This window comes from Gobio gobio (genome assembly GCF_949357685.1).
Source record: "Gobio gobio genome assembly, chromosome: 15".
Lineage (NCBI taxonomy): Eukaryota > Metazoa > Chordata > Actinopteri > Cypriniformes > Gobionidae > Gobio > Gobio gobio.
Window position 1 is genome coordinate 18,733,602 of NC_137108.1, and position 288,358 is coordinate 19,021,959.

At 38.6% G+C, this 288,358-nt stretch overlaps 8 protein-coding genes across 12 annotated transcripts in view; 6 read left to right on the top strand and 2 right to left on the bottom strand.

The window, feature by feature from the left end:
• Positions 1–7,242: 7,242 nt before the first annotated feature.
• clcn1b (chloride channel, voltage-sensitive 1b) lies at positions 7,243–69,757 on the top strand. The gene is made up of 23 exons (XM_079837479.1): positions 7,243–7,314; positions 27,858–28,077; positions 28,196–28,327; positions 31,411–31,539; positions 32,036–32,169; positions 33,247–33,324; positions 34,379–34,457; positions 39,389–39,514; positions 40,008–40,092; positions 40,700–40,801; positions 40,919–41,003; positions 44,684–44,839; positions 44,945–45,014; positions 45,234–45,344; positions 45,489–45,702; positions 45,847–45,980; positions 48,522–48,703; positions 48,920–49,001; positions 49,170–49,246; positions 61,491–61,535; positions 61,672–61,776; positions 67,643–67,729; positions 67,837–69,757. Exons 1-23 carry the CDS (start codon positions 7,264–7,266, stop codon positions 68,209–68,211), a joined length of 2,859 nt encoding a protein of 952 aa, XP_079693605.1. The 5' UTR covers positions 7,243–7,263; the 3' UTR covers positions 68,212–69,757.
• Positions 69,758–72,530: 2,773 nt separating this feature from the next.
• Positions 72,531–154,723, bottom strand: fam131bb (family with sequence similarity 131 member Bb). 3 transcript variants are annotated; one of them, XM_079837521.1, is made up of 9 exons: positions 154,607–154,723; positions 123,619–123,656; positions 109,398–109,433; positions 108,867–108,972; positions 105,564–105,788; positions 100,870–101,010; positions 93,930–94,240; positions 87,178–87,435; positions 72,531–76,002 (listed from the first exon to the last, which is right to left on the bottom strand). In XM_079837521.1, the coding sequence occupies exons 1-9, from the start codon at positions 154,632–154,634 to the stop codon at positions 75,772–75,774; spliced, it is 1,374 nt and encodes a 457-aa protein (XP_079693647.1). In that variant the 5' UTR covers positions 154,635–154,723; the 3' UTR covers positions 72,531–75,771. The 3 variants fall into 3 exon arrangements, with proteins under 3 accessions (XP_079693647.1, XP_079693648.1, XP_079693649.1); XM_079837522.1 differs by lacking the exon at positions 109,398–109,433 and having other exon boundaries at positions 72,537–76,002; positions 154,607–154,717; XM_079837523.1 differs by lacking the exon at positions 109,398–109,433 and having other exon boundaries at positions 72,537–76,002; positions 108,876–108,972; positions 154,607–154,710.
• On the top strand, positions 115,246–119,034 carry LOC307138605 (uncharacterized protein; the record flags this gene model as incomplete). The annotated part of the gene is made up of 3 exons (XM_079837035.1): positions 115,246–115,282; positions 115,423–115,518; positions 118,744–119,034. The coding sequence occupies exons 1-3, from the start codon at positions 115,247–115,249 to the stop codon at positions 119,032–119,034; spliced, it is 423 nt and encodes a 140-aa protein (XP_079693161.1). The 5' UTR covers position 115,246.
• Positions 154,724–174,681: 19,958 nt separating the features above from the next.
• On the top strand, positions 174,682–210,019 carry zyx (zyxin; the record flags this gene model as incomplete). 3 transcript variants are annotated; one of them, XM_079837482.1, is made up of 10 exons in its annotated part: positions 174,682–174,927; positions 194,150–194,375; positions 195,468–195,727; positions 199,783–199,878; positions 200,450–201,223; positions 202,299–202,419; positions 204,683–204,852; positions 205,011–205,189; positions 207,868–207,988; positions 208,101–210,019. In XM_079837482.1, the coding sequence occupies exons 2-10, from the start codon at positions 194,156–194,158 to the stop codon at positions 208,212–208,214; spliced, it is 2,055 nt and encodes a 684-aa protein (XP_079693608.1). In that variant the 5' UTR covers positions 174,682–174,927; positions 194,150–194,155. The 3 variants fall into 3 exon arrangements, with proteins under 3 accessions (XP_079693608.1, XP_079693610.1, XP_079693609.1); XM_079837483.1 differs by lacking the exon at positions 174,682–174,927 and adding an exon at positions 175,914–176,192; XM_079837484.1 differs by lacking the exons at positions 207,868–207,988; positions 208,101–210,019 and having other exon boundaries at positions 174,789–174,927; positions 205,011–205,193.
• A 537-nt stretch (positions 210,020–210,556) lies between these two features.
• On the top strand, positions 210,557–239,933 carry kel (Kell metallo-endopeptidase (Kell blood group)). Its single transcript, XM_079837480.1, has 18 exons — positions 210,557–210,778; positions 212,177–212,345; positions 212,432–212,731; positions 222,415–222,542; positions 222,792–222,950; positions 227,174–227,245; positions 227,369–227,557; positions 233,229–233,383; positions 233,483–233,600; positions 233,711–233,806; positions 233,907–234,005; positions 234,087–234,164; positions 234,264–234,367; positions 236,119–236,208; positions 236,801–236,868; positions 236,955–237,115; positions 238,887–238,976; positions 239,056–239,933. The coding sequence occupies exons 1-18, from the start codon at positions 210,752–210,754 to the stop codon at positions 239,218–239,220; spliced, it is 2,268 nt and encodes a 755-aa protein (XP_079693606.1). The 5' UTR covers positions 210,557–210,751; the 3' UTR covers positions 239,221–239,933.
• A 254-nt stretch (positions 239,934–240,187) lies between these two features.
• emg1 (EMG1 N1-specific pseudouridine methyltransferase) lies at positions 240,188–248,412 on the top strand. Its single transcript, XM_079836078.1, has 5 exons — positions 240,188–240,361; positions 240,501–240,602; positions 241,331–241,472; positions 247,671–247,879; positions 247,989–248,412. The coding sequence occupies exons 1-5, from the start codon at positions 240,212–240,214 to the stop codon at positions 248,100–248,102; spliced, it is 717 nt and encodes a 238-aa protein (XP_079692204.1). The 5' UTR covers positions 240,188–240,211; the 3' UTR covers positions 248,103–248,412.
• A 20,680-nt stretch (positions 248,413–269,092) lies between these two features.
• The window catches only part of gtf3c6 (general transcription factor IIIC, polypeptide 6, alpha), a 1,355,101-nt gene continuing 1,335,835 nt past the window's right edge, over positions 269,093–288,358 (bottom strand). The window contains exon 5 of the mRNA XM_079837554.1: positions 269,093–269,782. Coding sequence (XP_079693680.1) covers positions 269,175–269,753 — 579 coding nt within the window. The 5' untranslated portion in view covers positions 269,754–269,782 and the 3' untranslated portion in view covers positions 269,093–269,174. The remainder of the gene's footprint in view (positions 269,783–288,358) is intronic.
• nop2 (NOP2 nucleolar protein homolog (yeast)) lies at positions 270,233–287,283 on the top strand. Its single transcript, XM_079837481.1, has 16 exons — positions 270,233–270,405; positions 270,893–271,020; positions 271,121–271,160; positions 271,246–271,304; positions 271,543–271,757; positions 272,465–272,678; positions 272,780–272,979; positions 273,249–273,338; positions 278,438–278,525; positions 278,622–278,762; positions 278,966–279,105; positions 279,254–279,343; positions 279,497–279,619; positions 282,292–282,389; positions 282,528–282,664; positions 285,386–287,283. Exons 2-16 carry the CDS (start codon positions 270,915–270,917, stop codon positions 285,847–285,849), a joined length of 2,205 nt encoding a protein of 734 aa, XP_079693607.1. The 5' UTR covers positions 270,233–270,405; positions 270,893–270,914; the 3' UTR covers positions 285,850–287,283.

Here is a 288,358-nt window from a genome sequence, read left to right on the forward strand (position 1 = left end):
CTTTATTTATTTATTCATCTTTGTAAATGTTAATTTCAACATATACTAATGCATTATTAAAATCAAAAGTTGTATTTGTTAACATTAGTTAATGCACTGTGAACTAATGTGAACAAAAAATGGTAACACTTTTCAATAAGGTCTCATTTGTTAACATTAATTAATGTATTAAGGGACATGAACTAACCATGAACAGTACATTTGTTACTGTATTTGTTAATCTTTGATAAAGGGGTACTTCAGCGCTGGGAAGATGAATGTGTATTTAAACTGGGTCATTTATGTAGTAGAAATGTGAAATTATTTTTGAATTTGGTGCCTTCTAGACTGAGAAAAGACAGAAAATGTATTTTTGTCTCATGTGGATGAAAGACAACAACTCCCAGAATGCACTTGCTTCGCTGCCCTACGAGGCCACTCCGTACACCGTCGTTTTGATCTTCATAGTAATACAACCATTTCGTTCAGTTAGAGAATAAACACTACAATTAAAATCTGAAGGTGTCTTTTCAATAAAGTGTTAGTGAGCCGAACCAAAGTCACGGCTAGTGCTGGGCGGTATGACCAAAAATGTATATCACGGTATTTTTCTAAATTATATCGGTTTCACGGTATATGACGGTATTTTTTCCCCTATGCATGACCGGGTGTTAATCACACTTTCTACTGATTGAGAGAGGAAATACTGCAGGAGATTGACTAGAATGCCCTGTTTTACTGTCATGATGAGTGACTATTGTAGAAAAATTCCACACTAGAGTTAATAGGCCTGGTTTACAAAGCCTCACAAAATGATGCTGTGGAGAGACAGCAACCAATAAAACACAGACCTGCAACACACTCAGAGTCATACTTACAGACACCTGAATATTAAAAGTTGAGTTGAGGGCACCTTAAGCATTTTAAAAATCTAACCCTATATAACAACAAACTGCCAAAACGAAGAGAAACGCGGATATTTGCAATACATTTAAGAGCACTCTATGAACGAATGACACGTCAGTTTAACACAGAAAGAATAAAGCAGTTACTTTTTTGCCCATTCTTCTTTGAATTGTCAGTTTATTTATTAATTTACATCATTGTCTTTTGTGTAGCAAAATAATCCATCGTGTCAGCGCGTTCGTGATCAGACATACGGTAAGACGTGATGAAATATGCGCGCATACACGCTTCTGGTTCATGTCTAGAGCACTAGAGTTTATGAAATATGTCCATAAAAATGTAAACGCGCTCGCTCCGGTCTATATCAGTGCTATATGATCCATGTGGTGAGCGTTGTTAATCCCATAGCGGCGCTCCGCGCAGAAACCGCTCGCTCTCGCGCGCCGCATGAAGTTCGAATTCTCCACTATAATCAAGGGCTGAATCCGAAATCGCCCCCCATAACCTCAAATAGGGCATTATTTGGAGGGGACAGCACTTTTTAGTGGTGTCCGAAACCCTAGTGGACGTTATTGAGTGCACTCATTCTATCCCATTGCACCGCAATAACGAGTGTACAGCCGATGTACACACATTGCCTGTCCGATTTCACGCACGTTTTCATTCACTCCTTCAAATAAAGTGATAACATAGGGAATAATGAATGAGAGTATAGGATTCAGCCATAGGCTGTGCTGTTAATGCGATCTCAACTGTGCTCTGACTGCTCCTTACTACAGTGCATCAATGAAATGGGTCCCCTCTCAAACAATGACGCGCTGCGCCACATTCCGAACGTTGTTTAAGCGACATATACCGGTATAGCGGTATCATCAAAATTCATATCATAAAATAAATAAATACCGGTATTCGGTATGAACCGGTATACCGCCCAGCACTAGTCACGGCACAGACGCAGCAGTGTCAGATTTCATTCATCACAAAGAGCTGAGCAGAGCTGAGGTAACGTTAAGCGCCAGTCTGGCACGTTTTCAGATCGCATATGGAAGCTAAACTATCTCAGGAATTAATTGAAAAGTTGAAACACTCACTTTGCTCTGCATCGCTCCGTTATGAATGTCCGTGCGGCCGTCTGTGTCTTACATTCTGTGCGTGAGATCTCTCCCCTGTGGGCGGGTTGAAAACATGCAGAACAGCTCCATCTAGTGGCTGTAGTCTTTAGCCTCTGGCCAAAAAATCCTCAGATGATGCAAAATGACAATATTTGCGTCATCTGAGGATTTTTTCCAGAAATAAAATGTATAATTCTCTCGTCTCAGGGGGATATGAGGGGGAAAGTACCATCATTTGAATATACTACCGGGTTTCTACTGATACAAAGCCTAATGCTAAATCACTAAAGTTACCCTTTAACGTTAGTTAATAAAAATACAGCTGTTCATGGTTTGTTCATGTTAGTTCACAGTGCATTAACTAATGTTAACAAGATTTTAATAATGCATTAGTAAATGTTGAAATTAACATTAACAAATATAAATAAATGCTTTATAAAAGCAGTTCATTATTAGTTCATGTTAAGTAATGTTAACTAATAAACCTTATTGTTAAGCGTTACCCGAAAAATTAACAGCTGTATTTTTATTAACTAACATTAACAAATACAGTAAGTTATGTATACAGTAACTAATGTTAACAAATTAAACCTTATTGTAAAGTGATACCATATACATGCAGCCCATATAAATCATTTTAAAGGTCCCATGACAGGGATTTTTTTTATTATTTTTTATAATGTTTCCTGAGGTGTACTTGTATTGTTAGAATTATTTTTACATCATAAAATGTCATAATTTAGAAATAAAAGGCATTTTTCTATCCTGATTTTAGCTCTCGTGGCTTGAATGCTCTGTTTGAAGGGGTGTGTCTGCTGTGAGACTTCAGTGTAAACGCCCACTGTTGGGATTGGCTGACATCTTTGCATTTGAAATGCGTAATACATGTGGAACTCTCTCGAATATTTTTACTTCATTTTTTTTTACTATTACAGCTATTGAGATGAACGAATCGTGAAAGTGTTGATTATAGCATTATTTTTAGATCTTTTCCACCACATGAAAGGCTGCAGTGATGAGCATTGAGTACACAGGCAGTCTGTTGATCGTGGGAATGCAGTGATCTCGTCATTGCAACGCATTTTCTCTCACAAAATGCTTTCACCACAACTAACAGCAAACACAATATCGATATGAATACAGTAAGAGCTTTGTGCAGCATAACCGTGTCATTCATTATAACGGCAGTTTGGGCAAGTGTGCAGATACACTCGCCACGTGTGATTGACAGCTCCGAACATTATAAAGAGAGTGTTCTTTGATCGCTTTCTGTTGTTTAATCACAATTTAAATAACAGATTTGTTTCAAGCTACTAAGAGAAACGATGTGAAGTTTATCGTTTAGTCACTGGATTGATTCACTGATGCATAAACAGTATTAAACGATTTAGTAAGAAAGTCTGCGTGAACTTGAAGGATTAGCTACACATCAGAAAAAACTGATCACAGATCAGGCATTAATGAACACTGTTACTCACTGTTTGTGGCGGTGCTGTCGAATCCATATTGTAAAAGTCTGTTTGTAAAGCCTGTGCTGACATTACGACTGAATTAAATTCAGTCGACTGAAAAAAAAAAAAAACAGAATCCATTTTCTCCAAATTCTCTGGGCGGGCAAAGCAGAGGAAGGGGAGGTGACGTTTCCCGTATGACGACATATAGGGAAGATTCCAGATCGGCCCATCTGAGCTTTCATTTTCTCAAAGGCAGAGCAGGACACCCAGGGCTTGGTTTACACTTATCACAATTTCTAGCCACTGGGGGACCACAGACAGGCTAGGGGAACTCGTATTAATGTAAAAAAAAAAGGGAAATTTTCATGTCATGGGACCTTTAAAATAAAATCAATCAAAATAAAAAGTTTACTCAAAAAAAGAGATTAAATATTTGATCTGTTTGTTTGCATTTCATGTGACCATTAACCAACATCAGAGAGAGCCATGAATATGTGGATGTGTCCTTAAATATTCATAGTAAATATTTTAAATGTAGTAAATATTTTACGTCTAAGGGGTTTGGCTGACATAAAAGTTTGGGAACCCCTCTGCCTTGGGGAATTGTCTGTAAATATTTTGGTCTCTAGAAGCCTTCCAGAATAGCGAGGGTGTTGGCAGAGTTAAGATATTCGTCAGCCCGTTAATCAGAGGTCGTGGTTGAATCACAGCAAGAGTGTGTTGTATTTTAAGTCTGTGCGGGCCATCTGAGTTTCCTCGCTGCTGAATTAAATGCTGTTGTATTGAGTCATGTTGCCTCCCTCTACCGCCTTCCAAAACACATACTCACTCATCATGTTACACGGGTGCCCCCGAGAGGGTGGTGTCCTCTCAAAAAACACCCGTGCTCGCCAGAAGGAGTGAAAACAAGAAGAGGTAGAAGCAAAACGGAAATCCAGTTGGGAGGGGTTCATGCAGGCATATAGATGGGGAGGCATGTTTCTGCTAGTAACGGCTGAGAGCGGGGATGTCGCTTACATGAGATGAGGCGTGGGATTAGCCGTGTGCCGCGGCTAAGAAAAGACTAGCAGATCTGGACTTGCTTTACCTATTTAACACAAGTTCGCTTATTTGCGATCATCTGTTTCAGTCACTCTCTGATGTTACTCATCCACCCATCCATCTTTTAAGTGATTTTTTTTCTCTCTCTCTTGCCCTCTTTGATTGATCCTTTTTAATCTATTTCCTATATCCTGAAAGTGTTCATTCTAGGGTTTGGATTATTTGTCTCCTGTTGACTGCAGAAGGTGTTTGTGTTGATCAAATTAATGGGTTCCTAACAAGAATTGAACACGGTAATTAACAGTAGTTTCCTGCAGAGTAACATATTTGCAAGTTATTAATATTGTGAAACTATTATATAAAAAATTCCTAGTATTTCTAGGTTTTGCAGTCTTGGAAAACCTGGAAATACTAGGGATTTTTTTTTTAATATAATAACATAATATAAGGGAATTTCAAAAGTGTGTTGTGCAGCACTAGAAAAGTAACGGAATTAAATCAAATCTAAGAATAAAATCATTCAAACTTTGAAACTTTTCTGTTAATCAGATAATATTTTAATTCATTTGACAAACTTATCGAAAGCAAAACTTTAATACATTATTTGTGCATTTAAAGAATACATTTTAGGTTTCAAATGGATTTGGAAAAATTGAGGAATTTATAATTAAATTAATACAATCTTTATATGGTCATGAAAATTGCCATATTTATTCCAATCTCTCTCTCTCTCTCTCTCTCTCTCTCTCTCTCTCTCTCTCTCTCTCTCTCTCTCTCTCTCTCTCTCTCTCTCTCTCTCTCTCTCTCTCTCTTTTTTATTTTTATTACACACAGTGTTTCCCACAGATTAGAAACCAATTTGTGGTGGCGGGCGGGGGCACGGGAGGTGTTGGTGATTGGCACAAATATCGATTTCGATCTTGATTCAGTATCAATTCATGTATATAGCCTACTGTACATATAAGGGAAAAAAAGTTTGCCTTTTTAGCACTAGTTTAAACTTTTCTTGGGTTAAATTATATCTACTCACATTCATTAGTATTCACTTGTGTGTGCTTATCTAAGTATCATTAGAAATATTAGGATGTAAGTTATTAACGTTTTAAAATTTCACATTTAAAGAAATCTAGTGTTAGATCAGAGATGGTGGTCCAGTGGGTTAAACCATGGAACTGATACACAGAAGGTTGCTGGTTCGATCCCAGCGGTCGCCCCCAGTGTGTCCTTGAGCAAGGCACTTTACGCCATGTTGCTCCAGGGGGATTGTCTCTGTAATAAGGCCACTGTAAGTTGCTTTGGATAAAAACGTCTGCCAAATGCATACATTTTATATATATATATATATATATATGATATCTAAATATTTATTCAAATAGAAAACCTAAAAATAAATAAGCTGTTATGATCTGCAATATTTTTTTGAGCAACTAGACTAGATACATGTATATTTATTAAAGAGCCACACAGGCACCTGGTGGATAATGGCATTACAAATGAAAATTATAATTTTTCCAGCCACAAATTGACTCTAATTTGCCTCTTTGAATTGAAATTCTCTATTTTAACCTTAATTACTACATTATTTGTAATATAAATAATTATCATTAATGATAATGGTTATTAATGGACCATAATTATTGCACAAATAGTAGGCCTATGTAGTACCAAAAGATATCCTCAAAATACACATGACCGCGTGCCGCCGGGAGATGAGAGCATGTCGCAACTCTGTTTTTCAACGCCCCTGGCTTTAACTGTTATGCCACATTAGCGCTATTTATTGTTTGAATTTCATATTACATTTTAAAAGCTTAGACTTTCATATCAAAAGCAGGTTTGGCGTAAGATTTACTTCGGCAGAGTGAGAGTGTGAGACAGAGCCTGAATGCTCTAAATGTGTGAGAGTTTGCAATCCTGACTTTTACGTTCAAATGGAATGTGCGTGTGCGTGTGTGTGTGTGTGAGAGAGAGAAAGAGAAAGGAAATTAAATTAAATGAAAGAATATGCTCCGTGTTTTAAATAGCGTGAATAACGACGCACAATATGTGGCGGCCGGTGATTCTCTGGCGCATCGCCACAAATTAGTCTATGTTTGGGAAACACTGCACACAAAAACCATGAAAATCCATTGCTGAGAAAGTGGGAGCCCAGAGTATAAGATGCTTCCAGAATAACGTTATCTTTTTTTTTTTTCTTAAGGGATTTGTGGTGTATTTAAGGTATACATTTGACAAGGTTTCCTTGGTCTTGGTACAAAAAACTAAACATTTTGAAACAAAAATACAGGGAATCCTACAATTGTGATTTCCAGGCCTGTTTTAAAAATAAATATTAAAACTTTGTGGAAAATTCAGACGGGTTTCTAATTATGCTTGACTGTGAAGTGATTGCTATCTCTTAAACGATTTTTAAAATCCTTACCCCGTATTATGGAAAAGTTATGGAAAGTCCTAGCTCAAAATGATTGCGAACCCTGATTGCACCTTCATGTGTTGTTGTGTTTTACAGGTAGGCCGACCCTTTGACAGCATTCCACAGCGTATTTCAGTGTATCTAATTGAAGAATCCCACGTCTCAGCATTTTTCTTGCATGTGTGTGTTGCGGGTACTGTAACATAAGAGTGAGACAGCGTGTGTATCTCGCGCTTTGAGTGGGGTGGTGTGTGTAACTGAATAAACGGGTATGAGTTGGTGAGTGTATGTGTTTCATATGCTGTAACACAGGAGTGAGGCTGTGTGTGTTTATTTTTGGCTCAGTGCGAGCGTGTCGATGGCTGCCGATGCGTCGCAAAGGAAAGCTCTGAGATACCAGCAAACCCTGGTCAGTCACTGTCTTTCTGTGCCTCTTTCTCTCTCCCGTTGTTTTGTTGTCTTACGCAGAGGCGTTTTGCTGTCTTGCTGTTGGTGGGTGGGTGGCTTGCTGAGGTTTGTCATGGTCAGTCTGGTGGGTTCTAACCTAGAAACGGTTGTCTGCCCAAAATACGACTCTTTAAATAATGGCTCTCAAAGTCTTCACTAGCCTCGGCTTTAATTGATTTTCCATTCTATTCTTAGTGGCGACACACATGGAGCTCACTGGGCTGTTCTAGCACAACTCATGAATAGGAATGAGAATTGTCGTAACCTGTCAACACCCAGCTGATTAAAGACAATATGTCTCGTAAACTTCCATTAGAGTCAATACTGTGGCTTCCTTATCTGATGTTTATTGGCAGAGAACCATGCTTGTGTGTTTTGCTTTTTGAATGCTTCTCTGTCATTTTATGATTGCTTCCAGTTGCAACGTTTTCTGTCCAAAATCTGTTTACTGGATCTCTACAGGTCATTTGGGCTGGAAAAGGTCTCGGGTTTCCGAAGATTCTGTAAAATATCTCGAATGCCCTTGAGGATTATTTGCAATGTCGTGGATTTGCTTAACTAAGCAGATGTGTGGACCAAACCTCGTGATTTGTGCGTATTCGTGCTAACCTATGCAGTACATCTCTGCTGCTATATGCTAGCAGAAACCTGAGCATGCAGGTTAAATATACGCCTAGCCCTCTCCGTCGGGCTGTTCTGGATGCCTGCTATACGGCCAAGGGGAACGTATGGTCAGGTGCATTAAGCTATTTGTTGGACAGCTTATTTGGAAGGCCTAAAGGATTGTATTAAAGTAAAAGGAAATGGATTGAACTCAAAAGGTCAAGTGTCAAAAGCAAGAGAATATTCGTAAATGTGGTGTGTGAGAAAGTGAGACGAGGGGGCGAAAGCTAGGTAGTTATTAAGCTATTATAGTTAGTTAGAATATATTCATGGCAAAAAAACTTTTTTTTTTTATCACATACTTGGTTGTGATGAGCTCAGTGTTGATTTTTATTAATGGAAGCATATACATAACATGTAAATATAGAAATTATAAAGCTTAACTGTCCCACTTTACCCATTGTCCCACTTTACCTGTATTCACCCTATATAAACTCATAGCTCAAAATGATTGAGAACCCTGATTGCACCTTCATGTGTGCTGTTGGTGTAGTGTTTTACATGTAGGCCGACCCTTTGACTGCATTCCACAGCGTGTTTCAGTGTATCTAATTGAAGAATCACCCCTCAGCATTTTTATTTTATTATCGTTTTATCGAATGTACGAAACATGCATGACTTGTTACAGTGCAAAACAGACAGCTAAAGAATTTACGCTCTTTCGCCCAAGGTTATTTTCGTAAACGAAAACTGAAACTAAGACTGGGTCAAAAAGTTTTCTTGTACCTGAAAAAAAAAAAAAAAAAAGTTCCCACACAGCCTCGCCTCAACCTTCCATTTCTCCACCTGTCTTCCTCTCTTCTCTTGCTCGCTCGCAAGTTCCCACATCAATTTTCCTCTTCTGCCGCACAATGTGGGAAGATCGCCAGAGCCTAGAGCTTTTTTTTTAACCTCTGTAAATTTTACGCATAAACGCATTACTGCCCCTGCTGTCCCCTTTCTGTCTGTCTCACACACGCAGGAGATTCCTGTAGGGAAAATGATCCAGTCAGAGAAAAACTCTGTATCAGTGGCCCTATTCATAGGCTTTATGTGAATGTTTACCTCTGTATAATCAGATCTAATATGCTATTACTATGTTGCTGCTGAAAGAGTATTTTTTTCACCCAAGACTTTACAAGTGTGTGTGGAGTCAGATTTTTCCAACTCAAAGGGATAATTCACCTAAAAATGAAAATTCTGTTATCATTTACTCACCCTCATGCCATTCCAAACTGAATGACTTTCTTTCTCATGCAGATATTTTGAAGAATGTTCAGTTTTGGTTACCATTGACTTGCAAAAGATTAAAGGGATAGTTCACCCAAAAATTTAAATTCTGTCATCATTTTCCAGTGGTGGAAAGAGTAGTCTACTGAAAAAGCATACTCAAGTAAAAGTACTGTTACTTGTCAAAAAATCAATGTAGTGCTAGTAGAGTAAAAGTACCTGTCCTAAATACTACTTAAAGTAAGAGTAAAAAGTAGCCATTTTAAAGGTCCCGTTTTTCGTGTTTTTTTAAAGCTTTGATTGTGTTTACAGTGTGCAATATAACATGTGTTCATGTTTCATGTGTAAAAAAACACAGTATTTTTCACACAATTTACTTATCTGTATACCGCTGTTTTCACTGTCCTCAAAACGGCCTGAGAATTTCCTCGTTCTATGAAGTCCCTCCTTCAGAGATACGTAATGAGTTCTGATTGTGCCAGCGGTTCCCGTGTTGTGATTCGACAGCAGCTTAGCGTACGTTGCCCGGGAAGGTCACGCCTCTTACCATAACGGGGAGATGAACGCGCTCAAACTACAGCCCCTGAAGGCAAAACAAAGGTGATTTGACTCCGGGATGAAAATAACAGCGTCTGAACGACATGGCGACAAACGCAACCGAACCGAACCGAACCGAACGCAACATTTCCTCTTCTCCACGAGGGAGCAACAAGACCATGCCCCCTTTTTCACGTATTCTTGTGGGCGGAGGTTCGTCAACAAACTGTTCTACTGACGTAATTAAAGCAGGATGTACAGAGATGTAGTCCAAACCGGCCGTTCGCTGTAGGCTTTGAAAGGGAACTTCTGTTAAATAAAATATCTCGCTTGGCATTGAACTTTGAGCTTTATAATTTTACAGGTATTATTTATGCTCTAACAGCAACATTACACACTAACTAAAGTTTGAAAAATGGGATCACGAAGAACAGGACCTTTAAAAGTACTCAAGAGTAGTGAGTAGTATGCTATGAATGTTATTCCACCTTATACCCTGCGAATTAAAAATGTAGCGTATTCTTTTATGGATGATTCTCAGTAAGAACAAAAAAAAAACGAGCTCGCCAACAGTATTTCAGTATTTCTCCAAGTTTTATGTATGACTGCTAGCACTAAAAATACAGCCATGTAATATTTGAGAAAGCAACCAATAATCTGGTAACATTTATGACAACCATTCTGTAGAGGTTTTCTTGCAGGTTAATTAAAAAAGGTTGCAAAGCGTTGTACAATTTTACGTAAAAAATAAAAGTTCTTTCTTTTCAAGACGCCTTCATTGTACTGCTTTAATTTCAATGGATGCTTTCTCTGTATAAAGAATACATGTAAGAAATCAGAATTGAGTAAACCTGATTTAAATATGAATCTGATGTTTTATGAGAGTTATTTGCTATATACATGGACAAAATTTTTAAATCGCCATGTAAGAACAAATTGCATTAAGATAAGCATTTCAGTAAGTCGACAGAAAGCAGTTTAATGCGTTTACATGCTGAGCGAAATCGATGTAAGGGACACAGATCTAGCTGTGACGATCGGTTAATGCCTAATGCTCTGAAGCCTGGCAAACAATCAAGCTAAAGGAAGTGTTTCCAGCGGATGGCACCTAGACATGTGCCGGTATACGGTAATATGATATATTACAATAATGAACATGCACGATATTGTTATCGTGGGCACTTGAAAATACAGTGAATAATTATTTATTACGCATTATTCCGATTTTTAAAATGCATTTTAAGAATACTTTACCCATCAACTGTTTAAAATGAACAACACGTCAAAGAGAGCAGCGCATGGCGGAACGAGTGAAGGAGATGCACTGAATGAAAATGCACATTCACACTCTCTGACAGCAGAGGGCGCTGACGGAACAGCAGAAATGCAGCCGTTTCCCCGGTAACCCTTGTAAACAAAACTTTTTACTACTAATCACGGAGCCATTCAGTTTTCTGTCATCACATAACCAAATACTTAATACTTAAATACTTAAGGCTTTTCATTTTCAAACTTAAACCTTTTATATTTTAATCTGGACTAAATGACATGCCCTAGATATTGTTTGAATATGTTCTGATTCTTTGCTTTCAGTCACACACTTTACAATAAGGCTCTATTATTTAACATTAGTTCATTCATTAACAAACTTTCAATGACAAATACTTCTAAAGCATTTATTAATCTTAGTTAAATGTAAATTTCAGCATTTAATACATTATTAAAATCAAAAGTTGTAACTGTATTATTTCATGGACCTGAGCTAACACTAACTAGCAGTTGCTTTTTTAACTAACGTCATCAAAGAAGAATAGCTTCTGTAAAAATGTAGCTATTCGCTCTTTGTTAATGTTAATGCATTAACTAGTGAGACCTTATTGTAAAGTGTCACCTGTTGTTCTTTATAATTCTTTTGCACTTTAATCTGTTTTAAATATTTGTTTACATTATACATTTTTGTGTATTGCTTTATTGTATTTAAGTTTTCGGTTCTTTATGTTATAAGAAAGTTATTAAACCTGTTATAGTATGACAACACTTTTTTGCAACTTATTTCAATACCGTGATAATACTCGATACCGTGATAATACTCTATATTATACTCTATATTATATTATTTTGCTTCAGCAAATAATCGCAACATGAAATTTTAATACTGCCACATGCCTAATGGCACCGCGAGCTCGTGCAGCGTTAACAGAATGCGGATCATTTGTTTGTGTATTAGAAAAGTTAATATTCTGCAGTTTATTTTTAGTGATTGTTTAATGCAATTTCATACAGTAACCAACAACAACCCCCGTTCATAAAGCGTGTGTGCCTCTCACTCTGGGCTGGTCGCTATCATGGTTGATTTGACAGGAGTCACACGCGTGACGCATGGAGTCACAGGACTGATTATGCACAGATAATGTTGCGACGACAAGTTTAGGGAAAATAGCGCTGTAAAAGTACAGATACAGTACCGTTATTAAAATGTACTCAAGTAAAAGGACACGGTTTTTAAACTACTTAATAAAGTACAATTCCTGAGAAAAACTACTCAATTACAGTAACGAGAGTATTCGTAATTCGTTACTTTACACCACTGTCATTTACTCGCCTTCATGGCGCTCTAAATTCGTAAGACTGTCGTTCATTTTCAGAACACAGATGATCGTTTTGATGTAATCTGAGAGCTTTCTGTCCCTCCATTAACAGCTACACAACTACCACTGTGACGCTTCAAAAAGTTCATAAAGAGATGGTAAAACTAATCCATATGAATTGAGCGGTTTATTCCAAATTGTCTGAAGAGACACATTTGCTTTATACGATGAACATATTTAATTTAGGCTTTTATTCACATATAAACATTCATCAACTCACACATCAGTTGTGGTAAACGGAAGCTCAAGTATGTTCGTTTGATGTGCGAGAACCAATGAGGTTCATTCTTGTTACGCAGCACGTTTGAGCTTTCGCAAGAACCAACGAGCTTCTGTTTATGTTTGCTGATCAATGTTTATTTTCAATTCAATCTGTTCATTATATAAAGCGATCGAGTCTCTTCCGAAAATTCCATCAAAGTGGTAGTTGCGTAGCTGTCAATGGAGGGACAAACAGATTTCATCAAAAAGATCTTCATTTGTGTTCCGAAGATGATCGTAAGTCTTACGGGTTTGGAACGACATTAGGGTGAGTAAATGATGACAGAATTTAAATTTTTGGGTGAACTATCCCTTTAAGACATTTCTCAAAATAACTTTTTATATTCCAAAGAAAAAAAGGAGGTCATACAGTTTGAAATGTGTGTAAATGATGAAAGGATTGTAATTTTTTAGGTTAACTATCCCTTTAATTAGGGAATGAAGGGATAGTTCACCCAAAATGAAAATGTAATCATTCTTTACTCACCCTAAGGTCATTCCAAACATGTATGGCTTTCTTCTGTGGAACAGAAAAGACATTGGACCGCAGTGCAAGGTTATTATAGTTTTGCGTATTTAAATTCGCTTTATTTTAATCTCGTTTTCAATTTTGCTATACATTTGAGTTTAGTTGGTTTCATAAATTGTTTTGCTAGTTTTAGTTTAGTTTTTATTTTGTGAACACATTTCTATTTAGTTTTTATATATTTAGTTTCAGTTTTAGTTTTAGTAATTATAGTTTAGCAGAGTTACCAGAACAAAGACCAAAGCCAGATTTTTCATTTCAGCAAAGTTTAATGTTTGCACAGATTAGAGTTAAGATACTACATCTTAATAGTGAAAGTAAAAATTATGAAAAATCCAGACAAACTGTATGAAAGATGAATATGCAAGATGAAATCTTGTTAAACATGCCTATTTTTTTCTTTCTTTTCAGCAGTGCAATGTAGGCTAGTAGTGAGAACACTGTAGAAAATAGAGCTAAAGTCAACACAGCCAACACAACCTGCTGTGAAGCCAGTGTGATTAAATAATGAAGTATAGGCTATATGCAGTGTATCCATGTAGAGACAACGCAGGGAATACCAGGACACTCATACACGTGTATGTGCTGGTATTCCCTGCATTGTTGGAAAATGTCTCTACATGGATAATATTATAGTAGTAAATGGTTTGTAAATACAACGTTAATATCACCAATATTATGCAAACATGAAATCTTCAACATACAGTAGCCTAGTAGTGGCTACTTGCTACTAGTAACGTTAGTTGCTGTTGCACTCGCATCTCTCGTCGCGCATGAAACGTCATTTTAAAAGCACTGGGCTCAAGTTAAAAGTGGTTCAACTTGCGTCTCATTACCTTGTGTCATTATGTCATTTTCCATTTCATAGCCACAAGCGCATTCTTTGTGAACAGCCGCTTAGGACTAGCGTTGTGTTCTAGGTTTCGGTTCTTCACTGAGTGCTTCACATGACAACGGTTAATTGCCTCAGCTAACGCGCATTAAACGGCCTCAGGTCAGATTAACATTATTTCAATGCTTTTACGTTTAGCCTAGGCCGACTTCTCTTGCAAAATGTTTGCGTTAAGATGAGAAACTGCGTTCACTTTTGTAATGGAAATAAAGTGGGACGAGCTATATTTCAAAACTATTGCGTTTCCCCGAAAAACTTTGCATTCACTTGCACTGAAATCGCTTTTCCTCCCTCATTTCCATCACAAAAGTGAACACGAATTTTAGCGAGAGAAGGCAAAAGCATTGAAATTATTTTCCTCCCATCACATTTTTTTCACCAATGCCCCTTTAGGGGCTCCGCACTGAGCAGTGCCTGTGTGGGGTTTAGAGTTGGAGAATGGAAAATTATAATTAGCTTGGTGTAAAAGAAAAGAAGTCAATGGATAGTTTCCACTATGATGGAAAAACCAATGCGTGTGAATGCTCTTAGATGATCGGTGTAATCGTTTACAGCAGTGTTTGCTTATACTAATGTTAACAGCACTACGTGTTGTTTTTAATGGTCACAGTTAAGTGATTTCACTTCCAGGTCATGCAGTTGATGATGACCTCTTCTTTAGCACAGAGGCCTCTGGGAGTCTGTCTGCTGAAAGACAGCAATGAACAGGCTGAGGGTGAAATGGTGAGAGTGGAGGAAGTGTGCAGGAGATAAAAGGGTTGTTGTGTTTGAATTTTCACTTCATTATTGGGCAGAAATGCAAATAATAATGTTTTGATGACGAATTAGCATATTCCCGAGGTTCTGAGAATTGCAGACTACAGAATGCTGCAATATCTAAATCCAAACAAGTTGGTTAATCAACTTCTTTTGCTTAAAGTTTTGTGGACTGTTTTTCTTGGTAGCACTTTTTAACAACTTCATGTAATTATTGATAGTTAATAAACGCTTAACTGGTCAGTAGTCATGTACTTTCAAAAATGGACATGCTGCGTGACAATACACATGAATAAAAGCTTAATTTCTTATTTAAACGTCTGTTATATAATGAATTTGTTCAGCTTTAGGTCTAGGGCTCGTCGATATGATGATATTATTGTATTTCAACAATGTCTCGCAAGTATCGCAATGTCGATAACTGTCATTTACCAGGCGTTCATTGATAATATTGGGAAAAAATGACAAATATATTTCACATTGCACCATAGTTACCTTATACATATTTATTCACATGCAATAGCATGAATTAAATATTTTCTGTAGACTAGTAGTTGTAGAAAATCAACTCCAATTGAATATAAAATTGATTCCAATTCTGGACTTAAGGTCAGGAATTGAATACTTGTCATGCAATTTTAATTTTGCTTATCTATTCCTGTGTGCGCATTTTAATGTAATTTGAAACCATTCTTTTTGTTGATAGACCGGTCTTAAAAAACTTGCACAGCACTGTCTGCTTTACAGAAAACACAGAATAAATGTGCCTGAATGTGTGTTACTTCGTAATAAGAACTTCTATTTAGTAATAAAACTGATTATTTTAATGACAAACCCTAATATGCAATTCTCTTTAGTGTTTTCTTCTAATATCTTTCTGATTCTATACCAGTAACCTTGGCTGATATCCTGGCAAGATGTGGCAAATTCAGTCATTTTTTGCTTGGTCAAATATTTAAACCCAGCATCTTGTAAACTTGAATTTGTTTCCAGATGGTCTGCCAAAAACGTTTGCACTCCTGGAAATTGCTTGAATCTGAAATCGTTCGGTTAGATTAAAGCAGTCCATGTTAATGAAAGGTCAGCGTAGAGGTGAATGGAAACGTTAGAGATGTCACTTTACATCACAAAGCTGATGAGCAGCATAAAAGCGCGCACATCAATCAACACCTTTAATGCAGGTTTAACTGAATTCAACTTAAGCACAGACGGCAATGAATGAAGTGACGCAGAAAACGCTTCCACATCCAGATACCTGCAGTGGACTTCAGCTGACCGCCAGACAGGATTAAGGAACCACAGCCCTGTGAATTAATAACTGCTGACAGCACACTGTCAACTACAGTCTGTAAACGAAGTGCTCTGCATTATGGGTAATGTGGTTTACTTATGCGTTAACCTACAGGACACCTCCTATAAGGCAGATACAGTTACTAATATTTGAATATTTCGTGAAGGTGAAAAGGAGAAGGAAAGGAGGAACCGAGGTACATAGCAGGCGAAAGAAAAAGAAGATAGGAACAGACTGACAGGAAAAACAGCAAGATGATAAGGGAGCCCATCAACACTTTTGAGACTGTTCTGAATTATGATCAGATTCTGGTGAGGTTAAACATTATTTTATTTCTTCTAACTTTTTTCCTCTGCTTAAACATTTTGGTAACTTGTTACCGAATACTGTACAGTGTTCTGTTTCAAAACTCTTAAATGGAAACTTGGGATGAAAGTTAATCTATATTCTAGCAGTGTCACAGAACTACTAATACCAAATTTAAATATATAAACATTAAATAATAATAATAATAATAATAAACATTATTACGTATTAATATTAATGTAATTCTATTAATATACCAATAATAAGTGTTATTAAGTTTAAATGTGTGCATAGGCGCAGATTCCGTGATATTCTCCATTAATTTGATCCAAAATCACCCTCAAACGAAAGCAAGAGCACCCTCAGTTAATTCTGTAATAACATATTTGCGAAACTGATTTAGAGAACGCTCCAGTGCGTATATGTGCTTGTGCCCCGGAGAACGTCAAATATTTCTATTAGGGTTGTTGTGCGATATTGATAAATTTTGCGTTCATAAACAGACAAAACATTCATAAATAACTCAAATTAGAACAACGCTAAACACACGTCAGTTTAATTCATACTGGACGCCAGAGGGCGCCCTCGAGCAGAAACTCCGCATTTGCCTCAGAGAAGTAATTTAATGTTGTCAGGCTATCACCAGACCAAGCTCAATCTTTTAAGGTTTAACATTGGTCCTGGGAGTCTGCTCTGTATTTTCTACTGCACAAGAGGCGTGATAGTTCAAATGACTCTGTACGCAATTGGAAAGTCCTTCAACCAATCAAACCAACGATCCATCGCTTCTGTATCTGTCATTGTGTCTAAATTTAATGATTTTTTCAGGAAATTCCTCGCTGTAGCTGAATAAAAAGAAGACAGAATGCTTTGAATAATTAAACATTAAGACAATAAACACACGACTAAGACAATATATGGTGTATTTGAGCTCTTCAAGACTTCTCTGTTTTTTTTCATAATAATAAATATATTTATAATGCAAAGCTAATCAGTGTCTTTTGTTGGACAGCAGGTGTATGAACGCTTCGTATTACAAGTTTGGGAAGATGTTTGACGCGTGTTAAATAAAAAAATTAAAAAATCCAGCCTTTGCCATTTCATAATCACACAAAGCCAAATCACGATTTCGGTTTGATTTCGATTAATCGGGCAGCCCTAGTTTCTATTTAAAACATGTTTATTGCAGCAGTGAGCAACGTAGCCAATCACGGACATGTCTTTTGATCTCTTGAATGCAGTTACCAATCAGAGGTGTTTAATTTAGTTAGAATCCATTCACCAGCGTTTTGAGTTGTTTCCAGTGCTGAGGTTAACAAACAAAGCGTAGAGGTTAATGTTTATTAAGGGAGCACTCTTTGTATGCTTTCGAGTATTTGGCTGTATTTGGTTGGTAATGTATTTCCACTTAATAGTTTCCAAGTTTTCTTATTTTTAATGTGATTGTAAAGGTCTTGTCTAAATTGTGGGATGAAGTGATGCGGCTGAAACATAAATTTGTGACCTGTGTGTGTTTGAGTTATTTAGAGAAAGATATGACCAGTCTGTCTTGATCTCCTGATCAGTCTGTCAGTGAATGGGTCAGATTGTATTATTATACTTACACACACACGCTACATAGACACTGACCAACATAACTGTGTTTTAATTAACTCTCAATGTCACTGTGTCCTTCAATGCTTATGTCTGTTAGCAACTTTCACTCTCTCTGCTCAGTCTGTCTTCCTGTCTTTCTTAAGTCCCGTTCACTCCAAGGAAGATAACTATAAAGATAAGTAAAAAGATATAAAAATCGGTCTCAATATTAAAGAATAACAGAGTTCAAACCACAGCTATAACGATAAAGGCACAGAGAAATTATATCGTTGGAATCACTTTCAGAACGATTTTATCCAGCTGATGAACAATAAAAACATTGACAGCCAATCAGAATCAATCCTGCTGTAACAAGCTAGAGCATTAAAGTGTCAGTAATCGTACTAGAAAAAGGCAAAAGATCCAAATGCGAGTGAATAACAAGTTTAATGAAACTCTCAATAAGTGAAGACAGAGCAGGATAATTCCTGAAAGGCAGAATGTTCAGATAGGCAGGCAAACTCAGGGTCTCTGACAGGTGCAGGATGAAGAGTAGCGGAGGCTAAAATGCAGGCTTGATAATGCAGGGATGCAATGGGCCACCGAAGATTTAGGGAAGTCTCACAGGAAACAGGGAACGAGCCTCCAGAACACAGAGCACAGAAGACACGGAACAGGACACAGGAGAACCTGAAATGATCTGACAAACAGGACACGTTCACACAGACCTTAAATAGGACGCTTAAACAATGAACAGCTGATGCTGATCCGTAATCAGCCGCTAACAAGCAACGAGCCGGCGAATCCATGAACCGTGACATAAAGTAACAGACAAGCATGCACTTAGAATAAACAAAACGATAACGTCCTCTGATGTGGGTGCTAAAATAGTTATCTTGATAGTTATCGTTCTTGTGAACGGGCCTTTACTCTTTCGTTTTTGGTGGGGTTTTTTTTGTCTCGAATCCCTATTATATGGTCAGATTCAAATCGTTTTAAAGAATTGTTTAATTAATTTCAGTTGTTTGGAGAAGACATCATCTGATCTTTCAGAACTGGGCTGTGAGTTTTGTCTGACCCAATGAGTTTTAGACCACGGTATTGAGAGGTATTAAACGCCGTTTTCCACTCATCCCCCTCTCTTATGCGGACCAATTGATAAGCATTGCGCAGATCCAGTTTCGTGAAGATAGATGCTCCCTGCAACTGCTTAAAAGCTGAAGACATCAACGGCAAAGGATAAGTATTCTTCACCGTGATGTTGTTCAGCCCTCAATAGTCAATACGCGGTCGCAGAGAGCCATCCTTCTTCCCCACGAAAAAGAACCCTGCACCAGCGAGAGACGAGGAGGGGCGAATTATCCCCTCAACCAGAGAATCAGAAATATATTTCTCCATGAACCTCTCTCTCGGGAACCGAAAGCGAATATAACTTGCCCTTAGGCGGAGACATACCTGGCACTAACTCAATCGCACAATCATAGGGACAATGAGGAGGAAGAGAAGCAGCCCGGGACTTACTGAACACTTCCCCCAGGTCAAGGTATTCCTCTGGCACGTTAGACAGGTTCACCGACTCCACCTGCAATACAGAACAAGACCCAGACGAACAAGCAGACACGAGACAGGAGGCGTGGCGTGGCACTGACTGCTCCACTCAGAGATGGAACTCTGTCCCCAATCAATCCTGGGTCGATGCTGCACCAGCCATGTATGACCCAGAACGATGGGAACCAGAGGGGACTAGGAAATGAGGAATGACCAGTCCCCTCTGGTTCTGGTTTCTCCGTGAGATTACCAGAGGTGATGAGGGTGAGTGTGCCAGTGGAATGTGTGATGGCCGGGAGTTCTTGTCCGTTAAGCGTATGGACCAATATGGGGTGTTTCAGAGGAGAGATGGGGATCTGGAGATGTTTAGCCAGAGCATTGCCCAAAGCTCCCGAATCCACCAATGCCTGACATCTGTGAGACTTGGTAGCCCATTGCAGTCTTACCGGGAGGAGAGTGTTGGATGAGGATTTCTCAAAAGCAAGTCCACCCGACCGTAACCTCTTGTCTACCGTCGGGCTGAATCTTTTACCAGACATTCGACCGGAAAGTGTCCTGCATTACCGCAGTACAGACAGAGCCCTCTTGTTCTCCGGCGTTCTCTCTCCTCCCGGGAAAGCTGAGCCCTACCCACCTGCATGGGCTCATGATCGACTGGATGGCTGACCACGCTACCCCCGTGGATCCTAGATGGCTCAGGAAACTCAGAAAGAGATGTATAAGGAGAGTGTCTCTCTCGTTGTTGCAGGCGTGCATCCACGCGCAAAGCCAGCTCTATAAGTCTTTTGAGACGGGTTTCTAATTCTTGAGTGTAGATATCCCGAAGCATGCGGTCAGCCAGCCCATGCAGGAACATGTCCCACTGCGCCTTCTCGTTCCACTTACACTCTGCAGCTAAAGTCCGAAAGTCAGAGACGGATCTGTTATCTTGACGTAAATCGGCGAGTCGACGAGCAGCCTCCCGTCCCACTATCGCACGGTCAAAGACTCGTCACAAATCTTGTGAGAGTGTAAGGAACGAGGAACAGCATGGATCCTTATTCTCCCACACTGCCGTTCCCCACAGCGCTGCACGTCCAGACAGCAATGTCAGTATCATCGCCACCTTCGACTCCTCCGACGCAAATGTGAGTGGCTGAAGAGAGAAATACACAGAACACTTTGTCAAAAACGTTCTGCACTGATCTGGCTCACCAGCGTACCTCTCAGGCGCGGGAATCCGCGGCTCGTGACTCATGACGTTGGGTGGAATCGGGGGAACAGGCGCAGTGGGCGATAGTTCTTGTACCTGGGTAGTAAGCTCAGACACCTGGGTTACCAAAGCCTGAATCGCCCAAGCAGGCGCTCATCTGTTCGTCCTGGTGATCCATCCGCTGACTGCTGTTGGTGAGGAAATTCTGCAACTCCGTCTGACTCGCTGGATCCATAGTTAGGTCAGATTGTTCTGTCAGGTATCGTGCTAGAAAAAGGCACAAGATCCAAATGCGAGTGAATAACAAGTTTAATGAAACTCTCAATAAGTGAAGACAGAGCAGGATAATTCCTGAAAGGCAGAATGTTCAGATAGGCAGGCAAACTCAGTGTCTCTGACAGGTGCAGGATGAAGAGTAGCGGAGGAAGGCAGGAAAACAGGCTTGATAACGCAGGGACGCAATGGGCCACCAAAGATCCAGGGAAGTCTCACAGGAAACCGGGAACGATCCTCCAGAACACAGACCACAGAAGACACAGAACAGGACACAGAAGAACCTGAAACGATCTGACTAACAGGACACGTTCACACAGACCTTAAATAGGATGCTTAAACAATGAACAGCTGATGCTGATCCGTAATAAGCCGCTAACAAGCAACCCACGCACGCACCACGTGAGGGCGAGCCGGTGAATCCATGAACCGGGACATAAAGTAACAGACAAGCATGCGCTTAGAATAAACAAAACGATATCGTCCTCTGATGTGGGTGCTAAAATAGTTATCGTTCTTGTGAACGGGCCTTTACTCTCGTTTTTGGTGGGGGTTTTTTTTTTGTCTCGAATCCTCTTATTATATCAGATTCAAATCATTTTGAAGAATTGTTTAATTAATTTCAGTTGTTTGGAGAAGACATCATCTGATCTTTCAGAACTGGGCTGTGAGTTTTGTCTGGCCCAATGAGTTTTAGGCCATGGTTGTAAAGTTAAGCCTTCACCGTGAAAATCAAGGAATGAAGAAAACAGGTGTTTGAGAGAGAAAGAGAGCGAGAGAGAATATTTTGTCCTAAAGTAAATGTTTTTCTCTTCCGGAACAGTCTCTCTCACGCTGTCATCCTGTATCAGTGTACTGACTTCAGAAAATTAAACAGGCAATGATAGAGTCAACCTTGGGTCTTCTCAATATCTGACACAAACTCTAGTATCGTATCACGGTAATGTAATAGATGAGGAATTCATTAAAAGTCAAATATTAGAAAATATTTTGTTCTATATACTTATTCTGTCAGGTTTTTTCTCTCAGGGTTTTTGTTAAATCATCGGTTGCTCGAGGGTGTGTGTGTGTGTGTGTGTTCAAGTGTAGTGTATAAATGTTGCTGTATAGCTGGATGACTCATTGTGTGAGATGCTCTGTGGAAGAATGTAAAATCGCTATACAGTATGTTCAAGACTGCAGCTACACAAGAGGTGGGTTTGCATTAGTCTGTATTATGGATGCATGTCATAGAATTCAGCATTTTTGTTCACTTTCATTCTAATTACTTTCAAAATGTGCTCCAAGTATTACTACTTAGTATTACTTTCAGTAATTACTTAATAATATCTAGGGGTGTAACGATATCATGTCACATTTCGATACTTATCAAGAACTCACAATATTCGATCCGATACTCCAAGACATATGGTAAAAGGTTAACAAAAAATGTACTGTTGGTTAAGATGCTAAATTTGGTATTACATTTGGGGTGGAAATTAATAGGCTTGGTGCTGGTAACCCAAAGCACAGGACAATGGTGACATTATAAAATACAAAATTATCTTAGAAGAATATGCTTGCACTCTGTCACTGACTAGATATATTTAAAATAATGTAGGCCACTTTTTACTAGTAACAAAAGACATTTGGCATTACCAGGACCCTCAAATTGCATTATTATACATTATATTCAACATTGTATATAGTAGTTTAATGTAGTAATGACACTAAAACTGTAAACTTGAATTTTTTCTCACACAGTAATTACACAATACAGATTGTCACTATCCACGATACACATTGTTGCATTTTTGTTATGCGATATATATACAAATAAATAAATACCCTAATAAATACAAAGATGACATTAACTTTAACAAACATATTATTAGCCATAATATTTAAGCTTATATGCTTACATATATTTACAGACAATAGTTTGCAAAATCACATACACACTTAACAGATCATTATTTAATGCAATTTCCTCCGTTTTTAATTATATCGTCATACCTTTAGTAATCCTTAGTTATTACTTAATATCTCTGTTTTAGCCTGCCATTAACATTGAATGTCCTGACTACTGGTTTACTATAATAATTGTTAATGAATAGATTTTTCTTTTAAATCGCTGACAATTGTTAGTGAAAGAGACTTAAATTAATATCTGTCCTACCTTTTGCTGTGTTATTACAACAGATTAATTCCAGAAAAGTAAAAAATTGTTCTTGGATTTTTCATGTGGATAACATTTTAAGTAATAATGATCATTATATTTTAAATGCAACTTATTTGTATAATTTAGCTATCAGGTCTTAATAAAACTATTGATTTTTTAAAATAAGTTAAATCCCCAAATGTTTGCTGGCCATTCATGATGTAATTTTTTCTTGAACTAAATGCATTAAATACAAATACACTGAATATTTTGAGTCGTACAAATATATTGACTTTTCTTGTTTTTGAGTGGGCATCAGGAGGCTGAATCTGATCCCTTCAGTCTTGCACCATGTGGGGTCTGTGCTGCTCGAGAATGTGTGTATGTAGGCGTGTGCATTGGGTGTAATGGAAGGAAGGTGAAGAATGTCTTTGTAGATCACTTCCTGCTTTACTGACCAATAAGCCAGAGTGTGTGGTCAATCCTGATGGACAGCTCATTATTTTTGCATTTGTATACAATTAATGTAGTCACAATGAAATTAGAATGGACAATTATCATTTTTATATGTCCTCCATTTAGTTTGTAATGCCCACTTTCTATGTTCTAGTCCATATCCAGTGGACAAAATCAAGTCTTGTTCTATATTTTTTTTCTTGTTCAATATGCCACTTGGATATACACCGATTGGATATATAGCCTAGAGCTGGGTTCCTTAAATCTTGCCCTGGAGGGCCAATGCGCTGCAGAGTTTAGCTCCAACCCTGATCAAACTCACCAACCTGTAGTTTTCTAATGAACCTGAAGACATTGATTAGCATGTTCAGGTGTGTTTGATTAGGGTTAGAGCTAAACTCTGCAGGAAAGTGGATCTCGTGGGCCAGATTTGAGGATCCCTGGCCTAGAGCAATGAGCACGCCTGGAACCCGAATGATGGCGCAGATGCAGTTAACAGCATATTGTATATACGACCCGAGGACTAGCTTTCGGTCAGTACAGTGGTCGGTGTCATAATGGGAAAAGCTGCCAATTTATCGAAGTGTGATAAAGGACTAATTGTGATGGCACGGCGCCTGGGATCAAAAGTGGTGCATGAATGGCCAACGAAGAACCGTCGCTCAGCCGTGTGTTGTCCGCAGCTCATTGATGCCAGAGGGGAGCGGAGACTGTCGCTCATTGTTCACAGCGACCTCAGGGCCACAGTGCGACAAATCACCTGCAGCTACAACAGTGATGAAAACAGGGTTCCCATGGGTCCTTGAAATCCTTGAAAGTTTGTGAATCTGAAAAAAAAAAGTCAAGGCCCTGGAAGTTTTTGAAAATAAACATACATAGATACAGGTCCTTGAAAGTGACTGAATTTATTTTGTGCCCGAAGTTTTCTGTAAAAAAATCCATATTATTCCCTCCAGTCCACTAATGTGTTATTTCGCCAACACTTCGTCGCCTATGCATACTAGCTTGCTTGATTTGTGTTAGTTACACGCATTTATGCGTTACATTAAGTGTTTCCCTTTTAAGTTTTTCTTGCCTCATGGGTTTACATTATCTTAACAAGCAAAGCAATTTAACATTACATTAAATAAAATATTTGGGCAACAGATTATCACAAATGCTTTATATTTATTGAACACAATATACAGTCACCGTTGTGTTGTACATTGCCATGACGTTCACGTGCGCACAAAATTACTACGATGGGACCTCAATGTTTTCAGTGCTTACACCGAACCCAAATATGTTCAGTCAATGACTGTATATTGTGTTCAATAAATATAAAGCATTTGTGATAATCTGTTGCTCAAATATTTTATTCAATGTAATGTTTTTAATGCTTTGCTTGTTAAGATAATGTAAACCCATGAGGCAAGAAAAACTTAAAAGCATGTTCATATATGCTATTTTAAAACTTCTGGTTACATGAGCCTAAGCTCTTTTCAATAAAATCCATGCAAAAAGTTAAAGGGTTAGTTCACCCAAAAATTTAAATTCTGTCATTAATTGCTTACCCTCATGTTGTTCGATACCCATAAGACCTTTGTTCATCTTCGAAACACAAATTGAGATATTTTTGTTGAAATCCGATGGCTCAGAAAGGCCTCCATTGGCAGCAGTGACATATCCTCTCGCAAGACCCATAAAAGGTACTATAAAGACGTATTAAAAAGTAAATTTCACAGTGGTTCTACAATAATTTTATGAAGTGACTAGAATAGTTATTGTGTGCAAAAAAAATCTAAATAACTACTTTATTCAACAAGTTCTTGTCTTCCGTCTGGGCCTCTGACGTGAACTCATGAAGCACCACGACACATGCTTATGACATAGAGCCGGCGTTCTGTTGAATTCTACATTGATTGTGCTGACATATTTACGAAGACTGTTTTATGTACAGAACGATCAATGTAGAATTCAATAGTTTAGATATGGCGCGTCTTCCTCTGCTTGTAAACAAAGTTCCTCGCTTCCGGGTCATGTCATATTTTTGCGCATGCGTCGTGGTGCTTCTTGAGTTCATGTCAGAGGCCCAGAGGGAAGACAAGAACTTGTTGAATAAAGTCGTTATTTAGATTTTTTGCGCACAAAAACTACTCGTCACTTCATAAAATTATTATAGAACAACTGTAGTGAGATGGACTTTTTAACGATGTCTTTAGTACCTCTTATGAGTCTTGAGAGAGGAAAGGTCATTGCTGCCAATGCAGGCCAAATATCTTAATTTGTGTTCCGATGAACAAAGGTCTTACGGGTGTCAGCATTTTTGGGTGAACTAACCCTTTAATACCAGATCATTTTAGAATACAGTATAGGATGTACCAAATATTCTTCAGTTTTATGCAAAACAAAAATACGATAGAATAGAATATCAGATATCTGTCATATGGCCAAAAATAAATGCAACACATTTTTTTTTGCATAGTTGTGTTTGACACATGAAAACTGTAACAATGTATCTTACAAGGTAATATAATATGATTTAACCTTGCTCTCACTTGAAATGTGTCCCCACATTAAGGGCCAGATTTGCTAACAGCTTGCGCCAACGCAAACCCTCTTTTGGCATTAAAAAACTACTGCCAGGATTTACTAAAGACACTCAGTGAGAAATTAGCGCTGAAAAGGCGTGGACAGGGTTATTATTGCGGCTGACCTTATTGCATATGCATTTGTAGGAATTTCCCTTTCAGTCGCAAAATTCATCGGAGGAGAGTATTTGAATCATGCAAGGTGATTTACTAAGGTTTGAGCTCATCAATTTACTGGTGTTTGTGGCATTATTTACCATCAAAAAAAGCATGTCTTAAACCAGACGCTAACGGCTAGATTGTGTTGGTCATTATGGATCTGGCTGCCTCTGTGTGCTTTAATTTGCACATCGTCCGTAGATCACTCGCAGAACTGCCTGCGCCTATCGGCACTCTTGTGAAATTGCACTCTCATGCTAATTTGCCCTGTTTACTAAATCTGGCCCAAAGTCCTTGAAAGGTCCTTGCATTTGAAGTTAACCAAGGTGTGGGAACCCTGTGAAAAGGGAAATGTGTCACAGCACACAGTTCATCGCAACCTTCTTTGTATGGGCCCATGCTAACTGCACGCCATCGCCAACAATGCTTGAAATGGGCCCGAGATAATCAAGATTAGGCTGTGGCTGATTGGACAAAAGTGGCCTGGTCTGACAAATCGAGAGAGACGAACAGAGAATATGGCACCTGGATGCGCTGTTGGGCAGACAGAGGCAGTGTTATGCTGTGGGCAATGTTTTCCTGGGACACTAAAGGCCCCATTATCCCGATAGCACAATCCCTCACAGCTGTCAGGTATCTGAACATCGTTGTGGACCAAGTGCACCCATTCATGGTGACAGTTTCGTGCTCAATGCCACACTGCCAGAATCATCAGGAGGAACTTTCAGTTAATGCCTTGGCTTCCAAACTCACCTGACATGAACCCAATCGAAAATTTGTGGTTTGATTTGGAAAAGGGTGTTCGCGCTATATCACCACCACCCTGCAATGTACAGGAACTGGAGGACATGCTGCTGACATTATGGTACCAGATGCCTCAGGAGACCTATCACCACCCCGTCGAATCAATGCCTCACCGTGTGGCCGCTGTTTTGTAGGCTAAAGGAGGTCCTACAGATTACTAGGCAGGTGGTCATAATGTAATGGCGTACTTCACAATAGGGAAGAAAAGTTAGACGCAATTTCTGGTTTATGGCAACTTTAATCTGTGGCTTTTTTGTTTTTTGCAATATACTTGTACAGTTTGAGGACTACATTTTCTGGGTGAATCTTGTGTGTCGGTGTACTGTTTGGTTGAGAGTATCCCGGGGGAGCACTTTTTCCATTCTGCCCTGTTAGACAGCCTGACTATTTCTGTCTGACATATACAAATGACTGTAACTCACCACCACACACACTTATATAAATTCACTTCACATTCCAACTTCTGCAAGTATTCACATGCACACAATCACACTAAACCAATGAGCACTCTGAACTCTGAAAGTTATGTGACTTCTGTGTAGCATCAAAGGATTTTTAACTGCTGAATTGCAATTATCTATATCATCAAGAATATTTACACATGTACTCAGTTTTACATTTTCACTGCAGTGCTGATTAATGTAGGTGTCATGTTGTGATTTCTGTTCTTGGTAGAAAACCGCGTTCTGTCTTTTTCAGCTGTATGGGGAATATCGGGAGCAGCTGGGTAATATTGCCAGACGGGAGGCCACACATCTGTTGACTGAAAGGCAACGGAAGAGGCATGCCGGCAATGCCAAGGCAACCAGGAGAGGCCACGGCCGAGCACATCATGCCAGCCTGGATGTGGGGCCCATGACACCAGGTTTAAGCCCCTCCTCCTCTATAAAGAAGCCACGCCCCTATTCAAAATGCCAGGGTGAGTGACCAAAGAAAACTGAAATTCTGGTTACCTAAAAATGACTTGCACTGTTCTAAAGTACAGATAAAATGCAATGTCTAGTGTGAATAGCCATTAGAATGTGTTTGCTTTGCAGACTGTCTGGCCCGTATCCAGAGGTATATTGTGACAAAGCTAGGGGAGGACTGGATCTTCCTGATTCTTTTGGGTCTCACTATGGCTCTGGTTAGCTGGAGCATGGACTATGCCAGTGCCAAGAGCCTACAAGGTATATCATACTACGTATGTGCCTATTAGGTGACACTTAGGGTGCTTTTTCACTTTTGGTGCACATTCTGGTGTGTTTGGCGTCAGAGTTTGGTTCGTTTGGATTTCCAAACTTGAGTGAGCACCCACAAACTGTACCCGTAGGTGGTGGGTGAAATGACCAAAATCACGATATGATCATTTTATTTCATGAAAAAGATATACATCCAAATATTATTTACTTTAAATTATATCAAACTAATACTAACCTAAAAAAACCTCTCAAGCTTACTGAAGAGAAGTAAACTGTGATAAAGAAAGAGCAAAGGAAACAGACACAAATGGAATAGACCTACCTGAAAACGGTTTAAAATCTCCTGTTTTTAATCCGCAATGCTTAAAAACACATGCAAATTATAAGCTTTCGTGACTTCGCGGCACAGCATTGACGATAGTGCAAAATCTCGACAGGTTAACACATTTCTACTGGTTAATGGTGTCTACCAGTATATTGCCCAGCCCTATGTACCCAAGTCTGCCTAAAATGTGTGCTCATGTGAACTCTGATATGGTTCGCTGCTGATATGAATGCAATCATACTAAAATGCGGAAGTGAACCGCTATTGATAATGTATTCAATAAAACTCTGTTTGTCTAGGCTCACTCACTTTCCTAACAAATGTGACTGACGCACTTTAAGCAGAGAGAATGTATATCTCGTTTGTACTTACCTTCAGCAGAAATGGACTCCTGCATTCTTAAAGGGATAGTTCACCAAAAAATGTAAATTATCCCATAATTTTCAAGCCATTTTAGGTGTATATGACGTTCTTCTTTCAGATGAATGCAATCAGAGTTATATAAAAAAATGTCCTGGCTAAGCATTATAATGGAAGTAAACGGCATTTATTATACATAGATGCCTTTAGGTGAGAATTCACCTTTTTGAGATCAAGGTGAATTTTTTCTCGTTTTGTGAAGAGTGACATTACAAGGTAATAAAAAATAAATAAAAAAGTATCCCATATTGATGCATTTGTAACCAGTGGGATCTTCAGTTTTCAGTTTTGAGTGTTAATAAAGAAGCTAAGATGATTTCCAACATAAATTTGTTCTGGTTGTTGTCTTCTTGTTTTTGTTTTGTTTATGTATTCAGCTCCCACATCTATTGAATCCTTTTTTGTGTTTTATAAAGGTATGTTTTGCCCTGCATAAAACACAAAAACCTTTTACCTCTTACCTTTTACCAGATGCAAAGATACTTAATAGTGTCTAGAAATGAACATGAAAAGTATATATATATAAACCTTGGAGAATGTTTTCTCTATCCACGCAATGTTCTCACCTTTTTTTACCCTTCACCCGTTTGCAGCCCATATTATAAAAGTAATCCAGGGGGTTGATAAAGGCCTTCTGAAGTGAATCAATGATTTCTTTAAAGAAAAATATCCATATTTAAAACTTTATAAAGTGAAATAATATATACTATAAAGTGAATACGGAAGGCGGTCTTCCGGAAGCTAGATATTTTACTTTATAACGTGTTAAATATGAATAATTTTCTTACACAAATGCATCACTTTGCTGTGTGGATTACTTTTATAATGGATGGATGCACTTTTGGATGGCTGTCATTTACTGTCATTATAATGCTTGAATTAGCCAGGACATTTTTTTAAATAAAACTCAGATTGTATTCGTCTGAAGGCATGAGGGTGAGTAAATCATGGGCTAATTTTCATTTTTGGGTGAACTGTCCCTTTAAGAACATTTACAGCACAAGTGTTGTTATGTGCTGGTGCTTTGGAAACAAAACCAAAGGTCCAAAAACCAAAATATAAAAGTGAGGCGAGTAACGCTATGCATTTTGATACCTGCATCATCTTGTGATATGGCATAGCGGTCCAAATCAAAGGTCATGATTGGCCAACTTTGGCCCAAAGGGCCCTGGTTTGGACATCTCCAATTTAACAAGACCGTTAATTCTAAGAACAACTTTTCGTTGGAGCTTAAGGGAGGACACCACCTCAGAGAGCCAATTACTGGTACTGGGAACAGAGACAGAGTTCCACCTCTTAAAAATAATTATTTTGGCAATTGTCATGCCAAAATGAAGTAATAAAGGTACTGTTCGCAATTCACAGTGCCTGTAATACACATAATTGTGGGATGCTCTGAATAATCAGGAATTAAAAAAAAAAATCTGAATTAGTTATACAAGTTCAACATTATATTCATTATTACAGTATGCATTAAAATATAAATACACTAAAGGTGTAAAAAAAAAAAAAAAAATACCGAATGAAGTACAATCCATTAAATTGAATCAAACCCACTTAAATTTTTTGTCATATGTTATCATGTCTTATAATACTGTATGTTGCAAGTGTTGATGAAAAAAATATCTTAGATGACAATTTGTATTATATATTACATTATGAATACCCCATTACATATACCTATATTTATAGGCATCAAATGTTACCATATGTTTGAAGGAAATGAAAGAATTAACCTTATAAGGCCTGACATATGAAATAATAGTCTACATTTCTGGAATAGTTGGTATAATAGTCCAACATTTTTTTTTAGATGGAACAGTTTATTGAACCTTTAGACAAAATCTAAAAAGAAAGTTTGCATATGTGTTTTTGTTGAGTATCATATTTGATACACCATGCTTTTATGGCTGAAATAGTATGATATAGGAGAATATGGAGGGGAAATAAACAACTCACAACAAACAAATTTTATTCAGAGGCCCAAACAGCAAAAGTACTGTATGAAATTGGAGTAGTTGCTGGTATAGCAGACTATTTATATAAAATGCATATAAATATCATTTGTCACTCTATATCTCCCAATAACATGTCTTGGTAAGATGATATTTAAATGCTTCGTTTTATGATTAAAGCTATGTAGCTTTTATGGGGGGGGGGGGGGGGGGTCATATTTGATACTGATATTTAACATGATTTCTTCTTAAATGGATGTATGGATGATCAAGTAAACCTAAGCGCTTCAGTCCAATAAGCATTCATCTTAAAATATTACTAACAATATAGAACTTTTCTTCTACCTCTCTCTTTTTCCTCTCTCTGACAGCATATAAGTGGATGTACGGAGAGCTGAAAGGGAATGTGGCTCTGCAGTATCTGGCCTGGGTCTCATATCCCATCATCCTCATCGTGTTTGCATCCCTCTTCTGCCATCTGGTCGCTCCACAAGCTATAGGTGTGTACATCTCATCGCCCTTTCATTCCTGCTTTTATTTCCCTGTTCTTTCTTTTTGTGTCTGTGCTTTATCCTTGTACACTTCTATTTTGGTTCTCTGTTCACAGTGTCTCAAATCCATCAGGCCTTCTTTCTCTGTTCTGTTATCTGTTCTTGACTATTATACTTTTTATTCAATCTCTGTCTAGTTTTTGTCCTCAATCCACCTCAACCACCCACAATACATCAAATCCTTCTACCCTCTTTCCAAAATGTGATCATCATGGTCTCATTTCCTCTTGCTTTCTGTCACCTCTCCACGCCACAATTGTTTTGATAGCTTTCTCATGTGCCCGGCATCAGGCTAGAGGAGGCACGGCAATCTTTTTTCATCTTTAATAATCACTGTGACAGGATCTACACTCTGTGTAAAATTATGATTGTGTTTTTTTTATAGATTAATTTCATGCTCGTCGTTCCCTCTCGCTCTCTTTAAAATCTTTGATCTGTCCCTCAGGCTCTGGGATCCCTGAACTCAAGACCATCCTCAGAGGTGTGGTGTTAAAGGAGTATCTGACGCTCAAAGCATTTGTGGCTAAAGTCATTGGTCTTACGGCTGGGCTGGGCAGTGGAATGCCCATCGGAAAAGAGGTGGACCTCTTCTACTTCTTTTATTTTATTTTTATATATAAATGCATAACATATAATTGAAATATGCACATGTTTTGTAGATGTTTAAGTTAATGAACTGTTTTTACTGTAACAAAGATAAACTTAATGAAGATTTTTTCTATCTATCTATCTATCTATCTATCTATCTATCTATCTATCTATCTATCTATCTATCTATCTATCTATCTATCTATCTATCTATCTATCTATCTATCTATCTATCTATCTATCTATCTATCTATCTATCTATCTATCTATCTATCTATCTATCTATCTATCTATCTATCTATCTATCTATCTATCTATCTATCTATCTATCTATATCCATCCATCCGCCTGTCTCTCTTTCCATCTATCTATCTATATCCATCCATACGTCTGTCTGTCTATCCATCTATCTATCTATGTCCATCCGTCTGTCTGTCTATCCATCTATCTATCTATATCCATCCATTCGTCCATCTGTCTGTCTGTCTATCTATCCATCCATCCGTCTGTCTGTCTATCCATCTATCTATCTATATCCATCCATCCGTCCATCTGTCTGTCTGTCTATCATCTATCCATCCACCTATCTATCTGTCTGTCTGTCTATCATCTATCCATCCACCTATCTATCTATCTATCTATCTATCTATCTATCTATCTATCTATCTATCTATCTATCTATCTATCTATCTATCTATCTATCTATCTATCTATCTATCTATCTATCTATCTATCTATCTATCTATCTATCTATCTATCTATCTATCTATCTATCTATCTATCTATCTATCTATCTATCTATCTATCTATCTATCTATCTATCTATCTATCTATCTATCTATCTATCTAATGTCTGTCTGTCTGTCTGTCTGTGCATCCATCCATTCATTCTCTCTTTCTTCTCTTCATTCATTAGTTCAGATATCTTGCCAACTGGTTGCATCACTAATTGCAGCTCTTTGTTGAATTCAGATAAATGAATTGTGTTACATAAATTCTCTTCATAGATACAGTGCATTATTCATCGGCTGCAGTTTTATTGATTAATAACCTCCATTAAATCCTCAGGGTCCTTTTGTGCATATTGCCAGTATATGTGCGGCAGTGCTGAGCAGGGTCATGTCCATCTTCACCGGTGTGTATGAGGTAAAAATCAGCCCCTGTGAGCTTGTTTGTCTGTGTGAGTGAGTGAGTGTGTGTGTGTGTGTGTGTGTGTGTGTGTGTGTGGGATGTGAGTTACTCTTCAGAAGCTGCTGACCTTGATTGCTGATCTAGGATCAAGTTACTTCGCATTGGCATATAAATTCCCACTCCACACCACAGCCATCACAGGTTATTTTATGACTAGACAGATGCCAAAACCGGTCTCTGATCAACAGTTAAGAACGGCTTTTGAATGATATACTTAGTTTAATATAACAATCTGTGTGTGTGTCTAATGTTTATGAATTTAAATACATTCCAGAGACATACTAATTGCATATTTCTCTGCTCTCATTCCCTGTTTCCTCATCTTATCCCTGTGTCTTTGTCTCTCCCCTAACACAATTATTTTTGTCTGTCTGTAATAATAGTGATGGTATTTTTTGGCACGTGTCTTGAATGTGGTGTGTCCTGATGCTGTTATTTTAACCCCACCCAAATCACCCAGAATAGTGCCCATGTTCAGGATCTGCTGGTGTGTGCCTGTGCGGTGGGAGTGGCCACCTGTTTCGCCGCCCCAGTGGGAGGCAAGTGACGCCCACTTTTTTACCCAGCATGCACTGCGTTGTACCATGTATATGCACTCTACATCAGAGTTCAAAACATAATGTTCATTCCTCTCTCATCTCCTTTCTTTTGTTTAGTGTGTTTGTGCGTAGTCGGTATGTGTGTAAAGCTTTGGTTTGCCTTCCGTTGCCGCATTGAACAAATCCACAAAATTGTTTATTCACTTAATTCTTTTGTTTTTCCTTTGCTTCTCTTTATCCATCATTCTCCTTATTTCTCCTTCCATTCGACTGTACTCTTCCTTCTTATTTCTCTTTCATCTTTACTTCTCTCTCCCTCCCACGCAATGTACCCGCTGACATTCCAAATCTATTCTCCTCTTTACATCCCTTCATCTCCCTTCCCTCTAACACCCTTGTTCTCCTTTTTGCTTTCACCTCAAACTCCCTCTCTCTTTCTCTCTCTCTCTCTTCTGTCTTGGTGTCAGTAGAACCCCTATGGTTACACAGACATACTGACAGTAGGATGTGCTGTTGGGGTGGGCTGCTGTTTTGGGACTCCCCTTGGAGGTAAAAATCTCTTCTTTCTGTCCCTGTTGATTTCAGTTCCTCTTCCTTCTCTTTCAGCTTGATGCCTGCTAAATAATTAACTTCATCAATTCTTCACAGTTAAAAGCACCCGTGTGTTATAAATTCATATGCTGTGTATGTTTTATAAACAGTGAATGTACTCAGAGTAGAGCATGATAAAGAGCTAAAACATTTTAAGTTCTTTTAGAGAGTGCATGTGGATTTCTAAAAGTGTAAATGTGTGAATCAAAATTCCTTTTGAGCTTGCATAACTCTCCAAAAAAATTCTCATTATGATCTTGAGGTGGTGTTATTTTATTTAATTTTTGATGATGATGATGATGATGTTAAATACTAAGCTTAAAGGGGTCATTAAATGCATTTTCAGGTCTTTATATTATGTTTCTGGAGGTTAGCTTTAATAGCTTATGATGTTAGCAATGTTTTTAGCACCAAAAAATGTCAAATATTTGTAAAAAAATATTTTTCCATCCTCATTTTTACACTCTATGTCTAGAAGACTGCATTTCAAGGGGCTTTACATCTTCGAGAAATGTAAACGGCCACTGCCATGTATTCACGTAACCACACGCACACACACATGTATATACACTGATCAGGCATAACATTACGAGTGATAACACAGGTGAAGCGAATAACACTAATTATCTCTTCATCACGGCACCTGTTAGTGGGTGGGATATATTAGGCAGCAAGTGAACATTTTGTCCACAAAAATTTTTTGGATGGCCTTTTCTCTTGTAATTAATCAACAGACATGAGCAAAGCTCCTTGATTTGCATACGCATGCTGAGTGTGTAGAAGAAACGATTCTACCGATTTCAAATCCTGGCAGGTGGAAGAAAATCCAGACCGGTGGAAACAAAACAAAAATGTATATTTTAAACTGGGGAGTTGGCTTTAAGGTATGATACTTTCAGTATCATAACTTAAAGATAAAACTAGTGATTTAAAGATGTTGGTTATATATATGGACACAATATATTTTACATTTATTGCAAAATATGCAGTTAGGCATTATAGTACATCATTTGTGGTGCTTCATAGGAGTGGACTGGCGTTAAAGAGTTCATTTGGTGCAATTTGTTTGTTGTAGTTCTCTGGTAGGTGGAGATTTCTTTGCAAATTCATGGGCAAATTCATGTTGTTTTTCACCAGAAATCCCACTGGTAAACATTATTATTTAAAAAAAGTTTACATAATGCAGACTGATGGCTTCAACAGAAGCAAATACCATCAATTAACAAACTCATAGCTCACAGAAGGTCTTTCTTTAAAGGTCCCATGGCATGAAATTATAATTTTATGAGTTTTTTTGAACATTAATATGAGTTCCCCTAGCCTGTATTTGGTCCCCAAGTGGCTAGAAATTTTGATAGGTGTAAACTGAGTTCATGTTCTCCTGCTCTGCTTTTGAGAAAATGAAAGCTCAGACGAGCCAATCTGGAATCTTCCCTGTATGCCGTCATACGAGAAAAGGTTACCTCCCCTTCCTCTGCTTTGCCCGCCCAGAGAATTTGGAGAAAATGGATTCCGTTTATCAGTCGCGACGTCAGCACAGGCTTTACAAACAGACTTTTACCATATGGATTCGACAGCACCGCCACAAACAGTGAGTAACAGTGTTCATTAAAGCTACACTGTGTAACTTTTTTAGTTTATTCTTAGCTAAAAACACTTCGTTCTTTCAAAAATATATGTGCTCATTAATGTATATTTACTTCTTACAAGTAATAAAGTATTCTCGTAAGTTTATAATATGCCATTGAAAATACATACGGGTGAGGGGTTCAAATGCGGGTCGCCATGTTGCCCCTCCATCTTGGAAGTACATTAGCCAAAGAGGGACATACCCATAAATTCAAGCTTTGCCTTTCGTGTTTTAACACTCGATGGCACGGTGTCGAATGTGGACGAGGTCGAACTGGAAGCCATGTTAATCTTGGACTAAATCGGCCACCGTAGGAGTTAAAACGAAATCGGAATTGAGAGGAAAAGAAACTAAAATTCTCTGGATGGTCATATACCTTTTCACCGCTAGATGGGGGAAAATATCACACAGTGTAGCTTTAATGCCTGATCTGTGATCAGTGATTTCTGATGTGTAGCTAAATATTCAAGTTCACACAGACTTTCTTTCTAAATCGTTTAATACTGTCAGTCCCGCCGCTGGCTGTCTTAAGCGTAGTGCATCAGTGAATCAAGCCAGTGACTAAAACGATCAACTTCACATCCTTTCTCTTAGTAGCTTGAAACAAATCTGTTATTTAAATTGTGATTAAACTAAAGAAAGCGATCAAAGAACACTCTCTTTATAATGTTCGGAGCTGTCAATCACACGTCGCGAGTGTGTCTGCACACTTGTCCAAACTGCCGGTATAATGAATGACGCTGTAATGCTGCACAACAAAGCTCTTACTGTATTCATGTCGATGTCGTGTTTGCTGTTAGTTGTGGTGAAAGCATTTTGTGAGTGAAAACGCGTTGCAATGACGAGATCACTGCATTCACGCCATCAACAGACTGCCTGTCTACTCAATGCTCATCACTGCAGCCTTTCATGTGGTGGGAAAATATCTAAAAATAATGCTATGATCAACACTTTCACGATTCGTTCATCTCGACAGGTGAAATGTAAAAAAAAATTGTAAAAGTATTCGAGAGGGTTCCAAAGTTTGTAGAATAAGGAGGAAGAAGACAGGGTCGGCGTGACTGGGACTCGTGTTTATTCAGAACTCTCAGATACAAACAAAATAAACTCGCGCTCACGGCGCTCTCAACAACTCGGTACAATAAAACTTTCTCAGCTATCTTTCTCCAGCTCTAAGGTCTCTCTGGTCCACATGTCTCTCTCTCTCTGACAACTTTGCAGACCTCGCTAAACCACGCCCCCTCCGCCACATAATATAATACTCATTTCAAATGCAAAGATGTCAGCCAATCACAACGGTGGGCGTTTTCACTGAAGTCTCACATCAGACACGCCCCTTGAAACAGAGCATTCAAGCCAGAGGGCTAACATCAGTATAGAAAAAAATGCTTTTTATTTCTAAATTATTACATTTTTTTATGTAAAAACCATACTAAACAATATAAGTACACCTCAGGAAACATTATAAAACAAAATAAAAATTCATGCCATGGGACCTTTAAAGGATTTTAAGTTATTGTTAAAAACAATTAATATTTAGTTCCCAAACCCGAATGTGTTGCTTAGACCTTAGCCCGGGTAGCGCCATTTTAAATTTTTGACAAGAATAAAAAATCCAACTGAAATGTGTGAGATAGAAGTGTGTTCAATGTATTGTACTGTTGTAACATAACGATTGTTCAACTGAAGAAACATCTTTCCAAAAGATGATTTTTCTCTCCCTCACAGCCTTGTTTTCATCCGTTTAAAATGGTGTCTAACCTGACTAAAGCCTATTGCTGTAGTGGTTTGTTTGTGCATCTTGACCAGCCTGAAACAGCAGTGCTGTCTCAACCAATGGAGAGAGTTTGGAGTAGGGACTATCTGTTTGATTGACCAATGACAGATACTGGGAATTTGGGGGTAAATTGTTTGAAAACAGTCATTATATATATTTTTAATATTCTCCCAATTTTGTCCACTTTTTATGAAAATTGGCTCGGGTAATGTTTGGACCGAGCCGCACAGAAATGGCTGAACAGAATCTGTTTTATTAATCTTTGTTCAAAAGTTACAATGTTGCAAACTTAATGATGTTGAACCACAATTGGTTCAGAAGCTGTATCTCGGCAAAACTTTGAAAACTTTTCAAATCAATTGAAATGAAACTTGGTCCACTTCATCGGAACTATGTTCTGAGGGTCCATGTCAAATTTGGGAACAGCGCCACCTACTGGTCATGAGATCTGAAAAACTGTTATTCTTGCTCCTCACTTTTGAACAGTTTGTCAGATAATGATGTCTATGGATTCCCTGTTTTGCAAGGGTCGGACACACCATCGGTCCAACATTTTTGAAATTTGTCATAAATTGCAATATATTTGAAACAATTTGACATATTGGCACAAAATTAGCTAGGGATCATTGACAGCATGTCCTGAAGGTACTTGAGTTTGAACACAGCGCCACCCAGTGTTCCAGAGATTAGTTTTTTTATTTTTTATTATATAAAATGCTTATAATTTTTGAAGCTTATAACTGTCCTCCATATTGAAGTAATTGAAAAAAAAGAAATGACTGAAAGTATTTTTGATATTTGATATCACCATCGTTCTTGAGAAATACCTTCCTAGATAGCTTAGCATGCTAATTTGTTAGTATTCGTTGGTATAATGTGGCCATAATCTACATTATAGACTAACTTAGCTTAGCATGCTAACCGTTTAACATGCTAACTGATTAGTTTGTGTGCTCATTTTTGCCTCGAAACCTCCCTTTGGTAATATGGCAAACGTGTGTCCTCTGTGCCGCACTTTGATAAGTGGCAAGCCCCGAACTGTTCAGGTCATGGGTTCAAATCCCGTGTTGAACATGCCCAGACTGCAAGAGGTACTGTGGCTAGAAATTGTGCAAAAGTTGCTGCTGTTCCAGACAATGCTTAAAATAAATGCAGTGCATTTATACACAAAATCCTAGTAGTGTTTTGTGGGTTTTTGGCCATTGTAGAGCCTTTGACTGTTTAGTGTAATACACTTTGATGTACTTGCTGTGCTTAAAATACTTTGCTTCCTGTGCCTTCGGGGCTTGTATTTTTAAATGATTGCTTATTAACAATCAAATTATTTATTATTTATTGATTCATTATTAGTTATTACATATTTATGAATTATTACCTTTCACCTCTCTTGCACCCTTTTATTCTCTCTCTAAATAGCTTTCTCTGCTGTTGTTTAATTTTTTTATCTACTGTATGTTTATTTTTGCTCTCTCTGTCTCTCAGGTGTGTTGTTCAGTATTGAGGTCACGTCAACATATTTTGCAGTGAGGAATTACTGGAGAGGATATTTCGCTGCCACATTTAGTGCCTTCATATTCCGAGTGCTGTCAGTGTGGAACAAAGATTCTGGTGAGACACACACACAAGCAGATATGATAAATGAACAATGAATTAATTTCATGGTATATGTCAAGCTGTCCACTGCTTACTGATCTCTATAGATGAAATACATTATACAACAATTTGTTCCGGTCCTCAATTTTGATAAGCTGATGAGTGTTATAAAAGTGCTGATATACAATCAGCAGCACTATTGTGTATTAGTGGTAGAGATTTTTGCGGGTTACACCAGTAGATGAGTCACTGAATCATTCACTTGGGTATAATTGGGTGTTTCATTCATCAATGAAATACCACTATTGTGTGTTGCTTGAAGACACCAAGTTTTATCCGTTTGGAATGGTTTTCATGTAAATGACTCATTATTTAACTATTTTATGTATAAAAGCAATATCACAAATTTAATCTTAGTGTTGTTTTGAATATCGGCACTGATCCGCGCATTTGCTTGTGTGATTTTGCTTGAATAAATATGACTTAAACTTTTTTTTCCCCACCACAGTCACGATAACAGCACTGTTTCGTACAAATTTCCGGATGGACTTCCCTTTTGACCTGCAGGAACTGCCAGCGTTTGCAATAATCGGGTGTGTGGGTTTGTGTATATGCATGCATGTTTGTGTATATATCATATATGAGTACTTGCACCCATAAAAAGCCCTTTACCATAAATGCAGCATTGATAGAAAATGATGGTAACACTTTAGTATGGGGAACACATTCACTAATAACTACGACTTTTGTCTCAATAAACTCCTAATTTAATGCTTATTAATAGTTAGTAAGGTAGTTTTTGTAGCGTTTAAGTTTAGGTATTGGGTAGGATTAATGGATGTAGAATGAATTCATGCAGAATAAGGCATTAATATGTACTTCATAAGTACTAATAAACAGCCAATATCCTAGTAATATGCATGCTAATAAGCAACTATTTAACAGTGAGAATTTAAACCTAAAATGAGATGTTACCAAAATGATTTTTATAAAACTTCAAATAAATGTTGGCATTTTTGTTCCCTTGCTGATATCTTTCTAAATGTGTGTGTGTGTGTGTGTGTGTGTGTGTGTGTGTGTGTGTGTGTGTGTGTGTGTGTGTGTGTGTGTGTGTGTGTGTGTGTGTGTGTGTGTGTGTGTGTGTGTGTGTGTGTGTGTGTGTGTGTGTGTGTGTGTGTGTGTGTGTGTGTGTTTGTGTAGGATATCATGTGGGTTTCTTGGGGCATTCTTTGTGTATCTGAACAGACAAGTTGTTCTGATCATGAGGAGACCGACGGCTCTTACGCGCTTTCTCACAAAACAGCAAGTCACCAATTACACATGAATACTCCTTTTAAATAAACTGTATAACTTCAAAACATCATTACATTAGCATCACAGTGGTAGTTAATTACATCTGTTTGTGTTTGTTTGCTCTAGCCGGTTGATTTACCCTGGTGCCGTGACACTAATTATAGCCTCCATCACATTTCCTCCGGGGTTCGGACAGTTCATGGCTGGAGAGGTGTGTATTTACTTTTTAAATAGACGCCCATAGAGCAGTGTTATTTAAAGTTTCCTTTGTTTGCAAGTCTTTGAACATGCACCAAAATATTGGTGTAATTGTGTTGCTTTAAAATTGATCTTTTAAAAGTGCACTCAGTAGAGTTTTGTAGTATCTTTGTAGTTTGTTTTTATATTGAGACTGAGTTTGTTTGCTGAAACTTTACACCAAACCTTTTTGTTTATGAATGTTCATGACATGCCTGAGAAAAAAATGGATATCGTGGCCACAAATGAGGAATTCATTTCCACAATTTAATAATTTCTTGCGATGTTTTATTAATTTGTTCTTATGTTTTAGTTAAATCATTGGCAACGTTGTACTAATTTATTCTCGAACTCTTGACGCATTTGAAACGAATGGTCATGTGATCCCAACATGGTGGAACCCATAAGGGGGTAACCCACTCCATGTAGAATAAAACAGCTTTTTTTAAAAGGCACAACATGTAATTTTCGCCACTAGAGGTTGCTCATTCAAAACAAAGGTGTAGCTTGATGACGCCTTGATTTTGTGGAACCATGGTAGTTGTTGTCTTCACTACAGCCGGTGGAAAAAAATCCAATGGGAATCATATTCATGGATGAGCTAATGAATTAAAGATGTATTAACGTTACTGTAGTATGAAGCAGGGTGGGGCTATAAGCCGTTGGAGCTATCGCTAATGAGAGACAAGCGTGACACATGGCTCGAGAGCAGTGGAGCTTTTATTATGCCGCAGACGGCCGCTTCCGCTTCTTCCTGTCATGCGTATGTGGGGTAGTGCAGCACTGTTTTTTATCATATTAGATACATTTGAGTGTGTTGAAAGTTATGTTTTAATGCTACTCTGTGCGCGCGCTCGGCGGCTACATATGAGACACTTTCTGCACACTGCAGTAAGATTGATATTAGAAATGGTAAAACAAGGTACTCGCGGTAAATCAAGAAAACAAGATTTAAGGCGAGACACGGCAGGTGAAAACATCGTTTTTTCATGCAGTGGTCAATTTTGAGATTTTGGGCCAGTTTGCTCCCTTAACATGTAAGCTTTCATGTCAAAATAAAAAAAATGTCAACATTACACATTAAGGTGGTTATTTCATTATATTTTGTCACCGTGCGCCTTTAGATTTCTACCCGAAATCATCAAACGTTATTCTAGCGCGATCTCTCGTGCCGTCTCCATTCACAGAAACGTGTCATGCTTGGTATCATTATAAAGCTCTCAGTCTCACACACACCGCTGGCTAATCCAAATATGGACATTTCCTTTGTAGAACCAACCAACCGCGAAAGTTTGCAGCCAAACACCACATCTGATTGGTCATGTGAATTTCTTACGCGCTGCCGATTGCTTGTGTATTCTCCACCCGAGAGAAAGTGCAGAAAACGCTGAAATCGGCTCATAAACGCTCACAGAAAAGAGCAAGTAGCAAGAGCTAGTAAAAAGAAAGTAAACAACAACAGATTAGACGACGAAACCCCGTCAGAATTAGATTCAAATAGTTAGAGATGGACCAATACAACAAACAGGGACAGTTCATCTGCAGTTTTTGTGACTGGTGTTTGTTAAGGTAGTTCTCTTAAGGTAGTTCTCTAATAGCTATTGCTATTAATAATTGATTAATTTATCAATTTCCACGTGTTTTAAAAATTATACACTACTGATATTAATTAACTGAATATATATTTTGTTTGTAGGTTGGGGGTTTTATAGAAATGTATGCAGTTATACAGTATAAAACTTTAAAGGCCGTTTTCTCAAAATGAGTTTTTTCTCACACTCAGAGTCAGATATATCCACTTCAGTAGCAACTACAAGCACCAACTTTTGCAGTCTTATACTGAACTATATTCTGAAGGCTTTTACAGAGGGATTTGTTGATATATCATTCCTATCCTGAGTTATAGGTCCTTTAACTCCAAAAAACATGGCGAAAATTGATTTTTTAAGGCTATTGTCAGTATTCTCTAATTTACTAAAGCACAAAATAAGATATCCAGAATCCCCTCTGTAAAAGCCCTCTCATCTAACATGTCAACAAATAGAACCAAGAATTTTAAACATGGTCCTTTCCAATTTCAAGATTTTGTTTTTGGAAAAGTATGCAAATGAGCGTATATTTAAGTATATAAGGCCTCATTTGCATATTAAAACATTAATTTACACAAAACGTGTAATACATTTTTTCCTTATGTTTATGCCAGTAATAAACTGGAGAAGTTTCACAGTGATATCTTGTAATTAAAAAAAATTCCCTATTCACCTGTAGTGTCTCGCCTTAAACAATAAGACTAACTGTGTTGAGCTGCATAACAATGATTAGTTTTCTGTCGATGAATGTATTCAAACAGTTGCTCACCTGTCTAATAAAAAACATAATATATTTAAGTGCCTTTGGTATTTCCATGGTTTCTACCAAATAAAATAAAAAATCAAGGGTAACCCGGGTATGATGTCATTGATTGAGACAAAATTCAATGACAAAATTTCTTATTTCTCTGGATTAAAACATTCTTAGAAACATTTGGGATAATGTAAGTACACAAAGTCAACTATACAGTGGGGAGAACAAGTATTTGATACACTGCCGATTTTGCAGGTTTGCCCACTTACAAAGCACGTAGAAGTCTGTAATTTTTATCATAGGTACTCTTCAACTGTGAGTGACGGAATCTAAACCAAAAGTCCAGAAAATCACATTGTATGATTTTAAATAATGAATTAGCATTTTATTGCATGACATAAGTATTTGATCACCTACCAACCAGTAAGAATTCGACTTCATGACAACCCGACCATGACAATGACAACCCGACCCCGAAAAACACAGCCAGGGCAACTAAGGAGTGGCTCCGTAAGAAGCATCTCAAGGTCCTGGAGTGGCCTAGCCAGTCTCCAGACCTGAACCCAATAGAAAATCTTTGGAGGGAGCTGAAAGTCCATATTGCCCAGCGACAGCCCCGAAACCTGATGGATTTGGAGAAGGTCTGTGTGGAGGAGTGGGCCAAAATCCCTGCTGCAGTGTGTGCAAACCTGGGCAAGAACTACAGGAAACGTATGATCTCTGTAATTGCAAACAAAAGTGCTTTTCTGATGTATCAAATACTTATGTCATGCAATAAAATGCAAATGAATTACTTAAAAATCATACAATGTGATTTTCCGGATTTTTATTTTAGATTCCGTCACTCACAGTTGAAGAGTACCTATGATAAAAATTACAGACTTCTACATGCTTTGTAAGTGGGCAAACCTGCAAAATCGGCAGTGTATCAAATACTTGTTCTCCCCACTGTATATATATATATATATATATATATATATTACATCTCATGTGAGTGTTCATCATATTACTGATATATTCTGTTCATTATTTAAACTAGTAATTAGCAAAAAATTACTGAGGGCACCTTTAAATTGAGACTACATCCTTACGCAGTACAAACACCATTCTATAAGAGAAAAGGTTTTCTGAATATGTCAACTTCATTTTAATTAATTTAATACTTCAGTTCATTGAGCTAAAACACTGCCATTAAAGAGCTGCAATAGAGCAAGAAAGCAGCTGTTGATACACCATGAAAGAGACCTTAGGTTCCTTAGGAAGTCTTTCGTATGTGGAGTTTCTGTTTAAGTTTTCTCTTTTGTCACACAGCTGATGCCCAGAGAGTGCATTAATTCACTTTTTGATAACTTCACTTGGACAAAGATCTGGGGTTTACCAGCCCCTCCTGGATTGGGTCGCTCTGCTGCTTGGCTCCACCCACAAGTCAGCGTCTTTGTCATCCTCCTCCTCTTCTTTGTCATGAAGGTGCTCATCCGTTGTTTGACTGCTACGGAAAGATTTCTATAACCAAATTACATAACGTATGCTGTGTGAATGCTCATTTCCTTTTCCTCCCCCGTTCATGCATAGTTCTGGATGTCTGCGGTCTCTACAACAATGCCGGTCCCTTCTGGAGCTTTCATGCCTGTTTTTATATTGGGTCAGCTATTCTTTTCTGTTTTTTAAGCACAAAATGTAACTTTTTGATGTTTTTCGAGTTATACTAAGAGGCTTTTTACTTGCTAACAAAGTATTTACTATCAATCAGAGGACAGAAGGCATGTAAAAGATTGTGTATATCATATAGTTTTTTATAGCATATCATAGTTTTAATTGTGATGTGACTGCAATAATATGAAAATATTTCTGAAACAAGCAGGAGCAGCATTTGGCCGTTTGGTGGGTGAGATCATGGCTACGCTTTTCCCGAACGGAATTCTGTTTGATGGAATCGTGTACCAAATCCTGCCTGGAGGCTATGCAGTGATAGGTCGGCAAATATTCCCCTTCCAGCCAATCCTTCACACCCCTAACATCCGTTTTTACTCTTATAGTAGCAGATTTATAATTCTCATATGCTTTTCCTTTCATATTTCCTAAATCTGACCCTTTGCTTGTCCCTGTGTGTGTGTAGGGGCAGCGGCTATGACAGGAGCAGTCACGCACACAGTTTCAACTGCAGTGATCTGTTTTGAACTGACTGGTCAAATCTCACACATCCTGCCCATGATGGTGGCCGTGATTCTCGCCAACATGGTGGCACAGGGTCTACAGCCTTCTCTTTATGACTCCATCATTCAGGTCAAAAAGCTGCCCTATCTCCCGGAGCTCGGCATTGGCCACATCAGGTACTCTGGAGATTGGCAAATTTAGATACAATATTGGATCTGAATTGATGATAGCATCTTTGACCCTTGTTTCCCTTCAAATAGTATAAATCTACCTTGACTCTTGACATTAAATATCTGTCTCTCTCTTTCTCTGCATGACAGTAAATATAATATCTTTGTGGAGGACATCATGGTGAAGAAAATAAAGTTTCTGTCACCACAGTCCACTTACAGAGAGCTGAAAGATCTGCTGGAGTCCACGTCTCTCAAAACTATCCCGCTCGTTGACTCCAAAGGTCTGTGTTGAGTGAACAAAGACAATTGTTTGGAATAAAACATACAGTGGGGAGAACAAGTATTTGATACACTGCCGATTTTGCAGGTTTTCCTACTTACAAAGCATGTAGATGTCTGTAATTTTTATCATAGGTACTCTTCAACTGTGAGAGACGGAAATCCAGAAAAATCCAGAAAACCCCATTGTATGATTTTTAAATAATTAATTTGCATTTTATTGCATGACATAAGTATTTGATCACCTACCAACCAGAAAGAATTCCGGCTCTCACAGACCTCTTAGTTTTTCTTTAAGAAGCCCTCCTGTTCTTCACTCATTACCTGTATTAACTGCACCTGTTTGAACTCATTACCTGTTTAAAAGACACCTGTCCACACACTCAATCAAACAGACTCCAACCTCTCCACAATGGCCAACACCAGAGGGCTGTGTAAGGACAGCAGGGATAAAATTGCAGACCTGCACAAAGACTGGGATGGGCTACAGAACAATAGGCAAGCAGCTTGGTGAGAAAGGCAACAACTTTTGGCGCAATTATTAGAAAATGGAAGAAGTTCAAGATGGTCAATCTCCCTCCAAGATCTCACCATACAAGATCTCACCTCGTGGATCATCAATGATCATGAGGAAGGTGAGAGATCAGCCCAGAACTACAAGGCAGGACCTGGTCAATGACCTGAAGAGAGCTGGGACCACAGTCTCAAAGAAAACCATTAGTAACACACTACGCCGTCATGGATTCAAATCCTGCAGCGCACGCAAGGTCCCTCTGCTCAAGCCAGCTCATGTCCATGCCCGTCTGAAGTTTGCCAATGACCATCTGGATGATCCAGAGGAGGAATGGGAGAAGGTCATGTGGTCTGATGAGACAAAAATAGAGCTTTTTGGTCTAAACTTCACTCGCCGTGTTTGGAGGAAGAAGAAGGATGAGTACAAACCCAAGAACACCAGCCCAATCGTGAAGCATGGAGGTGGAAACATCTTTCTTTGGGGATGCTTTTCTGCAAAGGGGACAGGACGGCTGCACCGTATTGAGGGGAGGATGGTTGGGGCCATGTATCGCGAGATCTTGGCCAACAACCTCCTTCCCTCAGTAAGAGCATTGAAGATGGGTCGTGGTTGGGTCTTCCAGCATGACAACGACCCGAAACACACAGCCAGAGCAACTAAGGAGTGGCTCCGTAAGAAGCATCTCAAGGTCCTGGAGTGGCCTAGCCAGTCTCCAGACCTGAACCCAATAGAAAATATTTGGAGGGAGCTGAAAGTCCGTATTGCCCAGCGACAGCCCCGAAACCTGAAGGATCTGGAGAAGGTCTGTATGGAGGAGTGGGCCAAAATCCCTGCTGCAGTGTGTGCAAACCTGGTCAAAAACTACAGGAAACGTTTGACCTCTGTAATTGCGAGCAAAGGTTTCTGTACCAAATTTTAAGTTCTGCTTTTCTGATGTATCAAATACTTATGTCATGCAATAAAATGCAAATTAATTACTTAAAAATCATACAATGTGATTTTCTGGATTTTTGTTTTAGATTCAACACTCACAGTTGAAGAGTACCTATGATAAAAATTACAGACTTCTACATGCTTTGTAAGTGGGCAAACCTGCAAAATTGGCAGTGTATCAAATACTTGTTCTCCCCACTGTAATTATGTATATGAAGTCACTTTGTCAGTAAAAATAAAGTTGCAATTATAAGAAATAGGTACATTCACAGTGTGCGATATTAGGAGAAATAGAGTTGCGATTACGAGAAACATATATAAAATCACTCTAAAGATATAAAGTGCATCCGGAAAGTATTCACATCGCTTCACTTTTTCCACATTTTATGTTACAGCCTTATTCCAAAATGGATTCAATTCATTATGTTGATCAATTCTACAAACAATTCCCCATAATGACATCGTGAAAGAAGTTTGTTTGAAATATTTGCACATTTATTAAAAATAAAAAACAATAATACACATAATTTGTGACTTTTTTTCTCGCAATTCAGACTTTTTTCTCAGTTGTGAGTTATAAATTCAGAATTACAAGATGTAAACTAACAATTGCCAAAAGAAAACAAAAGACAAAAGAAAAATTCGCAGGAAACCAGCTTCCATACATTTTCGCAGCAGGAAAAAAAAAAAAAAAATGATAATAATATATATATATATATAGTGCATATATATATATATATATATATATATGGTGCATATATATATATATATATATATATATATATATATATATATATATATATATATATATATATATATATATATATATATATATATATATATATATATATATATATATATATATATATATATATATATATATGGTGCATATATATATATATATAAGCATAGTCTTTCTGGTGAAGCTGGTTGACCAAGGATGTCTTGCCGGTTTAAATAGTTAAAAAGCTAGCTAATATATGCTGATAACAAACTAAGCTTTTTTTCAACAGGATTTTGTAACATGTAGTTGTGTGATGATTCTTGCGAATATTTGAAATTGATTAACAAATGTAAATTCTTTTTCCATGCCCAGAGTCAATGATTCTATTGGGCTCAATTGAGAGATGTGAACTTCAGGCCGCCTTTGATTGGTGGCTCTCAGCCGAGAGGCGGGTTTATAACCGAGGTGAGGGCGTGCCCAGCCCTGGGTCACAGGTCAACTGGGAGTCCTTCGCCTTTGTGGATGAGGAGGTTGGAGAGGAGAATGGAGACAAGGTGAGAGAAGCTCCAGAAGTTTTCTCACACACTGCTGTTCCTAGAAGGCCGTCTAAGAGAATGTCTTTGTTTTTGTTCTTTGCTCAGAGGTTGATGTTAAGTTCTCTGATCTGACAACAATAAGCAGAGCTTTACGCCAAATAAATGTTCTATTCTGAAAATCAAGAAAATTTTCCAAGCGTACTAATCTTACACTGTAACTAAAATGATTAACAGGGTAACACAGTCTCTGAAGAGTGTAACGGCCCACTGGGGTCCTCTAAAACCACAGACATCTCCACTAATCACACCACATCTGGTGAGTTTATACTTATTTCTCAAAGGTTTTATCTAATCGACAAACCAACTCTACATCAACTCACCATACTTTGTGTTAGAATGCATTCATGGAGTTCATTCATTCCAGCTAAATATTTACCTGAAGAGGTTTGTGATATCAATTGATTAGTTCTTTGAATCATAACAGGTGCCCTGCAGACCATGAGGAGGACGCTTCATCGTCTCTTCTCCTCTTCTTCATCATCAGGGCAGACTGAGCCAGAGGTGTGTTTTTTAACATGATTGTCACTTACCAAGGCACTACAACCTAGAGGTGTGTCACTTACTGAAAACATGAGCGGAGTTAGATGATTTCCTTCTTTAAAATGCACTCATGTTATTACATGCTGTTGATTATTTCCGACAATAGCTTTATCCCTTATTTTGTAATACAAACTCTTGTGTACAGTAATGGACCCACAATGGAAGTCTATATTAATGCAATATAGGTTTATTTATTTTGCATTGACATAACAGGAGTTCGAATATTCAACGTTTTGCAAAGACAATGTTGCTAAGCAATTTTGTTTTTGTATTTGTTTTATTCAAGTCAAGTCAAACTTATTTCTAAGCGACTTGTACTTTTATTTATATAGCGCACAATACATATTGTTTGGTAACACTTTACAATAAGGTTGCATTAGTTAACATTGTTAACTAATTTACTTAACATGAACTAAGGATCCACAATTATTCTGCAGCATTTATTAATATTAGTTCATGTTCATTTCAACATTTACTAATACATTATGGAAATCAAAAGTTGTATTTGTTAGCATTAGTTAATGCGCTGTGAACTAACACGAACAAACAATGAACAGCTGTATTTTTACTAACTAACATCAACAAAAAAAGATTAATAAATACTGTAACAAATGTATTGCTCATTGTTAGTTTTTGCTAGTTAATGCATTAACTAATGAGACCTTATTGTAAAGTTTAATCATACATGCAATCATGATGTTAATATTTAGAATATCTTAATGTCTTCATACCTTATAGTTTCATTTAGCAGATTAGAGCTGGGCGAATATATAGTTTTTACAATTTGCGACAAAACTAACAACCAAGCAGTTGAGATGTTTGTTTGTGTGTGTGTGTGTGTGTGTGTGTGTGTGTGTGTGTGCTGTATGCGTTAAAGTAGGATATATATCCAATATATCCAATTTTATATAAAGAGCTGGGTGATAATATAGTTACATTTTTGTGACTAAATAAATTATATATTATATTATTTTTATTTTATTTTATTTTATTTTTTAAAGTGTATCCCGGTTCGATGTCTTGCCTAATAGACTTCCATTGTAAATATTTAATTATATTATTACAAAAAATAACTAATTAATCTCACATTTTTTCTGTAATTAATTGCGAGTAATCGCATTTAACATTCAAGTTTTTTATCTATTTTTATATTGTAATAATTTCTAATTTAATCTCCAAATTAATGTAGAAACAATATAAAGATGATTTGAAATATAAAGAGATTTTAAATATTTGATCTAACAGGAAATATCCAGAAATGGAGTAAAGTTATCAAACACTTACTCTTCAAAGCATAATTTTTAAATTAAATATATATAAATCTTTATTAAGCTACAAATGTTATTCAGTTAAGAGCAGAGAGTGATTTCCTCTTTTTCTTTTGTTCTTTGATTAACATAAGTGACTGACATCACAGCAGCAGGTTTATTAGGCTGCTGTCACTTTAACCCCCTCGAGTCGGCCGTCGCACCGGCGTGATCAACTCGAATTTTATCTTATCAGTGCCAAAGAGACTCAAATAACTCTATTGATTTTCATTCAGGCAAGTCTTATACATCATTATAATCTGTTAAATTTCTAGTTTTATTTGTGTACAGTCACAATAAAAACAAAATGTTGTGCTTTTTTCAAAATAAAGAGAAAAAAAAACTTGATGCGCGATCTGCAGCCTCTCTGTAAATAATGTCTAATCTGATTCTCTTCAGAAAATGGCCTGTAACTTAGTGAAAACTTATCACACAAACATGAGACATATGTCTAAAGAAACGTTGAAATGTCAGGTTTTAAATAATGTAAATCAAAATGAAAACAAATATTCTGTGTTTATGTAATCTGTTTGAAAAGAGAGAGATGTCAGTCGTTCGCGAGCCTCTTCATTATCTGCTAATGCGACCACGCCCACGGAGCGCACGTTCTTCGAGATTCAAATACTGAGGCGATCCATGAGGACAGAGTCAACGCCCACATCAACTCAAATAAACACATCAACACTTTACATCGTTTTGAGACGCGGTGAGGAGGAATAATTTTAACTAAGAAAAAAATCTGTTTATTTCAGTAACTGCCATTCGATTGTGAGGTAAGTTTATTCTGTTAGTTTCAGTGAATTTTAAACGCGCAAAGACCGTTTAAATATGAATCCTGCTGCAACATAGACATAAGACTGTTTAGACTAGATATCTTTGGCCTGTTTTGGACAGATTATGAAGTGTTTATTGTAAAAGAGCCTAGTGTCACATCAATAAAGCATATATTCGCAAATGTCTGCTCAGATGCTATAAATATATTACCAGTCAAACGTTTTGTGTTCAGTAGCCATTAAAACGTATTTTGTTTCATATTGATGGTCATAAATGAACTGAAGCTCGAAATGATATTTGAGTATTATGTGTATCGGATAGTTTACAAAATCAAATGATTCCGAAAAAATTTGCCATCGAAATGACTGGTAAAAAAGTGTCCCAATCAACCTGAATTCAACCTCACATCAGTTTGAAGCAAAAATCTAGGCAACAAGACCCATTAGTCAAAAGTCTTGTGTAGTGCTGGGCGGTATGACCAAAAATGTATATCACGGTATTTTTCTAAATTATATCGGTTTCACGGTATATGACGGTATTTTTTCTCCTATGCATGACCGGGTGTTAATCACATTTTCTACTGATTGAGAGAGGAAATACTGCAGTAGATTGACTAGAATGCTCTATTTTACTGTCATGACAAGAGAATTGTAGAAGAATTCCACACTAGAGTTAATACAGGTTTGCAAAGCCCCACAAAATAATGCTATGGAGAGACAACCAATAAAACACAGACCTGCAACACACTCATTACAGGCACATGAATATTAAAATATGACCACGGAGAGAAAATAAACAGAGTTGAGGGCACCGTAAGCATTTAAAAAATCTTATCTTGTTGTTATAAAAATCCTATATAACAGCAAACGGCCAAAACGAGGGAGAAACGCGGATATTTGCAATACATTTAAGAGCACTCTCTGAACAAATTACACAGTTTAACACAGAAAGAATAAAGCAGTTACTTTTTTGCCAATTCTTCTTTGAATTGTCAGTTTATTTATTAACTTACATCATTCATTGTCTTTTGTATAGCAGAATAATCCATCGTGTCGTGATCAGATGGTTCAGTGTAGCCAAATCAGTGCACATTTCATTTGAAGAAGACGTGATGATATATGTGCGCATACACGCTTCTGGTACTTGTTCAGAGCACTATAGTATATGAAATATGTCCATAAAAAACTTAAACGCGCTCGCTCTGGTCTATATCAGATATATGATCCATGTGGTGAGCGTTGTTAATCTCATCAGGCGCTCCGCGCAGAAACCGCTCTCTCGCGCGCGCGCGCCGCGTGTAGTTTGAATTCTGCACTGTGATCAAGGGCTGAATCCGAAATCGCCCCTTATAACCTCAAATAGGGCATTATTTTGAGGGGACAGCGCTTAGTGGTGTCCGAAACCATAGAGGACGTTATTGAGTGCACTCATTCTATCCCACATCGCACCGCAATAACGAGTGTACAGCCGATGTACATGTACACACAACGGTTGTCCGACTTCACGCACTCATTTTCATTCACTCCTTCAAATAAAGTGATAACGTAGGGAATAGTGAATGAGGGTATAGGAGGCGATCTCGGATTCTGTAATGTGATCTCAGCGGTGCTCTGACTGCTCTCACTAGTACAGTGCAACAGTGAAATGCGTCCCCTCTCAAACAATGACGCGCTGCGCCGCGTTCCGAACGTTGTTTAAGCGACATACCGGTATTGCGGTATCATCAAAATTCATATCATAACAAAAATAAATACCGGTATTCGGTATGAACCGGTATACCGCCCAGCACTAGTCTTGTGGACACATATCTATTGTGTAGCCTTAATTCAGAGTCTTACATTTTCAGTTTTTTCAAAAACCTTGCATAAATGTTATTCTCTCAAAAATACAAGAATGCACATACATGTTACTCTCATATTATGGTAGCCCAGTTTGTGCTGAATACAGTGTAATGACACTTTTGCCATTAATGTGTTTATAAGCAACTGTAAAAAGCTCAAATGTCAGAGCATGTCAACTTCTAAAGGGCCCCAAAACAACTCAGACTCCAGAGGGTTAACCCTCTGGGGCTCTTCAGTCATTTCTGACCCGAATTTTTTTAAATAGAAAATGTTAAAAATCGTAGCTTCATCGGAATGGTCCGAAACTTGGTGACTTTATTGGTAATTGCCTGGTAAATGAACACCCGAAAAAATTGGGGACAGGATTTGAAAAGTCTAATTGGTCGTAAAAAAAATAGTCACACTCAGGACCTTCAGGTCAAAAATGACCCCCATAGGAAATGAATGTGAAATTAGCAAAAATATGAAAATACAGAGTTTTTTTGTGCATACAATCTACAAATCAGCCAGGATGCAGAAAAAAAGGACTCAACAGTGAAGGGGTGAATCTCTAAAACATCAAGAGTGCAAAACAGAAAAAAAAACACACACACACACACACACACACACACACACACACACACACACACACACAAAAAGCTTTTGGAATGGCACGCGTTAATTTGTGTGTGAGCGTGTTTTTGTGTGTATAAGTGTGTGTGAGTTTTTTTGTCTGTTTAGCACTCTTGATGTTTTAGAGATTCACCCCTTCACTGTTGAGTCCTTTTTTCTGCATCCTGGCTGATTTGTAGATTGTATGCACAAAAAAACAAATTTCCCATTCATTACCTATGGGGGTCATTTTTGACACGAAGGTCCTGAGTGTGACTATTTTTTTTTTTACGACCACTTAGACTTTTCAAATCCTGTCCCCAATTTTTTGGGTGTTCATATACCAAGTACCAATAAAGTCACCAAGTTTCGGACCATTCCGATGAAGCTACGATTTTTAAAAACATTTATAAAACGCAAGATCCACATAGTGGTAAAAATGTGCTATTGCGTGATAAAAATGCTCAATGTGTCCATCGGATGGCTCCGATCTCATTAAAAAAATTGCTTTCATGAGGCCTAGGCTTGACTCTAAAATGAAATACAGCTTTAATAAAAAAAAAATATATATATATATATATTCAATGGGAAAAAATGGGTCATAATTATTGCATAAATATTAATTATAAATCATAAAATTATCTCAAAACACCAAAAAAGAAAAGAAAAAAATATTATTGAACAAAAATATATTTCATTGATTTTACTCAAATCTTTTTTATCTTAATCCCGCTCTCCGGGTCATTTTTGACCCACAGGTCCTGAGTGTGACCCATAAATGAAGAACCCCAGAGGGTTAAGACCTGCTGCACATGATGTGGATCTGGCACATGTCCATTTCATACCTAATTTAATACTGTGTTTACGAGAATACTTGATTTCAACATAATTTTGTGTGTTTTTGTCCGTTCAAGCGCGAAAGAGAACGTCTCGGTTACGTATGTAACCCTCGTTCCCTGAAGGAGGGAACGGAGACGTACGTCGGAACTGACCGACGAATTGGGATCTGTTTCCAGAGACCGACCTACTTCGAGTGATTAAAACGAGCCAATGGACATTGGCATGCGGTTCACACATTCCACGCACCGCCCCGCAGCGCGGGTATAAATACGGAAGTGGAATACCGCATCATTGCTTTTCAACTGAGGAGCCGAGATAAGTGACTCAGCCTTCAGCTGAAGCACAGCACCTGGCGACGGGACGTTCGTCTCCGTTCCCTCCTTCAGGGAACGAGGGTTACATACGTAACCGAGACGTTCCCTTTCAGTCGGTCACGTTCGACGTACGTCGGAACTGACCGACGAATTGGGATCCCTACCAACACGCCAGGAGGCTGGCCCTTCCAGCGTCCTGCCTGAGCTCGCTGGACCACTCCTATGTTAGAGTGTGAGTCAGGGCTCCAGGCAGGGAAGGACAGTCACTGCTGTTCCTGCAAGACCCACTCAGTGTGACTATTGGATAACGCTGGGAAAGCGTGCCCATCTCGGGAGATGGTACGCTGCGGAGCCACGTCCTTCAATGGAAGGAGAGGTGGAATACACATAAGGACTAACCTAACAGGGTAGTGCAACAAATGGCAGTCTCTGGAGTGGACCCAACCTGGTTCCAGGGGGGGAAGAACACACCCAGAGACGACAGAGGAAGCTCTGTCGAGGGAAAGACACGGGGCTAGCCGAGTAGGGTAGCTGGTACCGTGGAGAATACACATATGGGGTAGCCGTGAGGGGACCGTAACATATGGAACCCAGCCTACACACACGTTCCACAAGCATACGGGTGCAGGCCTGGCATCAGACGGCCGCCACGTCTGACACCGAAGGGGTGACGGAGGAACTCACAGGGTTAGCCGTTTCCGGGGAACGCAACTGGAGCAGAATAGACGCACGTATCCGGCCCAGAGGGCGGGAGTGGCGTATGCAAGCCGACACTAGAACGGGCACTTAGCGCTGCTGGCCACTGGGGGCGAGAATGCGGGAAGATACCGGCTCTACACGGAGGCTATAAAATCTAGCGAACGTGTTAGGTGTCGCCCAGCCCGCAGCTCTACATATATCTGTCAGCGAGGCGCCTTGAGTCAACGCCCAGGAAGAAGCAACACTCCTTGTTGAGTGTGCTCGCAACCCGAACGGGCAAGGTACGTCTTGGGACTGGTAAGCCAAGACAATGGCATCCACTATCCAGTGGGCCAACCTCAGCTTGGAGACAGCCTTTCCCTTCTGCTGGCCTCCGTAACAGATGAAGAGCTGCTGTGAGGATCTGAAGCTCTGAGTCCGGCCAACGTAAGCGCGAAGAGCGCGGACGGGACAAAAAGCTAGGGCTGGGTCTGCCTCCTCCGAAGGCAGCACTTGCAGGCTCACCACCTGGGAGTAAGGGAGTGGTAGGAACCTTGGGCACGTATCCAGGCCGGGGTCTCAGGACAACGTGAGAGTTGGCCGGCCCGAATTCTAGGCACGATTCGTCGACCGAGAGTGCATGCAGGTCCCCTACCCTCTTGATTGAAGCCAATGCAATCAGGAGAACTGTCTTCATGGACAGGATTTTTAGCTCAACAGACTGAGAAAGGTTCAAATGGAGGACCCTGAAGTGCTCTGAGCACCAGGGCTAAGTCCCAAGAGGGTAACGAGGTAGAACGAGGAGGATTTAGTCTCCTCGCACCTCTGAGGAACCTGACGATTAAGTCGTGCTTACCTAAGGATTTACCGTCTACTGCATCGTGATACGCCGCTATTGCTGCGACGTATACTTTGAGGGTGGAGGGAGACAGCCTTCGCTCCAGCCCATCCTGCAGGAAGGAAAGCACAACGTTAATCGAACACCTTCGGGGGTCTTCCTGGTGGGAAGAGCACCACTCGACGAACAGGTTCCACTTCAGAGAGTAGAGGCGCCTCATAGAGGGGGCTCTAGCTGAAGCGATGGTGTCTACCACTGCTTGTGGTAGGCCACCTAGAACCTCCGCGTCCCGTCCAGGGACCAGACATGGAGATTCCAGAGGTCTGGACGCGGGTGCCATAGAGTGCCCCGCCCCTGAGAAAGCAGGTCCTTCCTCAGGGGGATCGGCCAGGGAGGGGCTGTTGCGAGGAGTGGGAGTTCTAGGAACTAGGTCCGGTTGGGCCAGTAGGGCGCAACTAACAAGACCTGCTCCTCGTCCTCCCTGACCTTGCACAGTGTCTGTGCGAGAAGGCTCACTGGGGGGAACGCATACTTGCGTAGGTCCCGGGGCCAGCTGTGCGCCAGTGCATTTATGCCTAAGGTACCTCCGGTCAGGGAGTAGTACCACTGGCAATGGGTCGAGTCCGGAGAAGCGAACAGGTCTACCTGTGCAACTCCGAAGTGGTCCCATATCAGCTGGACGCTCCGGGGGTGGAGTCGCCATTCGCCCGGAGGTATCAACTGGCGAGAGAGCTCGTCGGCTGTCTGGTTCAGCGCACCTGGGATGTGAATGGCACGAAGTGACCTCACAAACTTCTGACTCCACAGGAGGAGATGGCGGGCGAGCCGGAGCATGCAACGGGAGCGTAGACCACCCTGACGGTTGATGTACGCAGCGGCCGCAGTGCTGTCCGAATGGACCAATACGTGCTTGCCCCGAAGCGACTTCTTGAACCGGGCCTGGGCAAGACGTACCGCCAGTAACTCTAGGCAATTGATATGCCAACGCAGTTGGGGCCCCATCCACAGACCCAAAACTGCGTGCCCGTTGTACGTGGCCCCCCAGCCCGTGGATGAGGCATCCGTGAAGACCACAGCATGCCTCGACACCTGTTCTAGGGACACTCCGGCCCGGAGAAACGAGGGGTCTGACCACGGACTGAAGGTTTGGCGACAGTAAGGAGTAACTAAGACCCGGTACTGACCGCTCTGCCACGCCCATCTCGGGACTCGGTCGTGCAACCAGCGTTGAAGCGGTCTCATATGAAGCAATCCGAGCGGCGTTACCGCAGCTGCAGATGCCATATGCCCCAGGAGCCTCTGAAAGAATTTCAGTGGGACCGCTGTCCTGCCTTTGAACGTATTCAAGCAGTTCAACACTGACCGGACGCGCTCTGGAGTGAGGTGCGCTGTCCGGCTGACCGAATCCAGCTCCCTACCGAGATAAGAGATCCTCTGTGCGGGGCAGAGTTTGCTCTTCTCTCGGTTGACCCGAAGTCCCAACGGGCTGAGGTGACTGAGCACCATGTCCCTGTGTTCGCACAACTGCTCCCGAGACTGGGCGAGTATAAGCCAGTCGTCGCGATGGTTGAGTAAGCGAACGCCGCGTTCTCTGAGCGGAACAATGGCTGCCTCGACGACCTTCGTGAAGACGCGAGGTGACAGGGACAGCCCGAAGGGCAAGACTTTGTACTGATATGCCTTCCCCTCGAACGCAAAGCGTAGGAACGGTCTGTGTCGAGGAAGGATAGAGACATGAAAGTACGCGTCCTTCAGGTCGATCGCTGCGAACCAATCTCAGGGACGGATGCATTGGAAAATGCGTTTCTGCGTTAACATTTTGAACGGGAGCTTGTGCAGGGCCCGATTCAGAATGTGCAGGTCCAAGACTGGCCTTAACCCACCCCATTGGGTACAATGAAGTAGGGGCTGTAGAACCCCGACCTCATATCGGCAGGAGGAACCGGCTCGATTGCGCCCTCGCCAGCAGGGCATCGATCTCGGACCGCAAGACATGGGCATCGCTGCTCCGCACGGAGGTGAAGAGGATGCCCCTGTACTTGGGAGGCCGGCGTGCGAATTGAATCGCATAGCCGAGTCTGATGGTACGGATGAGCCAGCGAGACGGCCTGCGGAGACCTAACCAGGTCCCCAGAGACCGAACTAGCGGGACCAACGGCACCACAGACGTACCCGGGGTGAGGCAGCGAGGTGGAGTATTCAAACCCGACTTGGGAGGCCCGGAGGCGGCCCGGAGTGTTGTCTGAATACTCCAGGTGGGGCAGAGAGTGGGTGAGAAGGCCCGGGGGGCGTCCTCGGTGCCCAATCTGCTGCCCCCTGGCGAGGGGTGAGAGGGGAGGAAAGGAGTGGCAAGGCCCGGGGGTGTCGCACACTGCCAACCTGTCCCTCTCGGGGCTCAGGGAGGGAAGAAACTGCTCTGAGAATGTGGGTACCGCTGGACTCCGGGGAGCCAGCGGCAGGACCGAAACCAAAAAAAATATTCTCCCCCCGGTCCTCCTCCGGGGGAGGGAGGGGTGCGGACACCGTCTCCCCGAGCAATTCCTCTCTCGCTGGGCTGCCCGTTTCAGGGTCGCTTGCCCTTGTGCTTGCTAGCAGGCTCGCGGGACCCTGGACAGGTTGGGCGCCTCCCTTGCGCCCGGCCACCTGCTGCCTGGGTGGAGGCGGACGCAGGGTGGCGCCCTCGGCGACAAGCAGATGGAGGTGCTGCGGCCGACGACCGGGTGTAGGCAGCAGCTGGTCGTCGGGGCAGGGTTTTTTTTTTTTTTTTTGCCACCTCCGTCTGCTTCTGGGCCACCAAGAACTGCTGGGCGAAGTTCTCGTTGGCGTCGCCGAAGAGGCCAGCCTGACAGACAGGGGCGTTGAGGAACCGAACTTCGTCGGGCTCACGCATATCTGCCAGGTTTAGCCCCAGCTTCCTGGACCACTGGTGTGGACATCGCCTGACCCAGGGAGCGTGCAGTGACTTTCGTCACCCGGAGAGCGAGGTCCATCACCGCACGCAGTTCCTGCATAACCCCTGGGTCGGGACTACCCTCATGCATGCAGGACAGAGGGCAGTGAGAGAGGGAAAAACTTATACAGGTTATGGCCCTTTTGGTGTTCCATATTTTGACACCAAATAGTTTCATGCTGTTAAATTTTTCCAATGCACATCCGGGCAGCCACCCCGGAAAGCATTGCTGTCAACTCTGAATTTGATTCAGCATGAGCACACACCATTATAGTGGGAAACTCAGCATTATCATTTCCAGCGCATAACAGCCTTCTCTCCGATGCAGCAATTGACATCTGTCCTCCGCCAGAGCGCCAAATGAAACGCTAGATCCTTTTTTTTTAATTTTTTTTTTTTTAAAAGGACCAGCAATCCCATCTGAAGCTACCAGCAGGCATGTGAGACAATGAGCGTGGCCGTCAGACTTGACGGCACACGGTGCGCTGAACAATCTAGCCCCTATGAAAGAGCAAGGTGAACAACGCGCCGATGTGGTCATGTTCTCGTGAGAGAACATGAACCACCCACAAAAAAGTCTCAGCACGCTCGTGATGCGATAGAGGAGTGGGGGCCCGAAGAGATGTACTCTTGATGTACTAAGCCCCACTGTCATCCTCAGGCCACCAACGCTTATTAGCCAAAGTAATCCTTTTCTGGGGCCCCAGAAAAGAAACTAGATCGGGGATTAAGCGAAGGGACTCAACCCCGTTTGAGGTTTCATAGTCTCGACCGTACATCAGAGCGCCGAGTGACGCGCTGGGTTGCTGTGACAACCCCCGCTATCAGCCGGCGCGAGACGGCACATGGCGCACTGAACGCTCAAGCCCTTACGAGAAAGGTGAGACGAACAACGCGCCGACGTGACCATGCTCTCCTGAGAGAGCATGGATCACCCACGAAAGCAATCTCACATGTTTATATGCGAGAGAGATCGTGGCCGTCAAATGAGGACAGGAAACAACATTATCCAGAAACACACGGTTTGAGTGACATCTTGAAAAAGACGCAGGGTCAAACCGTGTTGCTCTTTTAGAAGGAAATGCTCTTTTAGAAGTGCTGAAGCACTCAGGGAGATGGCCGCGGCTCACAGCAGTCCGATTGCAAGCCTGCGTGTGAGCACTCAAAGAACGGAAACGCCCAGCCAACCAACACAGGAACAAGTGTATGTTGCAGCGGCCACTCGCTGACTCGCGCCGTCACACCAGCACCCAGGTAAGAGAGCGATCCTCCTCGAGACTCGTCTAAACACTCTTCGTAGAAACAGCTTGATACAGCAAACCGTTCGGCTCCGAAGTTAAAAAGCAATGATGCAGTATTCCACTTCCGTATTTATACCCGCGCTGCGGGGCGGTGCGTGGAATGTGTGAACCACATGCTAATGTCCATTGGCTCGTTTTAATCACTCGAAGTAGGTCGGTCTCTGGATACAGATCCCAATTCGTCGGTCAGTTCCGACGTATGTCGAACGTGACCGACTGAAAGGGAACTCTGAAGCGACTTTCTGTTTTAATTTTGACTGCCCTAATTATTATATTATTAATATAAATATTTTATGAAATATTATGTTAATAACAGCATTTAGATCTTAACTTGTTCTGAAATGTGACAGTGCACATAAATTTGGTTTTGTATTACTTTTTATTTTCTTAAATGTATATAGCAATGGTTCTCAATCTTTTTGATTCAAAGCCTTTTTTTTAAGTATTTTTAAAATAAATTGCTTTTAACACATATTTTAACTGTAGATGAAGACAAATCTCATTTTATATTCTTGCATTTTAAAAGCTGGTTGTGACACATTTTGTCCTTTTCACTTCACTGATAGCTCAATTTCACATCAGCGGTTATCAGCTCTCACCGCCAGGTGGCGTCAAATATGCTGTGCAGGGTATTTGGAGTCGCAAAACAGGATGAAAAATTTAAGGGGTTATTTTTACTGTGAATTATGATGTTATCCTCCAAACATTCATGTACTACTTCTGACTCTCCTTCTACCTCTCATTCCTCTGTATTTTTCTGTCTCTCTGTAGAGTCCTGCAGCTCCTCCTGTTGCTGATAACCTGACTCCTGAAGAGGTAGAGTGATGAATTTATTACCACTGCAGTTCAGACTGACGGCCACAATTAGCACATCAATTCCAGAGCGATCTGTGAGCTGTCAGTCACTCGTAGTGACATTATGACCCTGATTATGTTGTATTGGGGTGTTCAGATCAAAGCCTGGGAAGAGGAAGAGCTGGATAAGCCGATTGACATTGATCAGATCCGTGTTGACCCCTCACCTTTTCAGCTGGTTGAGAGAACATCTTTGCATAAGGTAATCCGATTGAAATCACATATGAAATACTGTGTATTATGTTGAGGATTTATATCTTTTCAAGTGAATTATGAATTAGTCTTTTATCTGTATATGAATGTCAGTCCTCATTATTTCATGCCCTCTGGGAAATTTTTTTTTCACCCTTTGCGTTTGAAACAGCCTTTGTCCTAGGTGCAGTTTTTCATTTAGCTTTGCAGGTCGGTTTCTTCAAGTGTCTTGGAGACTTTGCCACAGTTCTTCTGGATTTAGTCTGTCTTGTTTTTTTTCTGTTTCCTATGTAATCCCAGACAGACTCAATAATGGTGAGATTAGATCTCAGTGTGGGTATATACACTCACCTAAAGGATTATTAGGAACACCATACTAATACTGTGTTTGACCCCCTTTCGCCTTCAGAACTGCCTTAATTCTACGTGGCATTGATTCAACAAGGTGCTAAAAGCATTCTTTAGAAATATTGGCCCATATTGATAGGATAGCATCTTGCAGTGGATGGAGATTTGTGGGATGCACATCCAGGGCACGAAGCTCCCGTTCCACCACATCCCAAAGATGCTCTATTGGGTTGAGATCTGGTGACTGTGGGGGCCATTTTAGTACAGTGAACTCATTGTCATGTTCAAGAAACCAATTTGAAATTATTCGAGCTTTGTGACATGGTGCATTATCCTGCTGGAAGTAGCCATCAGAGGATGGGTACATGGTGGTCATAAAGGGATGGACATGGTCAGAATCAATGCTCAGGTAGGCCGTGGCATTTAAACGATGCCCAATTGGCACTAAGGGGCCTAAAGTGTGCCAAGAAAACATCCCCCACACCATTACACCACCACCACCAGCCTGCACAGTGGTAACAAGGCATGATGGATCCATGTTCTCATTCTGTTTACGCCAAATTCTGACTATACCATATGAATGTCTCAACAGAAATCGAGACTCATCAGATTAGGCAAAATTTTTCCAGTCTTCAACTGTCCAATTTTGGTGAGCTTGTGCAAATTGTAGCCTCTTTTTCCTATTTGTAATGGAGATGAGTGGTACCTGGTGGGGTCTTCTGCTGTTGTAGCCCATCCGCCTTAAGGTTGTGCATGTTGTGGCTTCACAAATGCTTTGCTGCATACCTCGGTTGTAACGAGTGGTTATTTCAGTCAAAGTTGCTCTTCTATCAGCTTGAATCAGTCGGCCCATTCTCCTCTGACCTCTTGCATCAACAAGGCATTTTCGCCCACAGGACTGCCGCATACTGGATGTTTTTCCCTTTTCACACCATTCTTTGTAAACCCTAGAAATAGTTGTGCGTGAAAATCCCAGTAACTGAGCAGATTGTGAAATACTCAGACTGGCCCGTCTGTCACCAACAACCGTGCCACGCTCAAAATTGCTTAAATCACCTTTCTTTCCCATTCTGACATTCAGTTTGGAGTTCAGGAGATTGTCTTGACCAGGACCACACCCCTAAATGCATTGAAGCAACTGCCATGTGATTGGTTGATTAGATAATTGCATTAATGAGAAATTGAACAGGTGTTCCTAATAATCCTTTAGGTGAGTGTATATTTTATGGTTTTACGTATCAGAACATAATGCAAATCTGGTCGTTAGCAGGTCTTTAAATTAGGTAAATACATATATTTTAGGGCTGTGAATAAATTAACATTTTTAATTGTGATTAATCGCACCCTTTTGTGAGATTAATCGCATACTTATGAAATTAAGCATACAAATCATTAACAAATTATTTCACAAATCATAATAGTAAAGTTAAGAACTCAGTGAAGGATTACCTGGCTAAAACTCTACTGTGAAAGTTTTCACAAATCAGAATAGTGATGCTAGGGACGCAAGAAAAGGTTAACTGACCAAAACTGCACTGTGAAAGATTTCACAAGTCAGAAAAGTGAAGTTAATGACTCAGGAAAGGGTTAACTGACAAAAAATGTATTGTGAAATATTTCACAAATCACAGCCTAGCATGAACCGACTAGATGACCATTTTTAAACTTATAAGCTGATTTATCTAATGGCTTGGACTGCCATTGGCACAACCTGTTTATCATTATAACACAAGAAAAAGAGGACAGAGCAGTTAGAAACACTGAAATGCGATAAATGCATTTTTTTTTACAAATCAGGTTCAATCTAAAACAAGCGATTCTGCATTAACACAGTTTATTGGCAATAGACATTAAACATGAAGAACGGCTAATTTTCACATTTCTGACTAGCGGACTTACCAAGGGGTTAATGGACAAGTGCTTTGCTGTGAAAAAATTCACAGGTCAAGATGACCCTAGTTTCAGTTTTCTAAGGGTCCGACTTTTGTAGCTATATGTATTCACTATGAGTCACTATGAAAAAAACCCACTGAGAGGACCATGTCACCTGAATTCACAAATCATCAAGAATGACATGCAATATATATATATAGCCAAGTGAAATCTGAATATCAAACCGTAAACTGTCTTTACTCCAGTTGTTTCTCTTTCATAGGTTCATTCAACGCTGCGTAGTGATGATACAATGGGAACGGCCTTGGGGCGGTGCTGATTGTCTCAACCCGTATAGAATCACGGCAAATCATTGGCTGATGGTGCGGGCGCCTTCACAGCAGTGCCACGCCACTCACTCTTATACCATCTGCTCCTCAGATTTTTCTTCTTCAGATTTTTGCCTACACTGAGCTTGTTGACGTGCTAACTCGTGCTACTGAGAAACGTAACATTAAGTGGCCTCACGAGCCTCTCGATTCTCAGTCCTCCAAACTTGACGAGCATTTTCTGAGTGTCCAATCCACTTTGCGCCCCATTAGAAGAAAGCTGACATTTTTCAGCGACCTTCACTGCGAGATTTCAAGGCCCTGGAAGCAGACTTTCTCCGCTTGTCTTACTAATGCGGCGGTTGCTGACTTACCTGGTTGGTTCTGTGGAGCAGGGCAATACATGCATTCCAGCGGTTGAGGACACACTGGCCACTCACCTTTCGCCTTCTTCCACTCCTTCCTGGAAATCGGCCCTTTTCTTGCTTCTAAGCCCTGTAGGATCATTTCCGCCCTCGTAGAAATATCCTACATGGCGCCTGGTCAGGTGGGTATACCACTTTATACCATGGCCATTCTTCAGGCCTACCGAGAAGATGTCCTTAAGGAAATGGACGAGGGTGGGGGCGTTTCACCTGAAGCAGTCAAGGAGCTCCGCAGAGCTACCGACTTGGCACTGCGTGCAAATAAGCCCCTATCTACCAATCAGGTTTGTTTGGAGAAGCAGTCACCTCAGTGGTCGACAAATTCCAAACTACTAAGATGCAATCTGCTGGCCTCAAGCAATTTATGCCTTGGAGGGCTCAGGAACCTCCTACTCTGCGCCCAGGACCACTTCGCACACAGGAAAGAGGCCTCTAGAAGGAGTGATGAGGACGAGACATCCCCCACCTTGCAGGAGTTGACCTTCAGATTCCCTGGGGCGTTCCTGATCTATGGGTCAGGAAACGGAGAGCTACCCTCATCTCATAAGGGAGGGACAGACTATTGAAGTGTATCTGTTCCACCTTGAGATGCTCTCCAGATCAAAATCTATTATACCCCCCGCCATGCGTGCTTGGGGATACAGAGTCAACATCTTCCAGTATTGAAGGATGAAGACGCATCTGGCTTTCTCCCCATGTCGAATGCTCCAGCCTCTAAGCTAGACCCCGGAATGAGAGAGACCTCCTCAGTGGCCCTTATGGTCCATTCTTCGTAGTCAGAGGACGTCACAGGCCCTCCTCCAGCTGCTTTATCTCTGTGCCCACTGCCTCTTGCTGGCAGCCACAGAAGCAGTCTGGTGGCGGGGCTCCTGCAAGAGCCTGTTCCCGCGCAACTCTTGTTTTTACCACCTGGCAGCATGAAGACTTCTGCCAGGCGTGTCACACCGGGTTCTCCACATGATCTAATTTGGATACACTCTCTAGTTCCGCCGCAATCCTCCTTGCTTCAATGGCGTTCACCCCACTGTAACGAACAGCGCCCTAGAAGTTTCTGTTCTGCTGCAGGAAGTGATGTCCCTCCTCCTGAAGGGAGCGATAGAGGAGGTTCCTCCTTCGGACTTGAACCACGGCTTTTTCAGCCTCTACTTTCTCGTCCCAAAGAAGGACGGGGGTCTGTGCCCCATATTGGACCTGCGTCGCCTGAATTTTTCCCTCTACAAATGAAAGTTCAAGATGCTGACATTAAAAACTATCCTGGTGCAGATTCGAACAGGGGACAGGAGGAGTTTGGGGGAAAGGCATACCAGTATCGGGTCCTTCCATTTGGTCTAGCTTTGGCTCAGCGGATGTTCTCTAAGTACATGGATGCAGCTATGGCCCCCTTGAAACTCCAGGGCATTTGTGTACTAAATTACCTAGACTGCGTAATTCTGGCTCAATCCAGAGAGTTGGTGTGTCGTCACAGGGACGTCCTTCTCCACCACCTCCGATCTCTTGGTCTCAAGCTTAATTTGCTTTGCCCTGTTCAGGCTTTAAACGTCTATGTGGACGGCTCTGGCCAGTGGCGGAAGTCGCCTCAGTTGTTTTTAAGCTTTGGGGCCAGCTGCAGAGGGCTCGCCACATCTAAGCACAGGATCTCGCTTGGTGAGAGACGCAATCTCTTTGGCTTAGAGACACCTCTGGGCGTTAAAGTTCACTCTACTAGGAGTATCGTGTCTTCCCAGACTCTATTTAGAGGAGTTCTTTTGGAGGATATTTGTGTGGTGGCAGGTTGGTCCTCTGGTCCAGGTTGGTCTAGCGCTTAGCTTGGCGTTTGTAGTATATTGTTTCCATTGCGTCATCGCTACGTAGCAGCGAGTGAACCTATGAAAGAGTACATCTTGGATTACTTGCGTAACCCATGTTCTCTGAATAGGGAACGAGACGCTGCATTCACAGCCAAGTTCCTCTCACTGGCGAAGGGGCTTCTTCGGTAGAAAATCTGAGGAGCAGATGACGCGTTCACTGTATAAGAGTGATTGACGGGGCGCTGCTGGGGAGGCGCCCGCGCCATCAGCCAATGAATTGGTGTGATTCTATATGGGTTCAGACAATCAGCACTGCCCCAAGGGTGTTCCTATTGCATCATCGCAGTGTCTCGTTCCCTATTCAGAGAACATTTTCTTTACATTAGCGCTGTTTTGGACTGATTTTTTGAGTGCATTCACTTACTGGATCACTGGACTTTGAAAACTTTCCCAGAGTTTAGCCAACATGACATCATGACTTTGCGTAAACGTACACGCCACTTTCTAAAGCCAAATGGCGTGTTATCTGTATGCATTTTGAGCTATCCGTGTGTATGTCTACGCCGTGTCATTCCACGTGTATGTGTACGCCGAAACGAACCACAATCTCAGCATGAATGTCCACGCCGTGTGATTCCGCGTATATGTCTACGCCGTGTGATTCCGCGTGTATGTCAACGCTGTGTGATTCCGCGTGTATGTCTACGCTGTGTGATTCCGCGTGAATGTAAATGTATAAACATACTAAATGATGTTTTTTTGAAAATGTTTCTTGTGATGGGTAGGTTTAGGGGCAGGGGCAGTGTGTGTGTGTGTGTATGTGTGTGTGTGATGGGTAGGTTTAGGGGTAGGGGCAGTGTAGGGGGATAGAATGAAACGGCGTTGATAAACACGCTAAAAAGCGATAATGCGTCTTGATAGTACGCCGAATTGGCGTGTCATACATACGCTATTTCATGAGTTCAGTCTGCTTTAGCGGCTTAAAATGATCTGATCGCAATCTGCATTATATAAATTCCGTTAATGACGTAAATTTGCATACTTCATTCATTTTTGTAAAGTGTTAAGAATTCTGAATTAATCACATACATTTAATGTTTGCTTGTTTGTTTCAGACTCACACCCTATTCTCTCTGCTGGGTCTCAGTCATGCATATGTAACCAGTATTGGTAAACTGGTTGGGGTGGTCGCACTAAAAGAGGTACAGATGATTTACCGCCTGTGTCTATGTTTATATTTACATTCGTTCTGTCGAATGCTGGTGTGTCTGAGTAAATAATTCTGCTCCTCTCTCTTTTTCACACCCAGCTCCAGAAAGCAATCGAGGGTTCGACTCGTAGCGGAGTGAGACTGCGTCCCCCTCTGGCCAGTTTCAGAGACGCGAGGCGCAAGGCCAAAAAGCCTTCTCATTCCCCTTCCGTCCAGTCCTCTCCCACACGGGACAGAGAGCTGTGGAGCGAGGACGTGAAAAGAGAGACTAAAGAGGAGTCAGTTAGTAGTTGTATCCAGACAGCCGAGAAAGAGTGTGATATCCCCACCGGCAACAGCAGCAGAAGTATCGTCAGCACCTCTCAGGAGCAATTGCCTTCCCCTACTTCTTCCCCACTCCCTCTCTCCTCTCTTCATTCTGCGCCTGAAGGAGGGGCAGATGCTGATAGAGAGAGTGATGAGGAGCCTTTATAGGTCTATTGGTTTGTAATTTACTGTAATTCAGCCCTCCAGGGGGAGGCAAACCCTATTATGGTGCTGCCTTTGAGCCTAGCACGGGCCGCAGCGGTGCACGAGAGCTGCACCATCAGACTTTTTGGTTGATTCTCTACTTTCTCCGGACAGGACTCTTATGCTCACTCTTTCTAGATGTTTTTATTCAGTTTAGTTTAGTTTTTTTTTGGTCTCTTACATTTGTACATATGGACAGTCGGTCTGACACATCTCACTGAATGTCTTCCTCCCTTATTGCCAATCCATCTCAGTGTTTGTCTGCTGTACTTCATATTATGTCGCTGTAAAAATGAAAGATTTGTTACCTTGAGCTATTTATACCTGATCTGACCCTTAAAAACTACTTGTCTTGGTGTAACCCAATGTATTCAGGTTCATTCAGTCATAATAAATATTTTGAATTGCTCATTTAAATGTTGCCACATAAAGCACATTTTAGGTTTCATTTTTTATACCGTAAATGTGAAATTTGAAGGAATATTCAAGGTTCAATACAGCGCATAGTTAACTATGACTAAACTGTCAGAATCATGAAATTATTCAAATTAAAACTAATATAAAAATAAAAGCCAATTCAAAATGTTAATAAATGCTATAATAGTATATACATAATACTAAAATAACAATTTTGTATTAATGTTGATTACCACAAAAAAAAAGAATCTCAAATTTTCTTAAAAAAATAAAAATCAATGATACAGTGAGGTACTTACAATGGAAGTGAATGGCACAAATGTTTCAAATATAATAATATAAAAACATGTTGTCCTTACTAAAACATGTTAACGCATAGTTTTTACATCATATGGCTTATTATAATATTACCATTAATGTATTGCCCCCACTCACTTCCATTGTATGTGCCTCACTGTAACCGTGATTTTTTCTCTTTTTAAAAAAAAGAAAAAGTGAAATTAATTTGTGGGTAATCAACATTATGCCACAAATAGTGCCTGGAATATTCCTTTAAGCACTAGTCATTCATTATGAAACGGTTTTGTTTACTGCATAATTTAAGCTGCAAAGTCATTATCATTGAATCTTTGTTTGATTATTCTGTTGAATATCAGATGAATTTTTATTCTATAATTAAGTCTATAATTGTGTTTTAACGGTCTCAATAGCATGCAGACTTTTTTGCCACGTCTTAAAAATACACAAAGTGCGCAATTATGCTTTGTTTGCTTCATTTATTTGTTTCTTCATTATTTTTTCGGGAAAATTAAAGAAATAGCAATATTCTTGAAGGTCAGGGAGGTGTTTTGTTCGTGCAGGAAGAAGAGATGGGTTAGAGAGTTCGATGGAGGAAGAGCACATTGGAAGAACCATCTTATAACCTTCAGTAAAGCATGCATAGATATACGTGTCACAGAGCACTTCTTATTTCACACCTCTTACAGCTCAGTCAGTCCCACATGAATGGATTTGTGTCTGTATTGCTTGCTGAACATGTTGAATCCATGTATTTCACTGTTCTCATAAACAAATTTTATCATGACTGTTTCTTATCCAAAGTATACATTGTTCTGAATATGATTCTTCCACCAAGAGGAGACAACACGGGGTTTGAGTAATAGACAGATAACATACGAAGGGAAAGAGAGAGGAGAGAAAGACAAGTACACAAGTTCACAGAACGGAGAGAGGTAGAATAAAGGACCAGTTACAGCATCATGCCAACAGACAGTTTTGTAGTGAAAGATGGCAGTAGAATCTTACAAAAAAAATCCATTTGAAATCAGTTAGTCTGTAAACACAAATGATAAACAACTACATCCAACTAAGCACATTTGGCTTTTTGTTATTTATTCATTCGTATACCTTATCTTACATAAAAAGCAATAAAAGACATGACATCACTCCTTTGGTTGCAGTAGTATTACCTGGCTTTGTGTGATTGGCATGTCGTTTCAATGGGTTGATTATATGGTTGAAATCTTTGAGGCATATTTCAGATGGTGAAAATATGGTAGTGGGATTACAGGCACAGAATCATGGATGAGGAACGTAAAGGTCGTTTAATATCCCTCAGGTGACATAGTATGCTTATGTGTGACTTAAAAAGAAATAATGTACAGTCAGAGCATTGGGGTCTTGTTATTTGTTTTGCAATGATGAGCAAACTGAATTTTAATTTGATTCCGAAATTATTTTACAATCTTTAAAATATACAACCGGACTAGCAACAAGATGAACACTGCAACCGCTTTACAGTAAAACTGAAGTCGTCTGAGGTAATTTTCAATACAATCGATAACTGAATTGTAAGATGGCACCAGCTGAGTTTGTATGAAATGAGAAAAATTGTCTGTGATGCGCTAAAGATACACTAAAGTGACGGTTTTAGCTATACAACACTACGGAAGCTTGAAAATATATTTATAATTTACAATTCTCCCATGCTTTCTTGCAATTCCAATTTTTATCTCACAATTTCGAATAATTTTCTAATAGCTACAATGATGCCAAATCTACGGAATCTTGTTTTCAGCAATTTTTAAAAAGTTAATTGCAGCTTTCCGAGTTTTTATCTCACAATTTTTTAGCAAAAATGCAAGACAGACACAAAATTGTGAGATGTAAACAGCATTCTGGGGAAAAAAATTATGAGACGCAGTTATGAGTTTATATTGGAATTGCGAGATATAAACTCGCAATTGTGAGGTGGAAAAAGTTCCAAAAGAACAGCTTCCAGGAAAGAACAAGTGGTGCTAGCCTACTTGCTTGTGAGATAGCAAGTATAAGCCAAGAAATTTTCAAGTCATGACTTAATGCTGCGTTCCAGACAACTCGGAATTTGGATTTTTCCCACCTCATTCTTGGAAATAACGTCGGGAACGCCATTCAAAGTCGGAAATTCGACCTGTGAACGACCTGGGCAGCCTACACATCGATCAACCGCAACCTCAGCGAGACGCGTTATTTGACGTCACTTCCAATTAGCATAAACGTAAAAACAAACTTTCGTATTAGACATTAAGTTTATGTAATAATAGGATACCTTCGTTTTTGCTTTACGTCATCTGTTTTCAAAGCGATTATGTTAATTTTATTCTGTTTTAGCCATAATTGACACAAAAACTCGATATGCTCTCGTTGTGTCATGGAGACATCATGTGGTCAACATGTGAACGTGACGTCTGTTGCTTAAAGTGGGACATTTCTGATAGGCCAATTGGGCTACTTTAACACTGTTGCTGCGGGCAGTTTTTTATGTCGGCATATTTTACCCCCGAATGCGATTTTTACCGGGGAACCCCCCCCTGAAACGCGATTGGGCTGTTTTGAGTAGCAATTGGGCGGGTTTTGTTGTGAAAACCTGGCAACTCTGTCTGATACTACGAGAACGCGTGAATGATCGAGGACTTGAATGATTGAGTTTCTCGCTAAAAAGGTGAGTAGATTGACTATTTTCCGGCTATTCATTTTATACTTTAGAGATGCAAAACGTCCACGTTTGCACATCATTGTCAAACTCGAATGTAGGAAACGTAGGCCTATTGTTATTTAATTGAATAAAATGTTAATCAGCTGTAGGCTATTTAAATGATTCAAAACTAAACGTTTCCATCGCTCACAGTGGTATGCTAGCATATGGGTCCGAATTCAGGATGAATCTTTTATTTTTGTGACTTGTGAAGCAAATTTTCAAATAAAACCAGAGGAAGATGGATGACCACATGTATGACATTCTCACCAAACCAGTGTGATACCATTACAACAAAAGGTATTAATCTCAAAATAACAAATAGATATCATACAGGCTTCAAAGTTGAATCCCTCTCCTATAATTTTTAAATAAATAAATGGGCACATATTATTTCACGTGAGCAACTTTCGGAGTTCTGTATGCTTCATGTAATAAAAATTCTGCAGTTTTGCTGCAGTTTTATGGTTGGACTGCGACATGTAACGACTCGGTGATGTTATATAATAAAAACTTATATTAAAACATTAACCTTATGACATACAATGAGATGTTTATATACTGTACACAAAAATTGGTCAGATCTTCCTCTGGAGCCCAGCAGTGAAATAATATGTACCCCAACATATACAGGAGGGAGTGCACACAATTCAGTAGAAAAATAAACATTGTCCCAACATTGCATAAATAATCAATCATAAATAAATTCAAGTCAATACACTTAATATAGCTATTAACGCTATTCTCGCCACCAAGTTTGTATTACACACAATCATCAAAAGTGTACCGTGTCCTCCAAAGAAACGGTCATAAAATCCAGTAGACAGTTTTTTTTCTTTTTCTTTTTTTTGTTAAATCCTTGGTGAATCATGCATGACTTCACAATGCAGAATGATGTACAGAAGCTTCTGTTTCTGAACCGGACTGCACCTACTATGGGATGCATATGCTTCACGTCCCTTAACATACAAACACACAGTCAGCACAAAGTTTGTAGCGTCACAGTGACTGTAATAGTCAGTGCCCATGACAAACAGGAAGACGCCTGTGCGGTTCAAAATTCCAAATGGCCTGAGTTGTTCATGAGGTCACTTTCAACTCGGATCAACGTCCATTTCCATTTTCCCTTCATATCTTGGATATTTACAGTATGTGGATCCAGGTCCTGTTCTATTCTCCCCTTGATATATAGTGAAAAGAATTGTAGGCAATGGAATACATATTTTTAAATCAGAAATTATGACATGCTTTATTATAAAAATAATCTTCGAGAACTGATCCTGCAAGTGGCACAAGAAATACATGTACGAGTCGCCAACAGGACTGTTCTGAAAAAAAATCCCCTTTACTATAGTGTTAATTTGAGGTTACGAGGCATCACCAATCCATCTTTCTCCTCTCATTTTTCATTTATTATAAAAACAAGCTAAGGTTAACAAATCATTTGATCCGAGATCATTTAATCTAGATATTTCAAAACCATTCTAAAGTCAAGGTTTGACTATTTAAACCAAAGAAAGAAAAAATCCATGTGAGTGAAACAAAATAAGAAATTTGGTATCAGAATTCTGCAAATACAGTGGGAAGTGTGCCTTTGTGTCTAATAAAACAGTTTGTTTCCAATCTGTCCTTCGCCCAACAACCAATGCAAGTGCAAAAAGGTTTTTCAAACGTTTCTCTCCTTTACGCAGCAAATCAAATTGCTAAACACACAGAGTAATCTCAGGCTCAGCTCAGAGTACTGAGGTCCAGTGCAAATATCTATAAAGTGTTGTATAGGACTTCAGAGTACAATGACAGACATCATGCATGCCAAAAGACACACAGAGAAGGAAGCACGCTATGTTACAATCCAGTATGAAATATATCTGTGTGCACGTAAGCGGATGAAAAAGCTTGTTTCTTTACACTTGTGAGGGCAAAAATAAATAAAACCAACTTGTGACCGTTCGTACTACTTGAAAATGGGGTTGGGATGGGATTTAATAATTATAGTTAGCTTAAGAACAATGGAACAAAACAGCATTAAAATTGAAAATCAAATTAATGTCAGTTCAATTTTTCTCGGTTCCAGTGTTGGTGTAGTTACTGCATTTTGGCCTTTATAGAGCACAAGTATAGGTGTGTATATTTGTGTATGCACACTACTGTTCAAAAGTTTGGGGTCAATATTTGTTTGAAAGAAATTAATACTTTTATTCAGCTGCGGTTAGGGTTACAAATTAATTGATCAAAAGTATATATCATTTAAGTATATTATTACCTTAAAGCCCATGATTTACTCACCCTCAAGTCATCCTAGGTGTATATGACATTCTTCTTTCAGATGAATAAAATCTGAGTTATATTACAAAAGTCCAGGCTAATCCAAGCATTATAACAGCAGTAATATTTGCTCTGTTTTTGAAGTCCGTAAAAAATGCACGTGTCACGTACGCATCTTGAGTTTCACTTTCAACATTCAACACTTTTCCACGGAAGGCGATCGGCTGGAACTTTACTTGATAAAGTTTTAAATATCGATATTTTTCTTACACAAACGCATCGATTTGCTTCAGAAGGCCTTTATTAACACCCCGGAGCTAGTCTATGGACTTCAAAAACAGAGCAACTATTACTGCAATTCTAATGCTTGGATTAGCCTGGACTTTTTTAATATAACTCTGATTATATTCGTCTGAAAGAAGAATGTCATATACACCTAGGATGACTTGAGGGTTAATAAATCATGGGCTAATTTTCCTTTTTGGGTGAACTATCCCTTTAAATTGGATTGATAACTATCTATCACATCTATATCAATTTATTTGTGTGTGTGTGTGTGTGTATGTGTATATGTGTCATTGGTTCCTTCCTTTGTATAAGGTACTATATTGTGTGCTTTGTTCAAATAAACTGAGATGACAGTAAAGACATTTCTATGAGATTTCTGTTTCAAATAAATTTTGTTTTTTAACTTCTTATTCATCAAAGAATCCTGAAAATATTGAAATAGCACAACTCTTCTCAACAGTTGATAATAATGATGAGAAATGTTTCTTTAGCAGCAAATCAGCATATTAAAATGACTTCTGAAGGATCATGTGACACTGAAGTATGGAGTAATGATGCTGAAAGTTCAGCTTTGATCACAGGAATGAATTACATTTTAAAATATACAAACATAGAAAAGGCTATTTTAAATTGTTATAATATTCCACAAAATTGACGTTTTATTGTATTTTGTTTTATCAAATAAATGCAGCCTTCGTGACTAAAAGAGGGTTCTTTAAAAAACATTACAAAATCTTACTCACCCCAGACTTTTGAACTCTATGCACTTGTCTTTATGTGTATTTGAGTCTTTGAGGGCTTGAATAACTTACATATTATATAAAGAATTGTGTAGATTGTGCAGTGGTTTGTTTCAGTTCAGATTTTAACATTCCACAGCACAGAAACACTGAACTTGTGTTCCTCCTAATAGCATCCTTAACTGAACACTTTCAAAAAAGGCCAAATCTATTTAAAGAGGAAAAGAGAGAATGCGTGTTGTCAAATTACACTTATTTGATATCTTATGGTAAGTGTCTGTGTGGGAACTGAAGTTCTGGAGGGCATGAAAAAGCTTGTGTTACTGTCAATTTTACAATTACATATTTAGTTTTTTTGTTGTTTTCTTAGAAAATAATTGTATTATTATCATCCTTATGGTGTATTAACTATAGTTTATTGTCTTTATTTTGAATAACGAGTGCCATCACTCCTTGTAAAAGCATGCACATATTTAACCGGATGTTCTTCGTATTCATCTTCCTGAATTACATACCTCCATCTCTATCGCTCCATTCCAAACTTGGTGAGTTTTCCTAATTCTCTCCATTCAGAGTCCCAACTCCATTCTGTGCCTTCCTTTTTCAGACATCCATAATATAAGGCTTAAAAAAAATCATAGTGTTCACGTACGCAGTTTCAGTTCTGCTTTTCCACTTTGGGTTCGAGCAGTCACTTTAATTCCATCATAAGTGTTTGATTCCTGAAATAGGAGTTGATATTGTTTGATTGCGCTGATTGAAATGTCTATCAAAACCAGCTCAAGTCTCTCGCCGGCCACTTTAGTTGGTTGCTGTAATGTTTACAGGCAAGGATTCTGACTCCTCCTCCTTTTCTTCAAGCTCTTCAATTACAGACGGTGAGACATCAGATGCCTTTCGCTCTGTAATGAATTCTCCAGGGACTTGACCTGGACTGCTTCCTCCCATTGAGGTCACTTCCTCTCTCTGCGACACTGGAGATGGAATTAATGTCACTGGTTCTGGTTCCATACATAACGTTATATCTTCCTCCTGGAAAAGAGGCTGGACATTAGTCTGGGTATGTCATTTCACTAAACGAAATTACAAAACAAATGTTTTGTAAGTTTCCAAACAGGTTTTGATTTGGGACACTCAAATAAACAGCTCCATGCTAAAAGTTGTTTTATTATTACTTGTAGTAGTTCAGTTAAGTCAATTCTAAAGGGTTAGTTCACCCAAAAAAATACGTTTTGTGAGCAAAAAAACCCCAAAATAACGACTTTGTTCAACAATCTCTTCTCTTCCACGTCATTCTCCTACGCTAGTCACGTAGTAAACACAGTGCAGCGCTTCCAGGTTCTGCGGCAGAACTCCGGCTCATTATTGGCCGATGCTGTTCACGTGAGCATCACGACATATGCATGTGATGCTGACGCAGGAGCTGGCCAATAATGAGCCGGCGTTTTGATGTAGAACCTGGAAGCGGGGGTTTTGCGCACAAAAAGTATTCTCGTCGCTTCATAACATTAAGGTTGAACCACTGGAGTCACATGGACTATTTTAACAATGTCTTTACTACCTTTCTGGATCTTGAAAGTTCCAATGACGTTGCTGCCTATGGGTGGCTTAGAAACCTCTCGGATTTCATCAAAAGTATCTTAATTTGTGTTCCGAAGATGAATGAAGGTCTTACGGGTTTGGAACGACATGAGGGTGAGGAATAATGACAATTTTCCTTTTTGGGTGAAGTAACCCTTTAAGTTGTTTCCCATGAAAAGTGTAAGCACTGCTATCAAAACATTTTTATGTGATCGACCCAACTAGGGTTGCGTTTCCTGTACAACTACATAACTTGCTGTTTAACCACTATAGTGATGAAATTAACTAGCGACTGGTTCCTGAAAACATAGTAATATGGTTGCACCTCTGTCATTTGAACTAGAGGTCTGCGCAGGACTGTTTTTTTTTCGTCCCGCTCCCGCTAGGTTCTATTCAGCACCCACCTTTCTCCTGCTTAAAATTCACTGTGTTCACCTGCTTTCCGCTTGGAATGATTTTCTTCCTTACCCGTCCGATCGCACTAAATTTAGATCTCGTTTCCAGAATCTCACATTTAAATTTCACCTACAGAAAGAGAGACTAGGGATAACAAATATAAAAAGTTGGCTATACAATCATCATACTGTCAATGTCACCGAGGAAAAATAGGCTAAATAAAATACGACATCTGTCACTCAAAATTATATGCCAAAAATGCAAATAAACGAAAACTGTTGGCTTACCAACTATAGCCTACTGCAAAATGAAATCTTTTTTTTAACATCCATGCAAGAATGTCGCTGACTGACGATTGTTTCAGTACCGAACGTCTCTCTTCCAAAATCCGACCACAAAGGCTAAATGTTCTCTCTGAAGATGCTCTCGTGGACGGGATGCAAAGAACACATAGCCTATTGCCAGGTCGTTTAGGGCAGGAAACTGGGAACTGTGTGAATGCAACCACTGCATAAAGTTTTGTTCATTTCAAGTTCAAGTGCGGATACACTGTTGTCAAAGGATGTCAGGAGCGGCCGGGCTATTGTCAGACCCCCCTCTCCCGTCCAAAGTACATCAGAGCTACTGACCGCCACCGCCTTTGATTCGGAAATTTACTCACGCGCCGCAAGAAAACTGATCGGGAATGCAGAATGAGTTGCGGGAATGCAGACCTCTAGTTTGAACTGCATTGTTCAACAATCAGAATCAGAATGAGCTTTATTGCCAAGTATGCTTACACATACAAGGAATTTGTCTTGGTGACAGAAAATTCCAGTGCACAGATAGAATGACAGTGACAAGACAGATACGTAATAAAAAGTAAAATAAGTGAATAAAAATAAATTTAGCAAAAATACACAATATAAACAAATAGGCAATATATGTAGTATGTACAGGTATGCTATATACATTGCAAGGGAATTTGAATAAAAGGTATGGTATGCTAAATAAATGAGTATAAATATTGTTTTTAACTGTTCATGAGGTAGATGGCCTGAGGAGAGAAACTTTTCTTGTGTCTGGCTGTTCTGGTGCTCAGTGCTCTGTAGCGCTGACCAGACAGAAACAGTTCAAAGAGGAAGTGGCCTGGATGTGAGGGGTCCAGAGTGATTTTGCCAGCCCTTTTACTCACTTTGGATGAGTACAGATCTTGGAGAGTAGGAAGGGGTGTACCAATGATTCTCCCAGCAGTCCGGACTATCCGCTGTAAGTGAAAGTGAAAGTGAAAGTGACATGTGAACGGCAAGTATCCCATACTCAGATTTTGTCCTCTGCATTTAACCCATCCAAGTTAGTGCACACACATTAAGAGTAGTGAGAGGTGAACACACACTGCAAACCGTGGACACACACCGGAGCAGTGGACAGCCATTTTTGCTTTGGCACCTGGGGAGCGATTGGGGGTTAGATGCCTTGCTTAAGGGCACCTCAGTCATTTCCTGCCGGTATTGAGAATCAAACCCGCAACTTTCGGGTTACCAATCTGACTCTCTAACCATTAGGCCACAACTGCCCCAACGACTGTAGTTATCTGAGGTCTGATTTGGTAGCCAAGCCCAACCAGACAGTTGCAGAAGACAGACTCTATGACTGCAGCTCCTGTAGTAGTTTGTACTCCCTCGTCTGGTGAAGGAAATACATCCTCTGTTGGGCCTTTTTCAAAATGGAGCCTATATGCGAGTATCCCAATTCAGGTCCTGAGAGATGGTAGTCCAGGTCCAGGAACCTGAATGACTCCACTGTTGCCACAGAGCTGTTCATGATGGTGAGTGAGGGGAGTGCTGGGGTGTTTCAATCATCAATCATCCCACTGGTTTAAGCGTGTTCAGCTCCAGGTTGTTGTGACTACACAGCCAGCTCTTTGAGTAACCTCCTGTCTATAAACAGACTAGTCACCATCCTGGACGAGTCCAATGAGTGTAAGGTCATCCGCAAACTTCAGGATCTTGACAGAGACAGAGAAGAGCAGTGGGGAGAGCACACATCCCTGGGGGGCGCCAGTGCTGATGTAGGACGGGAATTTTCCCAGTCTCACTAGCTGTTGCCTAGCTGTCAGAAAGCTGGCGATCCATTGACAGATGGAGCTAGGAACAGAGAGTTGGGTTAGTTTGGTCTGGAGTAGTGTTGGGGTGTTGGTGTTGAAAGCCAAGCTGAAGTCCACAAACAGGATCCTCTCATAAGTCCCAGGTCTGTAGAGATGTTGCAAGATGCAGTGCAGCCCCATGTTGACTGCATCATATACAGACTTGTTTGCCCGATAAGCAAATTGCAGGGCATCCAGCAAGGGTCCAGGTGGGCCAGCATAAGTCTTTAAAATGACTTCATGACCACAGATGTTAAAGCAACAGGTCTATAGTCATTCAGTCCTGTGATTTTGAGTTTCTTTAGGATGGAGATGATGGTGGAGCATTTGAAGCAGGAAAGGACTTTGCATAGCTCCAGTGATCTGTTGCAGATCTTTGTGGAGGATTTCAGACAGGCTGGTGAAACATCATCTGGGCCTGGTGCTTTCTTTGTCTTCTGTTTCTGGAAGACACCGCACATATCCTCTTCACAGATCGTAAGTGTAGGAGGGAGGAAAAGGGGGTTTGCTGGAGGTGTTGATGAATACATAGAGAAAAGGTCAGGACAGGTGTGGGGTGTGAGACCCGGTTTTTCAAAACGGCAATAAAACTCATTCAGGTCATCAGCCAGTTGTTGATTCAACACAGTGCTGGGGGATAGTGTCTTGTAATTGGTGATGTCTTTCAGGCCTTTCCACACTGACGTAGGGTCATTGGCTGAAAACAGTTTTTTTCAGCTTTTCAGTGTAGTTTCTCTTAGCCACTCTGATTTTCTTTTGTCAGTATGTTTTTGGCCTGATTATACAACACTCTGTCCCCACCTCTGTAGGCATCTTCTTTGGCCTGATGAAGTTGTATGAGTTTTGCTGTGAACCATGGTTTGTCATTGTTGTATGTTAAATGAGTTCTGGTAAGAATGCACATATCCTCACAGAAACTGATATATGATGTTACAGTATTCTGTGAGCTCGTCCAGATCAGTAGCAGCAGCAGCTTAAAAAATACTCCAATCAGTGCACAGTACACAGGCTTGTTATACCCGCTCCATCCAATGTCCATCTCTTTACAGTCTTTACTACAGGTTAAGGTGATTAAAGGTCCCATGGCATGAAATTTTCATTTTATGAGGTTTTTCAACATTAATATGAGTTCCCCTAGCCTGAATATTGTCCCCAAGTGGATAGAAATGTTGATCGGTGTAAAACCGAGTTCTGGCTGTCTTTCTCTGCCTTTGAGAAAATGACAGGCCAGACTAGACAATCCTGAAGTCTCCTGTTTTGACGTCCAAACAGGAACGGTTACCTCCCTTTCCTCCGCCCAGAGAATCTGGCAAACCCATGCAAGCACCATATTTGTCCTGGAGAGATCAAGGCTTGTGAACGAGTGAACGCTGGCAGTTTCTCAGTGTTTGGATGTACAAATGAAAACAGAAGTCTTTTTTCAGTTCCTTCTGATCTGTGATCACTGATTTCTTATGTGTAGCTAATTATTTATTATTCGTGCACACACTGCGGCTTCTCTCTCTCCCGACAGAACGGTGTTTTCTATCTTGTGAGTCAGTGTTTTTGTACGTCCTCGTCGCGTCTATCTGTTCTAAAATGTGCATACAGTCGTTTCTGCTCAACATCGGCAGACTTACATCTCTTTAGAGATAAACCTCACGCACGGCGAAGCTCGGGCTGCACTGGCCGGTCGGCCTTCAACATCCCCGACCCCCAGTACTGCATCTGGCCCACAGCAGAGGCACCAAACGCGGCGCGAGATTAAGCAGAAGGGGGGTAAGCGTGAGGGTATCCGGCTAGGCTAGCCAGCTATCCCCACAATAAACTGGATTACATTTGATTACTGCTGTTGTGTCTTTGTTTGCGCTGTGTACTCAATGCGCTTCACTGACGCTTTTCATATGATAGGAAAATATCTAAAAATAATGCTATAATCAACACTTACTCGTAACTCGTTCATCTCGCTGTAATGGTACTTTGCATGTGTTACAAAGTTGGTAGAATAATTATGAAGACGGACTCGGCGTGACTGGGACTCGTGTTTATTCAGAACTCTCAGATACAAACACAATAAACTCGCGCTGACAGACAGCGCTCTCACAACTCAGTAGTTACTATAAATAACTTTTTGTTAGCAATCGCTCCGTCTCCGTGATGTCCGGTTCTCGAACGAATCATTCTTTTGAATCGGTTCTTTTTAGTGAACCGAACCAGTTCACCAAATCGGACTGAATCGTTCTAAACGGTTTGCGTCTCGAGTCAGCTCTGATCCATAATTTACTAAAGTTACTAACTTTCTGACATGAGTGACAGCCCCTCCGACTAGAAATAAACTAATAACCTGAAGTATATCCTAGTAACTACAACAGTTCACTAAACTGAGACATGCTGAGAACTGATGTGAAGTGAACTCAGGTCCATCCGTCTCTCTGGCAGCAGCTCGCAGCCCCCTCCACTCATTTCAAATGCAAAGATGTCAGCCAATCACAACAGTGGGTGCTTTTACTGAAGTCTCACAGCAGACACGCCTCTTGAAACAGGACATTCAGCCACAGGGCAAACAGCAGTATAGAAAAAATGCCTTTTATTTCTAAATTATGACATTTTATGATGTCAAAATCATACTAACAATATAAGTACACCTCAGGAAACATTATAAAATAATAGAAAAATGCCATGCCATGGGACCTTTAAGTTTCTGTAGGTCAGCATAAGATGAACCAGCCAGTGATAAGAGAGCCCCAAAACTGCACATGGAACAAAATTATATGCATCCTTTTTTGTGGTGTAGCAGTGGTCCAGTATATTACTGTCTCTAGTATGACATGTAAAGTGTTCACGGGAGAGATTTGCTTCATTAAAGTCCCTGAGAATGATTATAACAGAGCCGCCAGCTGTTGCAGTGCTGCATTCACACAGGATTGCAGAGGAATGTAAACACATGAGAAAGAACAAGGAAAAATCCTGCGGTAAGTAGAAGGGCTTACAGTTGATGAGCTTCTAGATTGGGACAACACAACTTCTTCAACACTGTTACATCTGTTCACCACTTTTTATTGATGTAGAAACATGTCCCGCCACCTCGCGATTTCCCCATTCATTCTGTCGCAATCCACTCCGAACAGCTGGAAGCCCGGCAAATGTAACGCTCGTCCGGAATGGCTTCATTCAGCCAGGTTTCCGTGAAAAACAGAGCTGCAGAGTTTGAAAAGTCCTTATTTGTGTAGGACAGGAGAATAAATTTGTCCTTTTTGTTGGGGAGGGAGCAGAGGTTTGCCAGATGGATGCTAAGCAACGCAATTCTAAAGCCGCAGTGTCAGAGCTTGTCTACCGCCGGCTCGATTCCCACACTTGCAATCCCATTTCATTTTTTGAAAATTTTGCATGTGGCTCCATTTCTGAAGATGCACAGCTTCGAGGTGATTATGACTGAGCATGTATGTCTGTACCAGCAACTTACAGGACCCAATTTGTGCTTAAAAATGAGCCAACATTAGCAGAAATAAGCCCTTTAATGAAAATAAAGGTCCATGTTTGAGAAAAATGTTCATGAAATTAAAAGTTTAATTAAATTAGAAAATATTTAAGAGATTGTTGTTTAATTTAGTTTGATACTTATGTTTTCATATCCATATATTTTGTTCTAGTGTCACAAGTGATAATCTCAAGGTTTACTGGGTTTTACACAATTCTTTGGTTCTTTTGTAGTGTGGGTTTGTTGAAGTGTAATGAAAACAAACATCATCACGTGTGTACCTTACTACTTCTCACCACTGTTTCCTGATGGATTAGAGGACAATTACTCCAAGTCGCCCCCTGTCACTTCAAAGAAAAGTACAACGGCGAGCGCGTCGAGTATAAAGGCCTCGTCCGTTTGGAGAGGTGCGTGCGCAGTCAGCGGAGGCTCGAGGTGCAGAGCTAGGCAAAAGTAAACAAGGATTTAGAGCGCTTGAGCAGCGCCGCTGCCCCTTCAACTACAATGTCCAGCAAAACGTCCAAATAATCAAAAAACGGTAAAAGATTGGGTGGTGTGTACTGCCGAATGTTCAGCTGTTCGTCCTTGGTCAAACTAAAGTCAGGATCATCTGCAGTGCCAATATAGGACTGTCAGTAATGACGTCATGCGAAGGTGGTGGAAAAATTACTTCTAATTAATCGATTCGAGGTCACAATTAATGTCAGATTATTCTAATTAATTTACATGTTAATTTTTTTATGTTAATAAGCAGTATGTATTTGGCATCGACTCCCATATGAATGTGGTGAAGATTATTTCACTATTTTTCATCCCCATCATTTCTTCTTTGATATTAGATTCATTGTGAGTTCCCTCCTACCTCACACTCAAGGTTTCCCTTGCGCATTTATGCACACTTAGGGCGTTTTCACACCTGAAAGTCCGCACCAAGGTCCGAACCAAAGTTCATGTTTTTATACATTTTATACATTTGGCTAGTTTTGGCTTGGTTTCACATTGTAATTATGCGAGCGCACTAAAGAACTTTACATGACATACTTGCGTCCTGTCATTATTATCTATGTGGGCTGCATCTTGACATTGACCTGTGTCTGATGTCAGCGTCTTTGACAAGAATGAACATGCGCATGTCGTTGCCACTAGTGAACAGTGTGCATTGCTTGACTATTTCTTTTCGTTTCTAATTTTTTCGTTTAAAAGTAGACATTTCAAGCTTTCTATACACATAATATTTTGCATGTCTGTGAGGCAAGTAGCTGCTGAGTTTCGGTTTATTTATGAGACATGTTCAAGAGCAATGCTTTGATTGTTGTCTGCTATAGCCTATTTGCTTCTTATGTATTAAATCCAGGCAATTGGTTGATGAAACTTTGATTAAAATTAAGATACAATTTACACAAAACGAAATTCACTTTAAAGAAATGCTTTCTACAAAACAAAACTTAATGAAGTGGTCAAAATAATTTCATTTCTTTTCACTTTTCATAATCAATATTAGGGATGTAAAGATTTGACCAAAAATAAAAACCTTGATTAATTGAACATTTTACCTCAATTACGATTAATGAACGATTATTTTGCTTGCTTTTTTTTTTGCTGTCCATTTTTTGCAAATTTTCCATTTTAAAATACTTGAAGGAAATGGTTCACTTTTAGCGGTTATTGTCTATGGGGCAGATTTCGGCTTGTTGTACATCAGATACAGATAAATTAACACAGTAGGCCTACATTAAATTTATTTGAATGCATTAATGAGAGAGTGATTGTGTGTGTGAATTACTCATACCGTCTCTATTCATTATGATTGAATCTGTGGTTTGTACTTACTTCAAAAGGTATTCAAATATATGCCTATACCGGTTGAGTTTCTAAGCTACTTTAGTGACTTTACTTTAGTCACAGGACAGCGTTGACACTGCGTTTCTGCGCTGCTCTCTGCGCGCGATCTTCACGTGATGTGCGAGTGTTAGTTTGTCACAATATATCAGGCATTAGTTCAACATAATACACATCTAATGGTCTAAAATCGCTTTAATGTTCAAACTGGCAGGCCTCAAAACATACAAATGACAAAGCTTTGTGAGGACGCAGGTGAAAGAGGTCTGCCTTCAGGGCACGCGCGCGTTGTCAGAGACGCGACATGGCTCGGCTCTCTGTGTCACAGAAAAAAGCTGAGCACTGAACGGATACGTTTTCCATATTGTTGTTTTTGAATAGTGCACAATCGCTTTAAATGTTCAAGCCTTTAAATGCATTTACTTGACAAACTTTATGAGGAAGAAAGTGAAAGCGATCTGGCTTCGGGGCTTGCGCGCGCCGTCTCTGTGTGTGTGTGTTTGGCAGCGCGTATAGGCTATAAGAACGGCAATTAACTGACCTGTATAAACTGTGTAAAACATGCAGTTACTATAGTGATTCTGGGCATCTATAAACACAGATAACTGCTCCTGCATCTCTCTGTGTGCCTGCAAGCTGCACTTGATGTGACTGACGGGGCGGAGTCACGTGACTAAAACCGAATTAATCGACATGGGAAAAATACGTCGATTAGAGGTTCTGAATTTCGGTTTAGATTATTTTTCGATTAATCGTACAGCCCTAATCAATATAGCCTAGATGAAATTTAAAAATAACATTATAATATTTAAACATAAACAGGAACTTCCTGTAAATGGTCTGAAAGTCCGAACCATACAGAAAATGCTTTCACACTAGAAACGAACCAAACCTTTGTTCAGTTTGATCCGGACCGAGACTACCTCTTTTCATCTGACCAAATTTCGTCTTTTTGGTCCGGACTGTAGTCTGGGGGAGGTTTCACACCTGCAATTTTGATTCGGACCAAACTGAAAAACCTGAAAATCCGGACCAAACAAGGTAGGTGTGAACAGGCCCTTAAATGCAAAAATGTCGCTGTTTGATATGCTAAAATATATGGATTGAATATATATATTTGTATATATATTTAAATGAAATGAAATATATATATATATATAATGTCCGAGAGCAGAAACTATGTTGATGATGACGGAACGTGCGACTCTATTTGACAAACAAACATTAATTTAAACAATAGTCTGTTTAGTTTAGGGGTGGGACTATGCTTTTGCCTGACCAAAAGGAGATGGGTTGATTGTTTGAAAAACCTGTTTGAAAAGTTTTGCAGTTTCCTATTGGCACAGAAATGACACACTTCAGCTTTAATGCTGGAAAATGTATACACAGCAGCTCATACCTGACCGGAGTTACAGAAAATGTAGTCAGGATTCATACTTTTCTAGCTGCTGACAGAAATAGATGTTTGTTAGGTTTTAAATGATAAAGCAAAAGATTCAGTAAACTTTTACAAAAATAAGACAATATTTGGATCAGTGTTATTTTATCATAATTTATATACTATCATACTATTTATTAATATTTTGAATTAACTTTTATTTTTAAGTCAAGTCACCTTCATTTATATAGCGCTTTTTACAACACAGAAGCTTCAAAGAAGCTTTACAGTGATAATAGGAAATTAATTTTGCTTTAGAAGAAAAGCTAAAGTAGGTTTTTGATCGATTAATTTCTGTTGTAAAAACGAATTAGTTATTTAATTCGGTGCCACTTAAACAACACCATCCGCAACTAAAATAGAAAACCCCCAATGCGTTCCGGACACCCATCCATATGGCAACAGCACATGGTGGCCCGAGAACGCAAACCATGAAATAGGTTTTGAAATAGTTGTGAGACTAAACCATCATCATCCACGGGCAAACCCCAAAACAAGGCGAATCTGTGAAAACTGTGACGGCATGTACGCAAGCATTACGTGTTTAGCCTATAGGCAAGTGCATTTGAATACATATGTGTGTGCATATATGTGCATGTTTTTATCTGTAAACAGGGGAAGGGAAGGAGTCTGCAAATAACTGCAATTGCAGGCAAAGAGGCAAAACTTACAGACTGCAGCTTTAAGTTGAAGTATTTTTAGTATTTCAAATGTTATTTTTTTTCCGTTAGTTCACAACAGTTTAAGTTTTTCATCTAATATTTCTGATTTATTTTATTTCAGTTGTGTTTCAATTAACAGAAATAATTTTGAATCGTTTTAGCTTTAGCTAACAATAACATCACTGATTTAGAGGCCAAAACGACAACAGCATTTGGCGGCCTGAAAACACAAACTTTTGAAAACAGGTTTTAAAGTGCACGTTTTTGAAAAGGATACTGTTACTGTCTCCATGTAAACTATAAAAACACAAATTTGTGAAAAAGGTGAAGATATGCGCATGTGCATTATGTGTTCAGTCTATATCTTTTAGTACTTCATTGTAGGGTAAACATACCCTCAGAGACTGTGTGATTGTCAGTTGTAAGTGGATCATGTTCATAGTTAATGTGATAAACTACACCTGTGGTTACTCTGCTATGGCACCTGTGTGAACTTGAGGGAACTGACTTCACACATCCACTAAAAAAAACAGTTGGTTAAAAGTAATTTCCAAGTAACTAGAAAAATGAAGTTAGTTTTGAGAAAAGGTCAAACATCAATTGTTTGAAGATATCACTTGGTATTTTACTTTTAGTTCAGTGACATTCAGCTATATTTAAGTGTGGCATAAGTGTCATTTAAGGGCCACTTCACTTCTTTCCCACTCACTTTGATCTCTTCCTCCTCCTGGGTTTCCAGTAAAGGTGAGTGATCTGTCGTCACCTCCTCTGTGGGGACTGTTAGATTTCCATCTACTGCTACAGGCATGCCCATGTAGCCCATCATGTCTGCCTGATAGGTCTCTGTCCCCACTGTCCCCCACAGATCCACTAATGGGGGATGAGTACGGGCAGGCAGGCTGTGGATGGTGCTGTTGGGAGTAGCTTGTAAAGAATGAGTGGCACTATGTAGTCTTTGCTCCAACATCTGCAAATAGAGAGAAGGAGAAAAAAAGCTCAAGTTTCCATTAAAGTAACAGACAGCCCACTCTTTCAGCTTTCCTTTCTCCATTTGGAAAGCTGAAAGTTCTAAGCCAAGAACTAAACCAAACAGCAACCAAAATTACAAACTTTGATTACAGAAAAAAATGATAATCGTAGATTATAATGATTATTATTATTTAAAAAAATTTTTTTAAATGATTAAAATGTTAAAAATGTATATTTTTGTATTTATTTTATTAAAAAATATTATAAGGAATTAATTATGTATCTCATAAAACAGCAATGACAATTGTATAAGAAATGATTAATGAAACTATTGACTTATAATCATTATTAGTAAAAACTTAGCAAATATAGTTTAGGTTTTTTTTCACTATACATATATATAGAATGTCTCCTGTGAGGGTTAGGTTTAGGGGCAGGGGCAGTGTAGGGGGATAGAATATACGGTATGTACAGTATAAAAACCATTACGCCTATGGAAAGTCCCCATAAAACATGAAAACCCAACATGTGTGTGTGTGTGTGTGTGTGTATGTTTTTGTGAAATATCAGGACATAAATGTGTATAATGACATGGGTATGACACAGGTATTACAAAAAGAGGGTGAAATATGAGGACGTTACCCATGTCCTCACTTTTCAAAATGCTTATAAATCATACAGAACAAGGTTTTTTTCACAGAAAGTGAACTGCACAGCCTCCTGTGAGGGCTAGGTTTAGGGGCAGGGGCAGTGTAAGGGGATAGAAAATACGGTTTGTACGGTATAAAAACCATTACGCCTATGGAATGTCCTCACATTTCACAAAAACAAACATGTGTGTGTGTGCGTGTGTGTGTGTGTGATTATATTTAAAAAAATAATTGTATAATTTGTATAAATTTATCCATTGTCAATTTTTTTGAATGAAAGTATCTAAACATTTTTAAAGCAAATACAATTATTTATATAATATATATTTATATAATTTTAATTTAATTTAAAAATGAAATCTTATTTTTAGATAAAAAGTAAAAAAAAAAAAAGCTTTTAAATGTAAAAAATATTTGTCAAATAGTTTTTTCCAATTAATTTGTAATATTTCATGGGCAATCACTTTTGGCACGCAGGATTTATACGATGATGGACAGATGATCAACAGTAACGTCATCATCTACGTCACCAAAGAGCGCTTGGGTTGAATTTGTTTACTAAACGGAGAACTTGTTGGTATGCATTCGCCTTTACCGCATGACAACTATGTGTTGCTCAACATACATCACTTACTCCGTTGCTCTGATTGGTTGTAGGTCTATCCAATTGAGTGCAGAGGCATTTTCTTTCCTAGTTCGGTTGAAACACGCCTCATAATCACAGCCCAATGGAGCAGTATCAGACTCATATTCTGACTAGAAGCTGAGTATGACGACGTCAGGCTATGTTTCCATAGTAACATTTAAACATTAAAGTCCCATTGAACCGGAAGTTGCAACTGATTTTATTTCAGTGCTGTGACGTATTTCCAAGTGAAACGGAACAAACTGACGTCATCGGAAAGGGAACTCTATTCAAGACCGGAAGTTACTTTTCAGATTTTGATTAAAGATTACCATGGCAAAAAAAAACATTTCTGTGTATTAACTTGCATGGATTAATTGTTCACCCTAAGACCTGTAATGTGTGCTAACAAAGTAAATAAGACCGATTTTAATTTCATGAGGACTTTAAGCTGAAATCACATGCTGTGTCTCATTTCGAAGGCTGCGTCCTCCAGAGGCATTTCAGAAAAGTAAGTAGGACACACCGAATGCGACCTTTGAATGCGGCCTTCTTTCACAGGAATTCACAGTGCTTGAGGTGTATCCTTTGCTGCTGCAGATAACTCACAATTCTTTGCGTCGCCATTAACAACCGTCGTATTTATTTTAATATTATTTCAAAAAATGGCGGCGCCGGCAGATATTCATGCAAGCGAAGATTTTAAATGTAAGTAGTTTCAAGCTTGTTTTTGTTTTTTAAGTTGCATTACCTCAATAGATAGCAGTGGTAAACAGGATTACAAGTGTTCTGGTGATTTTTAAACGTTTAGGTACTAGGTACTAGATACTTTGCTGGCAAGACAAGAACCATTTCATTTGTTGTTAACTGTAGAAATGGATAAATATTAAATTATTAATTTTCATTCATTTAACTGATGTGAGAGCGCAACGACACTGTGAACGTGTTGGCATAGCAACGTGATACTTCCTGTCTCCTTTTCGCCTGTGTGTCCTATAAAGGACGTTTCGTTTAATTCTGATTCAGAGGAAACTCTGTATACTGCATCCCCAGGAGGAAGCAGCCTTCAAAATTAAATTAAATGAGACACAGCTATTGTGACCAATGTCTTCTACGGCAGCATATATCAATGTTTAGCCATCAAAGAGCTTTTGCTAGGCCTGTCTTGAAAAGTTTATACGGAGAAAGGGGAATGGGAGTTTTTTACTTTCAGAACCCGACTTGTGCTCTTATTGTGGTTGAAAAAACAACAACACCCCCTTCCCTTTTTGCAAAGGCTGATGGGATTTGTAGTATTATATTCCCCATTTGCTCCAGTGAGACCCCAATTACTGTGACGATCAATGGCTTCTAGTTAATGGCTGGATGATGGAACATGATTAAATTTTTACTGCTCTTACTGCTGATACTGAAGCCGTTATTGAACTGACCACTGGGACCTGTACTAGTTCAACACCAAATGAAGCTCTAGCCAGCAGAGCGAGAGATGTTGTTGCAGAACATGCAAAACAAGCTAATTGGAATGGTAATTTTGTAACTCACCTGTTGATACTAATATAAGATCTGTTGCAGCACAGCCTTATGGGAGACTTATGTTAATTTGCCAAGAACTGTTTGGAAATGGATACTTTTTATGATACATTTTATGTCTCCTCTGTTGCTAATACAGGAGATGATGGTGCAGAGACTTATTTAATTCCTTCTTTCATGCGTGAATGATGAAGGCTCACATATTTCATGGGCATAAATTATAATAAAATTTCAGCAACATTTTATGAGGTTCCATTTGTTAACATGAACTAACAGACTACCAAAGCATTTTTTTGTCAGTAATCTTAGTTTTATTTATTAATACATTATTCAAATCAAAAGTTGTATCTGTTAAAGTCCTCCTGTAGTCAATCATTTTATCCCTTAAAATCACATTTAAACGTTTTTCCGTGAAAAAACTTATTTTTCTTCTTTTGACATCTTCATGCCATTAAATAGCTTGAATGTAACTCTACAACCTTGCTTCATTAAGTATATACACAAAACCATTAATATGCAAATGATCCCCGCCTCCACTCACTCACACCAGCTCAGAGACCCCCTCGGTCAACTTTTACTCAAGTTACTGTAGTAAACGCTGCACACAGGTATCGCTCTTTACAACGTCGGACACATAACGGTAAATAATATGATTAGCCTTTTGCTTGACTACATTATCAAACAGCTAATAATGTGTTGCTAATGTTACGCATACCATGTCCCCATTCGCCATCTCAGAGTCAGACAGCTGCCTTCCGAAAATCAGCGTCCTTAAAGGCTTTGAACATCATAGAACGTCAGTGGAGTTTGGCATTTAGTTCATCATATTATCGCAATATACATAATTCTCCCACTATATTGCTTAATGCACCCGATTTTTCATATCAACAGAAAGATATGCCGGGATAACCTGGCTTTTCTTGAGACTTCAGAGAATAGTTAATGATATGCTAAAGCCCGTCCGCACGTTGACGTGATTGGTTACAAGGTAGTTTGTGTTTCAGTCTTTGGTTCACTGGTCTTTTAAGGAGAAAATAGTCAGCAATGATGTTCCCTTATGAATTTGCACATGGTTTGTCTTAAAGCAAATTGAAAACATGACAGACATAAGCAACAATAAAAACTTGATTTTCACCACAGAGGGTCTTTAATGTTATTTAATTAACATTAACGAACATGAACTAACAAGCTTTATTTTTATCAATTAACATTAAAGGTCCCATGGCGTGGATTTTTTATTATTTTATGTTTCCTGAGGTGCACTTATATTGTTAGTATGATTTTTACATCACAAAATTTCATAATTTAGAAATAAAAAGGCATTTTGTTTGAAACCCTCTGGCTTGAATGCTCTGTTTCAAGGGGCGTGTCTGCTGTGAGACTTCAGTGAAAACGCTCACTGTTGTGATTGGCTGACATCTTTGCATTTGAAATGAGTATTAGATTATGTGGCGGAGGGGGCGTGGTTTAGCGAGGTCTGCAATCGCTGCCAGAGAGAGAGAGACTGGGCACTCGTGGACCAGAGAGACGGAGGGCTGGAGAAAGATTGCTGATAAAGTTATATTGTACTGAGTTGTTGAGAGCGCTGTGACCGCGAGTTTGTTTTGTTTGTATCAGAGTTTTGAATAAACAGTCCCAGTCCCAGTCACGCCGACCCTGTCTTCTTCCTCCTTATTCTACGAACTTTGTAACATGTGGAACCCTCTCGAATACTTTTACTACGTTTTTTTTACCATCACAGCCGTCGAGATGAACGAATCGTGAAAGTGTTGATTATAGCATTATTACAATTATAAAGGGGTGATAAATTGAGAAATCAACTTTCCCTTGAGCCTTTGGTATATAAAAGTTAATCGTGATATAAGAATATCCTGTAAGTTTCAGTGCTGAAAACTGCCTTGTTAGTCAAAGAAAAGCTTTTATAGACACCAGGCCCAGAAAACGAGAGCTCTCACAATATGTCGACCACTGACATATTAGATCGCAGAAGCGGCACCTCAAGCCCGCCAATCGTCTCGTGGAGCTAAACAGGTCGCTACCGAGCAATAAACATGCCGGTTCCAGCTCATGTGCGTAAGACATTGCGCGTTTGTTCGCTTAATTTCACCAGGGAATCGATTGTAAACAAGATCCAGGTCGAGACTGGATTTGCAGACATATTGAGATTAAAACACAATGCTGTGCCTTCTATATTGGATCGACAGGAACGGTGCAACACACTTATGTGAGTAAAACATGTTTTTTATGTGTGTTACTATTGCATTGTTACAGATCGTTTGATATCTATTGATTACATACCTTAGCACGCTGTCACAGGCTGGAGAAGGTGTTATTGGTTAATTCGTGATCAGACTCGGACTTGTAACAACGCCAGCTCGCTATGTGTTTTTCCGACGGCTATCACTGGTCAGCCGACACACGCACGTGCGCGCACGCGTGTGTGTGTGTGTGTGTGCGTGTGTGTGTGTACGGTTTGCGGTTATATTCACTGATGATCGGGCGAAATGATACAGAAATAACATTCCAATCAATCGCGGGTGGATGAGAGATAAATCATTGTGTTTGTTTGATAAAGACATTTTGCGAGCCCTGGCTGTGGGCTGGGCGATTCATTCCGGTTGCCGTTTGCCACACACTGTAACTGACAGGGGAGCAGAAGCTCATTAAATATGCAAATGTCATCCAATCCTAGCCGTGGGTGTTTACTTCCAAGTCTTCAGTGCGGCACGCCCATCAAAACCGACCGTTTTTCAGAGAGCCTCAAAACCAAGGCAGAAAATAGCCTATTACTTATTCATTATGATGTTTTTGAATATAAAAACCACGCAAACGTCATAAGTTGACCTCAGACAACAGAATAAAAAAATTAAAAAGCCAGTTCATGACATGACATTTAATAAAAAAATTTATTTGTTTCATGCTACTAACAGAAACGATGTAAAGTTGATTGTTTAGTCACTGGCTTGATTCACTGACGCATAAACAGTATTAAACGATTTAGTAAGAACCTGCATGAACTTGAATGATAGAGGTTACCGTTCCCCGTATGACGACACACAGGTAAGATTCCAGATCGGCTCGTCTGAAGCTTCACTTTCTCAAAGGCAGAGCAGGACACTCAGAACTCGGTTTACACCTATTGAAATTTCTAGCCACTTGGGGACCTTATACAGGCTAGGAGAACTCATATTAATGTTAAAAAAAATGTCATGCCATGGGACCTTTAACGAAGATGAATAAACACTGTAGCAAATGTATTGGTCTTTGTTAGTCAATGCATTAACTAATGTTAACTAAAGGGACCTTATTGTGAAGTGTTTGTTTGTCAAACAACTTTCAATATTATTTTTCTTTATTATGATATCAGGAGAGTTGTATCACTGTAACCTCGTAAAAATGATCAACATTTATTTAAATTCAGAAATGAAAAAAATTCTGATTACTGAAGTGTATTCATTCAGCGAATTTGCATTTTTTTGAAGTGTTTTTAATAAATGAATAGATCCGGACAAAAAGAGTGTCATGATTTTGACACACCAACACTTCTGTTCCTGTTAATGTGGATGATGAAATAAATATTCCCAGCACTGCTTACGTGTGCAGTGTGAAACAGTCCTCATGGGATTTGTAGTTTTATGACTCACCTGTAATGCACCAGCCGAGGCTTAAAGCAGTTTTTTCACTCACCTGTTGCTGTTGTTGATACTGCAGTAGTTGCTGCTGCTGGTATTGCTGCATCTGCTGCAGGTGCTGGATCTGATGTATCTGGTTCTGATACTGCTGCTGTTGCTGTTGGGACAGGAATTGAGCTCCTGTATTCGGGTCATATCCACCCTCATTCCCGACTGCCATGACATATGAGCCAGTGGCAGGAGAAGCCACACCTGACTGTTCATTACTTATTGGCTCCCAAGCATCAGAGGAAGAAAGGCAGTAAAGACCTTGGGAGACGTAGTTGTGGGGCCAAACCTCTGTAGAGGAATGGTGCACTATCTGGTCTGTAAGAGCATATAAAAGAGAGAGAGAAAGAGAGAAAAAAAAAACATTACAAATGAAAACTTTATGGGTGACATTCTGTATATTTTTCTCTCAGATCAGAATCTTAGATCATTTTTCACACAGCCTGTGCTGATCTGAGTTGTCGTCTGGTGATTATGGTACACTGGTACTTATAAATAAATAAATGGACATGAAATATTGATCTGAGATGAAATTCTTTTATTATGTTAGAAGAAAGAGAACCCAGAGTGACATGAGAGAAATGAGACTATAGCACAGCTACAGTATGAAGCAAATTAGTTGCCTGGGTCAGAATGCCACAACTGACCAATCAGAATCAAGTATTCCAGAGAGCCACGTTATAGTCAATATTATTAATGAGTTTAACAAATAGATTAGTTATGAACATCTTCAAAGGAAATTATATTTTCTTCAGTAATAAAAGTTATCAAAGTACACCAAAGAAGAAAAAGTTTCATCATTTGGCTGATGTAAAATTCACTTTAATGTTAAAGTCAAATTCACTTTAATATTGTAGTCAAAGCTCTTGTAGTCCAAACTTTTATGATGCTTTGATTGGACACAATGAGCAGATGTTAATATATTTGAGCCCACATCCATACAAAGCTCTGAAATTTCCATTATTCTTTCTTTGAGTCAAATTCTGTGACTTTTCAGCCTCATCTGCATGCAACAGCAAGATATTTGTAATATTATATCCGATTATAAAACAATGTTGAACAATAATAACCGCACATTCTATTTCTGGCATTGAAATCTCTGACTTTAGCATACCCCATGGCCATTACTGTGAAATTAAAATGAGTGTTCACTCACTTCACCCCTCTGGCAGGGCAGAAATGAGATTCTTTATTTACTGAGGAAATGGCTTTTTTATGTAGCATAGCAACACTCACTGGTACAAAGACTTCCCACTGAGTTTATTATTCTCTCGCCCTTTTTTTCTCTGTAGACCTTCTATGGCAGCATCCTAACTGGAATGGAACCTCATAAAGGACTGATTTGTGCTCAACAGCAACCAAATTAAGAGGAATGATGAAATACTATAAACCAATAAACACAAATAGGACACGCATTTTGGGTAAAATTGTATTTTTAAAATATTTTTTTACATTTAAAATTCTTATTGATAATATAATATAATTAATATATAATATAGAATTTAAAAGTTTGAGGTCATTAAACATTTTTTGAAAGAAATTAATGATTTTTTTCCAAGCAAAGATGCATTCCATTGACCAAAAGTAACATTAAAACCCTTTTATAATTTTATAAAGGATTTCGATTTCAAATAAAGTATGCCATTTATTTCGAAGGGTCCATGATCATTTCAATGTAGTCACAATTTCAATCTAGTTTTAATCCCCACCATAGCACAGAAACTGTGCATAATATACTCCTTGACATGTTAGCTTCCGTTGGGAATACTGGCATCCCTGTCTTGGTTTAGATCATATATCTCTGGTCGCACTTAGTTCGTTAAAATTAAACATTTCCGATCATGATCATCCTAAAGCCACCATACACTGTAAAAAATGACCGTGGTTTTAACGGTAAAGGACTGTAAAAATGCTAAGGTGAAAAACAGTTAATTGGTTAACAGAAAGTTACCGTACTATATACGGTGAATAACTGTAATAGATCTAACCTTACATTTAATTAAATTTTACCGTAAAATACCATTAAATTTATAGTTTTTGGAAGTGAAAAAGAACGTAATTGTGTAATTTACAGTGAAAAAACGTAAATTGACATTCCCTACGGTACTTCACATTTGATGTATTTCCATTGAAATAACTGTTTCTTCTTATTTTTTCTAATCAGTTATGTACATTAGGGTTTTATGTTACATCTAATGTTGTTAAATTAATGTTTATTGCATTTTTTTTAAATTTCATTACATTTTCATGTGTTACCATGATGGTGTTTAGTGTTTGGGTGAATGACACCTTCCATGTACAGTATTAGTATTGTCTCCTAAAAGCAAGCTTGTGATAAGCTTTGTTTCATCATGGGACTCTCATCACCACTGTGTTTTGTGGTTGTCAGTATATATCAAAAGGTGCATAACAGATATTAGTATTTCAATTATGAGTGATTTCAATTATTCGGTCAATGAAATAAGTTTTTATAAGCAAACACGTAACTATTACAATATAAACCTTTAAATTATACGGTTTTGGACTGTAAAATAGACAGTTAACTAAGTGCTTTCCCGTAAAACCTAGAATGTTGCTACCATATTTTTTACGGTAAAGTTCTGGCAACCACAGCTGCCATTTTTTTACCGTAAATTTTACGGGCATTTTTTTTTACAGTGCAGGTGTTCCTCATGGTTCTGTCTTGGGTCTTTTTCTATTTATTATTTACTTACTTACTCTTGGTTATATTTTTAGATGGTTATATTTTGATGCTGAAAATTCAGCTTTGGCATCACAGGAATAAATGACATTTTAAAATATATTAAAATTGAAAACAGTTATTTTGAATTGTAATCATATTTCACAAATGTTAACTCTTCAATAATTTGTAATAATAACTGTTTAAATAAATTCAAATAAGCACGCCCTGTTTAGAATAAGAGATTTTTTTGAAAAAAATTGTATAAAAATGTTACACACCCAAAATATTTGAATATAATATTTTAATTTTTTTTTACTCTTTAACTGCTAGAAATCAGGTTACATTCTCATATATTTTTTGATTTATACCAGATTGGCTGGCAACAGTGCAAGTCAAAAACAATCTCTCTTTTGGATTACTCAATCACTCTCCAACAAAGGGCCTCTGGTGTACGATCTGCTGTCTGACCGTGTGTTTGATTTCCTCTGTTTAAATGAGACCTGGCAGAAACCTGCTGATTTCCTGCATTTTAACCAGTCTGCTCCTCCAGGGTATGTCTTTGTCTGTAAACCCTGTACCACAGGACAATTGTTCTTGAGGGGCGGTAACTAAGGCTGAATCATAAAACGATGTTATAAGGTAATACGTTTGCAATTGTATTTTTGAAGCTTTCGATTTTATCAGTGAAGAAATTCATAAAGTCATTACTGCTAAACTGTGATAGAATATTTAATTCAGGTGATGACTGTTTATTTGTTAATCTAGCCACTGTACTAAATAAAAACCTTGGATTGTTTTGGGGTTTTTTTTCGGAGATGCTCAGCCCTGGCTGCTTTTAAAGCCTTTTTATAATAGGAAGTGCTGTCTTTTCACGTGATTTTAAAGACCTCTACATTAGTTTGTTTCCATATGCGCTCCAGATTACGAGTTTCTCTCTTGATAGCATGAGTAATACTGTGAATAAAAGCGTGGTACTGTGATGGGTTGCCACCTGTGAAATAAGTCCATTTGAGATTCCTAACTACTAAATACTTCATGGGCAACTGTTAGTGGTATCATAACAAAATAGAAGCAATTGGGAACAACAGCAACTCAGCCACGAAGTGGTAGGCCACGTAAAAATCACAGAGCAGGGTCAGGCGCACAGTGCGCAGAAGTCTGCAATTTTCTGCAGGGTCAATAGCTACACTCCAAACTTCGTGTGGCCTTCAGATTAGCTCAAGAACTGCATAGAGAGCTTCATGGAATGGGTTTCCATGCCCGAGCAGCTGCATCCAAGCCTTACATCAGCAAGGGCAATGCAAAGTGTCGGATGCAGTGGTGTAAAGCACGCTGCCACTGGACTCTAGTGCAGTGGAGATGTGTTCTGGACGAGTCTGGGTTTGGTTGCCAGGAGAACGGTACTTGCCTAACTGCATTGTGCCACGTGTAAAGTTTGGTGGAGGGGGGGGTTATGGTGTGTGGGGTTGTTTTTCAGGGGGTTGGGCTTGGCCCCTTAGTTCCAGTGAAAGGAACTCTTAATGCTTCAGCATACCAAGACATTTTGGACAATTTCATGCTCCCAACTTTATGGGAACAGTTTGGGGATGGCCTCCTCCTGTTCCAACATGACTGCGCACCAGTGCACAAAGCAAGGTCCATAAAGACATGGATGAGCGAGTTTGGTGTGGAAGAACTTGACTGGCCTGCACAGAGTCCTGACCTCAACCCGATAGAACACCTTTGGGATGAATTAGAGACTGTGAGCCAGGGCTTCTCGTCCGACATCAGTGCCTGACCTCGCAAACTTGTGGCAATATAGTGTATGCTGCCTCTTGTTTATGGAACTCTCTCCTCCTTCATATAATAGTGATGTTCTCCATACTTTTAAATCTTTTCTCAAGACAAGATTTTTATTCAGGCCTTTTTATGACCTGTCCTTTATTGAGCTTGTATTTTAATGTATTTGTAATCTGCGTCTGTGGTGTTGTCTTGTTTATTGTTATTTACTTTTGTATTATTTTTGCTTGTAAGGGTGAGCTTGGGTGTCATTAAAGGCGCATTATCAGGGGCCAAGCACCGAAGGTGCAGGCACCTATTGAAATCGTTAGATTTCTTCTTATTATTATTATTCCGCCGAAAGTCTATGGCAGCCCATAGAACCGCTTGAGGGAAAGTTGTGAAATTTGGCACACAGATAGAGGACAGGCCCAGCATTAACCACACCAATTTTGGAATCTCTAAAACAATCCCTCTAGCGACACCACATGTCCAAAGTTTGACTCATATTTTTGCTAATAACGTTTGAACCGTAAGGGCTAGAAACAAAATTCTTCCTCTAATTCCTTGGCTCAAGCCAATTCGATTGCACCCTATGACTTCTTTTTCCGTCATAATAATTTTGCCGACATTTTTAATTAATCGAAAAACCTACTTTTGCAAACTCCTCCTAGGCCATTGCTCCAATTTGCACGAAAATTGAACCAGATCATCTTCAGACTATGACCAAACAGTTTGACTAATCATCTTGAGTCTAATACGGTTATTGAATAACGCTCAAACGAAATCAACAAAGTGCCCACAAAAATGAAAGTCAGGCTCTATCTCTGCAACGCTTTAGCATATTCTAACCAAAGCGAGGCTGCCTGCAGCATTTCGGTGCAGTGCCACTTAGTGGTCCAGAGATACAAAGAAATTATATTTTTGATTATAACTTAAGAATGCTTTAGCCAAATATCACAAAACTGGTCTCTTTAGAGTCGGGGCATCACGCCGAGCCAGGCCATACCCAATTTTCCCATATCAACCAATTTGGGCGTCGGCCATTTTGAATTTTGTCAGAAAGTGCTATGTTTTAAAAACGCATTGGCGTATCATTACGAAACTTGGCGTGTGTTTTCGTCACCAAGCCCTGAAAGTACTCAAAAAGTTTCAAGGCAGCACCACCTTGTGGACAAAAGTTATAATGAATTTTCCAATAATGCTAATAACTTTTGATTAAATTTGACTATTGTCATAAAACTGGTTTTAATAGATTCCTTGGGTCATGCCAAGAACATAGATCCCAATTTTACCATATTTGGCCAAACATTCTGTTCGCCATTTTGATTTCCTTTAGAAACCTTCTTTTTCGAACTCCTCCTAGACCATTTGTCTGATTTTCACCAAAATCGAATCGTAACATCTTCAAACCATTACAGCAAAAAGTTATTAATTTCGTGTCAACAGACAAAACCGTTTTCATATACCGCAGCGACAAAGTTGAGCCATGATGCCAAAACGACTCTTGAGGCTGTATCTCTGCAATGCTTTGACATACTGACACAAAACTTTGCCTTTGTCATTGTCATCTCACTCTGACCACACCACATCAATTTCGTTACTGCGCCACCTATTGGTAAAAAGTGACAAACCATTAAATCATATTATTAGTGACTGTATATATGATTTTTTAGCCATTTTGCCTAAAATCATCTTAAAATGCCTTTAATTGCTCATTGTTGCAGTTGGTTTAACACTCTTAGCCATGTTGGCATGTCTTGTCTTCTTCTTTGCACCGTTAATGGCTGCTCGTTATTATTATTATTAGATATATTCCATATGTTAAAGAGAAACTACCATCTGGATTTACAAAAACCTCTGGGGCTGCGAAACAGTTACAGTTTTGATACACCTCTGCCTTAGCATGTGACATAATTATCACATTATCTGTCTGTAACATGTTGTCATTTGGCATGCAGATGGCTTTCATTGTTCTGAGCTCTCATGTGAGTCTGTAAGGCTGTACTGAACTGTTCATTGGATTAGTTCTTGTTCTCCTGAGAGTCACGGGTCCCTGACCTTTAGTTATTCATTTATTCAAAACCCAATGTTCACTGCATTCCAAATAAGCTGCAATATAATAATCCCACCCTCACTGTAGGGGGCTTTCAACGGAAAGGTTTCTTTTTAGAGAAACCTTTTAGCATAGGCCTAAATAAAAGAACATGTTTCAGTCGTTAAGGAATTAGGCAGGGATTCCAACCAAATCCTCTACACATATTATATGAGTTGAGATGGAAAGATGGGCAAAGTTGTAGAAAGAAAGTGTTTAACTACAGATTCTTACATCAAGTTGCCTGAATAATTACAGCACTCATCAGGGCTCACAATGTGACAATGAAGTTGTGTTACTAAATTGATTTTATTAAACAACCCAGACACAAGATTCCAGCCTAAAGAACAGTAGGAAGAGGTGCAATTATGCTCTGAGCTTACAGTGCATGCTGGGAAATGTAGTGAGTACCTCGGCTGGTGATGCTTTCCTGGTTGACCTCGCTCAAGTGGGCTATGCTCCCCTGATTAGATCCGACGCTTGTGCTCTCCCCATCCATAGAGCTCCAGGCCAGCAGCGTCGCCTCAGAGATCGCAAACTGCTGAAGCACACCTGCCAGGATTCAAAATTCAAGGTTTTAAAGTAATAATAAGTGAGAACACGACAGTAATATTTTTTGAATACATATTGTGTATTGAGACTTGTTCTTTGTATCTTGCAAATGTTAATGATGCTACTGCTATGCAGCTACTGAACGTACAGGGTATTTTAGGCTAATATTATAATAAAACATTTTGACTAATACTAAGTGACTTTCAAGGTCCAGAAAGATAGTAAAGACATCGTAGGAGACAGACACAAAAGAGAGGAAATTGTTGAATAAAGTCGTTATTTTTGTTGTTTTTTGCGCACAAAAAGTATTCTCGTCACTTTATGACATTAAGGTTGAACCACTGGAGTCACATGCTATTTTAACAATGTCTTTACTACCTCTCTGGGCCTTGAAAGTGGTAATAATATTGCAGTCTATGGGGGGTCAGAAAACTCAGATTTCACCGAAAATATCTTAATTTGTGTTCCGAAGATGCATGGCGGTCTAACTGGTTTAATAACGCCATGAGGGTCAATTAATAACAGAATTTTCATTTTTGGGTGAACTTTCCCTTTAACCCCTAAATCCACCTGTACTTAAGATATAATTTAGTCATTTATATAGATTAAAAAATACACAACTGTTCAAAAGTTTGGGGTCATTCATTTTTAATGACTTCAACATTGTTACATCATAATTCTATTTCAAATAACATGTTATTTTGAACTATCCATCCATCCGAGAATCCTGATGAAAAAGGGTTTTCATAAAAAAAAATTTAAGAAGCACAATTATTTTCAACTTTGATATAAAAAAAAAAAATAATATATATATATATATATATATATATATATATATATATATATATATATATATATATATATATATATATATATATATATATATATATATATATATATATATATATATATATATATATATATTAGAATTATTTCTGAAGGATCGTGTAACACTGAAGACTGGAGTAATGATGCTGAAAATTCAGCTTTGCCATTACAGGAATACATTTTAAAATATATTAAAATAGAAAACAGTTATTTAAAATTGTTGTATTATTTCACAATATTACTGATTTTACTGTTTCTGTTTTCTTTTAACCCAATTAATTCAGCTTAAGCATAAGAGACTTCCGACCCCAATCTTACCACAAACTTTTACATAAATAAAAACAATATACTGTACATTTCGATTTTTAAAAGATTATTACTACTATATCCTATTTTATTATAGGTGAATACATCTTAACATGTCTAATACAGGGAGTGCAGAATTATTAGGCACGTTGATTTTCTGATCATATTTTTTTTCCAGGCACATTTGACCAATTCCAAACCACAGTAATCCTAATAACTACTATTGATTTAGTATTTAATAATGTATAAGTGATATATAATTGTTCATGAAGGCTGGAAATGAAAATCACCTTATATTCAGGTGTGCAGAATTATTAGGCATGTTTTCTTTTACAGATAAATTGAGCCAAAAAAGAGATTTAACTCAGACTGAAAAGTCAAAAAGTATTAAATGCCCATGAGAAGGATGCAATACTAATGCAATACTAGACATTGCAGTTAAGGCATGACCATTGGACAGTGAAATGCTCGTTGGGTCAGCAGGATCTGACAAAAACAGGTGGTGAAGAAAAGACACCTGTTAACTGCAAAAGAATTAAGAATTAAGGTGAAGAATTATGGGTGAAACCATCAGGAACCCTTTAGTCTCCAGCGCCACCATTTTCCAGAGCTGCAACCTACCTGGAGTCTCCAGAAGTGCAAGGTGTCAGGATCTCAGAGACTTCAGTTAGGTAAAGAATCCTAAAAAATGACCCCCACTCAATAAGAATCATAAGCTGAAGTGTTGTAAAATACATGAAGCCTGCTTTTTTATAGGCTTTATAGGTTTTATAGGTTGAGAGTGACTCTTGAAGGACCAGCACCACATCCTCTAGTACCACTGTTTGAAGAATTCATCTTCCAGAATCTGGCAGTACGTTTTGGGAGTTCATTTTAGTCCATCCTGAAGTCCGTTTTGCAGAGATGGACTAAAAATGAACTCCCAAAACGTACTGCCAGATTCTGGAAGATGAATTCTTCAAACAGTGGTACTAGAGGATGTGGTGCTGGTCCTTCAAGAGTCACTCTCAACCTATCTGTCCATAAAGCCTATAAAAAAAACCTTCTTCATGTATTTTACAACACTTCAGCTTATGATTCTTATCTAGTGGGGGTCATTTTTTAGGATTCTTTACCTAACTGAAGTCTCTGAGATCCTGACACCTTGCACTTCTGGAGACTCCAGGTAGGTTGCAGCTCTGGAAAATGGTGGCGCTGGAGACTAAAGGGTTCCTGATGGTTTCACCCTTAATTCTTCACCTTAATTCTTAATTCTTTTGCGGTTAACAGGTGTCTTTTCTTCACCACCTGTTTTTGTCAGATCCTGCTGACCCAACGAGCATTTCACTGTCCAATGGTCATGCCTTAACTGCAATGTCTAGTATTGCATTAGTATTGCATCCTTCTCATGGGCATTTAATACTTTTTGACTTTTCAGTCTGAGTTAAATCTCTTTTTTGGCTCAATTTATCTGTAAAAGAAAACATGCCTAATAATTCTGCACACCTGAATATAAGGTGATTTTCATTTCCAGCCTTCATTAACAATTATATATCACTTATACATTATTAAATACTAAATCAATAGTAGTTATTAGGATTACTGTGGTTTGGAATTGGTCAAATGTGCCTGGAAAAAAAATATGATCAGAAAATCAACATGCCTAATAATTCTGCACTCCCAGTAGATTAATCTGAAATAATGTATTGATATTTAAAACTTTTATTTTTGTCAGTTATGTAGAAATTTTAACATGTCCAAGAATTTAAAAGACAATGGACAAATTTGTGGACACAAACAAACAGTTATACTCACACATAAACATTAATCTGTGTCACCTGACTGCTGAAATACTATAAAGAAGCCTCGTCATCTCGGATATGGTGTCATGAATAAAAAATTGCGGCAAACATCCCAAACACATGCCCGGCATTCTCAAAGTCATAAATAAGGTATGATGATGCATCCAGGCTGTTTTATTGCATTCAGTGGCAGCCAGGAGCAGGTGAACTTAATGTGGATAGAGCTATTTCTCGCACCTGATGCTGTAACAAGACTGCATATTCAACACAGTAGCCTACAGCACCCTAAAGCATAAAGGTTCACTACAGAAGATTTATGAGAGGTGCACTCAGTATTTTTGTTTATTGTGCTGATAGCCGATACTTGTCACAGGCTTATATTGGTGTGGAAGCAGCATCGGCAACAGTTGTCACAAAGCACTATTCCGAGTAAGCCATTAAGGAAGTTCATTTCAAAACAATGAATGATATTTATCCATGTAGTGCATTTTTAGGAGTAAGGTTTAATTTGATGTTTGTACATTTTGTCAGAAAGATATTGAATCTCAGGAACATCTTTTCTTTTCAATTGTATTAGTGTTAAGCACTTTTGAGACAGAATGAATTTTAAGTTACGTAGAATATATTGAATTTTTGTGTAATATTTTGATTATAGGTAAATATTCACAAATGTATACAAGTTGCTCCATGTTTTGTGGCAATTAAAAATGATGTAAACATTTTTAGCAGCTGGATTAAGGAATGCATTACAACTATCTTGAAATATACTACAGAATATATATTGATTAAACCCCCTTAAAATAATTTTACATCAATGTCAGACCAAATATGTATGATTTTCTTGTGTCTGTTAAACATACATTTTGAAGAAAGTTGACAACAAAACAGTTTCGGTTCCCAGTGACTTCTGTTGTATTTTTTGTACGAACTGAAAATGTTTGGTTACCAACATTCTTCAAAATATATTCTGTTATGTTCAACAAGCGAAAGAAAATAATGTGTTTAACACATTTACATTAATACTGTAATAATGAGAATAAAAATTTTATTTTTTTAAAGGAGTCTAATAAAGGTTAAAAAAAGAAGAAAGAAGTAAGCCATGATTTACTCTTTCACCGCCAGCTTTTTTATCAACACTTGAATGTGGTTACTAAAAAAAAGCAAAATTTTGAGCCCAAAAATGTTAACATAGATGGAATAGATCAAGTCCATCAACACCCCCAAAGCTTCTAGCTCGTCCTGGGTCGACATTTCATTCAGTAACTTGTGATTTACATATTAAATCAGTTATTTTACATATTAATCTGCTTACATATGATATCACATGTTTCTGCTTCTTCTCCGCATGGGTTTTGATCAGGAGATTCAGTACTCTTTCAGAAGATGCGTAATAGTGCCCCCTACCATAAAACAGTGAAAACACGGATCGGCAGAAAATTCCATCAGGGAAGCGTTCTCTCACAACAACACTCACAAGTGTTGTCTCTTTACTAGTATAGATGTAAAATCTAGTCACTATACTACTCAGTATGTAAAAATGCATTAGGTATAGGGTTAGGGTTAGCTTACTTCTGAGCACTAGATTTTGTGTGTGCCTTTCTCTTACTCTCACTTAAACTGTTTGTTTGTTTCTCTCACCTGCAGCAAAGCGAGCCTCCTTCTCTCCATCACTAAGGTCGCTGTATGCGTCATTCTCCAGCTTGCGCTCTTGTTGGAGGTGCAGACTGGAGGTGCGTCCCCCTACTGTGCCCCCCGCGCCCACCGTCTGCATGCCCCAGCTCTGCCACTCAATCATGTGAGCCACGCGCCCCTGGGCCATCAATGTCGGCTTTGTCACCTTGTCCTTCATGGAGCGAGACACTCCTGAAGTGGATGAATAGACAGAGGGTGGATGATGGGATAAGAAGACAGCGAGAGGAAGTTTTTTAGATTAGGGAGAGAGGGAGAGGGAAAAACAAGATAGAGGAAATTAAGTCAAATATTTTTACAGTACAAGGTCGCACCTGCTCAGAAACTAATGCTGCGTCCGATATTGCATATCGGTAGGTATCGCATATAGTAGGTACTACATTTGGTTTGAAACCTACTTCGCAACCATTAAAAAGTACTTTATATATAGTATGATTGTGTGAGGTATAAATAAAAATTCCACATTCTACATTCGCCATGTTGTCATTGTCATGTGACCTATAGTTGCACCTCTCCCATGGCCTCATGGGATAGTAAAGTGTCCATCATATACACACTTCGCTCGGCTCACATATTGTTTTTCTCCTACTATATAGTATGGAAGTAGGCATATTCAGACGCAGCGTAGGTATGTGGGTTGGTGTAACATGGAAATTAGGAATAGATTCAAACATTCATGATCTGTTAGTTATGAAGTGCCCATCATTATCTATTTTTATCTGTCGCTGATTATTATATAGAAGTATATCATCCACTGGCCCAGTGGTTTTTAATCCTAGAGACACACTGCTCTGCACATTTTCTATGTCTCTCTTATCTGACACACTCAAGGTTGTTTATATTACACAGTTTTCTACTAAAAATTGAAAGAAATTTGTGTGTTTTGGCTGTTCATTTACACAACAGTGTTATGGGGGCCTGAAAAGGCAAACTTTAAAACAGGTTTCAAAGTGCAAGTTTTTGAAAACGATACCGTTATCATCTCCTTGCAAACTACAAAAATAGAAATTTGTGAAAACGTGACGTTGTGTGCGTTTCATGTTCAGTCTATAGGCGTGTACTTACTTTACAAAAAGGGACATCGCCAACGACTGGCCTGACAGCGTTTTGAATTGTTTTCGTGGATCCGTGTGATCGTTTTGACAATGTTGTCGTGTGTACGCGAAAAACACAGTTTTTACTACTTTGTTGTCATGTAAATGTGTCCTTAGTTCAGGTCATGAAGCTCTCATCTAATGAACTGATGATCTGAATCAGGTGTGTTCAATAAGAGAGACAAAATGTGTAGAGCGATGGGTCCCCAGGACCAGGATTGAAAACCATAGGCTAACCGATGTTAATATTTTCAATAATAAAAAATACAGTTCAAGGCAAAGACCGTTTATCAGGTATGCCACTTTTTTAACCTATGAGTTTTTCCAGTCTTGGGATTTACTGGATAAGGATTAAAGGACAACACCAAGGATGATAACTATAAAGATAACAAAGATATGGTTCTAAAAATCGTTCTTAAAAAAAATATTAAAAGAATAGCAGAGTTCCCACCACAGCTATAGCGATAACGGCACAGAGAAACGATATAGTTGGAATCGCTTTCAGAACGATTTTATCCAGCAGCTGAATGATAAAAACATTCACAGCCAATCAGAATCAATCCTGCTGTAACAAGCTCGAGCATTAAAGTGACAGACAAGTATGCGCTTAGAATAAACAAAACGATATTGTAATATATAATCTTTATAGTTATCGTTCTTGGTGTGAACAGGCCTTAAAGATCAGAATTTCAAAATACATTTTCATTCACAATTTCTACCACTAACATATTTTAGACCTTGGCATAACAAGAAAAATTTATAATAATATTATTATTTTTTTTAAACATTGTATTAATTTATATGAATTTTCTAAAAGTGTCTAGACTTCCCAGAAGTCTCACTCTTGAAATTAGGAAGGCTATGTAAAGATATTAATTGTAAAATAAAAAATCAACTACATTTAATTTTTTCTTTTAAAAGGATGAAAAGCATTTTTAATTATGCATTTAATGTTTTCAATATTTTTATGTCCAACCCAAATTCTCAATAGCTGTGTTAAAATGATTGTGCTGATGATAAATAAGTGTAGAATTTTGAGGCCTGAGGTAAGGAAATGAAAATGACTTCCAAAATGAGATGGTTATGGTATGGAAAAATAAATAATCAGGTTTTAGTGACAATGGAAAGAAATGGGAATTTGAAATGACAATCTTTCCACACTCATGAAGATCTACACACCATAATAGCCTACAGTCTCTTGTGCAGTTTCTCTTTTATTAGTTTCAGCTTATTCAATGAAGCTACATCTGTAAAAGACTAAACCTGGGCTGCAAGGATCTGTTTGATAACGATTAATTCTGTGTGGAGCCCTTATATAAGATACTGAGAAAAAAAGAATCAGTTGCTTCTTAAATAGTCTATATTTTTAGCCAGTGCATTACCAACACGATCACTTGAGAATGCGTATCAATAGTACGAGTGTGCAATGTCGTGGAATGTATACGCCAAAATGAGTTTTGGCGTGCATATGGTACGCTGTTTTTCGTGTGCATATGATACGCAGTTTATGGCGTGTATATGACACGCTCTTGACTAGGATGGAGGTGTGGGGGTTTGTGTTTATAATACGCCATAAAGTGCGCATCATATGCACGCGAAAAACTGCGTACCATATGCATGCCAAAACTCCTTTTGGCGTATACACTCCACGACATTGCACACATTTTCGTGTGATCGGGCTCGCATTACATACAGAGCTAATTCAGATATTTCTCAAGCTCTTAGGTAATGCACAATGAAATGATGATTATGAATTAATTAAAGTTCAAGAAGAGGATCTTTCATTGAGGGCTACACACTGCACTGCACGTAACAGTACAAAAACACAAATAAAGAAGTCTGAGAAACAACAATATTAAAAGACATCACACTGACTAAATCTCTGCACTTCACATACAAAAACCTGCCTCTCCCATCAACCACCTCTTAGGATAAAATGGAAAGTCATATGACAATGCATTGTGGGGAGCATATCGCTTACTTGTCGGGGATCTATTCTTATTTGGATCTTGGAATTCACCAATGGCACGAGCCATTGGAGAGTGTTGTAAATGGAAGCGGGTGGTGAAAAGGGAAACCCACAAGGGTCCATGTTGGCTCCATCTCAGTCTGGAGTCAACATGGGGTCAGTTTACCATTTGACAGGACAGACACACACCTGACACACCTGTCAGTGAGGACTTAGCCAGAGCGCCGATTCCATAGGCATTGGAGTTCCGCTTCTTCAGCCGAGGGAGGATTGAGGTCGTGTCCTCCATGGACAACTGAAATGAAGGAAGGCATTCAAGAGAGAAAATGGGACAGAAAACAGGAAAGATGGGGAAATAGATGGTTTTTGTGGAGCAGGAGGCGCCCAGAGCAGAAATGAAATGCAAAACATTTTATGGAAAGGAAAAAGGAAAGAGGTGACGAGAGAAGTCAGGTAGAAAGTTAGCACAGTGGTTGCTAGAGGTTGTGGAACTACATTTCCCAACAGCCTTAATCTCGGTCCATTTGCATGATGGGAAGTGTAGTATTTTGCCATTTACGTCCGCAATAAAGTATAACTACTACAGCACACCAACAATTCATCGCAAAAGAGAGGCAGATCAAACGAGGGAATGGGGTGTGAGATAGAAGACATCTACTGTGATTCAGAGGAAATAACGAAAAGGAAAGGAATGGAGGAATGATATTTCACAACACTTACATTGATTCCATCCCATGAAAAGTCTGTTCGGCCATGCTGAGAGAGAGAGGAAGGAGGGATGGGGAAAGAAAGGGATGGGGATAGACAGAGAGAAAGAGGAGAAAATAGCAAGAGAGACGGCCACAGAGAAAGGAGGAGGGAGAGGGGGATCGTGACAGAACAAGGCATTTTTAAAAACATGTGAAGTTGAAGGAGAAGTAGAGAAATAAAAATAGAACAGAGAGGAAATCAAATTCTGAGAAGCCAATTCTTGGCTGGACTAAAGGAGAGGTGAAAAAGGAATAGTACAGCCAAAATATGAAATTCAGTCATCATTTACTCATCTTCAGGTTGATCCTTTCTTTGGCCTGGTTTACACATGGTATTAAGATGCGTTTTGGTCGATCGGATCACAAGTGGACGATGCTAAAGACTGGTGTAAACAGGGTCTAAAATGTTTTGAGCTTGTCCACTTTCGACCACTTCCAGAGGTAGTCAAAAACGCATTTGACTGGATTACTTTGGTAGTGTAAACGCTCATGTGGTCGAATGTGTTCAAACAACCACAAAAGACCACCTACTCTCCGCCTACTGACCTAATGGACAAACATTATGGGAAGCGCACACTCACCTGGCGGGATTTAAACTTTTTCGTCTGGAGACCCAAGTTTGGTTTGAAGACGAAAAACGTACTCACCATTCCTGATTTCTAACACGCACTCACTGTGTTTAGCATGGTCTTGCGGCTATTAGGTCATGAACTAAAGCTGCTGCTCTCCGTATGTTTTTGTTTTTTTGTCGTCTCTGCCCCTAGACCCCCCTTGAAGAAATCAGGACAGAAGTGGTTGAAAGTGGACAAAAAAGATGGATTAAAACACCAGGTGTAAACGGGTATTTGTCTCCCTCATCTACTCGTGATCCGATCGACCAAAGCGCATCTTATAACAGGTGTAAACAGGGCCTTTATTCTTTGAAGTACAAAAGAAATTCAGAAGAATGTACTGGTCGCTGCAGTTACAATGAACTGAAACTGAAGCTTTCAAATCACCACGAAAGTATCAGCTGTCCACAAATCTGTCTAAAATGCCTTCTGCGTGAAAGCTCTGTGTGAGGAACTGACCAAAATGTATTCACTGATAAACTTCCTTTCCAGTTGACTAGATCACTGAGATGAACAAGAACCGTCTCATTCAAAAGGATTTTGTGAACTGAGTCAATTGATTCATTGAAAAGATCAGACTCTAAAGAAACGTAAATTGGACATTAATAAATTCTCTCATGATCTTTCATGATGGCGCCAAAGAAAGCTAGTGCAGATGTTAAGATTTTCAGTATAACTTTTATATAACAATCCCCCCCCCCCCCCAACAAATTCTGGTCTATTCACATAAAGTTGATAAATAATTGAAAGCTTCAGTTGATGTTTATTGTCAGAATGGAAAAGAGCAACCAGAATATTGTTTAAAAATGTACTGTTTTGTGTTAATTGGTGGCTATTGGAATAAGGTTGAGTAAATAATTATAGAATTTATATTTTTGGGTGGATGTTTCATCTAATTTTGTTTATTTCTATATACTATCAATGACAGAGTTTGATAGTGGCAAGAGAATATCTAGATTTTAACATTTGCAAAAGAAAATATAAGAGGTGCTACCAAATCACAGCCACAAAGGTGTTGCATGTGGTTGCAAAGTTATTCTGAATTGTTTCATAAAATTGCTATGGAGTTAGTAGCATGTTCTGGGTGGTTGTTAGGTGGTCCAAGTCAGAAAAGCCTATCTTAAAGTCAATGACATCCTGGTCCGTATGGCTCAGGTCCTGAATACGTCTATGAAAGTTTGATCATTTTCATTGTCTGTCAGGTGAAAATCACACAGTTGTTTAGAAAAGTAATGGCACATCTCTCCTCAACAAGCCGCAAGATTTGACGTATCATTCATGTCTGTAGCAGAAACGGTGCAGGAGGAGTTACATGCCAAAGTTTAATACTTAAGGTTTAGGGTTTGTTGAAATCCCTAAACGTAAGTATGAGCAGTATGATAAAGTATGATTGTGAAGTTTGCTTTGGCAGGCAGACAGGAGCATTCTAGGAGGAAAAAAACTCTACATGAAAATCTACGACCTCACGCCCTAGACAGACTACTGGACAGATAAAAGCAATGTGCAAAGCGTACACTGATAGCAAGACAATTCCTATAGCCTTTAAAATAGAAACTGTTGTATGGTTGTTTTATAACAACACTGACATAGTAATAAAGCGAACACCTGTCACTCTGTGTTGGTTGGCCAGAGAGTGAATGCTGTTATAGACTGTCAAGTACAGTCAACTTACTATTTTTACCAGTGTCAATAGTAAAGAGATACACTAGGTAGGAAGATTCAGGGGCTGAGATCAGTCCCGGAGAGCAGTGCTTAATTGCTACAGATGATATGTTTAGTATTTCTAGCACAAAAGCCTGTGGATATGTTTTTTTTTTTTTTGACAGGCGCTTAGGAGGTGATTTGCTCTCAGTATTTGTGGATTTAATTAGATGCTGAGTAGCCTAAAATGAAGTCAAAACCATGTTAAAATAATTTGAGAACCTCCTGAAGAGCACAAAATCAAACTGAACACTATTTACTTTCTTAACATGCTCCTGATCAACAAATTAGCATGTTGCTCCAAAGTGAAAAAAATGTTTGCTTAATTTTTTCAAAATGATAAGAATAGCCAATCTCTGATACTGAAACACCTTCCGGTGTAGCAAACTTTTGAATTATTGTTTTTGTAGGTTACATAAGCGGCATCTCATTTCGAAGGCTGCGTCCTCTGAAGGTTGCATTTGTCGACCACATATGTCATCGAGGCAACCGTTAGATTGCAAAGTAAGAAAGAATAAAAGTCAATTTTATTATGGTCACTTTTCTTAAATAAGGCATGCTCAATGACGTATGCAGCCTAGCAGGGCCGTGCAGACATTTTGAGAGACAGTGGCCCAAACCAAAAAAAGGAGGCACTATAAGGAGTATCATCTTAATGTAGAGATTTAATAACAAACCTTTTATAATCATATTGTAATTACAATTGTTGGGCTTTAGTGCAAATTCAATTTATGCTGTTGTAATATGCTTCCAAAAACTTGATTCTGCACTAATTTGATCTCATATTTAATGTTTTTTTTTTTATGTTGTAGATTTTTGTAGCAACTGAGAATTGCTAAAATTATTGAATATATTTTGAGACAAAGGTCTTGTTAATATTTTTCGTTTTGTTCAATGTAAATAAAGCAACAGTTTTTCAATAACGGAAGACTGTGTAAAAGAATGGTATCTGGGGTCAAAGGCACAATAATGAACATAATAATAAATAGGCCATTTGTTGACATGACATGGTTAGATTCAGATTGTAAATATTATATATTTAGTTGGGTGAGAGATAATCACCATAATTATAATGAAACCATCAGATTTCAAAATATGATAATAATAATATAAAATATATTTATTTGTTACTACTGTAAAGCTTTATTAAATAATCATTCAATGCTTTCAGAATCTTTACTTTAATCTATATTAACATATTTTAATGACAGTATATTTATTGAATTGATCAAAATAAACAGAAAATAGTACACACTTTGCTAGCGAGATTTTTTTGAACAAGTATTAACTTAGACATGATTCAAAACATTATTTTAGCTAACCCTGTGTCTGGAGTAAAAGGCCCCCCTCGACATTTGTATGATTTTTAAATAAACAAACCACTTTTATGATTTATTTTCACAGAAAATCATTTGCTCCAGCAATGTTCAATACAATTCAATGCAATCATACACTATGGGAGTAGTGAAAAGCACATTTTTCTTAGGGAGTGCCTTTAGCCCCATTGTAACCTACTAAGACTAATTTAGAACATTTATAGTACATTACCTTTATAAATTGTGTATATTATTAATATGGTCTTAATAAAATATCATAAATATGATGCATGTTATAGATATACTAGTATTAACTCACACAATTGATTATAATAGGAAATATACTTTACGGGAGTAAAATGTCTGCTAAATATTCTATATGAGGATATTTGGCAGGCTGGAGTTTTGAATCCATGTTTGTAATGTTGAACAGACTTTAGCCTCCCTTTGCTCTTTCTCACTCTGTCTTTTTTGTGTGAAGTCATTGTTTTTTTCTACAAAGTGGGCCGACAACAGCAAATTTGGTGTTATTTATATTAGGTCAGATCAGGTACAATGATTTGATTAGACAATTATCCAGGGGGGCAAGAGGGCAGAGGGGCAGTGGCTCTAGCCACCAGGCCATCCCCCTGTGCACGGCCCTGCAGCCTACAAATGGGACCACTGAGGGACGCAGACTCCGAAATGGGATGCAGTAGGCAGTATAGTTACATCAGTAGGGGGAGACACGTGATCGTCTTCATAAGCGAGTCATTTGAACCATTTGGTGTGTTCGACTTGAAGCAGCGTTGCGCATACCGATTGTATTCCAACAATGTACCGCAAGAGTAATTAGAGAGCTAGCGGCTTCATATGCTTTACAATCGCTCTCGCGATACTTTAATGTCATACACCACACAACAAACCACTCCGTTTTTAAGACACGTGATTCATTGGGGAACGAAGCATCACTACAGGCTTGTTCGAGATGCATCGCCGCTACGCAGACCGATCGGCGCATGGCATCAAAGTACCGTGAAAGCGATTGGAGAGCAAACGACTCCTCTTGCGGTACTTTGATACGCCGATCGGTCTGCGCAGCACCGATGTATCATAAACAAGCCTATTTGCTAGGTGCACAAGATGGCGCCGGTGAGCTGCGACAAAGCAAGTGTGCGCACACTGTAAACCCGAACAGTACTACTAACTTAAAAAATGTGAGGACAATAAAATTAAAATCTGTTTAATAGTTAATGCTAGTTAAAACTTTAAAATTTTCTGAATGAGTAGTGTAGTTTTAATTTTGTGTGATTCATTACTTTTGAGTAAACTTCACTAAAGTACATAATATTTTTAAATAAACTGATTGAGCAGCGCAATGACGTCATCTGCGTCACGTCGTTGGGCGTTGCTCCGATCGACGTTCGAAGAATCCATTCAACATGGCGGACACTCGAAGGCAGCAGAAAGTAACACATTAAACAACTTGTAAGTACAACGAACAACTTGTGAACGTTTTTTCAATTGTTTTTTAAATGTTTCAAGAATATGTAAAGAATGACATGTTGAATCGTTTGGGATGTGGTACTTTTATGAAGGTTTGTGAAGCGAGGCAGTCGCCTTGTGCTTCGCGCACTTTTTGAATGCCATTTTAGCGCCACTATGTTAACGTCAAGCAAGCAGGGCAATCATTTTAACCTTAACTGTTAACGTTAACTCTTTTCAGTCAACGGCGGTTTTACGTTTTGAAAGTGTATTGATGCTGTTTTGGTAATGTTAAGCGCCCTGATATGGTAAATGTGATTGTATTCCTAACGTTACATGCATGGGAATGAACTAATGTTACTGGATAAATTAGAAGCAACTTAATGTCCACGGAAAATACATTGACATGAAGTTAACACGATATTGGATTAAGTAAACCAGTGCAATTTGACTGCCTGGAAATACTTGTTGTAAACTTATAACTTTTTTCTTCTCTTGCAGTTTGAACTGGATGCTTGCTGAGATTGATGCTTGCCAAATAGAGCCTCAAAACACTCATCTTTCTTTTTTCTAAATTCATTATATTTGTTATTATACAATTCTGTGCATAACTTTTGTTTTTCTAGGTTTTCTGAGTTTTAACGCATCACAAATGTCAACCTATGGAACCAGTTCTATGCTGAGCTCAACCGACACACACCGCAACTCATGGCCGTGTTCAGACAGAGATGCTGCGTGACATCCTAAGTGTTTATGATGTTCAGGTAAGTTAAAGATGGTCCAAATAAGGTTCTGATAGGGACGGCTGTGTCAATTTGTCAACAATAACTAGAAGACACTTTCTTCATTGTATTCAAAATTGAAAAAGTTGGCTTATTTGTGTTAATTTTCACTTGTTTTCAAGGATTTTCATGACGCCAACATGAAGCACACTTTAGTCCTTCATGCGATCCCGGTATACCTACGCGAGGAGTACCCACAGTTCTTTAAGACGTGGAATGTAAGTATTCAGTGCATACACAGATTTGCTAGGATCAGGTTGCTAGAAGGTTGGTTGTTCAGCTTTGTTAATTATTATTGTTGTTTTTATTTGTATTATTATAAAAATCTCTATCAGTGATCTGGTAATTATGTAATAGTACCTATGAAATTTTTAAAACATTGAAATGTGGTAATGTTTTTGAAAGAAATCTATTAGGTTCAACAAGGCTGCATTTATTTGAAGCTAAAATTTCCAGCATCATTACTGTAGTCTTCAGTGTCACATGATCCTTCAGAAAATATTTTAATATTTTTGCTGCTTTAAAGGATTAGTTGAAAATTTCCTGATAATTAACTATCTCCTATCTCATCCAAGATGTTCATGTCTTTCTTTCTTCAGTGGAAAAGAAATGAAGTTTTTTGAGGAAAACATTCGAGGATTTTTCTCCACATAATGGACTTCAATGGAAACCAACGGTTGAAGGTCCAAATCAATGCAGTTTCAAAGGAAGGGCTTCAGAGGCTCTGCACGATCCCAGACAAGGAATAGGGTCTGATCTAGACAAACCATCGCCACATTTTCAAAATAAAATGTAACATTTATATACTTTTTTTTTTATTTTACTTTTTTTTTAACCTAAGTTGTTCATCTTCGCTGACCTGTGACACAGAATGGATTACGTAATCACGTTGTAAAGGTCACACTAGACGTAGGCAGAAGTACCGCCCCGTGTTTACAAAGTGCTTGTATGAAGACTAATACAAATATCCTTTAGCAAAAAAAGGTAACACAGCGATGACAGACAATTTGAAGATGGAGATGGAGGTGTTTTTTTGTAAAGTCCGTTTGTATTAGTCTTCGCATGTTCGCTTGGGGCGGTACTTCCACCTATGTCTAGTGTGACCTTTCCAACGTGATTACGCAATCAGTGCTGTCGCAGGGCAGCGCAAGATGAGCAATTTAGGTTAAAACGTATATAAATATATATTTTTTTGTTAAATGGCAGATGTTTTCACTAGATCAGACCCTATTCCTTGTCTGGGATCGTGCAGAGCCTCTGAAGCCCTTCCTCTGAAACTGCAGTGATTTGGACCTTCAGCCGTTGGTTCCCATTGAAGTCCATTATGAGCAGAACAATCCTGGAATGTTTTCCTCAAAAAACTTCATTTCTTTTCCACTGAAGAAAGAAAGACATGAACATCTTGGATGAGATGGGGCGAAGAAATTATCAGGAAAGGTTCATTTTGAAGTGAAGTAATCCTTTAAGAAACGTATTAATATTATTAAAGCTACACTGTGTGATATTTTCCCCCATCTAGCGGTGAAAAGGTATATGACCATCCAGTGAACTTTAGTTTCTGTTCCTCTCAATTCCGATTTCGTTTCAACTCCTACGGTGGCCGATTTAGTCCAAGATTAACATGGCTTCCAGCTCGACCTCGTCCACATTCGACACGGTGCCTGTGGGATATTCTGTGCCCAGTGGGATGGTTGGAACTCAACTGGCCTAATTATTCGGCTAGAAAGAACTGCAGCTAATCCAGAGTGAACTTTGATGATAGTAATGTTTATTCAGTCATCCAATTGCAAGGCATAAACAGGTTTGCGTGGATATGTACATAAATGTGGTTTCTGTGAGAGAACAAATAAGGATGGTAAATATACATACACAGTTAAGAACTGTATAACTATACTTATACATTTGTATAATGTAACCGTAAACCAGAGCTTATTGTACCATATATAGGCGCTAAATGCAGCTGCATTAAAAGGAGCGGAGCTGCCGCTGCTAACAAGCGGTGTCCGGTTACAAAAGTGTGTGCGCCGCTTTAACGTTAGCACTGCAGTGCGCTCTGTATAACAATTGTTAATATGCCGATCAGACCTGATACATATTTCCATCAACATACATTACAAGCAAATATTTTCTATAAACGAATAAACATTGTTGATAACAAAATAACTGAATGATTATTCAAATAGGTGAGCATTACGCTATTGTATGTTGACACAAAAATACTTCTGAGGTGACATCAACTGAATTACGCGATGACACACTCTGAAACACATCCACAATGACAATAACTATTATTACTTACGGAGTTATTAACGCACAGAAATACCACACAAGGAAAAACAGACTTTTGAGGAATAAACAAGCCAGGAAAACTCCATATAACTCTGTTACTGGAGCTGCTGAGATGAAAACTCTCTGCACATGCACCAGACAAGTCTGAACAAGTTGACGCGCACATGCGCGAGGCAGAGAATTTTGTACAGTGCCATCCAGTATTAAAACCGGTTAAAACGCGAAAAGCGAAGCTTGAATTTACGGGTATGTCCCTCTTTGGCTAATGTACTTTCAAGATGGAGGGGCAACATGGCGACCACCGTTAGATCCCATTACCTAATGTATTTTCAATGGCATATTATAAACTTACGAGAATACTTTATTACTTGAAAGAAGTAAATATACATTAATGAGCACATATATTTTTGAAAGAACTAAGTGTTTTTAGCTAAGAATAGACTAAAAAAGTTACACAGTGTAGCTTTAAGAAAAGGGAGAAAAAAATATATACTTTTATTCATCAAGGATGTTTCATTCGTCAAAATTGACAATGAAGACATTGTAACAAAATATTTATATTTCTTAAATGTAATAAACAAAATTAATAAATACAAAATAAATGCTGTTCATTAAACTTTATCAAAGAATCCTGGAAAAAGTATCACAATTTCCACAGAAATGTAAAGCAGCACAACTGTTTTCAACATTGATAATAATCCATAAATGTTTCTTGAGCAGCAAATCATCATATTAGAATGAATTCTGAAGGATCATGTAACACTGAAGACTGGAGTAATGATGCTGAAATTCAGCTTTGATCACAGGAATAAATTACACTTTACTATATATTCACATAGAAAAGTTATTTTAAATTTGTTGTAATTTTGACAATATAATTAATGTTTTTTTTAAATTATTATTATTGTATTTTGATTACATAAGTGCAGCCTTGGTGAGCATGAGAGATTTCTTTCAAAAGCATAAAATTTAATGTTACCAAACTTTTGGCAGGTACTGTACCCAGCATTTAAATGATATACATTGCAAGAATATTCACCTACCTATATAATTGCCTGTTGAGCAGTGACCTGTGGAATACTCATCTTTAATATAAATGCTATTGTCTACTTCTAATGTACTAAGTTAAACTTAAACCTCTGTGCTTCTTCCAGATGGAGGTGTCAGATAAACCAGACATCACAGACTGTCCTGTTGCTCTTGTCATGGTCAACAGAGGCACGACTAGTCCAGTTCATTTCAATCCTGCAAGCACTGCTATTGTGGTGGAAGATGATGTTGTGATGAGTGATAGCCCCAGGTTTGCCGATGCATTGTTGTTTGGGTTGATCTATATATTGCGTTTGGACTACCCCAGGAAACTCACTCTTACTTCTAGCTTCGTCCAGAAAGTACTGATGGGTCTTGATGGTAAAACACTGAAATTTGTCCACCTGTCTACTTAATCTAAAAAATGAGCTGTTACAAAATGTGTAGGCGACGTTAAGTGTTGTATTTAGGCACATGCATATGTCTGTTAAAACATTTGCATGCGTTTGTGGTGCCCAGTAACATGACTCGAATGTTGTTAAAAGTATTAATATAAAAGTTTACATTGGGTAGGCTAGTTGATGTCTTGCCTTTCAAATCGACTTCAGTTTCTCATGTTTGCATTTTAAATGGTACAACTTATTGATCTGAACATTAAAGGGTTAGTTCACCCAAAAATGAAAATTCTGTCATTAATTACTCACCCTCATGTCGTTGGACACCCGTAAGACCTCCGTTCATATTCGGAACACAAATGAAGATATTTTAGTGTAAAGCTGATGCTGAGAGAGGCTTCAGACAGGCCTCCATTGGCATTCAGTACATTTACACTTCCAAGATCCATAAAAGGCACTAAAAACGTCGTTACAAAGTCCATCTCACCACAGTGACTCTACAATAATTTTACGATGCGACGACAATAGTTTTTGTGCGCAAAAAAAATTCAAAATAACACCTTTTTCCAACTTGTTCTTGTCTTCCGTGTGTGTCTCCACAACGTTTTTAGTGCCTTTTCTGGGTCTTGGGAGTGTAAATGTACTGAATGCCAATGGAGGCCTATCTGAAGCCTTTTTCAGCATCAGATTTACACTAAAATATCTTAATTTGTGTCTGAAGATGAACGGAGGTCTGACAGGTGTCCAACCACATGAGGGTGAGGAATTAATGACACAATTTACATTTTTGGGTGAACTAACCCTGTAATATGAGATGTGCCTTGTATGTACTTATTATACTTATCATTTTATTTCCCTTTTTTTTGCCTTAAGTTTAATAGATTTGACGTCTTTTTATATATATATATAATTTATTTTTTTCATTGTTGTCTGATGCATGTTTTTATATTTTTTGTATTGTTTTTTTGTTGTATTTTTCATTTTCAGTTTGATGCATTGCTGTAAGAGTTGTATTTCCTCAAATACTTGTCTATTTTATGGCCTGATGTCTTAAAACGGCACTTTAAAATCTTTAGAAACTTGTTCTGTATATTTGTAGTGTTTTTACATGTTTAGAAACAGTCACATGGTTTTAAAAATGGTAAGACAAAATAAAATTCAATTCTACAGCTAATGTTGCATTTGTGTTTTATTTTTTTTATATGCTCATCTTCAGCATGATCAATTCATTAGCCTTTGAGTCATAAGTGAATTTTGAGTCAGGTTTACTAATAAAATAATTGTTTTTGCATCAAAACAATTATGTATGGTTAAATTAAAAACATTACACTTGGCAAACAGTAGTATTAATTACAGTCTACTTAAATATCAGATAAAATGCAATATAAACTTTTAAGTTTGGCTTAATTATAATTTATAAATATTGTTTACTTAAACATTTTAAGTTGGTTTAATTAAATGTTTTGAGGTAATCGGTGTCTACAAAAATTGAGTATTCTGAACTTATCGGGTTTTACAGTGCATGGTTACTTCAGCTCATACTCTTCCGGTCTTAGCAACGCTTGCATTTGGTGCAAGAAGAAACTTAAATATGAAACTTGGCTAGATGTAATGAATGTTTTTTAAAATGAAAGATTAGATGGTGGTCTATCAGAAACGAAAGAAAACATTCTACTTACATTATTGTGTACCTCTGTGTGATAATTCAACAAGATACTTTTAATTATAAAAAAAATGCCATTATTTTATTTTAAAAAGTTAATAATTGCATTTTATTGAAAAAATAGTTTAGTTTGTCCTGGATATTTTTTTGATTAGAGATAACATTTTAAGCTGTCATTTGGTCATGTTACAATGTGCCCCTCACATGTTACAATGTACCCCACCTATGGGGCATGTTGTCACATTTCACTTCCATTCTTTCGGGTTACATCAAGAAAAAAAGTATACACTGTATGAATGAAAAAAAAACCCCCACATAATTGTACTAGACATGTGTGAAATTAATGTTGGAAAAAATAAATACTCTAAACCCCAAGTGGATTTACACAGACTGAGAAAGTCAAAAAGCGTTAGGTTGTGCCCGCTCTCCCCTGATATACATTTGCCAATTTTGTTCCGACTGCTGGGGGACTAAATTATGATTCAAAAACTGCATTCTCTTTCTACGTGGAACAACACTTGACCCTTATTAAGATCTTATGTTTGCTATGTCAACCGAAGTCTCAATCCTCATCTGCGATATAAATAAGCATGGGAATATGATATGGACTCAGTGTATGCTTTAATTACTTTATTTGGTAACATATTGCTAACTCTTTGTATTATTTAGTAGCATATGTAATTTAAATACATAATAATTTCCATTTTCCAGTGTTTGTATTTCCCCTGTGCGTTTCTTTTAATTACTGCATTTATTTTGTTCAAGTGAGATGAGTAAAGAGCATCTGTTGCATTGTTATCTGTCTGGTGCCTATAAGCAGCACATACAGTATTTTACTATATGTAAAAAACGTAGCTATATTAAACTGTTTGTGTTAACTACAGTTCAAAATGTAATTTAATCACAATCTTTTTACAGCCCTTGTTCGTATCTAAAAAGATAATTGATGCAAAGAAAACATGTAAATGTAATGGAGCAATTGATGTAGGGAAGTGAAAATATGTGCAGAATTGAGAAAATTGTATTTATGGAGATAAATAGCCTATCACAGGGCAAACATATGGTTTACGGGGCATTTTACGCAAACAACTCTCTAATCGTAGCTGTAGCTTTATATTTACAGTAGGCATTATTGTCATTGTGTATGCGTATGGAGTTCATTCATTAATCTGACTTGTGCATGTGTGCGTTTAAATGCCATGTCATAGTACTATATATCTTAGTAGTATTTTAAGTGATTTGCGTAATAGATTCTGTAAACAACAATAAGAGATAATTTCCGTTTTTCTCCGGCACTCTGCATCGGCGTAAAGCGAAACCGGAAGTGTCTATGCGCACACTTGCTGATCGGAAATCCAACATGGCGGCCACGTGCAACTAGCCAATTGTGTGTTGATCAGTGAGGCGTGATGATTCCGCTTTGGCTTTGTTTAGAACTATTTTCGTTGATGGATCAAAAATAGACAAAGTAACCGCCATCATGTCATGTATTTAATTATAATCATACGGAGTGCGCACAATTTACTATTTAGTTCCCTTGATTTGCTAAATCGTGCGGACGATTTACTACTTCGTTCCCTCGACTTGCTTAACCGTCCACACGATTTACTAATTTGTTCCCTCGATTTATCAATTGTGCGCATGATTTAGCAAATCGAGGGAACGAATTAGTAAATCGTGCGCACAATCTATAAATCAAGGGAAAGAATTAGTAAATCATGCGCACAATTTGGGCCCCGTCCACACAAAAAATGTTGTAACATATCAGCGTTCCGACCAGACGGATCACTTCCGACCATTGCTGTACCCCTTCTAGCCACAACTCCTTTTTAAGTATATGTCTGTGGCAGAATTACAGTGCCACATACTGGTCTGGCATGTATACTACATCGTTTTGAGTCGGTTTCAGTGGTTTCGTGTGTACGCAGATATTTCTTGAGACGAGGGGGGAAAAATCGGATAGGGAAAGCTCTGGCTTCATGTGGATGTGGCCTTCGCCTACTATTTTTTCCTGCATGTCATGTGCGGGACTCTGTATAATCGTATATAAATTGAATATCCTGTTTCATTCAGAAATAAGTCATGTTACGTATCTAAAGTCGTTTGTTTTTTGTCAATATGGCTGTATGTAAAATTACCACACTGAATATCACTTGTTTTCTTATTTTTATATTCAGTCAGGTACCTCAGAACCATAAAGGGGTGACACAGATGACAGAGGTGTGTGTATTTTATTGATAAGAACATACTCATGAAGAGACCTTTTGAATTGAATATGTTCTGTCTTCATGTAGCAAACCTCGTGTCTGATAATGGAATCAGCTTCAAAGCTTAGAAAAAAGAGAGAGGGAGGAAATCTCATATGTATGCTTTGTGTGAGATAAAAATGAATGTGCTTACTCGTTCAGATTTAGCCACAGTATGTATGAAGACAGAGACAAGAGTAGACGAAGAAAAAAAAGCAAGCAATGCGATGTGTCATTTGTGATACTGAGCATCCATTGAGCAAAAATCATCATCTTACCCTTAAGTACAGACTCAGAATCAGTCAGTGTCACTGCAGCTGAAGGCAAATACTATAAGCCTGCTTTCTGGGTCAGTTCTTAAGAATTTGAGGCATTGGAACACACAAACTTAACCGAAAATAATTGCTAACGACTATAGCAAAACTACAAGCCAGTTCTGGTAAGCACTAACTAGAAGCTGTTAACTAGGCTAATGTGCTAGCAATGTTTTTCTGCGGTTATGGAGGAGAGCTGGCTCACTTCCATAACTGAGATAATCTCTTCCTGTTCTGGACACCCACTTAGCCCCCATCTTGGAGCAGGATGCTATTTTCCCCTAATCAAGAATTTGTGGGGTGGGGTGTCATAGCGTGTCAGCGCTGTTAAGAGATTTGGTTAATTTAGAATGAATGTTGGTGTAATCAGCAGCTCCCTTACCTGTTCCCCATCCTTCTGCACGGGAACTCCATCTGCTGCTGGAGAGAGAAGGAGATACAAGGAAATTATAGCAGGGTGCTTTAAGACTCGAATAGAAAAATCACAGTTAATATATGTTGTTATTGTAAGGGTGTGTGGCCATTAAGTCACCATTATGGTGATTGGTGTTGCTTTTGGCTAAGAACCTGGATCTTGTTTATTTCTAATTATTTTTTCCAGCCAATATAATAGTGTTACAGAACATAATTGGTTGCACTGTGTTACAAGGAGCTTTCGTTAGACTAAGCTAAGCATTAGATTGACTAAAGATGATCATAACTTGCAATCTACACTATATTTTGCAATATTTGTGAAAGTCATGGCCTAATGGTTAGAGAGCCAGACTGGAAATGTGTGTGCAATAACTTGAATGGGTTAAATGCAGAGGACAAATTCAAGTATGGGTTACCATATTTGGCCTTCACGTCATGTCACTGTCACTTTCACAATATACATGTGATAGTAGAGAAATAATATAAATCTTTTTTAAACAGTTAAGGAAGGTGGGCACACAAGTGTAAATGCACACAGCTGGTACTGTGAAACCCATTAAACAGAATGCAGAAATAAGTAACAAAACTTTCAATACTCATGTTGCATATAGAGAAAATATGTAAGTGTATAATGCTATAACATACAGCTTGAAAATGAATGCATAAAATAAGCTTTGATGTAAGACAAAAACAAGACAGCTCTCAAGAGAGCAAATAGAGTAAGAGAGTAAATATAGAGTAAAAAAAGTAAAGAGAAGCATCTTCAGGAATTATTTCACATTAAACAATAGCAAAACTAAATGCAGCAATTATTATAATAGGTTGTTGTAAGTTTAAGTTGTTGTAAGATTGATTATGTTCTGTAATATTTGTTAATAAATAATACATTAAAAGCAGTCTGATAATTTGCAGTTTAGGCCTATTTAAATATAATGTTGAATGGCTATAATTATCCACAGAATGTAAAGGGTTCAATGTGTAAGCGTTTATGAATTGAATTTTAGCATTCGGTGCAGTTAGTTATTAATTATTAGTTAAAATATTTGAATTGATTGGTCCCACTTTATATTAGGTGGCCTTAACTACTATGTAATTACATCAAAAAATAAGTAAAAGGTATTTATTGTCTTCATATTGTATTGCAAAACACTTTTGCTGATATTGAGGTGGGATACGGGTAAGGTTAGGACATGTGTGGTGGTTTGGGGTAGGTTTAAGGGTAGGGTTAAGTGTAAGGGAAGTGTCAACAGTGTGATTAAAAATGTTATTACAGAAATTAATTACAGATGTAATTACATGCAGGTATTTTTTTAATATAAGTACAGTGTAAAACCATGTGTGTACACAATAAGTGCATTGTATCAAATTATTAATTTAAATGTTAGTACATAGTAGTTAAGGCCACCTAATATAAAGTGGATCCAATTGATTTATAACCTTTATATATAGAAGTTGTCCAATAGTAATATACACTCACCAGCCACCAGCCACTTTTTCAACTGCTTGTTAACACAAATATCTAGTGAGCCAATTACATGGCTGCAACTCAATGCATCTAGACATGAAGACATGGTTGATCTTCTGAAATTTAAAAAACTGATGGGGAACAGAATGGGGAAGAAAGTGACTTTGAACAAGGCATGGTTGTTGGTGCCAGATTGGCTGGTCTGAGTATTTCAGAAACTGCTGATCTACTGGGATTTTCACACACACAACCATCTCTAGGGTTTAATGAGCCAAAAGGGAGAAAATATCCAGTGAGCGGCAGTTCTGTGGGGAAATGCCTTGTTGATGCCAGAGGTCATAGAATGGCCAGACTGGTTCAGCTCATAGAAAGACAACAGTAACTCAAGTAACCACTCATAGATATGAAAAAGAGAATCTCTGAAAGCACAACACTTCAAACCTTGAAGCAGATGAGCTACAGCAGCAGAAGACACACCAGGTGCCAGTCATGTCAACTAAGAACAGGAAACCGAGGCTACAATTCGTGGTGGCTTGCCAAAATTGGACAATAGATGATTGGAAAAATGTTGCCTGGTCGGATGAGTCTTCATTTCTGCTGCGACATTCAGATTGCAGGGTCAGAATTTGGCATAAACAACATGAAAGCTTGGATCCATCCTGCTTTGTATCAACGGTTCAGGCTGGTGGTGTAATGGTGTGAGCAGACCAATTGAGCATCGTTTAAACATCACAGCCTTCCTGAGTAATGTTGCTGACCATGTCCATCCCTTTATGACCACAGTGTACCATCCTCTGATGGCTACTTCCAGCAGGATAACGTGCCATGTCACAAATCATCTCAAACTGGTTTCTTGAACATGCCAATGAGTTCATTATACTCAAGTGGCCTCCACAGTCAATCCAATAGAGAACCTTTCCCTTACGAAAATGAACCATGGTTTTACTACAAATAATTAAAAAAAAACATGGTTATTATAGTTAAACCATGGTAACCACAAATGGCTTTGCTACTCTAACCATAATTGAACCATGGTATTTGTGGTAAAACTGTGGTTATATAAATGGTAATCAATTAGCCAAAAAAAACATGGTTACTACACTTTTACTATAATGCGATGTGGTGGAATGGGAGATTCGCATCATGGATGTGCAGCTGACAAATCAGCAGCAAATATCTTGTCAATATGGACCAAAATCTCTGAGGAATGTTTCTAGCACCTTGTTGAATCTATGCCATGAAGAATTAAGGCAGTTCTGAAGGCAAAACCCGGTATTAGCAAGGCTGATAGTGATAATAAAGTGGCCAGTGAGGGTATATATGCAACAGCAAAATAAACCCTAAACCTAAACACCTAAACACATATCACTGGACATCACCTTATTGCAGTTAATCTGTACATAAACAAGACATTTTGCTCCATCGTAGTCATTTCCTGCTACTGTTCACTGTGAAGATTATTGTGAACGAAAGGCAACTTATAGAATCACTAGCAATGAGAGCAAATGGTTAGGGCCATCAACAACAGAAAACGATTGCATTGAATGCACAATTGAATCAGATCTCAACACCGTACACCTGCCTACGTTCATGCTGTTCTTTCATTATAAGCACAGCTTGACCTACTGATAAAACACTACAACAATAGAGAAAGAGAGAGAGGGAGACTACATGTGGAGGTGGCAGGGCAGAGTTAACAGGAATTCAAGTAAACAGAAAAGACAGTGACAAACATTTTTTTCTATCCCCCAGCCACTGTAGCATAACATTGTTATAGATTCCATTAGTTCTCATGCACTGGCCCACTTCATAAGTGCCCTAATAACATAATTAAATAATTATGCAGTCCATCACATAAAAAATGGAGGGATAAAATGGATACAGTGGAAAACAGGTCACCTGTATTCAGGCCTCTTTCTGAATGATTAACGAATCCTATCCTTTTATTTATTTATTTTGCTCCTTCCTTACACAGACTAATCCTGATTCTGCAAAAACTCAATTACAGAAGGCCCTGTGCTAATTAAACTTAAATACAGCTTTGGTCTCAGGGTGATTTCTCACATTATTAAATGAGTAATATTCTTTCATAGTCGGCCCTGACTGGGCTCGGATGTGTAACCTGTAACTGTGCTAATTATGTGGGATATTTAGAAAGGATTTTGGTGATGGTGACCTTTCTTTTTTAGAGATGGTGTAATGATTGTAGATAAACTTGCTGCACCAGATGCACTGTTTTAATTAATTAAACAATGTGGATATATGAGATTGAAAATAAGTGATTCCCGAGCAGATTAAATATTTTTCTTTAACTGAGATCCATGTCTGTTAGCTTTGAGGCCTTTTATTTGCTATCTAATGTTCTCCTAAAAGTTAAAGGGGACCTATTATGCCCTTAAACAAAGCCTTGATTTTGTTTTTGGGGTCTACTAGAATAGATTTTCATACTAGATTTTTCAAAAAGAAAACCTGTAACACTGTAACCACTGGCTGTTTATTAGTACTTATAAAGCACATATTAATGCATTATTCTGCATGACCATATTCTACATCCCTTAATCCTAAACTTAAACGCTTAAAATATCTTACTAACTATTAATAAGCAGTAAATTAGGAGTCTATTGAGACAAAAGTCGTAGCTAATAGTGATTATGTGTTCCCCATACTAAAGTGTTACCAAAAAACATAATTTTTTCACATATTTTACATTATTGCAGCTCTGCTTTTTGTCTGAAATACTGTTTAGTTCCGGTCTCTATGAAGTACCTCATTCTGAAAAGAGCAGTGTGTTCTGATTGAGTGTGTTGTGGTTGGTCTACCACTTTGAGCTAATTTAGGAAATTTCACGGCCCTTACCAAACCACGAGTTTCAACACACTACACTAGCAAAGCAGGAATTCTTTTATTGTGCGGTGTAAGTTCTCGGGACGTTTCAGGGAGTTCAAAAACGGTGCTTGCTGTCTTGTTGATAGAGAATAGGACTTTGTAACTTTGCAGACCTTTTTAATGCTCGAGCAGCAACATTACACACTTAAAGGGTTAGTTCACCCAAAAATGAAAATTCTGTCATTAATTACTCATCCATATGTAGTTCCAAACCCGTAAGACTTTTTTTCATCTTCAGAACACAAATGAAGATCTTTTTGATGAAATCTGAGAGCTTTCTGTTCCTCCATTGACAGTCTATGCAACTACCGCTTTCAAGCCCCAGGAATATAGAAAAACACATCATTAAAGTAATCCATGGTTTAACCTCAGTTTTATGAAGCGACACGAGTGCTTTGTTCGCAAAAAAACCCCATTATTTAATTAATTTACAAAATATTAATCTTCAACGTGCGTTCACATAATGTCCACTCTCATGTCAACGCAACACTCTTGTGTTGTAAATAAAGTGGTAAATGATGTATGTTTTGTTATGTTTTTTTTCCGCAAACAAAGCACTCATTCGCTCGCTTCATAAAATTAAGGTTAAACCACTGGAGTCATTACTTTTTTACTATCTCTTTGCTGTCTACCTTTCTGGGCCTTGAAAGTTGTAGTTGCATAGGCTGTCAGTGTTACCGGTTTGGAACGACATGAGGGTGAGTATTTAATGACATAATTTTAATTTTTGGGTGAACTATCCCTTTAAGAAAGTTGAAAATTTAAAAAAGCATAGTAGCACCCTTTTAACTTAGCAAGTAGCAAATCATGTTTCATGGCTGTGACGTAAACGGAAAGATTATTGGCTATCTAAAAAAAGTGATGAGCCTTTCGATATGTCCCACCCCAACTTCCTATACAGAAAATATGTCAACATATTACATAAAACAGTCCTTAATGTGTGTGTGTGTGTGTGTTTGTGTGTGTGTGTGCGTGCGTGTGTGTTTTTTTTTAAAGTAATTACATTAATTTGTGTATGAAAGCTCAAGCATTACTAAAATAATCAGTGCAACCAAATATATGCCTGATGTTTGTGTTATACAAAGACAATGAAGAAATAGAAAGCAGTGCAGTTAGAAATTTGAGAGGGGAACTGTTAGTTGATCTCTATGTCTGGATGACAGAGTAGCTCTGTGGTCTCTGGAGTGATGGCTAACATTGTGACACACTGACCTACTGATACACTAACGTCAGACATTTTATTCTGTCCCTTTAGAGATTACTCACTGTCTTTATCAAGATCAGGAGCCAGACATTATGAAGATATATATGTATCTGTCTGTCTGGTACTCTGGTTCAATTAAAGTTATCTTTTAAAAGGCATTTTTTGTGTTTTTACGCATAAATGTGTATTTACTAATGAGGATATGCAGGATATACTGAGATTTTGGAGGTGGGGGCCTTAAAATCTGGTAGTGGCTTAGGAGACCTAGGCAAGATAGGACATTTATTTTGTGACTGGAATGAAATTTGACTGTGCAAAGTAAGGTGGAGCACACATATAAGGCCTTGTCCATGCTAATACGTTTCAGTTTGAAAACGTTTTTTTCACTCAGTTTTGGCCTTCCGTCTACACTGAGATGGAGTTTTTGTGCTGTGAAAACTGAGCTTTTTGAAAATTGGATAAAATTGAAAATGCGGTTTTCATGCTGTAGTGTGGACTGTGAAAACGGAGGTATTTGTCAACAATGACGCATGTTTAGCCATGTGATGCATAATGAACCGATATGCATGTTTAAACTGGTATTGTGCCTGTTATGTGCTATTCACTTTCACACTGTTGCTAAAGATACTCTTCATATCACAGTCCTGCTAAGATGAAAATGACTTGCATGAGAAAATGCGAGAAATGCGAGTAACATGAGGGCAGTTAGATAATGGTGAGTGCGACCTGGATGCATCAGTGAATAGTAAGATATTTTGCTAAATAAAATCATCCTGCCAGAAAAATAGCAAGATAAATTTATTCTGTCTGTTCTGTCTGTATCATCTCAGTGAGCTTTTAGGTTTTACGCATAAAGTGAATTTAGAGGTTTCAGTGTGGATGAGAAACTTTTGGAAAACGCTTGAAAAAGCTAGTGTGGACGGAGAGCGTTTTGAAATGAAAAAGCTGTTTTCAAATGTATCCGGATTAATGTAGACGTAGCCTAAAAGAGGAGTGTGCGGGATCACCGCACACATAATAAAGGTTTAATTTAACTTCTTTTTTGAGGACCACAATCACTATATGATTAGTGTTCAATGAAATCAATGTTAAGCGGTCTCTTAATTTTTTCAGAGCTGTATGTTGAGTGTGTGAACACAACAGCCAATCAGGTGTTTAAGAATCCGTTCAACAGCGCTCAAAATGCTGGTATCGTCACATTTTTAATTTTTCAGTACCGACTTGGTACTGGAGTCGGTACTTTTGATAACACTATATATATGATATGAATTAATGTTTCTGCCTCAAAGGAAAAAATTATCATGGTGAGATAGTTTAAAATAAGAAATTAAGTCAATTGTGAGATATAAGTTTGCAATTGTGAAACATGAAGTCACAATAATAAAGTCAAAATTGTGAGATAGTCACATTGCATGAAATAAAGTTGCAATTCATAGAAATAGAGTTGCAATTGTGAACTATAAAGCTGCATCTCTGAGAGAGAATGCACACTGGGAAATATGAAGTCACAATTATGATAAATAAAGTCCCAATTGTGAGAAATATTGCCACCATTTATTTTTTTAAACTCTGAGGCAGAATGGACTTCCATCAAAATGGAGATGGTGTGTGTACTGGATCAAACAGAGAGACTCTAGCATACAGGAAATTGAATAAATTAACAATGAAATTGATTTTTTTTTCTTTTTTAGAATATAATTTAACCCCTGATGATATGCCATTAATTTATCTAACTCAAATGCTATTTGGAGGTAAACACTAAACAACTCCTACTGACTGTATGACTGATTTGATAATGACTGGCAATTATTATTAAATGTCACTGATAATAGGGTACTGCAGCATCTAATGGCCTCCATTCACTCAGTATCCTAGAATACGGCAGCCAATTCAGTACAAGCTGTGAATGTGGCAGATGCCCTTAATGATTTTGGAGGAACTCAGCTAACCTGCACTGATCCAGGCTAATGAATCTATAATTTTGTGTCCCATTGTTTTGTAACCTGGATGTCAAATAACTAAACTCCCATAGTACATACAGTCCTGATGACTATTTATCATTCACCAAAACCACAGATGTAAGCATTAATATTCATTAATATGTGCAGGGCTGTCTATAGTAGCTCTCTTTCTTCTCCTCTCAGCACTTAATCTCTATTCATCTCTCCCTCATTACACAGCGATTGTGATTTTCTGGTTCCTCCTTGACTTCTGACCTTTCACCTTTCCCCTGTCCATTGAATTAATCACCTCTTCCAGATAAAACATATTTCCTTTATGTAAATATTAAGGTGCCCAAGGCAGTGTGCGCCCTGGATAACAATACAAGCACTGACACACACGTTTGGGATTCATTTAACCAGGATTAACACTTTATACACATCTTTCTCACACATTTTAATGGCCCTAAAGCTCAGCTATCTGAATAAATACTAAACAAAAGTGACTGCACACACCTCATAGTCTCACTCAGCATTCACGCTTTTGTATGTGAGCATTGCAAAACTAAGATTTGAATTACTCACAATAATATCAACCATATGCCATACATTTGTTGTGGATTTACATTGCCTCCATGATCACATCCATTGGTTGCAAGAAACATTCTTTTTTTTGTTTTCGCTGTGTTCTGGTTGAGGTTTTGTAAATCTCTATGCTTCCGTGTTAGATTTTTTAATCATGCAAAACAGAGTAGGAACTTGCAGCTTACTGAGCAATTTTCAGGTTTCCTGGCACAATGTGTATTTTAGTAAGCTGCTTTACTGAATGTCTGCACTGGACGGAGAATCCGGAAATAGGATAACAAAGGTAAAAATTATACAATCATATAAACAGTACTGTAGAGAAACATGCATCCACTCTCTTTTATATGTATGGCAAAACAGTTCAAAATAATTTAATCTCTTCCATCAAATTACATCTTGTTCCATTACATCATAATGAACCCTGAGTGGTGTTTGCTAAGGTTTTCTGAAGTTCTGAGTTCTGAGTGGTTGCTAGGTCAATTCAGTATTCGATATAAGACTATGGGATCTTTTTTGCACTTTTTATCATTAACCTGGTGAAAAGTAAGCCGTCTGCTATATTGAACCTCAAACTGGAAGGCAATTTGTTGATCTGGCAAGCTCTAAACTGATTGGCTGACTTTATGCAACCTCTGAGGTCATGTTTATGCAAGGTCATTGTACAAGACTTTGACAAGCTTTTAAAGATGCTTACCCCAATCATCAAGCCATCACTATGTGCAGTCTAGTGACCTACCAGTGGCTTAAGATGTGAGGTTAAAGGCAGCAAAGAGCGCTCTCTAAAAAAAAAAAACACTGATAAAACTCCTCTATATGTAACAATGAATATGTAACTTCTATATTTGACAATTACTTTCTGTAAAGCAGCTTTGAAACGTATATTGTGAAAAGTCACAATAGGACTGATCTGGTATGACAATCTTGGGGTGATCTTGGAGCGTCTATCCTTAGAGATTTTGCTATATCGTTTATCTTGCAGTATATATATATATATATATATATATATATATATATATATATATATATATATATATATATATATATATATATATATATATATATATATATATATATATATATATATATGTATGTATTTATGATTTTATGGTGACTTTAAGTAGAACTGTGCAATGCATATATATATATATATATATATATATATATATATATATATATATATATATATATATATATATATATATATATATATATATATATATATATATATATATATATATATATATATATATATATATTCAATTCAATTCAATTCAAATTTATTTGTATAGCGCTTTTCACAATACACATTGTTTCAAAGCAGCTTCACAGAAAGTGCATTTCATAAATATACATTGAAAAATGTTAGAAAGAGAATGTTAAAGAAAAATGTTAGGATAAGTTAATCAATCATGTATTATTTTAGGCCATAACAACGCTGGCATTATATATATATATATATGCATTGCACAGTTCTACTTAAAGTCACCATAAAATCATAAATACCCATGCACTTAATTTGTTTCAAATTCATGTGCCTTTGTAATCTTTAATCAAAATAGCTTTTCCTCCCACTTGCAGCAAAATCTCGTCTATTTTCTGATGTGTGGGTCAACCTGTCATACATAAGATCACAGCAATAGCAAACCACAATGATCCAATCAATCAAGTCTCGCCCTACATTTTTTTTCTGTTCGGGAAGCTGTTTATTTGAATATACATCAAAATAGAGAATAAAAGACCATTGCAACTTTAGAGTGATAAAGAACCATGCAGGCATGCATGAATAAATAAACAGCAGGACATGCATGATGTTAAAAAGAGTTATTAAGCACAAAAAGAACTCAATGATGACACACACAATTATGTCGAAATTCCCGTAGTGTGAAGTATTCGCGTAAACAGTTGGTGGAAAATCGGATGTGTATTAGTTTATTGGATCTGTCCATTAGTCCAAGTGACAGCAGCCTAATATACGCTCTGCTGTTAATGCCATGCCAGAATCACTGTACTTACAGGGTTCTGACTTGTTAAAAGCATTCACATCTTCGTAGAACTATAACTTGTAAACTTGACATTTTCTTAGAGCTCCGTACCAAGTGGCCGCTCCAGATTCATTTTGGCTTTGATAGTGTTGCCAAGGAAACGCATAATTCCAACATCACCGGCTGTTATCTCTTAATTACAATAATGACAATGTGGCGTGAATGCAGCACCAATCAAACAACAAAAGAATAAATCACTCACTGCCTTTAAATGAACACATTTTGTATCTTTAATAATAATTCATAGGGGTGAGGACTATGCAGTTTTATTTCTTGTAGCCTATTTTAACCACCCCTAAGTGCCATTCAAATAATTTTGACTTGACTTAAAATAATTATAAATAATAAATTAAAATAGTTTGTTAAATACGCTCCACTTTTCCACAACAATAGGCTATACAATACTGTACTAATTTGTATTATTTTGCATTGGACCAAGAAATCAAGCTGTAATGTTTGTTTACATCCGTTTCAAAGTTCACCCATAACTTTTGTACACACAGCAAAAGATGAAGCTTCACATGCACATTTTCCGCTCTTCTGCATTAGAAAGGAAGTCTCATGTGAACGCTTTACATACAGGATCCGTTTCATCCATAACAACCATAGCCAGACCTTAAACAAATCAATTAAACTGGTAATACGCTTTCTATATTCTCATTTTACAAACCTCCACTGGGATTCCCAGTATTAACAAAACCATTGCTTGAGGTCTCCCACCCTTGCTAATGATATCCAATCTAAAACATTCCCCGCATCATTACTGCAACAAACTCCCTCTCATGCATTAACTGACATCCAGAACACATTCTTTCCCCTCTATTTCTTTGCTTTTGGTGCAGTTTAATTCTCGCCTAAGATGAATTTGGGGATTATTTAAATCTGTCAATGAAAGTTTGCTGCATATGGAGCAATAACATGCGAGAACACAATCCTGTACAATGAGCCGACTCTTTTTCCCCAGCGCTTCTCTTTTCTCTGATAGCCTACCTCCCCTGCGGCCAAACCATGGAGCAGCTAGTAACAACGCAAAGCTGAAGAGGAGATGAAGGGATGAGAGAGAAAGAGAGAGAGAGAGAGAGAGAGAGAGAGAGAGAGAGAGAGAGAGAGAGAGAGAGAGAGAGAGAGAGAGAGAGAGAGAGAGAAGTGCGGCCGTGCGGAACGAAGGACCCGCATCAGCCACATCGTGTCTCCTGCAGCTGTAGTTATTATGACAACCACCGCAAAGAAAGACGCTATCAGCCTCTGCCTATCTATGAATGTCCCTTAACGGAAGGAAGACTGAGGGGAATTCCTTCCACATGGGACGAATCGGTGACAGTGAGCGCATTTCAACATTGAAGTGTGTGTTTGGGAGAGAATCTAGCTGCTGTATGCTGTGCTCGTGCACTGGATGCTGCTGCTTCTGCTGATGATTATCAGCTTCCTCACTCGACCCGTCCGAGGGGTGTGACGCTGTGACCCTGTGTAGAATTAATGTCCGCCCGTCTGTCTGCAGCAGGCTCTATTTCTGCAGCATACTAGCACAACGATTAATCTATTGCTTCAAACATATTGCAGTCATTCACGCGATGTGTGCGACTGCAGAAAGAGCACTGCAGCTCTCAATGACGAATTCCTTTTGAGGAACTCATTCTTTGTATTGTTTCAATCAGCAGCACTGAGGATCACGGTTTAAGTCAAGCTTCCTTTGTAAGGCCATTGTTATTCAACGCTATTTTTGTGTGTCTATGAGAGATAGTGCTCTTAGCAATCATATAGGCTATCATTAAGTGGGTGTCCCATAACATAATATCACAGATGCCATACAATCAAACCAAATGGAGGAGACGTGTTAAAGGCCACTCACTGCTGCCTATTTTTTTCTGAAAGTAAAATGAGTGCTCGGGTTAGTTCAAACAAACATAAGCGTTTTTTTTATATATATATAGGCTATTATGATTTAGGTAAATATTTCAAACAAAAAGTCTTAAAGTGTCCCTATAAAGCTATTTTAAACGTTTGTAATTTTGTTTTGGAGGTCTCCTACAATAGGTTTACATGCATTCAAGGTCAAAAACACTGATTTTATCATAATATATACAGCATCTCTTTTCTCGCAGCCTAAATCCGCTCGATAAAGAATTTGGTCTCTCCAAACCCCTCCTTTCTGAGATACTCTTCTCTGATTGGTCAGACGGCCTATGTTTTAATTGGTCTACACATGTCAGAAACAAAACTCCCATCAACATATCTGAATTTCAGCTCCAGAGGCTTCCTCAGCACTTGATGCACAGTGATACGAACATTAAAGATGCCGTCGTTTTTGCCGTATCAATTCAAGCCCGAGTCTTCATTCTTTAAAAGTGCAGAAAACAGCGTCTTCTCGACATGCCCAACAACATGAACCAAACACTTCCAGGCCACAGCTACAAATACTGTGTTTGAAGGCGGGTCAAAGTAGACTTTGATCACAGGCAGCCAATGAAAACCATAGGCTGGCATTATGCAAATTTGTTTCAGACTAGGGCTGTCAAAAGATTAATCGCGATTAATCGCATCCAAAATAAAAGTTTGTGTTTACATAATATATGTGTGTGTACTCTGTTAATTATTATTTATATATAAATACACACACAAGCATGTATATATTTAAGAAAAAAGTTTTATTTTTATATATAAAACATTTATATTTATATATATTATAGATTATATAAATGTATACAGTATATACATGCAAATATTTCTTAAATATATACATGAATGTGTGTCTATTTATATATAAATAATAATTAACAGAGTACACACACACATATATTATGTAAACACATACTTTTATTTTGGATGCGATTAATCGCAATTAATCTTTTGACAGCCCTATTTCAGACATATAGATTTGTGCAGGAAGTAAGGCGTAAATACGAGTTTCCTAGGTAAAAAATTGCACATGAACGCCCTCCCATTTCAAAATTTGAATGCAATGAGCTCGTAATCACGACTTCAGAAGTGGGAATTATCAAATTTCCGATAGCATGTGAAGGCAGCATTACCGACGACTATTTTCAGGAAGTTCAGAATCGGTTCTTTCTTTTGGGGGACAATGGCTGAATCCGAAATCGCCCCCTAAACCATTAATCACTATTCACTACTTTAGTCCACTAATAGAGTTCACTTGAAGGAGTGAATGAAAACAAGTGAGCGAACTCGGACAGCCGCTGTGTGTACATCGGATGTACACTCGTTATTACGGTGCAATGTGGGATAGAATGAGTGCACTCAATAACGTCCACTATGGTTTCGGACACCACTACAAATGGCTGTCCCCTCACATAGTATAGGAGGCGATTTCAGATTCAGCCAATTACTTTAATAACATCTATTGTGCCTCCAAACAATTCAGATATGTGTCATTTTTAGTTCAAATAGATTTATAACCAAGCGGCAACCTCCCGCAGTTTCTCTTGAAGCCAATACGGAAGTGACATATACTGCAATTCATTGACTGGCCACTAGGGCGAAAGGGAGCAGAATCTCATTGAGCCCCATGTTAAAATGCCCAACTTTACAGCAGATTAAAACATGTTTACAGCCTGGTACAAATTGTGGTTTTGGTCTATACGGCTAATTTTGCCCTTCATGATAACTGTGAGGGGGGTGAATTTTTTTATAACTCATTGGTTTACATTATATAAAGCAGGGTTTTTCAAACTGGGGTCCGGGAGTCCTCCAGAAGGTTCTATGTGTTCCCCAGAAAATTTCAGAGAATAAAATGACAAAGCAAAAGTCGATTAAGTCTAGCGAACATTCTAACTGTTTCAGGTCTAAATGTTTCTCTCCTTTCTTGCCATATACATACTTTCAAGAATTGTATATGTTTGCTTTGTATCTTTCTAGTGAGTTTTTCTTCACTATAGTCCTATTTTTCTTGCTCACTGGGGTTGTAAGGCAGTATTCTTAAAGCAGTACGTAGCTGCTTAAATACATTTATTGTGAAAGTTGCTTATTCAGTATATATAATTTATATATAATATAATAATATATTTATATAATTATCAGTATTTCTGCGCCACTGCATTTGTGTATTGCAGCGTCTTTGTGTTTATTGGCAACCATTCCGCTTCTGAAGAACTACATTGCTTGGTAGAGAAGAATATTTTTTTTTTATCAATAGAATTACGTTTTTGTGTCTGTGTTTATTTTATAATATCTTACCAGGTAGGTGGAATAACCGTTTTCTAAAAACAATAAGCCTTGTGAAGCTGTGATTTACATTGAATTTAAAACAGCTCCACTGAGCGTCGTGCCGAACAACGCTGTTCTAAATTAATTTTAAACCATGGCTTCTTGGGGCTTATTGCTTTCGTTTGCAATTGTTGTGCTAAATATCTGCTCTCTCAGATCAGTGGACTCGAGGAAAAAGCTATTTCATTCATAATAAGAGTTGCCCCACAAGGTGATGGGCATGTTGCGATCACAGCCGGATACTAGACTCCTCACTTTATTTCAGTAACCACGTTTTATCAGACCTCCAATTGTCCATTTAATGAGAGTGATTCCCCCAAAGCAGTCAACAGCATACCCCCTCCCATAGCCAATTTTATTGGTCAACTAAATCAAGTAGTCATCTGTCAAGAAAAGGTCAGACTTCATGGATTCAGTTCAGGAAAATTATGGAGGGATCATAAGTGTGAAAAATTATTAAACTATTTATCAGGATGTGCAGCCAACTCTACTAAGGTCAAGGTTATGGTGCAAGTCAGGGTTAGGGGTTAGTATTTGTTTCACCTTGTGCAGGCAATCAGCACTGTGAATGAGATGACAAATTAAATCTTTAGAATCACGAATTTATTAAAATATTAATAAAAACAAGTTTGTTTCTCCTGTTCAGATGACATTAAGAATCCTTCTTATTTTCCACCCTCTTCCTTCCAGCCACCTGGCTCAATTCATGCATTGTTCACTTTTCACAATCCCATCTATTCTCAATGGATAAAAGTTCTGCCCAATCTATATTTTTCTAGTTGAAAATCCACATGGCAGAAGCTAATTAGGCTGTGAGGGGCATTTCATGTCAACTTTTCATGGCTTTATTAGGACATGACAAAAATTATTAAATTTCCTTGAAGTGCACCCACAACTGTAGAATGCCTCTAATGCTATATGTTCCCATAAAGTCAGCAATATTAACCCACAAAAACATGAATTAATGAATAATTAATGGCTTAGAAAGCTCCTGTAATTAACCCTATAAAACCTACTGTATAATTTTTGATATAAAAATCTCTAAATTCAGATCTTTAAATAAATAAAATCAATACGTTCCAGACTTTGCTGAAACAATCTACTAATTGCTTTCTGTCCTCTGATAGTTTGCAAGTAAAGGCCATGTTAACAATTATATTGCTAATAATATTTAAAGATGAAAACTTACTGGACCTTTTTTTATTTGTACATCTCTCAATCACCAATGTATTGCATTGCATTATATGTTTTGCCCCCACAATAAAAACTAGAGCTTTGACTAAACATCATCTTACTAAGACATATTATTGGAATATTAAAATTGCGTTTTATGTAAATAGCTAACTGTTATAAAGTTCTCATCAATTTTGTCTTTTTGGACATATAAATATCAGCAATTTCACAAAATTGCATGTTTTTGCACAGTTTGGTCCTCTGAATAAAATGTAGCTGTTTTTTCCTCAAGGTCCATATTCTCACTAATATGAGCCATGAAAGCCTGATGCATCTAATATAATACTCAACAACATACACATATAACCCTTTTTTCTAGATTTTTAAAACAAATATTTAGTCTAAAATTGTAAAAACCTGACCATTCTGACTACTGGCAGACTTCACAGGGTTAATATAAAAACCTGCTCTACATACATACATGCAAACCCAGTCAGGAGTCATAACACTCCCTGAGGAACAATGCCACTCTTGCAGAGAGTTTAGTCCTGGGAATAAACCACACTCTGCGTGTCGAGTATGACATTACTACATGGCCAGTAACTTAAGCGCCATGCCCAAGTCACAGTCATTCACTTATTTACTATAGTGAACATTTTAATGCAAAGCGTATTCCCAGTCTGGGTTTTGAATGTGTGTGTGTGTGTGTTATTTGCTTTATTATTTGCTGAGTCAGGCAGCTGGAGACACAGCAGCAAGGGGATCATTATGAAGCTCTCACTGCAGACTCGTGCCAAAGCCCACAGCATGCTGCTCTAGTTCAGAAACTGCTGAGCGTACATGTCAGATGCACAACAGCCCTCACTCACTCAGCCGTGCTCATCCATACATTAAAGTCTCAGGTATCTAATGTGGTTCAAACCTATTAGTTCTGTGCAGGGTTCTGTTGTTTAAACTGGTAATGTATTAAGGTACTTTTGTTCATGTAGCTGATTGTTTCCATGCTTTGCAAGTTTTTGCGCATGTTCAAGTTAAAATGTTCACAATTTTTTTTATATTATTGTGATTCATGGACGCATCTTCCTCTGAAATAACTTTCCTTTTCCACTGATGTCACTTGCACAGACTACTAGATAGTGTTAAAAGGATAGTTTACCCCAGCAGCCTCATAAGCAACGAACTGCGATGCACTGTGTATTCTGACACCTTTCTATCAGAACCAGCATTAACTTCTTGAGCACTTTGAGCTACAGCAGCTCGTCTGTTTGATCGGACCACACGTGCATCAATGAGCCTTGGCCGCCCATGACCCTGTTGCTGGTTCACCACTGTTCCTTCCTTGGACCACTTTTGATAAATGCTGACCACTGAAGACCAGGAACACCCCACAAGAGCTGCAGTTTTGGAGATGCTTGTCTAGCCATCACAATTTGGCCCTTATCAAACTCGCTCAAATCCTTACGCTTGACCATTTTTCCTGCTTCTAACACATCAACTTTGAGCACAAAATGTTCACTTGCTGCCTAATATATCCCACCCACTAACAGGTGCCATGATGAAGAGATAATCAGTGTTATTCACTTCACCTGTCAATATTATGCCTGATGTATACCTGTGTATGTTTAACTTTATGGAAATGATAATAATATTTTTAGCGGGCAGCGGTTTTAGTTTAGGGTGGGTTTGGACATCAATTAAGCCTCAAACCACATGACTGGTAGCACAATCTGAGCGGGTAGCACAAATCGCCAGAACACCGTCAGAACAGAGATTTGCTGTCTACAACATGGAAAAATTGTAGTAAAGAGAGCACGACAACGGAGATTCAAGAAACAGCCTTTAACAGTAAATCCACAAAGGGAACACATAAGCCGTGTTTCCACCGCGGGAACTTTCCCCAGGAACTAGGGATTTTGGGGTGGTACTCGGTGTGTTTCGACAGCAGGAACCGGGGTCTAAATAAAGTTCAGAGTAAAGATTTCCCCCCCAAAACGGCCCTGCTCGCAAGGTAGTACTTTTTCAAAGTTCAGGAACTTTCAGGGGTGGGACTTGGGCGCTGTACATGCTGATTGGTTGAGGTCATGCAGCATTTTATTTCAACCTAAAAGTCTGTTGCGGTGCATGCAGTAAGGGTTGTTTACTATTTGAATCAACAATGGAGTTAAAAAAAATATGACAGATGGACCGAGTACATTAAGATATGTACATTTCAGGCTTTTTACATTAAGTGTATTTGCGGAGGACGAAATCCAGTGGGCTCTGGAAAGTCGCGCACAGTCCTACGTCACCAGACTAATCTTCACAGTACTTTAGACCGCTATGGAAATGCAGACAGCAGCAGGTCTGAGGGAAAAAGTTCCTGGGACAAATTGTTCTGGGCAATTTTGGTCGAAACGGGGCTATAGAAGAACACCAGGAATAATAGAAATAACAACTACTTGAAATAAAGACGACACAGAACAATGAACAGAGGAAACTAGGGACTTAAATACACATGGAGGCTAAAGAACTGAATTCGAAACAGGTGCATAACATAATAAGTGTCAATAGAAACAAATAAGTATTCCCCTAAGGGGTGTCCTTGCGCCGCAGATAATAGTTCCCCTTTTTAGGGGAAAATAAACTAGACTTCCCATCGACTTCAATACAAAATAACAGTACAAAAGAACGTCCATACACAGCCGAAACTAAGGAGGGGCTGGCAGAGGGAAACGTCACGGCAGAGATGATGAGGGAGGAGCCAGGGAGTCATTAGGTGTGTTCGACATCGGCTGCGGCTGGATGCAACTGATCGGCGAGAGTAGCCGCGTGCAGGCGGGGAGGAGCTGCAAACACAGAAGTGAAGTCGGACACTTTCTGCTTCCCGCGGTGACGCTCGCGCTGTGTTTGCACACTTTATCAGCTGAAGTGAAATAAATGCAATATTTGGCAATACACAGATGTTTCAGAGACATTATTGTCATGTAATACTTTATGCACTGCTTAACACAGCGTGTGTTTTTACAAGAATAAAGTTCAACATATAAGCCTACACTATTAATGAAGTGGGGTCTATGTTTTTAATCAGTTATATTTTGATAAACATGACAATATAACATCGCGACTACATGAAAGGAGGTTTTACTGTTATAAAAAACAGATTTGTGCGCATTAGTGGAGCTGAAGGTTTTAGAATAAACACGAAACACACGTGATCGCTGTCATGCGGTGAATCTGGCCAATCGTGGAACGGCTGTGTCGTCATCAGAGCCCGTGCAGCCTCATGCAGTCGCTCTCGAGAAACTGCACCGGCTGTAATCGGCGGCTGCTCTCGAATCGCTCTCGCGGCACTTTGTTGACATACGTCACTGTCACGTGGCGTCGGCGCTGCCTCAAGTCGGACAAAATTTCTAACCGGCATGCACTGCTTCAAGTCAGCCGCCGATCGGTCTGCGCATCGCTGGGTGAAGTCGAACAAGCCTAATGACAGAGATAGGATGCATGTGACCCAAAAGACAGCAAGGATAAAGTTTCACAGCAGAGTCAAGGAAGGGAGGAGCCATGGTGGAGACTTGACTTCGGGCCTTTTTCCTTCATTTTATATTTTAGACATTCATTAATTAAAAGAAACAATGAGATGTGCTGCGCTGGTGGAAACAACATGAGACCATGATTCTGCGACTGTCAAGATGGCTCACACAGTGTTTAGAGTCCGGCGCGGGGCTGGTGCTATGCAACGCATCGCTGAAAATGAGTAAAGCAAGCCAACACGCAAACTACCGCAAGTGAAATTGAAAATAGGCTACATCTTAGATGCTCAAAACTAGGGGTGCTCCGATTGATCCGCAACCGATCTCGATCGGTCGATAATCGCTTTGGGATGATTGATCGGCGGTCTCCAAAAAGGCCGATCTCATGAACCGATCGCATGCTGATGACACATAAAACCCCGCACCTGCCGTGAGAGCGAGGGCATGATATGCAGCAACACCGTCTCATTCTCTTTCCAGCGCGGGTATAATAATTATAATACTGAAGGTGAGGTACAATTCATATTTCTATATTAAATAACTTACGCAGTCATTTGAAAACTTTCTGTGGGACGTAAATTCACAAACAGCGCGCGTGAATCACCGCGTGCGCGCGCGCTCTCTCTCTCCCTTTCAAAATGCTCAAATGGCTTCACATCAGCGCATCGCATGTGCACTAAAATCCAGCTGCACAGTTGACACAGGATTTGCCACTTTGCACAAAAGTTTATCATTTGCATTTATTTTTAAGTCTTGCCAGTGTTCAAACCGCTCAGCACTCGCGCGCACGGTCTGGAGAGAGACACACACACACACACACACACAGGCCATCTCACAAAAAGCTTGCGAGTACAAATTGCGCTGAAATGGTCAGATACACACAAATGTATGTACTAAATTACCGTCTTGACGAGAATGCACGTAAACCCTGTCGTGACTCGCGAGTGGACGTTTGTGCAGCTGCATGTAACCGTATCTGTGTTCGCTCTTAAAGTGACAGCTGTCGAATAAACTGCTGCTGTCTCTGAGTTTCTCTTTGTCTTGTGGTGTTTGATGAACCTTTATGACACTCACTGCTTGAATGACTAACTTTTGCAACCTTAAGTGTAAGGATTAATCTAATTTAATTTATTCAGGGAAGACCAATATTAATTTACATTTGATTTCTTATTAAATGTCTTTAGTATTTCTTACCTCAATACTAATGTTAGACCTACCTGAAAAATTGTATTTAAAAACAAAAATGCACTGCATGATCAAATATTTAAGTGAGATAATAATATACATTTATTATATACATTTATTTGGGAAAGATGGCCCACAGTGGCCTTAAGTTATCTCATTTTCTAAAATAAACACTTGGTGGTTCTTCAAGATCTTGACTCAGTTAATTTAGAGTTAGTTTCATTTCTACAAATGGTGCAAACTCAAGATTATAGATAAAAGATTGCCATTCCCCTCCCATTCTGTGATCGGCAGTGATCGGCAATCGGCAGATCATGATCTTGGTGATCGGTGATCGGCCCCAAAAATGCTGATCGGAGCATCTCTACTCAAAACCACAATCATCTTCATTAAAACTAATGAGACTAAATGCTCTTACCAGTACTTAGGTCGCTCTTTCTCATATTGCGGTCTTTGATCTTGAAATGAGCTGATGATGCAGCTCATATCTGTTGCTTTCGTTGACGTGAACTCGTCAAATGTGCCTATAGCGCGGGTCGGGAATTGAAGATCGGATTTATATTCATTTTGTAGAGAGGTGTAAGGGAAGACAACCTGCATGTTTTTTTTAAAATTTGTTTTGATTGTGTAGCCCGTTTTGTTTGCGTGCGCCGTTGCGAGAAGCATCCGCCTGTCTCAGCTTGTCAAAAATGCATTTTTTAGGCTAAACGTTTAAACTAACATTGTGATGCTTGAAGTGTTTAATATCTATGGATTTTATTATAAGCAAGACAAGTCAAGTGTTAATTTGAGAGGCTAAATCGATCAAACATGTGGTTAACTCACTGCCGGCCGCTTGGTCGTTACTTAAAAAAACTAAAGCTTTAAATTTAACAAACAAAGAAATGCATTTTTCTAAATTAGCTTAATAACAAAACGAAATATAACTACTTTGACATCACAAATAAAACTGAACTATTTTAATGGCTACAACAATGTGTAATAGGGAGGATAAAAAATTGAAAAAAAAACATGGCCTTCAGTCAGACTCGGGACGAAAATTTTGATAAGCTGTTGGACACGGGCTGGGCTGGGCTAGGGCCTCAGCATCTCGGGCCAGGGCCGGGCTAGGGCCTAGATTTGAGGCCCGTGCAGGGCTCTAACCAGGGGGATGACAGACTGAGACGAAGCTGATGGAGGTGGAGACCCAGGCGGAGCTGATGAGTTTAAACGACACCGATGGATCAAGAGGCTGCAGTGATGAGTATCTGAGGTGAAGTCGGAGGGGCTGAAAACCAAGGCGGAGCTGAAGGGAAGACAGAGCTGAAGGGTTGGAGGGACAAAGTGCAGTTGAAGGCCTGGAAGTCCGTGGCGCAGACAGAGCAACGACTGCCCAAGGTGGAGCCGGAGAGACAAGGGAGTCCAGTGGAGCCGTGAGTATGATGGTCCCAGGTAGAGCTAAGGGAGAGAGGAGGCCAAATGGAACTGACTGGTCAACGGGCAGAGGTGGAGTGATGGACTCGGTGGCTGGAGGTGGAGCCAGGGGATCCTCTTGCCAAGGCAGAGCTGGAGACCGAAAAACCCTGCAGCAGGGGGGGAGCCAAGGGATTAAAGCCGAAGACCGAAGAACTGGTAGAGGACGTGGGAGAGGGAGGCTTGGTGGGATCTTCAGAGATGTAGGAGACTTGGAGCTGGGCAGGACCAGCAGAGATGCAGGAGACTTGGAGCTGGGCGGGACCAGCAGAGACACAGGAAACTTGGATTTGGGCGTAACCAGGGGATATCCTCTCCCAAAACCTCAAAATAATTCCCAGATGACCATCACCAGGGAGGTGTGCCTTGGATCGCTCGCTAAAGCTGGGTAAGTAGAAGACTCAAAGCGAGTGATCTGGGTATTTGGTGAGGCACGCCAGGTCTTTGAAGTCCCTTGTGTGGTCCTCAAGGTTATGTTGCTCCCGCTCTAGGCAGAGCAGTTGGACTGCTGGTAAGTCCACTTTCATTTTTGTTGTGGGCTTCCGTGTATTCTGTAATGTGTTGTGGCTGTAGTAAGGAGCACACAATGATGGAGATTCCAGAAAAGTCTTTAATAAAAAATCCACAAAAGGAACAGAGAACACTTGGAATAATATAAATTGAAGAACACCTGGAATAATATAAATAACAAAGACACAGAACAATAAACTAAGGACCTAAATACACACGGAGGCTAATGAACGGAATTTGAAAGAGGTGCATAAAATAATAGAAACAAACAAGGAATAAGAACTCAGGCAAGCAGAAATGGGGAAAGCCAAACTAAAACGCACAGAAACTAACGTAACCGTGACACAGAAATACTGTCAAGTGATTTTAGGCATAACAATAAAGATAGATAGGCCAGAGATGATGCTGAAACTAATGCAAAAAGGCCATTGAACTAGCTTTTAATGTAATGAAAAGTTATTGCTTTCTGTTACAAGGATAATTGCAAGTTTGACATGCTGTGCCATTAAATTATGAACTCAATAAGCACCCAGGACAAAAAATATATATATTTTAAAAGATTTCTTTTAAAGACCTCTCATAAGCCCACAATTTTCTGCACCAAATCTATTACTGCAACCAAACTGTCAAGCTTTATTTGCAGTATCGCAATACTAAGCTGTGTGTGCTTGTTTGTTTTGAATCATTTACTGCATTGATCTCAGCAGGATCCAGGATGAGTGTCCAGTCTTTTATGGCATCCACTGGCTTCATAGCACAAGGCTTCACTTTACAAATCGATATTGGGCTACAGTGCTGGGCAGAGAAAGTGGTAAACACCCAGAATCCTACACTGATACAGATGATGATGTCTCATACTATACTGTCTGCTTTACTCTACCCAGTAATAGTGTATGAAGAGCCACACACTCTGTTGACTGTTCAGATTTTACCTCATTATTACTAAAGTACCTGTGTGAACATTCATGTAGATATCTTAAAATTGTACTCAATGCCTCTGTATGAAGATCTAATCCTAATCTGATACATTACCATTCAAGGATGATTACTGCTTATTGTCAGCGTTATACTGTCTTGTGTGTGTGTGTGTGTGTGGCTTTGAGTGGTTTTCGGGTTATGCGTTCTCTCGTCCATGTGGTGTGTTGTTGTCTGGTGTCTGGATCCTGACACTGCTGTCTGGTTCGGTTTTGGTTCAGTGTCGGGATCTGGATACTCATGGTCCATGTTTTGTCTTTTGTTGTGAGCACATAGTTCAGGCTTTTGTTCCCTTACTGTGTGCGCTTGTCTGGTTTTGTATGTTTCTGTTGAGTACCAGAGGCTGCAGTTTGCAGACCACATTTATAGGACCCTGCGGTTCCCCTACAAACTCCCAGGGTTCATGCGCCAATGTTGCTGTGTCAGGCTAGTTAACGTAAAGTTGCATGTTACGCTGGGACAGGATGAAGTGTTTTAACATTGAAAAAATGACATGCTTCACCTTTAACTGACATACACGTATTTACTTCAATCTACTTCAAAATGTTTTAGCTTTTTGAAGTATTTAGTACAAATACAATTGAAAAAACAAAGTAACCAATAAGGTATGAGAGGCTGTGCTGTATCCTGAATGCACTCTGCAACCCCTTTAGCCGTGACCTATTCACGATACAGAACTACCCTCGAGTACCTTATTGCTTTTATAAAATGATTACCACACAATACAAATATTAAAGCCAAACAATATGTATCAATGCAACTTTCATGAAGTAAAAAACACTAAAAGCCTAGCCTGACAAGCCAGACCCACATCAAGATATTGGGTCTGGAAACTCACCATTGACAGGGCTCAATCCGAGGGGCGGGATAAATGGTTGTCTTTCAAATTCCCTCTGCACGCAATCGGATAGCGCCATGAGCGCCACAACCAACCAGAGCAAAGAAGAAAGTGAAGCCGAGCTAACGTTAGTTGATAGACTTTCGCCGTATCCGGTCGGCAAAACTTCGAACGTATCTTCTTTTCTTAAGAATGACTTCAGTGCCGTTCTTTGTTCTTTTCTCAAAGAAGAGCTGAACTCCAAGTCCTCCAGAGTCGCGGCCAAAGCCGATTCAAAAGACAGATGTTCGTCAGCTTCTTTGTTTACGAGTAGCACGCAGAACCTCCGCAACCTATGTTAAGCCCGCCCACCGACTCTACACACGCCGTGATTGGCCTGACCAGAGTTTGTTTTTTCCAGCTCTCAGGTCTACCAAGAGTTGCTAGACTACACTCGCGGCAAAATAAATGTTCTGCCGCTAGGGTGCGTCTAGATTTCTAGGCTACTAAAAGCCTTCTTTCCGCTGGAAAAAAAATAGTCCCTGACTGTGAACAGCAACAGAAGTTACATTACTATTCCATTAGATGGCGGCAAAGACTGTCTTTATTAGTGAGTCAAGATGGGTGCAGACTGTACAATTTATAATAGTCCTTCACGATTGTTCCTTGTCAGACTGTACGGACATGATACCCGCTGTAAGCCATGTCACAACGTAAGATCTAAGTAGTCATTAATGTCAGACTGTACGATAGTCAAGGCGTGCTAATAACGGACGCACACAAGAAAACTCGTCCAGAGTTTTATATCATCAATCAATGATGTGTTCAGTGACAGTGAGCTGCATTATAGGCGGGACTGAAATGGTGGCTACAAATAAATTTTTGGTCATAGTTTGTCTTGAAAAACGAAGATAATTTGACGGTCATCGTAGGAGAAGTCACACTGCAGGATTGTGCGGCAAATCTTCCAACACTGCCAGAATTTCGCCTGAGGTAAAATTTGATAGCAACGGTCATTAATCGGCTGCCGGTGAACTTGTCAAACTAACGATCAAAGACTTCAGATTTTAGCCTAGGATCCGAGGAATCGTTTAGGATTTGCTAAATTTGTCTCAGACAGCCAAATCGTGGCTAAAATCGCACAGTGTGCACCCGGCTTCAGTCAGTAGCGAAGATTTTTATATTGAAAGGACTGAAACTTGTGAAAACGGAACAAGATGGAGCCTACAAATGCTCTGACTCGCGCTATCAGTGTCAGGACATTGGAAAACCCCTTAACTGTTAAAAGGACAAGATGTCGTAGCAGACATTCAAACGGTAATACAATGCAGGTCACTCAATCTCTCTCTTACAATACTCTTCTACATAATATAGTAAGTTTCAATGAACAATATCAGTTCAGGGCATTTTTCTTCAAAATTATGTATGATTTGTTGGAATCATACTAAATGAATGAGCGACACCTGTTTGAAGTCGATATAGTCAGCAAAGTCAATTTTGAGAAAAATCGAGTCAAAGTTTTCAGAAGGTTCCAAAACAAAATCACCTAGCAACCATACCTCAAAATCGGTAATAACACCAAATTGGGCACACACTAAGTCAAAACATATATATATATATATATATATATATATATATATATATATATATATATATATATATATATATATATATAAATATAATTTTTTTTTTTTTTTTTTTTTTTCATGATACCTCAATTGTTTGATTAACATTAATGAATCAAACCTATATATTAAGACCTACTGTAATGCATGGATCTAATAGGCTATGTTACGCATTAGATGTTTTTCCCCAACAGTTAACCAAACGTTCACTTAAGACCAGGGCTCTCAAGTCTCACGCATTGGGTGTGAGACACGCATTTCAACCCGTTCACACGCTAAATTTCCAAGATAATGCCCACCAAGTTGCGCCGCTATTAGAGGAATCAAGTGAGTTCCACATAGAGTTCAGAAGTTTGCATTCTGCCACCTACTGGTGGTTTAGTTTAAAGATTTCTTTCCAACATTTCTTATTTGTATATTCAAAAATATTTAAAACAATCTCATAACATTTTTCCATGTAAATGATTTAATTTGCAGCAGCCCTACAGTACAGTGTCCTACAGTGTCTTAGTCTAATTTAATTTATAGATCAAATTTAAGAATATAAAATGAAAGCTGAAGCATAGCCAATATTTAATAAGATTATGGGAAAATGCCCTTCATAAAAGGTAAAAATATCAAAGCAGATTTAAATATCTCAAAGCTGATTGAACACTGGTGAGATTATTGCTTCAGAATAAATTATATTTACAACACAGTAAATTCTGAAAAAAAAATATATATTCCAAATTATTATGGATTATTAATTTGCCTCTTCCCTGACATCTTACAAATAGATAAATGCAAGAATTAATACTATGCACACACACACACACACACACACACACACACACACACACACACACACACACACACACACACACACACACACACACACACACACACAGAGAGAAATGTTGAATTAAATAAAAAACAAAAAATTATTATTTATTTATTTATACAAATTTTTCAGATCAGAACCTCGTCCCCACCCAAACCCCTGCTGCCGTCACCAAAATCTCACTCTGAACTCAGTTCAAAACTTGAGAGCCCTGTAAGACATGTGTTGCGTGAATACTCATCAAGAAAGATATTTTGAAATACTGTAATTCTGTGTAGTGTATATCGGGATTTGTGCCTGAGGCATCTTTGTGTGCACACTTCAGATCTGTCAGTCAGTGTGAGTAAGATCTTTTTTGTTTACATCAACAGAGTTTGAAAATCACATTTCATTGATTCAGATAAAAGCCATCGAGAATTCGCTATAAATCTTCACAAAGTTGGAATGCTGGGCTTTAAAACGATACCAAACTTGTGCTGAGGGGATTGGAAGCGCAGCGCCGAGCAGAGAAAAACTGCATTTTTCATGGACAAAAGAGAGGTACTTCTCTCAGAAAACGTACAAATAAAGACACTTTTAGATGTTTAATTGCTATTTGGAGCTTTGGGGTCGCTAGACGAGGGCTTAATGAACTAATTTTTGTGAAAATCTCAAATTTGACCTCATTTTGCAAGCACAGGTCACTTATGGGTCACTTTACGTTGCTAAGAGTGGTTGCTAAGGGTGTTGTGCAGTGACGTGGCCATAGCCATTATCGTGAATAAAACAGCTATTGACCAATCAGAATCAAGGACCGGAACCAACCGTTTTATAATATAAAATAAAACACTTCACTGTATGAATTAAATATACATTTATCTTTTTTTTTTAAAGCTGCAATAGTTTTTCAGTCAATACCAGTAAGTGAATTTCTCTGTCTTTTGTTGTTTGATTAACATTGACAACATAGACAGCAGCAGGTATTAGGCTGCTGTCACTTTAAGACCCATGGATCCAATATATTGATCCAACAATTTACTATCACAGATTTGTTGTTAGATTATGTATGATTTTTTGTGACATTGAATGGAGAAGCCTCTCTTATAACCATAAGGCGTCTTTACACAGCCGAGTTAAGGCTGCTCACTAAAGCGTCTCTGTGTCTGTTCAAAATTCTGTGTAAAGACGCAATGCCGCATAAAAGCAGACTTTTACTACCTCAGCCCCTAGTATCAAATGCGATGCTGAAATGGTTTTGATTCATTGAATTGGTTAAATGAAGGCGAACTCGTGCCGCCCGCCATAAACTACGTCATTGTCATGACAACAGCCTGTCAGTGAGAGCTCAGCTCAAAGTTAAGCTCGTAAGTTTCTGGTGGTAATTTCTCCCTCTAAAAGACCTCTTCTTCTCCATTTCTTCTAAGTTTTCTCGTAATTTCTCCGCTTAAACGCTGCGATGATAATTCCTCGAGCCGTCTTTCCTGCTCTGATCTCTGTATCGCTCTCACAATGTTGCCCCTGGCAACCGATAGCGCGGCATCCCAGAATGGTGGACGGGCTCAGTCTCCGCCCAATTTGTCACGTGACAGCAAGCGACCATGACGTATCTCCTCATTCTCAATTGGCAGATCAACACGCTGCAATATTTCCCTCAGATACTGCAAATGCTTAACTCAGTCGCCGTCACTGTGATTGTGCATTGTTATATTATATTCCAAAAATAATCTCTTTGAGAACGATATTTGCGGATATTTCTGCTATCTTACCTGAAACGCTAATGTTTGTATCATTGTTCATTTGTTGTGCCAGCTCCGAAGTGACTTTCTGGCTCTTTGAAAAAAACTTTCGACCACTTTTAACCCTGTGGTGATCTACGAGTGCTGCGTTCCAGTTCGTTTTTATTATGCCCAGTTCGTTTTTAGTATGCCCTTCACTTGCTAACTTCCCTCCGTCGCGATCACTCGGATGTGCGTCATTTTTTGCGTTGCATGAGTGCCCACTACTGGCGGAAGCTTTGCAATGGTCTGAAGGTCCTAACGTTAGCCCAGTTACTCCCTGGATCACTTGGAATCCACTATGGAGTTGATTTATTATTAATGCAGCATTCTATATGTATAAAGCTGTGTTTGTGTTAAAATATCATAGAGTTGTTTGTGATGGGGTAAATTAAACACAATATGCGGTGACGTCACATTCGTGTTGCATTGAAGCTGCCTGAAGTGTACACATGAACGGCTGTGTCCGAAACCTGGAAAATGCTGCCTTCATAACACTTTATTAAAACTGTAGTTTTTAAATAGTAATGTTCAAAGCATTGTTTGTCGCGATTTTAATTCCTGTGTATACATTTATGCCGGTTCAGAGAAGCATTAAACAGTCTGTGTAAATGCACATCTTTGGGATTTTATGCCGCTTCAGATTTGGTTTCTGTGCCGCGTTTGCTGTGTAAAGATGCCTTAAGACCCATTTATGTTTGTGGAAGAAGCACTTTTGTGTTAAATTACAGAACCACTTATTTAAATGAGGTTCACAGTATGTCATGAATAGTTTGACTGAATTGATTCCGGCTCTTGATTATGTGCCTCAAAACAGAATGTGTACCGTTCCCGCACAGCGTGTTGACCTCCATTTTAGTGCTGCGCTGTGTTACAAACACTATTTATCAAACCCTCCCTCCTCTCTTCCGTTCCTCCCCCGTGCCTTTCTCTCTCCCTCCCTCGTTCCTTCTCTCGGTGTGGATGTGAGGCAGGTGGCCCAGCAAGAGAAGTTTGACACAGTTTCTGCATCTGAGGTTTAATGTACTGTAGTGCTGATGTTGAACGTGTGCGTGACTGTTCTGGGACAAAGTCAGTTTGTTCTGCACCACTTCCCATGATACAATGCATCTGAAACTTAAACGGTGTCAAAAAGTATCTAAAGCAGTGTTTCCCAACCAAAGCTCCATCAATACGGATCCCTTCACAACACCTAATAAGAAATATGTTGCATTTAAGTCCTCTTATATGGATATCATTAATTATTATCCTTAAAAATAACCAATTAATTTTATACAATATTATTAGATCTGTGATACATATGATACAATATTATAAAGTAAATGTTATACAATACTATTAATATTCAGTTTATTCATAAACAACATAGTTATGAGTATCCTCTTGCCTGTACAAGAGTATATAACACATATCAATAATAAATCAATTAAAAATAAAATAAACAAGAATTAATATATATTTATGTATATTTATAATATTTTAAAAAATATTGTCTAATGTTCACTAATGTTAACTTTAACATTTAGAATTTAGCTGTCTATATTGCTTACTGTCTCTCATCAATAAGTCTGACCAGGCAAAAGTATTAGTAAAAACGTAGTACATAAACATAATTAAAGTTGAGGTCATAAGCATATTAGACCATATTTCTAGAACAGCAAAAAAAGAAATTCTCAGACCAATAGAATCTGATGCCACAAACCTTTTAAGGAAAGGAACCAAATCAATGATGTGATCTGGTTTAAAAGCATATTTATTGCAGTCTGTATGAAATACTAAGTGGAAAATAAATGATTCTATTAATGTCAAGCCTCCATTTACCAACCATTCTCTTTTGGAATGCCCTAACGTATTTTTTGAAGTACTTAATTTCTTTCTAAATCAGATTATACTCGACTTTAAAGTGTATTTAAGGAGTAGTTCACCCAAAAATGAAAATTCTGTCATCATGTATACTCAACCTCATGTTGTTCAAAACCCTTATGACTTTCTTTCTCCTGCAGATAATATATTTTGAAGCCAAACAGTTGAGTGAACAAAAAAAAAACCCTTCTATATTATCGAGTATTTCTCAAAATACCTTTTTTATGTTATGGAACGACATAAGGGCAAGTAAATGACGACAGCATTTTAATTTCATTGTAAACGACCCCTTTAATGTTGGCTACCACCGATCCAGCTAATTCAGATTTACTCGTCAAGTGTGTTTCGGATTCAGGATGGTCCCAACCTGATTCCCTCTTCTCCCTCACACATTTCTCTCAGTTCTCCTGCATGTATCACCCCTCCCCTCCATCCCTCTCTCCATCTCCCTCTCACTGCAATGAAATTCAGCATGTTTCCTGTCTCTCCCTCTCACTTTCCTTCTGATTTCAATGTGCAACACGATACCACAAGAGCATCTCCAACAATAGACATTTTCACTCTCTGTAATCGCCGTAAACAAGCTCTATCACTGCGTTTCACCGCTCCATCATCTCTGCCTCCCACTCACAGAGACCTTGCAGTAGCATAAATCATGAGACGTGGGTTGGAATCCTCTCTCACACACACACACACACACACTCACACACATGCAAGCCCGCACACGCCAGCGAACGCACAATGTGACAGCTCGGATGTTCAACGTTTCCCTCCAGCAGCCAAATTCGTTTCACATATCTTAAACGTGCAGCCAAAATCGCCAGCCACACACCAGCAACCCCCTTCCCGGCACAATAATTACCCCTCACACTTAATACACCCGTTCACGTGCACCCTGCCAGAAAGTAGAAGAAAAGAAGAGGGTCTTACTGAGGGTTCGAGAGCCGATACATCCCATGGTTTATTCACAAAGGCCCTGGATACAAGCAAGGAAGCGCTAGCCTTTCACCATACATTCTCTCCTCCTCTCTCTCCTTTCTCTTTTCTGGCTGCTGATTCTCTCCACTCATGCTGCTCCCTCCCTCCTTCTCTCTCTCTCCTCCTCCTCTCATTCTCTCTCTCTCTCTCTCACCCTATCATTCTCACTCTCTGTGCAGTTTTTACCTTTAAGCCTGCGAGTCTATGTGTCGGAAATGAACAACATTATCACTTATTACTTGTTATCATAAAGATTTTATGCAATTAATTAGGTTTGAAAAAATGTGTACACATTTTATTAAATGTGTTTGTACACTTAAAAGATGCTAGTATTTCACAAATAACTGTTAAACCGCAACTGTGCGCTCCTGTGGCTGGGAATCTCTCTGCCCCGTATCACTTGAGCTCTCACAATGCAGTACAGATGTCTCTCTCTCTCTCTCTTTCTCTGCCCTGACCACTGAACCAAACTCACACAAACACTCATTACCGCAATACTGGAAAATCATGAGATCTCGCCACAGGATATTCCTGTGAGGCTCTCAAAACTTGAAAGCTCCTGTCATTCTGTTCATTCTGGTCCCTCCCTCTGTCTTGGTGGCAAAAACACACACAAGGAGGAGTGGCTTTGTTATCTGGAGATCATTGCCGTCCCCTCTATCTGTTTCTCCCTGCTTTTTCCTGTCCTTCTTTCCATCCTGACCTGCATATATTTGTTTAATTACCATGAGGTGATGTCTTTATCTTTGCTTCTCTCTCTTTCTCATGTATTATACATGCATTGGGCTGTTTCTCTGTGTATTTGTCATAAGCTCAGTGATGCAGACTGGGTATAAAAGAGGGAGGGTCAATCCGTTTCTCCTTGAATTCAGCCAGGGAGAGATGGAGGGATTGAGGTTTTCAAACAGAACTGTTTAACGGTGAGATGAGTAAATTAGTATTTAAAGTGAAACAATGAGATTAAAAGTGGAAGAGAGTAAAAGAAAGGGGCAAAGGAGGAGATATTGAGAGGTGGGGGAGGGAAATTTAGGCAGAGAGAGAGAGAGATGGAGAGAGAGAGATGGAGAGAGGGGGATGGTTAATTCTGTATGTACACAAAAAGACGGCTAGACGCAGCAGTCCAGCTGTAATCTACCCAATCCTGGAGAGTCGTACTGTGCCCTGGCTATTTATAGATTATCATCTCTCAGATCTGTGTGTGTGTGTGTGTGTGTGTGTGTGTGTGTGTGTGTGTGTGTGTGTGTGTGTGTTCTAATGTGATTCAGTATGGCTCTGAAATTGGCATGCCCTATTGTATGAGACAATGAATTTGTCCTGATCGAATTAATTAGAATTTTGATCTGTAGATAATAATATATGTTAATTGCTGGACTGTGAAAGCAGGATCTCTTCGACCTCTCCCTCTCTCTCTCTCTCTCTCTCTCTCTCTCTCTCTCTCTCTCTCTCTCTCTCTCTCTCTCTCTCTCTCTCTCTCTCTCTCTCTCTCTCTCTCTCTCTCTCTCTCTCTCTCTCTCTCTCTCTCTCTCTCTCTCTCTCTCTCTCTCTCTCTCTCTCTCTCTCTCTCTCTGTGTGTGTGTGTGTGTGTCAGATGTTACCTACATTGTGAGGACCAAATGCCTCCTCAAGAATAAGAAAACAAATTAATAAACATATCTAAAAAAACTAAAATAATAAATATATCTAAAATGTTAAATAATTTCTTAATGAAAATCTAGTTCACATTTCACAGTAGCTTCAAATTGCTAACATTAGTATTGAACTAACAATAAACAATTTTTTATAGCGTTAATCTAGGTAAATGTTAATTAATATCACAAAACAATATTAACTATCAATGCAATTAATAAATATTAAAAAATAAATAATGTTTTCTATTGTTAATATGTTTTTGTTCACAGTACTAATTTATGCAGCTGTAAAAGTATTGTTCATTGATAGTTCATAATGCCATTATCACACTTACCGTAAGGTTAACTAATGTTAACAAATAGAAAATTGATAATCAAGTCAATGGGAAGTCCCTACCATGACAGAACCACAAACGTGTGTTGTGTTGTGTAGTGCATGTGCGCCTTGACACTGTGAATGACACTCATAAAAAGGGAAATGTTCACACTACACAGATTTACAACCTTCACCACAGAGTGCACACTGACCTTGAATGCCTCAACCTACAAGGATAGCAAAAAAAAAAAAAAACCTGCATTGTGGGATCCAGCCAGCAGTCCCCAATAAGAATTATGTCTTCATGATAATGGTTTCTGCAAGCATTAGGTTGGGGGAAGAACATAGCTTAGTATAACATCATCATATTTCCATGAAAAGTGACAAAGGTGTGTTTTGCATAAATGCTTAGAATATGTAATACCATGTTTGTATCACTACTAAAGAATCATGGTGATAGAGATAGAGCACATGAAACGATTTCAAATCCCGTATGCTCTCTCACTCTCTCTCACATACACACAAACCCTCTTTACCCCCCTCCCACCTATTTTGTTTTCTACTAGTGTTCTTTACAAATTTTATAGTGCCCCTCATACAGTACCAACATACAATATGTCAACACCCTAACACACACAATCTCTCAGTGTGCTATGATTAATGTCTGTTCTCTGTCAGAGCACAGAAAAGGAAGGAGCTCTGGGCAGAGAGCAGGAGACCCACACTGTGTGATGTAATCTTGATATGGCCTCAGCTATATCACGCTGTAGCCCAAGAATGGTTGACCACTGAAGCTAAGCAGGGTTGAGCCTAGTTAGTACCTGGATGGGAGACCAACTGGGAAAAGCAGGTTGCTGCTGGAAGAGGTGTTAGTGAGGCCAGCAGGAGGTGCTCACCCTGTGGTCTGTGTGGGTCCTAATGCCCCAGTCCTTCTCGTAAAGAGTAGGGGTGTAACCCTGGACACAATTCTTCCATTGGCCCTTATCAATCATGGCCTCCAAATGCAATGACTCTATCACTCTCTCATCTCCAACTATAGCCAGCGCGTGATGAGCACTGGCTGCCATCGCATCATCCAAGTGGATGCTTTACACGGGTGGTGGTTGAGAAGAGACACATGATATGATTGTAAAGCACTTTTTGTGTATAGTACATAGTAAAGCGCTATATACTATAAATGCTGTATTCATTTATTCATAATCTTATGCTAACATGATCACCCAATGGGATCGCCTCCACATAGGGCCATCCCTCCCAATGATGAGTTTGTTCCACCCTGGGCCCATTCTAAGGATGAGCACAAGCAAACCAGTTTCAATTCAAATGTACACAGAACCATGAACCCATAATATAGCTATACTTTATACTCTATTCATATTATAGGATCCTATTCATATTTTTAAAACCAGTCTTAGTCAGTGATGTGGCCCAGCAGACATTGTACAGAACTGCATGGCCAAAAATAGGTGGACACAAATAGTTTAAATTAAATTTGATTAATTTGGATGTGGACAAATCTTTATACAACAACATCACTATGAAAGTATGTGATTTCAATTTTTTGCAGCAGGGTCTTAATTCACAAGTGAGGTCCATATTGAAATGGTTTACTGAGTCCAGTGTGGAAGAACCAAGCGGCAACCTCCAGCAGTTTCTCTTGGAAGCAACGGAAGTGACTTAAACTGCAATTCACAGACTGGCCACTAGAGACAGGCTCCAGAAGGGAGCAGAATCTCATTGAGCCCCATGTTAAAATGCCCAACTTTACAGCAGAAAAAAAACATGTTTACAGCCTGGTACAAATTGTGGTTTTTGTCTAAATGGCTAATTTTGCCCTTTATGATAACTGTGAGGGGGGTGAATTTTTTTATAACTCATTCGTTTACATTATATAAAGCCTTAAAGTTCTGCTAAATTAAGGGCGTGGCCACTTTGAGTGACAGGTGGATAGCCATTTATCTGCTGTCTGTTAGTCATCACGTCACCTCAGCTCCACCCACATCCTGCCTCTTTGCCCATTTTCTGTTATCCGGGAGTGACGCACTGCCAAGATGGCAACAGCCAGCTCATCCCTACTTTACGCTTCAAAACTGCTTTTCTGGGGGCGTATTACAGAAACATCTTACCTTTAGAATCCTATCTTATCTGTTTGGTAACCATGGCAATTTCAGTTAGGACCTCATTTAGGACAAAGGCTATTACAGAATGACATTTCTTAAGTGCATAATCATATCTTAACTATGGATAGGAAACGAGTATTACAGAAGCATCCTAACTCAACAAAAAATCCTAAAAGCCGTCTTAATTTTAGGACAACCCCACTGGTGTCCTAACTTCAAACCTTTTTGAAATCCTATGGTAAAAATCACAGTACAAAAAGCCTTTTTTGAGAATGGCTTTACATTTATTGATTATACAAGACGGTATACGATGGTGGAGAGACTTTTGGAGGACCCAGAGGATGTGCTGCGCTTTGATGATAAAATACTGGCAAATAATTACAGACTCCCACGACACATGATTTTGCAGTTATTTGACGAATTTCGACCAACATTACAGAGGCCAACAAGGCGTCAAGGAGCATACCGGTTCATTCTTAAAGTGACTAACGCCTTCCTTTTTTTCTTTTTTTTTTCCCAAAAGGTGATTTATAAAACAGGCTTTAACTTTTCAACGGAGCTTATCAAAATTTCAATCTCTGCCGCACAAATTAAAAGCCCACTGTTGTTTCTCCATTTTGATTTTAGTTTTACCTCAGAAGTAGTTTGCGCATTGTTGGTTGCTTGGTTACAGACCTGACAGCTGATTAACGAAATCGATGGAACGGTTTAAGATTTCCCAACTACAGATATGATGAGATTTTGTAAGATAGGATATGAATCCTAAATCAAGTTAAGATTATCTTCTGTTGTACGAAATTTTGAAAAATCCTAAACTAACTTATCGTATCTTAAGTTAAGACCTAAGATAGAAAGTTTCTGTAATACACCCCCAGAATCCGGACACGTCACGGACACTACCTCCATATTTATTTACAGTCTATGGGAAGAACTTGACCTGACATCTGTTGAACACCTATGGAATGAATTTTAACACTGTGAGCCAAGCCGCATCGCTCAACAATAGTGCCCGACCTCCCTCATGCTCTCGTGTTTGAATGGGAGCAAGTCCCCACAGCCACCATGTTCCAACATCTAGTAGAAAGCCTTCCCAGAGGAGTGGAAGCTGTTATAGCAGTGAAAGGGATGGATTCATGTTTTTCGCCACGCTTTTGAAATTAAACGTTCAACAAGACACGAGCATCAGTGAGGTCAGTAAAGTTGGCTGTTCCAATTCATTCCGAGGATCTTCAATACAATCGTTTTTGCAGGCCAGTCACGTTTTTACACATCAGACATAGTAAACCATTTGATGGACCCAGTTGTGCAAAAGGCCCACCACAAACCGATGCAATCATTTGTAAAGCACTCAGTTATCTAGAATGGCATTTGATCAAGATTAGTTTTCACTGAAATGACTGGAATTGCAAAACCCATTAATTAGGAAAGGGTGTGTCTACATCATTTTGACCATATAGTGTTGATTTGGGCATCTTGGAGGTGAGTAGTGTCTAAGTCACATCAACCTGTAACCAGAGTACCCCAGGGTTGAATAAATGAATAAGGCAATTATATTGCGCTTTCATATGTACTACTGTACACCCAAACTACAAGCAACCTACAATCATATCATGGTCTCTCCTCAACCACCACCAGTGTGTAGAATCCATTTGGATGATGCGACGGCAGCCATAGTACAACGGCGCCAGTGTGCTCATCACACACCGGCTATAGGTGGAGAGGAGAGAAAGTGATAAAGCCAATTCAATGGATGGGGATTATAAGGAGGCCATAATTGGTAAGTGCCAATGGAGGGAATTTGGCCAGGAGACCGGGATAACACCCCTACTCTTTTACGAGTATACATGGGATTTTTAATGACCACAGAGAGACAGGACCTCGGTTTAACGTCTCATCCGAAGGTCGGTGCTAGTTACAGTATAACCCGTCACTATACCGGGGTGTTAGGACCCACACAGACCACAGGGTGAGCACCCCTTGCTGGCTTCGCTAACACCACGTCCAGCAACAACCTAGTTTTCCCTGGAGGTCTCCCATCCAGGCTCAACCCTGCTTAGCTTCAGTGAGCAACCACTGTCTTGGGCTACAGTGATATGGCTGCTGGGTTCACTCCCAGGATCTCTTCTCTTCCCACAGAGCATCACTGGGACTTATTATCCAGGTACATATTATTTCCTACAACTGTTACGGCAATAACACAGAGCTGTACTTCTCATTCCAGGCTGACAACCCCGCAGTAACTGAATGGATCTCAGCCTGACTGTTAGACAATTTGGCCTAAATGATTGGAACAATTTGCCCAACTCAATCTAGCAAAGACAGAGTACTCTTATCAGACAGTTCAGCAATGCAATACAATTTCACCATTCAGCTAGGCTCATGTTCAATAACGCCATGCAGGACTCAACTTTACAGAGCACACTGCGAAGACAGCCAGGTCATTGCAGATTTGCATCGTTCAACAACAGGAAGATCTGGCCATTCCTATCTGAGCATGCTGCATAGCACTTTGTCTAGGGTCTTGAAAACACCTGCTCTTCTATCTAGCCTTCCTTCATGCACAGTCAAACCTCAGCAAATAATGCAGAACACGGAGGGGCAATTGGTCTTCAATGAGCCAAAAAGAGTGCATGTACCTCTCTTTGTCTTGCTTTAAACCCTTAAAACCCTCTTTCAATTTAATGTCTCACTTTCATCTCTACTCTAGTCTGTACTTCTCTGACTTATCTAGGAATTTGTACAGCAGCACATCTCATGTTACTGCCACTTTTGGATGAATCACTTACTGTATGCTGTCTTCCTATTCACTTTGGATAAAAGCACTAGCCAATGAATAAATGGAAATGGAAGTGCTTGTGTATGTGCAACCCGAGTTTGTTTCCATCTTGTCCCCCCAAAATGGCAAAAAAACAAAACAAAAAGCAGTCACAAAAACCACCATTGCTCAAGCTGGTTTGTATCATAGTCCTCTCTTATCTTTATTCATGTCAGGTCTTGAATTTGAATGGGGTGTATGTAAGTGTATATTCCCTTAAATATCTTGCAAATAACTTTTTTAAAAACAAGCGAGTCTCAGAGTAGTGCAGTGGGTTTTTCCACTGAGCTGGTGGCTCTCAGAGACCCAGGTTCAAAATTGGTGTACTCAATATATATAAGCTCATAATATTAAACCTCACATGGCCTCATCTTCATGGACTGGCACCAACAAGAAAAGTAGTTGACAAAATGTAATTCATATTATCCTTTTTTGATAATCTATATTACAGTCAACCTTTAAAGTGATGTAACTGCAGAAGTAGCGACAGATCATTTATTCCATATTGCAAAGTACAAAGTACATCCAAGTGAAACGGGACGATTTTCGGGCAGGGACTTGTTTCATTTCATTGTTTGTTGACTGGATGGAGGCTGATCTTAATGCAAGCTTGCAGTCAATTTAGGGGCAGGGTTTATTGTGTAAAATGAAGTCCGGCATACGTTACCCGACAGAGATCTGTTGTTTCTTGGGAATATATGAATATTTGAGTCATTGAGCTAAACAAATGAAGAATATACATGCATGAATCATTCACAATAAGATCTATAACATGCATTTACAAAATAGGTTGTGGTGAATTTTCATTCCATGCCAACTTTAATAATCCCATTTATTCAGTCACAACTGAAAAATAGAGCCTGGATGATACTCTCATGCAGCGTTCTCTGTGTGTGTTCAGTTCACGGCATTCCAAGATCGAAAACAAACCGCATGGTTGAGTATTCCGAGCTCTTGAATATGACAAGCAATTGTATAACAAACTGAATGTCCCTTAATTAGGCCAGGATGTGGAATACACAACGGGGTGGTCATTACCTCAGCGTGGACTTTTGCTGCCCAGTGAAAGATCTTTCTGTGAACTCTGCTGTACTTGGGTCTACCGGTAAACACAAATGCGGTTGGATAATGAGACTGAAATAATTAGGACCACCTGTCATCTCTCTCACATGTACATACACACCGGGTAATAGTGTAGGACTCTGAACCCACGCACATGTGCACACACAAAGGCAAATGGAAAGGGGTTTCTGTATCAGTACACATTTGTTATTTTGTTGTCTTTTTAAAGGGTAACTAAACCCCTGCTCAGAGCTTAACTCCACCCACTGGCAAATTTTGAAAAATGCTGGAAAAGTGGGCAGAGCCCGGCGGACACAGAGGGGATGAACCGAGGGCGGGGCTGAGCGGAGGGCGTGCACCTGAGACCCGCAGTGACGGATTGATTGACAGCTCTCCGACAGTGCTCATTCAATTCTACTTACTTTGAAATTGAGCAAGTTTGATACATAGGCAACTATGGCACTGAATTATATCTTTAATGGTGGGCTTACTGATCCTCATACGCAAGCACACAGCTGTGGATAACATACCCTTCTGAAGCACGAGGTGTGTGCTAGATTTAGACAGCTGTGATTAGCATGATGTTACATGTCGTTTATCAAACTCATGCACATGTAAACATTCATCTTGTGTTTGAAACAAGATTTAGATGGGTCCAGGACCCAACTGGCGCCCTACAGATAAAGTTTTACTCATTATTTGACCCAATCGTGATGACTTATTCAAAGGTAGTCTTTTTGAAACCTCTTTTAAATTGGTGTCTCTGTGTCTATAACTTAGAAGGCTCAAGGAGCGCCCATCCCTCCTCTATAATTTAGATGTTTCCTCTCTCATGTTAACCTACATTCCCTTTCATCTTGTCTAGTCTCCCGTCTATCTGTTCATCATCATCTCTCTTCCATGTATCTGTCCGAACTACTTCATGGATAAGACTTGTCAACTGTCCATACTCTAAACTTTGTTGTCCATCAAACATTTCCTGTGGTGTAGGCTATCTGTTTTAACTAAACACCAACCATCCCTATGGCAAAACCACTTTACATTTTTGTTTTCTGTTTCTTCTTGTCCTAGTGAAAAAAACCCTGAACTTTAAGCAGAGACTGTGTGCTGGCATCTGGTGGAGAGTGATGGTAATACAACCATGTTTAATTATGATTTAAAGCAGGAATAGGTCAACTCAAGGAGGTCTATTATACCGTAGAGAGCTATCCGTATCTGTTATCCGTCAGCGGAATCTTAAATGCCATGTGACACTGGAACTGATGGAAAATGACATTCTGATGCTGATTGGCTGGTGGCAACTCAAGAACATACAGTCTCAAGCTCTAAAACCTCAATTATATTGTAAAGAAATATTAGCAATTTACAAATAGTTGCATTCAACATAACATGCAAAAAAGGTACACACATCTACTTTTGATTGGTTGTCAATGGAGAAACCAGCGTTTTACCAGCATTATGGCAGCAGGCTGAAAGTAATCTATCCCTGAACCTGACTTTTGTTTTAATGTTTTCTGAGTGCAGCCACGATGGAAGGGCATTGTAGGTGGTTGTTAGGTCATCATGATTTTACCATGATGTTCCTGGATCAACATATTTTGTTGATCCTGGAACAAAATTCCTGTCTGAAAATGTAGTCCTAACCCTATCCCTACCGCTAAACCTGACCCTACCCATAATCTATCCCTAACATCAGAGGGAAGTTATAGGTGATACCTACTCCTGGTTTTAAGCCTAAACTTGACATAAATTGTAAACTTGTCCCTCAAATCTGATTTGTTGATTGGAATGTTGTTCTGGATCGACAAAGATGTTGATCTAGATAGGAACATGTTGTACTTCATAAAATTCCATTCACCAGTGGGGTCAAAAGTGTTTTATAGCACAATACTATGTTGCTAAGGTGCCCTATAAGTGACCAAGTCTCTATCTATAGTTATGTAGTAGATATGACTTGGGTACAATACGTCTCTAAATTTAAGCCTATGAAAAGAAATAACTATACTGTAAGAGATTTTGTAATTTTGACAGAAAAAAAATACTACTTTAAAAACCAGATAATTGGTTAACTGTAGTTACCTTACCATTTACAAATTGCATTCTGCACTCTTAAGAAAAGGTTATTTTAGGGGTTCCCATCATATTTAATTTAATTTTGCTTTAATACATTTTTCATTTTAATTGCATTTTATGAATTAAGCAGCTTGTAAACATATTTTATTATTAGATTTAATAACCTATTAAACACATGAAAGTTTTATGTATAGATCCTTTTTGGCATAAAGTTTTCTTTAAAATTGAGTCAAGAACCAAGGGTTCTATATTAAACCCTTGAACCTTTTTTCGCTGTAGGTAATTTTACTATAAAATACTGTCCAATGTATGGGTTTTGCAAGTAAAAACTATGAATTACCATATCATTTATGGTGGAAAACAGTAAAAGGTTTTCATGTCAGACATCACACAGCCTATGATTAGAATTTATATAAATAATTTTGTTTCCTCTTTTAATGTTGGATATCAATATCGCACATTAGCATTGTGTTCCAATTTCTGTTACTTAGATATTGTTTATTGCATTATTTTAGTGTCATGTTATCCTGCTGGTGTTTTGTTTTTGTGTGTATGACCTTGTGCACGGTCTAGTATTGGTTATGTTTTATGGACAGGCAAAATATGATGAACATTTGTAGCATTTCATTTTACTACCTGTGTTAATTTATTATAGTGGTTATCGGTATTTTAAGGTAAACATCTGATTTTAGTTGTTCAAGTAGACTGTCACAGTTGGTTCATGTTCCGTTTTCACGTTTATGTTTGCCATGTGTCTTTGTCGAGTATTGAATGTTGTTTTCCTTTGTCAAGTCAAGTCAAGTCAAGTCAAGTGGATTTTTTTCCCCGCTACCCGGCCCTGGATAAAGCGGAAGAAGATGGATGGATGGATGGATAAACTGCACTTGGGTTCTTCAACTTGCCTCTAGTGGATTCGTGACATAGACTTGAAAATAACATTACATGACTTACATAGTCCTGGCAGCTACAGCTCCCTCTTTTTTGTGTTAATTTAACAGAATGTTTTTACAGTGTACGTTAGAAATGTTGCTCCTCAAAATGCTGCAGGATTTTAGGTATCATTTATGTTCATAACGCAAAAGTGTGGGCTGGGTTATTCAGTTTAATACTTATGATTAAGGGATTGGAATTCCCCTAACTGTGAACAATAGTAACAGTGATGCTTGCCATGACATGCAACACTAAAGTGCAAATGTTGGTTGTTGTAAATTTTGGATTTGTGAAGCATGTTTTTGTCGACTTTATGAGTGATGGGATTTGTATTTTAGTCTATGTTGTACAGAACACAAAAAAAACTCTGCCTAGAAGAAAAGCAGCACAATGAGGCCGAAGAGTAATATGACTCTTCTGTTTCCAGTAAATTAGACTGAGTATGTCACTGAATGTGCATGCTAAAGTTTTGCTGTTCAGAACGTGCACAGTGACTCACAGAAGAGAGGGAGAGAGGGATTGTTCCATGCTAAGTCTTGGCTAAACTCCAGGCTCCACTTTGATGCCAGAGGGTCTCCTTCTGTGCGAACTCACCTTCACACTGAGGGATCTGAAGGCTTGCAGAGAGCAGCCAGCGCATTTACCTCTCCCAACCTCATAATCTACAGACATTACGTGTGCTGTCTTTTTTTTTTTTTTAACTCAGTCTTTTCTAAAATGGCTTAAACTGTTATTTTACTGTCATACCTGCATAACCAAGCAACCAAACCGGATGTTGACTGGGATTTGGGTCTGTGTTGAAGTATCAAAACAAGCACTGTGTTTAATGACCGCTTTTTCCATAGTAACAAAATCCTGTTGTTGTTTTGGAACGCTGATTTTCAATGACGGCCATATGTTCCCCTGATAGTTCCTTCAGCGTCTAAGCTAAAGAAAGCCTGCGATGGAGAGTTGTGCAGTCAGAATGAACAGCAGATATTTTCCAGGCCACTGTGAGAAAAAAAGGAAAAAAAAACATAATGCACCTGAATCATTAATAGGCCTCAGGAGGATAAAGAGTGTTAGAGAGAAAGAGATTGAAAGAGAGAGCAAGAGAGATAGATTAAAACAGATGTGCAGGATGGGTGGAATTGCCTTCCTGAAGAGTGGTCAAAGAACAGCCACATCTTTACATGAGTGGTATTCTCTATAATGAACCTTGAGTAGCCTATACTAAACAAATGGTCAGTAGTCAACCGCATATGTTGTGTTTAGGAGGGGATGCAGCAGAAAATCATTTCTTCTGGAGGTGGTTAAAAGTATAGTTAAAAGACTGGTCCACTAGTGCTGGTGTTCCTACCAGTCTTTTAACTATAGCTTAACAAGCTCCGGCAGAAATAATTTTCTGATTGTCTCTTTTTTTTCTTTTTAAACAGTATGGCTATGCTGGTTCACTAATTCAACCATTGTTTTCATCAGGGTTAACAGAGAACATCAACAGTGACTTTGATATGTTAATGTGAAGGAATTTTTCGTATCAATTTTCCACAAATGTTTTACTCGTATTTTGAATTGTGCATTGCGTTGAGTCATGTTTTTTTTTTAGGGTTAAAGGAATTAGCTTTTAACGGATATTTTTTCTACTGATTTTTTTCCAGTGTTGTTTTCAGATACTTAAAATTTAAATTTTAAATTGTAATTAAATAAAAAAAATATAGTTTAAATTTAGATTAAAATGCAATTAGCTAAACTTTAGAATGCTTCTTTGTCCCACATAGTTCTGTTTTGGTTTTGATTTCTCTGTTACCCCTTTTCCACCAAGGCAGTTTGAGTGCTGGTTCGGAGCCAGAGCCTAGTTTCAAATCGGTTCTTTGTCTTTCGACACCCAAAGCACCAGCTCCGAACCAGGAAAAGTGGTTCTTAAGTAGCACCAAAACATTGCGAATCTAGAAGTAAGAATCGCTTACGTCAGGGGCTGGGGGCGGGGTTACAGTGACCAACAAGACGAACACAAACTTTGTGTTTTTTGCGTCCATTTTTGAAATAGCAGCTATTTGAGCTAATAGCTGCTCGATTGTAATCTCCATCTATACAAATTACGGCGAGCTGCACGAATGCGTTGGATTCGCTGTGTTTTGATGCCAATGTAGGATCGTAAAGCCATGTGCATCAATAGTAAAAAAAAACACTACTGGAGTATTTGGGCTGGATGCTCCAGCATGGAGGACTTTCCTTTATAGCCCTCAACCCAGAAAACAGCCAGCCACTATCCCACTGCACGGACACAACGGCTGAGCCCACCGCAGACAGAGGAATCGAGTCTGGGCAAACATCGCCCCAGAGCCTGAGCCTTGACGAACGTCTGACCAGGTGTATGAGCCTGCAACACTGTGTACCACCGTGGGAATGCTCGTCAAGTATAAGGGAATGGAGGAAAACGCCGCTCACACTCCACCGCCGAGGGTGAGCGGTTATTACATTTGGCTGGATGGTTTGAGAATTTGGATGAGGAAGTTTCCCCATTTCTCCCGTCACCGTGGTCCCACCCAGCATAAAATCTTCAGTTCCCCCACTTAGTCTTGTGTGTTCCTAGATTTCCCTCCCAACCTCCTTCTCCCGCCTCCTCATCCAAAATATGCCGGTTCCTCCCTTCCTCTCCTGCCTCATCAGCCAAAGTCAGCCAGTTCCTCAGCCCGCCTCCACTGGTTCCCTTCAGCCCCTCCGCGCGGTCAAGGGGATTCCCTGGCTCCTTCTCCAGCCACTGTTCCCATCACACCACCTCGGCCCGTCGTCCTGACTCCTCCGCCTTGGCTCCTCCCTCACCTCCATCTGGGACCATTGGCCTTTTTGCTCCACCAGGCTCCCTCAACCCTCTGGCTCAACCTCGGTTGGATGTTACTGTCCGTGGTGCTCCATCTCTCCACCCCTACAGCGCCGCCTGGCTCTGCCCTCCCTCCATCTCCACCTCAGCCCTCCGGTAGCCTGCATCCACCTCAGGGGGGGTTGTCGCAATGGCTTTGTCTCCATCTGTCATCCTGGTAGCGCTGTTAAGGAAATTGCCCTCCCTCGACTCCGCCATGTGGCATCATCCTGGCTGGACTCTGGGTCACCATCTGGATCCTCCTGCTCCTGTTTGCTTCCACCTTGGGGTGGTCGTCGCTATGGCTCCGACAGAGCTCACTCTCCACTGGCTCCTTCTCCATCCGTCATCAAGTCAAGTCAACTCAACTTTATTTATATAGCGCTTTTTACCATGCAGATGGTTTCAAAGCAGCTTCACAGTGTTAAACAGGAAAATAATGCAACTGAATTTGATTCGGCTGTACAGCCGCTCTGGAGAAAACGGTGATGTCATCAGCTCATTTCAATTATCATATTGTGACAATGTGGGCAGATCAGTAATTTAGTTGATATAGTTAATTTAGTTTAGTAATTACATTTATTTGGATATTTAGTTGAAAATTTTGTGTCCCCAACTGAGCAAGCCAAGCCAAAGGCGACAGTGGCAAGGAACCAAAACTCCATCAAGTGGCATAATGGAGAAAAATAAACCTTGGGAGAAACCAGGCTCAGTCAGGTGCCAGTTCTCCTCTGGCCAATTAACAAACAGTGTATGATTATTATTCTGGCAACTTTACAGGTCAGAAGTCATATTAGATCGGAATATTCGAAAGATCGGAGGCAACACGCCGGAGACAGGTTTATTGAGGATGACATGTTGATTAAACAATTATTAAATAGGAATATTCGAAAGATCGGAGTCATCAAGCCGGAGATGGGTTTATTGAGGATGACGTGTCGATGAGGCAATTTCAAGGGGAGTCTAATTGACTAATAATGCAGCCTAACAATCCTTTAATTGATTTGAATAATATAAATAAAAAATGTCTCGTGTATGCCATAGTAAAGAGATGTTTTTTTAGTCTAGATTTATACTGACAGAGTGTGTCTGCTTCCCGAACAATGTTAGGAAGACTGTTCCAAAGTTTAGGTGCTAAATAGGAAAAGGATCGACCACCTGCAGTTGATTTTGATATTCTAGGTATTATCAACTGGCCAGAATTTTGAGACCGCAATAAACATGATGGAGTATTATGTGTTAAGAGCTCGCTCAAGTACTGGGGAGCCAAACCATTTAGTGCTTTGTAGGTAATAAGCAAGATTTTAAAATGTATGCAATGTTTAATAGGGAGCCAGTGCAGTGTTGACAGAACCGGGCTGATATGGTCATACTTCCTGGTTCTAGTAAGAACTCGAGCTGCTAAATATAACTTAACCATCACCATATATTGTCTAATATTGCCTATCACATTAAATCTGACATCGCTAGCTTTTAATCTAAACCACTATCATGCGTTAGCATTTCACTAGCCTGTTAACTTGCCATCTCTGCAACCGGGTCTCCTGTTTTCTGAGTCCATCAAACAACTGTGATGGCATGTCTTGGCACCAGCGAGGAAATCTCTCTCTCGACTCCGCCGTGTGGCATCATTCTGGCTGGACTCTGGGTCACCATTTGGATCCTCCTGCTCCTGTCTCCACCCTGACTCCTCCCACCAACTTCGCCACCCTGGTATCCTCCTCAGTTTTTGTCCCTGGTTCCCTTTCCTCTGCCTGCTCTGTGCCCTCCTCCAGAGCCCCCCAACCTCCCTCTGGCCTTTTTATAATTCTATTGTCTTTGAAATATGGTGTACTGCCAAATGTATTTATGTAAACTAAAATATACTTTAATGTAGGGATGGGCGGTATGACGATAAACAGTATATCGTTACCACAATATAAAATGTCTGTCGTGTATATTGCAGTATGTAAATATATAGCACTATTGACACTTCAGAGTGATGAAATGCATGAATGAGAATATAAAGAGATGGATGTGTTTGCTATTAAACAGAGTTATAAGCACAATATATCCTGAAAAGGAACTCGGTGTGATGCTCGTGCTGAATGGCACACTGCAAAAGTGCGCACACAGAAAGCGATTGCGAATTTGGTACATGCTCAAGGTCAAAACATTTTATTAAGCACAATAAGTAGTGAAGAAGAACTCAATGCACAGAAATCCATGTCTCTCAGCATGCAATCGTGAATTCAGTTCTCTTTTGCATCTTTTTGCACTTAAATGGTAGCCTGACTAGCCAGACCCACGTCAAGATGTTGGGTCTGGGAACACACCATTGGCAGGGCTCAATCTGAGGGGCGGGATAAACGGTTGTCTTTCAAATTCCCTCTGCACGCAGTAGGATAACGCTACAACCAACCAGAGCGCTATCAGTGGTAAGACAACAATCACAAGCGGGTTGTGGCTGAGTCCCATGCTTTTTCCCACCAGAGAAACTAGTTGATAGATTAAACTTTTGCCGTATCCGGTCGGCAAAACTCTGAACACTTCTTTCTTTTTTAAGAATGACTTCAGTGTCATTCTTTGTTAGCATGGAAGTATCAGGGAATGTTTTTTGCCAAAAATGTCAATAGTGTAGTGACGTATAGGGATGGTGTAATGATTAAGATGCATTACCGCAACTCTACCGTCATTATGTTAAGCCCGCCCACCGACTCTGTACACGATATGATTGGCCTGACTAGAGTTTTTCAAGCTCGCAAGCCAACGGAGAGTTGCTAGACGTCCCTGGCTGCAAATTACATTTGCTGCCGCTAGGTTGCGTCTAGATTTCTAGGCTACTTGAATGGTCGAATACACATGCAATCATGTCAAAATGCCCATCATGCGGGATATTCATGTAAACACAGCTGGTTATGTGAAAGTAAACAGTTGGGCGTGCGTGTAGTATAATAGATCTGTGTGTTGGTCTTAAACTGCCTGTTGCTCTGTGTCATTAAAGTCAAATAACTTACTACTCTTGACTGAATAGCTTTAAGCTTTAATAAGAATACATTTTTATTTAATTCATACAGAAAGGACCATGTATACATTTGATTACTGAAATTCTGTACTAATTCTAACATTCTACATGTTAAATAAACCAGTTGTGGGGTCGAAACGTTGCAATAAATTGGAGCAGTTAAATCAGTGTGCAGACATCAAATTTGTTTCTTACTTCAAATAAACCAGTTGTACCTCAGTAAAAAGAAAAAAGAAAAAAACGTTCGTCAAGGCTCTGTTGTTTTTTATTAACAAATTTGATTTTTTTTTTTTAAACACACAAACTAACTGTATTGTCATATATCGTTGTCATGAAATAATTTCCAAAATTGTGAAATAAGAATTTTGTCATATCACGGCCCGGTGTTTGTTGACAAACAAAGGTAGATGAAGATAGTTCCAAATGACAAAGTTTAATAGTAAATCCAAAAGGCAGTGCAAACACATCTAAAAACAACGGATACCGGACAAGGAGTGCAGGGTATTCCAGAAAGCAAGGAAAACTTACCGTCACATATACCTTGAACTCTCGGTTGATTTGCTGGTTCCAAAACAAGTCCCAGAGTAAGTTCAGACAACTCAGAGTATGTTAACCGTGAACAGACAAGACATCCTCAACAGAGCAATGATTCACCATGGAAACAGACTCTAAGAAAAAGCGTGCCATTCTACTGCCTCTTCTTTTGTTTAATGGTGGTTTACATAACCTACTTAGTGCACATCGCCACCTATTTGGTGGTTGTGCAATCATTTTTTCAATATCTTTGTTTAATAAGTAATCTTTATTCACAGAGAATAAGGATTATACAGGTGCTGGTCATATAATTAGAATATCATTTATTTCACTAATTCCATTCAAAAAGTGAAACTTGTACAGTATATGATATTCATTCATTACATACAGACTGATATATTTCAAATGTTTATTTCTTTTAATTTTGATGATTATAACTGACAACTAAGGAAAATCCCAAATTCAGGATCTCAGAAAATTAGAATATTACTTAAGACCAATACAAAGACAGGATATTTAGAAATCTTGGCCAACTGGAAAGTATGAACATGAAAAGTATGAGCATTTAGCACTCAATACTTAGTTGGGGCTCCTTTTGCCTGAATTACTGCAGAAATGCGGCGTGGCATGCTGTCGATCAGTCTGTGGCACTGCTCGGTTCTTGAAGCACTGACTCCAGCTGCAGTCCACTCTTTGTGAATCTCCTCCACCTTTTTGAATGGGTTTTGTTTCACAATCCTCTCCAGGGTGTGGTAATCCCTATTGCTTGTACACTTTTTTCTACCACATATTTCCCTTCCCTTCACCTCTCTGTTAATGTGCTTGGACACAGAGCTCTGTGAACAGCCAGCCTCTTTTGCAATGACCTTTTGTGTCTTGCCCTCCTTGTGCAAGGTGACAATGGTCGTCTTTTGGACAACTGTCAAGTCAGCAGTCTTCCCCATGATTGTGTAGCCTACAGAACTAGACTGAGAGACCATTTAAAGGCCTTTGCAGGTGTTTTGAGTTAATTAGCTGATTATAGTGTGGCACCAGGTGTCTTCAAAATTGAACCTTTTCACAATATTCTAATTTTATGAGATACTGAATTTGGGATTTTCCTTAGTTGTCAGTTATAATCATCAAAATTAAAAGAAATAAACATTTGAAATATATCAGTCTGTGTGTAATGAATTAATATAATATACAAGTTTTTAACTTTTTGAATGGAATTAGTGAAATAAATCAACTTTTTGATGATATTCTAATTATATGACCAGCACCTGTATTATTTGTTTGGTGCTAATTAATTGAATGCAGATCCATGTGTGAGATAACGATAAAATAAATAATTAATATATTTGATTTTAATTAAAATTTAAACATTACCTTGTTATAATAGTGCTTTAGATTTAATATATACTATTGTATATTATAACACATTTAGTTATATTAATTTAACTATATTAATTATATTACACACATCTGAATAAGCAAACTAACCCGGGAACATAACCTGCTCTGGAGTTGCTATGGCAACTTATCCTGAAAGTTACCTCCATTTTTGAAACCGAAAGTTGATGTTATCCGCTTATACTTACTTTAAAACATACCCTGGTATGTCACATAACCTGCTTTCTGGAATACTCCCCAGGAGAAGGAACACCTTAAGTAGTGAATACAAACAAGGTAATTGACTAAACACAGCTGACACATATGAACTAATAATGACGTGACCAAGGAGACGAGTGGCGGGAATCTGAACAACGAAACATGTGACAAATGAAAACAAACTGAAAGTCCATGAACTAAACTAAACATAATGGTGAAAACAACCCACCCCTACTTTAATGTTATTTTTATTGAAACATTTATTTAAATATATCTCCAGTTAAAATTATAATCAAACTTTAGTATATTAGACAACACATCGTAAAAATATACATAAGCATTATTTGTGCATTATCAGATTATTAAAATTGTTTAAAATTGTAATTTGACATTAAAACATTATTACAAAGTACTTTTTTTTAAAGTATAGGCCTACTTCAGTGTGTTAAGAAGCAGTCAAGAAAGCTCACTGAATACAATTAAGCACTTCTATTTTACAATGGGGCCATGGCTGTCAGTTATAGCTATAATATGGCTTCAGACGACGCTGAATCTAGTGCACATATTGTACGGGCTACTATTATGATTCTTTATAGTGCTTTCCCTTTTGGAGCTTGACAATCCATTTGATTTCATTGAATGGAAGAGAGCAGCTTACGCATTGTGATAAATTTCTCCTTTTGTGTTGTTTGGAAGAAAGATAGTCTTGAATGACATTAGCTTAAATAAAAAATGATTAAATGTCTTTTTTAGGTGAACTTTGCTTTGAATTAAACTGGAACCGGCAGTGGAAAATAGTGCAGCAATAGTAGTTGATGACTGTTAAAACTAACTTGAATTTGTAAGTGTTGTTTTTGAGCAAGGCTCAAGGTTTTGTGTCAGTTTGATCGTCTGACTGAGCACTGCATGTTCTCGTCTCTTCTGTGTCCTGCCAACCATTCCATGTGTCTGTATCTAATAAACCCCCAACCTCCTTTATCTCTCTCTCTCTGTTTCCCTCCCTCTCTCTTTATTTCTCTCTCAGTTACTCACCCACTCTGCCCTTACAAGGAAAGGCAGGCAGGGTTGATGTCATAGATTGAAGAATGTTTAAAGAATGCAAAGGGGGGCGAGACTAGGGAAGAGAGACAGAGAGAGGTGTTTGGATTGTAATACCCATGACCTGTGCGAAAGACAAACGAGAAAGAACTTGTTTAGACGGAGGGATGGTGTCATTCCTTTCAGAGACATGTAGGGGGAGGGTTCAACAGCTGTAAGAAACAGGAGTAGACACTGTTGAAAAAGTTATCATTGAAAACACACAGTTTTTCAGCCTTACGGAGAGAGGAACAAGAAGAAAAGGAGAAGGAGCCAGGCAAATAGGTAAGTCAAAGCTAAAAATAAGACTGCCGTAGCTTGTTTGACTATTTTATTTAATAACTGTCCAATGGGTTACATGGTGAGGTAAACCAATGAACAGTTTTTTTAAACCTCTTCATATACACACAGAGAAAAAGGGTGTCAAAATTGTACCTTTAGGGGTACAAGAGCTTGTCACTGGGGCAGTATCCTTAAAAGGGCATCTTTGTAACTTTTGTATTCATAAAAGGTGCATATTAGTATCCTAGAGTACAAATGTGTACCTTTAGTTACTACTATGAACCTTTTTGTGGTAAAAAGGTACAAATATGTACTTTTAAGGGTACTGCCCCGACAAGCTGTTGTACCCCTAAAGGTAAAATTTTGACACCCTTTTTCTCTGTGTAGCTAACACACAAACACACACACACACACACACACACACACACACACACACACACACACACACACACACACACACACACACACACACACACACACACACACACACACACACACACACACAATTAATAATAAATACTGAAATATATAAAAGCAAATTGTAGTATAAAAACTTAAGGGGTTGTACAAATTATGGAAGTTATTTGGAGAGTTGTACGGCAGTTTTTGTGTTCAGCTGCTTTAAGGATTGAAATCCAATTTTCTAATAATTTTTATAGTATAATTATATATATTTTATAACAAAACCCAACAAACATGTTGTGAAACGTTTTGCTTGTAAAATGTGCTGCTGTTGGGCATGTTATTTTATGACCCTTATGGCTACTTGATAAGATTTTCTTAAGATATTATTTCTGCTAAAATTCATATGTCACGGTATTTGAAATATTTTAATATAAACTATAAAACACTAAAAAATAACTAAATGAATAAATACATATAGCCTACATATACATATCTTAAGATCTGCACAGATTCAGATCTCTCAGTGCAGTCATCATTGGCCGCAGATTTTGTCCCGCCTCCAGCGGTCAGGAGAATGCGGAAGTGTGAACCGGAAGTGTGACTAGAGTCGGTACATTTGGAAAAAGTTCATGCTGGCAGATCAGATTCGCTGATGATCATCCCCACGAGAGCTTGTCAGTACTAGCAGAATGGTGCCTAACGCCAACACAGCACCATAACGTTATATACATTAAGAAAGGATACTCATAAAGGGCGAGATTTATCATCAAGAACTGTTTAGGGATTTAAATTAGACGCGTTGTCTGCCTACGTAACGTTACCTGTACTGTTTTTGGCATAACCGTTCCAGAGGAAAACGAACAGTAAGTGCCTTTATTTTTTTTTAAATGGTTTCTATAACGTGTAACTGTAATGACAGAAGTTTGTCTCACAGTAAACTGGTATCTGTATTTGCATTTAAACCACAAACCATGCATTGTGATGTATAGCTTAAAATAGCATAAATGTGTTGTATGAATGACTAGTCATTCACTCCAGTCGTTTTGAATATGAAAATCTCTGATAGTCGCTTTGTAAACGATTACGTCCTCAGTGAAGAATGTTTTATGATATAACCTATTAACCATGGATGTAAAGTGAGGGGTGTGGCGCATGTATACAATGTTAACTAAATCTAACTATATGCATCCACTTAAAGATTCAGGGCTGGAGTTTGTCAAGTGGGACTGTATTCATAACTTGTATTATATTTTGTGGGAGCTTTATGTCTTTTGTTACTGTCTGGGTTTTCAGACCATATAAGGTTAAAGCAACTTGTTTTAGCTCGTACTGCTCTTGCGTCTGATAAGCGACCATCAGGAATAGCTACACAAACTTTTCCGCGTCTGAAAAAATAGACCGCAATTACATGTTATGTCAATTCAGTATTTAGGCGAGACTTTCCTAATGAATGAACGCAGGATATCCCTGGGTGGGGTCCTAAAGATCACAATAAGGTTTACTGGCCTTTAGGCGACGCCAGAGTGATTTAGGTTTTTCTACTTCAATAAGAATATGTGCTGAATGCGGCCGTCGGACTGGAATGATAGATATAATCATAAGAGCATGATACCTCCTCCAGATGTTCCAAAATGCTCTGATCATGTTGTTAAAGCTATGTCTCTACCGTTATAGTTCAACATAAAATAATAGTATTCAATGCAATAGTTTGTAATGAGGAGTGCAGGCAGCCTTGTTGGTGTTATGCTGCTTTCACGTGCTATTATCTTAAATAAAATTTGGACATGGAAGTCAAGTCAAAATTTGAATGCGATGAACTCATAATCACGACTTTAGAAGTGGGAAGTAGAACATTTCCGATAGCACGTGAAGGCAGCATAAATTTCATTATAAAACGGATGTTCTGATAGGATGAGCAGCAGTTAAAGGTAGGGTAGGTAGGATTTGGTTAAAAAAACTTTTTTTCCAAACTTGTTTAAACTTTCTTTATATATCAATACATCATTAAAATGTAAGTACTCTGAAAAAGAAAGTATGAAAATTGAGTGCCTGTAGACCTCTCACGACTGTTTTAAAGACAGCTCATTATTTCCATTCACTCCACCTTCTCCCTTCTGGGCTCTTTCCAAAGCCACGCCCCCAAAACACATGAACGCGCCACGCCGACCACGATCAGCTCAGCTGGAGGAAGACGCATTATTTACCTGAGACGAGCGGAGAAGAAGAAGCGGACTGCATGTAGTGACATCATGTCAGAGTCACATGTAATAAAAAAAATCAAACTTTATCATTATGAATATAAACAAATAAGATGTATTTTAGTACTCACTCTCAAGCTAGAATAACGATATTGGTAAAGTTTAAAATACACACACAACACAGTGTCTACGACACACACAGATACAAGATGTAAACATTGGTAGAGTATATAAAAACAAACCAAGGGCCGAAATAAACGTGCAGGTAAAGTTCCCGGTGAACATGGTAGAAGAGTTTAGACAGAGGGTAGTAGCTAAAGCTAACTAAGTTCTAAAAAAAGTTCCTGGATGCGGTGTACTAGCTTTTACACATGCATTTTGTTATCTAAAGTTACATTTTGCAAAATTCAACACGACAGCGATCAACTTGAGCTAGGCATATTGAGTATTTATAATCTCTACTAATGGCTAAGTGTATAACATTGTAACTTTATGCTAAGTAATGTTATGTTAGCTATATTAGGCAGCTACGTGTGATAGTGAGACATGCTTCATGAAAACATAAACCAAAAAAATGTCTTATCAAAATGAAAGATTACCTGTCCAGCAGAAATACAGCCTCGTGAACTCCTCAGATCAAACGGGTGCGCCAGGGTTGCCAGGTTTTCACAACAAAATCCGCCCAATTGCTACTCAAAACTAGCCCAAAACAAGCCCGATCGTGTTTCTCCGGTAAAAATCGCATTTGGGGGGTAAAATATGTGTCTTTTTGGTAGGGCTGCCTGCTAAAATTCGCAAATCCCGGGGCAAAATATCACATAATTGGGGTCGCTTCAACCCGCGGACATGAAAAACAGCCCGCGGCAACAGTTTTTGAAGTAGCCCGACTTGGCAACACTGGAGCGCGCGCATGTGGGCAGATCCTGTAGCAAAAGCGGCGGTAGCCATGGTAGCGAGAGAGAGTGACAGTCGCCCAAGCCAATCACTTGATTCGGCCCGAACGAAAATAATGAGCGGTGTTTATTGCAGATTAAAAAGTCTAGAGTCACTCGATTTTTATACTCTCTTTTTCAGAATACTTAAATTTTAATTATGTATTGACATATAAAGACAGTTTAAACAAATTTGGACAAAAGTGTTTTAGATCAGACTTACCTACCCCACCTTTAAAGGTAGGCTAGACAATTTTTTTTAATAAACACTTTTTGTTATACAGGTTGAAACTCTCTTCACATCCTGATAGCAATCAATAATAGAAGTGGTCTAAATATTTAAAAAATCTTCTTCTGTGGAAGTCTCAGGACTAAACATTTTTTCATCCAATCATTGCATTCTGTCCGAATACAATGATAGGTTGTCCTACCTGCCTGTCAACATATGTATTTCCATAGTACCTCCGTGCACCTAGCCTGGTCCTACCAGACTTGTACATTTCATTTGTACAGAGAGTCTGGCCACTCTCCATTGACAAGCGTTAACTTCCTTGAAGGCGGGTACTCTGTTGAAGTTTAAAACTATTGGATCTTCCCGGAGCCACTCTGGATCTGCCATAACCAATTGCTAACGTTTGGTCGTGACGCATGTCATCTCAAACTAGCGCACTACATCAACATCATCGTTCTCAGCCACTCCCTCTGTTCGCTGATTGGACCGGTTAAAATTTGACCGGAGAAAACCAGAGAATATACCGCAATCCCAGACAGAGTACTGAAGGAAAATGAAAATTGAGCGGAAGTACATAGGAGGGCGGAGCCAGCCTACCGTGCATCCTGCTCACTCAGACATCACACGTCACCAGCCTGTTCATTGAGGGCGTGCAGAGTTGTAGACAGACAGTCACTGGGCGCCGTAAACAAACAGCAGCCACCTTTTGCAGTTCTCATACAGTTATGACACCATGTCATAACTGTAATTACGAGATGGCAACCTGTGACGTTTCTACTCGGAGCTGTTCAAAAGACTCTAACTTTTGTGTTTCTGTGTCAACACTATCAATGGCAAAACTATCTGCAGCAGTCAGGTGGTAGGCTACAAGTAAAAGTTATCTAAGTTGTTTGTGTTCATTATTATTGTAATGTTATGTACTATGAGACATTAGGTAATTATCGCCATTAGAGGAGGCATGGCTTTGGAGAGCGTACTGAAGGGAGGGTGGGATCTTTCAAAGCTTGCCATTGCTAGCCTCTCTGAAATTGCCTACCCTGCCTTTAAAGCTACACTATGTAACTTTTCCGTCCACTAGAGGTCTCCTGTTCAAAACAAAGGGGTAGTTTGATGATGCCACGTTTGAGCGCAGAATCTTGGGACATGTGGTCTTCATCTCACAGCCGGTGGAAAAGAGTCATGATAGGACTCGGGCAGAAATCATGTTCATGGATGCGATTATTAACATTACTGTAGTATGAAGCAGAGCAGGACCGAGTGTTGTGGAGCTGAGCAAGGCCGCAGGAGCGATTGAAGAGCGGGACTGTTATTATGGTATAGTCGCCGGCGGGACTGTTATTATGACACGGTCGGGGGGCCACTTCCTCTTTTCCAGTCATGAGTATGAGGTAATGCAACTCTGTTTATCGTATTAGATATATCTGAGTGTGTTGAAAAGGAAGTTATCACGTTCGCTCAGTGGCTGCTATGACACTTGTTCACACTGCAGTGAGAGTACAGCGTTTCTGCTAAATAAAACCGGAAACCGAGGGTAATGCAGATATGACGCAATTGACAGGTGACTCCCTCAAACGCATAGCTCACACGTCCCGTTTCCTTGGTTAAAATAGCAATTTCTCACAATTTACAAATAGTTGGAAACATTTGGGATATTCTAAGTACTCAACTGAACAAAATATATAACACTGGCGTAGTGGTTTTTGGATATTTTACTGCAAAAATCTTACATAGTTCACCTTTAACAACCACCCTTCTGTTAGGATAGTGAACTATATTATTTATATCAGTTTCAAAACAAGCAGCCTTCGTGGGGAATACGTTAGGATTTTTAGCCCTCACATGAAATTCCTGATCGTGTGGATTCTGAATGAAATGACTGGATTTTACACTTGAAAAATTTGCTAAACAGCTGTAAAGGTGTGGTCACATGGTGATATTGCAGCAATATTTTGTGTGCCAAAATATCAATAGTGTAGCGACGTATAGGGATGGTGTAATGATTAAGACGATTCTAGAGACCCTGAAGGGCCCCCACCTGGGATCGTGAGTTCAACAGGAGCCTCAGGCAATAAACAGTCCAGGGGGCCCAAGAAACCATAGCGGGGCCCCTGGAAGTGTATGAAGCACTGCTCACACAGAAGTCACTTTCAAACCAAGCAGTTTTCTGACGTTCAGCACGGTGAATTTGCATGAACAACTTGGTGCAGTTAGCGATTTCTGAGAAAAGCTGACTCTGAATATAGTGCACATATTCAAAACGAACACGCACCTACCCAAAAGGATCACACCCCTATCTTGATAGCTCCGCCTCCAAATTCACAAAAACGCTATGCAACCAAGCAGCAACCTCCCACAGTCTATGTATGCAACGCAGGCACTTTCCCCATCATGAGTGTATATGCCCCTTACTGCTGATTGGCTACAAGTGTGTTTTGGTGCTAAAACCTCATTGGTCCGCAAGAAGGGGTTTGTTCTTGTGCATCAAGCAGGTTCGGTTGATCTTCTGTTTATGTCTGATATTCATCAAAAAGATCCTCATTTGTGTTCCGAAAATGAACAAACGTCTTATGGGTTTGGGACGACATCAGGGTGAGTGAATGATGACAGAATTAACATTTTTAGGTGAACTAACCCTTCAAGAATATGTTTTTATGCAGAATGCAATTGACAGATTTTGTGATGTAATGACCCACATGATACGCATCCCCCATGATGTAATTATGCGATCAATCTGAGCTGTATGCGAGCCCAGCATAACCCAGACGGATTGTGGGCGTGCCATATGCTTTTCACCACAGTCACCCAAAACAATAGAATCCCGCTGCTTCGGGAGTTGTCTGTACCAAATTCCAACTGAGTGTCTTTGTGCATGTTTAAACTGGATTTGAGGAAGGAAATCACTCTCATATTAGTCACTGTAGACAAGCATTGTGATTCGGTTAGTGATGTGATGTCATGGGTGACATTATCTTTTGAAACGCACTCTCTTTGTCGTGTCATACTGTGTGGTAAGTTGACAGCTCACTGTTTGTCAAGAGCTGTTTCGCTTCCCAAAACTACAAGTTATCAAGATCGGTGTGCTTTTCAAGCACACAACCAGTCTTAATATAGTTGTGAACTCTTATCTACATTCTGTGTTAGTTGCACCTACTCTGTGGCTTGTTGGACTTGAGATAAAATCTGTAGAGGATGTCAGAAAGCAGCAATGCAGAAAAATACTAGGTACTATGACACATTTGCTTTGGTCTACGGTTGATGTGATTGACTTCTTATAAAGAGCTATTTGCCCATGTGCAGTCCCAGTAGAACATTGCTCACTGTAATTTCAACACGTCCTGTTATTTCTTAATGTCTGTGGCAAACAAAATGTTGAGGCATTTGCATATCTCGTCATGCAGTGATCCTCAAATAGTTCCCATTGTCTCCCTCTGGGTAACGTTTACAGGCCGCAGTATCCATCAAGGATGTCTCATGGAGCCAGATCAGCTGTTTCTCCTTTCCACAAAAAAAGAGCCAGACTCCCTATATCACAGTCATTCTGATCAAGTGATGAAATGCAGACACATGCGTAAGGCCAATGGAATCTTTATATTGCAGCTGTTTCTCTTTCCATGGCGCGCACACACTGTGAGAAGGTCCTAGTTCGATCAGATCTAATCCTTTGCTGGAACTCCATAGCGGGTAATGCAGGTCATAGAGTTTTTTCCCTGGATGGAGTTTATACGTTTTTTTGTACTGCGTTGTGTTATAGTTAGACTGTTGTTTTGGATCTCCTCTCACTAATGTATTGTCTTTCTTCACATTATCAGAGTGTCTAGCAGTGTATCCAGAGCATTACAGTACCCATAAAGACCAAACACACCAGCCAAACTGGCAGCTGGTGATCTCTACAAAGCAGAAAACGTCCTAGTTTGAACTAGGGATTGGCGGTTTATTAAATATATTTGCAGTGGTTTTGCTGGCATGATAAAAATTAGGCAACTTGATGAATATTGGGATGGTTTTATAATGTGCATTTAATTTGACCATTACGTTTCTGTGTCTTAAAGGCACGGAAGAACTATAATGGTAATGATAGTTCACACCAAGAACGATAATTATAAAGATAATTATCAGCGTCCACACCAATGCACAATAAAGTTTTGTTGGTTATACTTTATTTTAAGGTGTCCGTGTTACAGTGTAAGTATATATTGAAGTACTGAGTAATATTAATTAACAACATGTACTTACTATAGGGTTGGAGTAGGATTAGGGTTTTTTTGAGGGTTAGTTGCATGCAATTATGCATAATTTACTTTACTATAGTAAGTACATGCAACATATGTATCAAGGACACTGTAAAATACTGTAAAGTGTTACCATTTTGTTTGTTATAAGCGTGTGCTGCTTTTATGTCATCTGCCGCTTTAAATGCTTAAGCACGAGTTGTGTGGTTTCTGATAGGCTGTCGATGTTTTTATCATTCATATGCTGGAAAAAAATAGTATAGTCTCTGATTTAAACTTCAGTGGCAAAATCACAATTAATATGATGTTAATGTGTATTGTCCCTGATAAATATAAACATACAATTAATAATGTTTTTAAATCAGTGTACTATTTTAAATTTGTTATTTAATTTAATATGTTACAATATATAGTACTTATTTAATAATTCTTTATTTACTGTAATTTAATAGTGTCAAAATGCACAAATTACTCAAGCATTTTCACAAGTCATATTTTTTATATATTTAATTAATACATTTTCTATAATTAGAATATATTATATTTGATATATTATATTTTACTAAAAATACTGTATAAATATACTAAAAATACTGTATAAATATATTGTATGTTAAGTGTTTATTTATATGGAATGTAGTAGGGATGCCACAATTCTCAATATAATATTGAACCGTTCGGTACGGCCTTCGCGGTTCAATACGCGCTTGTGAATTGCGGTTTTTCGGTTTTGCATTTAATTAGGTATTTTTCTACAAATTCTATCATTTGCCTCCATCCCAATATACTGAACAACGTGACATAGTCACATCACACGTTAGTGGTAGAGTTATACTCACGGAACACTAGTTATTCACAATCACGAAAGTTCATAAAGTTCTTTGCATAGTACGTTGCAAAGTTCGTTGCATTGTTCGTTGCATTGTACTTGTACATGTGTAATGACAATAAACTTGAATCTCATCTCATCTCATCTCATAGTTTGCGTGCGTTTTAAAGCCTTGCCGGCTCATTCACGTGCATATGCACTGTTTTAACATGAGCTTCTCCGAGCGCGCGCACTAAACGCATGTCAAACACGTGATTACTGGACTAAGTCGTCTTACTGCGCTAATACTGTCAAATACACACAAGGTTAATATAAACACAGTCGGTTATGTCTAAAGTGAAAGTAAAATTGCGTGTGTCTGTATATCAGATGCACGTAGGTCTTAAATTGAAAGCAGCATAGCCTAGTGAACACGCGGTCCTTAAAGGGACAGTTCACCTCTAAAATTATGTCATTATTTACTCACTCTAATATTGTTCCAAACCTGTATTCATTTCTCATTTTTGAGTGAACTATCCATTTAATGTTAATACAACAACAAAAGACAAAGAGAAAATCACTCACTGCTCTTGACTGAAAAACATTAATACAGTAGCTTTAATAAGAATCAATGTATATTTTATAGTGAAGTATATGTAGTGTTTTATTTTTACATTTATTCATTCAATTTCATACTTAAATGCTGCTGTGCAGCTCTTAGCTGCCAGTGTAAATATATATATATATATATATATAATATATATTATACAATACAATACACTAGGAATGTGTACAAGGGTTTTTTTAAGTTTAAGTAAGGTTTTTCAATTCTTTTAAGTAAAATAAAGAAAGCGTATTGCAATTAAAAAAGTCTTTTTTCTCCTTAACCTCTTGCGGTTCCTGTCGCCTAAGAATAGAATAGCAAAAAACTGAACCGAAAACCGTGGTTAAAAACCGAGGTATGTATTGAACCATGGACTAACTGTATTGTTGCATCCCTAGAATGTAGATTTATTAAATACAAAATTAATTATATTATATTTTAAATAAATAATAATGTTTTATAATTAAATAAATATTCTTTGTCCATTTAGTGAAAAAACCCCCCTAATAATTTTAACTATATAGGCCTAGTCTTTTGAGAAGTCTTTAAAAATATGTTATATGTATGTTATTTATATAGTTTATCTCGAACAGCCCTAATTTGAACTAAAGGAAACCAGGAATAAAGGGATTCATAACACGCATTTATTGTCAAAGAAGGCTGGATGGTTGTATGGTCTCTCTTGTTTTTGGTTCGCTTGAAAGGGGAACACAGAATTAAGGATGTAATAATCTTTTCCATTCGGTGGCAGAGGACACTCTCAAAAATAAGTCATTGCTGTTTGTTTTGAGTATAGACCGTAAAAAAATATGGACGACGCGACTTCATTGACTTCCGCTGACCAAAGTTGAAGCTTTCATTGGCCCGCTCACGGCGCTGACATCTTGGGACCGAGTCTGCGCAGTAGCGATCTCGGGACCGGAGTTGCGCAGTAGAGAACAGGAAGTAGAGGCGCGATTATCAAAAGCCCGCCCACACTCTCGCAGATGCAGAACAATTAATTATGTTGGTGTGAAATAAACAGTTATGGAAGTGTAGAAATTAAAGCTAAAGCTCCAATCTCCTCCCAAAAATCCAGAAAAAAGTCCGTTAGTGCCTCAGTGACAAGTTCACTCAGAGAAGCCGTCAATCTCATGACGTCACACCCCCCGTTTTTATAGCATCAAATAACTCACTAAAACTAAACTTCTTTAAAAAACGAACACTTGAAATGAAATTATTGTAATAAAAACTGCCTAAAATGACAGAAAACATCTTTAGGAAACAATTATTTGAAGTGTAATTAAATTGTTTAGTGTGTCTCGCGCCCATTCAAATACATGGAGAGGCGGGGTTTAGGAGCTATACTGGGACCGGCCACCGGGGGGCGATCGAGGCGCGAAAGCTTCAATTTCTGACTGGAGCACTACAGGCTTGGTTTTGAGCATCAATGTCACGTGAGCTCTGCTTTGGATCGGTTACTGGAACAGCTCATTCATTGTATGTACCCGCAAGCTTATATTGATCTGGAAATGGAGGCCATGAGGAGAATAAATCATCTTTTGGACCTCAGGATTTATGGCTTGTTTTCTGTCCTTTGTGAATATTTCATCAGAGCATGCACCTCTGCATTATTAAACTCTACATCTGAACCAGGGGAGAAAGGTGAAGAATTTGCACTTTACATGTCACTGCCTTTCATGGCACACTCAGAACTGGAGACTAAAAATACTTAGCGTTTTTTGGCCTTAAATTGTGCTTCCACTTATGGTTATGCAGACTCCATTAAGAGCTTCTCAGATTTTGAGATGGTTTGGTGGACCACATCAAAGCATCTTTAACTCTTAGCATCTTAAATGAGCGAAGGTAGGGCAGAAGGGATCGTTAACTCTTGTCAGACGTTTAGGGAATATTCGTGTGAACTGGAGCTCTTCTGCTCATGCCAGAATGCTGGAGTTTGTGGTTGTAGTTGTGGTTATGGTTATGTGTGGGACTCAACTGCTAAACGATTCATAATTACTCCTCTTGATAAAAATCATTCTCTGATGTAGATTTGTATGACTGTCTGTCATTGGGACCAGACTGCTTTGCAGTATTTAGTGTGTGACAAAGAAATTGAGTTGGACGTGGCCCAAACAAGGTGAAGAGGAACTTGCTATAAGGGTGTTTGTTTTTTTGGCACACCATGAAGTGTGAAGAGTTATTTATGGAGGCTAAGAAATGTGCCTCAGTAATGTAGCATTCATTTGATGTATATCAACAATTTTACAATGGATTTGAATGTGGCTCATGTATTTTTAATTGAAATAAATCCAAAATTGGGATATGGCTTAAATTGTGATTTATCAAATAGCAAAGGCTGTGATTTAAAGGGTTAGTTCACCCAAAAATGAAAATTCTGTCATTAATTACTCACCCTCATGTCGTTGGACACCCGTAAGACCTCCGTTCATATTCGGAACACAAATGAAGATATTTTAGTTGAAAGCTGATGGCTGAGAAAGGCTTCAGATAGTCCTCCATTGGCATTCAGTACATTGACACTTCCAAGATCCATGAAAGGCACTTAAAACGTCGTTACAAAGTCCATCTCACCACAGTGGCTCTACAATAATCTTACGATGCGACGAGAATAGTTTTTGTGCGCAAAAAAAATAAAAATAACACCTTTATCCAACTTGTTCTCGACTTCCGTGTGTGCCTCCACGACGCATGCGCGAGAATATGACGTAGCGCCGGCGTTTGGGAATCCATGAAATACACACTTAAGCCCCATTTTGAGCACTACGCCGAGACCTAAAGCACGATCAATGTAGAATCCAACAGTTTAGACACGCGCGTCTTCCTCTGCTCGTAAACAAATCGCTTCTGGGTCATATGTCCGAACGCCGGATCTGCGTCATATTCTCGCGCATGCGTCGTGGAGGCATACACGGAAGTCGAGAACAAGTTGGATAAAGGTGTTATTTAGATTTTTTTTTGCGCACAAAAACTATTGTCGCCGCATCGTAAAATTATTGTAGAGCCACTGTTGTGAGATGGACTTTGTAACGACGTTTTAAGTGCCTTTCATGGATCTTGGAAGTGTCAATGTACTGAATGCCAAAGGCTTCAGACAGGCCTCCATTCTCAGCCATCAGCTTTCAACTAAAATATCTTCATTTGTGTTCCGAACATGAACGGAGGTCTGACGGGTGTCCAACGACATGAGGGTGAGTTAATGACAGAATTTTCATTTTTGGGTGAACTAACCCTTTAATTAAATATATGCGCTGTGTGTTTCAGAGTGAAGCACGTCACTGCGTTCTTGCATGTAAGCAGCTCATTATCTGCCAATGTTTGCATAGAAACTAGAGCAGCAAACCGGGAATTGCTTTTAGAAGTTGTCTCTAACAAACACTTTATTAATAGTCACTGGACTACATGAAAACAAGTTGACAAGACGTTTCTGTGTTCATCCAAACACCATCCTCAGTTGTAAAAACACAGGAAGTAACTGGCAAATATACACCTACTACAGTCACAAGTTAAGTCACATGACTTAAGTTAACCTAGTATGCTTGACAGAGTATTTAGACAGATTTTTTTCTTCACATAAATCGTGTAGCCTTAGAACTATTGAACTTTTGGTAACTTGTCAAATATTAAAGGTCCCATGGCATTTTTCTATTATTTTATAATGTTTCCTGAGGTGTACTTATATTGATTTTTACAGCATAAAATGTCATAATTTAGAAATAAAAGGCATTTTTTTCTATACAAGTGTTTGCCCTGTGGCCAAATGCCCTGTTTCCAGGGGCGTGTCTGCTGTGAGACTTCAATAAAAACGCCCACTGTTGTGATTGGCTGACATCTTTGCATTTGAAATGAGTATCAGAGCTTGTAGCGGAGGGGGCGTGGTTTAACGAGGTGTACGGCACAAGCTTGCTGCCAGAGAGACGGATGGACCGGAGTTCACTTCTCATCAGTTCTCTCAGCACGTCTCAGTTCAGTGAACTGTTGTATTTACTAGCATATACTTCAGGTTATTAGTTTATTTCTAGTCGGAGGGGCTGTCACTCATGTCAGAAAGTTAGTAGCTTTAGAAAATTAAGGATCAGCGCTGACTCAAGACGCAACCGTTTAGAACGATTCAGTCCGATTTGGTGAACTGGTTCAACCGGTTCACTAAAAAGAAACGGTTCACTAAAAAGAAGCATTATTTTTAGATATTTTCCTATCATATGAAAAGCGTCAGTGACGCACATTGAGGACACAGTGCAAACAAAGACACAACAGCGCAGTAATCGAATGTAATTCATTTTATTGTGGGGATAGCTGGCTAGCCTAGCCCGGATACCCCGCGCTTACCCCCCTTCTGCTTAATCTCGCGCCACGTATGGCACCTTCGCTGTGGGCCAGATGCAGTAGTGGGGGTCGGTGATGTTGAAGGCCGACCGGTCAGTGCAGCCTGAGCTTCGTTGTGCATGAGGTTTATCTCTAAAGATGTGGCTCTGCCGATGTTGAGCAGAAACTCATGACTGTATGCACATTTTGCTCTGCTTTTGTAAACAATGTCATTGCATCACATTTACCTCAGGCAGTCATTCTGTGTCCACTGTTAGTTCACTGGAGAAATCAACTATTTCGCTAAATATATGCACCATATTAGCCTATAAATTCATTATATTCTACTTACCTGTTAGTGATGTTCTGATTATTTCATGCATGTTTAAATAAACCTGTCATGAAAATGACACTCGCCGTGTATAAATTATTATATTTCAACAGCGAATTGGAGAAAAAACATAATTTTAGAAATTAATGCAAAAACAGCCTTATGTGAAGCTTATGAGTGTTGATTATTATACCTAAAAATAAATAGCAACTGAATTTAGGCTAATAGTTTTGGCTCTGTTAATTGTCAACCTTTAATATTAATGTGCAAGCAAGGGCTCCCTATATAGTTTACACTGCAATATCTTCAATAAACTTTTAGTTATAATTTAATTCATTTAAGGACAGACACTTTTTTTTCTTCAGTAAAACACTGTTTAATAAAAATAAATAAAAAGCAATTTTGTAAAACTGCTGTACCGAACCCGTACCGAACCGTGACTTCAAAACCGAGGTACGTACCGAACCGTCAGTTTTATGTACCGTTACACCCCTAGTGACTACTTTATTGTTTTAACAAAAACTGCTATTTAATAGCTTTAACTTAGGCTAACCTGTTTATTCATCAGTATTAGTCATATTCATACAATTTATGTGTTTAAGTAGGCTAAAGTGGGACATTACGTGTGTGTGTGCGTGTGTGTGTGTGTCATCATTTTTTTATGAAATAAATGTGCTTGTTTTTAAAAAAAAAACATTATGGTAAATGAGTAGATTATTTCTGACTAGTCTACAGTGGAGGGATTTATTTCATTTTAGTTTACTCAGGTATTCTAACTGCTCTAAAGAGAACGTGAAGCCAAAGTATAAAGTTAATAAAGATAAAGTTAATAAGTTAAATTATTGCTGTTGTTATTATTAAGTTAAAAGTGGATCTAGTGTTATTATTGCTGGTGCCCTGCCATGAACCCTGCCTCCACAGCAAACAGAACAGTACCGAACCATGGCTCCAAAATATCATATTAATAAAAACTGAATGACTTGTGTTGCTAAATGACATCCTATTAATTTTAAAATATATTGTATGATGGAGAAAGCTCTCTCTGATTATGCTATGTTAGCCACTTCACAAAATAGTGTTGTCTCTGAGGCACGGTAAAAACATGGTACTCGTGGTAAATCAAGAAAACAAGTGATTCAAACAGTAAGACTATATAACCTATATAATATAACAATGATTAGTTTTCTGTTGATCAAAGTATCAAAACAGTAACTTGCTCACTTGTGTAATAAAACGCATACTAAAGTGTCTTTGGTGATTCATGGTTTCTTCGAAAGTAACACTGGAAATCGATGGTAGCGTGGATATGACGTCATTGACAGCCGACAACACTGACACGGTCCGTTACACTGGTTAAAATAGCTAATTTCTCGATTTAAACATTGTTGGAAACATTAAGGATAATGTAAGTACACAAGTTAACAAAATATATAACATTGTTCTATTGTTCTGTTTTTTTTATATTTCAGTCTAAAAATCTTACATATTGTGCCTTGTAAAAACTAAGTTCTACTCATTTTTACATAACTTTTTCAAAGTGAATGAGTTCATTTGATATTTACTTTAACTTCTCTTATACTTTTCAGTTGAGAAGGTGTCAGTTAGTTTTGAGATGCTGAACCGAAACAATGTGCATGAGAAAGGACTGCAGTGCATTGCATGTTTCTTTCCTAGCTGATTTAGTATTACATGATTTGACAGGATAGAATAACAAAAATGTGGCTCCAATTAGTAAAGCTAGAAATGAAAGACTTTCTTTTGTCATGAAATCCATGTATACATCATCTGCCTGAGAAGGCAACAGTGGGTTGAAGTAGAGAGAGCTAATTGGCTGGGACAGACCAGGCTGCATTTGATGCCTTTAAAGTGTTTGCCATCATCCGTAATTCATACTTTCAAAGTAGGAGTCTTATGGTTCACTGGCTGTATTACGAGAACTATAGAGGGGGAAAAAAAAGTTATGACTTAGTCATAGGGTCAAATGAGACTTGGCTCGGCTGCAGCAGCAGGAGGAGGGGAATGAGGTAATGCTGTCGTTTTTAATGGCAAACATGCTTGAGGTAAATATTTGCACATAGCTCATGCCATGAGAGCACTTCTGCGGTATATCACATCCACATGTCTCAAGCACTTTTAACTGTTTCTAGATGAAGCTCAGTTGACCGTACCCTGAGGCCTAGTAATGGGAAAGTCATGGTATGACTTCAGCCCTGATAACCTCGGTTTGGAGAGCTTGCTTGTGTGCGCGCAAAATCAAAACAGAAATGATATCCACCAACAAGAGAACATTGTGTATTTGCACTGTCTTTCTGATCATCTGTGTTCTGCAGTGTCCTGTTAGTACATCTCTGTAAGGGTTCCTATCATGAAAGGTTTTTTTGATATAAAGGAACTTCTTGTACTATGAAAAGGTATCAAGACTTTCAGAACTCAAAACTTTCTATTCCCAAAAGAGCATCTTTTGAAACTAAGCTCTGCAAAAATGGCTCATTCTCAACTTCACAACTTTGTAATGTCACACTAATGAATGCATGACCACATGATGTTTCAAAGTTCATGTCAGTGATACCTATTGTGTCATCCGAAACTTGACTCTTGCATTCACAGTGAGAATGCAGGATATATTAGTATTGTCACAGTAATACAATTTCAGTAGGCTGTACAAATACAAGTAAAATTTCATGGTTTTCTGTACAAATTCTCGTACCTGAGCTCTGCGCTCTTGCAAAAACGCACTATAATCGAAAACGCTACACAAAAAACTATTGGTTTAAAGTCACAATGAATCCGAAGTGGTGTCAGATTTTTTCTTTCATATTGCGATGTACATATGAACAAAATGGATTATTAAAAAAAAGAAATAGTTTTATCCATCGGGTGTAGATTGGAAGGAGGCGAATCGACTGAATGCTAATTGTTTTTTGTTTGTTTGTTTTTTTTACAACATTTGATTTTAAGGCTGCCAAAGTTAACATTAACTTTAGATATTAATTGAATAACAAAAAACACAGTGGAAAGAATCTCATATATCCTAAACACTTTTACAATGATGGACAATGTTGGTTTTAATGAATGGGGTTTATGAGCGTGATCAGCTGATCGAAAACTCTGGTGGGCCATTGCGTTCACGTGATCAACAGACATGTCTGTGATTTGGCTACAAAGCTCAACGCTTCAAAAAACGAATTGTAAATAGAAGCCTCTAACGCTCATACAGAATTGGTAGTCAGTACTACCGGTACTGCAGAAGGCTAGTATCGTTATTTATTTATTTTTTTTATTAACTTGTTACCAAAGTATTTTGACAGCACTAGGATAGATACTATGACACATTTTACTTCATTAGTTTATTCATAGTTTAGGAATAAAAGTTTGCTAAACTTTGTGCTATTACTGGTTGTGTGTATATCCTTCTGAATGATCTACAGTAAATGGTAAGTATGAGTGACAGATTTGTTTTAACAAGGTTCCTGTTAATTGTGGTCTGATCATAAACAAAGAACCTATAGGAACCTTTTCATAGTTCCTATAACTAATGGTGGAAGTCCCCGCTTTTGGCATGTTCGCACCGCAGGAACAATTTTACTTCTAGGAACACCTTTTGGTGGAACTAAATTAGCTCCTACTTCAGAGTATATGGTCTAACCCTGCACAGTAGGAACTACTAGTGACGTACGTGTACGTCGTTGATTGGCCAAAAGCATGCAAAACACTGGCACTTTATAGCCTATTTACTCCACAAACATGGAAAACAGTGATAGAGATGGACCAACGCCGAAGTCCAGGCACTTTTACAGACAACCTTTACACTAAGGAGAAAATCTAACGTGACTTTGAAGGGACCAAGCAAAACATGATTATGTATTTCTGCTCCGCTCGTGACATAGGGGAAACAACCACACGGCAAACGCTATAATACTTTTTTGTATACCATTTTCTTTCTTTGTTTAACAGTTCTGTCTAATAATAACAGATAAGATAGGACTGTTAAACAGATTGTAAACTAATGAAGACGGAGAATGGGATCACTCTGTGCTCAGGCTCTGGTTAAGTCATTCTCAGCGGCATCATTATTAAAGTTCTGCACAACAACAGGAGCGACAGGACATAAGTGATGGCTTACATCTCTGCAAAGTTGCAACTGGTGGTGCGAATGCCACCTGGAAAATGGTGCTAACATTTAGCTCTCTGGGGTACTGGTGGCTAGTTCCAATAACTGTGAAAGCCCCTATTCTGCTGTTATTGAAGGATGGGCCGGTTAAAAATGTATTGCTCAGTTCACATTTGTAGGCGTCTGTTAAACGAACTGTTTAAATCCAAAGCTTAGATAAAGGGTGAAAACACTAGAAAAATGAAATCATTACAAATCGACATAAAAAAAATGTTGTGTGATCCCTTTAAGAAATGAACTGTTGAAAGCTGATTTCTGAGAATGAGAGTGGATATGAAACAAGTCAAAATAGACAACATGGAAGTACCTGAGATTTTCATAACAGGAAGTGAAATGCTTGGCACCAAATTCATGAAATTCCCTCTTCCAATATTTTGGTGAAGGATTTCCTTGTTATACATCACCCAAGTTATACAAAACTGTTGGGGAAAGTAAGGTACTCAACTTTTGTTTCTGGTTGGACCGTTTGTAGCTTTTTCATGTTAGTTTACAGAAGTTAAACTTCTCTTAAATCAGTTATGTTTTTTAGTTATGACAAAACAGGGGAAAACATTGTTCTCCAGGATGTATTTACTTCCCTGTAATTACTGAGATACGCACCACCTCTTCAGTTCACTCAATGGTGATTTTTAAACGTACACCAGGCAGATGTTGTTGTATAATGCTCAAAATATTAAAGAGAAATTTCCTGCTCATGTTCAGGGTGTTTCAAAGCTGGAGACATGTAGGAGAGGTATTTCAAATTTAGCCCAGATGGTTGACTAACCTAAGTACAGGTGGGCGGCTCTCTTGAGAATCAGTTCTGCATGAACAAAACGGTTTCAGGCATCAAAGCTACAGACCACTTGCTAAACGTTAAGGTTTTCCATATGCTGTTCTGCCAAACTATGCAACCAAGTGGTCTTGAATTGGTTTGTTTGCGTTGGAAAATTTTGTGCACAAATTTTGCAGAAATAGTAATCTGAACTGTAACTCTTCTTTAACTACATGCATGTTATTGTATTTTTCAGATCAAGATGTCTGACTCAAGTAGCGGCAAGCCCATTGTGGTAACTTCCTCTGTCTCCCTCAAAGTGACCGCCCCTTCTTTCTACAACCAGCCCAAAAAGTTTGCATCCGTCGCTCCTCCACGCCCCAAAGTACAGATGGCCCCATCACAGCCCTCGCCATTTGTAAGCACTGGTGTAATTGGGCGAGTTGGAGAGATGCCCCCGCCCCCCTCAGCTGTTTGTGAGGGTACGGCAATTTTCATGAAAGATGTGTTTCATTTCTAATATAAGACCAATCTGTGATAAAGAACAAGAATAGCCTTTTAAAAATCTAGTTTAGAACGTATGTGGCAAATTCTTAGAAATGTACTCTTTGTATAAAGATTGTTTTGAAAAACATTTACAGTTTTATTTTAATATTCTTAAAAATGTCATGTAGTGTAGCCATCAAGTAACACTTTTAATACATGTGAGTGTACACATCTTATTCATTATTTTCAAAAAAATATTTTAAATATATTTTTCCGGGTTTTATAATTTTTTTTTTTTACAAATACCATGCACTTATTCATTCATAAATATTTTAAGTTTTCTGGGAATTGAACCACATGTGATTTTACTTTCTAAACTAACCTAGCCTTATCATAAAAATATCAAATGATTTGCTATTTTAAGAGAATTATTGACCTTGACTCGCCATCATTAGGGTCTACAGGGGTTTTCTTTTTTATATAATTTCCTGTTTCATGTGTTTTGCACCACACAACATTTATTTCAAATGTTAATAAGCAGTAAAGTAGTTGTTAAAAGATAAACAAATATAAATGGAATGCCAGAATATTTCAGTTTTCCTTTATTCTTCATTTTATCACATCACTAGTGGGGCATAAATCCTTTATTATACATCGAACATGAGGTGCTTTTAAGAAAGCTCACTCTACTTGTTGGAGCAAATGTAGTAATTCTCTCCTCGCTAGAATTACAACATATGCGCTTGGCAACAGGTTGCATTTTCAGACACGTCTGTTAAAGAATTCACTTTTGAGCCAAGTGTTGAAAGGATTTTGTAGATAAACTGCTGAATAGGAGCTGAATTGCATTTCTGTCTTTACGGATGTGTGGCAAATTCAATATCTGCATTGTCGTACAAATGCCAGTTCTGATGATCTAAAGAGTTGTTTTTCACATGTGAGCGAAGCATTGTATGCTAATGTACGTGCAGCATGTAGATAAGCTATGCTATCATGCTTTGTGTTGAGGTGAAAGAACAATGTAGAAAAGGATTTTGTCATTGTGAATTGGTGCGAGTGTAATGAAATTCACTGCCTTCGTTCATTAGACTTCCCGCCCCCTCCTCCTCCTCCGCTGGATGATGTCGAGCTCCCAGCCCCTCCTCCAGAATGCCAAATCACACCCCCTGCATCTGATGCCCTTCCTCCTGCATTCCCAGCCCCACCCCCAGTTGCAGAAGACCTGCACCTCCCTGCACCTCCCGAGGAGTTAATCTCTGTACCTTCTGCCTCCTTCCCCCCACCCCCACCACCACCACCACCACCACCTCCTCCTCTCCCCGAGACTGGTGCAGGTGTCAACTCTCAGGTAGGTTTCCAAATATTTGATTTAATTTTGATTTGATTTTAATCTTAACAAGTCTTTACGTGCCGTTATGTCATTCCCAGCTTTTATGACTTTCTTATTTCTGGTTAAGATTAAAAAGCTTTCACGCTATATATACTGACCTTATCCCTTTTTAAGCCTAGACAACTCCATTCTGACTAACAATGCACCCTTTTTTTTTACCTAAACCGAAAATAAAGTTTGATTAATCAAATTAGTTTAATATACAATACTATAATTTGTTGTCTGCCAAATCGTTTTGACTGAGGGCAAAGATAGGATATTTAAATAATCTTGCAGTGAAGATAATGTAGGAGTTGCCTGGACCACATTTGTGTGGCTATTAATGTTTAATATATAGTTTTAATGAAAATGAAAAGAGGCAGAATGGTGTTTAATGACATATTTCTCCTGGAGCGCCTTGAATGGATTCAAAATGTTCAAGTTTCCAACTAGACGCGGTAGACTTTGACGCTCTATTCGTGTTTGGTGTGAACGCAGCATAAGACCTTCGTTCATCTTTGGAACACAAGTTAAGATATTTTTGGATGAAATCTGAGAGGTTTCTGAACCACCCATAGGCAGCAATGTCATTGCAACTTTCAAGACCCAGAAAGGTAGTAAAGACATCGTTAAAATAGTCCATGTGACTCCAGTGGTTTAACCTTAATGTTATGAAGCGACGAGAACTTTTTGTGCGCAAAAAAACAAAAATAACAACTTTATTCAACAATTTCTTCTCTTCTACGTCATTCTCCTACGCTATTCACATAGTAAAAACAGTACAGCGTTTCCAGGTTCTACGTCAGAACGCTGCCTCATTATTGGCCAGCTCCTGCGTCAGCACCAAAAACATTGACATCGTTTTTCCACAGTTGAAGCACTAATTGAGCGATTACATGTGACATGATACATTTCAGTAGTACCGTTTCTTTCAGCATGATATTTTGATATTTATTCATGTTTATTTTGTGCTGTAACTAGTAGTAAAGATGATTTTTTTCACATACGTTTTGGCGCTTGAACTGAGTCGGGTACAGCGATTATGCCACATTAAAGAGCCCCAAAACGTCACTGTATTGTTTTAATTTAAAAAAAATTTGGATGGAAATTTACGGTTTCCTTAATTTTGGTGCATCATTAATTCTCACTCTTTATGGCCTGATATGGCGTTCCAGATTACAGTTGCTTTTACAGTCTTCTGACTCTCTTTTTGTAAATAGAGAAGATGGGAAAGTTGAGCAGTTTGCTGCAGTAAACTCTGCTGTCCTGTGAGACACAGTTAAGTGTGCTGTCTGCTGACTTGTCCACATAAGCCCTGGCTCTATTTATGGATGTGTTATTGTGGTTTGTGCGATGTAATTGGGCTACATCATCATTCTCACAGGGCTTCGTTTCATCAAACCGACCCGCTGTTGCTACTGACGGCAATGAAAATACAGTGCAAATTCAACGTTTTTCTTGAAACGTTTCCTTGCTATAATAAAGTTTTTAGGTGATTTAGATGTTCAGTTTAGCGAACAAGTCAGTGCACGAGAATTAAAGCGAAAGTGATGAAAGGGCAAGTAATTCAAGACGGCACAGACAGAAGGCTGATCTAATGTTATGTTATCCTACCAGAGTATTTCAAAAGTGAATATTTTCATAACAACATGAGCCGCTTAAAATGAATTAAGTTAACTGATATTCAAAATAGTAAGCAAGCGCTGTATCTGCATATACAGCTCTGGAAAAAATTAAGAGACCACTTAACATTGATTTCTTAATGTTAAGTATATATATATATATATATATCTCCTTGTTTCAGTTTCTCTTTTTGAATATCAAATATAGACTTTTGATACCTGCTGATTATAGACAGTTAATTCCTTAGAATATTTGATATTCAAAAAGAGAAACTGAAACAAGGATATATATATATCTATCTATATCTATATCTATATATATATCCTTGTTTCAGTTTCTCTTTTTACTTGTAATAAAATGAAAAGTAGAATACACAAATAAATAGAAGTTACTTCTTTTTCTGAATAAATAAAGCAGTAATTATGTCAAAGCACAAGCATGACACTTGTAAATTAAATACTTTTATATATATTACATATTACTTTTATAATCCTAGAAACACCCCTGTCCTCCAGGTTCTAGTGCCTGCCTGTTGAATGTTATATGTAGCCTATTTAGTGGGGGCGCTGTTGATTGGTTTTCTCAAATATTTTGACATTGACGAGCGGTGACAGACCAATGAGGCTCAGATCAACGCTCACACATCTGCTTCTGACGTGCACTCTATTCGCCGCCACAGCGGATTGAAGAACACGCTGATTAAAAGACGGGACGAAGGCGAAGCCTCCCGCAAGTTTCATATATTATAAAGGTTAATCACAATTTTTTTTAGGGGGGCTGGGCAGAAGTTTAGGCTGATGGAGGCTGCCTGCGCGCTAGAGAGTCGGAGATGCGATTGTGCTTGTTTTGGGCTAGTTTTGTTGTGAAAACCTTGCAATCCTGCGTTGATTCAAAAATTCAAGGCAGCATTTAAAAACGGACAATATAAAATCACCATACATGCAATGTATTGGCTTGTTTTCACTTCAAGAATGATCATACGGCTGACATGATCTTATCACTATAGCATTCCTTGCACACGTGATTTATTGCAGGCTCATATCAACACGTTATCATATCGGCAAGGCATATCGGCAAATTTTTTTTTTTTTTTAAGTGTTTATCGTGCCGATTCCGATGTCGTGCCGATAATAGCGTGTATCCCTAAAATAAAGTGCTGTCAAAAGATCTCTAAAATAACTGATACGGTACTGATATAGTGTGCATCCCTTATATTAACTTAAAATGTAAAATTTCATGCTGCATTGCTATGACTGAAGACATCACTCTAACGAATTGGTTGCTACCTAAACTAGTTGACAATAGTGCCTGATCCCAAATGTTTTCTAAATTTAATGATGTGTGATCATTTCCACTTTCAAGCAGTGAGTGGAGTTGATTGTCATGAGACAGTGAGCCCTATTTTTGAGACCTATTTGTATGTGAATTTGGTGTTATCGCATTTAAAAACATAAATACATAAATTCTAAAATGCACATGAAAAAATGTATAAACTCAATTGAGGCACACAATTTTTTTTAGTCAATAAGAAGACATGCGCATAAACTGTGATGGAAACACATTTACCACATAAATCCCTTGATGTGCAACAATAAACTAAACGGATGATGTGATTGGATAACTGGACTAACCCGGGCATCCGTAACATGACAGCGTTTGTTGCGTTTCGTCTGCACGCTCTAAGGCACAAGTCATTTGCTGTATGAAAAAAGAGCCCCAGTGGCTTCTTTTTTTTATTACAGATCATTTGTGCCAATTTCCCAGAAAGTAGCAATTTTATTCTCTTGAACACATGGGATGGAAACAGTGCTTTATTCGCATTTTTTATGTGATATTCCAATTTGGTTAAATTCGCAACTTTGGATGGAAACAACTATAGAAAATGCATGTTTCTTCATTGAAGATGTGTAGTGATTGAACAGTGCTGTGGTTTTCTGAGAGTAAGGCTGTAATTTGTTTGTCTTTCTCAGCTCTTCCAAATTTCTAAGAGCTTTGTGGATTCATTTAATTGTCAGTGCGGATTCACATTCTGCCCTTTTATTTTCTCACATACTCTGATCAAATGACTTTAACTAGACATCTTTTTAATATAGGAAGAATTCTCAAGTTTTCTTTTTATATCTGTTCTTCACACGTTTAATTTTCTTCGGATTGTTTTTCAATCGTTTTCTGTTCACATATTCCTTTTTATTGCTTTGTACTCTATCCCACCCTTTTATTGCCTCACATTTATATACTCTTGCACTCTTTCCAACACTACATCTGATTTCATGGCTGATTCACCCTTTCTTATCGTTCTCCTCTCCTAAACCACATCCTCTTCAACTGCTCCTACACCCCACATTCATCTTGCCTCATCTTTCCCCCCTCAATTTCTCTCTCCCATATTGTCTTTCATTTGTTGTCCATAGAGGCTGTTCGAGAAACAGACGAGTTTCGACAGGCAGCTGGGCTCTTTGACCGATATGTTATCAGAGATGGAGACTAGTGGACCTTTCAACCCAAAGGTAAATGCACAACCTTTAACCTCTGACATTCTAATCTTGACCTTCAAGATTCAGTTTATGTCCCTTTAATTTTTCAACCTTAATGGAATAGTTCACCCCGAAATTAGAATTCTGTCAATATTTACTCGACAGATGCCGATATTTTAGGAATGGCCAATGACCAATAAAAAGCTGCAAAGCTATATATTATATTATATTATATTATAATATATATAAATTATTTGAAAATGAATCAACATGAAAACAATTTGACCTTGATGCAGTCATCCATTCTGTAATCCTATTATAGTATTTTTCACAAATAAAGCAATTTGTTAAATAAGGGAGTAAAAAAATAATAATTAAATTAAATTAAAAATTAAATGTAAAGCCACTAATCTTAGGGTGAATTAACCCTTAAACTAAGCATTTTGTTTCAAGTGCCCATAACTAATAACTGGATAATGAGGAACAAATCTTTTTTCACAATCTTAATCTTGCAACATTCTGATGGCACAATTTTTATATTTTGCAAGTTCCTTTTTTCCCCATCTGATGTGTGACATATTTCTGTATTTGTTTGTTTGCTCAGTTGCCTAGCCAGTTTTCATCAGCACCAGCGCCAAAACAAGTAGCACCACCACCAACCGCCCCTAAGCCCGTCCTCTCCTTTCTGCCCCCTCCTGAGCTGCAGGATCGTCCTCCCCCCGCCCCTTGGGCTGAGGAGCTACGTGCCCGAACACGACCGGCCAATCAGAGCACAGCCTCTGCCCCTGCTCCTGTACAGTCATTGGCTAAAGGCCCAGCTGTTGCTCCAAAAACCAACTTCCCTCCCAGCCAGCTGAATTCAAATTTTGGTTCCAAAACAGTTAGTCCTGCACCTTCTGGAGGCGCAAGAGGTTTTAACCATGCCGTTAAAACCCCCGCCCAAAGCTCTTTCCCACCACCTCCTCCTGCCGCTCCTCCTGCCCCTGTTGCTCCTCCAGTGAATTTTCCCGCCCCCACACCTGCTTTTAATCACTCTGAAACATCTCCCATTGGCAGCCAGCAAAGCTTTGCTCCGCATTCTCCTGTTGCCCCCAAGAAGTCACCCATTGGCAGCCAGCAAAGCTTTGCTCCGCACTCTCCTGTTGCCCCCAAGAAGTCACCCATTGGCAGCCAGCAAAGCTTTGCTCCGCACTCTCCTGTTGCCCCCAAGAAGTCACCCATTGGCAGCCAGCAAAGCTTTGCTCCGCCCTCTCCTGTTGCACCTAAAAAGTCACCCATTGGCAGTCAGCAAAGCTTTCCTCCGCCCCCTCCTGCTGCACCAATGAAATCACCCGTCTCCTCGTTCAGCAGACCAGCAGGAAACACTGTTCCACCAAAGGTGGGTGTGCCTTAGATTGTAACATTATGCAGTAATTTAAATAAAGGTAATGTTAGATTCTTGTTAATAACTTCAAATAAATGTATTTCCTATAGTTTTACAGTTTTGGTAAGCTTAGGTTTAAGGCTTATTTTGGTGAATGAAATGCTGTCTGAAATTTTGTGGTTGTCATGAATCACACAATCACAGCACATAATGTTTTACATCAGAAGCAGAAAACATGGCCAACGTTTTGTCATTGTACAAAAGTTCTAAAAGTAAGATTTATTCTAAAAACGCATTAAATGGATCAAAAGTGACATTAAAGACATTTAACAATGATCCAAAAAATTATATTTCAAATAAATGCTGTTCATTTTATGATTACCACAAAAAAGCATTGATGATAAGAATAATGTTTCTAGAGCATCAATATTAGAGCGATTTCTGAAGGATCATGTGACACTGAAGACTGAAGTAATACTGCTGAAAATTCAGCTTTGCTATCACAGGAATAAATTACATTTTTAATATATTATTGTAATATTATTAAAACAGTTGTTTTAAATTGTAGTAATATTTCACAATATTGCTGCTTTTACTGTATTATTTTTTACTGTATATTCTGCTTGGTGAGGATAAGAGACTTCTTTCAAAAACATTTTTAAAAAATATTACCCCTAACTTTTGAATGGCACTGTAAGGATAAATAAAATCATAAATAAAAATAGAGCACACATAAGGCTTATATTGAAGTATAGTGTTTCACTTAGGTTTTAGTTTTTGCATATGCATATATTCTGCATAAATTAAATCTATAATTATCAATCAACCTAATGCAACATTATCTATGTGCAGTAAAGTTTGTAACTGTGGAACAGTCTTATTTCAGTATGCAAATATATGCAAGAAAAAAAGCCAATTGCTGCTCATTTGCAAATATTACAGTGATTGTGATTGGTGATACTAAACATTCATCAGTGTAAATCAATGGAAGATGTTAACATTGCTTAAAAATGATAAAGTTGGCACACAAAAAAAGTCTGAATGTCTGAGTCATTTCTGAAAAATGTCAAACATTTGCTGTTGTTTTTAGGTGTCTGGTTCTGGTGGAGCTCCTCTCACTATGAGGGAAGTAGAAGAGCTGGAGAAAATGACTAAGGACTTTATCAAAGACATGGACAAACATCCTCCTTTAATCACCTCTCCACCTACAGGTACACTAACCTCACCTTGTGTACACACACACCCTTAAGATTTGATTAGTCTCTTTCATTTGTTCTCATTTCAGTGATTTCCTGGTTTTGATGTTAATTTAAGCCTCAGTCTCAGACATTCTTATGGCTCTTTTTTTAACACACGGCAGACAAGCTGCGATAAACATTGACTGTGCAATGTTGCCAGGCTTCTTTTGCTCTTTTTTCCGTCTCCCTCTCTCTTTATCTGTCTGTGTAGGTGTTTAGCTTGACGTAGCTTCTCTATCTCAGTTTATTACTTCATTATCAGTGTCTAAACGCCACAGCGCTTCACCTCTCCCATGTCTGGATCTCTCTGGATGAGTGTTGTAATGATCTCACTCTGTCTTCGTCAGCACTGAGGTGTTTTTTTTTTTTTCCCCGGTTTCTTAGTAGCTTAGATGTGCGTGCAGGTGAAAACTAAAAATATTTTTTGATTTGATCAACCTACTTTCACATACAACTGAAATAAACAGTTTGATTTGTTTATTCATGTTCTGTGTTTTATGGTTTATTTTTAAGTCTTATATATTCTTGGTCATAGATTTATTTAGTTCTTTATTGCCCGGCTTGTTGTTTGCTGAGATGACAGTTCAGCTTTATCACAATAATAAATTAAAGTCAATACTATTTCACAATATCACTCTTTTACTGTATTTTTGATTAAATAAATGCAGCCTTGGTGAGCATAAGAAACTTCTTTCAAATTCATAAAATAAATTGTAATGTTTCCAAACTTTTGACAAGTACTGTATGCGTATGCGTACTGAGAGCATAGGGAGGTTGACTCGATTACGTCATTCACAGTGCTCAATGGAAGTGAACTGGCACTAGAGAATTCTGGTGAGATTGCTCTAATTGCTTGTTGCGATTCTCTAATTGGCAGAGATTTTTTTGGTAGAATCATGGGTAATGTAGTCTTTCACCAAGAATTCCACTGTTAAAGATGATTGTTTTAAAAATGGTGAAATAATGCAGTCGGATGGCTTCAACAAAAGCATATAGCGTAAATTAACCTTGTAGCTCATAGGTCTGTCTTTTAAAGGTTTATAAGTTATTTATTTAACCTTTATTTAACCAGGAAATAGTCCCATTGAGATGTAAATCTCTTCTACCAGGGAGTCCTGGCCAAAATGGCAGCACAGAGTAATCACAGAAAAATAAAATAAATACAAAAGACACACAAAACGAGAAGTACAAAAAGTTCTGTCCAGCACTCATACAATTACAGTTCTTAATAATTGCTAAAAAAATATAAAATTAAGTTAAAAATGAAAATGATTTTCTCAAATAAACCTCCAAAAGGTTTCTAAGAATATTTAATCGAATAAGTTATCGTTAAAAATCAGTTCCTCTTTTTGAATGGGATTTTTACTTTCTGTAACCCAACTGTTGCACTCTATATGGAGAATGGCAACCGTTACTAAGGTAGGATTGATCAGGAATGCTTTTAAGGTGGGGTTGTGCTGTTGAACTGAGGCCCTGTTTACACCTGGTATTAAGATACGTTTTGCCCAATCAGATCACAAGTGGGCGATGCTAAATACCGGTGTAAACGGGTCTAAAACCTTTGAGCTTATCCACTTTCCACCACTTCCAGAGGTAGTCGAAAATGCATTTCACCAGATTGCTTTCGTAGTGTAAACTCTCCTTTGGTCGAATGTGTTCTACTTTCTGCCTACTGACATTATGGGATGCGTGCTAGTAGCCATATGGGATTTAAACTTTGTTGGCTGGAGAACCAAGTTTGGTTTGTAGACAAAAAATGTACCAAGCACAATGTTCGGAGTGATCTTGCGACTGTCAGAGCAAGAACATTTCCATTGTCTCGAGCGCATTCATATGTACATTGCACAAGCTTATTTTGTCCATTAGATCGAAAGATCTGGTAAAAAGACCATACATTTACCCGCCCCTAGATCCTCCCCTTGAAGAAGTCAGGACAGAAGTGGTTGAAACTGGATAAAAGAGATGAATTTAAAATACCAGGTGTAAATGGGAATGTGTCTCCCTTATCTACTTGTGATCTAATCGACCCAAAACGCATCTTAATTCCTGGTGTAAAAAGGGCCTGAGACCTCTAGAGAATAATAGTACTGTAGTACAACCTCTTCAGTCACCCAATGATCACCCTGGAGACTAATCTCTGTTTCCTGCTCCAAAATGAACTTTTCTTTACCTCATAAATCTCTTTTTATCTTTGATCTCTATTTTTCTTCCCTAATAAACATATTTTTCCTTTCAGAAGTGTGTGGTAAATGTGGAGAAGCTCTGTCTAGATCTCAGCCTGCAGTAAGAGCGATGGAGAAACTCTTCCACTCCCATTGTTTCTGCTGCATGTCCTGCCAGCGCCCCCTGCAGGGCATGCAGTTCTACGACCATGACGGGACACCTCAGTGTGAGGACTGCTACACGGTGAGACAAACCCGTTTAGACGCCTGAAATTTCATATTCAGTTTTCATTTTTAATTGACACATTTAGCCTTTTTTGGTATCAGACAAATACCATTGTTTTTTCTTAAAGAGTTGCATTTTCTTATTGTTTGTCTTTGGGTTTGATTGTGTCTTTCCAGAAATCTCTGACTGTGTGTTCCCTCTGTGGAGAGCGGATCACAGACCGTGTCCTGAAGGCGGTGGGCCAGTGTTTCCATGCCCACTGTTTCCGTTGCACTACCTGCAGCTGCACCCTGGAGGGTGCTCCATTCATCACCGATGACGACAACAACCCCTACTGTGTCAAAGATTACCATCGGTGAGCCATCACACTAATCACAGACCAATCAAAGTACTCAGTTATACTGGTATACTTTAGAGCATTTTAACTAATCATCCCATTCAATCAGTTATCAGTGTAATGAACAAAACAGTGATATTTTATATGGGGTTTCTTCAGCTAAGGGACACTTTTAAAATTGTAAAATGAAACTTCCTTACAACACAAATTAATTGGTTTAATTTGGGATTCATTTTGGAATATTAATTGCAGACACTTTTGTCTTGCTATGGCATTTCTTAAGCCGCGTTTCTACCGCGGGAACTTTCCCCAGGAACTAGGGACTTTGGGGTGGTACTCGGTGTGTTTCGACCGCAGGAACCAAGGTCTAAATTAAGTTCCGGGTAAAGATTTCCCCCTCAAAACGGCCCTGCTTGCGAGGTAGTACTTTTTCAAAGTTCAGGAACTTTCAGGGCTGAGACTTCACGCAGCATTTTATTTCAACCTAAAAGTCTGTTGCGGTGCGTGCAGTTAGAGTTGTTTGCTATTCAAATCAACAATGGAGTTTATAAAATACGACCGATGGACCGACGACGAGGTTCAGGTTTTAAGTTTTATTCGCGGAGGACGTAATCCAGTGGGCTCTGGAAAGTCACGTGCAGTCCTACGTCACCGGACTAATCTTCACAGTACTTTAGACCGCTATGAAAACGCAGGCAGCAGCAGGCCTGAGGGAAAGGGAGTTCCTGGGAAAAAAAGTTCTTGGGACAAATTGTTCCAGGTAATTTCAGTGGAAACGGGGCTAGAGTTAGCTTTTTATGTAACCTAAATACACAATTAAGTGGTATTTTCATACTTTTTTTGTAATTGAATTACAGCATTACAAAATTTTGTCCACAAGCAATATTACCTTAGTTTTTTTTTCTTCACACATCACATCTTGTATTTTATTTAACATGCTTTTCACACATTTTTAAAGTACACTACTTTTGCGAGAACTTTACCAGGGGCAAAATTGTTTATTGTAGTGGACTCCACAACCTGGGCATTGTTGTAAATTGTATAAAAAGTTTATATAAATCCTTCCTGCACAATTTATATTTATTATATATAAGAAGTTTTGTTATTTCACGTTGTGTTTTCATGGGTTTTAATCGTCATGTTTTTATGATGGTTTTTCATATTTTGAGATTGAAAGTCTGACTAGGACAAGAGAAAAAACTTAATTTATACACAATTTATTTTTTATTTTTTATTATGTATTGTAAAAACAATTGTCATATGGAGAAAAAAAAAGTTTGGCAGTACTTTAATTGTATCTTCTATTTTAATAGAAATTAACACTTGGAACATGAAGGTGCCTGAAGTTGAATAAACACCCATATAAAATGTTATATAATATTTTAATGTTTATTAGTTCAGGGGTTTTCAAACTCCAGAAGGTTCTATGTGTTCCCCAGAAAATTTCAGAGAATAAAAAGACAAAGCAAAAATTAATAAAGTCTTCCGAATATTCTACCTGTTTCATTTCTAAATGTTTTTCTCCTTTCTTGCCATATACTTACTTTCCAGAATTGTATATGTTTGCTTTGTATCTTTCTAGTGAGTTTTTCTCACTATAGCCCCCTTTATTTTGCTCACTGGGGTTGTATTGTATTCTTAACACAGTACGTAAGCTGCTTACATACATTTATTGTGAAAGTTACTTATAAAATAAGTTTTAATTGAAAAATGTTCTTCTTCAAGTTTATACATTCAACATTAAGTATAGCCAATTTAAGTTTGGAAACTATGTTGTAATTATAATGTCACACTTACTATTTATCTCTGTTTTTTCATACATACAAATATATAGATGGATTTTAGGAAGGGGGTCCCTCATAAAAGGTTCATCATTATTGGGGGTCCTTGCCATGATAAAGTTTGAAAACCCCTGTATTAGTTAACTACTTTAATTAATATGATATAACAATGAACAATACTTCTACAGCATTTATTAGTCTGGTCAAAGGGATTGTTCAACCGAAAAATACAAATACTGTAATTTACTCACCCTCAAGTTGTTCCAAACCTGTATGAATTTCTTTTTTCTGCTGAACACAAAAGAAGATATTTTGAAGAATGTCGGTAACCGAACAGTTGATGGACCCCATTAACTTCCATGGAAAAAAAATACTTTGGAAGACAATGGGGCTCGTCAACTGTTCAGCAGAAGAAAGAAATTCATACAGGTTTAGAACACTTGAGGGTGAGTAAAGATGACCGAATTTTTATTTTTGGCTGAACTATCCCTCTAATGTTAATTTCAACATTTACTGATACAATATTAAAAATAAAAGATGTTAATGCACAGTTAAGTACTGTATTTTTATTAACTAACATTAACAAAGATAAAAAAATATTGTAACAAATGTATTGCTCGTTGTTAGTACATGTTAGTTAATACTTTAAAGCTGCAGTCCGTAACTTTTTGCGCTCTAGCGGTTAATAAACAGAACTGTATGCGTCTCACGGAAGAACATTGCAGCCGGAGCTACTTCTCTCTGTTTATGTCTATGGCGAGTCACGCAGGGACTGTTTTTTTGTAAATCTTGAACACAAAAAAAAGTTACGGACAGCAGCTTTAACTAATGTTAACCAATGAAACCATATTGTAAAGTGTTTACAATACCAAAATGTTTAATCTTAACCTCTCTCCTCCTTTTTCTGTTTCTCAGCCGCTTCTCTCCACTTTGCGTGAGCTGCAATGAGCCGATTGTTCCCGACCCTGGAAGTGAAGAGACCATCAGGGTTGTTGCTTTAGAGAAGAACTTTCACCTGAAGTGCTACCGATGTGAGGTACGAAGACTCTTCCTTTTGTTATCTTTACCTGTTTGTTGTAGCCTAAAAAAAAGTCATGAGTCAGGTCATGAGTCATGTTTTAAAATAAGAAATTGCTTGTTCATTGCAGGATTGTGCTCGTCACCTTTCCATCGAGGCAGATGCTGATGGCTGCTACCCATTGGATGGCAGAATTCTGTGCATGAAATGCCACACCCAACGTGCCAAGCAGGCCAAACAGTGATTGTTGTAAACTTACACACACCTTAACCAAATTTAAGACACACAATTGGCTCAGCTTTGAAAATGTACGTGTTGTAATTCTCTCTTCCGTTTTACATTCTCATTTTCTTCATATTTGCTCAATGTCAGTTTAGCCTTTTCTCGACAAAGCTCTGCTGCTTTTTCTGAATGGCCTTATTCAGAGCCCAGCCCATAGCTTGCCCTGTTTGGCCTGGCGTCTTTCTGCTAGGACCTGATGTGTGCGAGCACAATGTTAGTGCCTCCATGTTGAATGTTACATACGACACAATTTTTACCCGTAGACTGTTTGATATGTAAAGTGTCAGGGTAGTGTTTTAGGGCATTCTTGTGGCTTGAATTTTTACTGTAGTGGCTGACTCTGTGCAGAGGTAATGTACTGCACTGCCGTTTAAACTGCACAGCCGTACAACTCCCAGCATGCCTTTAAAAAAACAAAAAACATCCATAAATTGTACCACAGCTGACTACTGAGGCAAGATGTATAGTTTGTATATCCACAGTCATCCATGCACTTTTAATAAGGCTTTTCCGAAACATACATTGTAGTTGATGAGAAGGGCTCTTTGTGGACTTGTAGTCACAACAAATGTAAAATAAGCAAAAAACTAAAGCAAGGAGAGATGTGGTTTGTCATGCATGCTTCACTTATAGAACTGTTTAACTGCAAATGAACAAATATTTTAAAAAGCACATTCGTTTTGTCCTAAAACATGTCGAACAAAACATGTGACGAGTAAGTTTGCATCGATTATCATGCCAGTATCAGTTCACTTGTTTTCATTCCATATATTGCCGGAGGTATTTAGCAATTGAACAATGAAATAGGTTTGCAATTAAGTATTTCCAAAGAAAAGCACATCTCAATCACTGAGCCTCTCAATCACTGAGCCTCTTGTAATATTTACATAGACATACTGTAATAAGTCTATGACATTGTAGCTAAAGCTTTTTTTAAAACGTCTAGATTATGGATGAGATGGTATTATCTACACAAAAGCTTCAGAATATCTTTAACTAGAGCCTTCTGGTTATATAGAGTAAGATTTAACATCACAAAACTGTAGTTCATTCTTCTAATTTTTGGTAAAAGCAACAGTGTTACTGTAGACAAACTAACAGGATTCTGAAGAAACTGAACTCTTAAATGTTTCTCAGAAATATTACGTTTTTAACAGAATTCCAGTTTTCCAACATTGCCATTTTAGTTCATTTGTTTTGTTGTTTACAATAGCAACTACTTTCTAGCTAAGACCACTCATTTTGGCTTAAAGATGACGCTGATATCAAATTGCATCTGTTTTACATAGCTCAGAAACATTCATTTTATTTATCTATACACCTCTATATGTGTTTCTCTTCTTGGCCTTTTCCCTTGATCATGTCCAAGAAATTCTAGTATTTGATGCAGTCGAATAAAACAATGGCTCCAATAAAATTAAAAAAAAAAAAATACATGACCAAATTTAACATGTTATGCATGATTTGTTGTTATTGTTATTACAGTGTTTTTATACGTCATGTTTCAAAGTTGCCTCATTTTCATGCTGGTATCACAATACTGCTGAATTCAGTAAGGCATTATGGACCATTTGGTTTAGCCTCCATGTATTTACCATTTAACATTACTTCTTTTGTAAACTCGACGTCTAATTTCCTCTCTTAATATGTGAATGTGTGTATGTTTACGGTTGAAAGTATGCCAATGTGTTGTTTTTGCTATCATTGTTTTTCTTCCACATTTGTACTGTATTCTGAACTAATAAAACTATAAAATTGACAACTGTTTTTGTTTTATGTTTCATTGGATTTAATAGAAAATGTTTCGCATCTTTATCAGTTTCATTTTCATACAGTAATGTGTGTTTTTGTAGGTCCGTAGGTCTACGTGTTTACGTCTTCGCTATATGACGGCATCCAAACATGTTCGTTCCCACGCAATGTGTGACGTGCTCTTTTGTGGTTTTGCTCTTCTCACACCCCCTCAATTCTTATCAGCCCGCACCAGCTTCACACACGTCATTGATAGTCAGGAGTGTCGACGTCTGTGTACGTAAAAATGTAAACATTTATGAATATTAACTATGCCACTTCCTGCACTGATGAAGCTTTAAAAATGCACTTGCAGCCTTTTTTCCCCATTTAGTGTTAGTTTTCCCATGTTTAAATTGGGTGGCTTGATCCAATTGATGGATTTTGGAGCAAAATCATTTTCTGGCCCTCATAACTGCAATTGAATTAAGAAATGGTGAAGTTCAGGAAACTCATCCAGAAATGCCCCATTTATGTATGTGTAAAAGAGAGGGGTCTTGTGGGAAGCCAGTTCATTACATATGTTTATCAGTCAGTGAAAGAGTGAACAGCGAGTGTGATGAGAGAAGATAGTAGTTGGATGACTTGTAGTTGACGGAGGAAGATATAGAAAGAGGAACAGTGTGACGAAATAGAAAGCTTCACTGGAAGACCAATATGTAGGAAGAATCCTGATCAAACGGCCACAAAAGAAGAAAGAAGAACAAGATGGACGAGAACCCAGCTGTTCATCAGGTGAGGCTTTTAAGATAGGCCAATTGTTTCTTTTTGGGCTTTTTCCAGTTGTGTTAATATGACAGTGATAGTAGTCACAGGAAATGACAGAAGGTGGGCTGGGATCAGGGAATGCCATGAATCAGATAACTAGTCACCCATAAGCATTGCCATGCACTTGTATGCTGTAGATATGTAAGATGTTGCCTAATATTAAGTTTTGAGTTTAATCAGAAAATTATTTAGGCCAACGTAATGGATGAATGGCGTGGTGTAAGACTTCTGGTTCACTGTCCATGACCTACATTATGGCCGTGCGTAAGGTACTTTAACCTCGTGTTATTGCGATTGAAGTTCATGATGCTGTTCAATTTCACGGCTCACTGGAATACTTGATTCTGATTGGTCATTCGCAACATTAGGCATTTCACACCGTCGTCCATCGTTTTTCTCACTCAGGTGACTGAAATCGACGTTCACCAACACAAAGCGGATTGTTTTGAACGTGACTTCTATGTGAGATGTGTTTCATATATCTACTATTGACAAATTACAAAATGTATCTTTTATCCCCAGCAAAATCTCGACAAATGTGGCGCGCGCAGTCTTCGTCTCTTACGTAAAAACCTAACTGCCGCCATTTGTAACGTTACTGAGAAATACCTCAGAGAACTTCAGTTTTTATATTGCTGTAATATTGTTGTCGATTTTGTCTTATTGCTTTGCCGGTTGTTTCCATATTGAAATGGAATTGAGGCTTGTGGTACTTCCCTTTTCACAATAAGCTTCATGTCAGTTAACGTTATCCAACTAACTTATCTAAATAAAAGCAAAAATCACACGCGGAGACACGCACGCACGCGCACGTCTGGTTCACTATCTTTGTGGGGACTCTCCATAGATGTATGTTTTATACTGTATAAACTGTATATTCTCTCCTCTTACACTAACCCCTAAACCTACCCATCACAGAAAACTTTCTGCATTTTCACATTTAAAAAAAATCATTCTGTATGATAAGCTTGTTTCCTCATGGGGACCTCAATTTAGGTCCCATGAGTATGTGAGCATTCAGGTTGAAGTCGCTAATGGGATTGAAAAACATGAACACACTCACAAATGAGTGGAATGATGATACAGGAAAGATTATAAAAATAACTCCACATAACATAATTATTAGCTGTAGGCTATGTGTTCAGTGTGCAGTACTCTTTTGAAGTTTAATGAGACAATTGCATTCATTTTCATTGTTCTTTAGTGAACATTGGACTTGCTCTCATTGTGGTTGGATGTCAATGGATGCCGATGTAATTTTTTAATCCATAATAAAGTCTATGAGTTATGCATTCCAACTTTTCCCAAATGTGCTTTTAAATGGACATTTTTGTACAACACGTTCATCTCAATATGTACCCACAGGAAATGGTCACAACGCCAGAGGAACAGCCTCGTTCTGATGAGCCAAATCCAGTGGGATGCAACAAGTACCGCAGGCGCTTATTAGTTCTCTTTGCCTTCTCTCTCTTTGGAACTACGTTAGGTTTGGGCATCTATTCCCATCTGCAAAAGGAATCACAAAGGAAATCAGGTACAAACCTGGGAACTAGGCCTCATTCTGGTATAGCTTAATTTCATTGGTAACAGTGGTTGTGATTTCTATCTCTTGTCTTTCAGCTGCTCCACCTTGCCTTTCTCCTGCCTGTCTAAAAGCATCAGAGCATTTTTCTGTTGCAATGGATCCGTTTTCTCGCCCCTGTGACTACTTCCTATTTGCCTGTGGAGCAGGTGGATCTTCCACCAACAAGGGGAGACAGAGTGTCAAGGGGTCCTCCAATGAAGACAATGGAGAACTGGACAAAAAAAGAGAAGTGAGGATGAGAAGAGAGGCAGATGTTCAAGGAAAAAGTGACGGACGGCTAGATACATTTCCAGACAGACAGACTGCTTTACTAAAAGCCATTAAAGAAATACTAGGTGAGTGAAATTCCACTTTTATACCTAAAACAGAACCAATGACATGGTTTCATAGTGTCTTCAGTTTTCATGTCTGCTTATATCTCTCTATCTTCCTGGGCCTAATCTGGTTTGCTGTGCTTGCTAGACTTGGATCTATACATTGGTTATAGATTGGATGGAGGCTCTGTCATTTCAAAGGAAGATAGAGTGATGACATTTTGATTAAACATTAGAAGCCCAAATTAATACAAAAAAACGGATGACTGAATTAATCAATATCAATAAGATTCATTTTAGAAAATAGATGAAGGTGAAATGAGGGTGAATTTCAATTTCTATGTATCCATCCATTCATCCTTCCATCCATCCATCCACCCATCCATCCAACCTTCCATCCATCCATCCTTCCTTCCTTCCTTCCTTCCTTCCTTCCTTCCTTCCTTCCTTCCTTCCTTCCTTCCTTCCTTCCTTCCTTCCTTCCTTCCTTCCTTCCTTCCTTCCTTCCTTCCTTCCTTCCTTCCTTCCTTCCTTCCTTCCTTCCTTCCTTCCTTCCTTCCTTCCTTCCTTCCTTCCTTCCTTCCTTCCATCCATCCATCCATCCATCCATCCATCCATCCAATGTCATTCAATGAATGCATTCCTCTATGTGTCTATCATTCTATCTATTATTCAATTCAATTCAATTCAATTCAATTCAAATGTATTTGTATAGCGCTTTTCACGATACATATCGTTTCAAAGCAGCTTCAGAGAAAATGCATGCGTCTACATTTCAATTTAAATTGATTTGTACATGTTATGCATTTCAGAAATGCACATATACAAAGCACATGGATTAGCTAACAATCTATTATTAATCAATATAATAACTATGGCACAGAAATAAGAATACATGTTGTTAATGAATAGGGTATATAGAGATGAGCATGGGTGCGTGTTGATGCAGAGCTGCGTCATCTGAAGTCCTCGCAAGAGTTGAGTCGTCTCTTCACAGGTGATGGTCATCTGAAGTCTTTACGAGAAGCTGGATCCAGACTGGAGCTGATGGACTCTCTAGTTACCTCGGGATGGGCGTCCCGAGATAAAACAGAACAGAATAATAATTTGCGTAGCTGCTGTTCAAAGCATTACGCAATAACGATCATGTGCACTGATATAACTGAGTACAAGGTTAGGAGGTGCATCATGTGAATGCCTGGCTAAAGAGATGCATCTTTAATCTAGATTTAAACTGGAGGAGTGAGTCTGAGCCCCAAACATTATTAGGAAGGTTAGATTATTAGGTGCCAAATATGAAAACGTCCTTTAGTGGACTTAGATATCCTCGGTATTACCAGAAGCCCAGAGTTTAGTGATCTTAAAGATCGTGATGGGTTATAAGGCGATAGAAGATCAGTTAAATACACAGGAGCTAAACCATTTAGGGCCTTATAGGTCAGTAGCAATACTTGATAATTGATGCGAAACTTAACAGGTAACCAGTGAGTGTAGAGATGTTAGAATTGGTGTTATGTGATCATATTTTCTTGACCTAGTAAGAACTCTAGCAGCTGCATTTTGGACTTACTGTAGCTTGTTTATTGAGGATGCACGACAGCCAGCTATTATTAGTTGTATCGTTCTCTCTGTCTTTCCCTCTGTTCAAGGCTTGACTTTTTCAATTATCAGGCAAGACTTTGGCACCATTCAAAGTTTTGTCTTGCAGTTTATCGCTTTGGTACATTTCTTGAATCATCCTTAAAGGTTAACTAAACCCTAAAACAACTTTTTTTAGTTAATGATCTGCAAGACTGGGGCTTTATTAATGCTGTTCATTGATTCGAGTAAATGTTTTGACATTTGGGTATAAAGTGTTTTAATAAAGCGGCAACCTCCCACAGTTTCTCTTGAAGCCAATTCGGAAGTGACATATACTGCAATTCATCGACTGGCCGCTAGGGACAGGCTCCAGAAGGGAGCAGAATCTCATTGAGCCCCATGTTAAAATGCCCAACTTTACAGCAGATTAAAACATGGTATAACCTGGTACAAATTGTGGTTTTGGTCTATACGGCTAATTTTGCCCTTCATGATAACTGTGAGGGGGGTGAATTTTTTCATAACTCATTCGTTTACATTATATAAAGCCTTAAAGTTCTGCATAATTAAGGGCGTGGCCACTTCGAGTGACAGGTGGATAGCCATTTATCTGCTGTCTGTTAGTCATCGCGTCTCTTCAGCTTCGCCCACGTCCCGCCCTTTTTGCCCATTTTCTGTTATCCGGGAGTGACGCGCGATCACGCGCTGCCAAGATGGCAACGGCCAGCTCGACCCTACGTTGCGCTTCAGAATGGCTCATCAGAATCCTATGGGTGACGTCATGGACACTATGTCCATATTTTTTTACAGTCTATGGTTTTAATTCTATAATATATGGTGTAAAACTGTCTGAGTGCTGCCCTCTTAAGGTTGAAGGGTGGCTACTGCAGTTGAATTTTCCTAATGGACGTTGTTGGTCATTGTGACGCATGTTGGCTCTTCCAATGGCTCACTACCCACACCTTCCAGCACGAGCTCACCACGGCCTTCGCATAGGCTCAGCCCCTGGTATAAAAATATCTTGTTTCATCAAAACCACTGTAGTGAGTCAGGAGTTGGAATTGCGAGTATTGAAAATGATCAGGATATAATGGATATAAATATTTATGCTAATGAACAAATCAATGCTATCAGAATGTCAAGTCCTTGTATCAGGGCCGGTCCGTGGCATAGGCGGAATAGGCAAATGCTAGGGGCGCCACTCATCCATAGGGGCGCCAAAATGTATTACTGATACTATTTTATTAATATTAATTTGAAATATTACCAAATAAAGCACAAAAAAAAACGTAACTAAGTCCCCGCATCTTTCCGGTCCGCCTCATCAATCTCCCCCCGCCGATCTACTTGAAGTGCGTCAGAAATACAACGCGCGATCAGTTTATCGTTAGGGGAATTTGTTGTGTCGCGTCACCTCTCGCCGCATCCAACGCAGACAGGGTTGCTTTCATTTTTTAGGGTGCTTGGCCGTTCGCAGCCAGGTGTTGCCTGATTATTTATGACGGATGGCCGAATTGAAGTGTCTAAAAAAAAGACAGAAGCCCTCTGATGCAGGGAAGATAAGGGATACACTGCTCTTCTTTCGTAGTATTTGTGTCTTGTTTCTAGTCTAAATATCTAAAATTCCTAAATCAAGGTTGAAGGTGCGTTTACTAGATAAGTTAAATGACAGAAGATAGTTTTCTTGTTTTCTTGAAAAATAAAATCAAAATGAAGTGAGTTTTTGCTTAAAACAAGCAAAATTATCTGCCAATGGAGTGGAAAAATAATATTGTTTCTGATTGAAATCTTGTTTCTGTCCCAAACAGAAATAAGATTATTTTTCTCACCCCATTGGCAGATAATTTTGCTTGTTTTAAGCAAAAACTCAAGACATTTTTCTTGTTTACTTGAAAATCAAATCAAAATGAAGTATGTCATTTTACTCATCTAGTAAATGCACCTTGATTTAAGAATTTTTAGATATTTGGACTGGAAACAAGAAAAAGATTATAAATAAGAAGAGCATTTTTTGCTGTGTAAAGACAGAAGTAAAGGGATGTAGGCAAATTAGTTGAACAGTTAATGAACAGTTTATTTAATTGCATAGTAGTAAAATACTAATGTTTGCTAATTAATTCCAGTTATTTTTACCTTAAACTTTATGCAAGCAGCTGTTCTGGGTTCTCCAGAGGCCACAGCCAGTGTGATTTTGTAAAAAATAAATAATATAAAAATATTAAACGCATGTAATATCACTTTTTTAATAGCCTAATGTTTTTACTCTGCAGTTGTGCAGTTTTAAGGGGGTGTATAGCAATTTTAAAATGTATTTGCCGAAATTAGTAATGATATATATATACAGGTTTATTTAAAATGGCAACATTTTATGGAAAATTCACATTAAATATAAAAATTTCTCAGTTGAATTCCTGGTGAAAGCATGAATGCTCATAGTTTAGTGGAAGATTGCTGCCATCTACTGGAAAACAAACACTTTTGCTAGTTCTCAATGAATAGTTTGTGCATGAATGTTAGATGCAATTACTCTTGCTATTTGTGTTTAGGCTGTAATGTGGCATAGGTGTAATATTTGTACAGTTTTACTATCATCAGCCTTTAACAAATAAAAAAAAATAATAATATCATGAACATAATGATGGGGTAGAATGGACTGGACATCATATAAAACAACAACAACAATAAAAATAAAACATCAATGCATTACAAAAATAAAACAGTACGAGTGTTTCCACAACTTAGACTGATAATGTGTAGTGCTAAACCTTGATACAAGGGGCACCAAGTAAAATCTTGCCTAGGGCAGCAAATTGGTCAGGGCCGGCCCTGCCTTGTGTCATCGTTCACAAACAAGATGCTTAATAAAGCAGTGACCTTTGTCAGTATTTCCTTATGTAAACCATGGCTACAGTTTTGATGACAATGATTGAAAATGGACACTTGTTCTGTATGGCATGTATCAATTTCAATAGTACAAAGTTACGCATACTGTACATGGGATATTGATTGCAAGAGTTTGGACATGATTCACATTTACGCTTTTACTGTTTGTTTGTCAACACATTGCAGTACAATGTATTTGGGAGTACAGCAATACACAATGAGACAGGTAAAATGCCTGTACTGTACATGCATCACAATATGGGGAATTACAGTGCAGTCTTTCTTCACCTAATAATGTCTCGGCCTGTCGGGCCACAGATTCTCATCCACATCGGATATCTTTTACCTTGCAATGCAGCGTGGAAAGAATATAACGCTTCACACATTCCCCTTCAGAGGTGAAAGTCAAGATTCACCTGAGAGCAATTCATCAATTCAGGGCACATTTACAAAAAAAAAAATCAAATAGAAATGTATGGAAAATATGCTTTACAGGTCAGGGGATCTCTGGATAATCCGTAATTAGTTTGGAGTTATAAAACGAAAATACCGTTTTTCTGTTTTTTGTTTCAAAACGAAAAACCAAATAACCGTTTTTGGTGTCAGAATCAAAAAACGAAAAACCAATTAAAAACGGTCCATTTTTCGTTTTGAACTTCAGTCAATTAGTTTTTCGTTTATAAACCAAAAACGGAAGTCACGTGGTCTATTCCTTTTTTGGAAGCGAAAGTAACCGGTAACACTTTCAAAATAGAAGTAACTATAGTTAACGAGGTGATTGTAGACTAACTATAACGTTTTTTAGTGCCACTAAAGTAGCACTGGGTGTGAGAAAAAAAAAAAAAAACACTTAAGTTAACTGAAATAAAAATTAAAACTAATAAAATAATAACTCTGGCTGTTAGGGAGAATTAAACATTTGTAAGAACATTGGTGACCTGTAACTTCAGATTAAGACAAGTGAACTAATTTTATTTTTTTTAATTTTAGTTTCTATTATTTATTTCACATTTTAGTTTTGTAAGATATGTCTTGCTATGTGGAAGCTCAACCAGCAGAGGTCACTCTACCCCCTTCTGCGCACCGACTCTTTCTGTGGGACAACAGGCAACAAGGGTTTGACCTTTTGACTTGTGTTTATATCAAAGAGAAGGCAAGCACTGCTACCAACAGAAGCTAATCACTGAGTTTGAAGGGTGTGCAGAACTTCACGTGCCTTCCAGCTCCTCTTTCTATGGCACTGTAGCTGTTAAAAACTCTCAGCTTCCACCATCTACTGTTACCCCTTCTGTGTCAAAACAAAACTCTTCCAAAACAAATCTATAAAGTTGTATACCTTTTATTTTCATTCGCATTTTTCTCCATTGTAATATACTTATTATGTTAGTAAAGTAGATGAAATATTTTGTATGCAGCTTGTAGTTCTCATTAGTTATGTAGACCTACTTGTGTGTGAAACCTAGCCTTACTCAGTCAAAAATTATCTCTAGCCCTGGGACTTTCAGATCTTTTAGTGCTTTTTTGGGTTTAATTCTGTTTGATGAACCACCAGGGAAAGGCAGTGCTCTGTACTCTTGGTACTTGTGTAAAGTAAAAATAAAAGTGAAGTTAAATTATTTAGTTTTGGTACTCTGGTACTACCCTAGTACTCGTGTCAGGGCCTCCCAGAGTTTCCCCAATACCTGGAGGATGTGAGCCTGTGCACTGTGTGCTGGGTTTAAGGACTGATGATAGTAGCAAGACTGGCCCCAGTCACCTACCATCACTCTCTCTTCAAATAAATGCTGGACTGGCAGGACACCACTCCTTCCTCCGGCACCATAAAAGGGCCTTTGTTGTCACTTTCAGATATTTACATCATAGTTTATGGTAAGCCACATCTTTGAATTGTGGCACTACTTTTGTGGAATTGGATGATGTCAACTTATGTCTTTAAATACAAATGTACATCATAATGTACAAAGGTACAGTGAAGCAGGGCTCTGCATTGCAACTCTTTCACTTGCATATATGCCCTTAAATGATTTACAAGCATATTGGGTCAGTGAAGACTAAAACCTACTGTAAATGTTATAGTCAAGTCATCTTCATTTATATAGCGCTTTTAACAATGTAGATTGTTTCAAAGCAGCTTTACAGAGATTTTTTGTGTCTGGACCACCACTGTACAACCATGTTCACATTGCATAGGCCTATAAATGAAAAACACATCTTTAGAGGAGGCTTCATTTAATGGGTGATTTTCACATGGTTTTTACTCGTTTTATTAACATAACAAAGTAAATATCATTTGAAGTAATACAATCGTCTTTAAAAATATTGGATGAAGACGTTATATTTAGAAAAACAAAATCTACAAGAGCTAACCCCTCTGTTGATTGTGTCTTATATATACTGTAACAACAACAAAACAGGCAGTCCATGTTTGGGTGGTGTGACAGGATAGCACAGCAGCGATTCTCCGAAAGCCCTCTGTGATGCCTTGGTGATGTGAGAGGGTAGTGGGAAAGGGTGGCACAGCAGTGTCGAATCCTCATTGGCACAGTTATTCAGTCATGCTGTAAGAGATTTCCGGAGAGCAAAGAGATAAAGACATAAGACTATATTGGATACAACTAAAAACTAAAAAAATCTGTGTCAGACAGTTGAAAGATTTGCAGTTGAATTTCATGCCCCATATTTTTTGGGTTTCAAAAACAACAGTGTAGCTACAGGAATACCAGAGACTTGAAAAAGTCAAATAGAGACTTGAATATCTTTCAGCTTCCCTGAAGTCATGAATATGACAATCTTTTGGTTTCCCTGCAAATAATCCTAATAATACTTTTTTCATTAATACATTTTTTTTTATCCAAAACTACTTATTCCTACAATCACATGGAATATGGACAGATATTTACTCTGACACTGTACTACCAACATATTAATGTAAGTGGGAAGAAAGACAACTGTATAAGTCAATATAGGCTGGATCATGAAAAAGGAGATATAACATATTGTCCCACAAATTGAAGTAAGAAAATCATGATCTAACCGTGACAAAAATCAAATTGTAGTCAGTCACTTTGTTTTTGCCATACTTAACCATTTTATAAAAGCAAATGCTCAGTTCAAGCAGGATTATGTGTCTATTATATCACAGTTAAGGAGGTTGTCAGCCCAACATGAACAGTGCCCCTTAAGTATGATATAATAAGTGTATACTGAAGCCTGAAGTGAGCTATTGCTTAGATATTAAGATGCCTGAATACCAGGTCTCTAGCTGATCATGTTTCTATCAATAAGAGAACAATCGGTCTTTGTTTTTTAGTGAGCATCTTTATACCATTTGTTCATTCAACCATCCGACTGCTGTTTCCTGTTTCTATGGTAATGTTTACTGTACTGTCTGCATGCAACAGTACAGTAAACTGTTGCATGCAGACCCCCCCATTCAGCCACAGGGCAAACAGCAGTATAGAAAAAATGCCTTTTATTTCTAAATTATGACATTTTATGATGTAAAAGTCATACTAACAATATAAGTACACCTCAGGAAACATTATAAAATAATAGAAAAATGCCATGCCATGGGACCTTTAATGTGACGTGTCAAACTCCACTCCTTGAGGGCCACTGTCATGCAGAGTTTAGCTCCAACCACCTCCAAAACCCCTGCCTGGTAGTTTCCTGAAGACTAGTGATGTGTTCGAAATCGCCCCCCTATACCCTCATTCACTATTCCCTACATTCCTACACTAATATAGTCCACTTGAATGACTGAATGAAAACAAGTGAGTGAATTCGGACACTTGAGTGCGTCGGAAGGGCTGCCGCTTTTGCAAAGTTTGTACTTGCTGTTTAACAATCATTTGAAATGTAGCAAACTGGCAGGCAGCTCCAGTAGTAATGAAAAGATTTATCTTGAACTCTGTCATGGAAACTAGCATGTGTAAACCTTAATTAAACAATTTAATAGTCATTTAAAAAGGAATGTATATCTGTATGATATTACGCTGTAGCCACATTGGATCAGTGGTTTGGAAAATGGATGGATGGATGATTCAGCTGTGGGCGCAATCTTTTAGCGAGTTGCGGGAATTCAATCAATGCGCAACTCTCACAGTGCATTATGGGTATTCTCTAGCCATTGAGCATACATCAGTTGTACACATGTTACTAGATAACGTCCACTATATGATTTCAGACCACTACAAATGGCTGTCCCCTCAAATTGTGAGGCTCCTATTTAATATAGGGGCGATTTGAAATAAGGCATGTTCCATTAAGGCATTAATCCGGATAGATTTGAAAATTGAATTTTCGTTTCAAAACGCTCTCCGTCCACACTAACGTTTTCCAAAAGTTTCTCATCCACACTGAAACGTCAGTAAACACCAAATTCACCTTACTGCGCATGCAAAAAACCTCACAAAAGCTCACTGAGATGATACAGACATCATAAAGTTATCACACAATTCTTCTGGCAGGATAATTTTATTTAGCAAAATATCTCACCATTCACTAATACGTCCAGGTCGCACTCGGTCAACCATTATTATGTTTGGTCTAAAACGCAACTGCTCTCATGTTTTCCCACTGGACAGCAAATGTGAGTACATTTTCTGTCATCCTTGCAGAATTGTGATATGAGGTGTGCAAAGTAACATATTTTAGCAACTGTGTGAAAGGGAATAGCACATAAGCACATACACAATAGGGGTATAAACATACATATCTATTGGGAAAATATGCGTCACTTGACTAAACATGCATCATCGTTTTCAAATACCTCCGTCTTCACAGTCCACTCTACGACGCAAAGACGGTGTGGACGCAAGGCCTAAAACGGAGAGAAAAAGATGTGTTTTCAATCGAAAACGTATTAGTGTGGACATGGCCTAAGTTTGGAGTTAAAATCTGCTGGACAGTGGCCCTCCATTTGACACCACTGAGTTAGGCAATGAGTGTCTAGATCAAGGGTTCTCGGCTCTGGCCCTCAATGTCCACTTTCCTGCAGAGTTTAGCTCCAACCTTGATCAAACTCACCTGCCTGTAACTTTCTAGTAATCCCGAAGACCTTGATTAGCTGGTTCAGGTGTGTTACACTCTGCAGGAAAGTGGATGCCAGAGTTGAGAACCCCTGGTCTAGATGTTTTGGGGGCTAAGAATATTTGAACCCATATAATATATTTTGATCAACATGACATAATGTACCTACGAATTGGCCATTTCAATCTGTATGATCTCTGTGTGATCAGAGTCTCCTGAGGAGGGTGTTTCTATGAGTGCTGCAGAACAGAAAGCAAAGAAATTCTTCAAGACCTGCATGGATGCAGAATCTCCAGAGAAAGTGGGTTCAGAACCCTTCCTCGCACTACTCCAGCAGGTACACACACTTTTTGGGATATGAGAGAAGTACAAAAAACTTGTTGCATCATGTATTGTGCTTCAGTGTTCTTTGTTTTTTTATTCTCTCTCTCTCTCTCTCTCTCTCTCTCTCTCTCTCTCTCTCTCTCTCTCTCTCTCTCTCTCTCTCTCTCTCTCTCTCTCTCTCTCTCTCTCTCTCTCTCTCTCTCTCTCTCTCTCTCTCTCTCTCTCTCTCTCTCTCTCTCTCTCTCTCTCTCTGTGTGTGTAGTTAGGTGGCTGGGCAGTATCAGGTGGATGGAATCGAAACGATTTTAACACCACCCTCGCCCTGCTGATGAGCCAGTACTCCACATTTCCTTTCTTCAGTGTGTATGTAGGGCCACACCCTGGTGAAGAGCAAAATGCTTCGAATCAACACTACATTCAGGTGATCACTAATTTACTAATTTACATTTTTTTTTTATAATCGCTGGGACCCATTTCTCAATGCTTTGGTCACTCTTCTTCACACAGTGAGCATAAAAGCAGTGTATTTGGGCTAAACTGTGGATCATTTTCTGTAGCTTTGGCATCAAATTAATTCACTGACTACATCTTTCAAAAGACACAACCACCACCACAATTCTATATACCTACAGGCCAATTGATTTTGGCCTTGATTTTTCATTGCCGATTCTGATTTTTTCTTGCAAGCAAATCGTCCGATTCCGATTGCCGATTTTGTTTTCTTCTTTGTTTTAAGCAAATTAATGTATTGTTTATTTGCTCTATAACAGGCCAAAATGTCCTTAAATTAAAAACAAAATTAGAGGCAACCACTTCATTTAATCCAGACCCAAACAAGGACGCTACACACATAGATTGTATAATTTTAAGATTTAAAGAAAAAACAGAATGGTCTGACTTTAGATTTGTGAAAATATAAAATCAGCAGACTGTGTTAATGTCCTGTTTACAGACTTCGTAATATTTCAATTTGTGCTCAAGTCCGGAATAGAATGACAAAATAAAATGAAAAACCAGTTGCCGATTCTGCTTTATGGCTGGTCGATCGGTGCATCTCTAACATATTCTTTTCAAAGCATTTCCTGAGGTGACCTTATAATGTTAGTATAATTTTTACATCAAAAATGGTCATAATTTAGAAATAAATGGTTATTTCCTACCCTGCTCTTAGCCCTCTGATTTGAATGGTCTGTTTTAAGGGGCGTGTCTGCTGTGAGGCTTCAGTGTAAACGCCCACTGTTTTGATTGGATAAAATCTTTGCATATGAAATATAGTATGTGGAACTCTCCCAAGAAACTACGTTTTTACTATTACAGCTGTCGAGGGTACCGAATCGTGAAAAGTGTTGATTATAGCATTATATTTAGATCTATTCCCGTGGCATGAAATGTTGCAGTGATAAGCATTGTAGCCAATGACAGTCATGTCTGTTGAGTGTATGAATGCAGTGATGTCTTCATTTCAACTGAATGTTTTATGGTACAATGACCTCTTACATGTCAAAAGGAAGGAAAATTAGAACTTTAAGTTCAAAACCTAACATAATACTGAACTGAACAAGACCGCTTTTTGCTACATTTCTACACTAATAGCATATTGAAATAAATTCCAAATCTAAAAAATTAAATGCTATCAAAACTGAAAACTATAGCTGAACACTTGGTGTTAGTCTTTCAATTAAATTACAATCATTACAAAATAGGACAGTTTAGGAATTGGAATTAATTAATTTAGGAATTGATTTGTACTGTAATGTAAAAATGGATCATGTAACATATTTTATTGAATTCAAAACATTTTTTACAAAAGAAAACATTGTATAAAGCTTCGTCTTGTTAGAATTTTTTAGACCATTGCTTTATACGTTTGTTGGGTGTCAACCTTAGTGTTATGGGACAGTGACTTGATTTGAGATATGTATGAGTGTTTTTGTAGTTTTAGCACATTTTGGATGTGAAATGTACTGCTGTGTCAAGCAGAAAGTTGGTACTGTGTGAAAAACTGTGTGTGAAGAGTTTTGAAAAAGAGACCTAAGTATTGAGAAATGTGTGTAAAAAAAACTGTCAAGACCCCATGAAATGGTTTTGACAGGCACACTTCTCTTTCCTATTTTTATGCATAATTTGATTATGATATTTTAATTCTAGTAAGCATTTTCTAAAATCACTTTTTCTAAAATGTCACACCTGTTTGCTGGAACATCAGAACTCTGTTGCATGTATGCAAAATGCGGTTACTCACCCAAAACATTTAATTCATACTTTGAAACTTAATGTTTGTGTTAGTAAATTGGCCAATGCCACCAAAATAAAAAGTGTTTTTGTCATGGCGTGAGCCACACTTGTCAAAATCTTTAGATGTTTTTTTTTCACCATGAAAATATTTGCTATATAGAAATTTCATGTTTTTTGTTGTTGTTTTGTTTTTACAGTGTCTTCTTTCTATACTATACAAAAATGTCAGTTTTGTCTAGCTGAATGTTCTTGTGGATCAAACTAAGCATTTTAGATACAGATTTCAACAGTAGGGAAAAATTTACTACTTTTTTTTAATGTACTGTTAGGGCTGTACGATTAATCGAAAAATAATTGAAACCGAAATTCAGAACCTCTAACCGACGTATTTTTCTCGGTTATTTCGGTTTTAGTCACGTGACTCCGCCCCGTCAGTCACATCAAGTGCAGTTTGCAGGCACACAGAGAGATGCAGGAGCAGTTATCTTTGTTAATAGATGCCCAGAATCACTATTGTAACTGCATGTTTTACACTGTTTATACAGGTCAGTTAATTGTCGTTCTTATAGCCTATACGCTGCCACACACACACACACACACACGGCGCGCGCAAGCCCCGAAGCCAGATCGCTTTCACTTTCATCCTCATAAAGTTTGTCAAGTAAATGCGTTTAAAGGCTTGCCAGTTTGAACATTTAAAGCGATTGTGCACTATTCAAAAACAACAATACGGAAAACTTGTCCGTTCAGTGTTCAGCTTTTTTCTGTGACACAGAGAGCCGAGCCGTGTCGCGTCTCTGACAACGTGCGCGTGCGCCCTGAAGGCAGACCTCTTTCACCTGCGTCCTCACAAAGCTTTGTCATTTGTATGTGTTTTAAGGCCTGCCAGTTTGAACATTGAAGCGATTAGACCATCAGATGTGTATTATGTTGAACTAATGCCTGATATACTGTGACAAACGAACACTCAGACAGAAGCTCGCACATCACGTGAAGATCACGCACGGAGAGCAGCGCAGAAACGCAGTGCAGAAACGCAGTGTCAACGCTGTCCTGTGACTAAAGTAAAGTCACTAAATTAGCTTAGAAACTCAACCGTTATAGGCATATATTTTAAAACCTTTGAAGTAAGTACAAACCACAGCTTCAATCATAATGAATAGAGACGGTATGAGTAATTCACACACACAATCACTCTCTCATTAATGCATTCAAATAAATTTAGGCCTAATGTGTTCATTTATCTGTATCTGATGTACAACAAGCAGAAATCTGCCCCATAGACAATAACTGCTGAAAGTGAACCATTTCCTTCAATAATATAAAAATCACAAAGAAATTCACTTTTTCATAAAAAAAAAAGAATCCACCTTTAATAGTAGAAAATATTTACAGTACAAACCTTATCAGTGAACTATGAGGGCAAAAAAATGGAAAGCAAAAACAAACAAACAAAAAAGCAAAACAATCGTTCATTAATCGTAATCGAGGTAAAAATGTTTAATTAATCAAGGTTTTTATTTTTGGTCAAATCGTTACAGCCCTATGTACATGTGTTCTTTTAGAAATATGCTACATGCAAATTAAAAATTCACAGTTGCTTGTGCATTTTTACTCACATTATTATGTCTTCTCCTAATACCACCACACATTCTTGCATATCTTCAGATTTCTCTACCACAAGCAACTGTGAATTTTCAGTTTACAACACATTTCTACAAAAAAAAAGTAAATACAAATGTAAATACAAATGCTGCTTTTTAAGGTTGTGATGTTCTTCCATGCTAAAAAATGGTAGAGATTGTGCTGGGCAAATCCATATGCGTGCTTCCAAACTTTATTGGCTGATTAGTAAGATTGTGATTCCTATTTCATTACAATGGCAGGTCAGTTGCCAATTTAATAGACATTGCGAACATTCCATGTCAGATATTTATATATTATACATCCATGTCTGACAGATTTAGATAATTGAATGGATAATTTTGCATGTGATGGCTCACACAATGAAAGAATGTTTATAAGTTGTGAAGAGTTTGACAATTTGTCAAAGAAGTGTCAAAAAATTAATTCTCTGAGAATTAACTTAGCAGTTTTGATCAACAAGCCATGTGCATTTAGTTGTACAATTGTACTGACTCTTTAGCACACATTTTCTTAAACCAATATGAAATTCAAATCTGATCTGAACAAGAAAGTTATTGTTCAGAGATCTGAATTTATTGTTTTAAGAAGAAAAAAAATCTAATTCGAGAATTGAGCCAAACCGATTGAGAAAAAGTGTAATTGGGCAATGATTTGTATTACACCCCTGTTTACATGAATCCTCAATATTTTGGTCTATTCTAGTTTTTGAGATTGTTTTGTGCTCTGTATGTTCTTTAAACATGTCCGTTTACATTTCTATAGATTGATGAGCCTCATTTTCAATTCCCTATCGACTGGAATAGCAAGACACATAAATCCAAAGCTAGTACCCGGGTAGGTATATTCTGTTCAGCTCAGCACCAGAATTTACACATTACTAGGGTGGCTACTGCTACTGGGTTCTTTGGTATTTTGGTAACATCTTTATTGTTGTCTGTTTCTGTTTCTCTTTCTCAGTATTTGCGTCCATTCTATTTGTCCTGTGGTCAGTATTTGGCTCTCTTGGGTGTTCCCTCCAATGCAACCACTATGAACTGTGGTCTTTACATATCTCTGTCCACAACTCTCGCTGTGGCCACGTCCCCTCTTCGCTACCGCCTCAGTCAGAAGTTACTCTACCATAGAATTACCATCCAAGAGCTACAGGTCTGTGTGTTTGTGTGGAAATTGGATTTCCTGTCTGACATATGTATATAAATTGGTCAATAACAATCTACAAATATATCTAGTTTACCTGGTAACTGTCTGATCTGTTAGGAATTTGGATCTGAAACCTCACAGACACACTCTGGGGACACCTGAGACTTATATTACATCTTGTAAAAAGGGGCATAATAGGTGCCCTTTAAGAACCGTTTCCATAGTAATGCAATGTCCAATTTCAAGAATTTTGAGTGTTTATGCTTTTGAATAATACCTAATTTATGATGATTACTATATGTCATGGGGGGAAAAAGCTCTAAAGAAATGTTCTATTTGTATTCATAATTGTTTTTATATGGTTTTGGAAAAACATTTATTCCTTTTTCAAGAAAAGCTTAAATTGAATGACTCAGCACTTTTGGCAGTAGTACTATATTACAGTCATAAAAAGGTCATAACATGTGATATAACAATGTAATTTTAGTATTATTTATACAGGTGCTGGTCATATAATTAGAATATCATCAAAAAGTTGATTTATTTCACTAATCCCATTCAAAAAGTGAAACTTGTATATTTTATTCATTCATTACACACAGACTGATATATTTCAAACGTTTATTTCTTTTAATTTTGATGATTATAACAGACAACAAAGGAAAATCCCAAATTCAGTATCTCAGAAAATTTGAATATTGTGAAAAGGTTCAATTTTGAAGACACCTGGTGCCACACTATAATCAGCTAATTCAAGGCTCGACATTAACAACATTAACATTAACACATTAACAAGTGGATTTTTTGAAGGGGCAAGTGAAAGAGAATTTTATTTGCCTGACGGACAAGTATCCTGAATAAAATGTCATTAACAAAAATAACTAGGGAATCACCCAAATGCAAGAATGATTCTGCATTCATTACTGTAAGTAGCGATTGACAGTGGATGATAATATATAATGTATAATGAACTGACGGTAACTAACGTTGCACTGTTGACGCTCCGCAGCCTCTCGAGGAGAAATCACAACAAATGTGCGCGGCTCACTGAGAAACTCAGTTAACACACTGCCGTATAAATGTAGAAATGTGGAGTTTATTTATATTTATAACATGATACAGTTGCAACGTCACATTACCAAGAGTGCTGTTTTCCTGAATAACATCACGACTGAAAATGACACTGATTTCATATGACAGTTCCATAAACAATTATTTACATTAAGTTACTTACATTTTAGATGCAATATTGAGTGTTTTTGTTCTATTTCAGCAGCGAAAATTTGGAACTATTTTCGCTGCTGAAATAGAACAAAAAAGATCACAGCAGAACGCGTGTAACCAACAGCGTGTTAGTGAATGATTCAGGGTTTTCAATGAATCGATTTAATCAAAGATTCAATGAACTATTCGTAAACGATTAGGTGTTTCTCAATGTCAAGGATCCTTCCTCTGCAGGACTGGTCCTTCCAAGTCACTTCCTTCAGAGGCAAGGCGAGGCTCCTCTTTAACATTCGGAGAACACATAAATGGAACAGGCTAGCAAGTGCGCGTCATTGCCTCATTACGTCAGTGAAAAGGTCCGTTAGCCATCAATAACGTCATTTGTATTCAATACTGAATTTGAATATCAATACGGTAGTCATTTGTACTGGCATTTAAAAGTTAAACTTTGCTTATATTTACTACCGTTATAACAAATGTTTGGTAACGTAAATACTTACACTTGAAAGCATATTGTTCCGTTAACGCTCCGACTCCGCCAACGTCCGATATTTTGTATTTTTTGAACAAGATAGCAAAGCTGCGCGCATAGGATTGTGGGTGATTTGAGAGCGCAAAGTGCGCGAAGTCTACTCGTATGCATCCTTTCCTGTATATGGCATATTTTTCTAACTAAGGACTCAGACCTTGGTTGAAATTCCGAGGATCCTCGACATTGGAACAGTCCTTCGACAGATGTCGATGACGTAGCATCCTCGGAATTCTGGCTTCCGAGGATCCTTCCTTGACATTGAGAAACGCCTACTGCCTCATTCTTGAATGAATCAGCCGTTTGAACGAATCGACTCAATGACTCACTCATTCAGACGGTCACCTGCTGCCACCTACTGGTGGTTAAGTTTCATCTTTCCAACATTTCTTATTTGTATATATTTAAAAAAATATTTAAAACAATCTCATAACATTATTGTAATTGTATTGCAGTTGTAATTTTTCAGTGTAAATTATTTAATTTGACTGGTAACAGCCAGTGTCGTCTTCTAATTTAATTTATTGATCCAATTTAAGAATATAAAAGGAAAGCTGAATCATGGCCTATATTTAATAAGATTAGGGGGAAAATGCCCTTTATAAAAGGTAAAAATATCACAAATTTGCATATGTCAAAGCTGGTGAGAATATTGCTTCAGAATAAATTTTGTTTACAACACACACACAAAAAAAAAAATATATATATATATATATATATATATATTTTGTTTTTTTTCCGGACAAGCACAAATTTACTCGGACAAGTGGATGACAGATTTACTTGTCCGAAGGACAAGCACGTGAACATGCTTAATGTCGAGCCCTGGCTAATTAACTCAAAACACCTGCATTAGAATATCATCAAAAAGTTGATTTATTTAACTAATTCCATTCAAAAAGTGAAGTGATTTTCATTCATTACACACAGACTGGTATATTTCAAATGTTTATTTCTTTTAATTTTGATGATTATTAAGTTGATTTGATCTCAGAAAATTTGAATATTGTGAAAAGGTTAAATATTCAAGACACCTGGTGCCACACTCAGATCAGCAAATTAACTCAAAATACCTGCAAAGGCCTTTAAATGGTCTCTCAGTCTAGTTCTGTAGGCTACACAATCATGGGGAAGACTGCTGACTTGACAGTTGTCCAAAAGACGACCATTGACACCTTGCACAAGGAGGACAAGACACAAAAGGTCATTCCAAAAGAGGCTGGCTGTTCACAGAGCTCTGTATCCAAGCACATTAACAGAGAGGCGAAGGGAAGGAAAAGATGTGGTAGAAAAAAAGTGTACAAGCAATAGGGATAACCGCACCCTGGAGAGGATTGTGAAACAAAACCCATTAAAATGTGGGGGAGATTCACAAAGAGTGGACTGCAGCTGGAGTCAGTGCTTCAAGAACCACTACGCACAGATGTATGCAAGACATGGGTTTCAGCTGTCGCCAGAGGTGGACAGTAACTAAGTACATTTACTTGAGTACTGTACTTAAGTACACTTTTTGAGTATCTGTACTTTACTGGAGTATTATTTTTTAGGGATACTTTTACTTTAACTTCACTACATTTGAAAGACAAATATCGTACTTTTTACTCCACTACATTTCTATCAAGATCCTCAAAGTAGAAAGTCGTTTCTGTAGCAGCTTTTAAAGTCGGTGGATGATTTTTTTCTTCTTTAAAAGTTTTTTTTTTGCAGACAGCCTATCAGTAATCACTCTTGTATAGGCTCATGTGAAGTTTCCCAACATTTTTTGAACACTGATCAGTTTACAGCAAACTGGAAGAAGGCGGTTCCTCTGCGCAGTGTGCCGTACTTAAAAAGTATGTTTCAGTTTTCTCAAAAGATTAAAGATTAGTTTAGTTGGCATACACTTTGATGCATGTCTCATAAAAGGTTCACAAATGTAAATGTCTGGGAGAAAGAGAAGAGTAAACAGAGAGAGAATATCGTATGCGTATCAGAGTATAGGGTCCATGCATTCAGCCTTAAAGTGACAGCAGCTTTGTAAAGAGCTTTGTAACGTTTATAAAAGAAATTGAAAATTTAAATACTTTACACACTCTACACAAATGTAAAGAAATGAGTTTAAGGTAGTCGTATGCTAGCATGTCGGATGGAGCATCACTGACTGGCTTAAACCACCATGATGGCATAGCGTGCATTTATACAACAATGCAACGATAATAAAATAATGCATTGACATAAAAAAGGAAATTTACTTTTGATACTTAAGTACTTTTAAAAACAAATACTTCTGTACTTTTACTTAAGTAAAAATCAGTTTTTAGAACTTTCACTTGTAACGGAGTAATATTTGACCAGTGGTACTTTTACTTTTACTCAAGTAATAGAGTTGTGTACTTTGTCCACCTCTGGCTGTCGCATTCCTTGTCAAGCCACTCTTGAACAACAGACAGCGTCAGAAGCGTCTCGCCTGTGCTAAAGACAAAAAGGAAAAAAAGTGGTCCAAAGTTATGTTCTCTGATGAAAGTAAATTTTGCATTTCCTTTGGAAATCAGGGACAGAGTCTGGAGGAAGAGAGGAGAGGCACACAAGAGGCACACGTTGCTTGAGGTCCAATGTAAAGTTTCCACAGTCAGTGATGGTTTGGGGTGCCATGTCATCTGCTGGTGTTGGTCCACTGTGTTTTCTGAGGTTCAAGGTCAATGCAGCCGTATACCAGGAAGTTTTAGAGCACTTCATGCTTCCTGCTGCTGACCAACTTTATGGAGATGCAATTTCATTTTCCAACAGGACTTGGCACCTGCACACAGTGCCAAAGCAACCAGTACCTGGTTTAAGGACCATGGTATCCCTGTTCTTAATTGGCCAGCAAACTCGCCTGAACTTAGAATAGAAAATCTATGGAGTATTGTGCAGAGGAAGATGCGATATGCCAGACCCAACAATGCAGAAGAGCTGAAGACCACTATCAGAGCAACCTGGGCTCTCATAACACCTGAGCAGTGCCACAGACTGATCGACAACATGCCACGCCGCATTGCTGCAGTAATTCAGGCAAAAGGAGCCCCAACTAAGTATTGAGTGCTGTACATGCTCATACTTTTCATGTTCATACTTTTCAGTCGGCCAAGGTTTCTAAAACTCCTTTCTTTGTATTGGTCTTAAGTAATATTCTAATTTTCTGAGATACTGAATTTGGGATTTTCCTTAGTTGTCTGTTATAATCATCAAAATAAAAAGAAATAAACATTTAAAATATATCAGTCTGTGTGTAATGAATGAATATAATATACAAGTTTCACTTTTTGAATGGAATTAGTGAAATAAATAAACCTTTTGATGATATTCTAATTATATGACCAGCACCTGTATACTATTAATTTTTTGAATTGGCATTTATTTAAAAAAAATAATAATAATAATTTTAAAATTTTAGTACATTTGTTACATGCTTTCGTCATTTTTATTATTATTTTTTAAAAATTTTTTATAACATTTTATAGATTTCATACATTTTTATTTCAGTTTTAGTTAATAACTAACAACCCTGAATGTTGGCCTGACCTATGATTTTGTTGACCACATGCCTTGGATTTGGTGGACAATATTTTTTCAAATTTTAATCAGCAATGAAGTTTTGATTAAAAAAAAATTCTATAATAATACATGTTTATGCCAAACTACTTAATAAAGGTTTTCCTTTTAAGAATTTCAATCTTTTAATTAGCCAATTCAATTCTTTTAATTTCCCACCAAAGATATCAAAATATGTGAATTCTATTTCAGAAATTAAAAATATGCTCATCATAGCTCATCAATTAAATTTTTGAGTACATTAATAAAATTTACTAAAACAAAATAAAATAAAAATAAATTAATATCATGTCATTAACCCAAAATAATGTATGACTTGTGATCTAAAGGAGCTGTTTTTCCTGCCCCTCACAGACTCGGGCTCCAGCCATTGATTGGCTTGCTTGCCTTCAAGCCATATTTCAGCCTCTTCCTATCAGCCAATCAGATATTGTTTTAGTCCACAATCTCCCGTACATTATCCACATGTCCCAGACAATCAACCAATGGCAAGTCCAGCATGAGAAGGTGTAAGTCACTTTTTGGCATGGTTTCTTAAAATTTGATAGATCTTGATAAATGATACAAATGTTTTGTTTCTCCGTATGTGCCTGTGTATAAATCTGCAGAGGTCCTCTTCACACATACATGATCTTAAGTCTTTTGCAAACACTTATACCTGCGCTGGACTCGAGGTTCTTCCAAACAATGAGAAACTATTCCATTGCGACCGGAGACACACAGGAGGTGGGTCGGCATTGAATTAATTCCCCACAAAGCCTATTTGTGTGAAGTGAAGCAGTTCCGACTGCATTATATATTTCATTCGCTGTTCATAATACTGTCTGCGATTTTAGGAGATGCCCCGCTGGTGGCAATGTGTTCAGCAGACAGAGCGAGGATTTGACGCCTTACTCAGTCATACAATTAGAGAACGACATGCACAGGAAGAGGTACATTTTGCTTTGGACCTCATGAAGAAATAAAGGATTGATTATGCATGAATATGTATTTAATAGAGCAATGACACAAGTGTTTTTCTCTTTCTGCCAGGCGGAAGAGTTGATTCATGATGTTTATTCATCCCTCAAGAAGAAACTAACAGATCTGAGCTGGAGGGACAACAAATCCTCAAGCTTTATTTTGAATAAAGTAAAACCATATCCAAAACCATATCCAAATGAAACTGCGTATGGATTTTGTTCTGATAATCTTGTGTCTTTTTTTTTTCAGATAAAAACTCTTAATCCAAGACTCTCCACTAAAACATATAACCTCAGTCATACAGAACTCAACCATCTCTATGCAGAGGTAGCTTCATTTGAAGATAAATAAATGAACAATCTGTGTAGTCGGATGAGTGAATGAAATATTCTTCATTCGCTGTGTTTCTCTTCCTCTTTGCACTAGGTGGTTTTGAAAGAGGAGGATTTTTTCTCCAACTACCTGCAGATGCTGCTGCTGGAGCAGAAGAGCAGGAGCAGACTGCTCTCACACGGCACACCGACTGAAGGGTGAGTTACTTGCATATTAGCAATCAAATTTAAGGTTATGTTTTGTCACAATGTCAAATATGAGACAAATATTCTTTGGATTTGTATATACAGTTTATATACATAGTACTATATGTATAGTTTATTACAGTAATATAAATATAATCATTTCATATTTATTGAATTGTTTTTATAAAAATATGTATTTATAATATTTTATTATTTATATATTTATACAAAGGTTTTTACTTTTATTCCTTAAAGGGATAGTTCATCCAAACATTTAAATTCTGTCATTAATTACTACATGAATACATTTTCATGTTACGCATCACATTTGAGCTTCCTCAAGAACCAATGAGGTTAATTCTCGTGTTTCGCATCAAGTTTGAGCTTCCGCAAGAACCAATGAGGTTCATTCTTGTGTTATGCAGCACGTTTGAGCTTCTGCAAGAACAGATGAGGTTCATTCTTGTGTTACGCATCACGTTTGAGCTTCCACAAGAACCAATGAGGTTCATTCTTGTGTTACGCAGCACGTTTGAGCTTGCGCAAGAACCAATGTGGTTCATTCTTGTATTACGCATCAAGTTTGAGCTTCCTCAAGAACCAATGAGGTTCATTCTCGTGTTACACAGCACATTTGAGCTTCCTCAAGAACCAATGAGGTTCATTCTCATGTTACGCAGCACATTTGAGCTTCCTCAAGAACCAATGAGGTTCATTCTCGTGTTACGCAGCACGTTTGAGCTTCCGCAAGAACCAATGAGGTTCATTCTTGTATTACGCATCAAGTTTGAGCTTCCTCAAGAATCAATGAGGTTCATTCTCGTATTACGCAGCACGTTTGAGCTTCCGCAAGAACCAATGAGGTTCATTCTCGTGTTACGCAGCACATTTGAGCTTCCTCAAGAACCAATGAGGTTCATTCTCGTGTTACGCAGCACGTTTGAGCTTCCGCAAGAACCAATGAGGTTCATTCTCGTATTACGCAGCACGTTTGAGCTTCCGCAAGAACCAATGAGGTTCATTTTTGTGTTACGCAGCACGTTTGAGCTTCCGCAAGAACCGATGAGGTTCATTCTTGTGTTACGCATCACGTTTGAGCTTCCGCAAGAACCGATGAGGTTCATTCTTGTATTACGCATCAAGTTTGAGCTTCCTCAAGAATCAATGAGGTTCATTCTCGTATTACGCAGCACGTTTGAGCTTCCGCAAGAACCAATGAGGTTCATTCTCGTGTTACGCAGCACATTTGAGCTTCCTCAAGAACCAATGAGGTTCATTCTCGTGTTACGCAGCACGTTTGAGCTTCCGCAAGAACCAATGAGGTTCATTCTCGTATTACGCAGCACGTTTGAGCTTCCGCAAGAACCAATGAGGTTCATTTTTGTGTTACGCAGCACGTTTGAGCTTCCGCAAGAACCGATGAGGTTCATTCTTGTATTACGCATCAAGTTTGAGCTTCCTCAAGAACCGATGAGGTTCTTTCTCGTGTTAGGCAGCACGTTTGAGCTTCCGCAAGAACCGATGAGGTTCTTTCTCGTGTTAGGCAGCACGTTTGAGCTTCCAAAAGAATCAATGACGTTCATTCTTGTATTACGCGTGCTGTTTGAGCTTCAGAAAGTACCAATGAGGTTCATTTCAAATAGTGTTTACCTTCAAAAGACATACATACAAGTGAAACGGATTATCGAAAATTTAAAAAATTTATGGCTGGGACCGATTTTAAGTCGTCATCTATTTTACATTTCTGTCTTTCCTCTCTCTAGTTTGTCTATCACTCCTTCCATCTCTGGTAATGACATCATCATCCCTGTTGGAATGTTTGTTTCGCCTTTCTTCCATTCCTCATATCCCAGGTATCTTATTACAACATAAACACAGAATATTCATTCAATGGTAATAATGTTAACGCAGGTATATCCTAATATAATTTGCACCGCTGTTAGTAAAATGTTATTGTGTAATGGTACTGTGATTATTCCTCTTTCTTTGAATCCACTCTTCTAGTTAGTCTGAGCTGAAGATGTTTGATGCATGAATATGAATGTATGAAAGGTAGATAAAGGAATAATCCTCAGCTAGCTGTGCTCTAAACTATTTTAATGCAGGACGTGGAGGCAAATAACTTTTTGAACATTGAATTATAACATTTATTTGTTAACCTATTAATTAATTAACCTATTGAGAGCGAGAGAGATGTGTGTTTGTGAAGTACCTGCGTCTGAGCAGTGTTTCTCAAAAACAGCGACGTTGACGACAAGTTTCTGTGCTCCTGTTTCCGTGTGTGACATGTGTGTGTCCGCTTTACTGAAAGCAGCACATTAACATAGACCGATGATTAAACTGACTTGGAACTACCTGTGCAATAAACAATTTTATTGCGCAACTTCCAGCCAATCAGAATCGAGTATTTAGACAGACCATGGTATAAATTATAATATTCTCTAGGGCACTGAATTATGGGACACTGGGATCTCTGATGGCTAAAGATCTTCTCCACCTTCTGCTTCCTGATAGTAAGTCAGTATGTATTTCAATATGTATATGCATGTGTGTTTTTGAGTGTTTTTAATCCCCTTCTATGTTTCTCATTGATCGCTAGTCCACACACAGGCCAACAATCCAGAATCAGAGGGTATGTGCGTGTGGTCTCATTATCTGAGTGTGACCAAAGGTCCGGGACAGGCTGGCACATTTTCCCTCCCCCCTTCTAAACAGCAGGAGGTTTGGGTGCAGTACTCTGCTCTACAGGTGGCACTGGATGTAAGTTACCGGTAACTCACTGTAATCTGGAGTTTTCAATCTTTTAGATGCCACAGACCCCCAAATATGATCACCCCATACTAACATTTAACAGGCATCTCATATAGTTTCTTGTTCAAAGACCCATTTATTCTGTGCAAAAATGAATAGCAAAAAATATTATTCCGAATGTTTTAGTTTCTATTTCAGGGAACGTTCTATTTAGCAACTTTGGCTAACATTCTGGCAAGGTTCTCTCAAATGTATGAATAAAAGTCCAGTAACGGTAATAGAACTTCTGCTTAAATGAATGTGTTCTTTAATAATGTTCTCAGAATGTAAGCACAAAAATCTTATTCATGGAAGTTTTTTTGTGAAATGTCTTAGTTGGACATTAATCTGTTTTTTTTAAAATGTTACTACTTGTTTCAGAATGTTTAGAGAATATTCAAAAGTAACGTTTATAATGTCTGCAAAATTCTAAAATGAAATGTTTCTTTAATGTTCTTTAATAAAGGTTTTAAGACTATAAAAATACTGGACTTCAGATTACATTTTCATAATTTAATTAGAATGTTAGAAAAATGTTCTTTGAATATAAGGGCGTTTTCACACCTACCTTGTTTGGTCCGGATTTTCTGACTTTTCAGTTTGGTCCGAATCAAAATTACAGGTGTGAAACCTCCCCCGTACCACGGTCCGGACCAAACAGACGAAATTTGGTCCGACGAAAAGAGGTAGTCTTGGTCCGGATCAAACTGAACAAAGTTTCGGTTCGTTTCTAGTGTGAAAGCATTTTCTGTATGGTTCGGACTTTCGGACCATTTACAGGAAGTTCCTGTCTATGTTTAAATATTATAATGTTATTTTTAAATTCAATCTAGGCTAGATTGATTATGAAAAGTGAAAAGATGCTCAAATTGTCAGAAGACAGAAGGTCAGAAATGATTTTGAAAGAAATGTTTTATGATTTTGTTTAGAAAGCCTTTCTTTAATGTTAATTTTGTTTTGTATAAATTGTATCTTAATTTTAATCAACGTTTAATCAGATAATTGCCTGGATTTAATAAATAAGAAGAAAATAGTCTAAAGCAGACAATAATCGCGGGAGCAATCACATGCTTTGCCCATGAACTGGAGCGCGTCTCAAATGAACCGAAACTCAACAGGCTACTTGTCTCACAAAAAGAGAAATATGTGTATATAAAGCTTGAAATGTCCACTTTTAAATGTAACGAAAAGAAAAGAGTCAAGCAATGTGCACTGTTCACTAGTGGCAATGATATGCTTCCGTCCGTTCATTCATTCTTGTCAAAGACACTGACGTCAGACGCACGTCCGTTTACAAACCAATCAATGTCCAGATGCAGCCCACATAGATGATGACGAGTGAACGTAAGTGTGTCATGTAAAGTTCTTTAGTGCGCTCGCATAATTGCAATGTGAAATCAAACCAAATCTAACCGAATATATAAAATGTATCAAAACATGAACTTCGGTTCGGACCTTGGTGCGGACTTTCAGGTGTGAAAACGCCCTAATTTTGTTAGCTGGGTTTAAAGTACTATGATAATTTTCTACACATTAAGGTACTGTAGTGTTAGATTTATTATTTATTCATTTATTTTAATCTAATTTTTATTTATGTTTTATTTATATTTATATATTTTCCACTGTTCCTGTTTGAAAACCTCTGCTCTAGTCTACAACATTTGTACTGTTATTTTAGAAATTAACCCAACATCTGTCTTCCTTTCAAAACATTTATATATTCCATATTTGTTCCGTACAGGCTTATAAGATGAGTTTCACAAGGCATCCAACGGACTCATCTCTATCAGGCTTCTCTTACATTCACCTGTTCCTCTCATCCTTTACTAAGGTACAGTGAACATCTCAAAGAGAATTACATAGGCACTCAAGATTGTGTGCTAATTGAATATTCAAATCAAATGTTACAGGTAACGTGTGACGCTGACTCCTACCGTGAGTTCATGCCCTTTGAACCTTCCTTCCTGGTGACGGTCCTGTGTTCAAACTCAGGCTTCTGCCCCGAAACGCTGACCTGCCTGAATACATCTCAGAGTTCTCCTCACGAGACGTGTCAGAGTCGAACACTGCACTGAATCTGGGAGGAACACATCTCCGCTGAGACTGTTTGGAGCTGGTTTGGGAATATTAAACCATTGAAGCTGCTCAATGTTTAGTAAAAATAGGAGAAAGTCATTCCAGAGATCATTCGCCTTTTTATATTCACTGGATAAGTAATTGGTTTAGAAATCAATATTATCACATTTGATAAATGATCTACAGTATGATGAACAGTTAAAAGCTGCTTGGCGGATATGATCTTTCACAACGCATTGAAAATATATACTATGCTTTTTACAGAATTTTGGGGGAAATGTAGATCCGTGCTAAATAATATATTATGGGACGGAGGAAATCTCATGCATTTATATAACACCTATAGCAGTATTTCCTAGTTTGTTTACAAAGTTACACTGGTTTAATATGTGGTAACTGTGGTCTTACAATAAATACCACAGTTAAACTGGTTAAGTTTTCGCAAGGAAGGAGAGCATTTCACCTAAAATATATATATATATATTTATGAAAAATAGTCCAGTAAAAAGTATGACGTTATGCTTTGGAATGTAGTGAAGTAAAAGTTTTCCAAAGAAATTCACTGATAAAGTACTTGACAAATATTTTCCTACTATATGCCTCTGCTCATTAAAGATGACTAATTGTACTCTATTCTCTCTAGTGTAAACACAGTTTGAGGTCTGAATGTATCATAAATGTCACTCTTATATTTGAAAGAAACGTAGAAGTGGGATTTGCATCATGTGTTCTTTTCTGGTGTGTAGCCATCATGAACGTTCAGGGTTTGTTTTGATTATAACACTAGCAAACAAATCGACCTTTTTATAATTTTTGGTGTTTAAAGGGGTGTATTATTGTTTTCAAAATAGCTTAATGTAATTTAATAGGTGGCCAGCTTTAGTATTTTACTACAGGGACAGCATGCAGAGAGAGCGTCATCAGCGTGCGCCGCTCTGAACAAACGTGTTGTTGTGACGTACATTTGATGTGTCGTAGCTCAGTGTCAACATGGCTGCACGCGCTGGAGACAAGCGTGGTCTGGAGCATTTGGATGAATATGAACCTAAACAGGCAAAACTGCAAAAAAGTCTGCACGATCAGATGACGGAAAAGCGTCTTGTTATTGTGCTAGAAGGAGCGACACTTGAAACCGTAAAGGTAAAAAACCACGAGGCTCGGTAAAGATAGAAACTTTAACAGGGTTGAGTTCACTGGATTGCCACTAGAGCATTATTAATAACATTTCATAACCGTATGTTTCAGCATTTACGTTACACGTTAAAGTGTTTCTGTGCAGGTTGGAAAGACATTTGAGTTGCTAAACTGTGATCAGCATAAGAGTATGATTATGAAGAATGGAAGAGACCCTGGGAAGATTCGCCCTGATATCACACATCAGGTAAAGCTCTCATCTAAGTGTTTGAAATGCGCGTTAATCTACTTGGCTCTCAACATCTTTACCATGCCCATATTAACCCTCGTAATGCACCGGGGTTCGTTTTTACAGATTTTGTAGAGGTGCATGGTTTTAAAACAGTAATTTAAGATATCTAACTATTTTAATAAAAAATACATCTTTTGTGTTGTGGTCCAGTTGATTTGGCATCAACTGAGGCTTTACAACTGATGTCAGTTATGCAGACCTTTTTTAACTTTCACGAGTTCGATTTTGTCTCAAAATGTATTTATCCCATTTTCCATCTCTCTCACACACTTTTGGGACTTAATTGTGTCGATAAACATCAAATTCTCAATATTGCTAATTCTTAGATGATATGTTCTTGTAAATTTCATATGTATTCCTTTTTATATGGATGAAAAATGTTTAAAAAAAAAGGGGTAAATTTAATAATATGGTTTTGTAAAATCATGCTAACAGTCAAAACACAAAACAATTTAAACAAATTTCACATGTACTCATTAATGAGAAGTTATTTATCAGGTTTTAGTAAAAAAACAAAAAAGTTGACTGTTTTATACGCTTACATTCCGCTGAGTCCAAAAGGTTTTGAATGCATTATGAAGGTTAAATGAAGAAAACAAGTAATCTTGTGAGGATATTCTGATGATTTTGACAATGAGATTTTTATTTCTCCCACATCTGGCCTCATGTCTACTTTCCCACAGTGCCTGCTGATGTTACTGGACAGTCCTTTGAATAGAGCTGGACTGCTGCAAGTGTACATTCACACAGAGAAGAATGTTTTGATCGAGATCAACCCACAGACAAGAATTCCTCGCACCTTTGCACGATTTTGTGGACTCATGGGTAAATTCACATAGAGGCTCCATTTGCATATTGACTCTAATGTCAGTATTGTAATGGGTTACACTATTTTAAGGTGATGTTACAATGTAACTACAGAAAGTTATACTTTATTTTAAGGTGTCATTGTTACACTGTAATTATACATTTGCGTACTGAGTAATATTAAGTAACTAAATGTACTTACTATAGGATTAGGGTTTGGTTGAGGGTTATAATTTGTTTTTACTACTATGGTAAGTACATGTAACATGTAACAAGGACACTGTAAAATAAAGTGTAACCGCACGGAATAATATGAATTAACTACATGTATTTACTAAAGGGTTAGGGTTTAGTTGCAATTTTGGGGGATTTAAAGGTATTTTAGGGAATTAAAAAAATCTAGGTCAGGGCTCCAGACAAACTTTTTTCACTAGGAGCACAGTAGAGCTGCAACTAACGATTATTTTTTCTGTCGACTAATCTAACGATTATTTTTCCGGATTAATCTTATGATTCTTTTTTACTGGTTATTGTATTTCAAAGAGGGTAGTGAATTTGTATATTATTTTAACATGATATCAATGAATGATGACTATTAATTGTATTTCAGGAAGGGTAGTGTACATAGTATGCCATTTTATAATGAAATATATGAACACAAGAAGCTTTTTAAACATAATATATAATGATAGTATTCATCATAAAATGTATACAGAGTAGGCCTAATTAGGAAAAGTTGTTTACTATAGTAGTTGAGTATGATTTACTTATTGATTTGTGTCAATAGTAAACGAAAATGCACTTGTATTTATCTGCAAAAGGTTCACATACAGGAGCTTTCAGCATAGTTTTAATATAGTATAACTAACGTTAGTTGTCTATTTTGAAGATACATGTGCATAAACAACGACTAAAGCTGCCAGAAGTTTTAGCCCAAACTTCAAAGACACATTTAAATGATTAAAGCTAGAGGCATATCTTAACTTTAATGTTACTTTAATCATGCAAACTACCTATATACAGCATGTTATTATGCATATGTGTTTGGGACAGAGGGGAACCAGGTCGCATTAACAGGAGATATATGCAGCCCATAATAAATAAAAGCACGAGACGTACTGGGGTCGGAAAAGAACACCGGAAAATGTGACCGTCTGTTGCAATACACGCGCCACGGTTCAGCTGCGCGAGAGAACACTGGCAGCAGGGTTGCCAGGTTTTCACAACAAAACCCACCCATTCGTTACTCAAAACTAGTCCAAAACAAGCCCAATCGCGTTTCGGGGAGGTTCTCTGGTAAACATCGCGTTCGGGGGGTTAAATATGTGTGTTGTTTTGCAGGGCTGCCGGCTAAAATTCTCATTCCCGGGGCTAAATATCACATATTTGGGATCGCTTCAACCCGCGGACATGAGACACAGCCCGCGGCAACAGTGTAGATGTAGCCCAATTCCGCGGAAAAAAACGGGACTTGGCAACACTGACTGGCAGTGTGAAAGCTCCCGCTCTCCACGCGCACAGCTTCTGCTCTGCCACCGCGCGCAATGTGAAAGCGGCATTACAGAGCGAACAAAGCACAGTTTTATTCGGCTTCTGTTTAAAGTACTCCCACACTTTTGAATGTCGCGGTCTGGCTTTATATGATAAATGATCATTTTCACTATGCCCGGGAGCAGAAGCCGCCATTATTCTAGATCTTCTGTTCCATTCTAGAACGTAAATAATGTGCCGTCGACGCATTTCACGCACGTCGACGTATTTTCGTAGTCGACGACGTCGACGCGTCGTTGCAGCCCTAGAGCACAGTGACTCCCAACTGAAAATTTTAGGGCACAACCAGAAAATTTAGGGGCGCACACCGTAAATCAACATGCTAACCAAATCTACTAATTTCCACTGTATAACTAATAGGGATGGGTATCATTAAGTTTTTAACAGTATTACTACTCTTACCGATACTGCTTATCGATCCGGTACTTTAACGGTATTCTTATCGGTTCGTTTTATTATACTGTATTTTTTTGAACTAATAATATCATATTCTCCTGTTTCTCCAAAATATTTACGGCCATTTAAGATATAAACTGTTAAAGTAACTACTCTCCAATCCGGTCATTTTGACACAGGCTATTTGTTGTTTATTAGATGGTTTAGACGCGCACACGAAGCCTAAAATATAAAGTGCAAGCCGGTCCATTTTGCAGCACACACACATAAGCCGCCTTGAAGTTGGAAACAGTGTCTCTTGCGCGGATTATTGTGCATTTAATATCTCTTTATTATCAAACACATCCCGCAGTTTAGCAACAGTAGAGACTAGGGATGCAACAATACAGTTAGTCCACGGTTCAATACATACCTCGGTTTTTAACCACGGTTTTCGGTTCTGTTCGGTTCTGATGGCTTGTCACATACATTTTTTGTTATTCTATTCTTAGGTGACAGTAACAGCAAGAGGTTAAGGACAAAAAATACTATTTTTATTGCAATACTCTTTCTTTATTTTAATTAAAATAATTGAAAAACCTACCTTAAACTTAACTTTACTTAAAAAAAAACCCTGTATTCCTAGTGTATTGTATAATATAAAATATATATATATATGATTTACACTGGCAGCTCAGAGCTGTACAGCAGCATTAAAGTATGAAATTGAAAGAATGAATGTAAAAATAAAACACTACATAGACTTCACTATAAAATATACATTGATTCTTAGCTACTGTATTAGTTTTCAGTCTAGAGCATTGAGTGATTTTCTCATTGTCTTTTGTTAACATTAAAGGGATAGTTCATTCAAAAATTAAAATTCTGTCATCGAGAAATGAATACAGGTTTGAAACAATGTTAGAGTGAGTAAATAATGACATAATTTAGAGGTGAACTGTCGCTTTAAGGATCGCGTGTTCACTACTGCACTGTTGTCTAATATACTGCATCTAAAGACACGTGATTTTACTTTCACTTTAGACATAGACTGTGTTTATGTTAACCTTGTGTGTATTTGACAGTATTAGCGCAGTAAAACGATTATTTAGTCCCGTAATCACGTTTGACAGGCGTTTAGTGCGCGCGCTCCGAAAAGCGCATGTTAAAGGTCCCATGGCATGGCATTTTTCTATTATTTTATAGTGTTTTCTGAGGTGTACTTATATTATTAGTATGATTTTTACATCATAAAATGTCATAATTTAGAAATAAAAGGCATTTTTTCTATACTGCTGTTTGCCCTGTGGCTGAATGCCCTGTTTCAAGAGGCGTGTCTGCTGTGAGACTTCAGTAAAAACGCCCACTGTTGTGATTGGCTGACATCTTTGCATTTTAAATGAGCGGAGGGGGCGTGGTTTAACGAGGCACGAGTCTGCCAGAGAGACGGATGGACCTGTGTTCACTTCTCATCAGTTCTCTCAGCATGTCTCAGTTCAGGGTGAACTGTTGTAGTTACTAGCATATACTTCAGGTTATTCGTTTATTTCTAGTCGGAGGGGCTGTCACTCATGTCAGAAAGTTAGTAACTTTAGTAAATTATGGATCAGCGCTCGAGACGCGAACCGTTTAGAACGTTTCAGTCCGATTTGGTGAACTGGTTCGGTTCACTAAAAAGAACCGATTCAAAAGAATGATTCGTTCGCGAACCGGACATCACGGAGACGGAGCGATTGCTAACAAAGTTATTTATAGTAACTACTGAGTTATGAAAGCGCTGTCAGTCAGCGCGAGTTTATTGTGTTTGTATCTGAGAGTTCTGAATAAACACGAGTCCCAGTCACGCAGAGTCCGTCTTCATAATTATTCTACCAACTTTGTAACACATGCAATGTACCATTACAGCGAGATGAACGAGTTAGTAAGTGTTGAGTATAGCATTATTTCTAGATATGTTCCAATCACATGAATAGCGTCATTGACGCGCATTGAGTAACGTTACACAGCGCAAACAAAGACACAACAGCTGTAATCGAATGTAATCCAGTTTATTGTGGGGAAAGCTGGCTAGCCTAGCCGGATACCCTCACGCTTACCCTCCTTCTGCTTAATCTCACGCCGCGTTTGGCTCCTCCGCTGTGGGCCAGATGCAGTACTGGGGGTCGGGGATGTTGGAGGCCGAGCTTCGGCGTGCGTGAAGTTTATCTCTAAAGATGTGACTGCTGATGTTAAACAGAAAAGACTGTATGCACATTTTAGAACAGATAGACGCGACAAGGACGTACAAAAACACTGACTCACAAGATAGAAAACACGAAAACACCGTTCTGTCGGGAGAGAGAGAAGCCGCTGCGTGTCCACAAATAATAAATAATAAGCTACACATAAGAAATCAATGATCACAGATCAGAAGGAACTGAAGAAAGACTTCTGTTTTCATTTGTACATCCAAACACTGAGAAACTGCCAGTGTTCACTCGTTCACAAGTAACGTTAATGATCTCGAGTGTTTGCATGGGTGTGCCAGATTCTCTGGGCGGGGGAAAGGGAAGAAACCGCTCCTGCTTGGACGTCAAACCAGGAGACTTCAGGATTGGCTCGTCTGGCCTGTCATTTTCTCAAAGGCAGAGAGAGACAGCCAGAACTCGGGTTTACACCGATCAACATTTCTATCCACTTGGGGACAATATTCAGGCTAGGGGAACTCATATTAATGTTGAAATACCTCATAAAATGAAAATTTCATGCCATGGGACCTTTAAAACCACGCACGCGAATGAAACCGGCAAGGCTTTAACACGCATGCAAATAATGAGCTTTCGTGATAGTGAATAACTATAGTGTTCCGTGAGTATAACTCTACCACTAACGTGTGATGTGAATGTATGTTGCGTTGTTCAGTATATTGGGATCTAGGCAAATGGTAGAATTTGTTGAAAAATACTTAATTAAATGCAAAACCGAAAAAACAGGCGCGTATTGAACCGTGAAGGCCGTACCGAACGGTTCAATATTATATTGAGAATTGTGGCATCCCTAGTAGAGACTGCAGTTTACAACAATCACTGATTCTGACGTTAAGTTTAGGTTTAGGGAGAAATGACAGCGCAGCTGTGAAGGGGAGGAAGTTGCGCACAACGGAACACGGCTATAGTCTAGTTTTACCTCATATCATCTTTTTATAATTATTGGAAGCCAAAATCGAAAATAAAATTAGATTAATATCACAGCACATCCCTAAAGTTTAAGCAGACTAAACTTTAGTGTAGTTCTCTTGGCCATCATCATAAAGCTGACTGTTGTTTTGCGTTCGCTGTAGCTCCAAGAGAGAGAGAGAGAGCGCGAGCTTTCTCTCTTCTGGATTGCGAGTAGCAAAAATGCATCACGGACAAATGGTTTAATATTATCTCATATAGAAACGGCTGGGAAAGATAGAATTTGACAGATATAACGTCTATCAATTATAAATAGTAAGTGTATTTTCTTAATTTCTAAGAAATTCTAGGTCAAATTGTAGTTGCGAAGTGAGTTTCAATTATTGGGAGGGACATGTCCCAATCACTGATGGTGGTTGTTATACAATACATGGCACAAAAAAAAATGGGCCACGCCAAAAATGGCTAAATATTTAGAGGTCTTTTAATGGTCTTAACTATTTTAATTGCATATCATTGGTCAGGAAATACTGAAGATAAAGTAGCGTAGCACAGAATAGCCTTCCCCAACTTGCGGACAGCTTTTTACAGGAAGAAGAGTCAGTGTTGTTCATGAGTTGAAAAATGTCTCCGAGTTCTTTTGAGTTTAATGTGAGACCAAATATTCACTATAGGGTTCAAATCTGGACTCTGAACAGGCCAAAACATGAACCTGATGGACTTGTTCCCAAGCCACTTCTTGCTTGTCTTTGAAATTCGGACAGGAGCATTGGATGTTTCATCACTATGCAACTCGTGTTTCATTGAGATTAATCACTCCACACACAACTTCCCATATTCTGCCAAAAACGTCCTTCTGTCTTTTGATGGTTTGCTGGTACAGCAATGTCTTTTTAAGTAGTAAATGTGCTTACATTTTGGTAATGCACCAAAAATGTGTGGTTAAGGCAATTAAAAGCTCTGTGTTTAGCCATTTTTTATCCAGGAGCGTGCCTTATTTACTATTCTTACTATAGTAAGTGCATGTGACTTGTAACTACACCTTAAAATATTGTTAACTTGTAATGCAAAAAAAATCTGTAATGCTGTATGTTGTATTCAGAGTCAATTTAGCTTCCTACTATTTGTCCTACAGTCCAGCTCCTTCACAAGATGAGTGTGAGAGCAGCAGACGGCCCTCAGCGTTTGTTGAGGCTCATTAAAAATCCAGTGTCGGACCACCTGCCACCTGGGTGCCCCCGATTTTCCACTTCGTTCAAATCAGGAGATGCTGTATGTCCCAGAACGATCGTCCCTAAAGATGGACCTGCCGCTATTGTCATTGGAGCATTTGCACATGGAACTGTGAGTCTAAAATATACTCTATGCATAGAAAATGATTTCATAAACAGGAATTGTCATCACTTTTCAAGTAAATCGGCAAACTAAACTCAGTTTCTCCATCCTGGCGTAGGTGAATGCCGACTACACAGAGCAGACGGTGTCCATCAGTAACTACCCTTTATCTGCAGCTCTGACCTGTGCCAAGATGTGTTCAGCGTTTGAGGAGGTCTGGGGAGTGTTATGACACAACCAAACTGATATGAACTGTCATGTTTCTGCCTGAAATGAACAGACCTTTGGACTACGTTTTGTGCTTTTCATTCCTTTGAGCAAAAATTGTTATGTGACGTCATAAAGCAATTTTAACACACACTGAAGCGAACAGTTATTCTCTTTAAAATGTGGGGTATTAAACCTAAATGTCTTTTTGTATAGGTTTACACATTTAATAATAAACCCAGATTTGCATTTAAATGTATTCCTGATATGTAAAACAACACTTTTCCTTTTTCCTACTTGCAATAAACAATAAGAACTAGTTTTATTCAACACTATTGAGAGTTGTTTCAAATTCTCTTTTAAAACCACGTTGTACTCCAGCTTTATCCTTATGTTCTCCATTTTCAGTAAGAATCTAGACAGCTTCAAAAACAGTCTCTCCTCCTGTGTTAAGTCTCTCTGGTCCCTTTAGCTTCCTTTATCCTCAACTTTGCCATCGATGTTACTTAAACAGTTTTTTCTGTCTAGGCTTGATGTTGGTTCTTCCTACTGGGTTTGTTCATTCTTTCTTTCCACTGTCGGCACCTTTCCTAACAGGTCTCAGGCTCCCTCAGTTTTTTCATTTCAGTTATCAGTGCATTTGAGTTCCTGCCTCAGATGTTGTATGTTGGCCATCTGTAGGTTTTGGCAAGTTGCTTTTGTACCTATTTATACAGACAGATAGATAGACGGATGGATGATAAATTGATGGATAGACAGACAGTTGATAGATGGATGATAATTTGATGGATATACAGGCAGGTGATAAATTGATGGATAGACAGACATGATAGATTGATGGATAGACAGACATGATAGATTGATAGACGGATGATAATTTGATGGATAGACAGATGATATGGATGATAATTTGATGGATATACAGATGACAGATAGGTGGATGATAAATTGATGGATGATAAATTGATGGATAGACAGATAGATGGATGATAAATTGATGGATAGATATAGATGGATGATAAATTGATGGATAGACAGATAGATGGATGATAAATTGATGGATAGATATAGATGGATGATGAATTGATGGATAGACATAGATGGATGATAAATTGATGGATATAGACAGATAGATGGATGATAAATTGATGGATAGACAGATGATAGGATGATACATTGATGGATAGACAGATGGATGATAAATTGATGGATAGACTAGACAGATGATAGATGGATGATACATTGATGGATAGACGGATAATGGATAGACAGATAGATGGATGATAAATTGAAGGATAGACAGCCCACATGAAAAAATACTATAGTATATTATAGTAAAATTACAGTTAAATTACTCTAGTAAAAACTATAGTGTTTTTGAGCCATACTATAGTAAAGATACTACAGTAAATTGTAGTATATTGTATGTAGTATATTATAGTACTTACTACACTTTGTTAATTTACTGTAGTATATTTACTATAGTACGGTTCAAAAACACTATAGTATTTACTACAGTAATTTTACTATAATATACTATAGTATTTTTTAATGTGGGGATGGATGGATGATAAATTGATGGATAGACAGATAGATGGATGATACATTGATGGATGGATAGATAGATAGATGGATGATAAATTGATGGATAGACAGATGACAGATGGATGATAAATTGATGGATAGACAGATGACAGATAGATGGATGATAAATTGATGGAGATAGATGGATGATAAATTGATAGATAGACAGATGACAGATAGATGGATGATAAATTGATGGGTAGACAGCTAGATTGATGATAAGTTGATGGATAGAAAGATTGATAGACAGATAGATGGATGATAAATTGATGGATAGATAGAGCTAGACTAGGATTTGTGCGCTCCACGCTCATCTCCTCTTTATGCCGTGAACTTTTCAATGTGCACTCGCTCTGTCTGCACTGCGCACTCTGATTCCATGTTGCTTTAAGCGCATCATTCCGCACCCGGGATGCGCATAAGCGCTTTGTTGCCGCTCTGTTTTGAAGCGTTTCATATATTTTCATAGTTTTGTGCACTTAATAATTATTTAAAAAATATCTTGTTCTCACGTATCTATCATATATTTGTTGTTCCTTTAGTAGAGCTGCACATTACGTTTACAATAGACTATAAATCTTGTAATTTTATATTATTTGTGTAGGCCCATATAATTATTTACGTTCATATATATATATAATTGTTCTTCATAAATGTATTTAATAAAAAACACAAATTAATTTGTACGTTTTCATTAACGTGTTTAGATTGTATAAAATTAGTCCAAAGATTTATTTTCAAGAATTTCTTTTTGTAATTGCAATTTTTTAACTATCCACTCAACAAATTTAATATAGATTTTTGTCATAGCTTATGATTATATATTTTTATAAATTTATTGTTTTTTCTATAATGAGTGTGTAATTCTGGATTGTGTTTAACAAATAAAAGAGTGACTATTAGTTCCACAAACACAGACGTACAGATATTCTATATCGATGTAGAAATATATGAATGATACATTTATAACCCTTTTATTTTGCCAGTTTGTTGTGCTTGTTTCAGTTATTTACTGAATTGAATGTATATTTAAATATTTAAAGGTGTTAGCTGTAATCTTACACTGCAAAGTGATAATTTAAAGCTACACTATGTAACTTTTCCGTCCACTAGAGGTCGCCTGTTCAAAACAAAAGCGTAGTTTGATGAAGCCACGTTTGAGCGCAGAATCTTGGGACATGTGGTCTTCACCTCACAGCCGGTGGGAAACAGTCAGGATAGGACTCGGGCAGAAATCATGTTCATGGATGCGATTATTAACATTACTGTAGTCTGAAGCAGAGCAGGACCGAGTGTTGTGGAGCTGAGCAAGGCCGCAGGAGCGATTGAAGAGCGGGACTGTTATTATGGTATAGTTGCCGGCGCCACTTCCTCTTTTCCAGTCATGAGTATGAGGTAATGCAACTCTGTTTATCTTATTAGATATATCTGAGTGTGTTGAAAAGGAAGTTATGACGTTCGCTCGGCGGCTGCTATGACACTTGTTCACAATGCAGTGAGAGTAAAGTGTTTCACTGAATAAAACCGGAAACCGAGGGTGACGCAGATATCGCAATCGACGCAATCGACAGGCGACTCCCACACACGCATATGTTAGCTCACACGTCCCGGTTCCTTGGTTAAAATAGCAATTTTCTCACGATTTACAAATAGTTGAAAACATTTGGGATATTCTAAGTACTCAAAATATATAACACTGGCCTAGTGGTTTCTGGATATTTTACTGCAAAAATCCTACATAGTTCACCTTTAAAAGGGATTAAATTCATAATTATTTAATGATCGAAGTAACCACCTCCGCCTCATTTTGAGCCAGGAAAAAAAAAACTGCTCAGGGAGAATATTTATGTTAAGTGAAGTCAAGAAAGACCATTTTGATTACATTTTTTATTAAAACATGTTTTTTTTTTTTCAGGAAGTATTTTTTAATTTCAACTTAAAATGTCAGGAGATACATTGTTGACGTTACTGTTAAAAATCCACTTCCAATAAAGTGAGTGTTGGCAAAAACGGTGGTCATTCTCATTTTTATGTTGAGGCTCTAGAGGTGTTGTCGGCAACTGCTGAATGTAACTAATAAAGTAACTTGTAATCGAACTTAGTTACTTTTAAAATCAAGTAATCTGTAAAGTAACTAAGTTACTTTTTAAAGGAGTAATCAGTAATCAGATTACTTTTTCAAAGTAACTATGGCAACACTGTTTAGGAGTTATGAAAATCTGTGTTTTTCGCCACTGGCATTGACATCAATTCAAGATGGCCACCAAACGAACCCCGTGGGACATTAGTTGACCTAATGGAAACGTCAAAAATTCTTAACAAGAAACCATTAGGGTCCCAAAAAACAGGTTACAAAAAACTGCCAAGTGGAGACATGGGAACCATTTCTCCTGCTAGACTACTTGATTATCAAAGTTTAACAAAGTGAAACATTTTACTAGAAATCACACGTTTTATGTGTAATTTGACATGTAACGTTACCAAAAATGTCAGATTTAATCTAATTATTTTTGATTTCAGTTAATACAGGTGGAGCTGGCAAAAGTGGAGGGTTTCTAAAATCGCGCTGCAACTACAGCAAATGTTAACAAAGCATTTGAAGGTTGAGCATGACAGCTCATTGGCTACTGATACAGCAGGAACCAATCAGATGTGCTCTAAAGAGAATGATGTGATTGCAAGCAGATTGAGTTAAAGGTGCAGTAAGCGAATTTTGAGAAACACTGTTGATATTTGAAATCACCAAAACAAACACACCCCCAAAAGGATCACACCCCAATCTTGATAGAGCCACCCCCAACTTCACAAACATGCTATGCCGTACAGGCACCTCCCCTCTCATGAGTGGACACGCCCCTCACTGCTGATTGGCTACACGTGTGTTTTAGTGCTCGGTCTGATCGTTTTTCAACAGCGTTTCTCAGAAAATATATGCACTGCACCTTTAAGGACCTGTCAGCCTGCGCCATCTAGAGTTTCAGGACAGAACTTTTTATTTGTTTTTGGGAAACTGTTCCTGTAAGCTTCAAGATTGACGGAAATCATTTTAAAGGCCAAAGTATGCAGGAGAGTCAGCGTACAGAGCGCATGACGCAAATTTGATTAGTAACTAGTTTATCCACAATGTGGCAACCGTGCCCTTGGTGCGTCGATTCACAAGATAGTTGAAGGTTAGAAAGTACCCTCATTTTAACAACTCTAGCATTAAAGGGTAACTAAACCCCTGCTCAGAGCTTAACTCCACCCACTGGCAATTTTCAAAAAATGCTGGAAAAGTGGGCAGAGCCCGGCGGACACAGAGGGGACGAACCGAGGGCGGGGCTGAGCGGAGGGTGTGCACCCGAGACCCGCAGTGACGGATTGATTGACAGCTGTCTGACTCGCGAGTCGCAAAGATGGAGAATGACTAGCCTGGTTAAAACCAGACCATTCTCAGTAGTATCCGAGTTATGGTCTGGCAAAGCTTCATAGACAAATCATTTCCAAAGGGGCGTCACCAACGGGCGTCGCTCAAATGCCTCTCGGCGCAATTGGATAGACCTAAAACCAATCAGAGCGATGAGGGAGATGACGTATGCAGAGCGACGGAGAAACATCTGACTGGCCGTTTCTCAATATGCATTCTTGTCTGTACTTGTGTTCTCAAATAGGAAATGTCCCCGGTTTCCGTGTCTCATGTATGAAAATGATCTGTACACATGACGGGTGGCAATGATATCGCAAGAAAAGCCTGACGTGTACTGACAACTGCATTATTTAACCGTATTTTCTTCAATACAATGTTAAAGCAAGTGTCAAGTCAGTTTCATTCATAATGTTTCTACTTCATGTAATATGACAGTTCATGCTGGAGTGAAGCCGTTCTCCTCATGTGATTGGGGGAAACATTTCTGAGGGCGTGGTGAGCTCGTGCCAGGGGCGCGGATAGTGAGCCGTTGGAAGTACCATCCTACGTCACGATGTACCGCAACGTCCAATAGGAAAATTCAACTGCAGTGATCTCCCTGCCGTGAATAAAACTTCATTTCAGCAAAGAGCAACTTGGGAGTCGTGTCAGGTATATATGCTGCGCAGCTGAGGAATAGAAGTACTAAAGATTCTGCGCTCAATAGATCACAGCAGAGACAGTGATAGTGTTGGAAGTAGGGCTGTGCGATATTGAAGAAAAATGCGATATCCTTGTTAAATAATGCGATACGATATTGTTTTAAGTCTGTAAAATCTATTTATTTCCCCAACTGATATCTTTCACTTAAAGCATAACCGACTGTGTTTACATGAATACTCATCAAGACAGCCATTTTGACACAACTGTGTGTATTTGACAGTTCGAGTGTGTAACAAGACACAAAAAAAGAGCGGCTTGTGCGCACGTTTCGGTGAGTGTCAGACAGCACGAGACTGCAAGGAGTTGTTTTTCGCAAGTTATTGCGTTTAATAACTCTTTTTAACGTCAAGCAAGTCACATAAGTCGTGTGCTCAGTCTATTCTCTGCTATATGCATCGACCTAAAACGTGCACTTTTCACAATGTTGAAGTAGCCTATTAAAATCATTCAGATATTGCGTGCCCTTGCGATATGCATATTGCGATATGTACATTTGCCATATTTCAATATATTGCGCAGCCCTAGTTGGAAGACTATAGAGCCGTTCTCGGGGTGAGGCTGTAATAATAAGAGTCTGCAGAGACCAGCGTACACCTGAGAAGGACGGTGAGAGTGTATAGATGCTAAAGACCTGTGTGCTCGTGTGTTTGAGTAAACGCTAGTGATAGTAGCTTCTCGACGGGACGCCGTCCCCTTACTTCGGGAGAGGAGTTACCTCGAAGTATTGAAATTGTGTTAGATGTATTCGAGAAGGGAATCACCTCGAGATACTGTAGTTTTATATTAACAACTGGGAGTTGTTTTGAATTGTCCGTGGTGAAGTCAGATAAACGGATTGAGAATTTCCGCGACAGAGGTGAACCAGAAGGGATGTTTAGCTGTTTGAAATGCATTGAAGTTAAACTGATAACTGAATGAAATGAAATAAACTCTTATGGTGTAAAGTATTTTTGGTGTTCTTCTCTGTGTAATGCTATTAGAACGGCATGCGTCACTGAACATTTAAACAAATTCCAGCATTAAGCAAACAAAACAATGAAACTAACAACTTGGGACGATGAACGGAATGTTGCAACATCAGGGCTACAAACACACAACTACATCAGGATGGCACATTTTGCCGGCATTTATGCTGCATTCCAGGCAGGTTTCTGAGCCCGTAAGTTACGACTTCAAACCACGACTCACGACTTTGTAGCGTTCCAGGCAAAGTCACGCCGAACTGCCTGAGCGGTAGCTTGATGTAAACAAAGCGTGGCTGACCATACGGTGCTTATGCTCATTTACAATCACTTCTATTCGCCAAAGGTGCTCACTCCTTGCTTATTTGAGGGAAACGGAGGAGAAAAGTGGCGCATACCTTTTATTTTATGTTATTTGTATATTTGGAAATGTATTTGGTATTATTTTATTCTTGCACTCAATGGCCTGAAAACGAGCTACGGCTAGAAAAGCTGCTGATAATGCATAGCATTTGCGGATGAATAACGTTAGAGCAATACCTTATTTTAAAAAACGATTTGGCTTTTAATGTACGACTTTCATAAACACCGCATCCGCAGGGGCTGCCATTGTTGCTTCGCGGGCTAGTGTGACGTCAGAGCTCGTAACTGAGAGTACATCGATCTAGTACGAGTTCACGGGTGGGAAGTCACGGGTTTGACTGGTGCACTTTTAGGGAAGAAGGTTGGAAAAACACGGGTCGCCTGGAACACGGCATTAGTTTGTGTGTATGTGTAATGGTGGAAACAGTTTGTTGTGTGCACATGCCCATGTTCAGTCCCTTCAAAATAAAAGTCCGGGGTCACAGTCAGTCTGTGACAACTATATAAATAAAGATGAGTTGTTCTGACTAAACAAAGCAAATGTGGCTGTGATGACTTGATGACTCTTTCCAGTCTTCGGTCTCTCATGTTCTTGCTCAGACGTGGGCCGGCTCTGATCTCTGGTGCGGCGGCTTGGGTTCCTGTCAGCTCGGGGTTGGACTTCAGGCTTCGGGTCAAGTCTCGAACTCAAGCCCTCCACCAAGGACAGCAAGTGTTATTTCCTACCCAATACAAAGATTATATGAACATGTGAACACATGAATGTTTGTTTAGAGCTGATTTACAACAGAACTGAATTCTTGCAATTGCGTCACTGATTGTGTTATTTTCCTGTTTATTACTGTGAAGCTGCTCTGAAACAATCTGTATTGTATAAAGCGCTGTATAAATGAAGCTGACTTGACTATAACAATGAACACACATTTGAAAACCTCACTACAAATAATCCAGAACTGAAGATAAATGATAATAATACTACTCTGTCTGTTACACTATATTGTCCTCAGAGAGGGACAAAGATGATGTGGACATGATGCCTGGTGAAGACAATTTTAATAATATTAACAATCAACGTCAGTGGTCACACAATTTTTACTTTCTTTTTTTCCCCACCTTCTATTTTCAATGACACATTATTTGTTAACTGACCCATAACTTCTTTAATAAAAGCCTATTCTGACCTCTGCAAAACCGTTTAGATGGAGTGGAAAGGACGTCCTGGGCTCTGCCAGCTGCCGCTCTGCCACTCCCTCAAACCTGTGGAAACAGAAACAGAAAACTCAGAAGAACCTCTTCGCACAATCTCTCGTCTGTACAGGCCTCCAATTGCATCACTATGTGTTATTTTCCTGTTTATTACTGTGAAGCCGCTCTGAAACAATCTGTATTGTATAAAGCGCTGTATAAATGAAGCTGTCAGGGTTCTCCTCTGACAGCTCTGTATGTTTTGTCTTTGTTTAATGTGTCTTTGTTTGTGTTGTGCATGAACACATGGCTTTGTCTTGGTTTGTGTTTGCCATGTGCTCCCTGTGTCCTGCCTCCTTGTTTCCTGTTACCACGCCCCCTTGTTTAGTCCTTGTCTAGTCCTCATTGATTAACTGATTGTGTGTTCACCTGTTCCTTGTCTGAGTGCGCTCACCCTTTCCTCATGTTTTCTGCTCCTTGTTTGTCTGAGTGTGTTCACCTGTTCCTCATGTTCTCTGCTCCTTGTTTGTCTGAGTGTGTTCACCTGTTCCTCTTGTTCTCTGCTCCCTTTATAAGGTGTGTTCTTTCCCTCATGTGGTTGCTGGTTCGTTATACGTTATACCTACGTGTGTTATACTAGTAGTGCTAAGTGTTTGTGCTGCCTTTTGGTCTTGTTTTCTGTCTCTAGTTCCTGTCCTGCACGTAGAGCTTCCCTGGCAGCTTGCTCCCCTTCCCTAGCTGAAAGCTTGGTGAGTTTCTTGATATGACCTGACTGCATTACCCTAGGAATCCTGCCTGGCCATCGCTGGTATCCTCTGGTCTCATGCTGCTCTGTCAGAACTGCTCTCCCGTCTACCACCTTCTAGAGCTAGTTATTGTGGCTGCTCTTCCTGCCTGTGATTGTGCTCCTAACCCGCCTACTGTTTGGACTGTTCACCTCCTCACCATTTCTTGTCTTGTCTGCTGTTTGTCAATAAACCCCTGATCACTCATTCCTGCATTTGAGTCCTCTCTCATAGAATCGTGACAGAACGAACCAGCCAACATTGGACTCCGCAGAATGAGTATCAGAATCCTACCACCTGCTAACATCCAGCAGATAGTGGCCCGTCATCGAGGTTTGACTGCTCTTCGCCAGGAGGATTTGGATGTGGTGGGCTTTGCCCAGTTTTTCTGGACCATGGCCGTGGGGCTAGATTATAATGATGCTGCTCTCAAGGACATCTTTAACACCTGCTTAGATGATCCCCTGCCAGCATGGGAGATGGATTCTCTCAGGAGTCTGGATTTCTGGGGTTTTTCCAGGTACCTTAGTCATCGCAGTCATGGAGGTATGCCTAGTCGACCAGAATCTGCTTGCAGAAAACACCCAGCCCTTCATCACCTGTCACGTCATGTTCATGATCCTCACCTGGCTTCTACCAAGAAACTAAGGTCCAGAGAGCGAAGGGTGGTCCAGTCCATCACACCTACCCCAGAGTCAGCTGAGACTGCTCAGGCTACCCCAGAGCCAGTCACGCCAACAGCTATCTTCTCCCAGGCTACCAGGTCAGTTGCAGTCACTAAATCCAAGTCAATTTCTGCCATTCTTGAACCAGACCTGTCCACCTCTGTTATTCAAACACCAGTCAAGTCAACCGCAGTCATGTGTCAGACAATTAAGTCAGTTCCAGCCACTTCAGAGTCTCCAAGATCAACTTCTGGTTTTCCGGTGTCTGCCAAGATCATTCCTGAGCCAGGCAAGTCAATTGTTGTCCCTCAGTCAATCAAGTCTGTTCCCTTTACTTCAGAGTCTGCCAGATCTGTTTGTCACTGCTGAGGCGACGAAAGTCACTGCTATTCTGCCTGGGTGGGCCGAGTTGGCTGCAGATACTACAGAGGCAGTTAAGCACACCGGGTCAACCGGTCGAAAGCGCAAGAAGAGGGCCCGTGCAAAGCAGTCTACTATCCTCCATCCTCAAGCTCCAAGTCCAGTGGATACTGAGGTATCAAGTCCTGTGAAGTCATTTAAGCCTTTTACTAGTCATGTCATGCCCTCAGAGACAGTTTATGCCAGTCACGGTCACAGAGGCCGTCCCTAAGCTGCCCATTATCAGTGCTGCGGAGGCTTTCTATAAATGTCTTGAAAGTCTTCTCAAGTCCACAGAGATTTCAGTCAAACCTGTCATGGCTGCAGAGTGGAATTTTCCCGAGAGGGCAGTCCCCGAGCCCGCTGCCGAGAGGGCAGTCCCCGAGCCCGCTGCCGAGAGGGCAGTCCCCGAGCCCGCTGCCGAGAGGGCAGTCCCCGAGCCCGCTGCCGAGAGGGCAGTCCCCGAGCCCGCTGCCGAGAGGGCAGTCCCCGAGCCCGCTGCCGAGAGGGCAGTCCCCGAGCCCGCTGCCGAGAGGGCAGTCCCCGAGCCCGCTGCCGAGAGGGCAGTCCCCGAGCCCGCTGCCGAGAGGGCAGTCCCCGAGCCCGCTGCCGAGAGGGCAGTCCCCGAGCCCGCTGCCGAGAGGGCAGTCCCCGAGCCCGCTGCCGAGAGGGCAGTCCCCGAGCCCGCTGCCGAGAGGGCAGTCCCCGAGCCCGTTCCCGCTCCGGAGAGCGCAGTCACAGTGATGGCTTCTTCTGTCCCCAATCCTGAGAGGACTTGGTCTCCAATTTCAGGGCCTGTCAGTGCAGCCCAGGAGGGCGCTCCCGAGTCAAGTCCTGTGTCTGTCCCTGAAGTCCCAGAGACTGTTTCAAGAGTCTTCTCCCATTCTGTCATTTCCCCCAAGTCTACCAAGCCCAGTTGGAAGTCCAGACCAGTTAGGCCGTTCCCTGTATCTAAGGATCTCCCCAGTCAAGTTCCCACCCCTCCCTTCCCACCCTCCATGTTTTCTGGTTATGGTTTCCCTAAGCTAGCACCTTTCAATGCTGCCATGAACATTTTGCCAGGTTCGGTACCCACCCGCCCCTTCCCTCCCTCTGTGTTCCCTGGCCAGTTTGGGACTTCCATGTTTATGCCCTACCCGCCCCCCCAGTTGGTGTCACCGGGGATTTCTTTGCCTGGTTTGGACGCCTGGAGGGGGTACTGTCAGGGTTCTCCTCTGACAGCTCTGTATGTTTTGTCTTTGTTTAATGTGTCTTTGTTTGTGTTGTGCATGAACACATGGCTTTGTCTTGGTTTGTGTTTGCCATGTGCTCCCTGTGTCCTGCCTCCTTGTTTCCTGTTACCACGCCCCCTTGTTTAGTCCTTGTCTAGTCCTCATTGATTAACTGATTGTGTGTTCACCTGTTCCTTGTCTGAGTGCGCTCACCCTTTCCTCATGTTTTCTGCTCCTTGTTTATCTGAGTGTCCACCTGTTCCTCTTGTTCTCTGCTCCCTTTATAAGGTGTGTTCTTTCCCTCATGTGGTTGCTGGTTCGTTATACCTACGTGTGTTATACTAGTAGTGCTAAGTGTTTGTGCTGCCTTTTGGTCTTGTATCCTTGTTTTCTGTCTCTAGTTCCTGTCCTGCACGTAGAGCTTCCCTGGCAGCTTGCTCTCCTTGCCTAGCTGAAAGCTTGGTGAGTTTCCTGATATGACCTGACTGCATTACCCTAGGAATCCTGCCTGGCCATCGCTGGTATCCTCTGGTCTCATGCTGCTCTGTCAGAACTGCTCTCCCGTCTACCACCTTCTAGAGCTAGTTATTGTGGCTGCTCTTCCTGCCTGTGATTGTGCTCCTAACCCGCCTACTGTTTGGACTGTTCACCTCCTCACCATTTCTTGTCTTGTCTGCTGTTTGTCAATAAACCCCTGATCACTCATTCCTGCATTTGAGTCCTCTCTCATAGAATCGTGACAGAAGCTGACTTGACTTGACTATAACAATGAACACAAATTTGAAGACCTCACTACAAATAATCCAGAATTGAAGAAAAATGATGATAATCCTGCTCTGTCTGTTACACTTCCTCACACCTGAAATCACTGATCGAGTGACTCTCCGGATCATTTGTGATCCATTCATTTTGTAACATCTGCTCTAACGTTGGCCGTTTCATTGGATCCCGGGCTAGGCACTGGCTAATCAGATCACTGCATTCTGTACAAATTTTATTAAGGAGAGAGCTGGTTAGTCATGTGACACAAATGTTGGCATCTATTAAAACAGCATCTGATGGAGAATAATCTGAATGTATTTAAACTTGAAAAATCTTACATACTTCACCTTTACCTATTTCTAAACAGAGCCTTTGCTTTATGTGTGTTTATCAATGTTGTCAATATTTTTCACTCACCTTTGGATAGGTTGGAGTTTCGAAATGTAACTTTGGCTTGTGTGATTTCTGTTCTATTGCCAAAGGGACAACGTGCGTTCACCATCTCGTACAACAACACTCCTAGAGCCCAGATGGCGTGGAATAGAGGTTCAGTGAAGACTTCAGGCGGGGTGTAACCCAGTAATCCTGTAAGCAAGACATTTGCACATTGTTGAGCAATTTCTTCAAAGCATCAAATAATCAGAAAGTCACTACATCCAGGTTTCCACACTCCAAAAATACTCACCACGGTATATTTTGCTCTCGTAGCCATCACCACTAAGTAGATGACCGCAGCCAAAGTCTATAAACTTGAGCTCTAGCGTGTTTGTCTTCACCAGGAAATTCTGTGGATGAATGTCATTATGAAATACGCCATGCTCGATGCAGTGTTGCACTGTGTTATTCGACTCTCAACGGGGTGCGGGATTGTTTTGTCCCCAAAAGTTCCACAGTCACAAAGCAGTGATATATATATATAAACTAAACAATTACACCTAACCCTAGCTCACAACAAATACATAAATGCAGAATACACATACTTAAACACATGCTTAAAATAAGCCTAAAATGCAAAATAACCAATTAGACCAATTAAAGAGTTATTTTCAAAAACAAACGTAACAAAACATTTGAAGTTAAAAAAGTAATTTATACAGTATAAGGGTGATTCTTCAATTAGGGGAACTTTTATGTCCCCAGGTTATACATTATGTTAAAATTATTATATTTTAAAATAAATAGTTTAGTTATTTCAAATAATGTTCATTGCGCCACCAAAAAATGTTATACACTAAAATCAGTTTGATTTCCATTTTTAAAAATGTTTTCATCACTAATATTTGGCTACTCAGGCCTTGTCCCCAACCCAGACTTTAAAACTTATCTGCTCTGAAAATGTGATAAAATGTTATCAGTTCATTAAAAAATCACAATATATGTTTAAACAGTAACTTAAAAAGGCACTTGATGCATAATTCTGGTTCATATCTGTGCAATTTGTGAATATTTTTAACTATTTAGAATTGTCCATAACAATACTGTCATTACCGCGACAGTCTATGATTACAACAAGGATATTTTTGAGGGTAAGACTTGTTTATGCCGTAACCATGGAAATGAAGACTAGCAGGGGAGCACATGTCAGCCATGGAAGAACAGTGATATTTGATGTCTGAAAAAGTAAGTAATTTAATCATGAATTCCTTCTGATCATGGAGTAGACTTATTCAGCGTCATTTCCATAAATGCTGTATAGCAGCAATATTTTGATAAATATGTATTTATATTCACATGATTTATGTGTATTTAAAGTTCTTTTTGTAGCTGTTGAATGATGTTAACAAATCCATGACCTAGCATCTTTTTTCCTGAAAAAAATAAAAAAAATGTCATTACCGCATCACGTCATTACCAACACACAACTTGTTGTGATGGTGGTAATGACATATTCTGTGTCACTATCTATATCATATTATGTGTTTATAAATTAAGTTAAAGAAGCATAATAGTGTGATTTTACAATGAAACTTAAGTGAGATGCCTTACTTCCTAAAACAATTTTTTCTTATTTTTTAACCAGAATGGCTCCCAAGAAATCAACTGAAAGGTCTAGACTCTAGAGATTATAGAAAAAAGGCTGGAGTTGATCTTCAGGACACTTTGCTCATTGAGTGACTACACTATGCCTGTCATTTAAACTAGGGCCCAGTATCTCTTTCTCTCCACATCCCATCCATCTCCCTTTATCATCTCTAATTCACATTTTGAATGTTCAAATACATGCACTCAAAAAAATGATACGTGGGTTTTACTTAATTTTTTTATGTCAACAGGTTCCACGTAATTGGGTTATGTTGAATTTAATTAAAATTGTATATTTCAGTAAACTTAAGTTTTTTACATAAGGTTAATTCAATGCCATTTAAATCAGTTTAACATTATTAATTTTGTCCAAAACTACTCAATTTAATTATTCTAAAATTAATATTAAAAACAAACCAAATCAAGTAATACAGTTTAATTGATTTTTTTTATTTAGTCAAATACTATTTTTTACAACCTTTACAAAACCTTTTACAAGGTCTTATTGGCTAGCCAGAAGATGGTTTTGTTACATCCATGGCATGCCCAAAGTAGTTGTTTTTATTATTAAAATAGCTTTAATTGTTATTAGCAGGTCCTCATCCCAAGCACATGCTCTACTTCACCACAATGGTAACCTCCAAAAACACTAACATAACAAAACATTTTAAATACCAACATAACAAAACATTAAGCATTAAAAAGTCTCTCCATTTTCTCATCTTGTTAAAAAGGCATCAAATAGCACTTTATTTAAACATTTACTCTCCGAATTCAGGCCCTTTGCAAAGCATGATGGGAAGTGAAAGTCTTGTTTGATTGGGTTACTTAATTGAAACGTGTTATTTCAAAATGAAAACATCAAGTTATGTCAAAGAGTAACGGTTTTAAGTCAGTTTAACATGAATCAATTACATTTGAACCAGAAACCTGATATAATTGTGTTAAATCAAGATGAATTGCTTAAATAAAGTGAACAGCATCATAAAATAATTTTTTGAGTGTGTTTGAAAGCAAACACGTTTCATTATGCATTGTTAGTTTTAACCCAATGCAACCCAAACATATAATATTTCACCTAATGGTAATAGTCATAGTTATGAAATGTTTATGAAGGATGTTTATGCTGTTTTATCCCATTGTAACAATTGACTCTCTAGAAAATATTGTATGGTTTCTTCATGATTGAAATAAACATGTTCAAGTTGATGGTAGTGTCATATTTATATTTCCTCACATCTGTCCATTTCTTTCAACAACACTCACCAGAAGTCATTATTTAAGCCTTTAAATTTGCTTTATGTATCAGTGCACTTTTCATTTATGTCATTACCAAAACACTGTCATTACCAGAACAGTATGTCATTACCGCCACGTTGCTTAATTTACAGCAAACATATATTTAAAACTGTTTTATGTTCAATCTTCAGGTGCTACATGAAAAGCCTAATGAAATACTCATCCACCTATTCAAAGAAAAAACATCTAAAATTAATTTTCCAGAAATTAAACAAAAGTGTGCTTTGATGAACACAGAAAAACACATTTTGATGGTAAGAACAAGAAAATATATGTAATTCGCTGAATGGAAACATTTAGTTTTTTATACGTATTGTTGAAGGTTAACAATGTTTGCAAGATAAATGAGTTTAAATTATCTCCTTGATACATTCTTTGCATTATGATACTTTTTGATGTTGTGATGGTAATGACGTTTTGCAGTACCAGTTGGCAAATAGATATAAAATACTCAAATTATATTTCAGCTCAGTCGTGGCCATTATTATATCTTTACATCAAAGCATGTAAACATTGTCTTGACATAATTCTAACAAAATTCAACCAAATTTCATTCATCAAAATGTAAGATGGCAAAATAGCCCCCAATTGAAGAATCACCCATAAACTTCTGAAAATGAAAGTATTAAATACATTTACATTTGTTAAATAGTTTTATTCATCATATCATATTTATGTTGTTTTATTTGTGTAATGTGTTTTTGTTAAGTCGTGTTCTAATATTGTTTTGAACGGCTTGTGATTTACAGTGGTGGTTTTACTATTAACTGTTTTCATTGTTTTATTGTTTTTTTGTTTTGTTTTTGCGGGTGCGGTGAATTGTATTAAAACCAGACCAAAAATCGTAATAATCAAACTAAATCATAATAATTATTAATGTTAATAATAATATAGGGAGCCCACAACGACAACAAAAAACATTCAAAAATATATTGTCCCCGTTTTTAATTAATAGACAGGCCCAATAATAAATGAGATTTCTTAGTGATATTTTGACCAATCAAATAGGAAATGTCCCCGGTTTCCATTTCAGAAATCTGGTCACCTTACTCTGCATGCATCAAAATGGGTTGGTAAATACTTTTATTTATTTTTACTATATTTTGCTATATTATTGCATATGAATAAAAAAATTATTAAATAATGTTCCCTTGTATTAGTTTAATGGTGAATTTTTGTAGTTCTTATTATTTTAACTTTTTTCAGGGTATTAAAATGTAAGTTTATATATGTGTGTGTTTAGCTGAGTTTCATACTTCAGGCTTTTATGGCACATATACTATGGCATTATTAGTAAATAATGCCAATATTTTCAAAAAGGGAAAAAAAACACCTCAATTTTATTCAGAAGCCCAAACTGTGCAAAAATTTGTAATTTGGTGTACCTGCTGATATTTATATTGTCCAAACGTATGATGAAATTCTGATAGCTTGTAATGTCAGCCAGTGAGATCTTTGTAATAGACTTAAAATGCATATAAATATCAGTTGTCACTCTATATTCCCCTATAACGTAAGATTATATTTAAATGCTTTCACGATCAAAGCTCTGTAGTTTTTGATGACTGAAAGATGAACAAATAAACTCAAAAGCCTGATGGATCATATTTGATACTCACATTTTAACATGGGTTTTCTAAAACATTGTGTATGAATAATCAAACTATAAATCAGACAACAGTAGATTTTTCAGCAAAGTTTTGATTATGTCTATCATGATCAAAAAGGCCTTAGAAATTTGCATATAAAATATTATACAATAGGCTTTATAAGGTTAATAATATTAATCTCCCTCACTCAGGGCTGCCAAACCCCTGCTCATATCGATACAATTAAACTCGCTTTCTATCGTTTATCAGTTGATGCTCGAGGTCTGGGGGAGGAAGGAGGAAGCATCCCACCTGGAGAAGTGCGAGGCGGCTGCTTTCATTGTGGAGGGAACAGCTCATCAGCTAATGTCGTCGGATGGAGAAGTTGATTGATCCATACCTAGGAAACTTCAGTGAGGTCTTGTGTTAGAAGATTGTTTGCCAAGAATATAAGCTACCGTGCATTGGGGTGTTTTCTGCCATTTCAGGTTGAGTTTATTGAGATCCATGCCCTCCAGTCAGACCAGGAGGAGATAGAAAGCCGGTTGTGCTCCGCCTGCATCATGCCGTCAAGCTGGGATTCAAGTCGGCAGTAGTGAGGACCCTGGACACCGACATCTTCTTCTTCCTGCATCACGCTGACACCATCAACCTCGTCATCTACCTCGACACTGGCATGGGCCGGCACCGTCAGCTGGTCAATGTCCCAGAGCTGGCCACTCCTCTTGGGCAGCCGTACTGCAGCACCTGCTCGGCTACTGTGTGTTTAGTGGTGAGGACTGTACCACCACCTTCAAAGGCAAGGGCAAGGTGACACCGCTCAAAAAGCTCCAGAAGAACCCCAAATTTCAAAAGGCTTTCAGGTTGGTGGATGAATTTTAGACAATTGAATTTGAATGTATTGAATAGAATATTTGGAGAGAGCAAACTTAGCAATTATCCCAACAATCTTTCTCCAGTCAGCTGGGCGATGAGTGGAAGGTAAAGTTGGAAGTGCAGGAGCAGCTGGAGGTCTTCACGTGTGTGATGTACAGTCAAGCGTGTGAGACATCAGTCAAGCAGGTCAGGAGCAAGATGCTCAAGAAGATTGTGAGAGAACACGAGACCCTCAGCATTAAGTCGAGAGTCGATTTTGCTCGCCTGCCCCACTGCCAAGACTCACTCATCCCTCACATCCAGCGGCCAAGCGGGCAGCTGAGCCCATCTTCCAGAGGCCTAAACACTATGACGAGGGTCTGGGGTGGAAGAAGACGGACGGAGGGATTTTGGAGCCTGTCTGGTCTTGTGGACCAATTCTGGCCCCAACTCTCATCGACCTGTTTGCTGCTGGTGTCCCCAGTGATGATGGAGAGTGGGAAGGGGATGAGGTGGAGATCGATGATAAACAACGATGATGATCATTTATCCATTTAATAGGGATCAAATTAATAACCTTGCAAATGTAATAACAGAATAAATTAGATTTATACGGCTACATTTGCAAAACAAAATAGCAAAAGTTACATCATTATGAGCCTAAAATGTGTTATTTGCCTGTTTTTCACCAATAGAGTGGTTGTACCATGTCAATGATATATCCTTTCCATTTGATTCCTGAGGCCCGTTGCACAAAAGTAGAATTAAGACATCCAGGATAAATGACTGAGCTGAGCTCAATGAAGCCAAAACAAGTGCATCCAGGCTTAATTGGTTGCACAAAGACCAAGCCAGGATGAGCAGACACGGATTCATCAAGCCAGGTTAAACCAATCTTGGATAGGTGCGCGCTCACGGCTCACTCAAATAGAGCCGCCACCGATCACAGATTCACTGATTCACCATGGCAACTAGAGCGGCGTACTTTTCCCCGTTGGAGGCACAAATCCTCATGGAGGCATACGAGGAGGTAAAAGACATAATTAAGAAGAAAGGCAACACCGCCACAGTGATAAAGCAAAGAGAAAAAGTATTGCAGACCTCCTGAATGCGTAAGTAGTGCACAATTACACACTCACCGCTCCGCTGAAACATCACAATTACAATCCAAATAGTTCATTCACATCTCCAAAAACACAGTTGCACTCTGATTATGAAACAGTTAAACTTTTAATTGAAATGGACAACAGATATGAGTGAAATTGTGTAAAGTAACCCCATCACACTGTGGCTTTGATAAATTATAATCAAAGGCTTACATAATTACTACGCTCAGTAGTACAGTTTAATCTTAGCCGTTGTACTCTGCTTCTTATGCTGTCCACCGATTTTTTTTTTTTTGGCCTCTTATGATGTTTGTGCTGTATACTGTGTGTAATACAAGCTTGCAGGGAGGCTACTGCTTCCATTCATTTGTCTGTTCAGTTGATGTGTATGGATTTGTCCTGCATTTATTTCAGTGTGCAGACAAGCGGGGTGTGTTTTTTATATATATATATATATATATATTTATATATATATATAATATCTATCTTTGAATGTGTATTTATCCTTTTGTTGTATTGTGTGACTGTGTGACTTCAGTTTCGAAAGGAGCTGATGGTTTACCTGCTTTGTTTTATCCTTATTCAATAAAGGAACCTAATGTTACACTTTGTGTTTTTATATTTATATGGAATGTGTATTTTATACGACCGAGTATTAGGGCCACACTGAGGAAGAAGGAAAAAGTCATACATTTATGAGGCTGGTTCTTTCTGCGGAAAAGATGCATATTCTTTTTACAGTCCTGATACTTATGACAATGTGACGCTGATGTGCCAAAAGATTAAGTATGTCCTTGTTTGTGAAACCATACTGAAGAACAATTCCACGAAATGCCCCACAGCTGTCATTTTAACAACCGTCTTCCTCTAAAACAACGGGTTACAATTTTATGACGTAATTTTTCGAAGTCTGTGACTTTTCTTTTTTTTCCTCTGTGGCCCTAATATTCTATCATGTTTATATATAGCCTTATAGTCTATGGGAAACCGTAAATTATCTAATGATAGCAACATCATCTAAAAATCATAATTTATCCAAAATTATTGAAATTATGATCACAAACGTTTAAATAATGACAGTGGGTCTAGTTATATGTGATAACAATGTGTAGTGGGCAGTGGAATAACTATTGGTTTCCGTTTGTGGTGACTGCTGACTGACATAAGGGATGAGATTAAATAGATCCTGGAATTTAGCCTGGTCTGGAGCAGGCTAGCTCCACAGAATAAATCTCCATGGTAATTTATACCATAACATCCAACTGCCACCCTATCCAGCTTTAGTGCAACCGGATCACGGATAAATTGAGCCAGGATCACCAAGATATCCCGGCTTAATCCCTTATCCTAGTTTTGTGCAATAGGCCTCTGGTGTCAGAATTATATTAACAAGTGGGTTCATTTGTCTTTGTATGTTGTGTGGTTTAGGAGCAGTGATGCCAGTAACGCGTTACTATTTCCAAACCAGTAATCAGATTAAAGTAATTTATCCAAGTCACTGTGAGTTACTATTTTTGTCATTTTCCTTATTAAAAATATATATTTTTGCTTTCTTCTTGCGTCTCAGCAGGGTTTTTCCTGCATAGAGAATTATGAGGCGGCCGCCTCCTTCTGTCGACAAAAGATGGATGATAAATTGATGGATAGACAGATAGATGGATGATAAATTGATGGATAGACAGCTAGATGTATAAATTGATGGATAGATAGATTGATGGATGATAAATTGATGGATAGACTGATAGATGGATGATAAATTGATGGATAGACAGATAGATGGATGATAAATTGATGGATAGACAGATAGATGGATGATAAATTGATGGATAGACAGCTAGATGTATAAGTTGATGGATAGATAGACTGATGGATGATAAATTGATGGATAGACAGCTAGATGTATGATAAGTTGATGGATAGATAGACTGATAGATGGATGATAAATTGATGGATAGACAGACAGATGATAGATAGATCGATAATAAATTGATGGATAGACAGACATGATATATGGATTGATAGATACATCGACAGATGATGGATAGATTGATAGACAGACAAATGATAGATGGATAATATTGCGCATATAATTATGCAAATTATTTAGGACAGACATCCATACTGGGCTACAAAATATAAAACTTTTATTAAACAGAAAGCTTATATTTACAGAATGCACAATGTCAGAAATCAATCAGTCTCTCAGGAGCCACCATCCACCTGTGCAGAAGAGCCGCTGGCGTTCATCGTCTCCAGAAGCGCGGCTCCCGCCTCAGTCTCATCCAGTTCATCCGCAGATTCGTCGCTCATCTCTGGATCATCGCCATCTTTAGGTTCGTCTAGCACCGATTTCTCCGTGTCTATCGGGTCCAGGTAGTGACAAACTGCGCTCTTCCGGCCGAACGACTCTTCGTCGTGGAGAGCCAGCACCTCTATGCGGTTAGAGACGGGCTCGTCCTCCTTCCTCTCGGACAGAAAGGTCCGCTGCAGCATCAGTTTCTTCATCGTGTGACATTTGTATTTAAGGGCTGGATTAGAGTCTGCACCACCCTCTTCAAAAAACACACATGTTCCGATGGCGTCCTCGTACTCACCAGCGAACAGATACCGACCCACCTGCATCATGGGCTGCTCGCTGTCAATGTCCACTATCTTACAGGTGCTCTGCTGACTGGAGAGTAAATCAGAGCTGATCATTCCAGACAGTTCCGCCACAACCAACTGCTCCTCCTCCTCCCATTCGTCCTCCATGGCCGTGGAAGAAGAGGCAGTTGTATTCATGCAACACTTGAGTTAAAAGTCTCCGCCAACTTCAAGTAGCGAAATGCTTTCGCAGAATGTGCGCGACGGAAGTAGTAATCGAGTGTCTGATTCATTTAGGCGAATCGGTTCTTTCGAACAGTTCGGTTTAAAGAACTGGATCAAAAACGTTTCATTTTTAAAAGTTTTTTTTAAAGGTAATTTCATGTGTGCCAGTTCAGTTTGTCGCGACCATAATTCAGCTTGGACATATAGAACCTAAATATTTTCATTGACGTTAGCCAGTACTTTAATATTTTTTTACGGTCTGACTTGAATTCATTGACATGTTTTGGTGAGAAACATTTTTGCATATTTTAATAAATAAAAATGCTTTTTTATTAAAACTGTGTGTGTGACTGTGTCTGTGCTATTCCTCGATTTACCCATAGACTGTAAAAAAATAAGAGAGAGAGAAAGATCAACGGATTTAGAAAAGATCCGACTCCAAAGAATGAATCGTTCACGAATCGCTAACAACTTCCGGAAATCCAACGTGTGCTGAAGTCACATGTGCGCGAGTTCACGGCAGCATTAGAGAGGCACATGTACTCTGGCAACTTTCGTAAATTAAAACTAAAATTGTGGTTTAGAGAAGATCGGGATAATCGAAAGAACTCGTTTTTGTTAAACAGTAAGTATCTGTTGGGTTTACAGTTGCTATTTGTGTGTCCTAATCGGTTCACAGTAAGCTAGTCTCGTAGTTTGCAGCGTGCTAGTGAATGGTGCGCAAAATAAAACCTAATGTGTTTTATCTAAACGTGATATTGAATGTACTGAAGTAATATAAACTTAATGGGTCTGCATTTTATTAACCTTATTAGCATTACCTGTGTTAAAAATTGCGGAAACAGCGCACGCTCCGATCTGACAATCAAACAGCCAATTATGCAAGTAGAAGTTGTATCTGTCACGATTAAAAGTCAGACTTATTTTTTAATACAACGAAGCTTTGAATTGTGTATATGGCTATGTTTACATGAGAGTGATAATGTACGGGGAAAGACACATGGGACATGGCAACTCGCACGCTGTACAAGTTTCTGTTTCTAAACTTATAATTATCACGTTTTTACTTCTGCTCAGATCTGTTTTATTGACTACTTGTATTGTTACCCCAGGACAATTTTGTAGGTGTCAATCATGGGCAGGAGGTTGGATCCCACCATTAGGGTGAAACGAGGACCTGGACGAAAGTCCAGGAAACAGAAGGGAGCAGAAACTGAGCTGTCCAAGTTTTTGGTTAATGGTAAATAACACATACTTGGCTTATGTGTTATTATTAAGTCATTCATGATTTGTATACCATGTATTATATACATTGTAACGATGTTCTCTTCTGTTCACAGATGAAGAGCCCAAAAAACTTTCAAGCAGAGGAAGAAAACGGTAAAATTATTTTGATTAGGAAGCCTTTTTTCTCAGTTCTCTGATGATAACATGTCAATAATTATTATTATCTTAATCTCAACAGAGCTGTAAAGAGAACTCAAGTGACCAAAGAACCCAAACAAGAGGAAAAGCCCAAAAAAGGTACATACAGGTTTTAAAAAAGCGAAACACGAATGGAATAACAATGTTAAAGTTCACCCAAAAATGAAAATTCTGTCATTAATTCCTCACCTTCATGTCGCTCCAAACCCGTAAGACCTTCGTTCATTTTCGGAACACAAATTAAGATATTTTTGATGAAATCCGAGAGGTTTCTGAACCCTCCAACTAACCCTTTAATGCATCAATGAATTTGTAAATCTATTCATATTTATTGCAGGCTTCTCAGATGAGAATAGTGAATGGCTCAAACCAGCACAGAGGAAACGTAAGATTGAGCAATGTGAGGAAGACGAGGACAGCGACAGCCAATGGGAAGATGAAGATGATCTAGAGGACTTGGATCACAAGGGAATGGAGGAAGATGATGATGAAGATATGGTGGATGACTATGGTGCTGATGAAGTTGTTGAACAAGACAGTGATGGAGAAGAGGTATGAAACAAATGCTTGTATAGGGAAAATCTTGACCTTTGTCAAATGTATACTACTTTTGCGCAGTATGTAACATTTCTCCATTTTAACATCCGGACGTTCTACTAATATTGATAAATGTGAAGTTTGGAGCACATAATACTGTATCCCACAATGGAAAGTACATGAGAGATAACTGGACGTGATATCAACAGCAATTCTTTCTTGACTCATTATTTAAACGGGTAGTTCAACCCAAAAATGTTTTTCCAAACCTGTGTGAATTTCTGTTTTCTGCTGAACACAAAAGAAGATATTCTGAAGAATGTCTGTAACCAAAAAGTTGTGTGGCACCATTGACTTCATTTTTTCCTACTATGGAGTTCAATGGCTACGTCAACTCTCTGGTTTTCAACATTCTTCAAAATATCTTCTTTTGTGTTCAGCAGAAGAAAGAAATTCATACAGGTTTAGAACAACATGAGGGTGAGTAAATGACAACGTTTTCATTTTTGGGTTGAACTATCCCTTTAATCAGACTGTCAAGACTCAAAATTGGTTTTAAAATGCAAAATAATAACATTCACTTCATAAGTATACTATCAAATACTACCGTTTGAAATGTTTATCATTACATACTTGTTCTATATTATATTTTATATTTAAAAAATATATAGTATTCAAAGCATAGCCAATTCCTTATGTCCCATCATCATTTGCCGTGACAGCTTCTGCCAATAGAGAGAGCTGCAAGAAAACAGAAAAAACAAACGAGCATGAAACCAGAGAGTGATGACGATGATGATGATGATGATGATGATGAAGAGGAAGATGGTGACAAAGAAAAGGAAGAGGAGGAGGAAGAGGAGGATACTGTGCAGGCAAATATTGATGAGACGGAGCAATTCAAACTCCCTGCTGCAGCGGATAGAGCCAAGGAGGGTGAGTCAACTTATCAAACTACAGATTTCAACAACCTCCCAGATTTAATTTGATCTGGAGTTGTATATTAACTTGCCGCCCTCCGTCTCGCGTGTATGTAGGTCTTTTGCTGATGGACTTGCAGACCATCCATCAGAGGATCAAAGATAATGTGGATGTGCTGTCTCACTTCAGTGAGAAGAGAGAGGAGGGCAAGGAGAGATCGGAGTATCTCTCTCTGCTGCGCTCTGACCTCTGCACCTATTACAGCTACAACCAGTTCCTCATCAGCAAACTCATGGACCTTTTCTCTCTCTCTGAGGTGTGTGTTTTGTATGTGCTTTTGCTTTTTTGATGCTGAAGTATAGAAGCTTCCTGTTGTAGTACCACCCATCTGCTTGCTCACAAGGTGTGTGGCTATGCTAACAGGATAAAGCAACTGTCTGTCAAGATCTGAAGGGGTGGATGGCCACACCCCCTCCACCTCTATATGAATTGGCAGTACATCTATATCAGAACACAATTCTTTGTAATACTTCGTATATCAAACAATGCATACTAAACCGTTCCAAATACAATTTTCTATTCCAGCTGATTGATTTCCTTGAGGCCAATGAAATTCACAGGCCAGTCACCATCAGAACCAACACCCTGAAAACCAGAAGGAGAGATTTGGCTCAGGTCTGGAAAGTCTTCTTTTTTTCTCTCTTAAACTCGCTTGGCCAGCATGTTCCTGCCCTGTTTTTTGACCATTCCCTCATCTTAGTGCTGGGCAAATTAACGCGTTAACACAGGCGATTTAATTTTTTCAGTTTAACGCATGAAAAATATTTAACGCAATTAACGCAGCGTCCGTTTTGATATCCATTTTTGCCCAGCTTTACATTAGATGATCACGCTCTTATTCATGTAAATACTTTTAAACAATCTAAGCGCGACAAGACACGAGAACGTGCTGTATGTCAATGTCCTGTCTGTGTGGGTGCGTCTCAATCCGCTCCCTAGTTCAGTAGTCAGGGCACTGATCAGGGAGTCGGCCACATTCATGTACACGATATACTGAATCACCAACTAGGGAGATAATCGAGGGACACCCTGACACACACACACACACACACGCCAAATGAACTTAAAGACAGCAGCACTGATGTCTGTCTGTAATGTTCATCTAAGAACAACGGTAACAGCAAAAATTGTAGCTTTAATGATGATTAATCTATACTTCATTTATTATTTATGCAGTTAAGAAAGGTGTTGATAACTTTATTCAACTTCTGTGTAGATTATGTCCAGTTATGGGAATATCCGCGTTATAGATAAACGGCATTACTAATGGAATTAATTTTTCAGTAACGAGTAATCAAACAAATGACTGTTTCTCCCGTTATAACGCTGTTAGCGTTACTGAGAATAAAATGCAGCGTTACTATAATTGAGCTCACTGAAGCGGTTTTCATCCGAATATGATGAGTGTGTACGTGCGTGTTGGGGGGTGGTTGGGGTGTTACACATAACTGATGATGATTGGTGGGTGGGAGACAAGGTTGAGGTTGATAGGTTGAGTTCACACACACACCTATGACGCACACGCATATGCACAGTCACACACACTAACGACCAGGTGGAGTCAGAACGATGGCAAGTCCAACGACTTCAAAGGTAGCTTTCGCAAACTGCAAGTGTAAGCACTACTTTTCCCTCGTTGAGGTGAAAGGTAAGAATGTTTATGTAACGTTCAACTTATGCCCAGGACGAAAGAGTCTCTCCACGTCAGTGGAAAGTAATTCTAATCTAATGAAGCGCCTCACATCACATGCCACCACAAAATTAGTGGCTAAAAACCCAGGTGATAAGGTGAGCTCCACTACCAAAGGAGTAGTATAGTACTGATAATATTTACACTATAGTAGGTCTACTGAAAATATTTACAATAATGTATTGAATTGGATGGGTGTCTATCACATTTTCCCACAGCAACATTACAATAGTGTAAATTAATGTACAATGTTTTATAATAATAATTTATTCTATTTAGTGTCCAATTCATTCAACATATTTAATATTGGGGGCATCAAAGTTATTTTACATATTTGAACATTTGAAGAAAAAAAGTATATAGTATATAAATATATAACATTCTGTTATATTCTATATAATTATTTAATGCGGTTGTAAATGCCCGTACGTTTTACTTTCACTTTAGTATTAACGGCAAGGCGCCAAATGTGATAGCCTGGGTTCAATGAAAAACACTAAAACAAACACACTTCTAAAAGATAACTTTTGTTAACAAAACGAATAAGAATACACAATGAATTATATAAATTGTTTATGAATCATAGAATTCTATATAATTATATTATATAATGCGCTTATAAATGCCTGTAGGCTACGTTTTACTTTCACTTTAGTATTAGCGGCAATTCGCCGCCAATTGCTTGAATAGTAGGTACAATGAAAAACACAAAAACGAACTCGCTTCTATTAAACGCAGAACTTTTATTAACAAAATGAATAAGAATACACAATGCAATAGGCCTAGTATAAAATAACAAATAACTTACAAAAAAGTTTTAAAATAAACTGAAAATCAGGAAACAATGTAGAAGCAAATAAATAAGAAACATATTAGCCAAACGAATAAGATTGGAGGGACGGCATAGCCTACACCAAATAAATTCCTACGGTCATTCCCAAACACTGTGGTACCAAATAAATAAGAAATTAACATGAAAAAAACACCTTTCAAAATCACCTTAGATAAACGGCAAAAGTCCACACTGGCTTTTCAAAATTAAAACAAAAGGAAAATTAAAACTCTAAATTGGCTGTTGCGGAGACGGTCGAGACAACGCCTAAATGTTCTTTGCCAGGAACCCCAACATGTTCACCATCTGTGGTTTAAGAAGAGATCTTGTGGGGGTGACTGTTTCCCATCGTGCTGAACACCCTCTCGGATGCGCAGCTGGTTGCACACACGCAAATATATTTTTTGGCTACCTTTGCCAACAGAGGAAGCCTATCTTGATTCTCTTTCCACCAGGCGAGAGGATCCTGCTCTGCGTTAATGGGGGACTCCTGAGCATAGATGGCGATTTCCCTCACCACCTTTTCTGGAATTGTCAATGCAGCTGTCCCAGCGCATGCTTTTCTGTTTAATAAACTTGCTAATGTTTTTTTTCTTTTGGGCTGCGGCTCGGCTGCGGCTTCCTCTTCTCTCATGGGGTGCGCTGACTGCGCTCTCCTACTGATGATGACCGCTTCTTCCTCTATCATCCTCTTGGTCTCCTCAATATTAGGGTCGTAGTCACCTCGGTAGCGCGGGTCCAGGAATGTTGCCTTGTGCATAAGTTCCCGGCTTGCTTCTGGCAGAGCTTCATATTTCACATCTAAAATCGATATGATGCCAGCTTTCAGGTTGGCTGTCAGTTGACCATCCTCATCCGATGGGGCCAATGTGTCTTCTTTAATAAGATGCAGCACAGGGAGTAGAGATGAAGCGGTTACGTAATTCTCGCCGGACAGAATGTCGGTGAACTCGCTCACTGGCTTTAACGCTTTGTTCACCGACTGCAACACATCCTCGTCTTGCCATGTGATGCTCACCTTGGCTTTACGGTCATCAGCAAGAACTCGATTGATGGCTGTCCTCTGCTCTAGCACCCTCTCAATCATTTTCTGCTTGGAGCCCCAGCGAGTTGCACAGTCCTCATGGGAGAAAATAAATACATTATTATTATTACTACCACCAATGATAATAATAACAAATGCAACGGATGTGGCATTAATTGTAGCCTAAAATACTTATTCATACATCGAAGTAAAAATGCTTCAAACATTTAGGATTTATTATAAATTATTTTAAATCATTTAAATGTCTCAGAACGAAAAAATATCTACCTTAAACCTAACTTAAACTAAGTAGCCTACACCAGCTTTTCATGTTTTATAAATTGTTCCACCTCACACTGTCCCTCTTATATTTTGTGCATCGCGCAAATGCATCACTAATTGATGGCTGTACCTGTGCGTCTGGATTCTGCGGTCGATTTTTTGCCACAGGGCCCATTTTGGCAGCCTCATTCTTGTGGTGCGCTTGAAGGTGTGTGTATAAATTAGATGTGTTTCCTCCGTATGCTGCCACCTTCGTCAGGCAAAGTTTGCAGATTGCCTCATTAACGTTTTCAGGTTCCCTGTTTGCATTTGGTTTGAATCCAAAATATTGCCAAACAGGTGCTTTTGCATTTCTTTTAGAAACTAAATCTTCCATCGTGTCACAGCTCACTCTTCTTGTCAGTAAGTTCGCCTTCCTCTTGTCACGTGATAAATGAAATCGGACTCCTGGAGCTGATCTGACACGAATAGACAGCCGCGCTCAGTTTTTTAATTCAGCCGCGCTCAGTTTTTTAATTAATTTTTTGTTCAGTTTTTAATTGTAGTGTTTGTTCTCTAACATAATTAAATTATTTTTTATTACTATAAAAATAAAAACAACGGTGAGGCGCGGTGTCGTGGTGGGCAAGTGACGTAACCGGTGTTGTGGCTGAACACCGGTTTCACCGTCAACACCAACTATCGCAGCAAGCCTAGTTGGAATGACCGAAATCTTATTTCATAATACGAGTAATTTAATATTTTTAAATGTAATTAACAATATACATATAATTTAGTTTTATCTTGTTTTTTAAAATAAGCGAAAATGCAGATTGTTTTATAAAACAGTATAGTAGGATACATTAGGTATATTTAACAGCATTCAAGAATGAAGACTATGCAATTTTTTTCTTTTCTTTTTTGCATTTGATTAACTAAAAAAATATTCTTAAAAAATAGATATAATGTATCCAATACACTGGAGCACATCCAATTTCTTACTGAACTGTGAATGTTCTCTAAAGACATACCCGACTGTTTACGTGAATACTCGCCAGGACGTGCATTTTTATATTTTTGACCATTCAAACCCAATAATCCGAAAGAGTACTGAAGCCACGAAATGTTACTGCACCTTAAAGTCGTGATGAAATTGAAGTAGCGAGAGATGTTTTTTTTTGTTTTCCATATTTTGACGTACGGCCAATTGTAATGGATTATTGAAAAGGAAAATGATGTAGTACGTGGACTGTTCTATGCATCAGTTGTAGATTTGATTTTGAGACGTGAACGTTGCACTCAAAAATGAATGCAAATTTGCAGTTAATTGTGGGGGGTGGGGTTTAAGCGGACTAAATGATTGAAGCCCAGCGGAAGTCACCAGAGAGGAGTGTCATTTTTCACTGGAAGATCCAGTTATGACATTTTCATTTAACATTTAAAAAAATTAAGCGTGCTAGATGAATCGTTCACTACAGATCTGTGTACTAGCAAAATGGGGAATTTTCATTTACTTTAACACTCATTTTGAGTACTGTATACAGTCATCTGAGACAAGTGGTCATATGAGATGCAAATACACACTTAGAAATAAAGGTTCTTTATTAGCATTGATGGTTCCATAAGTAACTTTTCTCCCACAAAATGCTCTTATAGTAGAAAGAGGTTCTTTTAAGACCTATTCACAGAACGCTTCTTTGGGGAACCAAAAATGGTGGTTCTATGGCATCACTGCAAAAACCCCTTTTGGAACCTTTATTTTTAAGAATGTATCAAGCATCACGTCTGACCACTTTTGAGTGGAAATGGATGTTAATAACGGGTGTAAACAAATCCAAAATGTCATTAACACATGTCAACCTGGTTCACAAGTGCTTCCGGTTCTAATGGATTGTTTTTTAACACAGGCTTTGATCAACAGAGGAGTAAACCTGGATCCATTGGGGAAATGGTCCAAAGTGGGGCTGGTTATCTATGACTCCTCTGTTCCCATTGGTCAGTTCCAGTGTCATTTCAAAATATCATTGTTTTTCTTTGTTCTTAATAACTGGTGATTTGTAAGTGTTAATTGTATTTCTCTCTTTCATACAGGAGCAACTCCAGAATATTTGGCAGGCCAGTACATGCTGCAAGGTGCGTCATCATTTCTACCTGTAATGGCGTTGTCTCCCCAGGAGGGGGAGTCCGTGTTAGACATGAGTTCCGCTCCAGGAGGCAAGACCACATATATGGGTGAGCATATGCTTCTCCACAGCAGTCACACCAACTGCTGTGTTTTTGTAAAGGGGCTAATCTCATAGTCTTTTTATTGGCACCCCAGAATAAAAACAATGTGGAAATAATGCACATTATTTCCTTTCTACAATGTTATGTTAAAAAGTAAGCATTATGAAATGATTTTGGAGTCTCATTTGTGTATAATTTGTGTGATGCAGCTCAGCTCATGAGGAACACAGGCATGATTGTGGCTAATGATGCAAATGTAGCCAGACTGAAGAGCGTGGTGGGAAACATCCACCGTCTCGGTGTCACTAACGCTGTCATCTGCAGCTATGACGGCAGACAATTCCCAAAGGTCTGCATCGTCCTTTTTTCATTTTCTGTATTAGAATATTTGTTTCCAGTTAACCATGTTGTCATTTAAAAATGCTTTTTTCTGTTTTGTTTTTGGTATCATTCCCATAAGCAGTGTTTAATCTGAGGTGTTCTGTTTTGTGTTGTAGGTGATGGGAGGTTTCGACCGAGTGCTTTTGGATGCTCCTTGCTCTGGTACAGGAGTCATTTCTAAAGATCCAGCAGTTAAAACCAGCAAGGTAATTCTGTTCTGAAAGTCACCCTTTTTCATTCTTTTGGCATTTGATGTTAAAGTTTTTAAACTGCAGCCTTTACTCTGAAGGATTTGTTTAGAATTCTGAATGGAGAATATGCAAAACTAAAGTATTTCTCTCTCTCTCTCTCTCTCTCAGGATGAGGCTGATATTCTTCGCTCGGCTCACCTGCAGAAGGAGCTCATCCTGTCTGCTATCGACTCAGTCAACGCTGATTCTTCAACTGGCGGCTACCTTGTTTATTGCACATGCTCTATTATGGTGAGTTGACCAATACAGCTTAATTTATTTTAGTCTCTGATATCCAGTATGCAGAACATATCTGACCTTTAATAATGGTTTCATTGTTTGCACATTTGTAACTGAATAGTAATTTCAATAAAACTACAATAAACTATATTGTAGGTTTATATATTAAATATTAGTGTTCAGTGCACGCGTATAACGTTACCGAACGGTCCGGTACCGAATCTTTAACAGTTCACAGTCGGCTTGTTTGAAGCGCGGAACACACTTCAATCCAAGTTCCCACACGAACATATTAAGTATTCAGTCCATTTTATCACGAGATTCAAACGATAAATGCCGTTTTGACGCTCTATATATGGCGTGACTGGTCACTTCATGATCACAGTTCAAGCGGCCGCGCGTGAACGCGATCATCTGTGAAGGCGATCGACCATCTCTTACTAAAGAATAAACATGAATGAAGGTATGCTGAGGATACATTACAACTTACTGTCATGTAGCCTATATATGTGGTGTAATCGCTAAATCAGTGTTTCAATGACGTCAATATAACTGCTTGTAAACTAAACCATAACGTTAGCATCACATAATTACCTCAGGCAGTCATTCAGTGTGCACAGAATTTTATACACTAGAGAAATCAACTCTTTCACTAAATACAAGCTCTATATTAGCCTATATATTCATTACATTTTACTTAACCTGTTAGTGATGTCTTGATTATTTCATGCATGTTAAATAAACCTGTCATGAAAATGACAGACACTGTGTATAAATTATTATATTTTAACAACAAATTGGAGAAGAAAACTATTTTATAATTAGATTTAGAAGTTAATGCAAAAACTGCCTTATGTGAAGTTTACATGTTTGCATACAATGTGTTATTTGAGTGTTGATTATTATACCTAAAATAAATAGCAACTGAATAGTTTGGGCTCTATTTTGTTAACCTTTAATATTAATGTGCAAGTAAGGGCTCCCTATATAGTTTACAGCAATATCTTCAATACACTTTTAGATATAATTTAATTAATTCAAGGACAGACACTTTTTTTCTTCTTCAGTACACAACTGTTAAATCTAAAAAGCAATTTTGTAAAACTGCTGTACCGAACTCCATGATTTCAAAACTGAGGTACGTACCGAACCGTCAGTTTTGTGTAACACCTCTGCTGTCAGTCTTTTAATTTTTGTCATGCGTCACAACACTTCCTTGAGTTCCAGGTGTTTCCGTGTTGTAAATAAAATCATTTTTTAAATATTAAATGTGTCACTCGAAATGTCTTGTGCGCACGTTTCTGTGTGTGTGTCAGACAGCGCAAGACTGCAAGTTGTTTTTCGCAAGTTATTAGTTATTGCGTTTAACTCTTTTTAACGTCAAGCAAGTCACGTAAGTAACAGTCATGTGCTCAGTCTATTCTCTGCTATATGCGTCGGACCTAAAACGTACACTTTTCACAATGTTGAAGTAGCCTATTAAAATCATTCAGATATTGTGTGCCCTTGCGATATGTACATTTGCGATATTTCGAAAATTTCGATATATTGCGCAGCCCTAGTGCTCTGGTTGGTTGTATATTTTTAATAAAAACTAAAAAGCGATACATCTGTAATACAATGCTATTGTGGCTGCTGTGCCACGTGAGAAGCATGGCGCATCGCCATGGAAACAATAAGGCGATGCGTTCTAAAATATTTAGCCAGAGAATAATGGTCATATTTCTGCAAAATAATGCTGAACCTTGAAGCTGATTTGTAGTAGACCAAGAATACCTACTAAGTATCCTAAGTATCGGTTTAGGCACGGTACCATTTTAAAAGTATCGTTTGGCACCGGTATCGTTAAACCCAAACAATACCCAACCCTAATTATATATGCAAAATTGGGTTTGAAGTCATCACCTACAAAAGTTTGAGATTGGTATGATTTAAAAAAAAGATTTTTTTTGAAGGATGTATGCTCACGAAGGTTGCATATATTGGAACAAAAACAGAAAAAAAAGCAATTCTAAATAATAGTTTTCTGTTTTAAAAGGAAATCAACAGCTATTACTCTAGTCTTCAATGTCACATGATCCATCTTATCAATGTTGAAAACCTTTGTGCGGTTTAAAAAATGTTCAGGATGAATTGATGAATAGAAAGTTGAAACGCACAGCATTTATTTGAAATATAAATCTTTTGTAACATTATAAATGTCTACACTGTCACACTTGATCAATTTACTGCATCCTTGCTGAATACAAATGTACATTTGTTTAAAAATATATATTTTGAACCCAACATTTTGAACAGTAAGATTTTTCCAAATGGCTCAATGTTAATCTCACATTTTATGAGTATATTTGTGTCTGTGGCCTGAAAATAATGAATACTTGAGTGTTAGAATCTAGTGTAAATATTTTACAGACCTTAGTTTTAGATCACCAACCACAAATGAGCAACCTATGAACTAAATCTGAGTTGGTGCAGCAAAAACCTTTATAAATTGTCTGATTTGACATGGTCTGACACAGATATTGCATATTCAACCAGGTGGAAGAGATGGATGGACAGTAATTGCATGAATCTTTGTCTGAAAACCTTATGAAATGTCTGGATGATTGCATTTTATGTCCTCCTAAATATGCTCATTTTTTGAAGTGAATTTCTTGTGAAGATTTGATTTGTCTTCCCCATAGGTGGAGGAGAATGAGTGGGTGGTGGACTACGCTCTGAAGAAGAGAAATGTTAAGCTGGTCCCCACTGGACTGGACTTTGGCAAGGAGGGATTCACTAGGTAATGAGACCTTATTTGAGATCCATCTACAGTAATAAAGGCTGTACTACCATAAATTGAGTTACACAAGCAAGTTTGCCAGAGAAAGCGTAATACATGATGAATTGCACTTTGAAAATAAGATCTCTTTTTCCTCAGATTCAAAGAGAGACGTTTCCATCCCTCTCTCAAACTGTCACGCCGGTTCTACCCTCACTCACACAACATGGATGGATTTTTTGTGGCCAAGCTAAAGAAGCTGTCTAACACCATCCCTACTGTGGCAAAAGAAACAGGTTTGTGCTTATTTCCCATTTTTTCCAAAACTTGTTCATTAGAGGCGTTCTTCTTCCACTCTTGAGTCTATGGCTGCCCATAGAACCGCTTGCGTGGAAAGTTATGAAATTTGGCACACAGATAGGAGGACAGTCTGGTCTGTCACATAGCAATTTTGGAGTCTCTAATAGGGGTGTGCACAAATAGTTGAATATTTGATCTGTAATTAATATTTGAAAAATAAAAATACTATTTGAATTTTGCTACGTTGCTTTGCTGGCCATGAATCCATGATAAATCCCACTAAAACTCGGTGATAACCAAATCCACTGGGTGGCGCGTGTTGATTGTATTTGATCACTATGTTGTCGTCTGCCTCACAATGTTTTTTTTTTTTTTTTTTAAGAGTTACTTTTAATAAAATAAAATGAATGAATGAAACTGAGCTATCATAATACCACCACCACTATGAGAAATCACATGAAATCTGTGCGCTCTGCTTAATTAGCGTTTATTTCTGTAAAACCGTATGCTTTTGTTCTTTAGCTATATTTTTTTGTTTTTACGTTTATTGTTTAATGTTTTGAACTAAAAGAAAATATATAATGTAAGCTTGTTGTGTACATTTCCTAATCGTAAGCTTGTTTAGAAGTGGTGACGACAACTTGATGAATAAAAAATAACGTCTTTCTCATTAAACAACATTTAAATTAACAAATATTCGAATATTAGTTTGAGCCCAAATATTCAAATACAATATTTTTGAAAAATGCCCATCCCTAGTCTCTAAGTCAATCCCTCTAGTGCCACAAACTGTCCAAATTTGTACGTACGTTTGTGCTGACGTTTGAACCATAAGTTAAAAATTCGTTTAAAAAAAAAGTTTTGATTCCGTGACTCAAGACGATTCGATTGCACGTCATTGATGTAATTTTCTGTAATATAAACGAAGAACATGCGAAGAACAGAGGCTATATATCTGCAACTCTTTAGCATATTCTGACCAAATTTTGTGTGTTAAGACAGCCATGACCTGAGGTTACCTACAGCGTTTTGGCGTAGTGCCACCTAGTGGTCAGGAGATATTAAAAAATTTCACTTTTTGGTTTGGCCAAGAATTAAGGCCAATTTATACTTCTGCGTCGAGTGTACATCGTAGCTACGCCATAGGCTGTGTGATGTGCGCGTACCCTACGACGTACACTGACGCGCACCTCTCCAAAAATGTAACAGCGCGTCAATTCTACGCGGACCACAAGCACTGTGATTGGTCTGCCAGAACCCTTCCCTCAGGTCAATAAATAGATTTAAAAAATCTGCGATAGGAGTGTGTGTCCAGAAATGGGATGATAGTTTCATCCTTATATCTGCTATATAACACAATATTTTGTAGTCCAGAGATTGTTTATGTTAGTGAATAAATGCATAGATCCGCTGTGTATAGTTTATTTATCTTTTCATTAAAACCAAAGATGTTAATCAGTGATTGTATATCAAGAACAGGGACACTTAGGCTGCATTTCGTTTTGTGATTTCAACAGAATGAATAGTCTCCACAACAGCAATCGATTGAAGCGCTTGTCCACGAGCCACCGATACTGAAAACAGCGCCACGAGCACTCTGAAAAAACGCATTCCAGCGCCAGATCGCCTCTTATGTAACTCTACTAATCAACTAGAGATGCTTAATTTGTATTACATACAACAACTCAAGCTGCAAGAAAAGCCGTTATCTGACGCAATGACTGCTGCTGATCTCCGACGATGTAAACACTAAACAAGCTGCTTCTTCTTCGGCTTTTGCCTTGATACTGTGGGCTACCATCAACATGCCCGTGGACACTGCCTCCTAGCGGTCTGCATGTGGAATTGCACATTGACGCAGAAGTATAAATGAAAACCGACGCGTAACTTGCGGCGTAGAGGATGCAGCGTAGGTCCGACGCAGAAGTATAAATCAGCCTTTACAAAACTGGGGTCTTTAGATTTGGTATAGCATGCGGAGATGAATGATGCCCAATTTTCCCATATGGGCCGCTTTGAGGTGTCGGCCATTTTGAATTTTGACGTAAAATGCTATATTTTATGAACGCATTGGCGTATCGTTATGAAACTCTGTATGTGTCTCCGGCTCCAAGTTTTGTGGTCTTTTTAAAAAAATGCTAGTAACTTTTGATTAAATTAATTTAATGTAATGAAACTGGTCTTAATGCATTCCTTGGGTCATGCCAAGAATAAATTTGTCATAGTTGGCCAAACTTCCTGTCCGCCATTTTGAGTTTCTTTAAAAACCTACTTTTTTGATTTTCACCAAATTTGACTCTGATCATCTTTAGACCATGCTGGAAAAAAGTTATGAGTTTCGTGTTGATGAACGAAACAGTTTTCGTATAACGCAGCAACAAAAATTAGGCTGTATCTCATGCAAAGTTTGGTGACAATATGACACAAAGCTTTACAATGTCATTGTCACCTTAATCTGACCACTCGCATCAATTTGGTCACAGTGCCACCTATTGGTCTAAAGTGATAAACCGTTAAATAATTTTACTAGTGACTATTTGATTTTTCAGCCATTTTGCCTAAAATCATCTTAATGTCTTTAATTGCTCGTTGTTGCAGTTGGTCTGATGCTGTCAGCCATGTTGGCAATGCTTGTCGTGTTTGTGCTTGGCCCTGATAATTGCTGCTTGCAGCTATATTTTCCTATCTGATTTTAGTTTTTCAAATTTATTTTTCAGAAAATGAAGTAGAATCTACAAAAATGGAGACTGCAGCAGCATCATCGGAGCAGATCCAAAAAAAGCCAGAATCTAAGGAACAGAAGCCCGCTGCAGCTCCAGCGAAAATCAACATGGGCAAGAAGCAGAAATTAAAACCGAACAAATCTCAGCCGCCCATCATCAGTAAGAAAGCTGGAGTGAAATCTGAGAATAAATCTCATGGTCCCAAAAAAGCCAAAATTGCCAAGTTGGATGGGGAAGCATCCAAAAAGGTTGAAAAAATCCAAAAGGTCCAAAAAAAACCTGACAAAAAGCAGAAGGTAAAGGAACTGAATGGAGATTCAACAAAAGAGGTAGTAGAGGAGAAAAAGGGAAGCCAGTTTAAGAAGAAGAAGAAAAACATAATGAAAAGAAAGAGCAGAATCGGGAAAAACAAATTTAATAAGTTAAAACAGATGCTTGGACAAGAAAGTGGCCAGTGAGATTCACTGCTATGAATTGACATGGACCTGTATGACACAAGACCGGAAGTTAAACCATTCCCAGTCTGCTCTTGGGGACTCAAAGGTCATCTTTTAGAAATGTACACAATGATTTTGTGTATTTATCTTGCTACTCAATACTTTTGTCAACCTTATTGCTTTAGTGAGAGGTTTTCTTCAACCTTGTGGTATAAGTGTTATAAATGTATATTGTCCGTTTTAATGGATTTTGTTTTGAAAAAGAATCATTTAAATGAAATGCTGCAAAGGAATGTGAGTATGTGGTCTGTTCCCCCCATACCTATTAAAAAGAAAGTTTCTAAACAGATATGGTGTCTGAAATCTGAAATCATAAAGTACTTTGGTTATCGCCTTCCTTGGGAAGAGAGTGCATGAAGTCGTTTCACGGCTTGTCATATCCTGACCTTGCCTTTCAGAACATCACCTCAGAAATCAGATCAAAAACTGTTGAGGTAGAAGTGATATTTTCCTTTGAGCCTGAGTGCATCATGACTGCTATACAGCACAACCTATTGACTTCACTTTTCACATCGCTCTGCTCCCGCCACAGAACATTTATCAACGTGCAAAAAGTTTTCTTCAGGTTCAAATGGCTAAAACGCTCAGTAGATGAACTTCAGCTATGTGCGATCTTTCTTCCCACCCTTTTGGCTCGGTGCCTGTGTAGCCATGGCGACGCACTTATCGTATTGTGCATCGCGAGGACCTGAGCTCGTAACCCATGAACTGCGACATTTTCTCTGTGCTTGCATGAGATTTTTCTGTCTCCACAAAAGATGGCCCAAAACACCACAATTATCAGCACTTGTTCCTCCCAAAGCTGTTAATTCTGTTGAAATGTAGTGCGTGTGTAGGCAAAGTGTTTATTTTAATCACATTGCAGTGATTGCTTGCAAGGGGATAATTTAAGGTTGTGCCTGAAGGGTATACGAAGCCATTCAGCAGGCCTGTGGGTAAAGCGGTTTAGATCAGACTAGTTTGACACCCCACTGATTAAGTGGTATTGTAGAGGGGTAATTATCACGATCACCTGCACATGATTGTAGGGGTTGGAGCGTCCATCTTTGAGAAGAACTACTTCTCCCGTTTTGTACTGTACAGATGAGTTTTCACTTATTGTGTATCTAGTATTTTCACGCTATAGTTTTCGGGTTAGTTGTGGATTTTTGGGGAGTTGCACCTGACATGCAGTGGCAATTATATTATCGTAAACGATACACTTCACACATCCCTAATTCATAAAATGTATAGAACAGCAGGCGAAGTACCTGGAAGTACTACCATTGAGACTCATCCAATAGACACATTACAATCCTATGAGGCCACTGGAGAGTTGGCAGTAAAGTCAAAGATGTTTTAAGGCCTTTCATGTTGTTGATAAAGAATGGAATATATTTTTTCTTTTTGTATTATATCAATATTGTACAAGATTATCCCATTCAAATCAATGATACATTTGTTAGGTCAAAAGCAATCAAAAAAGTAGTCTGATTATATTACCTAAAATGTGTAATGTAATAGATTCACAACCTCATCAATTTGCAATCAGTATAACGGACTACATTGTTACCTAGCTATGGTCACGTGGCAAATGTATTGCATCCAGATTCATATTACACACATTCATACTATACTACATTCAACATACTAAATACTTTATCAGTCGCAAATACTTATTCAAAAGATGTACCTATCAAGAGGGTATGCGATTTTGGGTGCAGCCACAGTCATGAGGGTCAATAGGGGTTTTCTCTATGATACCATATTTTTAGTATTACTTGTTTTGTTTTTTGTCTGCATATTAGTTGGATCAAACGTGAGAAAAACTTGTTGAAAGAAGATCCATATTATAGAGATTTGGAGGCGAGTTCTTTTGACTTCGGCCGGTGTCTTGACAAATCAGGTTTCTATCAACTATTAGTTAATGATTATATTAAATACAAACACAATATTAATTTAAAATATGTGCAGCTTACTATACAGGTGCTGGTCATATAATTAGAATATCATCAAAAAGTTGAATTATTTCCCTTATTCCGTTCAAAAAGTGAAACTTGTATATTATATTCATTCATTACACACAGACTGATATATTTCAAATGTTTATTTCTTTTAATTTTGATGATTATAACTGACAACTAAGGAAAATCACAAATTCAGTATCTCAGAAAATTTGAATATTGTGAAAAGGTTAAATATTGAAGACACCTGGTGCCACACTCTAATCAGCTAATTAACTCAAAACACCTGCAAAGGCCTTTAAATGGTCTCTCAGTCTAGTTCTGTAGGCTACACAATCATGGGGAAGACTGCTGACTTGACAGTTGTCCAAAAGACGACCATTGACACCTTGCACAAGGAGGGCAAGACACAAAAGGTCATTCCAAAAGAGGCTGGCCATTCACAGAGCTCTGTGTCCAAGCACATTAATAGAGAGGCGAAGGGAAGGAAAAGATGTGGTAGAAAAAAAGTGTACAAGCAATAGGGA

Bases quoted from the DNA above. Each gene is read 5' to 3' on its own strand.
- clcn1b (XM_079837479.1), top strand. From the start codon at position 7,264: ATGGCTGCCGATGCGTCGCAAAGGAAAGCTCTGAGATACCAGCAAACC. The intron at 49,247-61,490 runs GTGTGTTTTTTA...GTCTCTCTGTAG, and splicing joins CAGGGCAGACTGAGCCAGAG to AGTCCTGCAGCTCCTCCTGT. The intron at 61,536-61,671 runs GTAGAGTGATGA...TGGGGTGTTCAG, and splicing joins ATAACCTGACTCCTGAAGAG to ATCAAAGCCTGGGAAGAGGA.
- fam131bb (XM_079837521.1), bottom strand. From the start codon at position 154,634: ATGGGATGTATCGGCTCTCGAACCCTCA. The intron at 123,657-154,606 runs GTAAGACCCTCT...TTCTCTCTCCAG, and splicing joins TATCGGCTCTCGAACCCTCA to CAGCAGATGGAGTTCCCGTG. The intron at 109,434-123,618 runs GTAAGGGAGCTG...TCTCTCTCTCAG, and splicing joins TGCAGAAGGATGGGGAACAG to CATGGCCGAACAGACTTTTC.
- kel (XM_079837480.1), top strand. From the start codon at position 210,752: ATGGACGAGAACCCAGCTGTTCATCAG. The intron at 212,346-212,431 runs GTACAAACCTGG...CTTGTCTTTCAG, and splicing joins GGAATCACAAAGGAAATCAG to CTGCTCCACCTTGCCTTTCT. The intron at 236,209-236,800 runs GTATCTTATTAC...AATATTCTCTAG, and splicing joins TTCCATTCCTCATATCCCAG to GGCACTGAATTATGGGACAC.
- emg1 (XM_079836078.1), top strand. From the start codon at position 240,212: ATGGCTGCACGCGCTGGAGACAAGCGTGGTCTGGAGCATTTGGATGAA. The intron at 240,362-240,500 runs GTAAAAAACCAC...GTTTCTGTGCAG, and splicing joins CGACACTTGAAACCGTAAAG to GTTGGAAAGACATTTGAGTT. The intron at 240,603-241,330 runs GTAAAGCTCTCA...ACTTTCCCACAG, and splicing joins GCCCTGATATCACACATCAG to TGCCTGCTGATGTTACTGGA.
- nop2 (XM_079837481.1), top strand. From the start codon at position 270,915: ATGGGCAGGAGGTTGGATCCCACCATTAGGGTGAAACGAGGACCTGGA. The intron at 271,305-271,542 runs GTACATACAGGT...TATTTATTGCAG, and splicing joins AGAGGAAAAGCCCAAAAAAG to GCTTCTCAGATGAGAATAGT. The intron at 278,763-278,965 runs GTGAGCATATGC...TGTGTGATGCAG, and splicing joins AGGCAAGACCACATATATGG to CTCAGCTCATGAGGAACACA.